At 49.3% G+C, this 284,468-nt stretch overlaps 6 protein-coding genes across 23 annotated transcripts; 4 read left to right on the top strand and 2 right to left on the bottom strand.

Annotated features, from left to right (window-relative positions):
* Positions 1 to 15,411: 15,411 nt before the first annotated feature.
* Positions 15,412 to 26,576, bottom strand: ADI1 (acireductone dioxygenase 1). The gene is made up of 4 exons (XM_045884019.3): positions 26,297 to 26,576; positions 22,634 to 22,753; positions 16,971 to 17,150; positions 15,412 to 15,997 (listed from the first exon to the last, which is right to left on the bottom strand). Exons 1-4 carry the CDS (start codon positions 26,414 to 26,416, stop codon positions 15,800 to 15,802), a joined length of 618 nt encoding a protein of 205 aa, XP_045739975.1. The 5' UTR covers positions 26,417 to 26,576; the 3' UTR covers positions 15,412 to 15,799.
* Positions 26,577 to 39,280: 12,704 nt separating this feature from the next.
* Positions 39,281 to 60,735, bottom strand: RNASEH1 (ribonuclease H1). Of its 16 annotated transcripts, none has more exons than XM_064571857.1 (10): positions 60,474 to 60,713; positions 59,472 to 59,587; positions 55,732 to 55,890; positions 53,542 to 53,641; positions 52,555 to 52,609; positions 52,134 to 52,218; positions 51,421 to 51,545; positions 46,393 to 46,546; positions 44,689 to 44,774; positions 39,281 to 39,600 (listed from the first exon to the last, which is right to left on the bottom strand). In XM_064571857.1, the coding sequence occupies exons 1-10, from the start codon at positions 60,602 to 60,604 to the stop codon at positions 39,469 to 39,471; spliced, it is 1,143 nt and encodes a 380-aa protein (XP_064427927.1). In that variant the 5' UTR covers positions 60,605 to 60,713; the 3' UTR covers positions 39,281 to 39,468. The 16 variants fall into 16 exon arrangements, 15 of the variants coding, with proteins under 15 accessions (XP_064427927.1, XP_064427929.1, XP_064427928.1 ...); XM_064571859.1 differs by having other exon boundaries at positions 44,721 to 44,774; XM_064571858.1 differs by having other exon boundaries at positions 46,414 to 46,546.
* A 15,733-nt stretch (positions 60,736 to 76,468) lies between these two features.
* RPS7 (ribosomal protein S7) lies at positions 76,469 to 85,099 on the top strand. Of its 3 annotated transcripts, none has more exons than XM_064571854.1 (7): positions 76,469 to 76,614; positions 76,844 to 76,927; positions 78,425 to 78,496; positions 79,272 to 79,415; positions 80,063 to 80,127; positions 83,063 to 83,213; positions 84,774 to 85,099. In XM_064571854.1, the coding sequence occupies exons 2-7, from the start codon at positions 76,853 to 76,855 to the stop codon at positions 84,921 to 84,923; spliced, it is 657 nt and encodes a 218-aa protein (XP_064427924.1). In that variant the 5' UTR covers positions 76,469 to 76,614; positions 76,844 to 76,852; the 3' UTR covers positions 84,924 to 85,099. The 3 variants fall into 3 exon arrangements, with proteins under 3 accessions (XP_064427924.1, XP_064427926.1, XP_064427925.1); XM_064571856.1 differs by having other exon boundaries at positions 76,472 to 76,614; positions 84,770 to 85,099; XM_064571855.1 differs by lacking the exon at positions 84,774 to 85,099 and adding an exon at positions 83,799 to 83,907 and having other exon boundaries at positions 76,473 to 76,614.
* Positions 85,100 to 97,880: 12,781 nt separating this feature from the next.
* COLEC11 (collectin subfamily member 11) lies at positions 97,881 to 127,009 on the top strand. The gene is made up of 6 exons (XM_054509553.2): positions 97,881 to 98,732; positions 105,392 to 105,463; positions 119,166 to 119,237; positions 121,835 to 121,888; positions 125,857 to 125,952; positions 126,111 to 127,009. The coding sequence occupies exons 1-6, from the start codon at positions 98,615 to 98,617 to the stop codon at positions 126,500 to 126,502; spliced, it is 804 nt and encodes a 267-aa protein (XP_054365528.1). The 5' UTR covers positions 97,881 to 98,614; the 3' UTR covers positions 126,503 to 127,009.
* Positions 127,010 to 141,754: 14,745 nt separating this feature from the next.
* Positions 141,755 to 155,723, top strand: ALLC (allantoicase). The gene is given in 11 exon segments (XM_064573507.1): positions 141,755 to 141,850; positions 143,209 to 143,296; positions 144,436 to 144,561; positions 145,761 to 145,840; positions 146,748 to 146,880; positions 149,450 to 149,558; positions 149,560 to 149,603; positions 149,982 to 150,055; positions 151,667 to 151,775; positions 154,544 to 154,686; positions 155,401 to 155,723. Coding segments are annotated over 11 exon segments (1,191 nt in total). The 3' UTR covers positions 155,590 to 155,723.
* A 926-nt stretch (positions 155,724 to 156,649) lies between these two features.
* DCDC2C (doublecortin domain containing 2C) lies at positions 156,650 to 263,659 on the top strand. Its single transcript, XM_064573528.1, has 13 exons — positions 156,650 to 156,936; positions 166,414 to 166,465; positions 184,025 to 184,101; positions 188,618 to 188,746; positions 193,050 to 193,187; positions 195,943 to 195,985; positions 203,598 to 203,724; positions 212,783 to 212,883; positions 222,571 to 222,639; positions 227,529 to 227,566; positions 236,612 to 236,615; positions 254,098 to 254,145; positions 263,165 to 263,659. The coding sequence occupies exons 1-13, from the start codon at positions 156,650 to 156,652 to the stop codon at positions 263,186 to 263,188; spliced, it is 1,137 nt and encodes a 378-aa protein (XP_064429598.1). The 3' UTR covers positions 263,189 to 263,659.
* Positions 263,660 to 284,468: the final 20,809 nt, after the last annotated feature.

Below are 284,468 nucleotides of genomic sequence, written 5' to 3'. Positions count from 1 at the left end.
TTTGATATTAAAACTAAATTTTAACCTTAGCCAGCATGACCACACATTAAAATTTCTCTTCAAAGATTCCTTTTCCAGGGATGCCTGGGTGGCTCAGTCGGTTAAGCGTCTGCCTTTGACTCACGTCATAATCCCGGGGTCCTGAGATCGAGCCCCTCAGCGGGGAGTCTGCTTCTCCCTCTGCCCGCCAGTCCTCCTGCTTGTGCATGTACGCTGACAAATAAATCTTAAAAAAAAAAGCCTTTTCTAAAAACCTACAGCTTTCTTTGTCCTCAACAAAAGTGCATCTTCACTCCTCAGACCTCCTTTTACCAAAAATCACGTCTCTTGCATACAGAATGTTTTCCTTATTATTTTAGTAGCTTCAATCACATTATAATTTTTTAAGCCTGAGACATTTCTCGTGAATGCCAACAAGCAATTGTGAACTGTCACATTAGTATTCTCTAGATTATAAAACATACGCCAATTTGCCAATTTCTAGAGACCTAGGCTTCCTGTTAGTACAGTTTGGTTCCATGTGGCACAAAAAACGTGTTTGCTAAGAGACCCAAATAGCTTTAAAAGTTCCTCTCTAAAAGGAAGCCAAAAGTAGATAAACCGCATCCCCCTTCCCCCTCTGATGAGAAGCCTCTCTCTAAAGTTTGTATTTCAAAGCACTGCTTTGAAGTCCCAGAGAAGCTGGGGGTAGAAAATCTGCATCACAAAGGCACAGAGAAAGTCTCCAGAACTCTCTGGATGGAGTTCAGAGGCTTATTCACCTGTTCTCACAGGTCCCGGGTGCTAGCTGTTGAAAGGTTTCCCTTTGCTGTTCTTCTGAAGGGCAGAACAGGTCTGTCCCAGCGTCCTCCTCTTACTGGATCTGTGAACACGGAGAGGAGGGGGGCGGGGTTAGGATTGGTAAAGACGGATGGGCTAGGACTTGCTTCTAGAGCCACCCTTCTGGTTTTGAAGAGATTTGCAAGACCGTTGTTTCCAAATCCGTGGAGAACAGGGTTGCAGCCTGAATGTCACCAGGCGGATCCACCCACCCAACGAAGTGACCTCCGGCTTCTTTCCCTCTGGGGACACAGTTTTATTTTAGCTTGGGGGAAAGGCCTGCCCAAAATTAAGTAAAAAAAATAATCCTGTCAGGCTCTGAGTATCAGCTATGGTCAAAAGTTCGGTCACACCAGGGGTCTCCCCTCTTATTTCCTGCCTTTTTATCTACTGATCGCAGGAGGTCATCCATTTGAGGATTTTGTATTTAGGACATTCTTCTACTGTGGCCTTCGACCTTTGAAGAGCATCCCCAGCAGCCTCTGGGGACGGGCCTTGGGGACAGAGGGGAGCAGCAGGAGATGGGTCTGTCTGGCGTTTTAGGGACCTCTTGTAAAGAGCTAATGAGAAATTAAAGCTACAACAGTTCTGTCAACAAAGCGATTTTGGAATTAAGTTTTTTGGAGGCTTCTGCATACTAATTAAAATAGGCATCCCATTCTGTTTGACTTGGAAACCCCTGCTTTTAAGTGTACTGCTTACATGATCTTTGGCGTTCCTCTTTACTAAAGGCCTTCCACCTCCATCAGCCTGGTTGTGATGCCCCCGAGGGCTGGCTGCGGGGTAGTGGGACCCTGGCTGCGCGGGGGGTTAGCGCACACTTCTGCCGAACCGTATGTAGCGACAAAGGGGAAGCACCCTCCTACACTTGTGTCTGGCCAGATTCTGGAGCCCCCAACCTGACCAACTGCAGTTCTCAGGACACGAAACAAGCTTAGAATTCACCATTTCTGTGGCTACCCACAGCTTCCGGGATCACAGTTCTAGAATACACGTTAAGCAGGGGTGCTGGAAGGCAGGGTGAGTAACTCTTCAGATTTTAAGGAGGGGAATTTACATTGGATGTCAAGTTTAATTTTGTTGTGGCATCTGTTCTTTGACTCCGTTAAGGGAGTCCCTAATGCTGGCCATTATACTTTCTACCCACTTTGTAGTTTGGTCTTTTCCAGAGATACCAGTGAGGTAATTGTTTGGGATGAGTGCTCTCTAAAAACATTTTTCTTTCAAATACAGCCAATTTAGAGGATCCGTCATCAGGCCCTTCAGAGTAGGATGTAGGTTGACGTCAGTCGTGGAAAGGCTTTATGAGGTGAAGAGCAGAGGCACCCGGAGAATGCAGAAGGGGCAGCTCGCACAGCCCGGAGAGCTCACTTCGGGAGTTAGCCGCAAAACCAAGACTTGATGGTCACAGTGGTCAGACTGAGGTAACCAGTGTGTTCAGTTTCCCAAGAGAACATGAGGTGCCTCCGGTGGCCCACTAACCTCAGACACCAGGCAGTGCTCCTGGAATGGGGCTTTCCCAGCACCAATAAGACAATGACGGTGGCGAGGACAAAAGCCCTTGATGGATGGGCTCTTGATGACAAATTCCTGGGAGCTGGCGTGACCGGACAGAGTGCTGCCGGTGGTTTAGGGTCTTGGGTCCCCAGTCAGTTCAGCCGGCCACCAGCTGCACCTGAGTAAGTGGACCACCTGACCCAGGGAGAACGTGCTCGCCGGTCACAAAGTCGGGCGGTCAGGACATAAAGCAACATGCAAGGAAAACGTGCGTGGGAAAAATAAAGTTAACAGCTTCAGCCAAGCTTTGGGTCTCTTGGAGCCAGACTGACGCCTAAGAGGAACGGGTCTCTGGGTTGGGGACTGTGCAGTGTTTCACAGCATACCTCACTGTACAGAAATTTTCTTAAGGTTGGTGGGTGACCTGGTGTCAATCTAACCCGTTACATGACCAACTTACCTGAACGTGGAGTCCACGAATTCAGTGGCAAACACTCCCACAGCCGGTAAATGATCCTCCCATGCCTGCCAGCTTCTCAGCTATGGCTTTCAAGAGCCCCCTTGGCAAGGCATCTACCTCGCAGGCACATTAATTGCAAGCAACGCGTGTCCAAACGGAGGCCAGCATATGGGGCTGGCTCACAGGGCCTGTGCCCGTGTTCTGCTCTATGGCAATTCTGCTTTAGGACAAAAAACACAATAAAGAAAAACTGACCATCTCTGGGAGGAAAAGGATCAACAGAAACAAAGAGTGCTCATAACAAACTTTAACAAATCGTTACATCCAAGGAACTAGTTCTACAAATATTTGCTCCTGCTAGTCTGAGTTTATGAAAGGAAGGACTGTCCCTTCTCCCTTCCATGAGACCCTGCAGGCAGAGATTGGAACACTAGCATGGTAAAAATCCTTACCTGATGTAGGCAGCACTTATCAGAGGCCCAGCAGCTCAGCTGCAGCAGCCGCAGGGGGAGGAATGTTCTCCTGGTAAAGATGCTGCCCACTGCACCAGCTGCAGGGGAGGAGACTTTTCTCCTCCACCTGCTAGGTTCCTTGGCCTAATAATGTGACGTATCAAACAGGTTAACAGAAAAGTGTGTAGGTATGGGGGGACCCATAAGAACATGAGCCCCAAGGACAAGCCAGGCAGTTGAGGCTTCCGCTTTACCCTGAGCTAAGGAAGGAGATAGGAGCATTCACAGGAAGATAAGTTATGCAGGTAAAAGTTTATAGCTGGTAACCCCTCCCTCTGAGTGAGCCCCCCTATCCAAACTCTTCTAGGTAGTTGAGAGGTAAGAATTTTTCTTGCATCTGCTGTGTCGATTGCCTTCAGCTCAAACTAATCCACACGTGAAAGTGACATCTTTTGGGGTCATGTATTCTGCTCTGCAGTAATCCTGCTTTTAAAGAAAATCTAAACTACCTGAGAACTTCCTCACTAAAGAACTTCTGGCAAGGGTCCTTTAAAGATGTAGCTCTTCTAGGGGCGCCCGGCTGGGCCAGTCCCTGTACAGAACATGTGACTCAGTCTCAAGGTCAGGAGTTCATGCCCCATGTTGAGCATAAAGAGAACTTAAAAACCTAGCTCTTCTAATACATTTTAAAATATAATCCATTTTAAAGACCTGGGTGGCTCAGTCAGTTTGGCATCTGCCTTCAGCTCAGGTCATGATCCCAGGGTCCTGGGATTGAGTCCTGCATCCGGCTCCCTGCTCAGCAAAAACATGCAAATATAGTATCTACAGGCAGACCGTCTCAGCATACTTGTTGAAATATAGATTATATGTTAAAAAGAGAAAGAGCGGGGCGCCTGGGTGGCTCAGTCGTTAAGCGTCTGCCTTCGGCTCAGGTCATGATCCCAGGGTCCTGGGATCGAGCCCCGCATCGGGCTCCCTGCTCACCGGAAGCCTGCTTCTCCCTCTCCCACTCCCTCTGCTTGTGTTCCCTCTCTCGCTGTGTCTGTCAAATAAATAAAACCTTTAAAAAAAAGAGAGCCAAAAGGACTATGATACTAAGGAGGTTTGAAAAAATTTTTCTCTTCTAGGAGAAAAATAAAAACTGGTGAGGTCATTTGAATCCCTTCACCTTGAGGGTTTTCCTTCAAATCTGGCAGCTCTGGGGAAGTGAGACGGCCTGTCCCTCCAACCTGGGACAACAGCACGAGGGTCCCTGTGGGGGTGTGTCCATGGACTGCGAGCCTGTCAGCCCCAGGTCACTTGTGCATGGGGCAGGTGGTACTGCACAGACTCCTGTAGGACGAAGCCAAGGGAGTCCGGGAAAGGACCAAAGTTTCCCCCAAGAAATTGGTATTTGCACCTTCAAATTCACCCTCCCTCTCCAACCCCGTTCGCATGACCACCTCCAGGCAGGAGGACACCAGGGCAGCTCGCGAGCCTCACTCAGCCCCATGGGCTGGGGAGCCTGGCGTTTGCAGGGCACTGGGGCAGCCACCTTGCTCCTTCAAGGCGGGAGCAGCGAACCGCTGCCCAGTCTGGGGTAACTGGTGTGATTGATCTAGTTCACATGCACTTTTCCTTCATCTTAAAATTTAAAAAATAACCACATCCCTAGAATCTATCCCAGAGCTAAACACAGTGACCCACTAACCCTGAGTGTGCCCTGCTCCGCTGGAACCTGGGGACTTGAGGGGACACAGACCCAAACACCAACACCGTTCCATCAGGCACAGTGGGGACACAAACCCGTTGTCCTGGCAGCTGGTTGCCCTGTGGCCCACGTGTGCAGGCATCCAGTGGTGGGGGGAGGTGCGGCGTCCACTGATGCGGGGGGGTGCATGGCATCCATTGGTGCGGGGGGCGGCGGACAGCTCCTGCCGGTCACTAGGAGAGGAGGGGGCTCCGCACAGCTCTGCACCACCAGTACCGGGTCCCCCACTTTTCATCTCCTGGGGTCCCAGGCCCCATCAGCAGGCGCTGGGATGTCACCCCAGGATCTGGGGAAGGCTCCTGCCCAGCACCTCTCTCCTTCCAGGGTCGCCCACGCTCCCCCCGCCCCCCGCCCCGGGACCAGACAGGGTCTTGTGGGCGGAGAGAATCTCGAATCTAACAGCTTCACACAGACCTTCCTCCCTCAGGAGCCCCCCCCACCCCGGCCGCCTGCCCAGCCTGCGGGTCTCAGCCACTGCTGCTCCGCCGTGGGGCCGCTCCGCCACCCCTAGCGGGCAGGGCACCCCCGGTCCTCACCCCGCTTTTGCTTTCCTTCTGGGACCTTTCCACCGCCCCCGCGGGCAGCTCTGGGAGCCTCCTCCAGTGCTCCCAGGAGGCCTCCCCCCGCTCCAGGCGGCCCAGTCCCCCTCCTATGATCCCGACACTCTTCCCACAAGAAGACACTCTTCCCACGCTCAAGGGAATTCTAAGTACGGAGACCGCTGAGTGGGCATCGCTCTCCGGGACATGTAGCTGCGACAGAGCCGTTTGTAAAGACTTGCATGTTAAAAAGCCAGCAGATCAGCTTTCTTATCAACCATCATTATAATCACAGACAATAAAATCATCACTGCCCCTCAGGAGCAGCTAGGCTTTGTCTTCCTCCTCCCCTGGGTCCTTAAAGGAAAAGCAACCAGACTAGCAGTAATGAAGTTTAGCATGCAAATTCGGTGAGCCATTAAATAGCAGGTGTCGACCCCTGCCACTGACAAAGACATCGCGGACCCACACCTCTGCCCTGGGAATGGGTCGCTCTGCTGGGCTGAATCCTTCCAGGTCCCATGCGGCCACCTCCACGAAGTCCTATTGGGTCCCTCTGGAAAGAAGGGACAACCCACACTCTGAACACCCCTCTCCCCCCACAGCCTCCCATGCTCACACCACTAGAAGCAAGCTCATGAGGGTGGCGTCCTGGCTTGGCTCACTGGTGTTCCGGAAGAGAAGTTGGCACATGTTTTCTGGGAAGGACCAGATAGTAAACGTATCAGGCTTTGTGGCCAGGGGCCAGCTCTAGCACAAACTCGGCTTGGTTTGTCTTTGTTTTCAAAACCTCTTAAAGACTATAAAAGCCATCTTAAGCTTGCAGGACATTCAGAAACCGGCTATGGTCCATAATTGACCAAAGGGCTGTAATTTGCGGACCCGTGTTCTAGAACAACACCAGGCACGTAGCACATGCCCCCAAGATGGTTTTTGCATGAATGTCAAATTCTCTTCAGTCTGACAACAAAGGGATTGAGGGTGAGGTCTACACACCATGAACCATGTAGCCTTGTTAAGCAACTAGGATTTTGAGCCTCAGTTTCCCTTTTTCTTAGGGGATTACAGGGGTTTGGTTACAACTTCATCAGCCTTCTGTTCCTCACCCTCCCCAACCTTTTGTTCCCACAAGGCAGACAAACTGTGTCCCTTGCCCCCCTGCCCTCCACTGGTCCCCATCCCCCAGTGAGGCTGCCCCCCCTCCCTTGAACAAGGGTCCGAAGCTCAGGGAGGTCTGTCCCGACCACTGCCGCACCACGTCTCCACTGCGTTCCAGCCACCCTGGCCTGCAGCCAAGGGAGGCAGCCGGTCCTGCTGCAGGCCCTTTGCACCTGCTGCTTCCCACACCTGGAAAGCTGTTCCTCCAGTGTCAGATTGAATGATGTCCCCCACAATTCGTAGGTTGAACCCATCATCCCCAGTGGGGCAGGATTTGGAGATGGACCCTTAAGGAAGTAATTACGGTTAAATGAGGTCACAAGGGTGGGCCCTGACCCAATAGGGCTGATGTCCTTACAAGAAGGGACACCAGGAATGCATGCACAGAGGCCACATGAAGACAAGAAGGGAGAGACCACAGGAGAAACCAGCCCATCGGCACCTTGATCTCAGACTTCCAGCCCCCAGCACCACGGGAGGGGCAGTCTCTGTGGCTGAAGCCCCAGCTTGGGGTCTGTTATGGTGGCCTGAGCCGGGAGAGTCTGCTCAGTCTGCTCACCAGGTAACCCGGCGAGAGCAGAAGCCTCCTCAGAGCAGGAGCAAAATGGCAGCTCTGGAGGAGGACTGGGCAGGAGTCCAACGTTAGGTTACAATAAGAAGAAGAATAGGGGAATGTATTACTAATTACCACATATACCTAAGAGGAGTTTAAACAAGATCATACTGTTAAAGTTTTAATGACCTAGAAAAACAGAGTAAAAGAGACGTTTATATAAACAATGTTCATATTAAAAGACCGAAAATTACTTATGTTTTGTAATAGTTACGGGTAGATTGGGCATAAGGTCATTTTTACTTTCCCTTCTAGATCTCTGAACTTCAAAATTTTCCACCAAATGAGTGTATTTGCTTTCTCCTATAATCAGACAGAAGCATCAAAATTGGTAAAGGTTTTGCTTTTAAAAGGGGACTTAGGGGCACCGGGTGGCTCAGTCGGTTGAGCATCTGAATCTTGATTTCAGCTCAGGTCATGATCTCAGGGTCTTGGGATGGAGCCCGGTGTTGGGCTCTGTGCTCAGCGGGGAATCAGTTTGAGACTCTTTCTCTGCCCTCCCCCCCACACGCATTTGTCTAAAATAAATAAAATCTTTAAAAAAAAAATAAAAAGGGGATTTAAACATCCTAGAGAGTGATAGGTTCTGTAACTGGATAGTAGACAGTGATTATAGGGGTGCCTGGGTGGCTCAGGCATTAAGCGTCTGCCTTCGACTCAGGTCATAATCCCAGGGTTCTGGGATCGAGCCCTGCATCGGGCTCCCTGCTCCGCGGGAAGCCTGCTTCTCCCTCTCCCACTCCCCCTGCTTGTGTTCCTGTTCTGTCTCTCTGTCGAATAAATAAGTAAAATCTTTAAAAAAAAAAAAAAAAAAAAGGAATGATCTAGACATCCACTAATGAGCACATGTCTAAAAATTTGCAGGAATAGTTAGGATGGCAAGATTACATGCACAATGATTTATTTTAAAGATACATATACATTGTTATAGATACACATGATTGCAGAACGGTGTAGAGACAGGTGCTGGAACTTGCCAGCCAATCTAAGGGACCCTCCCAGGGGAGCCGGTGTGAGGAGGGGGGGTTCCTGAGAGACTACACCTGCGAACATTTTTAATTTTTTAAAAATATCTTAAGTAATCTCTACACCCAATGTGGGGCTTAAACTCACGACCCCAAGATCAAGAGTCACATGCTCTACTGACTGAGCCAGCCAGAGGCCCCCAATAAAGCATTTTTTTTTTTTAAGATTTTATTTATTTGACAGAGAGAGAGATCACAAGTAAGCAGACAGGCAGGCAGAGGGAGAGGGAGAAGCAGGCTCCCTGCTGAGCACAGAGCCCAATATGGGGCTCGATCCCGGGACCCTGGGATCATGACCTGAGCCAAAGGCTGACACTTAACCGACTGAGCCACCCAGGCACCCCAAGTTTTTCTTAAATGGTGTTTTTATGTTAAAGTAATGAACCAGTGGTTTGCAGATGGTCCCACTCACTGGCTGGAGCGCCGACTCCCAGCGCCCTTGCTGCAGAAGGCAAGGTTGTCCCTCCAGCTCCGGAGTCACACACACCGACGCTCAGACCAGCTTACCTTCCTAGGGCCACGGAGGTGCCTGGGGAACGGTGAGGACTCCCTCAGCCACGCGCCGGGCTCCCACGATGGTGACGGGGCGCGGGGGAGGGGTGCAGGGCACTCTGCTTAGAAAAAAGTTCACGGAGCGTGCGGTCATGGGTGTGCACGCCCACCCGCACAGGTGTGCACGGATCACTCATCCGGACCCTCCCTAGGCTGCTCAGGACTGTGCCCAGCGCCCTCCCCCAGGAGGCCCACCCCAGGCTGCAGTGGGCACTGGTACCGGATGCCCCCCCCACCGCCCCAGTGCAGGCCCAAGTAGCACTGGATGGACAGCAGCTTCCATGGGCGGGCGCCCCAAGGAATGCCAGCGTTACCCCACGCAACCCTGGAGACAGATGCTGTCACCCCTGTGGGACAGGTAAGGACCCACAGGTGGCACCAGGAGTCAAGACCAGCCCGACCCCACTGGCCCCACTCGGCCCAGGCCAGGCCCGGGGAGTGTGGCCTCAGGGTTTACAGCCCACCACGCACCCCCCTACACACCACGGCTCCCCCCACCAAGTACTTACCCTGAAGACTTTATGAAATACTTGATTAAACAAAGAATCTGGTTAGTTTTCATACAGATCACCTGCTAAGGCGAGCAAATTGGAGATACTAGATGGACATCATTCGAATTCAGATCATCTCTGCTTTAAGCAACACCCGTGGCTCCCCTCAGGCCACCGTGGGCAGTGAAGAAACAAGAAACTCAACAGGAAAGGACCGGGATGGGAGGGGCACCGTTAGGGAACCCGCAGGAGGGGTAACGCAGGCCCGGAGGGCGGCACACGGAGGCCGGAGGGTGACGAAGATGCTCGTCACCTGAGCGGTGGCACGGGGCAAAGCCAGGCCCCGGCCCGGTCAGTGGAGCCCAAGCCAGCTGCCAGGTGGGACCCACAAGCTCACAGAAGGGGGTTCTGGGGTCTTCCTCCCCCTGGGGGGTTTGGGGGGGACAAGTGTGGCTCTGCCACATCCACTACCGTCCCGCGGTGGGGGGCCCACGCTGATCCTCCAGGAGCGGCGACCCCAGTCAGGCTGGCCCCAGGCCAAGACGTGGGACAGGCCGGGACGCTCACCCCGCCCGTGGCCGCGCAGGCCCTCCTGCCCAGCGTTCTGGTGGCCAAGTGACCCTCTGAACCTTCGGCCGGGGCCTCACATGTTTGTAGCAATGTTCGAACAGGATCGCTCCGCATTAAGTTCCCAGCACATGAGCAGCACGGAAGATGTCAGTACCAGCCTTTCTAGGAAGTGGATCGAATCTTCTCCAGGCGCTGGGGGTCGCTGACCCACTTGGAGGTCACCTTGCCAGGGAGCCTTGTGCAGGGTCAGACTCCGTCACTGGAGGAGCCGAGCCCGGCCTTCCTCCCCGAGGCTTCTCCCCCCACAGACGTTAGTGCAGCCGGGCCAGCCCGGGCAGTGCCGGGACCAGGAGGGGGGAGAGGACAGCTGGGGGGCTGCTGACCGGGCTGAGGAGCAACACAGGAGCACTGGGGGCCCCCACGTGTGGCCCGCAGGACCAGCCAACCACCCCCGACGGTGGCCTCTGGTCACGCTCGCCAACCTTACGTGAAAGGCCACGTCAGAAAGGACAGGACCAGGTGCCAAAGGGTCCACGGCCAGAGTGATGAGTGATGCCCAGGGCAGAGCCACAAGGGAAGGGTCAGAGATGGGGGCGCCACCCACAGGACCCCACAGCTGGAAGCGGCAGGGGGTGGCAGGGTCAGCCTCAGAGAATTCCCGCCAGAGCCACCCCACCCCTGCTGTGCGGGCCGGGTCCCCCTGCACGTGGCCTGCCCTTGGCCGCCTGCTTCCACCCTGGTTCCCGCACCACCCCCGGGGGGACGCAGGCTGGAGCCTCCTGCCCCTGCCGGTGACCTTACTGACCTTCACGACTCTCGTGGGAAAACAGGAGACTGTGCCGGTTTCCTGAAGCTGCTGCAGAAAAATCACCAGACGGGGGACTGAAGACGACACTGGCCTGTCCTCTCACGGTTCGGGGGTCAGGTGTCCGCAGGCCCGTTCGTGTCGGGGGGGGGGGTGTTGTGACAACCTCCACCTTCACACACCCGCCTCCCGCTGGGGTCCCTCCCTGTCTTACGGGGTCACCGGTCCGGGAGTCAGGGCCCGCCCTAACCCAGGAGGATCTCACCGAGAGCCTTACCCGACCACAGCCACGAAGATCCTATTTCCAAACAAGGTCCCGGCTGACATGAATTTTTGCTGATCGCTGTTGCGCTCACTGCACCTGCTCAGCGGCAACAACCTGCCATGGCCGCCACGCCCTGAGCTCCTCGGGGGACCCTGCCCTCGGCCCTCCTCCCTTTCCAGGAGACAAACCTGAGGCACAGAGAATCTGAGGAACTTTCCCAAGGCCACACAGCCATGCGGGTAGCAGAACCGGGCCCCGTGGCCTCGTGGAAGGGTCCAGCATCTGCACGCTCACCCAATGGGACGCCCACCACCTGTGGGGGCAGCAGGGCTCCCTTTCTGTCCTCTGCGCCCCCGGGGAAGTGCGTGTGTGGAAATGGAGGCACCTCTCACAGGATTCCGGGGCGCTGTGGGCGCGGGGAGGCCCCAGGCAGCTCAGAGCCCCCGGCACTGATGTCAAGATGCGCGACCGCGGCTGGAAGGCCCGGCCCCGGGCAGCAGGACGCGCCGCCAGAGGGCGCACCTCTGTCCCTGGCTCTGCCACTGTCGTCTCCCGTCCTTGGACACCCGGCCGTGTGCTGTAAGGGCAATCTACAGCGTCAGGCGCCACCAGGGGCCTGTCTCCCCAGAGCCACCACGATTAACCATGTGCAGCCGGGAAATACTCAGACACGAAAGCAAATCACATCGATCTCACTGATTTGTCCGGTGCCAGGCTGTTGTATCACGTATCAGATCCCACTTGGGTTTTAGGTGGAAGGTGACCGGGGGGGCCCGGGGATTTGGGGGAACAGCCTGCGTAAAATACAAGCATGTTTAACGTGGAAAAGACACTGAACTATAATGACAAAGGAAGCAGAAAGACAGGGGCCTTGTTGGAGGGCCTCTTGGAGAAGCGCTCTGCAGTGCAGAACAAGACCAACGTCCCTGGGCGAGGTCACTGTGCACACAGGCCCCAGGGCCCAGCCGCAGCGACAAGCCAGCCCCAGCCCCACTGGCCTGGGTGTCATTCTCAGCCTGGATCGCTTCCAGTGCCCTGGCCCCACTGCCTTCAAGAGGAGGCTTTGAAAACTAACCTCCTAAAGCAGAAAACAGACCAGAATACATAGAAATTCAGAAAAGGGCTCCTACTCCCAGGGACGCCGGCCCCAGCTTCTTTCCAACTGAGCGGGGCCTGGCTGCGGGCTGATGAGTGCAGACGCTCCAGGGACCCCTCCTCCCCCGCCAGGCGCACCCTGTCCCCCCAGCCCCCTGACCCAGCTCCTCCACCCTCACAAGCCGCCTTTCCCTCCTCAGGGCCCAGCCAAGCAGACGGACAGGACAGACAGCTGGAGGTTTCCAGCATCCTTATCCAGAGCTGGGTACGGGCATGCGTGTGTGTGTGTGCGTGTGTGTGCGTGTGCGCGCGCATGCGTGTGCACAATACACACTTGGACATTTTTCAAACTGGAGATTTTCCCCGCAATTTCGTCAGCCTGTCAAGTCAAGGTAACGACACTGCTCCGATGTCTAATTAAGAGCATGAATCATCCTCTCCAGCAGCCAGGTGGAAGCTCTTGTTCAGGGAGGGCTGTTCACAGGTAGGGGAGGCCTGCTGAGCAGCCTGGAGGCGGAGGCTGGTGTTCTCACCAACAGAAAGATCTTAAATTCCAAATTTCCAAAGGGAAGCTTTTCAGCTTCTGCTGCCCATGTGTGGTGGGTTGCACATACTCCCCCAAATTCATATGGTGAAGGCCTAGACCCCAGGGGATGGCGTTAGGAGGCAAGCCTCTGGGGGTGACTGGGGTTAGGGGAGGCCGTGAGGGCGGTGCCCGCGATGGGATTAGTGTCTGCGGAAGAGGGCAGTTCCAGAGCCATCTCCCCCTCTGCCATGTGAGGACGTGGCGAGCAGGCAGCCTTTCTGCAAGAACCCTGACCTCGGACAGCCAGCCTCCAGAACTGAGGGAAACCGGGTTGGTAAGCCCCAGCCGCAGTCGAGGCGGCTCCTGAGGGGCACAGAACACAGTGGGTACCAGGGGCCATCCATTCTGCTCAGGAACTGCAGCCTCCAAAGTCTGCGTGTAATCTTTTTTATGATTTTATTTTATTTATTTGAGAGAGAGATCACCAGAAGGGGGAGGGGCAGAGGGAGAAGCAGACTCCCCGCTGAGCAGGCAGCCCGACATGGGCTCGATCCCAGGACCCTGGGATCATGACCTGAGCCGAAGGCAGACGCTTAACCAACTGAGCCACCCAGGCGCCCCAAATGTTTTCATATTTTAAAGCGCTATTTTGAAGTAAGAATTAAATCCGGTAGCCTATTTTCTTAACCAAGGCTCAGGATACGTGGCCTGTCGTGGAGGCAGGATGAGGTAGGAGAAACGTCTTGAGATCCGCTGAGAAGCAGCCAGCGCCACTCAGGCTCTTCCCCGTGTTACTGCCACGCTTCCCGCACTTCTGTGAGCACTCAGCTAGGCCTGAGGCGCCTGGGGGACTCAGTCTGGTGAGCATTTGACTCTTGATTTCAGCTCAGGTCATGAGCTCAGGGTTGCGAGATCGAGCCCTGTGCCAGGCTCTGTGCTAGGCGTGGGAACCTGCTTAAGATTCTCTCCCTCCCTTAAAAAAAAAACAACAAAAAAAAACTTCATTAAAAAAGTCAATTAGGGGACGTCTGGGTGGCTCAGTCGTTAAGCGTCTGCCTTCAGCTCAGGTCATGATCTCAGGGTCCTGGGATCGAGCCCCATGTCGGGCTCCCTGCTCCACGGGAAGCCTGCTTCTCCCTCTCCCACTCCCCCTGCTTGTGTTCTTTCTCTCGCTGTGTCTCTCAAATAAATAAATAAAATCTTTAAAAAAAAAAAGGCAATTAGGATTTTTAGTTCAGAATATAAGTTGATAGTTGGGAACTCTTTTATTTGAAGGGCAGAAATAGCAAAATACATGCAAAGCTCCGCCTGGTTTAATTAGCAACAATCACTGAAGCATCTGGCTTCTCAGAAGCGGTGGGGCCCCTCCTCCCTCTCCAGCTCCCTCTCCATCCCTGCACAGTCGGGGACCGAGATGGTGGCAGGAGGGGCATGAAGACCAGAGGGAAGAGAGGACCCTGTTGACTCAGGAGCCGTGGACAAGGGCGACCCCTGAGTGAAAAAGCAGGCACCCGGGAGCCTTACAGACCAGATTCCAAACAGGGAGAGTATCTTGGGGTGAAAGGGTGAATGTGGATCCAGACCCAAGGCTGACAAGTTCCTGGATTATTCGTGCCTGCCTCTTCATCAGGAACAGCAAGGATTGGCCCAAGACCTCACTGGCCCTGTTTGCAGTGGCCTTTAGCCTATGTCAGAATAAGGAAAACACGGAGCTTTCTTACGACGCCAGCACACAGACCAGCGTGAAGCTACAGGCAGGCATGTTATGCATGCACACTGACCGATCAGTGTCCCAGCCACGTAACACCACGGCAAAAAGTGCTCTGCACCTTTAAAAAGAGGACACATTTGGGGTGCCTGGGGGCACAGTCCGTTGAGCAACCGACTCTTGGTTTCAGCTCTGGTCATGATCTCAGGGTCATGAGATCAATCCCCACATCCAGTTCGCGCTCAACAGGGAGCCTCCTTGAGATTCTCTCTCTCCCTCTACCCCCAACCCCATACTGTCTCTCTCTCAAATAAATTAAGCTTTAAAAAATAAAAATTTAAAAACGACACATTTGCAAAGCAACACCCATGGAGAGCTACCTTGTTCAGCAAGCAGGCATCTCTCTCTCTCTAAAGTGATAACCACACAAACTTGACAGCAAAGCAAGAACTGTTCTACTGGGAAGACGAACATTTGTGCTCCCTGGGAAGATTCTGGTCTCAGAGCCCTACAGGTGGTGACTGTGCGAAGGATCCATCCTCTCCCACATTCACCTTGGATGAGCGACCCGACCACGCAGGAGCGCCGCCCTCAGGAAGAGCCTCCCCGACTTCCCCGTCAGAGGCGGACACAGCCCGTGTCGCCCCTTACCATCCTCCTGCGACCCACGTGCGTTCCAATCCTAAAACTCAGTTTACTGAATCGTCTAAGACGAGTTTCCTCCGTGCCTCGGACATCCGTACCCAAGGCCCACGTGGAGGCAATGAAAGGAATTTTAACATGAAGGTTTTTAATCCAGTTTAAAAAATCCTTAAAACAATCTGCTCTTCAAAACATGGAATTGATTTGGGGTTTTTCTATTATTGTAACAAATTAGGCAAAACTGTACCTCATAATTGTTGAGGAAAAAAATAATGTATTAATTTTCCTATTAAATTCAAAAACTTGGTTGTAGGAGAGTTAACAGGGAAATCAACTTAGGAATCTCCGTGAACAAACACCAATGCAGGTGAAATATAAATTCATTACGTACGTGTGCGAACCACCACGACCGTGATGAACGAGGCCTGCAAGCCAAGAGTGTAAAATTAAGGCAGCTACTTTATTCTGAGCGAGAAAGTGGCATGAGAACTCCGAGCATCGCCCCCACTAACAGCACTCCCCACCCGGTTCTGGGAGAAGAGTGTCTTCTGTCTGGCCGGTCCTGTTGTCTCCTGCGACGCCTTCTTACCAGGCAGGCACCGCAGGGGCAGACGTCTGCTTGTGGTCCGGATGGAGCAGCCCCGCGGTTAAACAACTGGGGAGGGGACTCCCATTCGGGCTGATCTTGAACTAGGTAAAACGAACGTGGTTTGTCCACAGTCCCGGAGTTGCTTCCACGTAAAAATCCCTTTTATAACAAGCTCCTTTCACTGAACACACCGATCGAATCACCGTGCCAAGAAAGCGCACCTCGCCCCGCGTCTACGGCCTAAGAGGAGGACGAGGACGGGCTGTGCGGCGACTCCGCACATTCCCAAGGGCGAGGCGCCGTGGGACCCGAGCGCCGCTCGGCTGTCTGCGCCAAAAACGCCACGTACCGCCCCCGAGCCTCGAACTGGTCGGCGGGCCGGTTGTACGCCGTCCACACGGGATCTCCCACGAACAGCCGCATGGCCTTCACGTAGTTCTAGAAAACACAGACACGCCGCCCGTTAAGCCCGCCTCCGAGAGACGGCGCCCCGCAGGCCGCGGCTGTCGCGGCGGGGGCAGAAGCGCTCAGCGCACACAGCAGCGCCTCTGCCGCGGGGGTTCGCCGCTGAAGGCCGCTCTCTGTCACCTGCCGTCCGCGCGGACGAGCACGGACCCGCCGGCCCGCCGCCCGCCCCGCTCCCGGCTGCGGCCTCCGCGCCCTTCCCCGCGCTCAGCGGGGCCCTCAGGCTGCTGGACACCAGGGAGGCCCCTCGGAAGTGAAAACGAGGGGCGCCCGGGTGGCTCCGGCGTTGAGCGTCTGCCTTCGGCTCGGGTCACGGTCCCAGGGTCCGGGGATGGAGCCCCGCGTCGGGCTCCCTGCTCCGCGGGAGGCCTGCTTCTCCCTCTGCCACTCCCCCTCCCCCACCCCAGCCTCATCCCTACGCCCTTGCTCATGGTCTTAATCTCTCCCAAATAAATAAATAAAATCTTTTAAAAAATGGATGTTGATGGGGCGCCTGGGTGGCTCAGTCGTTGGGCGTCTGCCTTCGGCTCAGGTCCTGATCCCAGGGTCCCGGGATCGAGCCCCGCGCCGGGCTCCCTGCTCCGCGGGGGGCCTGCTTCTCCCGCTCCCGCTCCCCCCGCTCGTGTTCCCTCTCTCGCTGTCTCTGCCCCTCTGTCAGATAAATAAAATCTTACAAATAAATGGAAAGGAGCAGAGCTTTCAACCCCGTCTCGCTCGTAGGCACCCGTCCTCTGCGCGCTCACACGTGACAAGCGACGAAGGCACGCGCTTCCGGATCCCGGCGCCAGTGGCGACAGGAGGAGCCGCACCGCCCGCACGCCCGCCTCGGGCGATGCCCTCCGGGGCGGGCGCAGCGGGCGCGGTCGGGGGCCGCCCGACGGGAGGGCTCCCGCCGGCCCCTCCCGGCCCCTCCCGGCCCCTCCCGGCAACTCGGCAGCCGCCCCACCTTCTCATCCAGCGTGAAGCGGTGGTAGATGCCCGCGGGAAGAGCGATCAGGTCCCCCCTCTCCATGAAGACGCGGATCCACCTGTCGTCCTCATCGCGCACGTCGAAGTACCCGCTGCCGTCCAGGACGTAGCGGACCTCATCGTCCAGGTGCAGGTGCTCCGCATAGAACGCCTTCCTCTGCGGACGGCGGAAGCGGCGACTCGGACCGGGCGCGCACGTCCGCGCGGGTCCGCGGCAGCCCGAGCGCGCGACGCCGGGCGGGGCAGCGCGGAGGGGGCGCCGCGTCGCAGCGGGAGCTCGGGCAGTGTGGGAAGCCCGTCATCAGACCAGCAGCGGCGCAGCGCGTCCGTGTGCCGCGACCCCCTCAGCGCCCCACGCGCACCAACTCCGGGCGCTGGTGCTGCCCCCGCGACCCTCGAGGGAACGCGCAGCCCCAGGCCGGGCGCTCGCCCCCCCTCACGCGGCTCAGCGGCGCAGTCGAGGCTCCCACGCACATCCGGGCTCCTGCTCGCATCCGCCGCACGCGGCAGTCTCACGGGCCTCGCGCGCGGCCGTCACGGGCCTCACACGAACGCGCGCGGTCGTCGGCACGGGCCTTGTGCGCGGTTGTCACGGGCCTCGCACGCACACGGTCATCACACGCCTTACGTGCACACGCAGTCGTCACGTGCCACGCATGCGCGGTCGTCGCACGCGCGCACGCAGTCGTCACACGCCTTACGCGCGCGCAGTCGTCACGCGCCTCAAACGCATGCGCGGTCATCATACACCTTACGCACATACACAGTTGTCACACGCCTTACGTGCGCACGCAGTCGTTACGTGCCTCAAACACACGCGCGGTCATCACGTGCTTCAGATGCGCGCGCAGTCGTCACGTGCCTGGCGCATACACACACACACAGACACACACACACACACAGTCATCACACCAGGTCAGGAGCCACGTGTACACGTGAGGAAGGCAGTCACTGTTTCCATAAACAAACACCTTCCACGTGTTCAAATCTTTTATGTCTTTCAAAAAGTCCTCATCCCCCTAAAATTGATAATAAAAATATTCAAATACGGAGAATAGTTGAAAGAATTTTACAGTAACCACCCCTGTACCCTTACCAAGATGCCATCATCGAACTGTCTCTACTCACACTGTTGGTATCTCCCCAGCTCTCTGTCCCCCATGCAGGTGTGTTTGCAGCTTTCCTTATTTAATGTTTACACATTTCTGGAAAATCCATAAATATTTGGAAAATGGCTACGTACAGTAAGAGCAGCACATTAACACCCGTCTTGAATGCTGGCAGGCTGTGGGGACGCAAGTGTCACGGCCCCCAGGAGGGGAACGATCCAGCCAACTGCATTCGCATCAGGCACGCACCAAGCAATCCCCTTCCCAGAACCGACCCTGAAGATTCGCCTCCGACTACATAAATATAAATTTGCACAAGGTTACTCTCTGCTGTAGTGTAAAACACTGGAAAGAACTCAGATGCCCAAACACCAGAGAGTGGCAGAATACTGAGGTCTACGAGCACCGTCATAACAAGACGCTAAGACAACCACTGTCGATGGGCAGACGGTGGGAACAGTGCAGTAAAGGGGGGGAGAGGGGATGACCCTTCTGGCAAAGTTGAGATTTTAGAACTTTGTTGTGTTTTACGTAATCACAAATAGGATAAGAGAAGCATGGGAAGGAAAACTTAAACCATACTGACCTGAGTAATTTGTGACCATATCACTTCACCCTGTCCTCAGTCTGAGAGAAAGACCTGCAAACCGGCCTCACGCCCCACTCAGCAGGACTGCCCTCTGCAACGGATGGGTGTGGCAGCCAGGCCGAAACTACTGTGTGTGCTGAGGGAAATGAGTAAGTATGTGGACATGATTGGGGGCTGGGGTCCTCACAGTGGGACAAGAGAGGGGCAAGCCCTGAATGAGGGAGGATGAGAAAAAGTCCTATGGAGTTGACCAGAATGAGAGGCATCAGCTCAAACCAACGATTTCTCTCTCTCACAGACACAGAATTCACTGCCCCATCTGCTGCAAGGACCTGGGGCAATGACCCCCGAGTAGCAATGAGGACTCCCGTCTGGGTTTCCAAGTACCAGTGACAGGTACCAGGAAGAGGGGCTGATTCCAGGGCTAGATCAGGGGAACTGGAGGTGCCTGGCACAAGTGGATCCAGCAAGTAAAGAGGTGCTCAGGAAAATGATGGGGATCTGCCAAAAGGACAGGAACCAGTTAGAAACACTCCTATGTGCTAAGTCTGGGGCAATCCGAACATCAAAATTACTCACTGGCCTGTAATCCATGCCTGCCATGATTCAAGTAAGACTCTGTGAGCCCACACTGATGTAAACAGAAGGAACAGGCAGCTTTTCCTTACAGACGGAGGCCAATTCAATACTAGAGGATAGTTAGAAGGTCACCATTTCTACCATCCTGATGGCGGTGACTGATTCAGGCAGGAACCATCAAGACTTACTGCAAACACTGAGTGAAAGTTTGAGAAGAAACAGAGTGTTCACAGACTCAAAGTAACTCTTCACAAATTTCTTATTAGTTATGAGGGGGAAATGGTAACTTCACAATGAAGAACACAATGAACACGAACTTAACCAAGTTTCCCATCAGCCAGGAAGGGTCTTCTGACACCACATGCCTCCCAGTGGGATGCACCGAGCAGACACAACACCTTCTGTGTAGGATTCCTGCCAAAAATGCATTACTTGAATCTAATCATGAGGACACCTAACACAAACATAACACATTAGAAAGTAAAGGTTTGTTTCAGAGAAACAAGAGAGATAAGCCTGTATCAGCAAGGGAGTTTTCCTCCAGGAGAGAAGCTGTTCTGCAGGACTAGGATGATGGGGAGAATATAATTACTAACATTAACAGCATCTGAGCCCCTTCGATGTAATAAGACAAAGCACTGCTGGGGCGCCTGGGTGGCTCACTCAGTTGAACGTCCAACTCTTGATTTCGGCTCAGGTCATGATCCTGGGTTGTGAGATCGAGCCCCGCACAGGGTTCGGCACTTACTGAGGAGCCTGCTTAAGATTCTCTCTCTCCCTCTCCCTCTGCCCCTCCCCATTCTCTTTCTCTTACGCGTGTGCGCCTGTGTGCATTAAAAAAATAAAGAATAAAAACTAAACTAAAAAAAAAAAGACAAAAGCGCTGCTAAGAAGATGAGTAATTTAAAATTCATGGAAAAGCACACCATTTAAATCTGAGAGAATTCATGACCCATTAGGGCATTTGGTGAGAAATGACTTCATCTTGTAAGGTACTGTAACACTCATGCTCTGACCGGCAAGAATAATTTGACAGCAATGACACCATGTGTGTATGTTTGCAGGGTCCGTGTTCTCATGCTGCTTTTGTTCTTAGTTCAGTTTGTTGGTATACCTGCCTGTTTCCTTTCTCCGAAACACACACAGAAGACATCCAAGCTGATGGAAGAACAGTCTGGGTGACTTTCCCTAGATCCATCAGAGGACTGAGGTCACAGGATAAAATGCTCCCCTTAGCTCTGAGACAGAGGTGGACGCAGAGCCTCCTGGAGCAGGTAAACTGGTACAACACACAAGTGGTCATCCTGGCAAACTGCAGCAGGCTGAGTGTGCACCAGCTCGAAAGTGAAAAACTCCTGGGAGCCCAGTATTAAGGGAGCCCCATAGGTCTGTGGCTTTAATATCTAGAAACCCCACCAGGTTCTCTTGATGAAGATCCCAGAAATAGCCTTTCACGGTGCAGGCAATGGGAGGGGAAAAGTAGCCATTTTTGAAAACTCAGAGAACATCCTGCATACCAAAGGCCAGTACTCCCAGGGAAACAACTGTACCAGAGCCTTATCTGACTTGCAAGAAGGCCACCTCCAGCCCCCTCCAGCCTAAAGGGAGAATGAAAAGGCCACAACAGAAGAACTAAGCCCACTAAAAACTAGACTGAATCGTGAAATCACAAAGCACTTTTCCTCTCCAACAGCTTACCGCGTGACAAGGCTTCAGAAGAATGATAGTGACTTAAAGCTTTGGAAGAACCATGAGACACAGAATCTATGTGAGGAAGAGTGCTTGGAGAAACAAAGACCTCAGGGGAGAAGAAAAACAAGGAAACTAGAAGAAACCAAACCCCTGGCACCAGCAACAGCAAACAGGACTCCCACCCAGGTAACACAAACCCTCACACTAAAGGCCGTCTTGCCTTGGTTCCTCTTAACAGACACTACACTCTGGCTTTAGCCAAAAATAACAGGGCATGTTAAAAGTTAAGAAAAAATCCGTCTCCAGAGACAAAGCAAGCATGAGAACCAGACAGGGATGTGACACACATTTCGGAAACTGAAGCCCAAGGTTACATAGCTAGTAAGTACTGGAGACAGAATTTAAAGAGTTTATTTATTTATTTGACAGAGAGAAAGAGAGCACAAGCAGGGAGAGCAGCAGGAAGAGGGAGAGGGAGAAGCAGGCTCCCCAGTGAGCAGGGGGACCAATGCGGGGCTCGATCCCAGGACCCTGGGATCATGACCTGAGCTGAAGGCAGACGATTAACCGATTGAGCTACTTAGGCGCCCCGAGAATCCCACTTTAAAATAAAGACACAAATAGGTTAAAAGCAAACTTGGAGAAAGATACACCATGTTAACAGTAATCAAAAGACAGCTCAGGGAGCTATATTAATTTCAGACAACACAGACTTCAGAACAAGGAAAATCACCAGGGATAAAGATGGATGTCATGTAATGACAAAACAGTCAAATCTCTAAGAGGACATGACAATCCTGAACATGGATGCGCCTAACAACAAATATCAAAATACACAAGGCAAAACTAACAGAATGAGAAGAACACATGAATCCACTATTTTAGTTGGAGATTTCAACACCACCCATCAATAAACAACAAGTTCAGCTTGCAGAAAATCAGAAAGGAACAGTTGTTGAATAGCACCACCAATTCATAGAATGAGTCAACCAACAACAGCAGAATACACATTCTTCTCAGACTCACATGGTGCATTCATGAAGATAAACTATATTGTGACCCATTAAAACCATCTCAATATATTTACAAGGACTCAAGTCTTACAAAATATATTCTCTGATTACAGTGGAATTAAATTGGAAGGCAATAAAAGAAAAGTCTCCGGAAAAGTCCCCATATAATTAGAAACTAACACGTATCAAAAAACCCACATGGGTCAAAGAAGAAATCAAAAAAATTAATTTGGAGGTATTCTGATGAAAATGAAAATCATTTAAAATTTGTGTGATGCCACAAAAGCAGTACTTAGGGGAAATTTACAGCACTAAATACCTACGTCAAAAAAGAAGGCTGCAAGTCCATGACCTCAGCAACCATGTTAAGAAATTAGAAAAAGGATGGCTCAGTCAGTTTAATGTCCAATTCTTGATTTCAGCTCAGGTTGTGATCTCAGGGTCGTGAGATGGAGCCCCATGTCTGGCTTCCTGCTCAGTAGGGAGTCTGCTTGGGATTCTCTGTTCCTTGCCCTCTGCCCTTCCTCCCCCCACTTGCATGCTCTCTCAAATAAATAATTAAATCTTAAAAAAAAAAAAAAGAAAAAACAAAGAAGATTGTGTTTAATAAGAGTGAATATAACGATTCCCCTCTTCAAAGAATTTAGAGTTACCTTACCTTTTCTTCATAATTTGGTAGTTTATCCTTGCATATGGTTATTATGTCCATCCAGGAATAGTTTCTCTCTTTTCGGATCTTTTCTAATTCTGGATCATTCTCGTACTTGTCAGCATCCAACTATTAAAGTTTAAACAACAACAAAAAGGAGGTCACAGGAATGCAAGGAAACAAAGAAGTGTTCTCTCTCTGGATCTCCAATATGATTGCACTCCAAATTTATCATCCAGTCCTCTGTCAATTGCAAACTAACCTTCCTTCCCCTCTTTTCCCTATTTCTCTGGAGGGTTTCCCAATTCTCCATTATAGCTAAGGAGAGTGCAGTTGTACTTAATTCTTGCCTCCCTTCTCCCCAGCAGTTCTTCCTGGGGGATTCTACATCCCCATTCTAGTCCCACTGCTAGGAGCCCAGGTGAAACATCCATGGCCAAGCCTGTCCAAGGTCACCAACCCCGTCCAAGGTCACCAACCCCACCTCCTCCCCAGTCCTGTTCCTCCAGCACCAATCCTCTGCAGTCTAACTGATCCCTCTATGGCATCTCTTTGGTCAGCTGTTTCCCTTGGCTGAAATGACTGATGCTCTGGAAGCCTACAAATAAAACCCAAATTCATTAAACTGGTATGAGAGGCCTTCCATCATGTGGCCCCATCTGCCTTTTCTACTCCTCTGTCCCTATCACCTGTTTTTTTAAAAAAAATCTACATTCTAAACCAAATAGGATTATTTGCTACTCTCCAAAAGATGCCTCACATCCCCACATCCTTGCTCCTGACAGCTTCCTACACCTAGAAATCTCCTTCATTATTTTCATTTATCACAACCCTATCTCTTCTTCAAGGTCCCATTCTAACACGTTTGTCATGAAGCACTCCCCTAGGGCCCCAGCCAGAGTTATCTGCACTCCTACTTCAAACTATTGGCAACGAATTTAGCATACCTTGCACTATGTTGCGATAAAATGCACATTTTATCACAACTACTGAACAGCAAACTCCAGAATATCTTAAAATACTGGTCATCAACACGTTAAGTTCTACAAAGATGACTCCCAAAATTATCAAATCCACCTCATGATATGCACAGTACTGCTCCACACTAAAACAATCTAACTTCAAATTATGTGTCTGAGACAGAGCTTTTTATCACTCTGCTATGTCACTGATACCAGATATGAAAAAATGCTCCATTTGTTCCCACTGACCAAGAACAGTTATTACGAAGGAAGTATATAAAAATACACAGGACACGAAAACCACAGAATAAACATTATTTACTTATTTAAATATACTCCATGCCCAACATAGGGCATGAACTCATGACCCTGAGACCAAGAGTTGGATGCTCTACCGACTGGGCCAGCCGGGCACCCCTAAACATAATTTAATTTTGATAGCCCTTTGACTTATCCAGAGCAGAACTAGAAAGTAGGAGGAACTGGGTCTGACCCCATGGAATAACTAAAGATGCCTTTTAAAATGTGGTATTTTATCCTTTGGATACATTCACAAGTTGACCAGTATCTCATTCTTGCTCTTAAACTGTAAAAAGCAGAATGAAATCCCCAAAGTACAGTAACTTGACTTTTCTAATAGTTTAGATTGCAGATAAATTGATTTTATGATAAAACAAAATTTATTTCCCTGTCATAATAGACATTATATACCATTTGATTGCCTCAAAGACGCTACTTTCCAGTAGGTTAAGTGTTAAATCTTGGGCTAGGAAAAGATAAGTAATCTGTAAAAATTAACATAGGCCCCAAATCTAAGTGTTTAGTAGAGAAGTCCTCTTAATGGCAAGAAGGCTAGCCCTGGCTTCATTTCCGCCCACCGTGAACGAAAAGGAACCCTGTTTACAACGGAGCCAGGGGACCAGCAGGGTAGCCCTTGCGCCCAGCGCTGTGGGTCAAGGGCAGACCCAACAGGAAAAGCCCCACCTGGCAGGTGGATGCCACTTTACCACAGCAGGAGCAAGGAAGGGTTCGTCTGCCCAGCAACAGCCCAGCTAAGGAGACCCCACTAGTCCAGCAGACTTGTTGTAACAGCCCACCCAATTCCACCCCCCATTTTTTAATGAAAGACTGTTCATTTATTAGGGGGACTTGCCTATGGTTTTTGCTGTGGTTTGCTTATACTGCATTGCAATTCTCTGCTATTCCTAAAGAAACCCATTTTTGCTGGTGAAATAACTGGCAGCTTGCTTTCTTTTTTTAGAAGACTTTATTTGAAAGAGAGAGGGAGAGAGCACAAGCAGGGGCAGCGGGAGAGGGAGAAGCGGACCCCCCAGTGAGCAGGGAGCCCGAGGCGGGGCTCGATCCCAGGACCCCGGGACCATGACCTGAGCCCCCGGGGCCGCGGTGGCAGGTTTATCGAGCAAGTTAACGCCAGGGGCGCCCGGCTGGTTCAGTCGGCAGAGCCTGCGGTGAGTTCGAGCCCCACGCTGGCTGTGGAGACTACTCAAAAACGGGGGGAATCTTAAAAAAAAAAGCTAACACTACGCAACCGGAGGTGCCATGGAAACCGTCTCGCTTCTCCTCTGAGAGACCGGACGAGGTCTAAAGAGCTGCTGGGCTGGCACCTCCTCTGAGCCTGTCTCGGGGGGAGGCGCGGCTCCGCGCACACCGGCGCTCACTCCACCCCGGCCCCAGAGGCAGCGAGCGCCTTGGGAGCGGACATCGCGGCGGGTCGGGCAGCGGGGCCCGGCAGCCGGCGGGGGTGAGGGCGGCCCCACGCCAGGAGACCCTCAGGCCGCACCGCTGCGCGCACCTCGCGCGGAGAGCGCACCCGCCGCCTGCGGAGGAGGCCGGCGCACCACGGGCACCGCACAGGGGCCTGGGGACGGCCTCCAAGGCCTCCCGCCCCGCTCTCGCCCCGCACAGTCCACCAATAATGTGCCCGGCGCGAACCCACCCGCGTCCTCCCGGCGCACCGCGTCGGACCAAACACCCCGGCCCCGAGGCCACCTCGGGCGCCCGACTCCCGGCCCCGCCTGCCTGCAGAGCACGCGCAGAGAGGCCAGGCCGCCGACCACAATGCTGAGCATGCGCACGGCGCCCGGCACGCCTAAAGCCGGGCAAGCGCCGCATGCCCCGGACGCCGACCGCCTGGACCCCTACTGAGCATGCGCACCGCTCCCAGGCGGAGGGACCACCCGGCCCCCCTACTGAGCATGCGCACCGCTCCCAGGCGGAGGGTTCCCGGCGCCGCCTGTCCCGGGCGCCGCCGACCACCCGGCCCCCCCCCTACTGAGCATGCGCACCGCTCCCAGGCGGAGGGTCCCGGGCGCCGCCGACCACCCGGCCCCTCTACTGAGCATGCGCACCGCTCCCAGGCGGAGGGACCACCCGGCCCCCCTACTGAGCATGCGCACCGCTCCCAGGCGGAGAGTTCCCGGCGCCGCCGACCACCCGGCCCCCCTACTGAGCATGCGCACCGCTCCCAGGCGGAGGGACCACCCGGCCCCCCTACTGAGCATGCGCACCGCTCCCAGGCGGAGGGTCCCGGGCGCCGCCGACCACCCGGCCCCCCTACTGAGCATGAGCAGCGCCGCTCCCCACCCCCCACCCCCGGCCCTGTCCCGGCCGCGGGCCCCGCTCCCTGCAAGTTGGGGTGTGCGGGCAGCACGGGGGACCCGATGGGGCGACTGCCCTCGGCCCTGCGTACCTTCCAATAAAGAACCCCGAGCCGGCGCAGCTGCTCCAGGCCGACCGGGCGGTTGGGCTCGGCGCGGTGGGGCCGCCTCGGGTCGTCGGCGGACTCGTCCATGTACCAGGCCTCCACCATGGCGGAGCCGGGGCGCCGCGAGCACCCCCTGCACGGCCGCGCGGCCCCTGACCCTGGCCCGCGGCTTTGGGAGGCAGCGGGCGAAGAGCGGGTGCGCCGCGCGGGGAGGCCCTTATCCCGGGGCGGCCATGCGGGGCGGGGCGGGGCCGGCGCGCCCGGAGCGCTCCCGGCGGGGGGAGGGGCGGCGGGACCGGGGGCAGCTGCGAGGAGGAGGGGGCTCAAGGGGGCGGGGCGGAGATGGGGGGGCAGCTGCGGGCAGGGGGGTCCAGAGGTCATCTTGACCAGAACAGTCTGGTGAAACAAGCAATACTGACGTGAGACAATTTATACTTTAGAGGACGGAGATTAAGTGCCACCAAAGAACCCACGCCACCCATGTGGGGCGCAGCGTGGCTTCAGGTCAGGTCGCGTCACCACAGAGGACCCAGGTGTCACTCAGGGTGGAATACCGCGTCCTCTCCATTCCCCCCATCTTTGCAGTATCAACAGTCTGCTCTGCATCCCCCTTCCCCATATGGCGGGTTATGTTCTAGGGGAAGAAAAACAAGCCTGCCCTTCCCATTCCTTGAATTGATCATCTGTTTAGCAGATTGGGAAAAAAAGGTTCATTTTTTCAAAGCAATCAACCAGAAGAGGTCCGATCATCCCGCCATCCGGCACAGCCTCTACAGGGAATCAAGTAACTGGGAAGCCCATGGGACTGAAACTAGACCTAAGCCGGCACATCTCCAGAACCTACAGCCCACTCTGAGCTCCAGGAACACTGTACACGAAGCACACATACACTTTGTGTCGGGCCCGCTGCTGCAGTCCCACCTCTCCCTCTTCACATGCGTGACCAGCTGCTGCTTGTCCCCCGGGGGACACCTTCCACGTCACTGCCCATCTTCTGTGCTTCATGACAAGGCTTCATGACCTTGTCTCTGATGGGGGTCGCACCTCACCAGTAAAGCTGCAGGGCTCACCCCTCCCTGCAGACTGCTCACACAAGGTGACCCAGGACCCTGAGTTGCCGGATCCAATCATGCACTTCTGGTCTGATCTGCTGTTGCCCTCAGCTGCCCCCTCCCTTCCCAAAACGCTTCCTTCTCACTTGCCTCCAGCTCCCTCCTGGTTCTTCTTGGCGTCACCGCAAAGTGGACTGTCCTGTCCTCTGTCCACACACACTCCAGGTGACCTCATGCAGTCCAGGATACGCGTTGACTTCCACAGCTTTCTCCAGCCGGGTCCTCTTAGAGACCCGGCTGGGTGTCTAACTCGGCATGGCCACACCTGTGGCGAATCAGCCTGTCAAACCTAACTCAGCCAAAGCAGAGCTCGATTCCCGCACGTCCAGGCAGGTCTCTCCCCAGCTTTTCCCAACCCTGTCAACAGCCGCACCAACCACCCAGTGCCTGAATCCCAAAGTCTAGGGGTTTTGTGTTTCCTCTCTCTTACCCTCAGCATCCAACCACATCTAGCAACAGCACAAATCCACTCACTTCATCCCAGCTCCTTCTGCCCTCTTCTCCGGACTGGTAACACTGACTTGAGAGATGGACCCCTGCTCCCACTCGTGCAGCACTGCAGGCTGTTCTCTGCAGAGCATGTATTTTAAAAATACAAATGGGGGTGCCTGGGTGACTCCATCAGGTGGGTGACCAACTCCATCTCAGCTTGTCATGATCTCAGGGTCGTGAGTGCAAGCCCTTCACTGGGCTCTACATGGGGCGTGGAGCCTACTTAGAAAAAATAAAAAAATAATAAAAAGTAAATAAAAATACAAACAGGATCTTGTCACTTGTCTGCTTCCCTCTCCTTCCCTGACTGCCGTGGCTCCTGACCACCTCTCCAGCCCCTCTCCCTCCCGCCTGTTCTCTGCCCTCCACACACTTGGGCTTCTCAGCGTCTGACCCTGATGTGCTCCTACGTGCCCTTCTGTTCTCAGCTGAGATCTCCCTTCCTTGCAGAGGTTGTCTGACCCCTCCCTACACCTCTGGGGGGGTCTCCCTGTTACACTGGTGCTGGTTGTACTGGTTTGACTGATGTCAGCCTCCACCTTAGGACTGTCAGCCCCAAGTGAATTTGTACTGCTGATGACAACTTGTGTCTTGGGGTCAGCGTGTGTCCTATGAGTCTTCCAGGGACCTCGTATAGGCAGTAAAAGAAAGTTTGCTGAATGACTGTGGAAAGGATGTGAAGAGAACACTGCAGAGTTTTCACAGCATTACCGCAACTACCCTCCTGACGCAAACCAGATCTTGTGCCCTAGGACGGAACAGCTCTGTGTGCTGGGTAATCTTACAAAGGCTTCCTGAGTGCGGTCTCATCCAGGCTTACAAGCAAGGTGGGCAAGACTTACCACCGACCTAGTAAAGACGAGACAGCTGGGGCACACCCAACTCCAGTGACTCGCTGGAGGTCCCGTGGCCAGGAAGGAGCAAGGCTGGGATTTGAGCCAGGAGCCAGCCCCAAAGCCTGCAGACGTTACTGCGGCAACACAGCGAGGGAAGGAGCAAGGCTGCTCTCCTCCGGGTGGGAACGACTGCTTTTTGGAATGGGGACAGTGCTTCCCGCCTTCTGGGGCTGCAGTACAGACAATCAAGCGTCACCATTTGGGGGCCTCCGTCTTGAGCAGACTTGTTTTTTCCTATTAGGGAGGAGAGAGGGAGCTGTTTTATATTGTAAAAAAAAAAAAAAAAAACTTTGGAAAAGCAAGACCATCGGGATGCTCTGAAGAATTGTCACGGAGCCCAGCACTTGCAGCCAGAGCCCATTCGAGCAGGCAGACTCAGATCAGAACAGCACTCAGTGTATTCCTATGACCGTTGCTGGCCCACGGGATTGCTCCTTTGAAGGGAAGTCTTTCGAAATTGAACTACTCCTTCCAGAAGAATAGCCAGCAGCAGCCAAAAAATACGTTTTGCGACCAGAATTTATCACCCTAAAGTAGGCAACTCGGGAAGAATCTATTTAGATGTTCTGAAAGACAGATGGTTCCCGTCGCTGCAGCCCTGCCCGCGAGCACCGTTCTCCATCCCGGCTCTGTGAAGTGCTCCCAGCCCAGGGGCCCGCCAGCCAGCGGGGCAGGGCAACGGCACAGCAGAAGGCCAAGGGCCCCGAGACGCTGGAACATGAAGGATGTGGACGCTTCCTCTGCGAAGGCCCAGGGAGTAGATCTTTTAGGCTTTGCAGGCCAAGAGGCAAAATCAAGAAAAATAGATCAGTCCTTCATAACAACCATTTTAAAGTGTAAAAACCATTCTTAGCTCACAGAACATACAAAAACAGGCAGCAGGCTGGAACCTGCTGACCCCATTCTATCCCATTAATGATATTCACATTTCATCTGGTCACCAAGTACTTTATTCCCCTGGCCTGTGGGGAGAGCTCTGAAGGGTTTGAGATTTCACGCTACGAACGAGCTGTGGAGTGAGGCTGCCGTCAGCTCACCAATGCTGGCAGAAGACGCGAGTCTCCTGGGTCAGAGGCTCAGTGCGGGGATCAACTGCAGGAGTCGTCGTCAGCATGTCTGACAGGTTCCCAAACACCGGTTCCTGCTGGGGACACCAAGAGGCTGAGAGACACCTGCGTGCTCCGCGAGTTGCATTATAGGCAAAGAACCTTGAGCTTAGGACCCAAGACCTTTACGTGCTGGGCAGGAAGCGCAGCTGCCCTTGCTCCAGGAAGATACTGCATCTGTCTCGCAAGGCCATTCACTAAAGAAATCTCCCTGACAGGCCCTTTAGGATCTCATCTGTGGCTGCGCAGAAGTGTCAGAGACCCACGGGGAATTGTCTCCTGATGTGCTCCAGGGGCTTCTGTTTTATTTGCATTCAATGGATACAGTCTAAGCCATGTGGCAGAGGGCTCCCAGCCCTGCACGTCGGAAGTGTGGGCACAGCGGCTCTTCCTCTGCTCGGCGTCCCACAGGCTGCACTCAGAGGTCACTGGGGCTGCGTCCTTTCTGGAGCATGGTTGTTGGCAGAACTCGTGTGGTAAATCTGAGATCCCCATCCTCTTCCTGGCTGCTGGCCAGGAGCGGCTCTCCCTGTCCAGAAGATGCCCTCAGTCCTCTGCCTGTAACATAGAAGCTCAGTTCTCTAAGCCAGCAGGAAAGGCTTTTTAGCCCTTTGAATCTCTTCTTCTAAGAAGACCTCACCTGATTAGTTCAGGCTCACCAAAGATAATCTCCACTTTGATTAGCTCAGAGTCCAGTGGTTTGGGGCCTTAATTACATCTGCCAGTAATCTAACCAGTGGTCAGATGCACCGTTCCATCTGCACTCAAGGGTCTGATACACTGGGGGGTGGAAATCTCAAAATGCTGCCTACCACATTAGTAAGTCTATGAATTGCCCTTATTCACCATTGCGGTGCCTGAGCAGAGACTGAAAATGGTTAAGACCAGTGGCACCTCTCTACTTTTATTTATTTACCTGAGTCCATGTTTTAGATAGAAGCACAGTGAGTGAATGTCACTGTTTCGTTGGAATTAGGTTAAAAGACAGTAAAATGAACTCTACGAAAGCAAGTAGAATCACCTTTAATCAAGCTTAACACTTGCTGAAGCTTCTAGGTAAGCCTTAGAAAACGACCACACATTTTTTTTTGTTGGAAGGGAGGGTTGTGCCCTCACTCCGAAGCCAGTGTAACACTGTCCTTAGCAAGAGTGGCTTGTTTAGTGTCCCATGTCTGGCCCAAGCCCGCATGCCCAGCTACTGCCACGGCGCTGAGTACGGTCGGACTTTGCCACGGCGGCCTCACACAGTCCATTCTTGAGAAGATGTCTGCCAGGCACCCTCGCTGGAACACCCATGGTCATCTGGTGGCTAGTTGGGCTTCCAAGTCCATCGTACAGCTGTCTCTCCTAGCCACCATTACCCTTTGGTTTACAGTAGAAATGCTTTCTGTATGCCTACCATTTTGTCACAGAGAATATTACAACATGTCCACTCAAAGGTCAAATTTAATAAAATTAAGTTTTACGGCTTCATCCAGGACATTCTATTTTTTTTTTAAGATTTTATTTATTTGATGGAGGGGTGGGGAGCACAAGCAGGGGGAGTGGCAGGCAGAGAGAGAGGGAGAAGCAGGCTCCCCGTTGAGTGGGGAGCCCGATGCGGGGCTGGATCCCAGGACCCCGGGATCATGACCCGAGCAGAAGGCAGATGCCCAACGGACTGAGCCACCAGGGGCGCCGGGTGGCTCAGTGGGTTAAAGCATCCAGGACATTCTTGAGAACTTGGGCTTCGTGTTTGTTGCTGCACGTGTGTGCAGAGCAGTGACCTCGGGCGGGCCCTCCGCAGCCTTTGCGCCCTCACCGCAGGCTCAGCACAGTGAGGGCCACACAGCACCCCAGCGTTATCACAGAGCTTGTTTTGAGAAACATGCTTTAGGAAGGCAGCTCTCATCTCTACTGTTCTGGGTATTCGGGCTGCAGGAGACAGGAGTCCAGCTTGCTAAGCAAACAAAACAAGGATGTGTTGGCTCAGGAAGTTGAGACTGCTAGGCAACCTTGCCAGAGCCTGGTAACAGCTCCCTCCTTCCCTGCCTCAACTCTCTCCTCTGTGCCCGGCTCAATTTCATCTACCGTAGTGAGCTTTCTGTAAGTACAGGAAACACGGCCACCAGCAGCTCAAAACCATGCTTGCTTGGAATTCAAGAAAAAGGAGCTCTTTTATGTGGTATCTGGAGATCCGGTCTCATGGAGGATTCCAGATGGCCCAGTTAGAACCACGTGTCCGCCCCTAGGATCTCTGCAGAGCCCAAGGTCTGCTTGGGTGGCCACGTGGGTGGCCATCAGGGGAGGCCGAGCCTCGCAGCCCCTTGGAGCCCTGGGATGGGTGCAGGGAGAAAGCCAGGTCCCCGAGAGACGTGCTGGGCAGACAATGGGCGGATGTTCACTAACACTGGACTGCCAGGTGTTTCTCCCAAAGAGAGCATGAGGGTGCTCAGCAAACTGCTCTCGACTTAACGCTGCCCCTGTGTCCTCAGGCCCTGGGCCTCGAGGCCCCTCCTCGCTGCTGAGACTCGTCCCTGCCAAGGAGAGCAAACCAGTCCCCAAGGAGCCCGCGTCCGAACTGCTTTCCTGTCAGAGCCAACACTCAGCTAACGTCTTCTAAATGGAAAGCCTGGAGGGCTTTTTGGAAAATAGAGCAAATGTTAAGGGAGAATGGGTGTCATAAATAATGGCAGACATGCCAATAGCTGGAAGCAATGCAGGAGCACCTGTATAGAAATTACTGTTTCAGGGCATTTTGAAAGAAAGAGCTGAAAATAAGAGTTTGCTGTGACACACAAGGGCCCGTCTATAAATAGAGGGTCAACACTAAGACCTTGGGAATGAAAACCAGTGGGACTGTCCCAGATCCTCCACGTCAAGAAAACCTGGCAAGTTCACTGACAGAGACTTGACTACAATGAACCTGGGTGACAGAGACATATGGACATTCATGAAACTATTCTTTTTGTCTGTATATTTGAAAAATTCCAATGATGTTTACAGAAAGTTATGGTATTTTTTTTATTTTTTTATTTTTAGATTTTATTTACTTATTTGAGAGAGAGAGACAGAGATAATGAGAGAGAGCACAAGTGGGGAGGGGAGGGAGAAGCAGGCTCCCCACAGAGCGAGGAGCCTGACGCGGGGCTTGATCTCAGGACCCCCGGGATCATGACCTGAGCCGAAGGCAGACGCTTAACTGACTGAGCCACCCAGGCACCCAAGTTATGGCATTTTGAATTAAGAAACAAGCCATCTCTGCATGAAATTTTCTTAACTGAAAAAAGGGAGTATGGGCTGCATTTCTTAACCAGAGGAGAAGCACTCAAACATCGCTGCCTGGAGGCCACAGTCAGCAAAATCTCGTTCACACTAATTAAAGGAGAGCATTTCTCTCGGTCTTAATACATCTTTGAAATAAGACAGAAGACATTCATAGGACTCTAGGCTCCCTTTCCCTGGGGACAAATGCAGGCTTATTTACAGCCTTTCAGTGAATTTTCCCACATCTCTGTGCTTCCAGGATGAAAATAAAACCGCATGTTTATTGCAGTGTGTGGGCACCTGGCCCATTCTCCAATTGTCAGTCACCGTATCTGGGATCATACTGTCCCCCCGAACACTTGCTCCAATAAAACTCTTCCTCAAGCGTGTTCCATGTCACATACATTGAAAGAAATGATTAGCAAAAAGTGTTTTGAGGTCAAAACCTTTGAGGAAACTGAAGCGTCTCGGTGGCTCAGTCCGTTAAGTGTCTAACTCTTGATTTCGGCTCAGGTCAAGATCTCAGGGTCGTGAGATCGAGCCCCATGTCAGGCTCCACATAAGGCATGGAGCCTGCTTGAGATTCTCTCTCTCCCTCTGCCCCTCCCCCACCCACCCACATACATGCTCTCTCTCTCTCTCTCTCTCTCTCAAATAAATAAATAAAACATTATTAAAAAAAAAAAACTTTGAGGAAACCTCCTATGCTGTCTCTCTTCTGAAAAGTGGTAAGGTTCATAATGAAGAAATTGCTTGGGCGCCTGGGTGGCTCAGTTGGTTAAGCGACTGCCTTCGGCTCAGGTCATGATCCTGGAGTCCCGGGATCGAGTCCCACATCGGGCTCCCTGCTCAGCAGGGAGTCTGCTTCTCCCTCTGGCCCTCCCCCTCTCATGTGCTCTCTCTCTCTCTCTCTCTCAAATAAATAAATAAAATCTTTAAAAAAAAAAAAAAAAAAAGAAATTGCTTATGGGTAACAAAACTTTTCCCCATGGGGTGGGGGTGCATGCACTAATTCCAAAAGTGTCCCACCCAACATTCTTTGGTAAACACTGTCAAAGGTGCAGTGAATCACCGAAGCAGTAATTAGTAGAAGTTTACTGGGCATACACCAAAAAGACCCTTTCCAAACTGCGAGCACTTCACCAAAACAAGGACGGGGCTCAGGGGGTGAGGAGACAGCGACTTCCCGACTCACAGTGAGTGGTTACAATATTAGAATTTTACAGAATTGAGTAGTGGTTACCTCATACCAACTTTTGGTTAACAGCGTAATTTTCGCTCACAATTTCCAAGGGCATAAGGGAGAAATTATTCAGGTCAAGCTAGTCTTGCAAAATAAGCTAAATTAATCTTTGTTCGTATGACCAAACTGGTTTTGTCTGCTCAGGGAATGTTCAAGGCTGGTCTCTGTTTGCTTTTGATTTTAACCCCCACCAATGCTGGGGGGCAGGGAAGCAGAAACACGAGAACACCAAGCAACTACAGTAAGGGTTAGGACTAAATCTTCTTAGTAATAAAACCCACAAGAATGTATAAATAATAGATACTGAAATTTGGACTATAAGGATAGTTTTTCAGAAAGCCAATCTCACTCTGATGGAAAATAAACTTTGACCAACATCATAGTTTCTCACGGGTCAAATACGGCGCAGCGGGGATCCCTTGACTTTGGCACATTTGAGCCGTTAGACTAATGTCCCACACACTGGAGCCAACGGTCCCAAGTTACTCCTGGAGGAGTCAGGGGGGAAACTGGTCTGACCTCAGGGCCTGCCCTGTGTCCCCTCCCTCGGCCCCTCCCAGCCCCCCCTCCATTCTCAGCCTGCTTGCTCTGCCCAGGGTCCCACTTCCAGCGGAGAGCCTAAACCTGCTTTTCTCCTATGCTCAGCCCCTTCGGACTGATGCTTTATCAGTCCCTTCAACAAATATTTACTGGGTCCCTGCCCTGTGCCAGGACTTGCTCTAGGCTCTGGGTAAGCAACAGAGAGCAAACAGAAGAGCCATACACGGTAGGTCAGAGGGTGGTGAAGGATAGGTAGGAGCATAATGCAGGGAAAGAGGAGTAACAAGTGACCGCTGGGGGTGGGGGGGGAATGATCACACTCTGGATCCGTTTTGCACGAAGGCTAACCAGAGCTGATGATGCAGTGGTGGGAGGCATGGCGCGGGATGGTCAGGGGTGTTCCGGGGGTGCAGCCTGAGCACCTGGAAGGATGCCGCGGTGGCGTGCTGAGGCCCAGGAGCCCGTGGGCTGCACTGATGGGGGTGGGGGCGGGGCTGTGAGGTTGGATTTGCAGACGTCTGAGTGGAGATGCTGTGGGATGAGGGTAGAGTCCAGACTGGGTGCCCGTCTCGCAGAAGTTGGAACAGTGAGTGGGAGCTCCACCCTGATGGGTGCAGACGGCATGGTCAAAAGGACTCGTGTGGTCTGATGTTGAATGTGAGCTACCCACGATGGGCGTCTGTGCTGTCTCCCTTGGAATCTTAAGCTACCGGGGAGCATGCTGCGAGTTCCCTGCAGCACGCTGGGGTGCCTCGGGGCACACCTCCAGTGGGCTCAGGTTGACCAGGCTTCCTTGGGCAAAGGGGGTCCTCTGGGGCTATGCAGCACGGTGGGCAAGGAAGGTCCCCTGGGTGTGGAAGAGTAGAAAGAGCATTTCAGGAGCAGAGGGGAGGCTGGTGCATGCAGGAAACCAGGTGAAGCCAGATTCAGAGAGGGTGGGGAGGCAGAGGCTGGAGGTGAGGGAGAGGACAGCAGGAGCCCAGGGGCCATGGAGCTTCAGAAAGCCTAGTTATAGCTGTTCTTTGTGTAATGCAACCACAGAAGAACCCCACAGTGCATTTTTGGATGGTGGGGATATGCCAAAGATGAGCAGGAGACAGCGCTAGATTTTACAAGGTTGAGAAGCATACGTAATTGAAAATGTTTTGCTCTGATGCATTCCATCACCAGTTTGTCACCTGCATGGGGAATGTTCAGGAAGTGCCAGACGAGGCAATTAGACATGGGGCTGTAATAAGGAATGTAAGGACAGGAAAGAAGAAACGAAATGGTTATTCTTAGCAGATGACAGGATCGTAAAACCATGGGAAAGAATGGGAGCAGTTTTAGAAATAGTGGAAGCCCTATAAGTTGGTATTACAAAATTAATGTTAGGTAAGACCGAGGCTTTTCTATATACAAACAATAGTCAGTCTTAATAACTGCATTATAAGCAGATTAACTTGGAATAAACTTAACAGGAATTTTGAAGATGCCACAGGAACGCTGTTTTTCTTTTTTCCCATTTATTCATTTAACACATTCTGTTTGCATCCTCTTCCCCTGGCTTTCCTGAGGCATAACTGACAGGTACGACTGTATGTATGTAAATGTATGTGATGTTTAAGAAGACTTTATTATTTTAGAGCAGTTTTAGGTTAGGAGGAAGGTACAGAGATTGCCCCTCTAGCCCCCTCCCCAGCCAGACCCCCCGCCAGAGTGTATATGTGTTACAACTGAGGGAACATGAACTGAGGCATCATCATTACCCAGAGTCCAGAGCTGACCTTAGGATTCACTCTTGGTGTTGCACGTTCTGTGGATCTGGACAAATGGTAACAAAGTGCATCCAACACTATGGCCTCCCAAAGACTACTTTCACGGCCCTAAAACTCCTGTGTGCCCCACCTATTCATCCTTCCCTCCACCCCCACCCCACCCCCAAAACCACTCATCTTTTACCTGTCTCCATAGGTTTACCTTTTCCAGAATGTCACATAGTTGTAACCATTCAGTACGTGGCTTTTTCAGACAGGCATCTTCTACTTGGTAATGTGCATTTCAGACACTCCGTGTCTTCATGGCTTGATGGCTCACTGCTTTTTAGTGAATATGGATGTCCCACTGTTCACCCAGTCACCTGGTTGCTTCCACCAGGTTTTGGCAATTACAAACAAAGCTGCTATAAACATCATGTGCAGGTTTTTGTGTGGACCTAAGTTTTCGATTCCTTTGGGTGAAGACCAAGAGAGTGACCGCTGATCGTATGGTGAGAGTGTTTAGTTTTGTAAGAAACCGCCCAACCATCTTCTGAAGCGGCCACACCACTTTGTGTTCCCACCGGCGATGAGAGTTCACGTTGCTCCGCATCCTCACCAGCGTTTGGAGTTGTGAGAGTTCTGGATTGTGGCCCTTCTCCCAGGTGTGCAGTGCTACCTCACTGTGTTTTTAATCTGCATTTCCTCGATGGCATGTGATGCCTGTGCTCACTCTCCATCTTTGTACCTTCTTTCGTGTCTGTGAAGGTCACCGATCTATTTTTTAGTTGGTCGTTCGTGTCTTATCCTGGAGTTTTAAGAGTCCTTCGTATATTTTGGATAACAGTCCTTTTGCAAATATTTTCCCCTGGCCCGTGGGTTGTCTTCTCATTCTCTCCACGTCTTTCACAGAAGTTTTTTATTTTAACAAAGTCCAGCTCGTCAGTCCCTTCCTGGATCGCGTCATTGGCGTTGAAGCTAAGAAGGCACTGCCATGCCCATGGGCATCTGGGCTTTCTGCTACATTCTCTTCTAGAAAGTTTTATAGTTTTGCATTTTACATTTAGGTCTATGATCCATTTTGAATTAGTTTTTTTTGAATGGTGTCTGGTCTGGGTCTAGATTCATTCTTCAGCATGTGGATGCAGTTTTCCAGCAACATTTGTTGAAAAGACTACCTTTGCTCCATTGTAATGCCTTTGCTCTTTTGTCAAAGATCAGGTGACTATACTTATACTTTTGGCCAATTGATGATTTGTGTATACATTGTAAAATGATTATCACGATCAAGTGCATTAACACACGATGATGACTTCGCAGGTAACCTTTTATTTGTATGTGCGTGTGACAATGCTTAAGATTTACTCTTAGCAAGCTTCCAGTATACAACACAGTATTATCAACTGTAGTCACCATGCTATACACCTGTTTCCTTTTCTGAAGAATAAATTGATGGGAAGCCATATATACAAGTGACCAACAGATTTACGGAAAGATGATGCCCAACTTCTCCAGGAATCTCTAATGTAAGTCAGAGCAAGGAGTCTGGTAAGGGCCTTGGCAAAGAGAAAAAGAGTATTTCCAGTGAAGGTCTGGGAAGACTTAATATTAGCAAGGGTGCATCCTTACAGGCACTCTTTTGGAAAAATGCAAACTTGTGTCAAGTTTTCTGAAAAGCAGTATGGACACACATACACACACTGTACATTTGGCCTGGAGCTGCCTCGCTCTCTCTGGGGATCACAGAACAATGTAGGGTGTCTTCCCTTAGAGTAGATGACCCAACAACTGGCCCTCTCACGACATCCTTCTAGACAAACTGTTCTCCTGCCCTCATTGCAGAGGCTAAGGAGACCCTCAACTCTCGTGTCTTGGTGTGCATTCAAGCGACAGGTACCACGGGGAGTTAGTAGGAAGAGAGACATCACGTCCCCCAACCACAAGCTAGTTCATGATATCGTTCATGGACAGGTCCTGTGTGAAGCCTAGCAAATTCACTGTGACCAGCAGTGAGCCCCAGACGGATGCCCTCCCGAGGGTGGGTCAGCCACATAGCCCTAGGAAAAGACATGGGTCACGTTGAATCATGACAATGTGGTGGCCAAGGAGCCCTAATTGAATGATCCAAGAATCTTTTTCAGAGCCTTTTTAATAAAAACCATAAAGGGAAGGGTGCCTGGGTGGCTCAGTCGTTAAGCGTCTGCCTTCGGCTCAGGTCATGATCCCAGGGTCCTGGGATCGAGCCCCGCATGGGGCTCCCTCCTCCGAGGGAAGCCTGCTTCTCCCTCTCCCACTCCCCCTGCTTTTGTTCCCTCTCTGTGTTTCTGTCAAATAAAAACAAAACAGAACAAAACAAAAAAACATAAAGGGGGCGCCTGGGTGGCCTAGTGGTTAGGCGTCTGCCTTTGGCTCAGGTCATGATCTCAGGGTCCTGGGATCAAGTCCCGCATTGGGATCTCTGCTCAGTGGGGAGTCTGCTTCTCCCTCTCACTCTCCCTCTGTGCTCTCCCTCTCTCTCTAATAAATAAATAAAATCTTAAAAAAACCAAAACCATAAAGGATGTGCTTCTTTGGGGTATTATGGGGAGAGGAGCCACATAACCTTTTAAATTCTTTAATTCCAATTTCTTTTTTTACATTTCATTCTCTTGCCATCCAATAATCTCCATGCAGGACTTCCCCATCACATTTTAACAAACACACAAAAAACCTCATTGCAGGAAGTGACAAACGCCCTCAGCGGGGAGACTCTGGATGAAGCCCTCTGCTCCGAGGGGATGGCAGGCTTACTGAGGTTGGGAGGGAGGTTTTTGAGTGAGAAAGCCGTTTCCTGACCAACTGAAACTCCTCTTGCAGTCTTCTGTCTTCACAAAGTCCTGCCATCTTCTGTAAGACTCTTCAGATCTGGTGAGCTTCCTCTGGAAAGAAAAGCAGTATTCAGTAATACTGAGGTGATCAGAGAGATTTTTAGCATGTGTAAACATTTAAGAAAGCCCCTGAGAATTTTTATTGAGAGAGCGAGCACACGTGTGCAACCCGGGGAGAGGGGCAGAGTGGGGGAGAGAGAAAATCTTTTTTTTTTTTAAAGATTTTATTTATTGGGGCGCCTGGGTGGCTCAGTCGTTAAGCGGCTGCCTTCAGCTCAGGTCATGATCCCAGGGTCCTGGGATCGAGCCCCGCATGGGGGTCCCTGCTCTGCAAGGAGTCTGCTTCTTCCTCTCCCTCTGCCCCCGCTTGTGTTCCCTCTCACTGTCTCTATCAAATAAATAAATAAAATCTTTAAAAAAAAATAAAGATTTTATTTATTTGACAGAGAGAGACACAGCGAGAGAGGGAACCCAAGCAGGGGGAGATCATGACCTGAGCTGAAATCAAGAGTTGGGATGCTTCACCGACTGAGCCACCCAGGCACCCTGAGTTATTGAACAAGATTATTTACAGAACACACCAGAGCGAAGAAAGGTCACTGGCCCCTTGTCAAAAGTGCAGCCATTCAGGGCCGGGCCAGCAGTGCCTTTACCTGCACTAGGGTGCTGGGTCCTGGCTGACAGGAAGGTGCCACAGCCCCTCACGGGCGCGTCTCAAGAAATGGGCCCCCGGGCCCTCTGAGCAGGGCCCCCGGGCCACCAGCAGCTCTGTGCAGAGATCGTGGGAGGGATCAGGCAGCCCCGGAGACCCACGCATGGGGCAGGTCACAGACGGGGTCCCAAGGGCATGGGCGGCCTCTCAGCAGCTGGCCCCAGCGCACATGGTGCCCTCAGTCGCAGGCCTGGGGCTGCTGGACATGAGGGGCCTGGGCGGCCCTAGAGGAGTGATGTCATCTGACGTTGTGGCTGTTGCGTGGCAGGTGGGAGAGGGCAGACCTGTCAGGAGCTCCGGCACTCATGCAGCCGGAGCGGATGTGCCCGCAGTAGGCTCAGAGGGAGGAGCGAGAGGTGCCCAGACTCTCCAAGTGCTCTGAAAGCCTCTGCTGACAGAATGCCGGGGGCGGTCCCCACGTCCGGTCCTCCAAGCCTGACCACAGTCACTCTGGTGGGCCTCAAAACGGGTTTCGTGTGCGGCTCTCAGGTATTTAAAACAAAAAGCGGAAGGTCACCACCAGAGGCCCAGACACCAGAAAGGCTCTTGGTGCTTATCAGTCCCTATCTTCGAAAATGGAAAACAAGGGCTTGCTGGAAAGTACTCATTTCACTGATCTCTGCCTCTTAGTTTTCTGAAAGTCTATCTGAATAACTTTAAAAAGATCAATCAACTAACTAGGGCCTGTGACAGAGAAGGAAGTCCCCACCAATGTTGAGATTCCTGACTCTAAATAAATAGACATTTTTCTGGTTTAAAAAAAAAGTCACAGACCAAACATAGGAGTAATAATTTTGTTTCTCTACAGTTCTATTAATTTTTATTTTTGTTCTTCTGGGCTTCAGCAAAACGATGTGGATGCTATGAGCTTAACAATCCCATTCAGGAAAACCTGTCACCCAACAAGGCAAAGCTGTCTCACTGACACGTTCAGAGCAGAAGCCCGCGCCCCGCCTCCGGAGTGGGGTAACGCAGCCCCGCGGCCAGCAGCGAGGACAGCCAGCACCCGAGGGGCAGACGACCGGACCGCAATGTCACTGCCTCCCCAAAAACGAGGAGACTGGACTTCGCCAGGCGTCCTTCACTGGGGACCCAGCTCAGGCTGCCATTCACAATGCCACCGGTGGGTCGGGGGGGCCTTAAAGTATTTATTTCTCACAATTCCAGGGGCCAGAGTCCAAGATCAAGGTGTCAGCTGACTGGGTTTCTGGCTTCACTGTGTCCTCATGTGGCCTTTCCTCTGTTCCCAGTGGCAGAGCAGGGAGGGGGTGAGCTCATTTGACCTTAATTACTTCCTCAGAGGCCCCATCTCCAAATACAGCCACACTGGGGGTTAGGGCTTCAACACAGGAACTTGGGGGGCACGGTCATTCAGCCCATCACAGCTCGGACTCAGGTGTTGGCCTCTGGGTATTCAAATGTTAGGTTAAAGCAGGTTGTGTACCTAGAAGAGGGACTGTGCTTGTTCTGTGCCTCCCAGTACAAAGGATGCCAGGGCCTGAGGAGCCTGTGTGGCTCCAGTGGATGTGGATGAGAACACAGAGGCCCGCACTCAAACCCTCAGCGAGCCCCACCCCGCTGGACCAGGCTTTCTGCCAGCAGGAGTCCTTCGGGCGAGTGCACCATTCCCTCCTGTTCCCTAGGAAAACAGACCTCTCCAATTGTTTCATTTTTGAGCAGGCATTCCAACATGATTCAAAATTAAGACAACATGCAGGGGTTTACACGTGGAGAGGTGTCTTCCCGGCACCTGCTCCCGCCCGCCTCGCACCCCCTCAGGGTACCGTCTCGGTGCTCCAGCATGAAGGTCATATCCCACCCTCCTGCACAAAACGCTGCAAGCCCTCCATGCTCTGCTCCTCGAGGGGTCAGGGGACCCACTGTGAGCTGCCCGTGGCCACTTTGGCGAGCCCCAATACCATTTTCTTTTCAGATACTACAAACCTCGTCTTCTATTTGGATGTCTGCAGGTGTATCTGCAGTGCAAATCCCAAAAAGTGGCAAAGGGCGGATGAGAGGTAAGTGCCCTCATCATTTCAGTAGACAGGGCAAACTGTTTTCCATTTTGTGCTCACCACCATTGCATGGAAGCGCATGGTTTCCCAGCAGCCTCACTGACTTTTGGATTTTTGCTAATAAATCCTGCACTACGAGGCATTAATAGGATACAGAAAAATGATGTCTCTGTAGTGTCAATTTACATGCTCTCAGGAGTGAAGCTGCATATCTTCTCCTTGCTCAAGGGCATGTGCATCTGAGTGATTTATGACTGGCCGGTTCTTCTATTAGGCGTTTTCTCACTTTCTACAAGTTCTTTATGTATCAGAGAAATCAGCCTCCTGTCATAGCAGTTCCAGATTTTTTTCTGAGTTTGTCTATGCTTATGGCTTTTTAAAGTCTTTTTAGTTCAAGGGGCACCTAGGTGGCTCAGTTGGTTAAGCATCCAACTCTGGATTTTGGCTCAGGTCATGATCTCAGGGTCGTGAGACTGAGCTCCACCTTGGGCTTGTGGAGCCTGCTTAAGATTCTCTCCCTCCGGGGCGCCTGGGTGGCTCAGTCGTTAGGTGTCTGCCTTTGGCTCAGGTCATGATCCCGGGGTCCTGGGATCGAGTCCCACATTGGGCTCCCCGCTCCGCAGGAAGCCTGCTTCTCCCTCTCCCACTCCCCCTGCTTGTGTTCCCTCTCTCACTGTCTCTCTCTCTGTCACATAAATAAATAAAATCTTAAAAAAAAAAAAAAGATTCTCTCCCTCCCTTTACCTCTGCCCCTCTCCTCTGTGTGCATACACACTCTGTCTCTAAAAAAAATAAAAATAATAAATAACAATAAATAAAGCCTTTTCAGTTCATAACTTTTTGATTTCTATGTAGTCTTTACTTTTCTTTTATGGTTAATGGTTTTTGAGTCCTAGGTAAAAAGGCTCTGTTTACACCACCAGTGAGTTACTGCCCTTTATGCTAAATTCTTGTGTACCTTTGGGATTAAGAAATAGAGCTTATAAAATGAGGACGGGGCTGGCACCTGCCAGTCCTCTCTCCCACTTAACTGATCCTGTTTGTGTCCATCTAAGATCCTTCCTTCCACTGTGGCTCTACAGAAAGCACCAGGGAGGAATCCTAATTTTGGGCATATTTTGATGAAAGCTGTTCTTGCAAAATCGTAACTCACGTCAGTGTTCAGACCAGAGTGGTCCTGTGCCAATCTCTCTCCCCTTGGTGGACAATTAAGAACCACAGCTGTTTCCACAAACTGGCACAGGTTTTCTTCAAGTATCTGAACACCTTCCACGCTCCGGGGACAGGACACCGACAGGAGCACCCTGCCTGCGAGCTCCCCTCCCGCGTGCCCCCCTACTGGAGGCGGCGATGAACGCCAGAGCCGCAGACCGAGGGACAGCGGCGCTACAAGACGCTCCGTGCCGACGGCCTGCTCTCACCCGGTTCTGCGGGTCCGATCAGCACGGTACATGGCAAGGGGCTGTTACTGCGCAGCTCCCCGTCCTTGTTCCAGAACTACCAGGACATGAGCATGAGGGAGACATCTAGACATGGAGGCCGAGGTCTTCCTTTGAAGGCCCCAGGCTTGTCTGACTTGGGATAAACATCACTGGAAACGAGAGGTGCCCAACGGCCAGAACTGGGGTTTCGGTTTGGTTGTGTTTAGTTGGTATTTCATGTGCCTGACCTGAGAGACTGCACAGATCCTCTCGATTTTCTCAAACCCCAGCAAGGGAGTCACCTCATCGCTCTGGCGTGGAAGCTACAAATTACAATTCAACAGCCTCCATTTGCAAAGCATTAAGCTCGTATTTTGAGAGGAGCTGCAGCTGAGAAGCTTCTGTATTCCACGACACAGAGCATATGTTCTATATTGTAGTCCTGACCTTGACAAAGCTGACAGAGTGACACATTTCTAAAGCTGTTGTGCAAGTACTTTTCATTTATTTTTTGAGACAGAGAGAGAGAGAGAGAGGGAGAGAGAATCTCAAGCAGGCTCCACGCTCAGTGCAGAGCCTCATGTGAGACTCGATTTCACAACCCTAAGGTCATGACCTGAGCCGAAATCAAGAGTTGGCCGCTGAACCGACTGAGCCACCTGGACGCTCCAATGCTGCTGGTTTTACATAATCAGTAAGATGTTTTCTGTTAGTAAGAAGGAGTTTCCTGTACCTTTATTATTCCCCTTCTCACTAAAAGTGGCTGGGCTTCATCTTACCTCAAGCACCATGCACTTCCTGTTCTGTATGGATATTACTTGCATTGGTGCAAATCCCCTAGTACACTGGAAAGTTTTGGAAGGCACAATCTTTCAACTCTGTACTTCCAATCTTGGGCACATAAAGAGGAACTGCCCAATTAAAAAAAAATCAGATTTTTGGAGGGTAGTGGCAACAGTAAGAGCACTTTTAGATCCTCCCAAACCTTCACCTGAAACAGAACCGCAGACGTCTGTAACAAACCTAGGTGACAAGGACCACTGACAGGGATGGGGAGCACACTGGAACTCTCCTGCCCTGTTGATGGGAAAGAAAAATGGCAAAAGATGTTGACTGGTGTTTCTTAAAGTCGAATACACACCTGCCATGTGACCCAGCCACTCCCCTCAAGAGAAATAAAAGCACATGTTCAGGAAAAGACGAGTACATACATGTTCACAGCAGCTTTATTTACAACAGCCCCACACCGGGGACGACCAAATACCCATGAACAGGAGAACGGGCGCACAAACTGTGGTTACCCATACAATGGATACTCCTCAGCAATAAAAAGGGGTGAACTACTGATAGACACAGCGCGCGTGAATGCCAAAATAATTACACTGAGTGAAAGAAGCTCCTGACTGAAAAGGAGTTTATACTGTAGGACTCTATTTATATAAAATCCTAGGAAATACAAATTAATCTATAGTAACAGGAAGTAGATCGGTTGTCGTCTGGGGATGGGGTCAGGGAGGGAAGGATTTCAAAGGGGCATGAGAAAACCCCGGTGGGGGGTGACACGCAGTTCTGGCGGGGACTTCACAGGGGAATCCATAGCTCACTTTACACACGTGCCATTTGCTGTCCGTCAAGCACACCTCCATAAAGCTGTTAAAAAGCAAAATGGTATGGTGACTCCAAAAAGCTGACACACGGGAATGAAGGACAGGGCCTGCCCACCACAGCCTGCACAGCTGTGGGGCAAAGCACAGTAGGGCCCCTGGGCCCCTGACAGACCCCTGAAAGGACACCCCAAAGGGGCCAACAGGTGTCCACTGCCAAGTGTGGCGGGCCAGCCAAGGGCCAGTGGCTGGAGCAGGACAGCTGTCCCTACCCTGGGGGTGAATGGGTGCAAGGGACCCACTGCAAGAGGGTCTGAGGGCTGGAGCCGTAGAGCCCAAGAGCCACCGCAGCTGACCCGCAGGGACCCAGGTGGTGGGGACAGAGCCAGCACCAGCAGGACAGGGACAGTGGAGAGAAAGAAGGACTCGATGCAGGTGCGGTAGGGCCAGAGCTGGGAGAGCTCCGGAAACTAGCCACTATATTTCTAGCCATGATTCAAAATTCAATAGGAAAGAGAACTCTGTGAAGTGAGGAAAAACTATCTCAACTGAACATTTAGGAAAATGAGTGACGGTAAAGTATCAATCCCACAGAGAGCTATTCTAAGACAAAAGAAAAAGGAGCAGAACAAACACCCCTACATACAGCGAGGGCATGCCAGAAAGACGTACCCACCAAACAGACCAAAATTAACCGCTTCGAATCATCAAAATATAAGATCCAAGATGGGAGGATGACACATGGGCATGAGAAAATATCAGAAATAAGGTGACAGAATTCAAGGAAACTAGAGAGACAAGAAAATTAATTTCAGAAATGAGAATCAAGAGCAAACAGAGACAAATAATGCCTTTAGAGATGGGACATCAATAGGAGCACAACTTTTAAAATACAAAATAAACTTAAAAAGAGATGAAAGACAGTCAAGAAAAAGTGGAAAACACAGAGGATGGACAAATCAGATTTCAACACAGAGATACTAAGGTCCCCCAAAACAGAAGGCCAAAGCAAGAAAAACAGAACACTAAGCCGCAGTTCAGGAAACGCTCCTGAAATAGCAGATGTGAACGTACACACACAAAGAGCCTACCGTGCTCCTGCAAACACTGACCCAGGGCGACCAACACACGACACAGTCTAACACAACTTCGGACTGGAGAAGCAGGAAACCAAACCTCGGGACACTGAAGCAAAAAGGGGACGTGACTTGTAAGAAAGAAGAAAGACTCCTTGGGCTTCTCATGCTGGAAAAAAACCGAAATAAATACTTCAGACACTCAAGGAAGGAAAATGTGAGCCCAGGATTTCATACCCTAGAAAACGGATTTCAAACATAAAGCAAGCAAATTAAGGCCAACATGGGGAGCTCAGGGAGTATGGTTCCAAGATGACACTGACCAAACGCTGGTTGTGTAACCACTGAATACACAGAAGAGAGCTGAGATGAGGGTAAGGGGGGGGATTTTACTGTGTGACGGCGGACCATGGACATCCAATGCTGTCTCACCACCACAGCAGAACATTAGTATTGGGACCCACATACTGCATGTTACAGTGGGATGAAGCAAGAGCATAATTAGGGAGCACCTATCCCAGGATTCTCAGTGTAGGACACACAGACGTAACACAGAAGAGTTAAGGACTCTGAAATCCTGAGTTTCTACTGGAAATATCAATATGAGCTCAAATATTTTATCTTTAAATGTGTGTACATGTGTGTATGCTTTATAATTCTGTCCACTGGAAAGCCCTAGAAGCAATGACCAACCCCACAGCGACCAGCACCAAGCATTTGAAACGCCTTTTCTGCCATTAGAAGAAATTGGGATTCTAGGGCATCTGGCTGGCTCGGTCAGAGAAGCATGCGACTCTTGATTTTGGGGTCGTGAGTTCAAGCCCCACTTGGGTGTAGAGCTTACTTAACTTAAAAAAAAAAAGAAAGAAAGAAAGAAACTAGAGATTCTTAGAGAAACAGGCAATTCCAGATCTGGAGCAGGAAAAGTCCAAGAAGGGTCTAGAGCACCTTGACACACCAGACTGCAATGGAGCTACTGATGACTGGGTGCACATGCGTGCGTGGTCTGTACACGTATGTGTGGGAGCCTACGGTGTACACCTGTGTACAGGCGTGGTCACCGCATGCGTGTGCATACATGAGTATCAAAAGAAAGAAAGAGCCAAGCTGAAGAGCCCCTCCCCACAAGCCCTAGAAGATACAACTTGGGATCAATAAAGATAAAAACTGCAATGACCTAAAACCTATCCAACAGCCTTAAGTAGATGAGTTCATGACACATAAGTGTTATAAAAACGTATAAATAAAAAAACCTTAAGTGGCCACCTTCTAAGGATGACAGGGAACCGATTTACTTTGCATTTATCCTGCCTTTCCTAAATGGAACACTATCACTGGGTAACCAAATAGCAGACGAAAGGAAGTGTCTTTTTCTAAAACCATCCCAGCCAATATTTATTTTTATAAGCAAAATCACAGAATATCACCATTTTGGAACCTCCGAATCATTAACAGACCTAGGCACTGAGCTCCAGCAGCCGCCAATTCCATAAAAATGCAGTCTATGCCTGCTGATGAAAGCACGTGGCCATCTATCATTCGCCGAAGGTGTGGAATCTGATTCTGATCAAGCCTCTGGGACCAGCTGCCAATTTGCAGGAAGTACAGAGGCCAGAAGAAAATGCTGGACTGTGCCAGGAGAATGCATGTGGCAAATCTAGACTCTGGGAACCAATAGGACAAATGGCCCAGATTCCTCAACAGGTAAACCTTACAAGGAGACCAATACATGCAATAAAGAGACTTCAGAAATACCAAGTCTAAAAAAAAGTAGGCAAGGCTCAAGTGCCATAAAGAAACACAAAGAAGTCATTTTTATAAAAGTCAGGATTCACTTTGGAGGGAGAGAGGGGCTGGGGTTGGAGGAGCACATGGAGAGCCTTCTGGGGTGTCTGGCAAAGTTCTAGTTCTTGCCCTGAGTGGTGGCAATAAGGGTATTCACCTTATAATAATGAAACTCAATGAGCTAAACATTCGTGTCATTTTCTGTACCTTTTTATGATAAAGTAGTAAAAAAAAAAAAATTGGGGCGCCTGTATGGCTCGGTCAAAGTGTCTGCCTTCGGCTCGATCCTAGGGCCCTAGGATTGAGCCCCACATTGGGCTCCCTGCCCAGAGGGGAAGTCTGCTTCTCCCCCCACTCTCACCCCCCCACCTTGGGCGCTCTCTCGCTCACTGTTTCTCAAATAAATCTTAAAAAAAATGATCATATCGGGCGCCTGGGTGGCTCAGTTGGTTAAGCGACTGCCTTCGGCTCAGGTCATGGTCCTGGAGTCCCGGGATCGAGTCCCGCATCGGGCTCCCTGCTCGGCGGGGAGTCTGCTTCTCCCTCTGACCCTCTCCTCTCATGCTGTTTCTCGCTCGCTCTCTAATAAAATAAATAAATAAAATCTTTAAAAAAAAAAAAAATGATCATATCAAACTTTAACTTGCATAGTGCTTTTTTTTTTTTTTAAGTAGACTCCTCCACACCCAGCATGGAGCCCTATGTGGGGCTTGAACTCATGACCCTGAGATCAAGACCTAAGCTGAGATCAAGAGCTGGACGCTTAACTGACTGAGGCACTCAGGGGCCCCTACTTGCATAGTGCTTTTAACAAAAACAGCCAAAGAAATTTTAAAAGATTTATTTATGCATCTTGCTCTGTAAGATATTTCTATACAACAGTCAAGCAGCCAGGGCTATGTGCAGGCTTGCCTTGTACACAGGTGCTAGCCTGTGAAGACTCAGCCCACATTCCCTTGGCTGAGGTGTGGGCCCTGGCATGGGCTGTAGCCACCAAGGGAGCACTGCCTTGCTCTAATCCACAGGTATGTACAAGTCAACCTGAACGTTCTGAGACTCAATCCTGCCAACTAGAAGATAAATGAACACTTTCAGAATGGTTCCAGACCTTGTCTGCATTTTTAAACCACTACTGTATTCATGCCTTATTAAATCAAAGTCCTAAAATTTCTGTCCAGACTACAATAAAACTAATGAGAACAGTATCAAACCCAATAAAGCATAATGCTGAAATTTCAAATAATGCTCAAATCTTGAAGGATGCTCAATTTATTATAATTTAATGACTTTTTATCACAGGATACCACAGAATGACTGATTTACTTTTGCAAGTTGTATCTGCCCATCTACTGCAAATTTTATTTTTCACACCAGTAAGGAACGGTAAGAAAACAGTCACTCACTCAAGTTTTTCCAAGAATTAAAATTACTTCGTTCAGTCTTCTGATTGCTTAGCTCCTTCTCTTGCTAATCTGTCAGCTTCTTCATTGCCTATAAATCCCGAATGACCAGGAACATGCATCTGTTAAATAAATATTTTTCCCTTTTATCTTTACTGGTTTTTTACACAAGCAACACACAAGTATATCCTCATTAACTTCCCGGTGGGCGGAGTGGGAGAACGCTCCTCCCCCCAAAGCCCCTCCCCCCGACAGTTCTAAATGGCACAACATGTATGCCCAGTGGATTGATGCAACGCAGGCATTTACAAAAATCCCATTTTGATTTTCCACAAACTGTACTGTTTTTATTGATTTTTTCCACCTTAATGATGGGACTTGGAAAGTTTTCCAGGTAAAAATACGTATGTATAGATGGGGACAAATACATATCCAACACACATACTTTATTTTCTTTAAGTGCTGTCAGAAAGAGCAGATATACTTATGTGATTAGTTTTTGTTTTTTTTACTAAGTAGGCTCTACACCCAGTACAGCCCCGACGTGGGGCTTGATCCCACAACCCTGAGAGGAAGACCTGAGATCTCAATCAAGGGTCAGACACTTAACTACTGAGCCACGCAGGCGTGTGCTTCTGTGATTTAACCACTGTTTACATCTACATTGCTGAAGGACAGATTTAAACCTTACATTACCAAGCTGTTCTCAGTGGTCCTGAGGCAGAAGAGCAATATAGGGTTAAGAAATGGTTGCAGTTTAACTTGCTCTGTATTGTTTGAAAAAAGTTTTTTTTTTAAAGATTTTATTTATTTGACAGAGACAGAGCGAGAGAGCATGAGCAGGGGGGAGGGGCTGTGGGAGGGAGAGAAGATGACTCCCCGCTCAGCAGGAGCCCAACACAGGGCTCAATCCCAGGACCCTGAGATCATGACCTCAGTCGAAACCAAGAGTCGGACACTCAACTGACTGAGCCCACCCAGGCACTCCCTGAAAAAACAGTTTTAATAAAAACTATCTATTAATAAGAAAAATATTTCCATTTTGGAAAAAAAAGTCATGTTACTAAAGTCTTATCACACTTCATTTTTAACAAAATACCTTATAAATTAGTTTTATTTTGACATTATGGCTGATTCCAAAGAAACCAACAGGTTGACTATCACGAAGTCACTTTAACAGTGATAAGGTTAATGAAGGATAGTGGGAAGAAAGGTGGGCAGGGACAAGCCCCCTTCAGGAGCTTTGTACTATCACTCAATAAACTTTGTTTTGTTGCCCACCACTCTTCATCTGGTCTACCTCTTCATTCTTCAAAGTGGCATGACCACAACCGCGGGCACTAAAGAAAAAGAAATCCTGCAATAAGGTGAGCCCAGACGAGGCACTCCTAAGCACTGCCAAGAGAATGTGAGGAATCCTGAACACCCCTAAAGTCACACTGCCCCAACAGTGTGTTCTACACACAATCACACCAACGATAAGCAGCATTACTTATACGAAGTCAAGACTCAAATGAGTTCCAATTTCTAATACGCACTATGATATTAATTTCATGTAAATGGTTACTTTAAGTCATTAAATCACTTACAGAAAGCACTAATCTCTCCAGTTAATTTAGAATCTTTGGTCCTGGGCACCTGGCTGGCTCAGTCAGTTAAACATCCAACTCTTGATTTTGGCTCAGGTCACAATCTCAGGGTGGCTACACAGAGCCTCACACTGGGCTCCACACCGGGTGGGGGGCCTGCTTGAGATTCTCTCTCTGCTGCCCCCCCTCCCCCACCTTCTCTCTCTCCCCCCTCTCAGAGTATTTGGTCCTCACAGCCATGTGACAGGACTGGTTCAGACAACACGCACCCACTGGATGTCCATGCCCTGGATGAGCTGCTCCAGCGCCATGAAGTCCTCCTTGTTGATCACCTCTTTCCCTGTGCTCGTTTTCCACCCATTCTTCTTCCAGCCTTGAACCCAATTAGTGATACCTACAAGAAATGCACACTCACAGCCCACTGAGCTTGAATGTCCTGGTCTCTTCCTCCCTAGCCTTCCCTCTTCTACCCACTCTACTCATCTTCATGGTGGTGTGTGGACCTGCCACTGGCCCACAAAGGCTGTACTCTGACAGGAGGTACAGACCTGGCACACTCTGCTTGTCCCTTTGCTCGGACTGGTGTTGACCCACAGCTCCCAGCCTAAGAGGACGCATCCTCCGCCTCTTCAACCCCCTCCCCGTGTCCTAAACATGATTATTTCTCAAAGGAGCCATCAGCACGCCACCTTAAGTTACTTACGCATGTTTACACTCGAAGGACCACGAGAGCAGGGACATATCTATCTTGCTGCCCTATCTTAGGAGCCTGGCAAAGACATGTCTATGTGGCAAACTCCAGAGCAGCAGAACTGAGCTCCAGAATCCCCAGCCTTCTCTTTATACCCGACAAACCAACTGCTGTCCTCATTTACCATTTGGGTCCTTCCCTGATACAATACTTCCTACAGGGAAAGGAAATACCTATTTTCCTTCATGTTTACTAGAAAAACACTAGAAGAAGTAAAATGTAAAAACTTACCATTTATAGTAAACATACTGTCCGTATACAGAACCAACTTCTTGATATTTTGAGCCTTTGCTTGCTCGATGGCTTTGCAGGCTGCCTTGAAGAAACGACGAGTCAGTCATCATGCTATAGAAACTGTTCAACTTTCAACGTTACGGATGTTCAAAATCACTTCACCATTTAAACATTTTTTTTCTGAGCTAACTGTAACGATTATATGCTCTGTGTGAAATAATGCTACACACATAGTTCTGCTTGCACACCTATTTGAAGTTACTTTTAAAATTTTTCTGGAAAATTCCTATTCGTCAGAGTCATTAGTAACCCCAAACCAAGTTTCTTCTGGACTCTGAGTATCTTTTGCACACAGAAAGTACCCAGTTCACTGCTATGATGGACTTACTCTCAGTGGGAAATGTGTCTGACAACTTACATGAATTTCTGCTCTTTGGTTGGTCTGCCGCCCGGGAAGCCTAATGCCTACGTTCCTGGGATCGTAAAAAGGAAAATGAAATCAATTAAAAGAGCTAATTCTCAAAGTGATTCCTTAAGCTTCTCAACGGACGATAGGCTTGATACACTTTTTTGACATATGAAAGCATCATACAAAAATACAGCCTTTAAAAATCAAACCAAGAGCACTAACGTTTTATGGAAAAGCACCATGGGATGGTCTTGTGAAGAATACTGGGCCAGAATTCAAATGCAAACTTTTATTTCTGGCCCTGAAATACATCAGCGTGTGGTCTTGGGTGAGCACTAAGCCCACAGACACTCAGTGCCACACAAGCTTGCCACCTCTTACAGCGTTTGAAGCTAAAATGAGGTATCAAAGGGAAAGGACTTTGTAGACCACAAGTCAAGAGAAATATAGTCTTACTGTACTGAACAGTTTATGTTACATTATACCCAACAGTGCTGTGGGCACCTGCAAATGCTGGAGACAAAGCTCAGAACTGATGTGGCTACTTCACAGACTCAGATCCCTCTTTTACACTGATTTTTAGGCTGCCCAGTGTATCTGAATGATCACACTTTGCATCACCCTGGCCTTGTGCCTGGTGAAAAACTAGGAGTCGCCTCTAAGCTCACACGTCCTCAGAAGAATCATGGGGACATGACGGGTTCCAGGCCTGGTGACCTTGGACATCCTTGCCAAAACCATCCCACAGGAGACATGTGACTCTCCTAGGGGGCAGGGAAGTCATTCTGGTAGAAGATGTCATCAGCGGGACACAGAGACTCATCAAGATTCAGGGTGAAGAAAGCAATGCCGGGGTCTTTTAATCCTGAAGAACAAAGCTGTCAGTGTCGACATGACTCGGTCCTGCGCTCCCTCTGCCAAAGCTAACCAAACAGTCAGCAGACCTTGCCTCATTCCTTGACAAGCTTTAGAATGCGATTCACTTCGTTTACTCACAAAGGATGGCCCGGCCCCCAGTAAACGCCGATCCCTGCTCGTGCCCTCCTCCGCCCGTTGCTGGAGCAGCAGCCGTCAGTGTAGACGACGACAAAATCTCCTGGAAAATGGGACTTCCTGAGTGCCACTGCATCCAAAGCACCCAGTTCAGTAAGCCCACATTCACATTTTAAACTGACAAAGTACTGTGCAATGGAAAACATTACCGATTCCTTACACAGGGGCCCTCGACCCTTTCTCATTAGCATGCACTCCTATTTTGGTTCTGCATGACAGGCAAATTAAGGGTAAAGGCAGTCTTTTGTGAACCTAGAACCCCCTGCAGCGAGAGCTGCTGCTGCCTCCCCCACTACAGAGGTCAGAACGGTGCCACTACCCCTCTCCCCGTGGGGGGCAGGGCTCACACTCACTCCCAGGAGCTGTCCTGGCAAACAAGCAGTGCCTTGGCGTGATAAGGACCTGTCCGCCAGAAGGTCTAGTTCTCTGACAAATGTTGGTCTAATTTTTGTCTTTGCTTCTTTCCGTCAAGACAGAGGGTCAGGGGCACCTTGGTTGCTCAGTCGGTTAAGCGTGTGCCTTTGGCTCAGGTCATGATCCCAGGGTCCTGGGATGGAGCCAGCCGCCCCCCCCCCCCCGCCCCCAGTCGGGCTCCCTGCTGAGCAGGGACCCTGTTTCTCCCTCTCCCTCTGCTGCTCCCCCTGCTTGTACTCTCTCTCCCCGTCAAATAAATAAATCTTAAAAAAAAAAGAGGGTCTGACCAACATAACAATGCTGTAAAGAAGTAGGTAGAAGAGATCTGATATGAGGCCACTCTAAGGCCACTGATGACTAGAACACTCTTAGCAGGGGGGCAGGAGAAGTCAGGTTGGCAGATCTTGAAGAGTAGGGCCATGGGGGCAAATAGAGGCTTTGCTTTGCACTGTTTCTCAAAAGGATTATAGACTGGACAAGGCAGAGGCAAAGGGAAGAGGAGGGAGGATGTTAAAGGAAGAACATGTTCCTAGCCAGAATGGGGATGGGAGTGTGGAAAAACATGGGTGTTGGACAAGAATCCTTGGTTCAACCGAAATTGACACCATCCACACAACAGCCTTTCTGGTCACTGAATTCGGTCTCAACCTATCAGGCACTGCGTTAAATGCCACTGTACTTCAAGCCACTGTTAGTACCTTGGAAACGGCTCATCACCCAATCACTCCCCACATATGTGCTCTGATTACTACTGGCAAGTAACCAAATCCAGAACATTTGGTTTTTTTTTTTTTACATAACTGCAAAATTGATTTATACAGTTTTAATACAGCTTAACAAAAAACATTTCCTATTGGTTTTCCCTGAATTATAAGACAGCTTATTCTTGGAGAAAACTTGGAACCTACAAACACACTGATTTATATAAAAATCCTACTTACTAAAAAAAAAAAAAAAAAAAAGCTACTTACTCCTATTTTCTGTTCATACGTGTAAAAAACAAAAAGGAAATTTATATAACATAAGTAATTAAATATAAACCGATCCCTGGAGTTAAAGGTAGAGGAAAAATTCAGACTCTTTTGCTTCTCAGGACTAGGTAAAATCATTTATGTTTTGCAAAGGCTAAATGTAAATGGTATTAAGATACTGGTTCTAAAAAAGAGCTCTGTCCGGCCCTTACTTCTTTTTAAAGATTTATTTATCCACTTGAGAGAGAGAAAGAGAGCACTTGAGCACATGTGCAGGGGAGGGGCAGAGGGTGAGGGGGAAGCAGACTCCCTGCTGAGCACAGAGCCTGACATGGGGGCTTGACCCTGAGATCAGGACCTGAGCACAAACCAAGAGCCAGATGCCTAGCCAACTGAGCACCCCAGGCGCCCTCCAGGCCCTTTCTTATTTGAAGAAGCTGAAGCCTCTGCATTTTCTCATAGTGACCTGAAATGCTGTGTGCACGAGAGAATACTAGGGTTTCAAAAGATTACGGTTTTTCATTTGTAGGCCACATAATGCTTTTCTGATGAACATCCAAAGTTTTAATAATTCTGCACAGTTTGATCAACTATAAAATAGTAACCTTAGAAATTTTTAAATAACCTTTTCAGATGAGAATGAAAAGGCTAAACATTAGCTCAACTTTCCCCTATTAAGTGGGAAACGTTCTTACACTTATTTTCACGATTATTATATGGAAAACTTAAAAATCCAAGAGAGATATACCCATATAAGAAAACGAGTCTTTGTTAACTGAAGGCACGGATTCTGTGTTCTGTCTCGCATGCTTCACACAGGGCTCTGCGTTTTCCTCTCCATCTGAGGGTTCACGGAGTCGCTTGTTGACTTTCACCTGTGATTCTTGTTCATGCTTATTTTCTGTCCCTGAAAGATCGAGTCTACTCATAAACCAGGAAAAAACAAACATAACATGAAATGCTTAAGAATCCAGAAATTCAGTAAGTGATTTAGTATCACTAAATCAGACTTACACACGCTTTGTCTGTGACCCTATAGAGGATATGACTTAAGACAGTCCACACCGTGTCAGATTTTGATGTTCTATGAAATTACTCTAAATTTTCCATAAGCTTGATTAAGGGCAATATGAAGACAAAACAACATTTCTATTAAAGTAGAAGTCTGCTTTTGACAGAGATAGTAGAGATACCAAAGGTTTTGAATCCTACAGGGATGGTGGGCAGTTTGACAATCTAAGGGACTCTTAACCCAGAAAGAAAACAAGGACTAGAATTTTGTAGCTACTACTACTCTAGATACTTCAACTCCATCAATGCCAAGTCGAGAACCTCCAGGGAAGTTGAGAGGGCACGGGTAACTGGACCTTAAGTAAACCGACAGTGGGCTACACTGAGAAAGGAAAGTAGAAACCGAAGAGCAGAAGGGACTGGGTTCCTTCAGGGCGGTAGCTGCAGAGCTTTCCTTCAGGAGCTCAGCCTGGGGACGCAGGATTAATCCCAAAGGCTTCTCACACACTCTCTCAGGTTATGTGGGAGCAGCTTTTCCTACATTCTCATTTTATGGAGTGGGAATAGGGGCACAGAAGGAGCAACTAATTGTATTTCCAAAAGAACAACAAAGCCCAACACTACAGAGTTCACTTTAACCTCATCCCTGAAGCAGGGATGGAGAAATGGGGCTCCAACGTTGACTGAACACCTACCACTTGGGTCCAAGCCAGAATGTCCTGCCTGGAGTAGCTTCTCCACCCACACCTGTCAGAAGACTGCTAAAGGTTATCTAAGCAAAATCTGAGTGAAGCCATTATGGAGAGCAATGTTTGGTTTTCCACTCTGCTGTATTTACCTTTAAAATATTCCTCTAGGGGGGCGCCTGGGTGGCTCAATGGATTAAGCGACTACCTTTGGCTCAGGTTATGATCCCAGGGTCCTGGGATGGAGTCCTGCGTCAGGTTCCCTGATCGGTGGAGAGCCTGCCTCTCCCTCTCCCACTCCCCCTGCTTGTGCGCTCTCTCTCTCTCTCTCTCTCACTCTATCTCAAGTAAATAAATAAAATCTTTAAAAAAAAAATATTCCTCTAGGGACTTTACATAAGTAAACCCAAAAACACAAGTATAAGTCAAAGGGTAATTTTGTAGAAGTTTAATATCAATACAAATATTGATTTTACTTGTAGTAACAGAGAAAGTTAAATTGGAATGAAAGTTTTTAAAGGACAGATAAGACTTGGAAGGAAAAGGAGCCCATAGCTGTCAGATAATTTTCCGTTCACAAAACTTGGTTAAGTTAACCCCAAATCAGTTTACATAAATCATGATAACTGCCAAATAGCTCAAGAATCACAAAATAAAAATATATCTCAGATTAAGAGAAAATTTGGGAAAGGGGCTAACACTTCTGCTTTGACAGAGTTCTTGAACATTAAAGATGTCAAATTCCAGTTTATATATATAAGTCAGTAACTTGGAGGTCTCTGCAAACTTTTAAGAAAGGTGATTCATAGATATAAAGAACTATCTTGCCTTAGGATTTAGAGTATTTAATAAACAGAAACATACTTCTATTCTTCTGTTGGAAGAATTGAAGTATAAATAAATTACTATTTGGTTAAAACAAAAGAGCAGTGAAAAGGAAGCATTAAGAACCCAACTAAGACAAGAGCCATACTTGCACATTTGTTTTCTGTCCCAAACTGATTTCTCCATCAGGGCAGAAAATATAATGGTCACATCACAACTTCCTTAAAAGCTGCTTGGGAGACAGGGTGAAGCAGATGCACAGTGAGTGAGGTTCTGCCCTGCTTCAGAAACTTGTCATGCAGGGTAGATTCCTAAGCGTGATTGCCTCTCCCTGAATTCTGCTTTGACTGCAGTTGTTACGGCCTCCCAAAGGAGCAGGTGTTCAAAGCTTGAGCATCTCAGTGGGATTGTAGAGAGCCTGCTCAAAAAAAGTGGACTCAAACTATTGTCTCATCTTAATCCACTAGTAAAAATATTTGTGAGTAAAGCTAATGAGACACAACTTCTTCAAAATAGGTTAAGATATATAGTTTGCCCCCAAACAAGGTGGGGGTCTGACGCCCTGGTCAGTTGAAAAATCTGAGTACAATCTCTGATTCCCTAAACACTTAACTACTACTGATAGCCTACTGTTAACTGGAAGTCTTACTGATGTGAACAGTTGATTCACACATATTTTATGTATGTCTTTATGTACTGCAGTCTTATAATAAAGTAATAGAGAATAGAAAATGTTATTAAGGGGCACCTGAGTGGCTCAGTTGGTTAAGTTGTCTGCCTTTGGCTCAGGTCATGATCCTGGAGTCCTGAGATCGAGCCATATTGGGCTCTCTGCTCAGCAGGGAGTCTGCTTCTCCTTCTCCCTCTGCTCCTCCCCCTACCTCCCCGCTCATGCTTGTGCTCTCTGTCTCTCTCTCAAATAAATAAATAAAACTCTTAAAAAAAAAGAAAAGAAAATGTTAAAATCCTAAGGAAGGACACCTGGGTGGCTCAGTCGGTTGGGCATCTGCCTTTGGCTCAGGTCATGATCCCAGGGTCCTGGGATCGAATCCTACATCAGGCTCCTTGCTTGGCAGGGAGACTGCTTCTCCCTCTGCCTGTCCCTCTCCCCACTTGTGCTCACTCTCTCTCTCCCCGACGAATAAAATCTTAAAAAAAAATCCTAAAGAAAATTTATAATAAATGTATATTATATGATAAATGTAATATAATGAAGTCCACATATAAGTTTACCCATGCAGCTCAAACTCATTGTTGTTCAAGGGTTAACTGTATTTTAAAAATTCTGTGCTCTCAAGCAGTCACCCTTAGTTCTGCATACTTGATATTCCTTATACTGGGACTTAAGCTTCAATTAATTATACCTTCTGCAACATGTGAAACTGTAGGAAATTCTGATTGTGTGACCCTGTCCTAAAAAAGAAGGAAACACCATACAGGTGCATGCCAGGAAACAAACTACATTCAACACTTTGAAACTGTAGCCCATTCAATTTGATAACAGAACAAGTATTTTTTAAAAGATAGAATGAGGGGCCCCTCGGTGGCTCAGCTGGTTGAGCATCTGCCTTCGGCTCAGGTCATGATCCCAGGGTCTTGGGATGGAGCCCCATGTCTGGGGCTTCTCCCCCTGCTTGTGCGCTCGCTCTCTGACAAATAAAATATTAAAAAATACATTTAATAACAAAAAATGAAAATAAATAAAACAGAATTAAATAGAGTGAGGACTCCAAATGAACATCAGATTGGAGTCCCAGCTTATGTCTAATACTGTTACTAACAGAAACCACTAAGCTAAACCATGAAGCTCAACTACTCCCTGCCTGTTTCCTCATCTGTAAAATAGAAAAGTGGGAACGATCATCACATCTCCTGCTTAGAAGACAGCTGTACAGACCAAGCGGCGCTGGGGTATGCAAGGTTTTGAGCAGGTTAAAACGCCATGGTGACGAGAGCAGCTGACTACCTTCTGAGCCATCCGGGCTTGCAGGCTTCCTGACAAAGGCCCAGGCCTCCTCCTCCGTGGCAAATTTCTTAAATCTGGCAGCAGGAAACCGGTCCACCTGGGCTCTACATTCGCTCCTGGAACAGAGTGCGGGGTTACTTCCTTCCTCCCTTGGCGGTCCTCTTTTTAACAGATTCCTTTCCTAGGCTGGGAATAGCGTGAAAAGGTTGGGGCTGTCAGCGCCAACTGGACAAACGGTCAGGGCTGTTTGCAATTTTGTGCCCTGCCCAAGCCTTCACCCTGTGGCGCTATGTACCAGCCAGACAGGACGCCAGCGTGTCAGTTCCCTCGGTCTGAAAACACACCAGAAATTCGGGGTCTTTGAAAAAGGAAATCCCATCGACCATTTCATTACAGCGAAGGTGAGCTTCTGAGATGCCTCCGCCGCAGCCCCGTAGCTACGAAGGGGAACAAGTGCCCGCCCACACACGGATAACAAACCCTGCTACGTGCGGCGGGGACGGTCCCGCTCGTGGAGTCCGAGCGCGCGGATGCAAGTCCTACCTGCGTCACTTACTAACCCCAGGAACGTCCCGACCGCAGTAACTACCCCTGAAGACAATAATCCCACCTCAGAGGACCGTCACGGGGACCCAGACTTAGCTTACAAGAGCTTCCCTTTTTAAAAACACAGGGCAGCCTGGCTTAGGTAGTATCCGAGTTTACTATGTGTAACCATTTGGAAATTCTTTCTGTTTCAAGAAAGGAAGGATTAAGTGAGGCCCCGGCCCCCCTTAAACTACACGTGGCATTTCTGATCCTGCCAACTGGAGCCCGCGCACGGGACCCGCAAGCCCACGTCAGCGGAGACCCGCGGCGGCCGGCCCGGCGTCCCCACTGCCCGGCCGGCGGCGGGGCTCCCACGCGCTCCACCCCAGGCCGCCAGCCGCGAGCTCCGGCCCAGTCCGGAGAGCCGCCTGCGGCCGCCCCGCCCTCGGCCTTGGGGAGTAGCAGCCCACTCACCAGGTCTGGAAGACCCCGGCCTTGCGGCCCCTCCTCACGGCATAAAACATGCTGAGGCCGCTGCTGCCGTGGGTGCTGCAGCGCACGGCGGCCAAAGCAACCCTGCGCGCCACGGCCAGAAGCCTGGTCATCGCTCGCAGCCGGCCATCGCCCAGCGCCGTAACTCCCCGGCTCCCGCCGCCACCACCACCACACAGACCCAACTTCCGGCGGCGGCGCGGAGGAAATGACGCGCGTCCCCGCAACGCCTGCGGGGCGGGGCCCAGGGGCCTAGCGCCCCGCGCTTTTCCGGCTCAATTTCCCGGATGGGAGAACGTCGGCCCTGGGCGGTCCCGGGAGGGGCGGCACCTACGGAGGTGGGTGGGGGCTAGGGCGGGGCCGGAGGGGAGGGCCCGCGTGAGGGGCGGGGGTCTGGGCCGTGGGGGCGGGGCGGTCCCCGGGGGCGGGGTCTGGGCGGTGTAGGCAGCGAGGTGCTGCGTGGGGGGCGGGGCCTGGGCGGTATGGGAGGGGAGGTGCCTCGTGAAGGGAGGGGTCTGGGCGGTAGGGTCGGGGTAGGGCCGGGCGAGGGGCGGGGCCAGGGCGGTATGGGAGGGGAGGTGCCTCGTGAAGGGAGGGGTCTGGGCGGTAGGGGCGGGTAGGGCCGGGCGAGGGGCGGGGCCAGGGCGGTATCGGAGGGGAGGTGCCTCGTGAAGGGACGGGTCTGGGCGGTAGGGTCGGGGTAGGGCCGGGCGAGGGGCGGGGCCAGGGCTACGTGGGCGGGACGGGGGCTGAATGAGGGGCGGGACCGTGCCTGTGGCGGGCGGGGTCTGGGGAGGAGCCGCGCGAGGGGCGGGGTCTGGGCGGTGTGGGCGGGAGGGACCGCTAGAGGCCCCTCCTCTCGCCCCTCCTCTCGCCCCTCCTCGGCCTCGCAGCGGTTTGGGGGGCTATCCCGGGCCCCTTGTGTGCAGTCGGGGCTGTCCAACCAAAGAAATAGGTGCTTGCCTCCTAACTGTCGTAGAGGCCGGAAGGACTGGCATTCCGCGATGAAAAAGAGAGCCGGGGCCGGAGGGAAGGGGAGCGCTTCACCCACGTGGGTGCGTGACCCCAGGGTGTCAAAACCTAATGCACTGGGAACCAGGGAGAAAATTTAGTCGTAAAGGCGATTTGTTAGAATTCTGCCCGATATTTGACTTTTTGCTCTGTAAGCAAAACAACTTTGAAAAGTCCTGTCCACTGGCAAGAATTGCTTTTCAAATTAACTTTAAACGACTTTAATTTTCTCTAGGTGTTCAGTTGGGCAAACCTTACCGAACACCTACTGCGCGCTGCCCAAGCCCGGGGAATGCACGGTGGAGTAAGACAGTCTGAGCACCGAGAGGAACCGCCGAGATGGGCACGTGAACGAGGAGACGACAGTGCAAAGCCACCAGTTTGAGAAGTGCGGGGCGGACAGTGAGGCTGCGTGGGGGGTCCGGGACACGGTTTTGAAGGACAGAAAGTTCGTTCTCATGCATTAGGCAGAGCGAAGGAAGAAGGAACAGCAAAGGGGAGACAGACCTTGCTGTGGTCAGGTGTGTGCTTGTCTGTGAACTCAAAGGACATCCATTTAAAAAATTTCAACTTTCCTCATTTAAATTTAAATTGGCTAAAGTCCATTCCTCATTCCTATTTTTATTGCACTTCAAGATAGCTTCTTAAAAAAAAATTGTCCTGGGGGCACCTGGCTGGCTCAGTTGGAAGAGCATGGGCTTCTTGATCTCTGGGTTATGAGTTCGAGCCCCATTTTTGGTGTAGAGATTACTAAAAAAATAAATAAGCTTAAAAAATAATTTAAAAATTGTCCTTAAAAATCATTAATGATTGATCATGCTATCTCTTCTCATGTAGCTATGAAACCCAGAGATGCCCTGGCCACGGCTCTGGGGATGACCGCAGCCCCTCTTTCTACTGCAGTTCGTTCTGTCTTTACTCAAGGCCTTGGAGCGCCATGGGCCTCTGAGTGAGCTCAGGCTAGACCTTGGACAATTTATTTCTAGACTTGCTTTCTTCAGAGACATCACTAGCCCATCCTTTCCAGGTGACGACAGGTTCAGTTATGGACACAGATGGCACCGGAAGACCTGGTTGCAGGTTAGGAGGCTGAGTGGAAGTAGATCAGGGTAGTGGGCCAAAAGCAGAAGTCTTCACTCTAAAACTGTGAGCTGGGATGGTCAGTCCACTCTGAAATGTTGACAGTAGTACAGATTATAGACACAGCTGCACTCACAGTGTTCCCCTGAGGAGGAAGGAGGCTGGGCCCCTGTCAGAGTTCGGCCCACAGCTGCTGCCCCTCCCACTGGCTTGATCCTGGGCTCAGACCCACTTGGGACTTGCTTTTCCATGTAAAGTGGCTGGCTGTGGTCCTTTATCACAGGGCACTCATCATCCCTGTAAAATTGTAGGTTAGAATTATCTGAGTATGGTAAGAAAATCGCCCATGCGGCTTTCTGTAATTCCAAAACTGTTTCTTCCAGTGTTTCATTAACCAGTTACTCGTCTGAAAATCTTTTCTATCTTAATCTCTGGCTCCAAGTGTATGTGACTTTACCTATCCCGGCAAACACTGGCTCATTCTCAATACGGTACTGAGCACTGACCCAGAAAGTGATGAGACTCGACAGCACTCAAAATGAGTGAACTAAGTTTCACTGACACACACAATTACGGATAATTATTAGCAATATGATAGTAAGTGAATAAAGCAAGTCCCCGAGTGGAGATAGGACATCCTTCTTATAAATCTAAAAATGAAAATGAAAACATGTACTCCTTGAGTTACACATGCATGCAGAAAGCAGTAAATCTAAAGGAGAAGAAGAGAGGCATGTCCTCTAGGCCAGACATTACCGACATTTGCAAAAGGTAAATCAATGCTACTCTTCTCACTTTGGGGGTGAGGGATATGGTTATTTTTATTTTTATTTTTAAAGATTTTGTTTATTTATATGACAGAGAGAGACATAGCGAGAGAGAGAACACAAGCAAGGGGAGTGAGAGAGGGAGAAGCAGGCTTCCCACTGAGCAGGGACCCCAATGCAGGGCTCGATCCCAGGACCCTGGGATCATGACCTAAGCGGAAGGCAGCCGCTTAACGACGGAGCCACCCAGGCGCCGGGATATAGTTATTTTTAATAAGATAACTGATATTAACTTGAAATGGGTTTATTGTTTCAATGAGTAATTTAAAAATTTTCTCCATTTTATGTTGCATGCGGTAAATATCAATAGTCATAACCTACAAAAAAATTCCTCAAGGCCTTCAATAACTTTCAAAAGTCCAAAGAGTCCTGAGGCCAAAATCCTAGGAACTTCTGACCTAGAAGATAATTACAGATCAACACAGGAACACATGATAAATAATACATTCAAACTGTGTCCTTGTAATTCCAATTTACATTTTTCCTGCAAATTGTATTTTTTGAGTCAAAATTTCTACCAGTCTGTAACATGCTTCTGTAAAACACATTAGGAGTTCCCAAAATGTGTAATTTGGGATAGATAACAGTCTGAAGCCGTCCCTTGCTTCAGAAGTAGCACATTTGTTTATTAGCACCCTGCTGTGTGCAGACACCACGGAATCACTGTACACAGTCAGAAGGGACGTTCAGGAGGCCGGCACGATGTCCCAGGCACCGTGCTAAGTACTATATACACACAGCTCTATCTGATCTGCACGTACTAAAGTCATCCCGTTTACCGACAAGAAAGCCGAGATTTCGACTGATCAAGTACTTTGCCTGCAGCCGTGAGGACAGGCAGGGCTGTGGCCAGGACTCCGACCCCGTCCAGCACCCATCCTGGTAAACCTAAGTCACGGTTCTCACAGTGGGGCCCTCAGACCAGCTGCAAAAACATCACCTGGGAGCTTGTTAGGAATGGGAATTCTGGGTCCTGCCCCACATCAGCAGGATCCAAACTCTGTGAGGAGAGGAGGGAGGGCGGAGCCCAGCAGTGTGTGTTTTAGCAAGCCCCCCCCCACCCCGCCCCGTGGTTCTGAAACACACTCAGGTTTGAGGACACCCCTCCCCGCAGTAGCTGGCCACGCTGCTTCATTTCTGTGACTCTGTTCACTTCCCACCTCAGTCCTGTGAGGTCAACAGGCAGACCTCAGGTTTATTTGACAGAGAAACGGGCTCAAGGAGTTTTTGATGACTTGCCCAAAGTCACCTAGTTAGTTGTAGAACTGGAACGTGATCTTCAATCTTCTGGCTATCAGTCTGAAGCGGAGATCAGCACCAACGAGGAATCCAGGGCAGTTGGGTGAGAGCAGAAGCCAGCGAGCTCATTTTGCTGCCTTTTGTCAAGGAAGAGAGGTGAGCCCCAGAGCAGGGGTTCCCTCCATGGGCCCGGCCACTCTGACGGCAGCCCACCACACTCCATCCCCTATAAGCCATGCACGGGGCACAAGGATCACCTGCTGCACTGAGGATCTTACAGCTCACGCCCTGAGGTCCTGGGGTTAAGACAGTCACCCCTCGAAGTTCTGTCCATCCAGAATCTGCATGAGGTGTGGTTTGCTGCAAGAGTCAGTTCCTCATCTCAGTCCTTCATGTTCCGTCCATCATCCCACAGCCTCCTCCCACCATGATACCAATGGCTGCGTGGTGGGAGCTTGGCCCTGCTGCAGGTAATATGGGGTTGCCTTTTCTGTAGAGGATTTTGAAATAATAATAAAACTAAATCAAAACTTTCTAAATGTTCTAAGTGATAAATGCACCATCCAGGAAAAAACCTTTCTTGTTGGTCTAAGTCTAAACAACCAGTTGTGGTATACTGAGTTTTAATTGTGTGTGTGTGTGTGTGTGTGTGTGTAGTTACCCATTTTCATTATAAATTTTTTTTTAAGATTTATTTTAAGTGTGCATGAGTGGGAGGGGCAGAGGGAGAAGGAGAGAGAATCTCAAGCTGACTCCACACTGAGCGCAGTCTGACTCGGGGCTTGACCTCAAGACCCTGAGATCTGGACCTGAGCCAAAACCAAGAGTCGGGCGCTTAACGCACTGTGCCACCCAGGCACCCCTATTATAAATCTTTAACAACATTACATTTTACGTGGACCTCCCAGTGCCACGGCTGGCTCCAGCCTGCCAGCACTCAGCGACGAGCGCAGCACAAGGCTGAGCACAGCACTCAGCGACAAGCGCAGGCTCGGCTGCGTGCGGCTCGGGCGCCGGGCTCCCGCGTTTGGACGGTACGTCTGAGGCCAACAGCGGCAGCTCGGTGACTGTGAAGACAGAGAAGTCGGACTGGAACTTGCATTACTTCACAGTGTCATTCCCTGTGATCACTTGTGTTATCAGTTAGACAGTGAGTGGCAGTGACAGCTCCAGGGTGACAGATTAAAGGGGCGCCTGGCCGGCTCCGTCGGAGGAGCGTGCGACTCTTGATCTTGGTTGTGAGTTCCAGCCCCACGCTGGGTGCAGAGATGACTGAAATAAATAAAAATAAAGAGCAGATTTTAGTTTGTATGTTAAATAGTTTACTGAATTTGAACGATGTCTTTAAGATGGAAATTTATTCTTTTTAAATATTAATGATTGATTTTAGAAGCGTGAATTAGGAAGATAATGATGACTAGGACACGGTGATAACTGAAAACACTTTTGACTGGAGAAGGATGCTAACACTCGGCATCACACAGGCGGGGGACGCCCCTGCCCCTGCTAGCCCCTGACACAGGCACCCAGGTTCCTACTAGTTGTGGGTCGTATTCCCAGTCTCAGTCTGAATAGTTGCAGAAAATGCCCCCATGTAAGCCCCAGGAGCACGATTACCGAGCTAAGGGCATTTCAACTGCAGTCTTCTAGAGACAAGTACTTCTGTTACTTCCCTAGAGGTGACCTGTTACCAAGAACAATCCCAGGCAAAGTGTGACACCTGAGGATCATCAGGTCTGCAGGGCTTTGTCCATCAACTTCCCGGACCTCGGACCTCTGGAGGCCCTTGGCTAATGGGGGTGGGGTTACTGGTGTACTAGCACTTCTGAGAGGCTGTGGACTTCAGTGGAGTGCACGGGATGAGCGTACTGAAGGACCGAGGGTAGAAATGCAGCGAGTGTGTGACTCATATCCCCCAGACCTCTCCTGTTCTCCCCCAGCCCTGACCTGTGCAGCTCACACACACTGACTGCAAATTCCAGCTCTGTAATTTACTAGCTGTATACATTTGATGCGTTCCCTAAAGTCTCTGTTCTCTCATTTGAAAACGGGGGATAATGACACCGTGTATGGTGGCTGTGAATACAGTGTGCAGCCTCTAATCTGGTCTGATACACAAGCGTGTTCCCAATGTCACATTACTTCTTTCATCCTGTACATGTTGCATGAAGGTTCATGAGAAGAACTGTGTTGCTTTTGGTGAAATATATTGAAGATGAGCAAATTATCAGTTTATGATAAAAATCAAGTGCATTCCTCTGTACCTTAAATATTAATATTTGAACAATTACCACTCATCCACCTGATAGATGACCCATGTCTACAGATCAGATACTGTTACATAGGAAGAGTGACTTTGAAACTTTCCAGAAGCAGCCAGTGACCTTGCTTCATTATACGCAGTTGATTTTCATTCATCGCAGGCTTGCACCTTCATTTCATTCCCATGCTCCCTACTGGCCACCGGGTAATAATTATGAAAACCCTGGCAGCTGTAAGTGGTGGGGAGAGACAAAACCTTTTGCTAAATTCAATCCATTAATTCTTGATCAGCCAGACAGGTCCATAAATTCGTTTTACTTGCAAGGACTCTGCGGTAACTCTCCTTCTGTCACTTTATCATTAACTCCGGGAGCAGCAGTGTGGAAGGGAACAACTTTGCAGCCTGGGCGCGCTCATCTGTCTGACCTCGAGCCTTTCTGCCTCAGGTGCTGACATTCTACATTCCCAGCATAGGGTCCTTTTTAATGGGGGACTTTACACAATGTAGAACTAATATATATATTAAAGGAGAACAGATCTTGGCTGTTTAACTTCATCCCCTCCCAGGCGGTATTCTGTCCTGGACCAGAACTACCCAGGCAAGGTCTCTTGGTCCCTCCAGGTCAAAACTGTAGATTCTCGAATTCATTTCCTTCATGCTGAAAGGGATCTTTCTCAGCTCCGTTACTACATCTATTGTAATTCTTCTCGACATCTGGTCCGTTGTCACTCAGTGTGGTCACTGGACCAGCCTCATGGGCATCACCTAGGAGCAAGTTAGAAGTATAAAATATTGAGCCTCAGCCCAGAACTTCTGAAGAATCTGTATTTTACAATGATCACCAGGTGATTCCTTTGAATGTTAAAGTTGGAGAAACACTGATTTTTAGAGAATATAATTTTGTGTTTTAGTGACAAATGAAGAATGCATAGTTGGGGAATTCAGGACATGACATGTTTGATTTCAGGTAAGCATTTTCTTCTTTAAATAGCTTAAGATTTATGTAACTGTGACGTAAAACATGGGATTTAAATTGCAATGTATTGCAATTACATTGTTATAATTATACATATTGGTGTCTTTTATGAAACAATTCTAGCAGGATTCAGACAATCTGAAAATAATGTAAACCTATGGAAAAATTTCCACTTGAAATTTTGGGTATGATTTAAAGGTATAATATATAACATATTTCCCAGTTATTTAAAAATTTTGATTTTTATGTACTGATTATACTTTATAACATAATTGGCTTTAGGAAGTTCCAACTGGATTAGCATTAAAGTAATAAATACTTATGTTTATCCAAAGTCTTCTGAGAAATCGAAGTTCTACATTTATGACTTTTTAAAAAAATATTATTTATTTATTTATTTGACAGAGACACAATGAGAGAGGCAACACTAGCAGGGGGAGTGGGAGAGGGAGAAGCAGGCTTCCCACGGAGCAGGGAGCCCGATGCGGGGCTCGATCCCAGGACCCTGGGATCATGACCTGAGCCAAAGGCAGACGCTCAACGACTGAGCCACCCAAGCGCCCCTACATTTATGACTTTTTAAAGATTTGAGGGAGAAAGAGCACACACACATGAGTGTCAGGGGGAGGGGCAGAGGGAGAGGGAGAGAGGGTTGTGTAAGAGGTATAGAATTCCTATGCCATGACATGCAGGTTTTTTTTTTTTAATTCTCCTCCTAGAAAGGACTGTAAGGTTACAGATACACAAGGAGGGCTAGTAAATCAATCATATGAACTTAAGAACACCTATTGAAGATCATCAAGCTAGTTATGAAGATCAAGGCAGCCTCAAGAGTACCCCCATGAGGTACCCTCGTGCCAAGATTCTGGTCTCTAATACCATTTTTCCAATAAAAGGAACCAAGTCTTTTTTGGAGAAAGGGTTAATCCCATGTCTGAGACGGACTGGTATAAAACTAGCCTGGATCACTTTGTGCTAGAAAGCAAGGTGTTCACGGATGAATGGAGATGATGGGGTGTGGAAACTCATTTAAAAGGGGCTAATGTCGGGGCACCTGGGTGCTCAGTCGTTAAGGGTCTGCCTTCGGCTCAGGTCGTGATCCCAGGGTCCTCGGATCGAGCCCCGCATCGGGCTCCCTGCTCGGCGGGAAGCCTGCTTCTCCCTCTCCCACTCCCCCTGCTTGTGTTCCCTCTCTCGCTGTGTCTCTCTCTGTCAAATAAATAAATAAAATCTTAAAAAAAAAAGCGGGGGGGGGGCTAATGTTTTAAATGTCTTCTAAAAGTTCTGCTGGCCAAAACCGAGTGTGACAGTTTGAACATCAAAGCGAAACACTGGCAGAGGCTGACTGATAGACCGTGTATCTGAGCAGTCATGAGTCCGTAATACACACAAACAAAATGGCTGACAAAGTAAAAGTGTGAAGGGCACAAATTACATCCCTCTTGAGACTGGTGACTCAGTCCTGTTGGTACTGATTCGTTTATTGCACAGTTAAATAAAGAAACCAGTAAATACATAAACACCAGTTAGTAGGCATTTCCTAACATGGATGTCAGCAAAGTGATCCATAGTTGTGACTTAGAGCCTAAAAACACCTGCTAAATGTACACACGCAGCATTCTATCAGGTTCCAAGTTTTAAAAATTCAGCATATTCCATCAGGCTTATAATAATGTATTGATTTGAAGGTTCTCTGTGAAATCTACTTAAAACTATGCCTTAAAAAAGTTAGGAACACTAGAAGGATAATAAGAGAATACTATGAACAACTCTACTCATGTAAATTCAACAAGTTGAAAGGGAGCAATTCCTCTAAAAACACACACTGCCAAATCTCATTCAACATGAGATAGATAATTTTAAAAACCCCTAAAAAAGGAAATCTCCAGGCCCTGATGATTTCATGGCAGAATTCAAGTAGATGCTTGAAGAATTAACAACAATTCTCCACAATCTTTTCTGGGAAACAGAAGATGAGGGAACACTTCCCCATACTTTCATTTTATGAGCTGGTATTAACCTAATAACAAAACCAGACTATAACAGTAGAAAACAGAAAACTATAGATCAATGTCCCTCATGAACACAGACACAACAAAGTCATCAACAAAATATTAGTAAATGGAACCCAGCAATATTAAAAAGAATGATATTCCAATACCAAGTGAGGTTTATTACAGAAATTCAAGGTGGGTTCAATACTTGAAAATCAGTTAATGCAGTCCACCATATTAACAGGCTATAAAGAAAAACACATGATCCTAATGATTGATGCATAAAAAGCATCTGACATACCACTCAAGAAAAAAACTCTCAGGAAAATAGGGATAGAGGGGATCTTCCTCAACCTGATAAAGAACATCCACAAAGAAACCTAATGCTAACATCACACCTATGATGAAGGACAATGCTTTCCCCGAGATGGGGAACAAGGCAAGGAGGTCCTCTCTGACCACTCCTACTCAACAAAGTACTGGAAACCAGAAAGAACGTCACTGAATACACCTCTGCACTACTTTGGTAGAGTGGGGAAGGGATGAAAGGACAAGAACATGGTTTAGCAAGCATGTTCAGAATGACTGCCCAGGTAAGATTAGAAGAGCAGCTCTACTTTTCTTTCTTTCTGGAACAAGTTTCAAGTTGACTTTTCATTTTCCAAGAAGATAGTGGCTTTTTTTTTTTTTTTTAGCATTATTAGCAAAACTCTAACAAATCTGATGAATGTGGGGCACCTGGGTGGCTCAGTGGGTTAAGCATCTGCCTTCAGCTCAGGTCATGATCCCGGAGTCCTGGGATCCAGTCCCGCATCGGGCTCCCTGCTCAGTGGGGAGCCTGCTTCTCCCTCTGCTCCTCACCCTGCTCGTGCTCTCTCTTTCTTTCAAATAAATAAAATCTTTAAAAGAAAATCTGATGAACGCAATCATACCTATCACCTAATGTAATGTTTTCAGCATTTTTCAGTGCTTGGCCCGTAGGGGACAGTGACTGTTAAATCTGACAGATGAGGAAACTGAACCTCAAGTAGATGAAATTCTGTGACCACAGCCAGAGAATCTGACATAAATTTTTCCCTGTCTGGAAGGCTCTTCTCCCTGGTGAATAGCTCCTACTTCTCTTCTACATCTCAGGTTAATTCCCTCTTTCAAAAACTTCTCTTTCTCCTCAAAGCATGAATCCTCCTTGTCCCCTTTGATGTGGGAAACAAAGGCAAAAGAAAAATTAAACTTCCTTACTACTTACAGCCCAGTGACAAGTCCTTAGAACAGGCAGAGTGACCTTCCTCTGGGAGCTTGGCTGCCATGATACTGACACTTTGCTAAGGGCAAAGTTAGCCCCACCCCCCAGGATCCTGTGAGTCTAATTTAAACATAAAGAAATTCCTTTGCAATTTCCCCCAATATGTATGCTGACAATCATCCCCCGAGCACATGGCCCACCGATACACATCTGAAGGGTCTCATGACTCAGGTTTTATTAGACAGTAATAAACGACCTTTTCCCAACAATAGCTAGCCCCCTCAAGGTCCTGGAAACCTTGCTTCCAAATCCCTTAGAGACTAAGCTATCGCTAACCCTCACCAAATTTGAAAGTATATAGTGGGCCACTCCTCATGACCCCAGTGCAGCTTTCTGCCCACAGTCCCTGTCCGCGTGCTTTAATAAATCCACTTTTTTGCACCAAAGACATCTCAAGAATTTTCTCGGCCCTTGGTTCCAGACCCCAACATTTCCACAACACCCTTCACTCATTTTACTGCTTGTTCCCATAATTTGTCGTTATATATGTATACCATTATGTGAGGTCTTCTTTACTAAAGGGTAATCTTCCCGAGGGCAAGGATTCAGCGGGTTCCACTCAATCACTAGCACCTAGCGCAGTATTAGCACAGAGTACGACATCATACATATTTGTGAATTATGTTTTCAGTTCCTATCTAGGGCACAGAACCCATCTCTACACATGAATGTGAAGTGACAACGTGGGCACAAAGGTAGGCACTTTTCCAGTAAATGCGTTTTTGTTGAACCGGGTTTTTGTGCCATCCCCAAGCTTTCATCAGTGTGCTGGCGCTTGGTCAGGCTCTGCCCACCTGGACAAACCCTCTCCGCGCTGGGGACCCCCGAGCCCGTTAGCCCCGGCTGACTCCGGCTGTCCATCCCTGGTCCACCCTCCCGGGCGCTCTGCCCCCGCCCGCGTCGGGGACCCCCGACCCCCTTACCCCGACTGACTCCGGCTGTCCATCCCTGGTCCACCGCCCCCCGCCCGCGTCGGGGAAACCCGACCCCCTTACCCCGACTGACTCCGGCTGTCCATCCCTGGTCCACCGCCCCCACCCGCGTCGGGGACCCCCGAGCCCCTTACCCCGGCTGACTCCGGCTGTCCATCCCTGGTCCACCGCCCCCGCCCGCGTCGGGGACCCCCGACCCCCTTACCCCGACTGACTCCGGCTGTCCATCCCTGGTCCACCGCCCCTGCCCGCGTCGGGGACGCCCGACCCCCTTACCTCCGGCTGTCCATCCCTGGTCCACCGCCCCCGCCCGCGTGGGGGCCCCCGAGCCCCTTACCCCCGGCTGCCTCCGGCTGTCCATCCCTGGTCCACCGCCCCCGCCCGCGTCGGGGACCCCCGACCCCCTTACCCCGACTGACTCCGGCTGTCCATCCCTGGTCCACCGCCCCTGCCCGCGTCGGGGACGCCCGACCCCCTTACCTCCGGCTGTCCATCCCTGGTCCACCGCCCCCGCCCGCGTGGGGGCCCCCGAGCCCCTTACCCCCGGCTGCCTCCGGCTGTCCATCCCTGGTCCACCGCCCCCGCCCGCGTCGGGGACCCCCGAGCCCCTTACCCCGACTGACTCCGGCTGTCCATCCCTGGTCCACCGCCCCTGCCCGCGTCGGGGACGCCCGACCCCCTTACCTCCGGCTGTCCATCCCTGGTCCACCGCCCCCGCCCGCGTGGGGGCCCCCGAGCCCCTTACCCCCGGCTGACTCCGGCTGTCCATCCCTGGTCCACCGCCCCCGCCCGCGTCGGGGACCCCCGACCCCCTTACCCCGGCTGATTCCGGCTGTCCATCCCTGGTCCACCGCCCCCGCCCGCGTCGGGGACCCCCGAGCCCCTTACCCCGGCTGACTCCGGCTGTCCATCCCTGGTCCACCGCCCCCGCCCGCGTCGGGGACCCCCGAGCCCCTTACCCCGACTGACTCCGGCTGTCCATCCCTGGTCCACCGCCCCTGCCCGCGTCGGGGACGCCCGACCCCCTTACCTCCGGCTGTCCATCCCTGGTCCACCGCCCCCGCCCGCGTGGGGGACCCCGAGCCCCTTACCCCCGGCTGCCTCCGGCTGTCCATCCCTGGTCCACCGCCCCCGCCCGCGTCGGGGACCCCCGAGCCCCTTACCCCGACTGACTCCGGCTGTCCATCCCTGGTACACCGCCCCCGCCCGCGTCGGGGACCCCCGAGCCCCTTACCCCGGCTGACTCCGGCTGTCCATCCCTGGTCCACCGCCCCCGCCCGCGTCGGGGACCCCCGAGCCCCTTACCCCGGCTGACTCCGGCTGTCCATCCCTGGTCCACCGCCCCCGCCCGCGTGGGGGCCCCCGAGCCCCTTACCCCCGGCTGCCTCCGGCTGTCCATCCCTGGTCCACCGCCCCCGCCCGCGTCGGGGACCCCCGACCCCCTTACCCCGACTGACTCCGGCTGTCCATCCCTGGTCCACCGCCCCTGCCCGCGTCGGGGACGCCCGACCCCCTTACCTCCGGCTGTCCATCCCTGGTCCACCGCCCCCGCCCGCGTGGGGGCCCCCGAGCCCCTTACCCCCGGCTGCCTCCGGCTGTCCATCCCTGGTCCACCGCCCCCGCCCGCGTCGGGGACCCCCGAGCCCCTTACCCCGACTGACTCCGGCTGTCCATCCCTGGTCCACCGCCCCTGCCCGCGTCGGGGACGCCCGACCCCCTTACCTCCGGCTGTCCATCCCTGGTCCACCGCCCCCGCCCGCGTGGGGGCCCCCGAGCCCCTTACCCCCGGCTGCCTCCGGCTGTCCATCCCTGGTCCACCGCCCCCGCCCGCGTCGGGGACCCCCGAGCCCCTTACCCCGACTGACTCCGGCTGTCCATCCCTGGTCCACCGCCCCTGCCCGCGTCGGGGACGCCCGACCCCCTTACCTCCGGCTGTCCATCCCTGGTCCACCGCCCCCGCCCGCGTGGGGGCCCCCGAGCCCCTTACCCCCGGCTGACTCCGGCTGTCCATCCCTGGTCCACCGCCCCCGCCCGCGTCGGGGACCCCCGACCCCCTTACCCCGGCTGATTCCGGCTGTCCATCCCTGGTCCACCGCCCCCGCCCGCGTCGGGGACCCCCGAGCCCCTTACCCCGGCTGACTCCGGCTGTCCATCCCTGGTCCACCGCCCCCGCCCGCGTCGGGGACCCCCGAGCCCCTTACCCCGACTGACTCCGGCTGTCCATCCCTGGTCCACCGCCCCTGCCCGCGTCGGGGACGCCCGACCCCCTTACCTCCGGCTGTCCATCCCTGGTCCACCGCCCCCGCCCGCGTGGGGGCCCCCGAGCCCCTTACCCCCGGCTGCCTCCGGCTGTCCATCCCTGGTCCACCGCCCCCGCCCGCGTCGGGGACCCCCGAGCCCCTTACCCCGACTGACTCCGGCTGTCCATCCCTGGTCCACCGCCCCCGCCCGCGTCGGGGACCCCCGAGCCCCTTACCCCGGCTGACTCCGGCTGTCCATCCCTGGTCCACCGCCCCCGCCCGCGTCGGGGACCCCCGAGCCCCTTACCCCGGCTGACTCCGGCTGTCCATCCCTGGTCCACCGCCCCCGCCCGCGTGGGGGCCCCCGAGCCCCTTACCCCCGGCTGCCTCCGGCTGTCCATCCCTGGTCCACCGCCCCCGCCCGCGTCGGGGACCCCCGACCCCCTTACCCCGACTGACTCCGGCTGTCCATCCCTGGTCCACCGCCCCTGCCCGCGTCGGGGACGCCCGACCCCCTTACCTCCGGCTGTCCATCCCTGGTCCACCGCCCCCGCCCGCGTGGGGGCCCCCGAGCCCCTTACCCCCGGCTGCCTCCGGCTGTCCATCCCTGGTCCACCGCCCCCGCCCGCGTCGGGGACCCCCGAGCCCCTTACCCCGACTGACTCCGGCTGTCCATCCCTGGTCCACCGCCCCCGCCCGCGTCGGGGACGCCCGACCCCCTTACCTCCGGCTGTCCATCCCTGGTCCACCGCCCCCGCCCGCGTGGGGGCCCCCGAGCCCCTTACCCCCGGCTGCCTCCGGCTGTCCATCCCTGGTCCACCGCCCCCGCCCGCGTCGGGGACCCCCGAGCCCCTTACCCCGACTGACTCCGGCTGTCCATCCCTGGTCCACCGCCCCTGCCCGCGTCGGGGACGCCCGACCCCCTTACCTCCGGCTGTCCATCCCTGGTCCACCGCCCCCGCCCGCGTCGGGGCCCCCGAGCCCCTTACCCCCGGCTGCCTCCGGCTGTCCATCCCTGGTCCACCGCCCCCGCCCGCGTCGGGGACCCCCGACCCCCTTACCCCGACTGACTCCGGCTGTCCATCCCTGGTCCACCGCCCCCGCCCGCGTGGGGGCCCCCGAGCCCCTTACCCCCGGCTGCCTCCGGCTGTCCATCCCTGGTCCACCGCCCCCGCCCGCGTCGGGGACCCCCGAGCCCCTTACCCCGACTGACTCCGGCTGTCCATCCCTGGTCCACCGCCCCCGCCCGCGTCGGGGACGCCCGACCCCCTTACCTCCGGCTGTCCATCCCTGGTCCACCGCCCCCGCCCGCGTGGGGGCCCCCGAGCCCCTTACCCCCGGCTGCCTCCGGCTGTCCATCCCTGGTCCACCGCCCCCGCCCGCGTCGGGGACCCCCGAGCCCCTTACCCCGACTGACTCCGGCTGTCCATCCCTGGTCCACCGCCCCTGCCCGCGTCGGGGACGCCCGACCCCCTTACCTCCGGCTGTCCATCCCTGGTCCACCGCCCCCGCCCGCGTCGGGGCCCCCGAGCCCCTTACCCCCGGCTGCCTCCGGCTGTCCATCCCTGGTCCACCGCCCCCGCCCGCGTCGGGGACCCCCGACCCCCTTACCCCGACTGACTCCGGCTGTCCATCCCTGGTCCACCGCCCCCGCCCGCGTGGGGGCCCCCGAGCCCCTTACCCCCTCGCCCCGCCCCCGGCAAGCGTCGCCGCGAGCCCTCCCCAGAGCGCCTGCGGACGTCCCGCAACTGTCCGCCGCCCCGAGCCTCGGACCCGAGGGCTACGTGTTTACGGCTGAAGAGCACGTTTAGGCGTAAAGCACTCCGCTGCCGAAGCGCGGACACACGTTACGCCACTGGGTTCTCTAAAGGCACGAACGGAATCGGAATCTCAGGTCCTTTCACGGCCTCAGCGGGGGGGTGAGTCTTCGGGTTAAGTGGGTGTTTTTTGAATCGTCCTCTCTTCGGGGCGGACTTGCTTTTCGCGGGGCCCCGACTGCCGCCTGAACTTCCGCAGCTGCCCGGACCACGCCCCCCAATCACAGCAAGAAGGAGCCGCGGCGCTCGGAGGAGAGTTACCGACGCCCCTGTCCCCGCCCCCACCCGGCCTCTTCCGGGGACTCTCTAGGCTTCGACCGCGTTTCAGCGGTTCTTCCGGTTTCTCTGCTCGCCCTGTCCCCGCCTCTTCCCGTGCGCCGTCGCGATTTGAGGCGCTCTCGCGAGACTCAGGCCTCTTCCTAGGCCGGCGCTCTCAACCAGGTATGTCGGTGGCCTCCTTGTGTTGGACTTTTCAGCCGACTCTGAGGAAACCGCGTTTCGGAGTCCGCCCTGGACCGGCGGGCCCTGCTCGCCGGGCGGGGATGCGGCCGATTACCCAGGCTGTGTACCCCGATGGCTTCTGCGGGGTGGCGCGGGGCCGGGCCGGGGGCCGGAGGGGGTCCGCGGCTCGGGGCCGCGGAGACTCAGCCAGGACGCTGTGTGCTTGCAGGAGAAGGCCATGTTCAGTTCGAGCGCCAAGATCGTGAAGCCCAACGGCGAGAAGCCGGACGAGTTCGAGTCCGGCATCTCCCAGGTGAGGGGGGCAGGGCCGGCGCCCCGGCGGCGTGTCAGCCCCCGACCGGCTCTTGTCCTCCCCCTCCCCCCCCGCGCGTGTCCCCCTCCCCGACGGCGTGTCAGCCCCCGACCCGCTCCTGTCCTCCCCCTCCCCCCCCGCGCGTGTCCCCCTCCCCGACGGCGTGTCAGCCCCCGACCCGCTCCTGTCCTCCCCCTCCCCCCCCGCGCGTGTCCCCCTCCCCGACGGCGTGTCAGCCCCCGACCCGCTCCTGTCCTCCCCCTCCCCCCCCGCGCGTGTCCCCCTCCCCGATGGCGTGTCACCCCCCCGACCCGGCTCCTGTCCTCCTCCCCCTCCCCCCCCGCGCGTGTCCCCCTCCCCGACGGCGTGTCAGCCCCCGACCCGCTCCTGTCCTCCCCCTCCCCCCCCGCGCGTGTCCCCCTCCCCGACGGCGTGTCAGCCCCCGACCCGCTCCTGTCCTCCCCCTCCCCCCCCGCGCGTGTCCCCCTCCCCGACGGCGTGTCAGCCCCCGACCCGCTCCTGTCCTCCCCCTCCCCCCCCGCGCGTGTCCCCCTCCCCGACGGCGTGTCAGCCCCCGACCCGCTCCTGTCCTCCCCCTCCCCCCCCGCGCGTGTCCCCCTCCCCGATGGCGTGTCACCCCCCCGACCCGGCTCCTGTCCTCCCCCTCCCCCCCCGCGCGTGTCCCCCTCCCCGACGGCGTGTCAGCCCCCGACCCGCTCCTGTCCTCCCCCTCCCCCCCCGCGCGTGTCCCCCTCCCCGATGGCGTGTCACCCCCCCGACCCGGCTCCTGTCCTCCCCCTCCCCCCCCGCGCGTGTCCCCCTCCCCGACGGCGTGTCAGCCCCCGACCCGCTCCTGTCCTCCCCCTCCCCCCCCGCGCGTGTCCCCCTCCCCGACGGCGTGTCAGCCCCCGACCCGCTCCTGTCCTCCCCCTCCCCCCCGCGCGTGTCCCCCTCCCCGACGGCGTGTCAGCCCCCGACCCGCTCCTGTCCTCCCCCTCCCCCCCCGCGCGTGTCCCCCCCCCCGGCGGCGTGTCAGCCCCCGACCCGCTCCTGTCCTCCCCCTCCCCCTCCGCGCGTGTCCCCCCCCCGACGGCGTGTCAGCCCCCGACCCAGCTCCTGTCCCCCCTTCCCCCCCCGCGCGTGTCCCCCTCCCCGATGGCGTGTCACCCCCCCGACCCGGCTCCTGTCCTCCCCCTCCCCCCCGCGTGTCCCCTCCCCCGGCGGCGTGTCAGCCCCCGACCCGGCTCCTGTCCTCCCCCTCCCCCCCCGCGCGTGTCCCCTCCCCCGGTGGTGTGTCACCTCCCGACCCGGCTCCTGTTCCCCCCCACCCCCTGTCCCCCGGCAGCCTATCACCGCCCCCCCACCCGCGGGAGTCCCGGCGCGCGTCACTCCGGTGGAGGCGGGGGCACACGTCCGGGAGGAGCCCACGAGTGCGCGGATCGGGCCCCCCGCCGGCCGGCCGGTCCCTGAGGGTCAGCTCCTGCTGTTTTCCCCTAGGCTCTCCTTGAGTTGGAGATGAACTCCGACCTCAAAGCCCAGCTGCGGGAGCTGAACATCACGGCTGCCAAGGTGAAGTTAACTTTACTGGGGGGCGGGGGTTCTCTCCACCCCACGCCGGGGTCGGCTGCTTGTCAAGAATGTCTGCAGATCACGTTTGGGAACTTGCATCCTGGCTCGTGAGCACGTGTCAGAGCCACCGGGCCTGTTGTGCAGGGGGTGGGCTTGCAGGATTGGGGGTGTCAGCGGGGCTTCCCAGCCCCTGCGCTGTGGGCTCGGAAGGGGAGGCCTGCGCAGTGGAGTAGGGAAGTGGGCAGAGACAGAGGGTCTCTGAGGCTTGCTTCTCTCTTGACTTGGCAGTGCGTCTGCGCCCCGCACAGCGTCACCTTCGCTCCTCACCTGGTTGTAGTGTTCACTCTTCCACTTTCTCCAGCAGTTGTACGGTGGGCCTGGTGTACAGATGATCGGAAGTTAAGTTTCCCAGATTCCTGTCTTTGGCTCAAAAGCTGCCCTGTGTTTGCACAGACGGAGATTTGCAGAGAACAGCCAGCCTCATTTTGGGTTGCAAGCAAGTTTGTGTCCTGTAGTGCAGTGTTAGGCTTGCATCCTTTGGCAAGTTCACGGACTTGTGTGTGTCAGATCTGCCCCGCGAGAGGAAGATGGACGGTGGGGTTGTACCGGCCAAGGACAAAGAGCTGGAAGATGATTTTTTAAAGGACCTCTTAGGACAGAGGTGTCTAGTGCACATGACTGATAGTGTTCACGTTGAGTGTTTCACTAGGGTTGTACTTGAATGGAAAGAATGGAGGGTATGAATTGAAAATAATGTTGTTTTTTTTCTCTTTAGGAAATTGAAGTTGGCGGTGGTCGGAAAGCTATTATCATCTTTGTTCCCGTTCCTCAGCTGAAATCTTTCCAGAAAATCCAAGTCCGGCTAGTCCGTGAATTGGAGAAAAAGTTCAGTGGGAAGCATGTTGTTTTTATCGCTCAGGTATCTGTTGTACTGTTGAATGTTTTATTGTGGGAATTTTTAAAAATCACCATGTTTGAGGGGGAAAAAAAATCACTTTGATTTTGTGCTTGCAATATATCAAAAAGATGAAGTACAGTTTTGGTGTTTAATGTAAAAAGTCTTTTTATGCCCATAACGGCAGAAATGTAGTGGGTTGTTTACAGAGAAATCAAACTAGATGTGTGCTTGGTCTGAGCCGAGGTTTTTCTGCTTGCGATCCACACTGGAAGTGCGTCAGTTGTGGACTTCGGGAGGCGAGCAGAGGCCAAGGAATATAAGTTCAGATCTGGCCTCGGTGCTAACAGGTCTATGGGAATGAAGGGCCAGACTGATGAGGAATTCAGTAGTGTTCTGGCTTGGTAGGCATGTTTACTCCACTAGGCAGCGGGCCTGACAGCGTGGTAGGTGTGCAGGCTTCAGGGGATCAGTAGGAGCTACTGAGAAATCAGGAGTCATCAGAGGATTTCTCAGCTTGTTTGCTCTGGGTTGGTTGACTTTCACACACTTTGAATTTATTTTGTTACTGCCTTTTTTTTTTTTTGGCTTTTAAAGCATTTTGACAGTTTTTAGCTTTCTGCCACCTTAAGGTTTTTCTTTTTTTTTCCATGATAATTTTTACCTTACAGAGGAGAATTCTGCCTAAGCCAACTCGAAAAAGCCGTACAAAAAATAAGCAAAAGCGTCCCAGGAGGTGAGTATTTTATCAGCATCAAAAAAGTGTACTGTAGGGGCATCTGGATGGCTCAGTGAGTTAAGCATCTGACTCTTGGGTCTCCGCTTAGGTCATGAATTCAGGCCCTGTGTTGGGCCCACTTTAGCCTGTTGGGCTCCCTGCTGGGTGTGGAGCCTGCTTTTAAAAAAAAATAAAGTGTGTCGTAGACCATTTACTACTGACTTGATTTGCATGATTTTTTTGTAGTAAGAATTGCAGTAGGTTTCTGAAATTAAACAGTGATAGTTTAGGAAAGCTGTTCACATGGGAATTTTTACTGAGTAAAAATTGTGTTCCCTGTAATTATGTATAAATGTATTAAAATTCTGGAGGTAAGAACTACGTGTATTTACGTAGGTAGTATAAAAATAGGTCACTGGTATCTCAAAAGGTGAGACTCTTTTCTCCGGTTCTTTGGGCAAAGGATAGGAACGGTGAGGGGATGGTTCGTGTAGTGCTGAGGGATTAAACGCACCAGATGTAGTACAGTGTGCTGGGAGGTGTCTTTTACTTTTCATTTTTGCTGTGAATTAAGGCTAAGAAATCAGGTGGATTTTCCTGTTGCTGATGTTACAGGTTGAAAGTGTTCCTGCAGTTGTAGATGCCAATGGACCATGTTCTTTAAGCTTGATTGACTTACAGTTTACCTGAATAACTCAGATATTGAGCGTTGTTGTTTCCTTGATCTGGGCCTTTCGGTGTTTTGTGGAAGTGTGGTTTCACAGGGTTGGATTAGTGGATCCCGCAGGCCCTGCCCTGGGGACCAGCTTGGGAAAAAATATTCTAGCGTCTCTAACTGCCAGATAGGTAACAAGCTTATCCAGTCTGGACTTTGTATTACTTGTCCTAAAAGGATAAGGAAAAGTGATCCATGGCTTGGAAAACTGCTATTTCAGCTAGTGCTGGTAATGCTGGGATTTTAAAAACTCAGTCTTGTTTGTAAAACCACTAGGAGTTCGTGATGGGACTCTGGTACTGTGGCCAGATGAGTGTTGGGGGAGACTGGAAGGACAGGTGCCAGAGTTTCTGGAACTTGAGACGTACAGTTCAGTACTTTGAATCTCTTTTTTTTTTTTTTTAAAGATTTTCTGTTTATTTGACAGCGAGAGAGGGAACACAGGCAGGGGGAGTGGGAAAGGGAGAAGCAGGCTTCCTGCGGAGCAGGGAGCCCGATGTAGGGCTTGATCCCAGGACCCCGGGATCATGACCTGAGCTGAAGGCAGACGCCCAACAACTGAGCCACCCAGGCACCCCTACTTTGAACCTGTTTTATGGGTAGTTGGAGTAACATAAGAATTTAGGGATTTTTTGGTATTCTGGATAGTTTGTGAGACACCAAATATAGGAGATAACCAAGCGCATCTAGTCTGTTAGAGCCCGAGTTTGTACTTCAAGTATGAAAACAAACCCTGGCTTTGCATCCAGTGGACTCGCCCATCCAAGCCCCTCATCCCAAACTTGTGTTTTCCACATTTTCTCAGGTGATGATGTCACTGGGTTCCTGGTGACCTAGTCTCCACATTGGAGGCCTTCTGTTAACGTAGGCCAAGCTCTGGGCGGCAGGCATAGCGGTTCTGCCACTTCCCACTGCCTGCAAACCTCTTTTCCTTCGTCAGTACTTCGCTTTCTCCTACACAGGTTAGATTCTGAGATTTACTTGTTTGGGTTTCTAGACTGTAGCAGGGTTTCTGTTACTTTTCCTTTGAGGCATTCAGTTCTCTGGCTGGTGATTATTAGAGTTGCATTGCTGTGGCTCCCCCTTGTAAAAGACGGTGTTGGAATCTGAGAGAAGATGCTAAGGCTAGCTTTGATGCCATTTGGATTTGTTTTAAAGGAGACGACAAATTCCGTATTTGTGTGCCTTCCTAGTAATTTAATTAATGGGTAGCAGTGATCAGTCAGGCCATCTGTGTCATTTGCTTTCTGGAAGGTGATGGAGGCTTTAGGAAGTGGATTTCCCTTGAGCTTACTCTATGTGGCCGTGGAACAGAAGACTTTTGCAGGCATTCGAGAGCCCCTAGAAAGTGTGTGGTGCGTGTAGGAACTGCTGGATCTAAAATGCAGAGGAGTGGAGTGTAGTATCAGCTACCCATCTGCTGAGGGTAAAACGACCTGGGTGAGTTCCCTACTATAAGGTCGCTCTGTAAACACTGGAAATAACCACCTCTTCGCTCTCTCATTCTTGGCATCTTGGGGTACATGGCAGATACCCCCATAGTTTGGAATTTGTTGAATCTTGCTGTTGTCAGGCAGCCAGGTAGAGATAGGTTGTGAACTTGAAGTGCCACCAGGAGAGGAGTGAGGTCACAGCAACAGTTTGTGTGATGGGGTGAAAATGGGGGCCCAGGCAGGGCTGCATCGCAGAGCTGGTGATAGAGCAGTGCCTCCCTCCTCCTAGAGAGTGAGAAGGAATCTTAGAGGTGTTTTGGAGGCCATGGAGAGCTCTTGAAGGATCTTTTCCTAATAGGTTGGTGATCACATAAGTTTTAGATTAGTTTGACAGCATTGGAGAGGGATGGTTTTGGAGATGAGCGAGTAGTAAAGGGGCTCCTGTAGCGAGTTGGTGGAGAAATCGTGAGTGAAGATAAACCTGAAGAAGTGCGTGAAAGTGAAAGACCTCATTAATCTCCCCTTTTCTGGAGATGATCACCTGGAATGGCTTGGTGTGAGTGTGGTTTGTAAGGTTTCACGTTTAATATACCCTAAGCTTTTGAAATAAACAGGATGCTTGTTACCCTGTCTAGTTTGGCAGTGGCTCTGGTATGATCCATTAAATGTAAATAGCCTGTTTGAAAACTGGTGTTAACTTGGTTTCAGAAACCTGGGGTTTGCTGTTGATGTTTTTGACTTTTGAGGGGCTCCCAGGAGGGCAGGCCTTCCCTGATGTCTTAATTTTGTCACTGTATTCTTTCAGCCGCACTTTGACAGCTGTGCACGACGCGATCCTGGAGGACTTGGTTTTCCCAAGTGAAATTGTGGGCAAGAGAATCCGTGTGAAACTGGATGGCAGCCGGCTGATCAAGGTTCATTTGGATAAAGCACAGCAGAACAACGTGGAACACAAGGTAAGGGGTGGCTCATTGCCGGAAGCTTCAGACACAGACGAGGGGGAGAGACAGCATAACCCATCTCCATGTACCATCAGAACCAGTGGTAGTAAACTCAGCCAGCTTTTTTTCCATCTGGACCTCAGCCCACTTCCCTTCGGATTATATGTCAGGTTTTATAGTGGGGGATGTTTTGAAAATCAGGATTCTCTGCCTTTTAAATTATTAGGAAAATAGAAGTAAAATCCTTTTAGTAAGATGGTATATCTTTTGGGGGTGGGATGGTAGTGTTAGAATCCGGGAGGACTGTCCCTTCGCTTCATTCTTGGTGAAGCGAAGCGGATGTGGACAACTCCTGGGCTCCCTCATGGACTCTTGTCTGTGTGGCCCAGAGGAGCACCAGGCTCTGGCACCACGATGTAGATAGAGCCCTGTCCCGCAGCATTGTGGGTGAGCTTGTCCCCAGGCTTGTATCTTCTTCATCTACTGAGTACCTGGTTGCTGAGGGGAAAAACCATGCAGGACAATCTCACAAAACCGTTAGGCTTTAAAATGAAAGCGTGTGCTTAAAAGTTTTGTGATGAATTCTTTTTTTCCTTGTAGGTTGAAACTTTTTCTGGTGTCTATAAGAAGCTTACAGGCAAGGATGTTAACTTTGAGTTCCCAGAGTTTCAGTTGTAAACAAAAATGATTAAATAAAACTTTCACAGTATTGTTTTAGGCGTCTTCTTCAAAATTTCAGAGGTGTCACTGTATAACTGTACATTACCAGCAGCTCCCTGCGTAGGCTGGAAGGTTTGAACAGAGAGGGTCCCTGTGGGTTATACCAGGCAGTTAGATGCACGGGAGGGATATATTTGTATCCGGGGATGTTGTAAGAGGTATAATCCTATGGAATTGCCCCAAGTGGCTGAGTATTGGCACTTGGACAAGTTCAACCTCTAGACCACACAGGTACTGGAGCCGTGGATGACAGGATAATTTAGCCTACGGCCTGGTCCCAGCGCCAGGCTCTACCTGAATGCTGGGTCTCCTGGGAAGCCTGCCTAAAAGTCCAGCCTAAGAGAAAGGACAGGTTTCAAGATTTTTTTTTTTTTTTTTTTTTTAATTTATTTGAGACGGAACGAGAGAGAGCACATGAGAGGGGGGAGGGTCAGAGGGAGAAGCAGGTTCCTTGCCGAGCAGGGAGCCCGATGCGGGACTCGATCCCGGGACTCCAGGATCATGACCTGAGCCGAAGGCAGTCGCTTAACCAACTGAGCTGCCCAGGCGCCCTGAGAAAGGACAGGTTTCAGAAGCACCTGAAATCAGGCCAGCAATGGTTCCTTGGAAACTGTGTGATAGAAAGTTCTCCAAGAGCAAAATCTGATAGTGTTCTCACTGAACTTTTTTATTGTGAAAGACCCACGTACAGAATTTACCATTTTATCCTCTCAGTTCAGTGGCCGCTAGTGTACTTGTCTCCGCTGTGCAGCAGGCCCTGGAGCACCTGATGGTGTCGGAAACTGCTGGTGCAGCCGCCCCTCGTCCCTCCTTCGGGTTCCCTGAGTTCACACATTGACCATCGGTCCTAGGTAGACGGGACCAGTCAGGTGTGAGGAGATGAGACATCGTAGTCTACGTGTAGCCGCCCGACTACTGAGTGGAAGCACAGCCGATGATGGGCTTGCGTTTGCGTCTTCCCTAAAGGGTCTTCAGAGAAGCCTTTCATCCACATGGCAAGTCTAACGGACACCTGGTGAGCTGTGTTCTCGTCACCCAGCTTCAGCTGGTGCTGTCTTACCGACCCTGTTGAATCTGCGCCCACCCCCTTTCTTTGCTGGGGATTTTTGAAGCAATAGACGTGTTAAGTTTAGTAGGAGTCTTTTTTTAGCAGATAATAATTAAAATCCAGTATCAAATGAGCCAGTTTGTAATTTTTATTTTTTTATTATGTTCAATTAGCATACATCATTGATTTTAATGTAGTGTTCAACGATTCATTAATTGCATATAACACCCAGTGCTCATCACATTATGTGCCCTCCTTAATCCCCATCACCTGGTTACCCCATCCCCCCTCCCTTCTGTGACCCTCAGTTTCAGTTCCCGGAGTCCAGAGTCAGGGTTTGTCTCCCTCTGATTTCTTCCCATCCAGTTTTCCCTCCCTGCCCCTGTGGTCCTCCACGCTATTCCTTATGTTCCACATATGAGTGAAACCGTATGATAATTGACTTTTCTGCTTGACTTACTTTGCTTAGCATAATCCCCTCCAGTTCGTCCATGCCAATGCAAATGGTGGGTATTCATCCTTTCTGATGGCTGGGTAATATTCCATTGTATATATGGACCACATCTTTATCCATTCATCTGTTGAAGGGCATCTCGGCTGTTTCCACAGTTTGGCTATTGTGGACATTGCTGCTGTGAACATTGGGGTGCATATGGCCCTTCTTTTCACTACATCTGTGTCTTTGGGGTAAATACCCAGGAGTGCAATTGCTGGGTCATAGGGTAGCTCTATTTTTAACTTTTTGAGGAACCTCCACACTGTTTTCCAGAGTGGCTGTACCAACTTGCATTCCCACCAACAGTGTAAGAGGGTTCCCCTTTCTTCACAACCTCGCCAACATCTGTCGTTTCCTGACTTGTTAATTTCTGCTATTCTAACTAGTGTAAGGTGGTATCTCACTGTGGTTTTGTATTTCCCTGATGGCTAGTGATGTTGTACATTTTTTTCATCTATTAGCCATTTGTATGTCTTTTGGAGAAGTGTCTGTTCATGTCTTCTGCCCATTGAAGAACCAGTTTATTAAGTTGCTAAATCACAAGACATTAAACCAAGTTTTAAAAAATTAATCACATGGCTTTCACTAAAACTAGTATTTATTCGTGTCCGTTTTTTTTTTTTAAAGATTTTATTTATTTATTAGAGAACGAGCGAGAGAGAAACAGCATGAGAGAGGGGAGGGTCAGAGGGAGAAGCAGACTCCCCGCCGAGCCGGGAGCCCGATGCGGAACTCGATCCCAGGACTCTGGGATCATGACCTGTGCCGAAGGCAGTCGCTCAACCGACTGAGCCACCCAGGCGCCCCTATTTTTATTTTTTAAAGATTTTATTTATTTTTTGACAGAGACACAGCGAGAGAGGGAACACAAGCAGGGGAAGTGGGAGAGGGAGAAGCAGGCTTCCTGCCAAGCAGGGAGCCTGATGTGGGGCTCGATCCCAGGACCCTGGGATCATGACCTGAGCCAAAGGCAGACGCTTAACGACTGAGCCACCCAGGCGCCCCTATTCGTGTCCATTTAAAACACTGTGTTTATAACCATATGCGTGCTCTTTTAGTAGTGTGCATTCTATAATTTTTTTTTTTTTTTAAAGATTTTATTTGAGAGAGAGAGAGAGAGAGCATGAGAGGGAGGAGGGTCAGAGGGAGAAGCAGACTCCCTGCCGAGCAGGGAGCCCGATGCGGGACGCGATCCCGGGACTCCAGGATCATGACCTGAGCCGAAGGCAGTCGCTTAACCAACTGAGCCACCCAGGGCCCCATTCTATAATATGTTAATGCCCACACACGTACTGGAGATAACCTGCTCAGAACTTCTACTTGGTGGGCTGCGCAACGAAATAGTTCAGGGACTAGTGTGCTAAACGTCACCACAACTTTCCTTAGTAAACTTAGTAAACTTGCTGTTACACAGTTGAACAACACAGGGACCAGGGGCACTGACCCCTATGTCGTTGAAAATCCACTTCCTCCGAAACTCAACTATTCTGCTTACTGTTGGCTGGAGGCCTCAGTAAAATGGTTAGCACATTTTGGCTGGCTCAAGTCAGTGGAGCATGCGACTCTTGATCTCGGGGTTGTAAGTTTGAGCCCCATGTTCAGTGCAGAGACTACTTAAAAATAATAAAATCTCTAAAGTTATGAGCAAATATACAGTGTCACACTGTATTCATTAAAAAGAAAATCCATGTATAAGTAGATCCTCCCAGCTCAAACACGCTGTTCAAGGGCCAACTTCAGAATATTCTTGAAGGGCTAGATCTTAAACCTGCAAGAATGGATGTGCATCATTTATTATAGAAAGTGATTGTGTTTAAATCTTCCTTTTCCCTCCTAGTTGTGTATCAGCTCTGGTCTTTTCTCCCTGACTGATAAAGGTATACGAAGTTGCAAAGCTCCTAAAGAGTAGAACATTTTGAGCTCTTCTGAGGCACTGAGATGCATAATTCTAGATCTCTAATATTACACTTGGTATTTATAAAAATCTATAACCAAACAATAAAACCACTGGTCATGGCAATAGAGACCCTTCAGTTCCAGGATGGCCCTGGTTACGGAGACTCCTGTTCGGAGAAGCTGCTGGTGCCCTCAACTCTCATCAATACAGCAGCAGCGGTGGGTGAGGGATAAGGAAGGTTAGTCTGAATGCTTCTTAGGCAGTTAAATTTTTACCCAAAATTCTACACTGATACAATCAAGTTCATGCTCTGTGGGAACATATTTAAATGAGACTTCCATTTCGCATAGCGGCTGCGTGCTCCTCAAGCAGCCTTAGCACCCCACTGAAACGGGACAAAGTGCTGCGCAGTCTTTGGTCGTGACCTGACAGCCCAGCACACCCCACGGACGGTTGCTGTTCTGCTCGTGTTATTCGTAACTCTCGTGGTTTGCAAGCCTGGGGGAGCCGAGATGGGCCAGTTAGGGCCTGAACGCGGCGCGGACCAGCGGTCATGTTGCAGTCCACTGCGGTTAGGGTCTGCGCCCAGGCGCGTTACGGTCATCGCGGGGCTGGGGCTGCCGCCTTCCGTGAGCTGCCTCGTTTCTGTGACTTTAGTTCTCATTTGTAGGACAGAGGACTAGCCTGGACTAGCTAGGTTCTTCTGGTGGGAAAGTTCTAGTTCTTCCAGTGGGGAAGGTCACGGCCCTGAGTCAATCAATGCAGACTCCCTCTCAGCCCCTGTCAGGGAGGTGCGTGTGCTTAACAGAGTGCCTGGCACAGAGTCAAAACTTAATGTTTGTTGAAAGAATATATGAGCTTTCTGGGGTGCCTGGGTGGCTCAGTTGGTTGGGCGTCCGACTCGTGGTTTTGGCTCAGGTCATAATCTCGTGGTGGGGATCAAGCCCCGCATTGGTCTCCACACTCAGCGAGGAGTCTGAGACTCTCTACCTCTCCCTCTGCCCCTCCGTCCACTTGAACTCTCTCGCGCTCTTTCTCTCAAATAAACAAGTAAATAAATCCTTTTTAAAAAAAAGTTTTTTTTTTCAATTGGTTGCTTTTTCCATTTCATGCTGTGTGGCTTTCCTGAAGTCTTTCAATGCCCCTGGGCTTCGGTGCCCTCTTGGTAACATGAGGGGGTTGCAGAAGGATAAGCTCTTAAAATCCCTGCCCGCTTAAGGGACACGGTCTGTGAGGTGGTATCCGAGCTGGGGTCTTACATCAAGGACCTGTCAGGGAAGCACAGAGATGACATGGCTGTGTGTGTTCGTGATGGGCGTATTTCAGACAAGATGTTATAGTTAGTGGTCAGTATATATTGATGACTTTGGTGTAATTAGGATTATCGACTCACAGCTGGCCTGCTCGTCACCATCAGATTCAGCCCTGATTGAATGGCGTACCAGCACCTAATGAAGACGGGGGTACGGCTCAGATCCCGTTAGGTTGTGAAGCCGGCTCCATGCCCGGTCCTCTGGTAGACCCAGGAAGTTACGGCCTCTGCCCTCGAAGGCCCGCAGTGCCCAGCGGGCGAGGCAGACACGTAAGGCAGTCAGGAGACAAGGCGGCGTTGACTTCTGTCACTGAAGGGACGCTTAGAAGGCTTGCTTTCCTGTGGCTCGCCGAGTCCGTTCCTTTGACTTAGGTTTACCCCGAATGAGGTGCGCAGGAACGGCTTGGGAGGGAGCACACAAACACCGAGGACCCGGCCCAGGAGCCCCCGTGTGGAGTCACAGTTTCCAAGGAACCATTGCTGTCCCAGTCACGAGCTGGGACAGCTGCCCTGCTGTTCATCTTCATGCTGTTTTCCTGCCGCAGGAAGCCACCTCACGGGCCGCTCACCTCGGGCCCGTTGATGGGCCCGACCGTGTGGTTGCATGGTTGCTCCTCACGGCTCCCAGGGGCTGCTGTGTGGACAGGTGCTACGGCCAACAGGTCTTCCCCTCCTTCCGTCAGGGGTTAATTTGTTGGCTTTCGGTTCCTGTGCTGGAGCAAGAGTGTGGTCTCTTGGGGCGTCCAAGGAGGCGGGGAGTGAGAGGTGCAGGACAGCGCCGCATGATTCGTGAGTGCCCGTGTGTCAGGCACTGCGGTGGGCCGCCTGCTTTGTTGGTGCCAGGCCTTGCAGTGCCATGAAGGAGGGAGCGGTTCGCAGAGAGCGGTCCCTGGACCAGCAGCCCCAGCATCGCTCATCGCCTGGGAACTGGTTAGAAATGGAGGTGCCCAGATCCCCCCACCAGCCTACGGACTCAAAGTCTGGGGTGGGGCGCCTGGCGGCGTGTGCTTTCCGAGGTCTTCTGGATGTTTCTGGTGCACACTCACATTTGAGACCCGGTGATCTTGGGTGCTGTAATGACCTTGGATGGCACGATGTGCTCAGGTGAGTGGGAAGCCGGAGCTGCATCTCCCGTGGGCACGGCGGGCTCCAGCTCTGACATGCGGGCACTGGTGCCCGCGCTCCCTGACCGCCCGGGGACCATGTCCGCAAGGGGCCGGTGTACTGAGAGGATGGGAGGCCCAGTGCCGCTCTGCGGTGTCAGGGAACTCCGGAGAAACGGAGCCATCAGGCAGGGAGGGGTGGCCCAGGTTAACGTCCTTAAGGACAAAGTATCCAGAGCTATGAGGCCTGGCTGGGTGACCTCCAAGGAAAATTCCCGTCCAGACACAAATGGGCTTGATCTGGCTCTTGGGTGCAGATTTCTCCGTTATCTCTGAGAAATGTAAATAGTCCCTGGGAGCTGAGCCAGATTCTCATCCCGACCCGCTGAAAGCGGCCAGGCTGCTCGAGAGGGCAGAGCTCAGGAGGAAAAGCCTGCGCCCAACGGCACGACTTCTGTGCTCGTCAAGAAGAAACAGGGAAGGAGGGAAAGGGGGGGAAAGGGAGCCAGAGAAGGCCCGAAGGGAGAAGGACCTACTGGATTCTCGTGACTTTTTGGTGCTTATTTGCAAGGCAGGTGTACACATGATTTCTAATTGAAAAACGGTTCTAACTGACAATCTACTTGAAACAGGTCAGTTAGTATAATATTATCACTTACTCTGTAACCGAGAGTAATTCTCAGGTTTGGACACTTTTTTGAAAAACCCCTGAACAGTTCGGGACACAAACCAAAAGATAAGTGCCCCAGGTTGGTGGTGAGACTGGGGGAGGGTGGAACGCAGCCTGGAAAGCACAGCTCTGGGGAGACAGGGTGGGCCCCGACCTGGCACGTGCCCCAACTGTCATCTTGGGCAAGTTAATTCTCTGCCCTGTCTCTTGAGCTCTAGCTGGAGCACAGGTGGCTGGCTGGCCGGGCTGGTTTGAGGACTGAGTTCGGGGCTGACTGAGCGGTCCTCACTGGCACCCGGCTGCTGGGCCTTCACCCCAGAGGGCATTCAGCGTGGGCCGAGGGGATGCACCCCCACGACACGGTGCGGGATCAGTTACGACTGCTGTCTCAGGCCTCGGATCGGGAGCTGTTGGAGTAGCCAGAGGTGTCTTTGGGATCCGGCTACGGGGCTCCCATATGAGCACTCTGGCCATCTGGGGCCTGGTTATTCTTTGTGGTGGGGACTGTCCGGTACACCATGGGACATTTAGCAGCATCCCTGCCCCTGTCCCCAGGAGCCGGTACTCCGCACCCCCAACCCCACGGTGTGACAGTGTCTCCAGAGTATCGCTACGTGTCCCCAAGCAGGGAGTGGGGGCCAGGTGAAGTTGAGTTGGGGTTGTATTCCTTCGGATTTAGGTGGGTTAAGTCGTTCTGACACCTGCTACGACACGGATGAACCTTGAGGACATGACGCTCTGTGAAATAAGCCAGTCATGGGAGGACAGATACTGTTGGATTCCAATTACATGAGATACTTAGAATAGTCAAAATCATAGGAAGCCAGATAGTAGTGGCCAGGGGCTGAGGTGGGGGTGTAATGGGGATTCAGCGGTATGTGGACAGAGGTTCAGTTTCACAACATGGAAAGAGTCCTGGAGATGGACAGTAGGGCCACGGGACATTAGGAATGTAGTTAATATACTGAACTCTACACTAAAACGTGATTACGATGGTAAATTGTATGTTATGTGTATTTTATCACAATAAAAAAAACCTTAGGGGCGCCTGGGTGGCCCAGTCGTTAAGTGTCTGCCTTCGGCTCAGGTCATGATCCCGGGGTCCTGGGATGGAGTCCCGCATCGGGCTCCCTGCTCAGCAGGGAGCCTGTTTCTCCCTCTCCCACTCCCCCTACTTGTGTTCCCTCTCTTGCTGTGTCTCTGTCAAATAAATAAAATCTTTAAAAAAACAAAACAAAACAAAAAAAAACCCTCAAAAAAACCCTTAAATCAGTTGGGTATGTTTGTGTGGGTTCTTTGGTCTGTCCCACTATATCTTGAAACTGGGCAGACTGATCCCTCCTACTTTATTCTTCATCTCAGAGTTGTTTTAGCTACTTGCTTCCTTTGTCTTTTCATATAAATTTGAGAATAATCCTGTCTCTATCTTCAAAATGTCTTGCTGGGATTTTAACAGGAATTGTGTTAAGCTTGCAGATCACTCTGGGGAGAATCGGTGTCTTCCCTGGGTGCTGAGCTTCCCAGTCCGGGAGCACGACTTGGTTTCTTAGAGCTGCTGTGATTTTCCTCATTGGCACCTTGTGTTTCAGCACTTAGATCCCGACATGTTTTGTTAGATTTACCCCGAGGCATTTCATTCCTTTGAGTGATCGTGATTTTTGATTTCAGAGTCTATGTGTTCATTGCTAGCTTTTAGAACTACACTTGATTTCCATATGTTCATGTTGTGCTCTGAGCCTCGCCGAGCTCCCTTCTGGGTTTTAGGAGTTTTTGTAGACTCCTTGGTATTCTCCAAGCAGACAGTCATGTCATCTGCAAGGAGGGGCTGTTCTGTGTTTCTTTTCGGACCCATGTGCCTTTTGTTCCCTTCCCACATCTTTCTTGCCGTCTGGGACTCCCAGCACCGTGTTGGATAACTGGTCTGAGTGGGTGTCCTGGCTGTGTCCTGATATTAGGAGGGAGACGTTCAGTCCTTCCTGAGTATGATGTTACTGTCGGGTTTTTGACATAGATGCTCTTTATCAAGCTGAGGAGGACCCCCCATCCCTATTTTTCAGAGGGTTTTTATCATGAAGTGGTGTTGAATTTTGTCAAATGCTTTTTTTGTACCTATTGATATGATCATGTGATTTTCCACTGTACTAACAAAGGATGGTTGATTACATTGGTTGACTTTTGAATATTGACCCAGCCTTGCATCCCTGAAATACTCCACTTGGTCATAGTGTATATATCTTTTTTATATATTGCTGAATTCTATTTGCTAACATTTTGATTTTTTTATCTATATTCATAAGGGTTATCGGTCTATACTTTTCTTTCTTTTTTTTGTACTGTCTCTGGTTTTGGTATCAGGGTAACACCAACTTCGTAAAATGAATTAGTAAATGCTCCTCCCTCTTCTTTTTCCTGGAAGAGGTGTGTAAAATTGGTGTTAATTTTTCTCTAAAAGTTTGGTAGAATTCTCTGTGAAGTCATCTGGCCTGGAGCTTCTTTTCTGGCAGTTTTAAGTTACAAATTCAATCCCCTTAATTGTTAGGGGGCTGCTAAGTGGTAGGTTGTGTGTTTCCAGGAAGTGGTCCATTGGGCCTAAGTTTTCAGATTTATTTATGCTATTAGGTAGTTTTAATAAAGAATCCATTCTTTTTCATGGATTTTGTGATGTATGTGGAATTGGACAGTTTTTTTAAAGATTTTATTTATTTGTCAGATAGAGAGAAAGAGAGCACAAGCAGGGGGAGGGGCAGAGGGAGAGGGAGAAGCCGGCTCCCCGCTGAGCAGGGAGCCCGACGTGGGACTCAATCCCAGGACACCAGATAATGACCTGAGCCGAAGGCAGACACTTCACCGACTGAGCCACCTAGGCATCCTGAATTCAGAAGTTTTTACGAAATTTGTGCTCTGTTGTGACTTCTTTCAGTCTAAATAAAAATGCTCTTTTGAATGTAGCCTTTTGTGATCATAATTGTATGTCTGTATCTTTCTCTTAAAGAAGGTCCCTCCGCTCATCGGGTAAGAGCCAGGAGCCTGATCCACCCACCATAGAGACGTGTTTTGCCTTTACGTGAAACGTCAGTTGGTGGAGTGACTTTGGGTCTCGCGTGGGTTAGGTCTCGACAGGCAGTAGACAAGCAGAGAATGCCTTGAAGTGAAACCCTATATGGAGGGCATGGAAGGAAGCATGTCAGCCACATTTATTTCTGTCTGATGTGACACCCAGTGATGGCTTTTCATGCTTTCCTCAGCGCCCACCATACTCATGCTTGCTTTTTCAGAAGGAGAAGAGAAATAGAACAGAAGAGACACAGAAGAGTCAGGCTGGGGTGCTTGGGGTGAAGAGCTGCAAGGCCATCTCCGGCGGGTCTGTGGCCTGACCCCGGGGCTGCTTCCAGCGTTCCCACACTCTTACCACCGCCCTCCCCCAGGACAGCTGATGTATTTCAAACAGGAAACTCTGCAGATAAGGCTGCACACACCAGCCTGATTTGCTGGGCAGCCTGACAGGCCAGGCCGTGCTCGCCTGGCCTGTGGGGTTCGCGGCCTCTGTAAATAGCAGCCATGAGGCTCCCGGGCGCAGTGTCCTCGCGGGTCCCCGACGGTCAGGACGCCCCCTTCGCCTGACGTGTGCTGCAGGTAGGGATGCTCTGCCCGGTGACCTGGCAGCCTCGGGGAGCAGGGCGGGAGTCCGCCAGTCGATGGGAATACACTGAGCTAGGAAGGCGAGGTTCCAGATGCGGCCAGAGGGAGGACTCAGGTGGAAGGGGGGGTGGGAGTCTGTTCTTTGGTCCCCATGAAGGATGGGGTCTGTCAAATGGATCTGGCTCTAGAATTCCAAGGTCTAATTAATTCAGGGGCTCATGGTGGAAACTTCGTGGGGCTGGCTCATGAGGAGGACTCATGAGGAGCAGCCTTCTCAGCTCTGCACAGGGTCCAAGAGGTTCAACCATGTTTTCCCGAGTCCCCAGTGCCCATGTGAAAGGTGGCCCTAGCACCAACCGCCTGTCCCCGGGGAATGTCCGCCACCTACGGGTGGGGCGCCATGGGCCGCATCAATAATCTGTACTCATGGCCTGTGGCTCTGTTCTGGCTCAGTAATGCGGCAAAGACAGGACTGGAGTGGGGGCCTCTGGTCTCCCAAACTGGGTAAGACTTGGTGTGACGGGGGCCCTTCCTCCCCCGCTGGCTGTCACAACCGGCCTTCCAGGCTGAAGTCAGGTAGCGCTTAGGAATTTAAAAGACGAAGTGGGAGAGCCGCCGCACGTGCATGACAGGACTTCTGATCTGATGAGAAACGCTCTCCTGGCCGGGCAGAGCCGAGCCCGGGCTTTCGCCGCGAGCTTTCACCGCGTCTCCAGCTCATCTACGAGTTTGAGAAATCTGGAGGCTGTGAGAGGACAGACAGACGGTTTGCGGAAAGCTAGGGGAAGGGCCTCTTCCTCCTTAGTGTGTGCCCTTCGGGTGGGCCCTCGGGGAGACCCCGTGTCACTGTGGGGAGCAAGCAGCTGGGCGGGGAGGGAGTGTCCGTCCGCAGAGCTCCCTGGCGCTTCCAGATGTGGTTCTCCAGCTATAAATGCTACAGATGTTTAATGAAAATGTAGCATTGTGAGTTTGGCAAATCATACCACTTTTTTTTTTTTTTTAAGATTTTATTTATTTATTTGACAGAGAGACATAGCGAGAGAAGGAACACAAGCAGGGGGAGCGGGAGAGGGAGAAGCAGGCTTCCCGCGGAGCAGGGAGCCCGATGCGGGGCTCGATCCCAGGACCCCGGGATCATGACCCGAGCCGAAGGCAGACGCCCAATGACTGAGCCACCCAGGCACCCTATACCACACTTTTTTACTTTGTCTATTTCATTCTTTTTTTAAAAAAAGAGAGAGAATTTCATTCTTACAATGAACTTCTACTAAGAATTCCAAATTGAATTTCCCCTGGGAAACCCTGGCTTCCTGCGCTGAAGGGAGGGTGGGAACCTGCTGGTCTCTGGCTGGATCAGGATGTGGTTCTTAAAGAGGGCCCGGTGGCGGGCCTCCGTTTACAAATGGAATTCCTCTCCCAGGAGGACAGGGAGGAGTTGGAACTCCTGGGGGCAGGCCTCCCCCGCCCCCTGCCCCAGGGCTGCCCTGCTCTCTGCCCCGGAGCTGCAGAAGGCGAGCAGGTGAGGGCTCAGGGCTGCAGGGAGGGGTTCGGGCTGCGTCTTGTGCGCCTTGTGCGGGGCTCTCTGCTGGCCCTGCACCTCCTTTCTTGGGAGGTGGCGACCACTGTCCCTCGAAGCCAAAGCCGTGGGTGGGAGCACAGAGTCGTGCTGAGCAGCATGGCTGTGTCCTGACTCAACCATTTCTAGCTGGAGAGGAAACTCCCAAGTCAGCTTTTGCCACCTGAGACATTTAGAAAAATCTAAACCCCATCTGCATCCACAAACACCAAGAAGCAAGTATCTGTAGGCTCGAGCCCAAATGTAGTTGGATCAAATGTTTATCATGACTTTTTAAAATTGAGATATAATTGACATACAACATTATATTATCATTACTGTTAAGAGCTACATTCTGGAGAGAACCCATATTTGCTTCCAAAGCAGCAGCTCAGCTCCTTTCGGTGAAAGACACACTGTGGCAAACAGGCCCGGCTGCTCCTTTGTCAGGAAACCCTTAGGCATTCCAGGACCCGACGGCAGGGCCAGGACTGATTGCGGGGCCATCCAGCACCAGCCGTGTGTCCGAGGCGCCGGCCCCAGGAGTCCCATGTGAATCTAGGCAGGAAGAGCCCTCGAGGAATGAGGAAAACCAGTAGCCGAAGAGAGCATTAAATTCCAGGTGTTGCCGCTGTGAACTTGTATGTTCATTCATTCATTCCTTCATGCATCCTTTTGTTTGCTCAGTTCAGTGTCTGCTAAGCTCCTGCCCGGGGCCCCCAGCGCTTTCCCAGCTGCAAGCGGTGGTCACACGTGACCCACTTCCAGAGCAAGTCCCTGGCACTGGGACCCAAGGCCCAGCGACAGGGGAGACGTGAAAGAGGCAAAGCTCATCCTTGCAGAGTGTGGGCGAACTTGCATGTCTTTTTCCTTCTCCTTGGAGCTGCTCACTTGTGCGAGCACGGGCAGGCCGAGCGCCAGCCGGGAGGTCCAGCTGGGAGGGAGCCTGGCCGTCCAGACCCCAGTGGCTTGGGCATCGTCACCTTTACAGCGAGAAGCCAGGTCCAAGGTGGTTTGGGGAATTAAATAAGGTCTGTGTGTCCATGTCTGGTAGTAAATAGTGGCTCCTTTTCTCTCCCCCACACATGAAATAACACACAGTAGAAGCGCACGGCCGTGGTGATGTAAAGAGGCGGGTGGGTCCCGACTCTGACGGCTGACAGGAGCAGGAGGGAGAGGTCAGGTGCATCAGGAGGCCCCAGGTCCGACCCCACCTTCCCCACCTGCTAGTGGGGTAACGCTGGGCAGCTGACTTCATTTCCCTCACCTCTGGTTCCCTGACCTGTGAAATGGCGCAATGTGCTGACCGCAGCCGGCCTTCTACTGTTCCCCCGTCGAGGGGGACTTGCCCGTCACAGTCTGTCCCATGCCGCCGCTGAGGGGGGCTGGGTCCCCGCTGCAGCGTGTCCCAGAGCACACGCGGGTTCTGCCTGCGTTCATCTCATGGAGAAACTGCAGGAAGCTGGGGGCTGGGCACAGAAGGTCTCGGTTCAGAGGCTCCGGCTTCCTGTGCCGCGGGCCGCGGCCCCGTGCCTGGTGACGGTAGCATCACGGCTGTCTCTGGTGAGCACGTGCCCCTCGCGGGCCTCTCTGTGCTTCACTCAGCTCCTCCTCGAGCTGGCCTCTCGGGCTCTTCCCTCCCCTCTAAGATGACACAGGCCGGAGACGGACACGTGATGAGGCCAGGGCACTGGTCCCGGGGCTGCCAGATGCACAGCTGTCCCCAGACCCTGCGCCGTTTGGACGTCAAAGTCTCAGGTCAGGGCTCTCTGGGTGCTGTCGCCAGGACCTCCTCTCTGGCCCCAAGGGGAGAACCGGTGTGCCTGATTACACGGGGACGCAGGGCCAGCTGTGTCCTCCTGTGCCTTCCGTCCTGTGCCACACGAGGGGTGACGGGTGCTGTCTCAGCGACACAGAGACCGATGAGCTACGGCTGCACTTGAGCCCACGGCCTGATGCTGAGTAGAACGGGCACGCTCAGAGGCCGCACACACAGCCGGTGCCGGGAACGCTCCAAGCCAGGCACGCTGCACAACTTTGTTAAGAACACACTGGTGTGGGGCGCCTGGGTGGCTCAGTCAGTTAAGCGACTGCCTTTGGCTCAGATCATGATCCCAGGGTCCTGGGATCGAGCCCCGCGTCGGGCTCCCTGCTCGGCGGGAAGCCTGCTTCTCCCTCTCCCGCTCCCCCTGCTTGTGTTCCCTCTCTCACTGGGTCTCTCTCTGTCAAATAAATAAATAAATGAAATCTTTAAAAAAGAAAAAAAGAAAAAAAAAAGAAAACCATCGGGGGTGCGGGGCGGTGCCTGGGTGGCTCAGTCATTGAGCGTCTACTTTCGGCTCAAGTCCTGATCCCGGGGTCCTGGGATCGAGCCCTGCGTTAGACTCCCTGCTCCACGGGAAGCCTGCTTCCCCCTCTCCCATTCCCCCTGCTTGTGTTCCCTCTCTCGCTGTCTCTCCCTCTCTGTCAAATAAATAAATAAATAAAATAGTATAACCATGCTATTAAAAAAAAAAAAGAAGAACACACTGGTGTGTAGGAAGGCTAGGAAGCCACAGGAGACACGCGTTCACAGCCCAGGAGTTCAGCTTCAAGGCTATGGGGGGCGTCCTGGGCCCGGGGACCGCGGGGGGCCGTCCCGTCCTGGGAGCTGGCTGGGCTCTACCATCTGTTCTGGGCGGCATGTCGGGGTTTCCGTAGCACTACACGCGTGCCTTTGTGTGTCTGATGTATCAGCCACAGAGAAGCAGAAGCGAGAATCTGGGGGCAGCCGTCAGGATGGGAGTTCAGCGTGGCCGGGCAGGGGAGGCGAAGGTGGGCCCCCGAGGGAGAGACCCGAAGGCTGGGAGGGGCCCTGACAGCCCCCTGCGCCCTGGCCCCGGCCTGCACGCTGTCACTCGCCGGCCCCGGTGTCTGAGTTCCCGTCACTGAGTCCCCTTCCTTGATGCAGGAGCCAGCGTCCCGCAAGCGCTCGTGATGAAGAGGGATCTGGCTCTGATCGGCCTGGCCTTCCTGTGGCTGCTTCCGGCCGGACGTCCTCAGCAGACGGCCGAAGAGGCCTGCTCCCTGCACATTCTCGTCCCAGGCCTCAAAGGTAACCCCAACCTCGGCCTCCCGAGTGTGGCTGAGGCCCGAGGGCTGGTGCTGCTGCCGGCTCAGGGTCTGAGCAACGTGTGCCTCAGTTTCCCCATCTGCCAAATTCAGGGTGGACTACATAATGTCTACACTCTCTTTGGCCAAGGGATTCTGTAATTCTGAAGCTAGCCACTTATCTGCACCTCCGCCCACAGGGACCCCTTAAAGGCCGCTAACGTTCGTTCCAGGCACCACACACACTACCTCAGATGACTTTCAGAATGAGATAATCTCGTCTGGTCCATTTTGCAGATAAGGACATTCAAGGCTCAGGGACATTCAGCGACATAGATAATCGATGAGCGACGGAAATTGGGTCACACAGCTATGAAGCCCCGGCTCTTCCACTGGTTCCTGAGAGCTCTTAATTTCTTCTTTAAAAAACAGACAAACAAACAAACCCCAAAGCTTTTCTCTCGTTGGCTTTCCTATAATTTCCTTCCAGGGGGAGCTTTGCTCTGCAGAGCAGATGTGGCGGGGGTGGGCACCAGCCCCTGGGAAAGTATCGGCCCTCAGACGGTCGTCTTCGTTTAGAAAAGTCCCTGGTTTCTCCATAGCACAGGCAAGAGATTCCAAAACCTTGTAATTCCCATGCAGGATCAGCTCCACAATTCGAGGGCCCAGTGCAAGATCAACGTGAGGACCTCTTGTTCAAATGTTATAAAAAAACCTTTGAAACAGGGACAGGGTCATGCCGCACATGGGGCAGGCGAGCTTGGGCCTCCTACTCTAGGAGCAAGAGGCCTGGGTGAAGAGGGGCCGGCCTGAGACTCACTCCCCAAATTCCCTTCTCTCCCTCCCTTCCCACTTGGTCTACGTGGACCCGGCCCCAGAGCCTGGTCTCTGCCAGATGGTCCTGTGGTGGGGATGCTGCCAGGTCTCCTTATGGAGACATTGGAGGAAGCAGACTCACATTTAGGGGCTATTGACCCCTGATGAGAATGACTGCCACCCAAGACAGAGCCGGGCGTCTCCAGAGACCAGGCCTTTGTGAGGGCAGATGGGGCCGGTGAGGGCAGGTTCCAGCTGAGGGCGGACGGGGCAAGTGGTCTCGGTGAGCAGGACGGGGGGTGGGCTCCTTGGAGGACAACAACGCCAACGCAGACCCTGCTCCCAAAGCCTTGTCCTCTAGCAGGTGAACAAGACATGTCCTCAGGTTGTGCGGAAGCCATGGGAGGATGTTTTGGGGCCTCGGAGCATGCATTCCAGACACCCTGATAAACAGCAACATTGCTCTATAGTCTCGATGGCCACAGTCTGTCCACACCAGAGGGACAATTCCAGTAGAGTAACTTTTTTTTTTTAAAGAGTTATTTATTTGAGCGGCGCCTGGGTGGCTCAGTCATTAAGCGTCTGCCTTCGGCTCAGGTCATGATCCCAGTGTCCTGGGATCGAGCCCCGCATCGGGCTCCCTGCTCGGCGGGAAGCCTGCTTGTCCCTCCCCCACTCCCCCTGCTTGTGTTCCCTCTCTCACTGTGTCTCTGTCAAATGAATAAATAAAATCTTAAAAAAAAAAAAGGGTTATTTATTTGAGAGAGAGCCAGTGAGCTCGGGGCCGGGGCAGGGCAGAGGGAGAGGGAGAGGGAGAGAGAGAATTGCAAGCAGACTCCACACTGAGCGCCGAGCTCTATGTCCCAACCCTGAGATTATGACCCCAGCCAAAATCAAGAGTCGGATGCTTAACTGACTGAGCCACCCAGACACCCCGAGAAACTCCTTATCACACTTACTGAAGTCCTTACAATCTGGGTGTCTTGTGTTTATCTCCAGCTTCACTGAAGTATAATCGACAAGAAAAAATTGCATATGTTTAAGGTGACAGCTGAATTCACGGAAACCTTGTGAAGTGACGTCACCTCACATCGTTCCCATTCTGTGTATAGGGGGTGGGGGCGAGGACTGTGGGGGTCTTGTTCTGGCCCAGGAACAAGGGGCCCCGACTAACACACACCTTTGGGGACTTTGCTCCTCTGAGACATGACTTAGCCGCTGGGACCTGCTTCCTCTCCCGCCGCAGGGTGACCTCTGCTGTAGAAGCAGGTGCTCGAGAGCCAGGAGCGCCCACGGCCCTTCCTGAACTGGCCGCAAAGACGTCCAAGTACCTGACGTGTGTCTTCCTGGTTGGGTCGCCAATGACCCCAAATGGCATTGAGGCAAAAACTTTGTGCCATAGATCATCATGTGACTGGCAGGGAGGCAAGCCAGAAGTAAATTCTGGCCACGTATTCTTTGCTTCTTTAAGGGAGGAGGGAGCAGGTTGTCAATGGCGAAGCATGAGATCGACGCTTGAAATGTCAGCCTCTCGTGGTGGAGAAATGACTCGTCACATAGAACTTTATATGGCTCATCGGCCCCAAATCAATGTCTGATAAAGGAAAGGATGTGGGGAGAGGACCCTGGGCTCCCTGGGCAGACAGTACGGAGTGTGTGGGAGTTTTGGGGGAGGAGCTTATAGCAATATGGTCCTGGGGTTCTCACCAGCGGGGACACAGCTCTGAGTGTCCCCCGAGACCAGCAGCCGACAGACCCTTCGGGCCCTGCCCACGACGAGCAGCACTTGAAGACAGCTTTGTTCTTGAGAAGCACACCCAGGCTGGGCTCCAAGCAGGAGGCCAGGGTCATTAGGAAAGAGTGGGACCAGGGTGCATCCCGCCTCTGATGTCTCCCGAGTGTGGGTGCGTGGGACTGGATGCAGCTTCTGCGGCAACCCCCACGTGCTGTCTCCTAGGACACGGTGCGCCCCCTCCTCGGGCTGGGGGGCTCTCTGCCTCCGGCTCTGGACGCCCCCACCACAGGGACCACAGGCGAGCTCGGGGCACCTGCCCCCCCAGCGCTGGCCCAGACAATCGCCCGTGATGCAGCATCCTGGGGAGAACAGTGAGATTTTCTGATGATCTGAGAGAGGCAAGACCCATGTGAGGTGGAAGTCTTGTTTTTAATGGAGTGGCACTCCTCTTTCCCCTTAGGGGCACACGGTAGCGCTTGGTGCGGCTCAGGGACTTTCCGCCCTCGGAGCCTTGCGGCGCACACAGGGCTGGTCAGGCCGGACGCGGCGAGAGGCGGCGGGTGGCGGGGCGGCGGGTGGCGGGGCGGCGGTCGCGAGGGCTGCGTCCTCACCGCTGCGTCTCCCCGAGGAGCGTGAGGCTGGGCGCGCAGGGTCGGGCCGCGGACGGTCCGGGTAGCTCGGTGCTTCTCCGCGCAGGCTCCGCGGCCCCGGGGCGGGGTGGCCAAGACGGCAGCCCGCTGCTCCCGGCCGGGCCGCCTCTGTAGGGCGGACGTGGTCCTGCCCCGCGCGGGGGCCGGGCTTTCGGGAGGCACGGAGGGGAAGGCCGGGTGGAGGCGCGCACGTCCCGCAAGTGTGGACAGCGCGCCCTTGAGGTCGAGCCCCCCCCGGGCGCGCCGGGGACCCCGAGCTGGCGGGCCGTGCACTCCGCCTTCCCGGGGTTTCCGTCCGGGGGGCCGGCACGCGGAAACAGGGGCTGTCCCGCAGGCGGCGACATGCGCTCGCCCGGCGCGCACCCCGCAGCCGGACAGCTGCCCCCGTCCCCGACGCGCGGGGCGGGCCCTGCTAGCTCCCGGGCACGGCGTGCGGGGCTTCCCGCGGGCGCCACGCAGGAGCGGGCCGCGCACCAGTCACCTCCCGCCTCCCGGCCTCGCGTGGGCGGGTGCTGTCCCCGCTCTCCGAGCTCCGTTCCCCTGGCTACGGCGGGTCTCAGGTCGAGGTCACTTCGTCAGAGCCCTTTTCTGAGCGCTCGATCTCAAGGAGGGCTTTTTCGGGTTGGAATGATTGCTGCATTTTATCTTACTTGAATCTTGTATCCTGTGCTGCTGATGAGAATTCTTAGGTCGGCCTGACTCGTTCAGGTGCATGTCATCTTTACAAATTCTTCCTCCTCTTGGGTAACTGATAGAATCTTCTCTTTATTCTTTTTTTTTTTTTTTTTTAAGATTTTATTTATTTGAGACAGAGAGAATGAGAGAGAGCACATGAGAGGAGGGAGGGTCAGAGGGAGAAGCAGGCTCCCCGCCGAGCAGGGAGCCCGATGCGGGACTTGATCCAGGGACCCCAGGATCATGACCCGAGCCCAAGGCAGTCGCTCAACCAACTGAGCCACCCAGGCGCCCTCTTCTCTTTATTCTTGAGGTTCTGCAATGTCACTGTGACACGTCTAAGTTATTTTACCTCATCTCTCCCACCTGGCTCCCCGGGGCGCCTGCATTGTGTCCTCCCGCCTGGCTCCCCGGGGCACATGCACTATGTTCTCCCACACCCTCCCGTAGTGCCGGGAGGTCACAGCTCCTAAACCTGCACAACCATCTCGGCTTCCAATGTCTGTTCTCCCTTTTCTGGAATTCCTTTCAGTTGGATACTGGAATTTGTGGGGCTTTCCTTCACTCTCCACTTGATAACTTGAAATCCAGACAAAACTTTCCAGTCCTTTATCTCTTTGTGTCGCACTGTGAAAACGTTCTCCATCCTGACCTTCTGTTTGGTGAACTGGCTTGTACCATTGGCCACCCTGCTTCTCAGCCTTCCCTGCAAAGATTTATTTCCTGTGCAGGATTTCTAGTTGGTTCTTTTCAGTGCTTTTTACTTTTGTTCATAGATGCCTATTCTCTCTTGCCTTTGTGAAGATACTCAGCAGCTTATTTTGGGGTCAGACGCCGACTGCTCCAAGAGTCCCTTTCCTCTGTTGGTTCTCTTCCGGATGTTGGTGTTCCTCACATGTCCACAGGTTTTGGTGGCGAGCTCAGTCTGTTAGTTGGTATTTCCCGCTGGCCTATCAACGTGTCTCCAAGTATTGCGATTGTAATAATTTCCTTTTTTAAGAACGGTAAAGTACCCAGAGATGTAAGGGCCACGTATGTGTGCTAGGCGTGTGTGAACCCACCCTCAGCAGGGGCCTGGGTGGAGCCTTCAAGGCTGGGGCACGCAGGGCACAGTGACAGGCCAGCTCTGTCTTCCATTTGTTGGTGGCGCTCACTTCGCTTTTCTCTTTGTTTACTTAAGTTTAAGTGGGATGTCCCCTCCTTCAGGCCAGATGATCAGTTTTGGGCATCTCGTTGGGGCCTCTGTAACCTCAGTTAGCCTCTCACCAAGTGTGAGTGCCCAAGGAGAATCGCAGAGAACTGGAGTAACTTAGATGTTGGCTGGTGTCGTGTGTACCTGGGGAGGGACACCGACCCCCTGTCGGCACCCATGTGCTCTCCTGGGGGAACGGTACAGCAGTCAGGCAGACGAGCCATATAATATGGAACAAGGGGCCTGGTCACCGGAGAGAAGAGGTAGCTGGTGAGGGAACCAGGAGAAGCAACCTGGAGGGTCAGGTGAGAAGGTGGCTGCCAATACCTGGGCTCCAGATGAAGGCCTACTGAGGATGGTTTTAAAAATGGGACATTGTTTGTCACCACATTCAGCCTTGGTGGTTTTAAGAAGGGACATAACATAATTGGATCTGTGTTTTAGGAAGACGGTTTTGGTGTGGATTAGAGTGGGGGGAGGAGGAGGCCTAGGGAGGGACCTTGATGTCTCCCATCGGGACTCCACCCTCTGCTGCTTGTGGGCTCCTCCATGTTTTGTGCATGACTGTCCTGCATGAGCACTGTGAGCGCAGTCCCCAAAGCTGCACGAAGCCCCGGGGCCGGCTGACTGGGCCAGAACATGGACAGGACAGGGAGTGGGCCGGTCAGACCCCGCAGAGCTGGGCAGAGGCTTGCACTTCGCTGATGAGGGAGACAGGAAAGCAGAGATGACGCTGGGCCCGGGGCTTGCAGTCCGGGAGAATCAGTGTGTCAGTCAGAACCAGGAATGTCACAGGGGGGACTCATCTCTGAGGAAAAACCATCGGGTCGATTTGCAGTGAGCTAAGCTAAGTGTGGGATATCAGGAGATGAACAGCCCATCTCCCTGTTTCAGTTCTGAATGAGATAAGTGACAGATGAAAGACTCACAGGTGTCTGCCAAAACATGACCAGGACTCATGACAAAAGCTGGGGGGCATGTAGCCTGGGCTGAGAGCAGGACACACTTGGCCAGCGAAGCTGAATCAGGTGGATGTGCCCACCTGGTCACAGGCTCCCCAGCCCCGAGTGTGTGCTGCAGGTGGGTGTGGGGGGCTCATGCTGAAGGGACCAGGGGATGCTGATGTGAGCACCTGTTTATTCTTCCCAGGCACATCAGACAGGTACAGAGGGACACCGGGGCCATGGGGGATCCTCCAGACCCCTGCTCTCCTCATGCTGCCGTGAGGGCAGGGGGTCAGCAGGGCAGGCACAGGGGGTCTCGGGGAGTGCTGTATGCCAGAGGGCAAGATAGCCCAGAGGGATAATTGGAGAGAGGGACACAACATCCCTGGAGGGGAAAGGAGGGCCCGGAAGCAGACTCCCGACACAGATCTGGGACAGGGAAACCTGAGAGCCCTCGGTGATGGAGGGTGGGAAGATGGGGGAAGGCCGATGGGGGTGGGAGATGGTCTGGATGAGAGATGAAGTCTCCTGGGGGCTGGGGCGGGGGAGAGAGAGGCCAAGGGGCCTGACCCACAGCACACACAGGGTGGGCAGCTGACACTGGAATCCGTGCTCACGAGGAGCTCCTAAATGCAGTGCCTTCTTCCGCAGGGGACGCTGGAGAGAAGGGAGACAAAGGTGCGCCGGGACGGCCTGGGAGAGTCGGCCCCGCAGGAGAGAAAGGTACCCGCCGCCCCTCGGCCCGTCGAGGTCTGCCCAAGAGGGCGCAGCCGCTGCTCCAGCTGCTGCAGGAGCCTCAGGGGAGTGGCAGGGTGTGGGGACTCCAGAGGACTTTGACACCTGTGTAGTGAGCCAGGGTGCAGAGAGTGCTCCTTGCGCTCCAAGAAACAGAGCGCGTCCTGGGAGTGGCACATAACAGTGTGGTCACGTGCGTGCAAACTCAGTCCCAGCCCGGCCCCTCACCAGCCTCCTCTGCAACGTGGGGGTCATTTGGGAGCATTACACATATAAGTGCAATTGTGAGGGTGTGCAAGAAACTCTGAAGGTGTGTCAAAATTATGGAGAAGTGTAAGCAGTGATGGAGGTGTGCTAACGGTGATGGGGGTGTGCAAGCAGCGATGGAGGTGTGCAAATGGTGATGGAGGTGTGCAAGCAGCGATGGAGGTGTGTGAGCAGATAAGGAGGTGTGCGAGCAGTGATGGAGGCGTGCAAAGACCAAGTGGACAGCCTTGGGCGGGGTGCGTAGGGTACACAGGGGTGGAGGCACCTGTGGCTAGCAGATCCTAATTGCTGAATCTGTTTCCTTCTTAGTACAATTGCGTATTTCTCCGAATCCCCTGGGGTTGCGCCGAGTCTTACAGGAAGTAGATTGTATGTGCAAATTAGCTGCGCAGTAAAGGGGGTAGAAGTGCGTTTTCAGCGTTCATGCTCTGTGCTCTGGGACTTACACTGACACCCATCCAGCTGGTCCCCCAACCAGTCCTCCAGCACTGGAGAGCTAGGCGGTTTCCAGTTTCCAGAAAGTTATTATGACAATGCAAATAAAGGCCATTGAGTATATATATTCATATATTTAGTCCATGCGCTGTTTTTTCACTTTTTTGAGGTACAGTTTATGGACATTCTCCTTTTGATGTACAAGTGATGAGTCTGACAGCTGTGCACATCTGGGAAACCCTTGTCACATTCGAGACCAAGAGCATTTCTGTCACATACCTCCATTAGCCTTAATGATTTTTATTTCTTGTTTTCTCCTTTACTCATAAAAAAATCAGTTAAAAAAATAAATGAACCATTCTCCTAGTTCAAAGTTCAAAGCATATAGAAACAACTCACAGCAAATGAATGTTCTCCTTCTAGGTCCCGGGCTCCCTGGGATCCTTCCCACCAACACTGTCGGTTGATTTCTCTTTACAGCGGTATTTTAGGAGTCAGCAAGCACACCAGCAAATGTATACCTGATTCTTCCCTCCTTTTGTACAAACAGTTGCACCATGCACGTATGGTTCTGCATCTCCCTCTTTCACTTAACAATATGCCCTGGATCATTCTATAGGAGCACAGACATGTCTCCCTCATCCTCTCGTGTGGTGACGTGCTGCTCCATGCTTCAGCTGATCTCCTATTCCTGGAGAGGGGTTTGCTGCAGAGAATAGTCTCGTATGTGTCACTTTTAAATGTCTGTGAGTACAGCTTGAAGATAAATTCCTAACAGTGTAACAGAGTGCTGGTGCATTTGACATTTTGGTAGATGTTGCCCTCCCTAAGGATTGAAACAATGTCACAGGCAACACAAGGAATGGGACACCTGCTGCCCTCCCTGGGAGGAAAGCTGCAAATGGGATAGTAGTAAAATGCCGCCTTAGTAGGTTTGACTTCACTTCTCTTATTATGAATGAAGCAGAGTCATCATCTGGGCATTTAAAAGTCATTTGTATTTCTTTTCTGTCTTTTGGTCCTCCTCCTCCTCCTTCTTTCTTGGTTATCTTTTTCTATCTTTAAAAAAAAAGTTTTGGGTTCTTTTTCTTCTTGAAATGTAAGATACTTTTGTACTTGTATTTTCTGTGCGTATCTCTGAATATTTCCTTAGAATAAGTTGCCATAAGTGGAATTTGGAACTTTAAAATGACTATCTGTACATACATTCTTACGCTGGTCCATATACTTCCCACTCGAAATGAGCAATCTTCCCGTGTTTTGGGGAGCACTCCACCTGTGTGCTCAGCAGATGCAGGAGTGAGTGAGGCAGGAGCTCCTCTCCTGGGGTCCCCGCGAGAAACAACAACGTGGTGGCTATCTCAGCAGAGGCCAGCCCAGCTGGCTGAGAGGAGAGCTGACCCAGGGAGCCGGTGGGGTGGGCTCTGTGGTCTGCTTACTCCCCGTGTCTGTCTTCCCATCTGCAAAGGGTAGGCAGTGAAGGAACCGCTTCACAAAGTTCTCGGGTTGTGATAAGTTAACAGTATCTCAGAACTAAAGTGCTTGTAGTTTTTATTTTATTATTATACTTTTTATGAAAGTGGAAAGTGCTGTAGATAGTCTTATTTTATTACTGAACTAATTATGAAATTTACCCAGTGATAAAAGGGATGTTCCTCTACTTTTTTTGTGTGGGCAATTTTATATTTCACAGTCAGGAAGTGGGTAGTTCTCCTACTCTAGACGGTCACAAATTCATTTCACGATGCTATTTCATTGATGTTTTTTCAAAGTAATGACATTTGAGCTCAGCGTGCAAGTGGCAGTAAAGTCCTACCTTCATTAAGTAACTGCCTTGTTTCAAATTTTTCCAACATATGCTTGTGATAGAAAGTTGAATATACCTGAAGTGGTGAGAAAATCATCCGTAATAAAATCATCCAGAGGTTGGCACTTACTTTAGTATATTTCCTTTTTTTGTGCCCTTTTTTGCTTTGTTATAATTGTATTGTTCACATAAATTTGCATCCTACTTCTTAAATTTAATGTCAGATTTCAGTGTCACCATTTTTCATGCTGTGAAATCATTTTAATGGATGCCCAATATCCACGGGTAACTTAAAATCCTACCCTGGGCGGCGTGTTCTAGTATGGAGTCCTCTGTGGGGTTAGGGTGGAAGAGAGGAGCTTGGACCTGGCCCTTTACAGGCCCTGCCAGCAGCAGCCGGGTTAACCAGCATGACTCCCTCTGGGCATGCCAGTCCTTGAGTCCACGAGTGTGGGGTTCATCAGGGGTCTGGCACCGCCGCTGATGAAATGAGCAGCTCTGGTTTGGGGTCTTTGCTAAGTGCAGAATATAGAGAACACATCAACCCACGTGTATGTACTTGGATCACTGAGTAGTGGAAGCATTTACGCAGAAATGTCGGAAGTATCCTTCTTGGGGCGATCTTGAAAAGAGGATTGGCCATGACGTGACACATGGGAGAGAATCAGACAGGATACAGGAACAGACACGACTGATTAAAATATTTACACAGAGAAAGTATGGGGAAGAAATAAACCAAAACATTAGTAGTAGATAGTTCTGGGTTGTAGGATTATAGGAATTTAAATTTTCTGTTTTACGCCTTTCTGCGTTTTTGGTATTCCCAGCAAAGAGCATGTGCTGATTTTCGATGTCAGCACGTTTTTGAAACTGGGGGCCCGGGTGTGTAGCCTCTGGCCGCTTCCCGCAGACGCCCCACGTGCTGACGCAGTGCTCTGGGTCCAGCCAGCCGTGGAGAGCCGTGGGCGACCTCAGAAGTCCTGCTCCCGGCCCCCCTGCAGGAAAGCTCCCAGGAGGGATGACCTCAGCTCCCGCGGCCTCTGTGCGGGGTGGGGCAGGGAGCTGTGCGGGGCTTCGGAGTCCTCCCGCCCTCTGTCCCCGCCTCCCGGCTTTCCTCCGCCCGGAGGCTTTCCAGCTCAGCGCCGGGGTTAGTGGATCGCGGCCACGGCTCAGGTGTGCTGTTCCTGATGTCCAGTCTCCGACATCTGTAGCTTCCAGAAGGCTCTTCGCTCCAGCGGAGTCGTGAGCGTTCCAGAAACCGGGGGGCTGGGACTTGCCTGATTTTAAGGTGAGGGCAAATGGATCATTGACTTTTCTCATTTTTCAGAAATTATTTTCACTGGAATCATTTTTTCCATGTAAATATTACTGGACCCTTGAGAGATTTTTAGAATTTATTATTTTTTAAAAAAAAGATTTTATTTCTTTATCTGAGAGAGAGAGAAGGAGAAGGGGAGGGGGGAGAGGGAGAAGCAGGCTCCCTGCTCAGCAGGGAGCAGGACGTGGGGCTCAATCCCAGGACCCTGAGATCATGACCTGAGCCGAAGGCAGGCGCTTCACCGACTGAGCCACCCAGGGGCCCTAGAATTTATTATTTTTTAAATAGGTATCACATTTTACTGATTATCGCTCCCGCTGTGCTGAGCTTCCTTCTGTGTCATTTGCGCTGGGTTGGATCGCCTGATTGGAACGCTCGGTTCTAAATTGTACAGAGAGATTCTACCCTCGATTTTTAGTTTCTGATGGGTTTCTCCCTGTGTAGTTTCAGCCAGTATAAGTTTTATTTTGCGATGGTTATTTTTACCAGTGATATTCTTTACGAAATTGTTAGAAGACTAATAGCTCCTGTTTATGATTTTGCTAGTGTATGAGAAAAGTGTGAGGAATTCCTTCAGGTATTTTGGGATTGCTCTGTTTTCGGACTTGCTCACCAGCCTCGGTCTCTCTGGGTTTACACACTCCAGTTTGTCCTGCAGCGGCCCCTTCCTCCACGTGCCACCTCGCTGCTCCCTGCAGTCTCTCTGTCCCATCCAGGACCTTCCGCTCTGCCTGCCCTGCCTGCCGCGGTGATGCTGAGTGCCGCGTCCTCTCGCTGCGGTTGGCTCCTGGGTCGCACGCCCGTCTGTGGGGGGAGCCCGGGGCGGGGTGGCTGCCACAGCTGGGGGGGGTCCCGAGCCCACATCACTGCACCTGTTCAGGCAGCTGTGGCTGGGCGAGGTGGGGCTGCTGAGCTCCCAAGGGCATGGTAGAGCAGGAACCCTGCTTCCCGCTGGAGGGTAGGACTGCAGGCGCTGCAGACTCACTGGGAAGGGGAGGCCGGTGTTTCGCAGACACCTGCTTGACTTGGCCAGCCAGGGCGCGCGTCCCTCATGGTCCTGGGCCACAGGCAGTGGGTTCTCCCGGTCGCTTCTGGAGGTGCTCCTGCTTGGACACGCGTCATGGGGGTTGTTGCGGGGCCCAGAGCCTCTCTGCCCCTCTCCCCAACAGCTGCAACAATGATCATATGTAGAGTCTTGTCCTCAACTTCTTCAAACCCACGTTTTCATTTGAGGCTCCATGGCCTTGAGTTATGTGACTTCTGGCAACACCCCTGAGCCTCCTGTCCTTCTGGCACATTATCTGGGTGATTTCCTCTGGGTGGGCAGAGTCCCTTCCTTGGATGTCTGTAAGCCATTTTCCATGAATGCCCTGGAACAGGGCTTCCTCCCTTTTGGGAAGTGCTGGGACTGGATGGATCTGTGGTCCCAAATCCTGCCTTCTGCCTCAGGCCCTCCTTCATGTCTTGGACAAACTCACTTCCTTCACTTCCGGGGCCAGTGAAGATGCAGCGGGAGCTGCTGATATGGGGCCTGCTGCCCCCCAGTGGAGAGAGCTCCTCCAGCACCAGCTGCTGGAAGTGGGGGGCCCTTGGGATTCGGTTAGCTCCTCCCCACTGACCACTGCTCCATCCAGAGCACCTGCGAGAGCTCGCCCAGAGCGCCTTGTGCTGTGGGTCTCATGGGCTCTCCTGGGGGTGGGGGCGGTGCTTCCTCCCAGCCCCCCGGCTGCTGGGGGCTTCCAGCGGGCACTTCCCTTGCCTTTTGCCTCCACAGCTAATTGCTCTGCCTCCCCTTCTCCCCGTTCTTTTTTGTTTTTTTTTCATGCTCTGTTTAAAAGACAACATATTACATTTCAGCTAAGGTACAAAATTTTGGACAAGAAAAAAATATTATCTGTATGTATAAGATGAGGTTATTTCGATGAAATTCATGCTGTGAGTCCTGCACATTTGGTGGGGTGAGCTGCGAAGGTGGCCCGAGTCCTCACATCGGTGCCAGGAGAAGACATGGCCACTTACATCAGTGGTTCTCCAACGTGTCCATACCTTGTGAAGCAGTGCAAGTGTAATATCATGGGGGCTTGGGGACACCACGGACCCTCCTGCCCTGCCACCTCCTCTTAGGGCTTTGCAGGGCGCCACGACCATGGGACTCAGAATCTATCAACTGCTTGGACTCGCAAACTGTCCCTGGCATTGAGGCCTGAGGGGCAGTTCTCCTGGGTCCCTGCTAGTGACTGGCCCTTTAAGGCAAGACCTGACAGGTGTGCGGGGGGCATGGCGTGCCACAGGCCTGCCATGCCTGTTTCTTTATACACCGGACTCCATGCAACATCATGGGCCTCTGGGGCAGGTGCATTCGCTTCTGTCTCGGGGACTCTGGAGCCTCAGGTGAGATGTGGTACTTGGAAGGCCCTTGATCAATTGAAAAAGACCTTGAAATTCAGTATCTTCGAGGGGCACCTGTGTGGCTCAGTTGGTTAAGCGACTGCCTTCGGCTCAGGTCATGATCCCAGGGTCCTGGGATCGAGTCCCACATCGGGCTCCCTGCTCCGCGGGAAGCCCGCTTCTCCCTCCCACTCCCCCTACTTGTGTTTCCTCTCTCGCTGTCTCTCTGTCAATTAATAAAATAAAATCTTTAAAACACACACACACACACACACACAAAAGAAATTCAGTATCTTCGAATTTCTTTGAGATCCGTGCTGAGGGTCCCGGGGGTACGCACGCCTGCCCCCGCTCCAGGCGGTAGAGGATGGGTCTGCGCCAAGGCCGTGGCCACGCCGGGCTGGGCTCCCTGCAGCCTGCTGACCACAAGCCTCGGCTGCACCGATGGCTCTCAGACTGCCGTGTGCAGGAACGAGCTGGGCTCTCGTGAAGACGCAGCCTGGGTCCCCAGGGCGGCAGCGATGCGGGCGTCCACCGGAAGGCGCCCGAAGCGCTGTTCCCGCGTTGCTGCCCGGGCCCTGCGCTGCAGGGGGGCGGTGAGCCGAGCCGTCCGGAGCATCCCACGCCCTCGCCCGGTGGCTCCACCAAATGCGGCTGCGTCAAGCGGGCCCGGCTGCTGGCCGGGGGGGGCGGGGGGGACTGGCTCTTTGGCTGATGTGCCGTGTGTGCTGGGGGGTCTCGGGTCAGCCCACGAAGCAGCCCCCTGCCGGGGGACTTGAACAAGAGAACGTGCGTGCGAGCTGATGGATGCCTTTTCTGAAATGACAGAGACAGGCCGAAGGGTCTGCAGAAACCTCCTGCTGTCCTTTGTCCTTTACTGAGGTAAGAATACTTCCCACATTTCTAGCCTGTGCGTCTCTGGGGTGACCTCACAGAGCTGGCTTCGCTGACAGCCTGCTACACGCGTCACCTCAGGCTTCAAGACTCCCCGTCCCCAGACGTGCTGCTGAGACAGGATCAGGGAGGCCCCTGGGCCACTCGTCTTAGAAGCTGGGGACTCTCCTGGCACACGGAGGTGGAGGGCGACCCTACGTCAGTGACAGGCTTTCTGGGCTCTGCAACGTGCACATTACCCTTCGTTAAAAATCGCTGGGGAAGCTGAATTCTGAGTGCTCTTTTTGCCCCGTCTCCACTTCAAAGGACTGTGTGAGATCTTCATTAAAATTAATAAGAATTACCTGCCTACTGTGAGCTGCTCCCGTTCTTTCGTTCCTCGTGTGTGTCTAGAGGACAGACATGCTCTTGCACACTTCTCATTAGTGGGATGGGAGGAAGGGAGCATTACATCAGCTCCCAGCTCCCTCGGGAGCCTCTGCAAGAAGCTCTTCAAACTGAAGGGGACAGGACCTAAGTGTGTCTGGTGCATTTCCAATCATCTCCCACAACCAAGGGAGGGAGATTTGTTTGCTTCTTGCAAAAAGCTTCTTGTCATTTGGAGGGGCAAGAAGACCTTCCTGGAAGCAGGAAGAAGGCGGTAGGGCTCTTGTTCTGATCCGTGCTCCTCTGAGAGCCTCTGGGTTTATAACCACGGTACTTTTCTGCCCAAGGGCTACCTCACAAGAAATGTCTGCCAGTAAAAACAAGTCAGTTACCCAAACCACCTGGGACTGCTGTAGAGAACATGCTGACAGTCTCAGGGGATTTTAATGCTTCTCACCTTTTCTTCTCCAACACACCCAAGAGATAGGACGTTCCTACCGGGAGCGATGGCCACCCCAGTGGTAGGTCAGTGTGTAGGGGTTATGGTTATGTATGGCAGGGCGAGCGTGCGGGGGGCTGGGGGGGGACCTGGTGTGCCCTGGTGGTCTGGGCTCAAGCCCAGCCGATGCTTACCAGCTTTACAACCTTGGGTGGCATGAGGATAAAGGGTACGTTTTTACACGCGCACGTGTGTATGGGGTGTGTGTGCTTGTATGTAGTTGTGTGTGTGTGCACGAGTGTTTGAACGGGTGCGGGGACGTTTGCATGTGTGTATGCGTGTGTGGGTGTGTGCACGCAAGAGTGTAGAATGTTACACATGTGCATGTGCGTGTGTGTGTGTAAACCCTGCCCAGCACCAGCGAACGGCGGCTCTTCTCGGCCTGCTCAGTCGGAGCGGGTGTGCCGTGGGGTGGGGGCGTGCACGCGGCGGGGTGGGGTCTCTGACCGCCCCTCAGGCCCGGCCCTTCCCCTCACGGGCCCTCCTGGCGTGTGGTATGACCAGGTCTTGTCGTGTCTCAGGGCCTGCAGGGCCCAGAGGAAGAGGCCATTGTTAGAGGGAGAGGGACAGTCTGGGGGCAGGTAAGGTGGGGCCGCCTGGCAGGTGTCCCAGGTCCCCACTGGCCCAGTGTCCTCAGCCTCCGCGACATGGCCCCAGGTGGGGGGTGGTTTGTCTTCCCACAAGCCTGCAGCGTGCGCTCGGCCCAGCTCCTGAAGATGCAGCCTTCCTGCTGGGACTGGTCTATGCAGAACGTCCCTGGTGCCAGGAGCATGGCCACTGCTCCCCGGCGGCGGTGCGGGGTTGGAGCCCCGGACGCGGAACAGAGGCCTCGGCGAAACTCACATTACCAGGTGCTCGGCGACCCAGGGGCTGACCACCACTCCGATGCCTCTTGACAGACAAGGACACTGAGGCTCAGAGCGGGCGGTAACGTGTCCAAGATTGCATGGGCAGAGGCCTGGGACCGGGGTCTCGTCTGCCTGACTGCAGGAGTCCGTGCTCTGGGTCACGGAACAACAGTCTTCCCTCGCGTGCTGTGTGACTCGATGTGGGCCATTTGGCCTCTCTGAACTCCTTTCCCTCGTGGGGCCAAGAAAGTGTCCTAGTCTGCTAGGGCTGCTGTAACAAATCCCACAGACGGAGCTGCTTAAACACCGATGTTTATTCTCTCAGGGTTCTGGAGGCTGCCGAGGCCGGGGTGCCGACGTGGCGGGCTTCTGGTCGGGGCTCAGTGACTGCCTCCGTCACCCTGCTCCGTGAGGCCTCCGGTTTCCCTCAGCGCCCCAGGCCGCGTCGCACGCTTCTCCAAGGGCGGGAGCTGACCCCGGGCCCTGCTGGGGACAGGGGCACTTGGTGTTAACATTTGGCTGTGCGATGCAGAGATCGGCCGAAAGCCACCTGCTCTCACGTCATCCTCAGGTTATAACTTATTCACGACAGCAGGATGTGTGCTGGACCCTTCGGGCATCCCTCCGCTGACGAAATGGCCCGGTAATTAATCGTTCTGTGGGGGCGGGGAAGGCATTTTACCAGCTATGCTTCTGAGGGTCGGTGTCTCGGTCCCGCGCTCTCCTCTGGCTGGGTGCTCGGGCCGCAGGAGCTGTCTGGGCGGCAGAAGAGGGGGCAGGGCTCGTTTTGAGTTTCTCTCTGCTGGGGCCTCAGGAAGAAGAGCTCCCCCCCACCTTTCTAGGTGAGGTCTTCCTGGCGGACAGCAGACCCTTCGTTCATGTGATGGGTCCACACTCACAGCCAGTGTGTGAGCTAATGTGTCGCCCAGACTCCTCTGGAGTGTTCGGGCTTTGGAGTGGGAAGGCACATGGCTTTATTCTCCGGGCTCTGGCAACCCTGCCCATCTCATGGGAATTCAGGGGGGCGTCCCGTGTGTTGGAAATAATCCTCCCAGCTGGTCAGTGCAGGTGCGAGTCCCTGGGTGTCTCTGGGCCTCTGTCTTCCCATCTGGAGAGAGGGTTCGCTTGGACGGTCTGCACCGCGGCCTCCTGCTTGGGCCGCTGTCTTCGTCAGAGCGGCGTATGGAGCTTGTGTTTACTCACTTGGTCTGAGCGTCCCCGTGAGGACGGGGTACAGAATGTCCCAGCCGACCGCTGCTGACCGCTGAGTGAAAACAACAGAAGGACCTCAAGTTTTAGGGAGACATGAAAATTAGAAAGGCATAAACACTGAGGTCCTCCTGACATTTATTCTGCGGTTCTGCCCAACTTCTCCAGCACTCGTGACCCATTCCAGACCCCAGGAAGGGGGCATCCTCCAGAGTTAGGGAACAGAGGGCTTAGCCGTTTGGAAGAAGGCTGAGGGAGGGAGGAGGCTCCGGAGTGGGGACGCAGGCCTTGGTCCAGCACTGAGAGCGGGGCACGCATCCGGGGAACATTGATTTTCTGCAGAGTGCTCTCTGCAAGCAGCTGAGCAGAAACACCTGGAGTCAGCTCTGGGACTCTGACCTTATCAGTGAGCGCGAGCGTCGGGACAAGGGAGGGGACTCGGTCGGCCAGGCTGCCACGGCAGAGCACCACGCCCTGGACCGCTGCAACGGCAGACGTCTATTTCTCACGGTGTCGGGGCTGCAAGTCCGAGATCCGGGTGCTGGCCTGGCCGGGCTCTGCCGAGGAGCTTGTCCTGGACTGCAGACGGCTGTCTGCTCTCGTGCTGGAGACAGCGAGCTCTGGGGTCTCTCCCTACTGCAGGGGCACCAGTCCCAAGCTGGGGCCCCCTCGTGGCCTCATCGCACCCTGCTCACCTGCCAAGCCCGCCTGCAGCCCCCATCACCGGGGGTCAGGGCTTCAGCACTGGGGGGGGACACACTTCAGTCCCTGCGGCCGGTGACGGTGGGCAGGCCATGCAGGGCCACTCAGCCTGGGTGGGGGGTCAGTCCTCGGAGGAGCAGACAGCATGGGCTTTGCCCAGAGGATGAGGCAGCCGGGGTGGGCAAGCTGGAGGGAAAATTCCAGAGAGAACAGTGCTTGAATGTCAGGAGGGTCGCGTCGTGGGGCCGGGGTAAACAGCTCTGCGTCTCTCCGGCACGCCGAATCAGAGCCACTGGGTGCACGGGGCAGAGCCACGTTCTAATCCCTGGGTCTGTCTCAAGGCGGCTGTGTGGAAGGGTCCCAGAGGCGTTCCAGACGGTGGCTTGGAGACAGCGGATGGGCTGGGTGGCGGCCGACCCCACTGGCCGCGGGCACCGAGCACCTGCTCCTCCTTCAGCGTGAAGTAACAGCCCTTCATCACCCTCAGAGTGGCCGGTAGCGTGTCCTCTGCTACGGGGAGTTTTTGGCATGTTTCCCTACAGGCCAACACTTAGTGGTGACGGCGGCGCCGTCTGGGGCAGGGCTACCGGGGGTGAGTGTGTGACGGGCTGCGCGCTGGGCTCGGGGGTTGATTGAAGCGGTTCTTGTCGGCTGTCCTGCTGGCTCACCAGGAGGGTTAAGGAGGCTGAGCCTGTTCTGGGACCTGCTGGCAGGAAGGACGGGCAGGAGCCTTGAGCAGGTTCGCAGTGACTCAGGGTCCTCTGGCCGCGGAGCGGGGCAGGGCTGGGTCCTGCTGGCGAGGATGGAGACGGGGGGCGCAGATACCCAGTTCGCAGCGCTGCCCCCATGGACCCCTGGACCCACGCCGGTGCGGTCGGGGCTTTGCAGGGGCTGCCTCCCACTCGGGGCGCCACCTCCACACCCCGCCGTTCCTTGCCCGCTGCCGCTGACTCTGCCCCTCTGGGACCGCCCCCCCCACCAGGTCCCCATGACCATAGCCAGAGGTCTGTGCCTGTCCTCATCCCGAGGCTTCTCTGCAGTGTTTAGCCGCTGACCCCGCTCCAGCCAGGGCCTCCCGCTGTCCCTGTCCCACCTGTCTCACAGCACAGCTCTGACCCCGCGGGCGCCCCCTCCTCCAACGCCCCGCGGGGTCCCCGGAGCCTGCCCCTCCTGTGGGGCAACATCATCGGTTACCACTCACCTGCTGGTCTGGGGCCCCTTGCAGACCCAGCCCTGCGGGACACGGGAACAGCCACTTCCTGCTCCTGTCCCCCGCCCCGCGTGCCCAGGCTCTCCCCGCCACCTCCCGTTCCCAGCCCGACTCCCCTCCAGTGCACTTGCCTCCAGCTCTCGTCTGTTCCCTGGCCGGGTGTCCTTGCCCCCTTCCAGCCCCTCTGCGTGTCACCGATGCGCGTCAAGCATGAATCCTGTCTTGTCACTCTCTTCTAACTCCCCCCCGGAGGTTTGTGTGCCCCCCTGGATGCCCTCCTCCACCCCCCACTGGCCAGGGCTTCCTCACAGCGCCTCTCCTGTTACAACACACCTGTCACAGGTGTCTGATCGCTCCCCATCCCCCACACCGGTCTAAGTCCTGCCGCCCTATGTCCCCGGCACACGGCCAGCTCGCCGCTGTCACGGCTGGGCCAGCCTGGCCTCGGCCTCCCCGGGGCCTGCTACCTGGCACTGGGAAAGGGGCGCTGGGCCTCAGATCAGCAGGTCACAGCTCTGTCCTGGTCCTGCCATACGCCGGCACTTGACCTGGACAAGCGGCTCAGGCCCTCGGGGTCTTGTCTGTGCAGGGAACCACTTCTGTAGCCCAGTAAGAGAGTGGACGTGAGGGTGCTTTGTGAATCAGTTTGTGGGACTGTGTTGCGGTGCTGTGTGTCCCTGTCAGCCCGAGCTCGTCCCGAAGCCTGTCTTCTGTCCTCTGACCTCTATCCTTAACTTCTTAGGGAATGTCGCAAAGCTGACAGTTCCCGGCTGGGAAGTCCTCCGGTTCAAGGTGTGAGTCGGTGTCAGAGCAGGACAAAGCCTTATCCATATGCAACGCGCTGTCCTTCCTGTCATCTCTCTCCTGCAGCGTTGCTCGGCTGAATTTCATTTAGTTTCAGATTATTAAATTAAGTCTGATTACATGTTTCTTTTACCAAGCGTTCTCTGTGCATTAGTCTGACGCTTGCTGGCTCGGTCTGCAGTCTGCGGCGAGCACAGGAGGGATGCCAGGCGTGTGAGTGCACTCTGGGGGAGAACAGCCCCTCCGCCGGCGGGATCTGGGCCGGGTGCGGACCGCCGTGCTGGGTCCTAGTGCATTGGTCAGCGGGGACGGTCCTGTGGGTCACGCGTGAGCACAGTCACCGGGCCGGCCTGTGGCGACGGGCAGCATGGAGGCGAGGGGGCAGCCTGGGGTGGCGATGCTCCAAGTCGCGCCGGAGGGACCGACAGGTGGTGTGTCACCAGGCCCTGCTGGAGGACTAGTCTCCCTAGGAAGCGTGTGACGAAGCATTCCCTGGACCCTCCTCTCCCTCCTCCTCCCTCCGCTCCCCTCAGCTTCCCAGAGAGGAGCAACGCTCTGCCACCGCGCCCACCTCCCCCGGCGGGCATCCCAGCTCCCGAGAGCAGCCCGCTCACTTGCTCTGGGACGGGGATGGAGGACAGCCCCTCTCTACCCATGTAACTGCAGAGCAGGAGGGGCCGGGCTGAGGGCGGGGTAGGGGACGCACCCTTGGTCTCCTCCGTTCCCAGGGCATGCGGCTTTTGGGGGAGGTGTGTCCTCCCCTGGGAAATCTGTCAACAAGGGACCTTGCAGAGCCTTCTGGGGTCACTCACAGTAAGCTGAGCGTTACACCTTTCCCGTCTGCTCCGGTGCGTGTGCGAGCGTGTGCGAGCGTGTGATGTTAAACGGGAAGCATACTGAATCACCTGTGCACCAACCAACTTTGATCTTGTTGTTTTTTCAGGAGACATGGGTGACAAAGGACAGAAGGGCAGTGTGGGTCGCCATGGAAAAATTGGTCCCATTGGTTCTAAAGGTATTTGCGACGTACTTCTTTTATTTATTTATTTTTTAAAGATTTTATTTATTTATTTGAGAGAGAGAGAATGAGAGACAGAGAGCATGAGAGGGAGGAGGGTCAGAGGGAGAAGCAGACTCCCCGCCGAGCAGGGAGCCCGATGCGGGACTCGATCCCGGGACTCCAGGATCATGACCCGAGCCGAAGGCAGTCGCTTAACCAACTGAGCCACCCAGGCGCCCGCGACGTACTTCTTGCCCCATTCCCTCCCAGGCTCCCGGCACGGGCGCTCCAGAATGCTTGCAGGCCGGCCAGTCCTGCCTGGTAGGTGTGCCTCTTTCCGTGCGCTTGACACATGGTAAAAGCGGTCCAGGCTCTGCATTTGGGATCAGTCAGAGTTACCTGCTGGCTGTGTGCCCACCAGGGTGGGGCGAGCGCTCCCCGTCCTGAAGGATTCACAGGGCACCCCGGCAGAGAACTGGGGGCTGGTTACTTAGGCAAGACCTTTCACTGCCACTTCCATAACCAGCTTCATGAAACACCGAGCCCCATTGGAGTAACGGGAGGACCGTTCTCCAGAAACACTGTCTGTCCCCCTCCCGCTTCGGTGACTTTTTGAAACTGTGGGTGGCTCTCCATGAGAACGGGACCCAGGAAGGTAACAGCCCAGGTGAGAGCAGCCCTCTAGTGGCAAGACGCCTGCCCTTGCCTGGGTCCGTCTCGCAGCTCATCTGACCGCGCAACCCTGCAGGGGTGGGCGGGCCACAGACTAAGGCCCAGCAGATGAGGCTGGACGGCTCCGAGCCACCCAGCCAGCAAACGCTCTTGGAGTCCCTGGTGTGTCCTGCCCCTGTGCTGAGACCCTGGGCCCTGAGCTTTCAATGAGCGATCCCGTGGAGGTCTCCGCCTCCACCCCTTGGTGCCAATGAGGAGGCCAGGCTGGGGAGGGCCGGTGGTTGGCAACACTGCCAAGCCTGTGTGGCAGGGAGGGGGCTCGGGGTGGCGGTCTGCCCAAGGCTGGCGCTGGAGTTCTTCTGCCTCAGTAACCTGCCGGCAGGTTTGAGCCATGAGTGGGTTCGGGTGGTTTGTTCTGATGGGTGGCCACGCACCTCCCCCTGGCCGCAGCTCGTCCCTGGCAGGAAGGGGTCTTCGGCAGGAGTGTGACGGACGCTGGCCAGCCCAGCGCCTCTCCTGGCAAACCCGTGGGAAGCACTGCTGGGATGGCCCTCGCTCGAGAGCACGTACATATGCGTGGTACAAAGAGGGGCAGCCGTGCTCCACAAAGGCTTTGCGAAAGTGTGGGAAAATAGTCATAACACGAAGCTTGCCGTTTTAACTATTTTCAAGTGTACAAGTTAGTGGCATTAAGTACATTGGCAGCGTTGAGCAGCCAACTCATTTCCAGACCATTTTCATTCCCCTGAGAGGACCTCTGTCCTGGTCCCTCCCTCAGCCATGGTCACCCCTCATCTAATTCCCGTCTCCACGAAGCGGCGTATTCTAGGTCGTTCACGGATGTCTGACTTATTTCACTTAGCGGCATGTGTTCCAGGAGGCTCATCTCCTGCCTTCTTAAGGCTGAATCGTGGCTCCACCGCATTTTATTGATTCACGCATCCGTCGGGAGAGATTTGGGCTGTTGCCCCCTTTAGCTGTTGTGGAGAGTGCAATGCATGTTGGCCTCCGGTAGGGACGTGTGGGCCTCTCATGTGCTCTGGGCGAGTGTCGGCGGATCGCCGAGTGCCAGCGTGCCAGCAAGCCCCTCATTTGGCTTACTTTGCCTGACCTGCTTCCGGGGACCCGGTCAGGCTGACCTTCCAGTCAGTTCCAAGCCCCGAGGCCCATGAGGGAGTCACAGGGATGGTGTGGACGGACCGGCAGGCTCTCTCCCTCCCCGCGTGGATGGCAGGCAGTGGAATCCAGAGGGAGGAGCGCTACTCCTTCCCCGTCCCACGCCGGCTGGGATGCTCAGGTTGACTCGCGGGGAGAAAGATCGCACTGCAGGAATATTCATGTGCCTTTAATAGATTTGTTGTCTAAATTTAGAGCAGCCAGAAAGCATTGTTGGCACGACTGTGTCCACCGCCTTTGGTTTACCAGCTGGGAGGCCGGTGTGGCAGGGCGGCTGCATGGCGTGTCCTGTCTACGGGGGGCCGCGTCTCAGGCCAGGCGGGAGCCCAGGTGTTGCACTGGGGGGAGGCTGCCCCCAGCTCCACCCCAGTGCCAGCATCACCGTTTCCCGGCCATCAGGAGGGCAAGAACTGGAGTCAGATTTAGCTGTTACTGACCCGGGGGTTAAGGGTTCATGACAGAATATCTACAGACTGTTCTATGACACATCCAGGATTTTTCAGACCCGACTTAAAGAAGGGTCGTCGGGTCATCTCTCAGATCTCGTGATAGGAGTCTATTCCACATCACATCGATAGAGCCTGAAAAATTAATTACCTGTAGAACACAAGTCCCTGTATTCACAGCAAAGAGGGGGTCTGCAGGAAACTCTAGGACATTACACAGGGAAGAAATAACATTGTGAACCTTGGCAATTTTAACCTCTCGTGACGTGTCCCATCTCTGCTTGACCTTGCTTTGACCATCTTCCTCTCCCTTTCCAGGTGAAAAAGGAGATTCTGGTGACATAGGACCCCCTGGCCCTAATGGAGAACCAGGTATGGCATAGAGGGTGCAAGGGCTTTTAAAACACGTGATAAAAATTGCACTTTGCCCTGGTTTTACTGAGAGATAATTGACATACATTACTGGAAAGGTTTAAGCTGTACAGCACAATGGTTTGATTTACAGATACCATGGAATGATCACCACCATAGGTTCAGCTAACACCCATCTTCTCCTATAGACACAACAAAAAGAAAAGAAAGAAGAGAAAAGGAAAAAAAATTATCCTTGCAATGAGAACTCCAAGGACTTGCTCTCTTACCAGCTTCTCTGTGTGTCCTGCAGAGGGTTAGCTGTGGTCCTCACGTTGTGCATCACATCCCTGGTGGGCATTTACCTCTGCACCTGCTGACCCCCTTCGTCCCACTCCCTTCCCCCGCTACACATGGAAGTGAGATCGTGTGGAGTTTGTCCTTCTCTGCCTGCCTCGCTTCACCTAGCAATAATGCCTTCAGGGTCCATCCATGTTCACACAAATGACAGGGTTTCCTGGGGCTCCTGGGTGGCTCAGTGCATTAAGCGTCTGCCTTCGGCTCAGGTCATGATCTCAGGGTCCTGGGATTGAGCCTTGCGTCGGGCTCTTTGATCAGTGGGGAGCCTGCTTCTCCCTCTGCCTGCCGCTCCCCCCGCTTGTGCTCTCTCTCTCTCATTCTCTTGTGCTCTCACTCTCAAATGAATAAATAAAATCTTAAAACAAATGACAGGGTTTCCTAATTGTTCACAGCTGAATAGCACTCCATTGTGTACATGTCACAACTCCTCAATCCATTCCTCCGTGGATGGACACGTAGGTTGTTGGCTGGTTTTTGTTCCTCTCTGTAACAGTCTTGAAGTGCTTGCATTTCTTACGAAGCTTTTAACACAGAAGAGCCAAGCGGGAAGCATCACACTCTGTGATTTCAAGTTATACCATAAATCGACAGGACTTGAACCGTGCACATTGGCATAAAGACAGTCCCACGGACCATGGGGGCAGAACCAAGAGCCCGGAAATAAACCCAGGCACATACGGTCAACTAACATTTAATAAGGGAGCCAAGAACCCTCAATGGAGAAAAGACAACCTCTTCAATAAATGGCCCTGGGAAAACAGGACAGTCACACGGAAAAGAATGAAACTGGACCCCCATCTTACACTGCTCACAAAAATTAACTAGAAATGGACTAAAGACTTAAATGTAGGACCTGAGACCCACGAAACTCCTATAAGAAAACAGGAATGAAGCTCCCTGATGTGGGTCTTGGTCATGCGTTTTTGGATATGACACCTAAAGCACAAGCAATAAAAAGAAAAGTAAGCAGGTGGGACCACATCAAACTAAAAGAGCTTCTGCACAGCAGAGGAAACCACCAACAGAGTGAAAAAATACTGGCAAACCATACATTTGATAAGGGATGGATCCAAAACCTGTAAGGAGCTCATACAACTCAATAGCAAAACGAACAACCTAATTTAAAAAATGGGCAAAGTACCTGAATAGACATTTTTCTAAGGAAGACATATGAAAGGTCAACAGATACACAAAAGGACACTCAACATCTCTAGTCATCAGGGAAATGCAAATCAAAACCACAATGAGATGTCACCTCATACCTGTCAGAATGGCTGTTACCAAAAGACAAGAGCTAACAGATGTTGGCGGGGATGCGGAGAAAGGGGACCCTCGTGCACTGTTGGTGGGAATGCAAGCTGGTGCGGCCACTCTGGAAAACAGTATGGAGGGTCCTCAGAAAGTTAAAAATAGAACTAGCATGTGACCCAGCGATCCCACTTCTGGGAATATATCCAAAGGAAACGAACACTAACTCAAAGAGATACCTGCACCCCCGTGTTCACAGCAGCACTATTTAGAATAATCAAGACATGGGGAAAATTGCACTTGAGAAAAAACTGTAAATCATGAAATAAAACTGCAGTGGTCTGAAAACAGAGTATGTATGACTGGCATCCTCTTTCCTTGTCTGTCACATCCTCTGGTAGACGATTTCAATATTCCATTTCCTTCTACCTGAGTATTTTCACGTCCTTCTTGGGACTGTAGTGCTCGCCGACTTTAAGGATTGGCTCAGATATACGTGTCCCCAAGCATGCATTCCTCATTTCTAAGTACTTCCCCCTTCCTCTGACCACCAAACTTCTCGGAAAGCACGTCTGTACTTTCTTGTTCCGGAGCTCCTTGTAGCTGGCTCCCTGCAGCCTGACGCCCGGGAAGGTCACCCGGGACCCAGCCGCTCAGTGAACGTGGCCAGCTTCCTGGTGCTGGTGACAGTGACCTCTCGGCCCACTGTCCCACGGCCGCGGCCCCCTCTTCGTGGAGCTCGTCTGCTGCCTTTCATCCTCCGCGAGGCTCCCCCAGCTGCATGTCCGCCGCGGCCCCCGTAGTCCAGCCCCACCTGTCCCCTTGCCTGGCGCATGTCCACCATGTCCTGCTGCCCACGTTGGTCCAACCACCTCTTGGCTCACGTGGCGTTTCCCACGCGGGTTTTGTCCTCTGTCCCACGCTACCCACATTGTCCCACACTGTTCCACGCTGTCCCTGCTGTCCTTCATGGTCCCATGCGTCTGCACAGCTGTCCTGTGTCCTGTCCCTGCACCAGCACCTCGTTCAGGCTCTCGTGACCTCTCGTGAGCTTGCCGTCAGGCCCTGGGGGCGCAGGTGGGGGGTCCTGGAGCCGAACCGGCTTCCCAGTGGTTGGGTCCTGACGGTCCCTTCCAGACCGCCGTGTGTGTGGGCACGTTCCGGCATCCACTATGCTGAATCAGCCTGTCTTTCTCTGTCTCACACATGCTGTGTCTCCATTTGCTGGCATTCATCCTGAGTGTGACATTCAGAGAGAAGCCCTCGAGAGAGCTCGGAGCTTGGAAACTGGGGAAGAAAGAGATGTCTGAGTCAAAAGCCCTTGGCTGAAGGGCTCTGTCAGTACTGTGGAGAGGAGGAGGAACGTGGTCACGGGACAGATGGCAGCGCCTCCCGCCGCCACCTTGGACACGGCCGGTCCTGCAGGGAGGAGGACCTGGTGGTGTGTGGGGCCGGCCCGGAGGCCAGGGGACAGTTTGAAAGGACACGGAGGAACAAGCCCACCACTTGTCACTGCAGAGAGCAATCCAGAAAGCCTGGACAGCCTCAGGGGGCGTGGACGCGACACTGGTCTCAGATGAACTCCACTGCAGAACCACCCCCTGGCCCCAAGCGTCGCTGGGGCCGCCGAGTGTGGACCGGATCTGCGCGTGGAAGTGAGGGCGTTCTGGACTCTGGGTGGTGGAGGAGGGCTCAGATTCTGGAAGATGGGCCCAGTCTTCTGTGGGGGAGGTTCAGTCTGGAAGTGCGGCTGGAGCTCAGCACCGACCGTGGGGTTTTGCAGGGGGAGAGGCAGGTCCTGCACGCGGGCTCTCGGTAGGGTCTGTGCAGGGCAGATGTGCTCTGGTCCTGGGGGAGGTGATGGGTTGGCAGTGGCCGGGTCCCCCTGCTGCAGTGGGGACCGGGGGGGGTGTGTTGACAAGTGGAGCTCCCCACGGGAGGCAGCTCGGGGGTCCCGAAAGGCCCAGGACCCCTGACCTGGGGTGACATGGCTGGCAGAGCTGTGAGAGGGACCCTCATGCTGCGGGGCCCCCACTGTCCCCAGATGTTCTGGCTTCTCTGCGTCCGCACGTCACTGTCCCGAGCCCCGTCGTCCTCTGAGATGCTGCCACGACTCCGCCCTCCACCCCGTCTCCCCTGCACCTCCCCTCTTCCTTCCCACCCACGCAGAGCCCTATGTGAAAACAGGTCGGTCCTGGGGCCGCCCTGTTGACGTCCCTCCGCTGCTTCTCCTTGCCTTCGGGATGAAGCCCGGAATCCGCGTCCCAGCCTTGAAGGCCCACGGGGTCCGCTTGCCGGCTCAGCTTTCTGTCTGGGTGGGGGCTGCTCTCCGGAGTGCCGCCCCCGGTGGCGTCTTCTAACGCGGGGGCCGGTCTCCACAGGCATCCCGTGTGAGTGCAGCCAGCTGAGGAAGGCCATCGGCGAGATGGACAACCAGGTCACCCAGCTGACGACGGAGCTAAAATTCATCAAGAATGGTACGTTCTCAGGGTTTCCCTGTCCCCCCCCGACCCCCGAGGCAGAGGGGCTCGGCCGGCGTGTGGCGCCCGCGGTCCGGGCCTCGCGTGGGTGCTGCGCACCGAGCATGATTACGGAAACGCGAGTGCTCACTTTCCAGCACTGCCCCCCCCCGCAGCTGTCGCCGGCGTGCGCGAGACGGACAGTAAGATCTACCTGCTCGTGAAGGAGGAGAAGAGGTACGTGGACGCGCAGCTGTCCTGCCAGGGCCGCGGGGGCACGCTGGGCATGCCCAAGGACGAGGCCGCCAACGGCCTGATGGCCGCCTACATCACGCAGGCCGGCCTGGCCCGCGTCTTCATCGGCATCAACGACCTGGAGAGGGAGGGCACGTTCGTGTACTCGGACCGCTCCCCCATGCAGACCTTCAACAAGTGGCGCAGCGGCGAGCCCAACAACGCCTACGACGAGGAGGACTGCGTGGAGATGGTGGCCTCGGGCGGCTGGAACGACGTGGCCTGCCACGTCACCATGCACTTCCTGTGCGAGTTCGACAAGGAGCACGTGTGAGCGGGCGGCCTCGGGGTGACCGGCCCCCCGCGCCCCGGGCCGCCCCTGCCACCTGCGCGGGCGGCCTCCCGCCGGGCCGCGTTCCTGGGCCGCCGACGGCGGCGGCGGGCGCTCGGGAGGAGAGACAGCGTTTCCGGGCGTGACTGCCGAAGAAGCCAGGTTTTGCCACTCGTCCGGTAGCCACATGCTCATTAGGGAGTTCTTAGTCAGAGTCGCGCTTGCCTTTGTCCAAACTATAGAATAAAAGCTTGAAATGTGGCTGGAGTCGAGTACAAACAATGGTAGCGGGGGCTTCAGGGACCATCTCCCTTTTAATTTCTGCGTGAGAAGAACCCACGTCACTTTGGCCAATGCTTCTGTAAATTACATTAAAACGCACGTTCCTCTTCACTGTTGTGTGAGTAGGGACATTTTGCTCGGGGCAGGCGCAGATCGCCCGGGCGTCTCGTGACGGCAACGTTAAGGATCTCACGGTTCCCGTGGATCTGGACTTCCTTTGGGCTCAGCCGGACCCCCTTCTGCACTAGTGACCACCAGTGGTGGTCGTGGCGGGGTCCGGCTCCGTGCCACGGGGGACTCTCCCCGGGGCAGCTCCCGGCATGGCGGCTGTGTGGGAGCCGAGAGCCACACCTGACCTGGGAGGTGGGGCGCCGTCCCGTCACAAAGGCTTTCTGTTCACGAGGGGTGACCCACCGGGTCCCGCGCACGCTCAGGGAGGGGACGACGTCACAGGGTCGGACACCGGGAGGCAAGTCCGGAAGCTGCCGCCACGTCACCTGTGGTTCTTTTCCTTTCTGTGCATCAGATTCCCCAGTAAACACCAAGCTTCTTCTTGTTCAAGGAATACAGCGCATAGGCACGTGCAAGAGCCTTCCAGCTGGGGTCGTGGGGGCAGGAAGGGACTGTTGGGGGCAGTTCTTCAAGGGCTGCTCATGTGGCTCATGTCTTGTGAGTGAGGCCCTGGCTGCCCCAGGTTCCGGACCATGTTTTTAAGGATGTGGTGCAGCTGACTGCCGTGGACGACAATAGTGTCTCTCCCCAGGTCGCCCCTCTGGACAAAAGGGCAGGTCTGCTTAGAGCCTCCGAGACCACGGGCAGGCGCAGTCACCGTCTGGCAGGGGAAGGTGATGACCCCCTCCAGGGGGAGAGGCGGCACACTTCCCGCCCACTCCAGAGGGCTTGGGTTCCTTGAGCTCGAGGGTCCTACCCTGGAACCCCATGCTGCACACACAGGTGTTCCCTGGTCCTCTTCACGTGCCCTGCGGATGCCCTGCCGGAGCCCCCACTGCCGCCCACGGGGGGCAGGAAGATGTGGGGCGGCCTGGCACTCCCCAAGCACCGCCCGGGGGTCCGCCCCTCACCACACAGATGCCTCCCTTGCGCCCAGGGGCCGATCTGGTCTGTGGGGGCCTGTGGCTGTGGCTGGGCAGCGCCCGGCAGGAGGGGCCTGGAGCCGAGGGTGCACAGCCTCACGGCCATCGCCTCTGCCCCAGCGACGTCTTCCCAGCGCCCCGCACAGAGCCCCTGCTCTTTCAGTCTGAGGTGGGACAGGCATGCACCTGCCTCCCCCTGGGCTCTTCTGGCTCGTGTGCAGTCCTGGGGGAGCCCTGGCCCCCTCGGGGTCTCCCTTCCCTCACTTGGAGGCGAGGGGGTGGAGGGCAACACCTCCGTGCTCTCATGTGGCCTCCAAGTCTGGAGACGTTGTGGGGAGCTCGGCCGGCCCAGCCCCTCCTGTCGCCTCCTGCACTCAGCTGTCCTCTGAGGAGACACACTGGCCTTTTGCTCACGCTCTTCTCCAGGACTAGAATCCTTTCAAAGCCAATCTGATAGGATATCGACCATTGGGCACAAAGGCCGACCATTGCCCCTAATTTAATTCCCGACTTCTCAAGAAGGGGCCTGTTGTGCAGACGGCAGAGTCTGATCCGCAGCGGGGAGGCGGCCTGGTTGAGGAGAGAGCTGGGATTCATGAGGTGCCGCACTGAGGCGTGACCAAGGAGCTGGTGCACTTGTTTTGTTCAGAGCCCTTGGTGGAGCGTGGGCGGAGACGGATGAGCGGAGCCCAGCCTGGGGCTGCCGGCTGTTAGGGGGGCGGGGTGGGGGGGGCCGGATCCGTGGGTCCACACTGCCATCCAGCGGCGGGAGGAGGACGTGTGTCTGCAGCAAGGAACGTGGGGAGTCGCCTCGACAGATGCTGGGGGGAGTTCTTTAGGATGGTGTGTGTGTGTGCGTGTGCGTTTGGGGGGAGGGGAGAGGAGGGGGAGCAGTTAGAGGCAGAGGGGGAGAGATGCTGCAGAACAAAGGGCAGCAGGCAGGCAGGGAGGGAAAGAAGGAGGGGCTCTGGCCCCCAGACCCAGGGGCGCCGTGCCCTTCAGAAAACCCTCAGCCATGTGATTCCTCCTCCTCAGCCCGAGCGCGTCCCCAGGGCGGTGGTGGCCATCTAGAGCGGATAAACAAAAGGCCAGTCAGGGGAAGGACTGGTGGTTCTGAGTGTCAGAGGAAGAGAAGCTCTAGGAAGGGGAAGGGATTAATCTCTGGTCCCAGCATCCCTGCACAAAGCTCGGTCCAGGCTGGGGACAGGGAAGAAGACACGGGGGTGTTTCCGCGGGGCAGACTCGGGCCCCTGACGGGTGTTGTGAGATGGCCCATCATTCTTCTCCCGGGGGCAGCATCGTGTCCTGTTCTGCCTCACTCAGACTTGAGCAGGCTCTCGCTGTCTGCCCATGCCAGCCGGCTACCCCTGGGGACTATTTGGGCAGTGTGCCCACCTTGCTTCCTTGGGGGACTGGGTGGCAGGCGAGGATCGAGGGACCGTCACCAGGCACTTTAATCCAGCAGATCCGAACCAAGGGTGGGAGGTGTTTCTTAGCCATAAGCAAGAAAATCCGAGTCTGGCTAATTTAAGCAGAAAGGGGATTTGTTGAAAGGTTTTTGGGAGTTCACGGGAATTTTGGAAAGACTGGAGAGCCATGGGGGGCCATGTGGAAGGGAACAGAACCCATAAATCATGCTGCAGATGGGCCCGCTGGGTCCCTCTGTGCCTGGCAGCTGCCGCGGCTCTTGCCATACAAGTTGGCTGTGGTCACTGGGTTGGTTCCTCACTGGCTCGCCTCCAGAGTCTAGAGGGGCGGCTCTGTTTGGGTACCTAGTGTTCTGGGGCCATTTTGTGCATCTGCACAGGTTGTGCACTGCACAAATCCAGAAGCACCATTTCATAGAACTACCACACATGGTGGTGGTGTGTGTCTGTGCCCGAGCTATGAGGGAGGCTGGGAAAGCACACAGTTTTCAGTGTCTCTGGTGGGAGGAATACGGCTTTCCAAGGATGAGCATATACCAAACGTACCGTATCGGTTAGTTTTTGCTGTGTACCCATTAACCGTGATTCTAGGGGTCAGCAACTTGGGCTGGGACCAGGTGGACGGTTCTTCTGGTCACGGCTGGGCTCACGTGTCTCCCGGCACCTGCTGGAGGGGCTGGGGTGGCTGGTCTGGGGCACCTCGGCTGTCAGGCTGTGATTCTCATCTTCAAGTGACCGGCCCGAGTGTGTTCGCAAGGTGGCAGTTCCAGAAAGGAAGAGTGGGCACACAATGGCTCCCGAGGCCTACGCATTGAGCAGGGACAACGTGGCTCTGCCCCTTCTACGGCTAAGTAAGTGCTAAAGTGAGTCCAGATTCAAGGGCCACGCGTGGTGTGAGGAGCACAGGGATGTGGAGGATTGTGGCCACGTTTGCAATCTGCCACCCACAGGAAAAAGGGCAGATGTGGCCGAAAATGAGTATAGAGGTCCATCCTGCCAGCACGGGGTTTGGCACGTGTAAACAGGAGGAAGGAGCCCCCAAGGGGACCACCAAGCTGCAGGCTGTGTCTGTTCCTTTATCTCTGTCCCTGAAGGTGCAGCAGGCCCTGCGAGCGGGGGTGGGGCCCGCCGCTCAAAAATCTCCTCGGGGCCTGGGAGGAGGTTGGGGCACAAGGTGGGTCGCAAAGGCAGAAGTTTCTAGCATCACCGTGGGGCTCACGTGCAACAGGCTGCTCCTGGCGATGCTGTCCTGGCAAGGCCGTCAGGCCATGCTGGGGGCGCTGAGCCCAGCCCCGGTGACCCCGAGGGCCCGCGCACCTGCTTTCATCCACTGACACCGACCGCACGGAGGCAGCACCCCGATGCGGGGCGAGCCCGTGTCTCCAGTCTCGCTGTCTCTGGGCCACCCTCATCCCCAACCTTTCTCGCCCTCGTCATTCCCCAGCAGGCTCCCTCGCCGGGATTGGCCATCCACTGCTGTGTAACAAACGACCCTACAATTCAGCAGCTCAGATGTTCTCCCGCAAAGCTTCTGGGGCTCAGGAACGGGGAGGGCAGCTGAGCTAGCTGGGGGGTTCTGGCCCCGGGCTCTTCTGGGGCTGCAGTCAAGGTGCCCGCGGCTGGCTCTCAACTCCAGCCTCCGGGTAAAGGGTCTGCTGTCGCCCCTCCCACGGCCCCGACAGGCTCCTCTGTGGCTCGGGGCTCCGGGACCACCACTCTGCTTGCTCTGGTTTTCCTCCTCCCTCCCCAGAGCACCTAGAAGCACGTGCACAATGGTGGAAGGGCTCTGTGTCCACGCCCAGCATGTGGCATCGAGCACGTGAAATTCAATGAGACAGAGGACGTAAATTTTAAATTTCATTTAACTTTTATTACATTAATTTAAATTTTATTTTCATTTATTATTATTTTTTTATTTATTTGAGGGAGAAAGAAAGAGAGAGTGCAAGAGAGAGCACAAGCAGGGGGATCAGCAGAGGGGGAGAGAGAGAAGCAGACTCCTTCGCTGAGCAGGGAGTCCGACATGGGGCTCGAACCCAGGACTTCGAGATCATGACCTGAGCTGAAGGCAGATACTTTACTGACTGGGCCATCCAGGCATCCCTTAACTTAAACTTTAGATACGATTTTAAGTAGCTAGTGGCTGGACAGTGTGGCTTGCAGAACCTTGTTCTCCAGGTGTGGTCCCGGACCTGCCACTCGGCATCACCTTGCTGCGTGTAGAGGTCCAGACTCCTGGCGCCTCTCAGATCTGCAGTCAGGACCCGCACGTTAGCAGGCTCTCCGGGGCTCGGATGCACATCACACTTGGGGAGCTGGGCTCCAGGTGCGGACAGGTGGCTCAGGCAGCCTTCGCTAGCCCCTGAGCATCCCTCTCGGCTGTTCTCCATGCCGGGGCCTAGACTTGGGTCATGGGTGAAGGGAACATCAGGACAGGGTCACAGGGTCACTTCTGTTAATTTAATAAGGCACCACCTGTTATGTACAAAGGCACAGATGTGGCTTGTGTTCTTAAGAATCCCTCTGGAAGGCTGGACGGACGTGTCAGCACAGACCTGAGGACGTGGAGCCAGCCAGAGGCCGGGGAGGTCCCTGGAGGTGGCCTGCTTCCCATCCGGTTTGGTTTCATCAGGGAGAGCTGGGGTGCAGGAGGGGAGAGGGGCAGGCCAAGGCTGGTGAAGAGACCAAGGACGATGACAGACTGTCACCCCACACTACCCACCCTCCAGGCCTCCCAGGCCGCGTGCTCGGGGCCACCTGGACGCGCCGAGCTCCTGCTCCCATTCAGCTGCTCATGACTCAAGGACCTTGGGTAGATCTCTACCTCCTGAGCCTCAGTTTCTCCATCTGTGGACCAGGACACGACCGCTGGGGGGGGGGGTGACAGTGCCATCAGCTAAACACCACGCATGCTGGGGCTGCTGCGCTGTTCCCACCCCACTGAGAGCTCTTTCTCCGGACCGTGGGCTCCGAGGCAGGACCTGCGCCTGCTGCACGCCACGAGGAGTAGCCCCTCTCATCAAGGTCCACGGAGTCCTTTAAATCATGTGAAAACTCGGGGTGCATCTGCATCTTCCCGGGGCGGAGGGTTCTTTCCCCAGAGGCTGTCTTCTCTAGAACCATTGCTGGGTGTGCAGAATAAATGCATTTCCCGGAGGCTCCTGGACACGAGACTGGGTGGGACGGCTGGAGGTGAGGTGGGGATTTCAGGCTCAGGCTAGTGGGGATGGTGGGGGTGGCTTTTGTGGGAAAGACCAGGCCCGGCTGTGGGCCCCCAGCAAGGCTGTTGCAGAGACTCCCTTGGATTCTCCAGGGAGGGGCCGCTCCACCATCGTCGCGCCCCCTCTCCCCACAGCCCTTGTGACATCACAGAGGCATGGCCAATCTCTGGAAAGTTCTGTATTGCTACGTGAGGCCCTTATGAACTCTGTCCTGGCTGGCACGCGAGCACCATGGGACCTTGGCTGGCTTGTGCGGAGCAAGAAATCCAGTCTTAAACACTGAACTTGGGGTTCCTGGGTGAGGTTGGGTGCTGTTTATACATAACTTCCTATTTTAAAGCTGTCCTTGCCGAAAGAACAGGTAGCGGAGAGACTCGGAGCGCAATGAGCCTCTGACAGTGTTGAGAGGCAAGGACCGGGCCCAGCGGCGTCTGTGGACTGCAGGGTGTGCGTGGGGCCGGCCTGACGCCGGTGGTGTTTCCAGAGCCCATGGCCCGTGAGCTGCCGGGCTGGGCCCTGCTCTCCCCCCGGCGCTCCGCTCCCCCCTCCTGCCCCTCCACGCCACTCTGTGAGTCGTGTGACTTTGGTCTTCACCCAGTGCCGGCAGAGCTAGGCCTGGCGGTGAAAGAAGCTTGTGTCCACAGCAGAACCGCACTCAGAGCCAGGCCCGAGCGCGTGCGGCTGCTTACGGCTCGCCGGCCACACCAATCGCTGCTTAAACTCCCTCTAGTTTTGTCCTGAACGTGAATAAACTTCTTTTGTCTCACAAAAACCTCATACTTTTAGCCAAAGGCTTCACTAGGAGTCCCCGCCGGTGACGGCAGTTGCCGAGGATCGCCGAGAGTCTGCTCCCACGACGGTGACTCCTGTGGGCATAGCCTGGCCTGCTGGTCGACCCTCCCACAGTCCTGCACTCACCCTGGGCGTCTTTTCTTATTTTAAGGCAAATCCCAAAGGGAACAATAAAGCATGAACGGTGCTCGAGAGTATGAAAGGTGCGGCGGGACACGTTCGGGGTTTGTGGTTCAGGAGAGAAACTTAGACACAGACCGCGAGGTCCACCCAGGGTGGGGTGTGTGGTCAGGCCTGCGCAGTGCTCTGGAACCCACGTGGGAGGGGTCCCCTCTTTCCTTCGGCACATTTAAAAAAAGTATTTTTTAATTTTAGTTCCAGTAAAGTTAACATACAGTGTTGTATTAGTTTCAGGTGCACAATGCAGGGATTCAACGCCTCCGTACATCCCCCGCTGCTCCTCACAGCAGGTGCCTCCTTCATCCCTGTCACCTGTTTCCTCCTCCCCCATCCCTCACCCCTCTGGTGACGTCAGTGTGTTCTATACGTCAAGAGTCTGTTTCTTGGTTTGTCTCTCTCTCTTTTCCCTTTGCTCGTTTGTTTTGTTTCTTAAATTCCACGTGAATGAAATCATACGGTATTTGTCTTTCTCTGACCAACTTATTTCACTTAGTATCATACTCTTTGGGTCTATCCATGTCATTGCAAATGGCAAGATTTCATTCTCTTTTATGGGCGAGTAGTAGTCCACTGTGTATACTCACCACGTCTTCTTTATCTTTATTCATGAGTCGAGGGACACCGGGGCTGCGTCCATGTCTTGGATACTGTAAGTAATGCAGCTCTAAACATCCTGGGGAGTGAGTGTTTCTGTATCCTCTGGGTGAATCCCCAGCAGTGTGAGGGCTGGCTTGTAGGCTCGTTCTATTTTCTTTCTCACATTTCTATCCTGAGGCTGAGAGACTTTTCATACCACGGCCTTCGAGGCTGTCTGGAAAACACACATAACACATTATGCAGCTCCTAGGGAAACAGTGAAGACAGTGCTGGTTTCTTCGTAGTTAATAAAGGGGTGGGGCTGTGGCTTCACCCCAAGTCTCGTTTGAAACGTGTCCCCTCCCCTTTCGTTACTGTGTGACGCTGGGCAAGCACCCTGCCTCTCTGGGCTTTTCTGCAACTCTCCGGCTGGCATGAGGAAGGCAGGAGAACAGGTGTGAAGATGCGGGGTTGGGGCTTAAAGACATCCGCTGTCTTCTGTACGCCCTGTCTCGCACTGTTACACTTATTTTAGGGAAATCGTGGCAGGAACACAACTGCAACCCGACCCAGACCTTGAGTTGGCAGACAAGCCTCGAGCCGACCAGTGGGGGTGGGGCCTGGGCTCGAACTGCGGGGAGGCCAGGGCAGCCTCAGAGCGGCCAGCCGGGCATTTGCGGGGTTAGGGGCTGGCTGTTCCCAGACAGACAGGTCGGCCTGGGGTCCCCGGGTGCACCTCTCTGTGTCTCTGAAAACGGGCACAGCTCATCCTGGCCTCGAGGATCCGATGGGCTTTGCCGTCTCTCCCAGAAGCTGAGAACTCTCTGCATCTCTCTTGCCTCTTTGGTGATGGTCGCTTCTCAGTTGTGAAGTTTGAACGAACAAATGAGGATTTGTGTTAGTGGTGTTGTCACATATTCTCAGTGTCTAACCACAGTTCGTTATCTTACGGTCTGTAGGTCAGCAGTCCAGCTGGGCTCGGCTGATTTCTCTGCTTGGGTTTCTGTGGTCAAAGTACCCGCTGGCTGGGCCTGGCTCTCAGGAGGCTCTGGGGAGGGGCGGCTGGATCTGCTTCTGTGGTTGTAGGACTGAGGTTCCTGCTTCCTTGCCGGTGTGAGATGGTCCTTGCCTGTGGGCCTCCGTGGGGGCACGCAGGGGCCTCCTCTCTCTTGGAGCATGATTCAAACCTTTGATTCTTTCTGACTCCCGTTCTGCCTGTGGTTCTTATGCTTCCAGCCAGAGAAAGGTCTCTGCTTTGACGGTCTCCTGTGAGCAGACCGGACCCACCTGGATTACCCAGAATTACCTCCCTGTCTTGGGATCATAATCACATCTGCAAACTCCCCCTTGCTGTGTGATGTCACATGGTCACAGGGCCAGGCATGAGGGAGCCGAAGAGACGGTTTGCCTTGTTGGTGCTTCCCTGCATTGATGAGAGGTCGCTGAAGAGTTCTAAGACCATGACTGAACATCGACCGTTGTGTCTAAATTAATAAAAAGGGATATTAAGACAATGGTGCTCCCCTACAACATGCACCGTTGGCTAGAACCTTCTCCAGCAATGGAAATCTGTCTTCTGTGCTATTCGGTGCAGTGGTTACCGGACACGCCTGCCTTCTGAGCATGGAAAATGTGGCTGGTGTGACCAAGAAACTGAGTTCTATATTTCATTGGATTTAAACCGGCATATACAACGCGTGGCAAACGGTTCCCATCTTAGTGCAACCATAAAGCACCCGGCCAGTGTTATGCCTTTTTTTTTTTTTTAAAGATTTTATTTATTTATTCATGAGAGACAGAGAGAGAGACAGAGGCAGAGGGAGAAGCAGGCTCCCCCTGGAGCAGGGAGCCCGATGCGGGACTCGATCCCAGGACCCTGGGATCATGACCTGAGCTGAAGGCAGACGCTTAACTGACTGAGCCACCCAGGCGTCCCCAGTGTTATGCCTTTTGCACACTTAGGACCTGGTACTGATGGTCTCTGCGACCTCCAGGCCTGACCTTGTGCACAGTAGTGGGGAGGGGTGTGCACAGGGGTGGAGCAAATCGTTGCTGGATTTTACCTGGACCCCCCCCCCACCTCTGTGACACCGTATAGGGGTTTCATGCTCCTTGCAGATTTATCTCCTGTGGTGCTTCTGCGGTGTTTTACAAAGGTCTGTTGTTTTTCCTTTATCTTAGTGAAACACATGTAAATGGCCTGCAGCAGGCTTCTAGCTGCAAATGGAGCTTTAGCAACAGAAGGATGAAGTGTCTAAGTGACTGAATCTTGGGGGCAGCGGGGCAGGTCCCTTGACAGAAGCGGGGGAGCTCGCTGGCTGGGGGGACGCCAGGGCGTGGGGGTGGCGGGAAGGCTGAGGCAGGAGCCTGCGGAGAAATCTCTGCCCCAAACCGAATTCACTTCTGCCAATGAAAACAGACATGTCCGAACACTAGGCTTCATTTGGAAAAACGGACATCGGCCTCGAAAATGTCCACCTGGTTTTTCGGAGCTCTTCAGTGAATGCACATGCATTTTAAGGGGCTCGAGGAAAGCGTGTTGATCCAGTTGGCGGGGCAGGCTGTATGGCCTCCCCCTGTATGACCACAGAGGCCGGGGCCGGAAAGGTCCTACCTCACCACAGCTTCGGCCACAGAGGGCACTGTGACCTTGACTAATGCTTTCTCGAGAGGAGCTTCTCATTTATTTATTTGCCCAATGGAACCATTCATTTGCAGAAGGGAGCTTTTTTTTTTTTTTTCCCCCTAAGAAGTGCTGAAGTGACTGATTGTCTAAGTTGAGTGTCAGGATTCGGGGTTGGGAGCATGGATCCCTTGGAAAAACATGTAAAATGCCTGCCTGTCTGGCTCTTTCCCCCACAAACCAGCAGCCTCTGGTCCACGCAGGTCATTCGAGGCACATCGAAGAAAAAGATCAAAGAGCAAGGATGAAAGGAGCACCCCCTACCTGCTGCTCTCTGGCCAGCAGGGAGGCAGGATGACAAGACCCCCAAAGCCCCTGCCCCGCGTTGCCATGACACCTTGCTTTTTCCGTCAAACTGGGTAGCTGGGAGAGGGGCGTTAAGTTGTTGACTTTGGCAAAATGTTAGCATGCTCTGTCCTGGTGCATATCGAGCTCGCTGCAACTGCCAGGAAAAAATATGGAGCCTTTTCAAAAGAATGACCAGGTAAATAAAATGTTTTGTGATTATTTAAGAAAATTAAATATGCGACAAGGCTTTGTCGAGCACCCATGGCTGGCCGGGCACCGTGTGGTTTTGTCTGGGACTCAGGACAGTTCCTAGCCTGTTGTTGTCGGGGGAAAGCCTGGAGAGACCCACAGGCGTGGCCAGGCGGCCATCTGTGCCGGGCCTGCACCTGGCGGGCTGGCCCCGAGCTCTGCGGTTCTGAGCCCGGGTGCCGGCCGCTGGAGAGGCTGGCCGAGCCTGAGCCGGGACCCAGCAAACTTGCAGAGCGCGCTCCACGCAGAAGCCCTGTGGTGCCAGGCTGTGCGTACGGTGTGTGTCTGCCTCCTGGCTCAGTGTCAGTAGTGGGGAATTGCGTGGCGGTGGAGAGGTGAGCTCTGCGCTCCCCGCACAGTCAAGGAAAGCTCTCTGTGACGGACGGTTCTGTGCGCGCACTGTCCCCCACGGAAGCCACATGTGGCCACGGAGCCCTCGAAGGGTGGCTAGTCCAAGGAGAAACTGCCCTGTTAATTTTATTACATGTATTTCATTATAATTACATTATACAATTAAATTATTAGGTGTATTAAATGGCCACGCAAGGCCAGTGGCTTCTAGGTCGGACAGTGCAGGTGCAGACGGATGTCGTCCTCCAGCTCTGTGGGTCCTGCAGCCCCATCTGCCTGCGTGTCTCCCCTGCCCCTCCTTCTCCTCAAGCCCCGGCTCAGGAGTCCGCCCCCACAGGGAACCCCTGGGCCCCCGAGGGTCCTGGAGCGCTGTGAGGACATCACTGCCGTCTTGATCACCAGCACTGCCTGCTGCTGTGTCCGCGTCCTGCCCTCCGCCGTCAGCCCCGGGAGCAGGTGTAACCGCAGCGCCTGGCTCAGGGCCTGCAGGTCACAGGACCACACACGGTTACGGAATGAGCTCACCCACCCGTCTGTCACCCCCCACGAGCAAGCACTGTGCTACGGTACTGTGTATGGTGCAGACGGGAGGGGCCTGGGCCTGCCCTCAAGACACTAGTGCTCCACCAGGGAGACAGACGTGGAAGTCAAGGCAAGGACAGGTGCCGGGGGGCGCATCTCCTCCGGCCGGGGCAGCCGAGTGGGGGGTGCTGGGGAAGGCTGTCCAGGTGAGGTCTTCCAGGGGGAGAGGGAGCCGGCTGGGCGAAGGCGCGAGGGCCGTTTCGGTCGGGATGCTGGGCGGAGGGGGGAGCACCACATGCTCTGTCGGTTTAGTGTTTCTGGAAGTCATCAGCTGGGGTTTGGGGAGCATGAGCCTCGGGAGGTTGGAAAGGCCCCGTGTGCCTTTTGAGGGCTTCTTCCAAGGAGCCGGTGAAGGGTCGGGACAGGTGAGGGACTCCTATGCGTCCGCTCGCCTGAGCTTTGACCTGACGCATTTGTGGGGGGCAGGTCAACCCCCGCACAGCAGGGACTCCCCTACACTCTGCCTTCCAAACAGCCTGCGGCTACAAAGCAGCAAGGTCTTCCCCGGACCTTTGAGGTCCAGGGCTGGGGTCAGAGACCAGGTGTTTCACTGGAGGCAAATTATACTCAGAGACTGAGACTGTCCTCACCAATAATTTATTTAACACAGGTTCACTGTGGAAATTGTAATTTCTGATAATAATATTTCACAAGCCAAGAGCATACAGGATAATGTCTCCTAATGAACACATCCTGAACCAATGATAGGTTAATTACACTATTGTTCCGGGCAAGGGGCAGATGAGAGAAAGTAAGTCCAGGTTTAGGTGAGGCGTCCTTTTCTATGAGGCTGTTCTTTGTAGAGTCAGTCCTTCCAACCAAAAGCTAGGGGCCCCTACCAGTGTGGGTCCCTGTAGCTGGTGGGCAACGGCGTGGTGTTGGCAGGCAAGGCGGGGTTAGTATCCCGGGCCGTTGTGGGGCTCGCACCCCGCCCACGAGGAGGAGCCTCGCCAACGCAGGGGCAGAGGTCCCTTTTCCCCCGGAGACTGCTGCCGGGTGAACCACTGCCGACCGGGAGGAGCCGGAGGGCTGCCGCGGGAGCAGGGGTCTAGTTCTCCGGAGCGCTCCTGAGATCAGCCAACGCTCGGGTAAGTCCTCCTCGGATTCTCGACGTTTGAGGTCTAAGGGTCGGCGCCGTGACGCCGCTGAGCCTGTCAGCTGTCGAGCCGCTGAGTGCTTACTGACACCAGGTGTCGGCGACGAGGCCCTGTCACAGCTTCCTGCACGCACACACATTCACCCTGAGATGAACACCTCGCTCATGTCGTAAACACGTGGGCTTGAAATGGTCACAGAGCAGCCAGCCGCCACCATCCGGGCATGGTGTCCCCTCCCGCCTGCAGCGTCCCTGGGTCCTGGGAGACGTAGGGGTGGCTGCAGCCTGTTTTGCTCAGAAAATCCATTTTACACCTGTTTTCCTGGTGTGATTAGCAGCAACCCCCTCACTCTCAAAAGTGTCCAGCTTTCGGTTGGTAAGTGACCAGGCCAACCTTCCAGCAGCGCATCCTTCGGTGAGCCGGCCAAACCACGGGTGGCCATCGCTCTGCTTGTGAGACAATCACAAAGCCCCGTGTCCTCCATTCTTGGAAGGGAGAGCTGCTGTATTTTCTTGCGAAGCGTAAGAAGTTAGCACCTCCGCATCCAGATGGTGAAGGGGGTGAATGGAAGGAAGGATGGAGGAGGCAGGTGGTGAAGTCTAGACATTTAAAAAGCACACATTGTGGGTTAATTCCTATCGTCCCTCTCCCCCTGGCAATTCCACGTTCCTTTTTACTGCATCTTGTAATGTTTCACCAGGGAATGGAATAAAATGGTTTTTAATTTATGGTTATTTCATCTTGACTTCTTTCTTCATTTGTCTAGATTTTATTTGCAACGGATGACTTTTTTGCTCCGGCGGAAAACCTTATAAAGGTATTGTACATCAGCATTCTGCAACGTGGAGTGCTGAGGCAGAACCATCTGTGCAGTTAAAATCCACTGGGGTGCTGGGGATGGGAGTCCTGGAATGTGTGCCAGTGAATTAGCATGTTAGAACAGTAGAAACCAGCTCCAGCTCATGCTAAGACACGCTGGAGACAGACGGGCACCTGACACAGGGATTTGGGACTGCACTGCTTTATGGGGAAATTACTGAGATCCTCGTATTTTGTCCTCTGTCTAACGTGGAGTTCGTGATCTGTAAACTGTGCAGGGAAGAAAACTGGCACACATCTCGAAAGTCTGGAAAATGTTATCATAATTATAAAAGTGTAGGACATACTTACTAAAAACTGAACAGAAAGCCCAGAAAATGCTGACAAATAGAGGGAAGAAGGGAGCCTCAGCTAGAATCCGGCAACCTTGTCACACCAGCTGTGGGGTGTGAATTCTTGCGAGTGGGCGGACAAGCACAGTTGTGCACAGCGTTCACGCCCACGCACACCGAGTGTGACTGCAGCCAGAGTGTCTGCCCGCTGGCCAGCATGCTGTACTCCGCCGTGAGCCTCCGCCGTGCTCACTGGCCCTCCGGTCAGTCTTCCTGGGCGGGAGCTAGCCAGGTCTAGAGCATGTTAAGGGCATCTTGTCGATTATATGAACTTACTCCTCAGAGAAAATGATAATAAAATGAGGAACAGAGATGTTGATTTACTTGTTCTAGGTCACACAGCTAATAGAGGTCAAAGCTCTGATCATTTTGCCATATGTCTTTCTATAGGAAATTTAAATGCATACACGCCTCGGCCTAGCTGTTCCACAGATTGATATTACTTGCATAAATAGGCAAAGATATGTAGAAAATAGTCATTCCGGTGTTGTCCGGATGGGAGAAAACCAACTAAATGTCCACTGATGGGGAACTGGTTAAAGAGCCCATGATATGAGCTTCCAGATGTGGAATACTACGTGGCCACTAAAAAGAATGAGCTAGCGCTCTCCACGCATGCCGGCAACGGAAGGTTCATGCGTGTTGTACGTACATAAAACAGTGTTTAAAAGGATACACACTGAATGGTGAAGTGTGGTTGTCTGTGAGGTGCTGGGCTTGGGAGGGGGATGGGACAAAGAATGGGGCCTTTTTCTTATATTACACTCAAGTATATATATATATTCTATATACACTTACAAATCTGCACACACGTGTGTACATATATCCGTATAATATGCGTGTGTGTGTACATAGGTACATTTCCTTTCTGAAAACAAACAAACAAACCACAGATAAAGCTAAGGTCCCTCTCACCACCCACTTTAATGCCCATCCACTCCTTCCCTTTATAGAATTAACACTACTGCGAGATTGGCACATTCTTCTAATATATTTCATACTTTTAAATAAATATATCTGTATATAGAAAGTAGTCCTGCTGTCTGTTTTTAAATTTGTATACATGTACTTATAAAGTACTTAAGGTTCTGTGACATGTCGCATGGGATGTGCGCGTGTTCTGCCCATGCAGAGGGGCACGGTCTGGTGGCCCCTGAACTGCACACCACCGGGTCCCTTTCCTGTGCTGACACACATTTAGGTTGGTTAAATTTTACCTACGATGAACATCCGTGTGCAGGGATTGGCACACGTGCGGGTTTACCCCTGGGATGGGGCTTTGGTGTTCCTTTTCTACGAGCTGATTTGTCCTCATTTGGTGAGTACCATTTTTGTGAAAGTGCTGTTTCCAGTCGAGTCGCGAGTTTCCTTCCATGTCGATCCGGTTGCCATGGCAGCAGGACAACAGTGCACCAGCGAGGACCCCCTGCCACCAAAGCTACACCGAGTACCAGGAAGCTTGGGGCTGAGCGAGCGCTGGGCTTCCCGTGGGTGGTGCACCCCCTTTTCTCTTGCTGGGTTCGCAGCAAAGCTTCTGAATCCCCTATGGACACGGGAAAGACTGGAGTTCAGATTGTCTTTAGATGTGTTCGGATTGTAACACAATTCAAATGCCACCAACTTGGACATAATAACGCTAAACAAATATTGGGCCCTTACCATATGCCAGGCACTGCTCCAACAATTTTAATGCTTGCCATGACCTCAGAAGGAACACGGCACTGTATCTCTGCCCTTAACACACAAGGAAGCTGAGGCACAGGAGGTCGGGCATTGCGTCTGAGCACGTGTGGACCTTCGGTTTTGCCCCACATAGCATCTCCACGGGGGCCCAGCCTGGCCCCAATACCAATACCGCGTGTTCGTGACTTTGTTCTTTTCCTCTGCACCTGCTGGGGAGGTTTTCCTAAGCAGAAACATAAGACTCTCCTTGTACTTGAGTTGATGTAAAAAGTGCAAATGTCCCCCAGCTTGGCCACCCACCAAGCACAACAATTTCTGAGTCTATGCTATTGATGGGGGCTTTCACACGTATTATTTCAACCTCATAACAGCCCTGCAAGGGATGTGTTCACCATCCCCGTTCTTCAGGATGAAGCAGTGGGGGCTCACCTATTTGTCCAGGGGCAATAAGGGGCTGAGCTGAGCCTCACACCATCCTGTTTTTCCCCCTGTGGGCACAGAGCAGCTCTGAGGGCTGGGGTTTAAGTGTTCAGCTGGGCCCTAGCATCCAGCCTGCCACTTACACTCTTTGGCCGGATTCCTTGTTAAGCAGTCTTTTCTAGGTTGCTTGGGAACTCTGTCCTCTCTGTCTTTGCTCCTTTCAGGATGCATATAGGCTGCAACAGGGAGCTGCGTGGTTTGCGGGGCCGCAGAATGAACTGTGACGGGGCTTTACCTATTGCTATAGCAGTTTGTTCTGTGTATTGAGGCCCGCCCACAGAGAAGCAGAATTTCGTTCTCTGGAGGTGGTACAAAGATAAGAAGACACCCCCGATCTGGAATGGGGTCCCTGTGTGTGAAGGTAGTAGCAGACTCCCCTGTACCTACCTAGGAGTCCCACAGAGTCCCTGCGGGCATGGCCCACCTGTCCCTTTGGGGTGGGAGTGGATATGCCGGAAGCCCAGGCCCTCGCATGGGTGTTAACGATGGACTTGTTGTGCATCTTTGCTTTAGAGTGACAGCCCAAGCTTCAAAGTACACGAATACACTGAGTTTGGGAAGTGGATGGATGGATGGGAGACCAGAAGGAAAAGGATTCCAGGTAACGAGATCTCTCTTTCTTTCACTGCGGTGAAGCTTAAACACGGTGTTGGAAAGCCTGTGTGCATTTCCGGTCACTTGGTCACGGGCCCTTGGAATGCTCCGTATCTCGGATGACCCTTCTTAACATTAGGCTCTGAGGACGTAGGAAGGGGTCATGTGTGCACCGGCAGGCGGGAAGGAGGGCGTGCACACCCCTGGGACATGTCGGTGAGGCTGTGGGGGGCGGCGAGGACCTCCCCGAGCGGTGTGGCTCATTTGCGGTGGGCCTTCACCCCCGTTCCCTGGGGCAGGGGCTCTTATCCCCACGTAGCTGCTGTGGAATCAGCCTCACTCACTCAGCCCCGGTCCCATCACTGCACACGCTTCCTGTCACCTGAGGATCTACTTTTTCTCATTGCTACTCATCAGGCTCAATCAAAATACTCCTTTTGAAGTTGAAGGAATGTCCGTAAAAGCAAACTAATCCAGCATTAGGCTAATAACTGGGGGTTTTTTTTGGGGGGGTCTGTCTCAAGTATTACAGAGATACTGGGTATTTCTAAGGTACTCCAGACACGATCAGATTCCAATGAATCTGGGCATTTAAAGGTGGGTCTGCATCGGACTGCAAGTAACCAAGAACTACTTGGTGATCTACAACTTGGAGACTTCTTAGACTTTAGCAGACGCAGGGGGCTGAGCTGGGTGGGTCCCCACAGGAAGTCCCCAGAGCCTGAGGTGACGGTGAGCAGGCCACTTCTGGAGGCCCAGCTCCACAATGAGCACCTGGTGAGCTGGGTGGGGTCTTGTCTACACTGTGCACAGTCACAGTTGACCTTTTTGGAAGCTGATCTCGCAGTTGTAGAAACAAGGCTCAGAGAGGCCAGTTTTTACTTTGGAACCAGAATCCGGTCTCCCTGGATCCAAGGCCTATATGCATGTCCTGCTGTGATTGGAACACGGGTTCTCGTGGGGCACGGCGGCCAGCCACATATGGCCATGTTATAGGAGATCTTTAAGTCACAGCTGAGAGTTAACCTGTGTGCACTTTTCTGTGGCAGGAGGAGGGTGCTGCTTGTTTTCATTTCAGTTCTGTTCAACCCCACGCTTCATCTAACGAGTTAAACCTGACGGGATGTCCTTGTTCACGTCTCGTAGGTCATGACTGGTGCATCATCAAGCTGGGGATACAAGGGATTATCCGAGGCTTCGATGTGGACATTTCTTACTTCATGGGGGATTATGCTCCTCGAATGTCAATTCAAGCAGCAAACTTGGAAGAAGGTGCCCTGGGAACCACCGGCCCCCAGAATGAGCACTGTGGGGTTGTGGGGTCATCTGGCCCAGCCCCCTGATGTGCACTTTCCATCCAGACAGGTTCAGCGACTTGTCTAAGGCCACTTTACTGCCACGGAGCTGTAGAACTTGGATTCCCAATAGAGTGTTCTGTGATCTTTGATTTTTAGCTTGACCAAATGTAGAGTTCATTATGCCCACACTCTTGAGGCCTCACCTAGAGGCATACCCTCCTGGCACCGTGAGGTTTGGGGAGAGGTTGCAGGGGAGGGTGGCAGGCAGTGGGCTACCTGGACAGTGTGGCGCCACGTCTGGGCCAGCTCTGGACGTGTGGTATCAGCTTCTTTTCGGTTCTCCCAGTGTGCATAATGATGCAGTAGCCACAGGGTTTTCGGAGAGGGTTCCTTGCTGCTTTGTGGGATGCTGGACCACATGAATCACACAGGCTCTGTAAGTTAGACCTGGGTTTTTATTCCTTCAATTGGCATAATCTGAAGTTGGTCCCGGCATTATTATTATTTTTTTTTTAGAAATAGGTACCATTATGTGTGTGCATATGCATGTACTTAGGGAAGATAAATCAGGACAGTTGGCAAATTTACGCTGAGAGCATTGCATCGGTAGCTCTGAACGAGGCTCTGTGGAAGGATGGGCCCTGCTCCTGATGACAGTGGGGGAACCTGAAAAGTTAGGGGATGATGGAGAGATGCTATTCTGGAGACAGGAAATGACTAAGGACAAACAGTAAGATTCCTTCTGCAAGTTCAGCAATTGTCCCAGATATTGCCCAAATATCAATTCCAAGGATGCCAGGGGTGGCGGGGTGGGGGGGTCCTGTTTCTGGAACTGGCCTGGCAATGTTCCAGAATTTCCATTGATCCAACTTCTAAAAACTCTAGTCATGATACATCTGTTGCAGTTGGACTTAACCTGGAAATGGTATGTATTATTTTGACAAGCAAATGTCCTACCATATGTTTTGCAGGACTTTTTGGGATGACTTAGTGTTTTAAATATCGAGGAACTTCAAGTGTGTCTATTACTTTGGTCATCTGACACTCTGACTTAGGAAATGTCATCTTTGGGTTTATTTGACAGAATGAAAATGAACATACAGCCCACTATGAGACTATATTCTTTTTGATTTTGAACACGAACCATAACCCTATTGGTCAATCTGCCTTCAGATAAACAACCAGAAATCCCACAGAGAGGAGTCAGGACAGGAGTGGCAGCCACGCCGGAGGAGTTTGAGGCTGTTGCTGAGGTGAGCCTGCAAACAGGATCCGGGGACCTGTCATGGTGGTTGGGACGGCAAGGGAACTGCTCTGTATGGCTGGCCACGAGGGTGCTTCTTTGGGACATTCAACCCAGGTACACCTCCCCTCATTTACTGGCCCGGCGTGACTTTGCAGATGCTTCTCGAATGGTTCATGCAACCCCTGTACAAGGGAATGCCATGGCCCGTGTGAGGTCTGGAGTAGTGTGTCTCAGGGCGCTCTGCTTACCCATGATCATCCACCGGATGCTGCCCTGATGAGATAAATACAGAAATCCACAGTAATAGCTTACATACTTCTTATACAGCAGTTTGACAAAGCAAACTTTATGCCTGATGAGTTTGATAAACAACTTGGGCTTGTGTTTTGGTACATTCTTGTTTTTTAAAGTTTGTCTAGTAATTAATTTATACTCTGTTTTACAAAAATGTTGATCATAACAGACTGGAAAATAAGTAACAACAACAGTTTAAAGAACAAGAATCTAAAGGAAATGGTCACAACATTCAAGTCACTGGTCAACCCCAGGTCTCAGGGTCCCTGAGGACAGCCCAGTTTTTCCTGAATGTTCACATAACCATTCTGGTTTCTTCTAAGAATCCCCAGAGGGAATCTCAGATCTTGTCCTTCGTTCCCAAACCCCCCTGCCTTTTCTCCTGCCACCATCACCCAGTGGCTATTTTGATCAGGATGAAAAAACCCTCAGGCCTTTTTTCTGTTTAGTAAACCCGAGACTTAATCTTTATTAGTATTTTTATTAAAGTATTTTATTAGACATCCATCATCAATTTTTATTCCAAAGTATCTCTATCCTGTAGGCCCTACGTGAGCACTAGGATGAGAAAATTTACCATTCCCCGGAGCCGCTGCTAACATTTTTATATTTATTGCTAGCTGAAGTCCAATGACTGGAACTACCTGGTCCCTATGACAGAGCTTAAACCAGGAAAGCCGGCTTCCAGCCACAATTATTTTCCTGTCAATTCCCAGCAGAGATGGAGTCACGTGAGACTCAACATTTTCCCGGGTAAATATGATGTGGACCCATCTGTCGTTCTGTGGCTTCTTTACTTAATGTGGGCATATTTCAGAGTGAAGTCACTCATCGCTCTAACATTTTAGGGTTATAATTTGCCCTTTTTGTGCTCTAGGAAATTCTTGTTCCAACCCAACCATCGTTGGTAGTTATTGAAAAGGCATTAGGTCAATTAGGATATGATGGAACTGAGCTGTATTAGGTTAAATAGCTTCTAACGATTTCTATTTCACCGGGCACACTAGCAGATCAAGTAGTGTGTGCAAATATCCCTCATTTTCTTTTATTTAACAGCTTTATTGTAATGTAATTCACATACCATGCAATTCACCTACTTGAAGTGCACAGTTCAGTGGTTTATAGTATACGTCAGTATATGGTTTAAAGTCTACAGAAATATACAGCAATGTGCACCCATCACCACAGTCAATTTTAGAAGGATTTATCACCTCAGAAAGAAATCCTGTACCCTTACTATCAACCCTCATCTCCCTCAGCCCTAAGCAACCATTAATCTACTTTCTGCCTTGACAGAGTTGACCATTCTGGACATTTCATATAAATGGTCTTTTGTGACTCGCTTCTTTCACTTAGCGTGTTTTCAAGGCTCATCCACGTTGTAGCATTATTAGGAGTACTTCATTCCTTTTCATGGCAGAATAATATTCCACCGTACAGATAAAACACGTTGTTTATCCAGGTCATCAGTTGATGGACATTTGGGTTGTTTCCACCTGTTGGCTACCTAGGGATAATGTTGCTATAAATATTCCTGTACAAGTTTTTCATTTGGGTATATATGTAGGATTGGAATTGTTGGGTCATATGATAACTATGTTTTTAATTGTTGGGAGGAACTACCAGATTATTTTCTAAAATGACTGCATTATATTATATTCTCACCAGCAGTGTGAAGGGTTCCAATTTCTCCATATCCTTGTTAACACTTACTATTATCAGGCTTTTTTATTGTAGCCATCCTAGAGGATGTGAAGTGGTATCTCACTGTGGTTTTAATTTGCATTTCTCTAATGACTAATGATGGTGAGCATATTTTCAGTTCCTTACTTTGGCCATTTGAGTATGTTTATATATGCATGTGTATATGTACACATGTATTTATAAACATTTTTTTTTGAAAAGTATCTTTTGCCCATTCTTAAGTTGGGTTTTTGTTTTTTATGTAAGAGTATGTAAGAGTTCTTTATATTATCCTAGATACATATCCTTTACTGGATATATGATTTGCAAATATTTTCTCCTGGGGTCCAAGTATAAAGGGGAAGGAAGCAGTAGGACAACCTGATGGGGCATATAGGATGGCAACAGGTTGCTTTAAATGAGTCACCCTCAGAACATGGAGGGGCATGTCTAATATCCTTGATAGTTTTCATTAAAAGTGAGGCTGGATATTAACTCTGTAAAGAAGAATCTTATTTTTTAAAATATCAAGTCAGCTTTACACTCAACAAACAAGTATCTTCTATACCATCAAAGAGGATCACCGTGTCCAGTGAACCAGAGCAGTGGTGCTCATAGGTTAGCTTCTGCTAAATTACTCCCTCTAGTATATTTTTTAGGGTATTATGCTAACATAGTCTGGTTTTATTTATTGTAAATGTCAAGACTGTTCTACTGAAATTTTTTCAGATCATTCAGTTTCATCAAATTTTTCATGTAAAAATATATAGGGTTTGGTTTCAGTAGAATACTCTGATTAATGAAAAATTCTATATGTACAAAGCTTGCTCCCATATTCTAGGAAGTACTGGCCAAACAAATAAAAATATTCACTTTATGCCAACATCAACTCACATTATCTGATTCTGCTCTACAGACCTAATCTTGGCTGCTGTGGTTCTCAGAAACGATCTGGTTTTGTGAATATTATCTTTTCTATTCTCAATCGCATTGCTAAGCAATATGTTGTTATAAAAATAAAAACATAATGCTCATGTATGAGTCTGTGTAGGATTTAGCAATGCTAATTTGCGGCATCAAACATTATATCTATGGTGAATTTCCCAGTTTCCTTTTGACCTTCTTGGAGTTATTAATCCAATAAAAAATGTGAGCACCTACTATGTGCCAGGACCAGTTCTAGATAGAGATGATAGAGATAGATCATTATTCTGGCTTTCAAAGATTTTATACTCTGGTTCTGGGAGACTGATATCAGCAGGGGCTTAAACAAATAAAGTGACAAGATAATTTCAGACTGTGAATTGAACTCTGAAATAAATATGGGAAGGGATGGTACACCCGACCTGGGGAATCAGGCAGGGCCAGGCAGAGCTGGAAGGAGGTAGCTAGAGAGTGAGAGAAAAAGCCTCTCTGAGACCATGACACTAAAGGTGAGACCTAAAAACAACAAGTTGTCTTTTGGAGAGCTGGGAAAGTTGTTCCAGTACAAAGGAATGGTAGGTGCAAAGGCCCTGGGGCAGTAGAGTTGGTGTATTTGAGAAATAGAGCAGGCAGGATGTGGAGGGCTTTGTCATTTACGACCCACAAACAGCCACCTTTCCAAGTGACAAATAACTATGTCCTCCTTCCTTCTTAGACGGTGGAATTGCACGTCTTAGAGTATATGGTACTGGACAGAAAGACTGGACTGCAGCTGACCCCAAAGAACCTTTTGACCTAGTGGCCATCGCTCACGGGGGTGCCTGTAGGATTCAGCAATGCACACTTTGGGCATCCAAACAATATGATAGGTAAGATGATGCTCTGGGAGCTGGCCTTTATTTGGGATGTCTGGGCATCAACATTAAGCACCCTGTATGGTATGAATGATTTAAGAGGAAGCACAGGAGTGGATGGGATTAACCATCGACACATAGGGTTTGATGCCTTTATGATGTGAAGTAAATCAATAGAAATTTTCCTTCCTAATTTTGGCCTAAAGGGAAAAGTAAAACTTACTAACCCTCTGGCTGTATGTGAATTTACCAAAACATTAAGTTGAATGAAAATGATTTGTGTAGCAGTGGTCAGGTGCATGGAATCTGTGATTTAATGACGCCAATGCATTCATCCTCACATTTAAGATAAAATCCTGTGATGTTCCCCTTAAACCATGTCATTCTCGGCAGGAGTTGGAAAGGCCAGGTCTGTGGCAGATGGCTGGGAGACCGCGAGAAGGCTGGACAGGCTGCCAGTATTAGAGGTAAGGAGTCCAAAACAGCCACAGAAAAGTTTTCTAAATCTTGTTTTAAATTTACATCAAGGGGGACGCCTGGGTGGCTCAGTTGGTTAAGCATCTGCCTTCAGCTCGGGTCATGATCTCAGGGTCCTGGGATCGGGTCCCGCCCGCATCGGGCTCCTTGCTCGGCGGGAGGCCTGCTTCTCCCTCTGCCTGCCGCTCCCCCTGCTTGTGCTTTCTCTCTCTCTCTCTGACAAATAAATAAAATCTTTAAAAAAAAAAAATTTACATCAAGGAAATGCTTATTTCAGAAAGCTCTCAGGCAATGTTCCAGAAGTAGTTCTCCCTGTTTTCCGGATCCCCTGCTGCCTCAGTGTACCGTCAGGGCAGAACCTGGAAGGCCCCCATGCTGGCCACACCAGCCACTCTAAGGCATCACTGCTCTGTCCTTGTTTCTATATTTTTTTTATTTTTAAAATTTTAAAAATATTTTATTTATTTATTTGAGAGAGAGAGAGAGAGAGAGTGAGCATGAGCAGGGGCTGAGGGAGAGGGAGAGGCAGACTCCCTCCACCAACATGGAGCTTGATCCCAGGACCCTGAGATCATGACCTGAGCCAATGGCAGACGTTTACCCGACTGAGCCACCCAGGTGCCCCTATTTATTTATTTTAGAGTGAGAGACAGAAAGAGAGCACACAAGGGGGTGGGGAGGAGCAGAGGGAGAGGGAGAGAGAGAATCCCCAAGCAGACTCCCCACTGAGCGTGGAGCCTGACTTGGGACTCAATCTCCTGACCCTGGGATCACTACCTAAGCCAAAATCAGGAGTTGGATGCTTAACAGACTGAGCCACCCAGGCACCCCCCAACCCCGTTTCTTTAATAAAGAAATGCAGATCTACAATTTAATGATAGAAAACCCATGGATAAATTTGTTGGTCAACCTGGAGAAGAAAACACCAGTTGAATCATTTTGTTTTCTGTGTGCCCTTGGATGAGACCACTGTGGATGTGTGACAGATCGGGGTCTCTTGAGATTACTCAGCTGTTCATTTTGGCCAGTGACTAATGTGAGCTGCAAAAGTCAAAACAAAAGCAAAACAAAACACCTTTCTGTGTGTTAATCCCACTGAAAACTTACTGGTAAACCCCCTTTCTTGGGTCAGTGTTCATGTCAACCAATACTTCCAAAGAAAATGAACATAATCCCATTGCCAGAAACTAAGGTTTGGGTGCAGATCATTTATTGGTATGGATTTGACCAAGAACATAACTACTTTGAAAGATCAAAACAAACTGATCAGAGGACCAGGGGCTCAGACACAGACCCTTCTACATGAGTTTACGTCGACATAGAAAATCCTATTAAAAATTTGTAAAAACTTACCAATTACCCAATAAGCTCATGAGTCCAGATGAGGCATTTAAGGAATAATAGGCAAAGAGACAATTAACACAAAATGTAATTTACATATCAGGGCCTAGGAAACACACTTTTATAGTAAGAAATAAGAGAAATATCATAAATACATGTCAACATTTTTCACTTGCTGGTTTCCAGAATTAGTTTCTCAAATGGCACTAAGCTGGCTTATCTTTTTTTTCTTCCTCATCATTCTTCTCTCATCATTCCAGAATGACGAGAACGGCATTCTCCTTATTCCGGGTTGTGAATGGGCAGTTTTCCGATTGGCACATCCTGGAGTAATAACTCAAATAGAAATTGATACAACACATTTTAAAGGTAAGTGTAAGGCTGTCAGGAAGTGCATATAACCAGTGTGCTGGTTATAGAGATAATGTGGTCCTGTGGGCGTGGAGCTCAGGATGGTGGGCTGGGGACTCAGCTTTTACCCTCAGCAGATGTGAGGTTTTGAGCAACTTCCTCTAACTCTTGGTGCCCTACTTTTCGTCTTTATAAAATGTCAGAGTTCAACTGGATGACGCCCCCAGAGTCAGACGAGATTCTGTGAAGACTCTATACTATAGGGGCCCTGGATCTCACTTGGAATGAGTGTGAAATAGCCTCTGGTTAGGACATGAGAAGAACTGGATGGCGTCTTCTTACTGGGGGGAGGGGGACGAAGCAGATTGGTTGGGGATGACCATTTCCACTCCAGATTGGACTTTTAAGGCAGGGAGCTACACATTTTCAAAACCATGCCCTTCCGTTAAAAAAAAAAAAAAAACATTTGCAGAAGCACCCCTGATATTCGAAACCTACTTTCCTATGAAATGTATACATGTGTCATTATATCGACAAAGTTCAAGAGCGGATATTAAACCTTTATACTGTCGGGTGAAATTTTCATACGTACTGGATTGGGTGTCTTGTGATTGTTTAGTTGTCAGTAAATGGTGGCAGTTTATACTCCTATTTTGGATGCCTTGATGTTTAAATGTCTTGTGAATCATTGTGACTTCACTCATTTACCACGCCAAGACACAATATATATTTAAAGTGAAGCTCTTCTTCAGTGGTAGTGGATTTAAGTGAATTATTTCAAGTATTGATCATTGTGACCTATTTTTGGAAGACTACTTTAGATCTGATTGTCGGGTCACTGTTTTCACTTTTCTTTCTTTTTTTTTTATTATGTTCAGTTAGCTAGCATGTAGTACATCATTAGTTTTTGATGTAGTGTTCAACGATTCACTAGTTGCGTATAACACCCAGTGCTCATCACCATACGTGCCCTCCTTAATACCATCACCCAGTTACCCCATCCTCCCACCCCTCTCCCTTCTGTAGCCCTCATTTTGTTTCTGGAGTCCAGAGTCTCTCATGGTTTGTCTACCTCTCTGATTGCTTCCCATTCAGTTTTCCCTCCCTGCCCCTATGGTCCTCCATGCTATTCCTTATGTTCCACATATGAGTGAAACCGTATGATAATTGACTTTTCTGCTTGACTTACTTTGCTTAGCATAATCCCCTCCAGTTCCGTCCATGCCAATGCAAATGGTGGGTATTCATCCTTTCTGATGGCTGGGTAATATTCCATTGTATATATGGACCACATCTTCTCTATCCATTCATCTGTTGAAGGGCATCTCGGCTCTTTCCACAATTTGGCTATTGCGGACATTGCTGCTATGAACATTGGGGTGCATGTGGCCCTTCTTTTCACTACGTCTGTATATTTGGGGTAAATAACACAGCTGATGAAGAGCTCATTCTGGATCAGTGGTGATGTCAGCTCTGCTTTTTTCTCGTGGTTTGTGGATGCTTGCATTTCTGGTGATATCTTTAATCCATGGGTGTCTGCATGGATAGTTTAAAATCACTTGTTAATTTTGTGAGTGATAGTTTATTTAAAACCAGGTAACAATCAGTAAGTCCGTGTAAACGGGGTGCCTGACTGCACTGTCAGGAGCTTGCTGCTGTCTGCTCTCCAGTTTCCGTGCATCACATGAGGACAGTCGTGGAGTGGGGGGCGTGCCAGGATCTAGCTGTCCTCTCAAATACACAAGGCCTAATAGATACGCATGTATGTGCATAGATATTAGAGAAATAGAAACAGAAATAGTGGCTTTCATGTTCTCCTCCTGCATCTTTTGGGTTTCCGTGTGCACCCGGGAGCGTGCTCACCCACCTTGGAGGTCACTGTTTTAAGAGATGAGCTATAGGGGGCATGAGAACAATGCATTTTTTTTTCTGTCAGGTTCTTTTTTTTTTTTTTTTAAGATTTTATTTATTTGCGAGAGAGAGAGAACACAAACAGGTGGAGTGACAGGCAGAGGGAGAGGGAGAAGCAGACTCCCTGCTGAGCAGGGAGCCCAATGTGGGCCTCGATCCCAGGACCCTGGGATCATGACCTGAGTCAAAGGCAGACGCTTAATGCCTGAGCCACCCAGGTGCCCTTCTGTCAGGTTCTTTATCAGCAACCCCTCCTCTGCTGATCTTAAAGTCTTAGGGGATGCCTAAAGTGGTCTCCCCACAAAGAGTGTGGCCCTCCAACCCCACTGGACACAACCCTGATGAATTCCAGAGAGAAGAGAGACTCAGGACCCTGCGTCTCACCTGGGGAACAGTGAGCACACCTGGAATACAGCACTTGGGTTGGTGCTGCTCACTGACTGGTTGACTTAGCTCGGTCTCTTTACTTCACGTGACGACGTACGATACCATAAGAAAGTATCTTCCAGCTTCAAAATAGTTTCAGATGAACCACACAGCCCCATGCAAGTACTTAACTGCAATCTAGGGTGCTTATTGCCTTCAACTTTCAAAGTAAAATGCTGCACATCCAAACTCCAACATGCCAGCTGGCTAATGATGTCAGGTCGATTCTGATTCCTCTGAAACACACACCTACATTTCATCAGGCGATCCAACCCCATCCCTGCTGGGTGCTTTCCTTCTCTCACATACGTCACACCTTTGCTTCTGTTCGGAGAGAATAATCTGTTCTTTGCTGGGTCTTTGATTTGATTAAAAAGTCCAAGACCGTATAAGCCAAAGTGCTGAGTATAAACAGAATAGAGAGAGTCACCCTGCGTTTGCTCTGACAGGCAATTCTCCCGACAGCTGTAAGCTGGATGGTTGTATCCTGACGACTCAGGAGGAAGAAGACATGATGAAGCAGAAGTGGGAGCTTCCGGGCCATAAGTGGAAACCGCTGCTGCCAGTCACCAAGGTGTGGCACCCATGGGGAGCTGAGCAGGCTGGCCCCCAGCCTAGCCGCATCCCTCAGATTTGCTTTCCAAACCTTCTGATCGGCTTCACAGTAACACGGACAAGCTTCTAAAAACTGTTATCTGTGCATTTATGTCATGAAAACACAGGCTCTAGTTCATACCTTTGCATTTCTAACAACCAAGTTTTGTTTTAAGTCATCATGTGCAAAGAATATATACATACTTCCATATATATGTATATGGAAGATGTTTCTGCAGTATATTAACTTTTTAGAAGGGATGAGTAGCATATTTAAAGCTATAACAGCATGTCCTCTTGTGGGATGGATGCTGAGATGTTCCAGAAGCATCCTCTCCCATCCAGTGGGAGGACAGTCATTTGCGGGTCAGAGTGGGGCATGAGGGTTGCTCCCACGGAGTGATGGGTGACGACTTCTGGGAGGTCACTTACTTTCTTTTCCTTATCAGTGTAAGAATGAAGAAGTTCATTAACTATTAAGAACCACAAACATCATGGACCCAAGTGTTCATGTCAGTAATCCCTGGGCTTGCGATCCCGACTAGCTTTTCTCTGTGGTAAGCCAACTTACTATCAGTGAGTAACTGTCACGGTTCATGGGCCCTGAGTCCACACGGACAGATGGCTCGGCGGGCCAGCCCATTTGGGCCCCACACTGCGTTACCACAAGGGCCTCTTCCCTGCCTCTCTTTCAGCTCTCCGCCAACGAAAGTACTTGTTCGACAGCCTGACCCTGGAGCTCCGGGATGTCATCACGCATGTGAGGCTCACCATCTCCCCCGATGGCAGCGTGAGCCGTCTGTGACTCAAGGGCTTCCCCAGCTCCATCTGCTTGCTGCGGCCCGGCGAGAAGCCCATGATGAGGTTCTCTGTGAAAGCGGGCTTCCGAGCCAACCTCTGACTCCACGTGCGGCCGGCGTGGGCTACGGGATGACACAGTCCTACGCTTCTCCTGAAGTGTCTTTAACACCTAAAACTTAAGAGGTTTCTAGCAATGAATCTAAGATCAACATAATTCCTGGTGATTTAATAAAGTGGTCACTCTCACACGTTGACATCTGTACTTACTGTCGCAATGAAGCGTGTGGTAGGTTAAAAATTGTCTGTGGCTTTGAAAAGCAGGTGGTCTCATAAAGATTACTTTTAAAAACCACTACAAGATCTTGCTATTTATAGCATATTCTGTACCTGCTGTCTGCAGATTTGGCAGGCCATGTATTCATAGCCAATTGCCTTTAAAAGTTTAAGCCCATCAAAACCATTGGAAAAATATATGTCTGGAATCATTGATTGTCTCAGCTCAAGAGGACCCATCCTCTTTCTGGGCCCATCCCTACCCAGAAAAGGAATAACTTCTACAAGGGCACCCGCGACCTTGAATTGTTCTTCCCCAAATGGAAGTGCATTCTGAATGTTAAACCTTTGAGAAACCGTGTGCTAGCTTGATGAGTAATCCAGTTTCTCACAGGCTCTCAGTGGTTCCATACAATTCTTCCTTGACACAATTTTGATTATCCAGGCAGTCCTGATGACCCTCCCCCAAGCCCCCAACCTCTCCGGCACAGGAGGCTGGCAAGTGTAGTGGGAAGGTTGTGGTGAGTGTGGGGTGGATCCTCAGCACCCTCCCATTCCTACCACCGCTGCAGAGAGGTGGATCACGGAGCGTGTCTGTCTCCCCTCCTTCCCCTGAGCTCTGCTACCCTCCCCTGTCTAGGCTCGCTGATGCCCCCTCCCCTAGCCTGCTCTCCTCCTGCCCCTCTCCTCTCCAGGCCCTCAGATGCCCGCGCCCTCACCTGTCCCGGCTCCCTGCCGCCCCTCACCCGGCCATCGTCCTGCCCCGCTCAGGCCTGCAGGTGGTCACAATGGCCGGCTGGCGTCAGCGCGGGCGCGGAGCCGGGGCGCCCTGGCTGCGCAGGGCTGAGCGCGGCGAGCGGTGCGCGGTGGCCCCGGGGCGGCGGGCCATGGGCACGCGCGGGCCGCCCGCGCTGGTGGACCCCACGCCCGCCAAGACCATCCTGGTGTACCGCAACGGGGACGCGTTCTTCGCGGGCCGGAGGTTCGTGCTGCCGCGGCGCCGCGGGGCCACCTTCGAGGCGCTGCTGGACCAGCTGACCGAGCAGGTGCAGGCGCCCTTCGGCGTGCGGCGCCTCTTCACGCCGACGCGCGGGCGCCCGGTGCTCGAGCTGCAGGCGCTGCAGGCCGGCGGCAAGTACGTGGCGGCCGGCCGCGAGCCCTTCAAGAAGCTCGAGTGAGTGCGGCGCCCCTTCCGCGCGCCCTTCCGCGACTCGGCGAGTGGGCGGCGCACCGGTCGCCCTCTGCCTTCTGGGCGGGTGACCCGGGGAGCGCGGGGGCGCGCTGTGGCCCTCCGTGCGGGTGACCCGGGGAGCGCGGGCGGCACACCTGTCGCCATCTGTTGGCAGTGACCAGGCGAGTGCGCGCGGCGCACGGGTCCCTCTCTGCTCCGTGACCTGGTGGGCGCAAGCACGGAGGCGCACTGTCGCCCCCTTCTCACGGTGACCTGGCGAGTGCAGGCGGCGTTCTGTACCGCGTAGCTCGCTGGTGCGGTGGACAGCACACCTGGGCGCACAGCCCCCTCCCGCCGGGTGGGCAGGGCGGGCGTCCACCTGCTGTCAGCAGGTGTGTTAGAGAGTGTCAGAAAGGGCGTGGGGACGAGGAGTGGGCGGGCGGTGACCATGCGGCCAGGCCTCTCTCAAAAGGTGACCTTGGCTCGAAGATCTGGAGGAAGAAAGGCAGTTAGCCATGCCGGGGAATACTGGGGAAGTCCGTTGGAAGGCGGGAATCAGATCTGGGTCTGACTGCGCCGCTTGCCCCTCTGCTGGCTTGCCCCAGACTGGTGTTCTGCCATACCTGGCCGGGCATTCTCGAATGAACGCACTGGCTGAGGTGTGAAAGAGCATCTCCCAGCGGTGTCTCCTGCTAGCCTGAGGCCTTGCAAGCGTTGTAGCCGTGACCTCCAGAATCCTGGCCCAGAAGCAATGCTGGCCTACAGCACAGACTCTGAAAGTCGTGGAGAGCAAAGAAACACTCCCCGCCCCGTGTCTGTTGAGATCAAGACAGTCTGCGGGAGAGATGTTAGCTGTCCCGGGGAAATGCATCTGTGTGTAAATGCCAGGGTCACTGCAGAAATGGAAACTGGTCGGCCATACTCAACTGGTTAGTCATACTGGATGGTGTCCGCTCAAAATGTCAGTTTGATTCTTTTTTGTTTTGCTTGAGACTGGTATTACAATCCCTTTGAGGTCTTATTGCATATGGGGTCATACGGCACAGTTCTGTTTGTACCCATACTTTTTTTTTTTTTGTATTCCATTTTAGTTCTTTTTTTTTAAATTTTTTTTATTCTTATGTTAATCCCCATACATTACATCATTAGTTTTAGATGAAGTGTTCCATGATGTACCCATACTTTTCGTCTCAGGAGTACTCCAGTCTTCTTACAAGTTCTCTGAACTTTCTTAGTAGCTCTCATTATACAAATGGCTTTGCAACCCAAAATTCAAGCTTGCAGTTCTTCAACAAATAGCTGTTGTTTATCCCTTCCTGCGGCGCAGAGTCGGGGTGCTGTAGAGGCTTTGAGAGCTTTGTAGTGTATGTTTTGGGGAGATAAGAACAAATCCCTGTAAAAAAGAAAGGGGTTACTACTATGACAGATTCTGTTTAGATGCAGGACCTCTGAAAAGTCTTCTTTACAAATGCAAGGAGGAAATTGTTTCTTATCCTCCACGAATTCCTCACCTGGGGCAGCATCACCCATTTCTTGTGTCTGCCTTTAAAAGGCACACTGCCTGTGTTGATGCTGTTCCTAACGCATTTCCTTTATTGTGGAATGTGTTGTATATACAGCAGTGTATACAATTCTATGTATAGTTTAAGCAAAACTCTGTATAAACCACCCTCTGGATCAAGAGAGAGCACGGCTGGTGTTTGAAAACCTGCCACCTCCATCCCCATCCTTTTTCCACAGGTGACCACTATTTTGGCTTTTGTATCATCCTTCCATGATAATGGATCCTCAAAGGACAGATTTTTCAATGTTTCATGTTTGTGTACTTTATATAAGTGCTATCATATTGTATACAGTTTTCTGTTGGTTGCTTTCTCACGTGCTAATAGGCTGTGAGGTTCATCCATGTCAATAGTAGGTCATTCACTTTTACTGCCATGTGTTCTTTCATTGACTAAACTACCAGTTTACTTATCCGATCATTTGATGGCTAACTTGGGTTTTTCTAAATTTTATACTGAAATAAACAACGGCCCCGTTGTAAACATTCTTTTGCCTGTCTGCTGGTGCATATGGGTAAGAGTCTCTCTAGGAGGGTGCATTAATTATCTACTGCCAGATAACCAATCACCCCAAGCTTTTTGGCTTAAAACATCTTTATTATCTCATGGTTTCTGGGATCAGGAATTCAAGAGCAGCTTAGCTGAGTGGTTCTGGCTCAGAGACTCTCATGAGGTTGCAGTCAGCCTGCTGGCTACCGTCATCTGAAGGCCTGATTGGGGTGGGTGCTTCCAGGCTCACTCCCAGGGCTGAGGCAGGAAGCTTCATCACTGCTGTGGGAGCCTCTCCACAGCACCAGGGAGCCGGGAGGGAGCCCGGCTGACGCTACAGGGCATGTTGTTACTGCTCGTTCTCTGTCATGCTGTCTTCTCTCTCTGTCTGCCAAGTTATCTTTGTGTGCTGGACATTACTTTCAAAACTTACTTGCAGAAATAATTTGAGGCCTAGGGTGATACTGTCTTTTGCCAAAGTTGACTTTTTGTGTCTTTTGGCCAGATAACCTGTCATCAACTGTTCATGATCGCCTTAATACAACTTCAGAATGTGTGGTAATTTGGGCCACCCAGATGGCTTGAAGACAGGATGGACCCCACTGGGGTCCCAGTTCACAAAGATGGGTAGTTCACAAGGAGCCCCGTTCCTGGTGTGCCCTGAGCAAGTGCTTCTGCTTGCTGGCCACAGAGCCTGTCAAAGACATGGTTCAACCTCTCAGCCATCTGTCCACAGTGGGCAGTAATCCCTGGGCTGCAGTGGCCCCAGATAGTGGGCTCACATGCTTGGATTTTCTTTATTTCCTGGATCTTGGCCTGGTAATTCCTCATTATTTTGTTAGATGTCTAATGTTTCGAGTAAATGCTTTCATTTCATTTGATTTTATTAGTTTTTAGTGGATGGGTTGATCAGAGTTACTTAGTCCATGGTCCCCAGGGATGGAAACCCTCTCTCCCTCGTTCTTCACGTATATTTTTATAGATGTATGATTCTGTGAATGACAGTGTCCTTCAGTCCACAGAAGGTGTTTCTCTTTTTCTTTATTTGGGGAAGATTTTAGTTTTTTATTTATTTGAGAGAGAGACAGAGAGAGAGAGAGAAAGAGAGAACGAGTTGGAGGAGGGGCAGAGGGGGAGAGAGAATCTCAAGCAGACTCCTTGCTGAGCACAGAACCCGAGGTGGGGCTTGATCTCATGACCCTGAGATCGTAATTGGAGCAGAAACCAAGAGTTGCACACTTAACCGACTGTGCCACCCGGGTTCCCTGGAAGGTGTTTTTCTATTGTCTTTTAACTTCGTGGTTGCTGATGAGAAATCAATTATCATAATTTACTTATTTGAAAGTAATATTTTATCTTTTCTGGCTATTTAAAATACATTTTCTTTAACCCCAGTGTACTGTGGTTTAAGTGATACGCCCAAGGAACTGATAGATTGAACTCTCTGGAGTCTGGTATGGTAACTTTCAACAGCCATTGTGTCTTCAGAGGATGCCTCTCTTACACTTTCTGTGTTTTCTGCCTCGGAGTCGATGTGGGTTGGCCTTCCTCACTGACGCTAACCTCCGGGAGTCCTCCTCTCTGTCCCGAATTTCTCTCTTTTATCTTTGTGCTGTCCTTTAGGTACTTTGTACACATGGATCTTTTGGCTAATTTTTCTGCTGTGTATAAGACACTATCAAACCAATTCATTGAGTCTTAAATTTAAATTATTTAATATCTCATTTCTTTTTTTTTTTTTTTTTTTTTTTTTTTAAAGATTTTATTTATTTATTTGAGAGAGAGAATGAGATACAGAGAGCATGAGATGGGGGAGGGTCAGAGGGAGAAGCAGACTCCCTGCTGAGCAGGGAGCCCGATGCGGGACTCGATCCAGGGACTCCAGGATCATGACCTGAGCCGAAGGCAGTCGCTTAACCAACTGAGCCACCCAGGCGCCCTAATATCTCATTTCTAAAAATTCTCCCTCGTTCTTTTTCAAATCATGTGTGTCGTTCTTTAGAGTTTCTTGGTCCTGCATGGACTCTCGGGCTTGCTTTTATTGAAATATTGTCCTTCTGCATCTGCGATGCCCGTGTTGGAAAACTGTTTCTGTTTCCTGTTATTTTAGTTTATTTTTTAAAAAGATTTTATTTATTTATTTCACAGAGAGAGACACAGTGAGAGAGGGAACACAAGCAGGGGGAGTGGGAGAGGGAGAAGCAGGCTTCCCGCCGAGCGGGGAGCCCAATGCGGGGCTCGATCCCAGGACCCTGGGATCATGACCTGAGCAGAAGACAGATGCTTAACGCTTAACGACTGAGCTACCCAGGTGCCCTGTTTCCTGTTATTTTAGTTGTTTTCTCTCAGTTGAGAGAGTAATCTCCTCTTTAGTTTACTTTAGTCTGTCAGTGACTCCTTTTATATGGATTTTAGTTGAGGAAGTTCATCCAGGGCTGAGGTAAAGGTGAGATTCTTTTTTTTTTTTTTTTTTTTTTAAATTTTATTTATTTATTTGAGAGAGAGAGAGAGAGAGAGAGAGAGAAACAGCATGAGAGGGGATAGGGTCAGAGGGAGAAGCAGGCTCCCCGCTGAGCCGGGAGCCTGATGTGGGACTCGATCCCAGGACTCCGGGATCATGACCTGAGCCGAAGGCAGTTGCTTAACCAACTGAGCCACCCAGGCGCCCTAAAGGTGAGATTCTTGGGAGGGGGTTGCTGTGTTCATCTTCTGCATGCTGCTCCCCCAAAGACACTCCGAATTCAGTTAGTAATGTGAGATTTGGGGGCCCACCCAGATAGTGTAATTTTGTGAGCAAGCTGGTTTGTGATCTGAATTCTTAATTGCATCTGTGAAGATTCAAATTTAACATCCTTTTGTTTTTGAAGGAAAATCTTAATCCATAGACATCTGAGTTGCCAAGAGGTATTGGATTAATGCCATGACATTTTAGAGTTAAGTTCGTTACAATGTTGATGCTGTTGTGTGTGAGGACTCACTGACAAGAACATATTCCTTTATAGATGTCTGATTTTGTGATGATTGTTTTCAGGCTTGATTATATGCTATGTTATATATCACTGTAACTGTGATGTAAACGGAATTATTGTGTCCTCCCGAAATTCCTATGTTGAAACCTAATCCCCAGTGTGGGTGTTAGGAGGTGGGGCTTTGGGGAGGTGAATCAGTCATGAATGGGATTAGTGTCCTTGTAAAAGGGACCCCGGAGAGCTCGGTGTCCTTGCTGCCACGTGAGGACACTTGAGAAGGACCATGGACCAGGAGGGCCCTCGCCAGAACCCAAGGACAGTGGTACTCTCATCCCAGACTCCCAGCCTCCAGAAGTGTGAGAAATATGCGTCTGTTGTTGACTCCACTCGGTCTGGGTGTCTTTGTGGACTTAGACACTACGTATGCTGAATTCTGATTTCCTACAGGAGCCAGTATTCAGGTAGGAGAATATGTTGCTCCTAAAATTGACTTTAAAATCCTTTTCAGTGTATGTATAATGAAAAGTATTTAATCTCCCCCCCAAACATTTCCTTGTAAAATCAGCATGTGTTTTATCTGTGAGCTGATGAGGAAGGAAGCTCAGAAGCACGGGCCAACATGCCCGAACATGCTTGGTACATGCTCCTCTTTCCTCTGACCTGCGGGTTGAGACATTTTCTAATAGACCCTGTAAGACCCTTGCTTTGGTAGGGAAACTGTCATAGTTTATTTGAAATGTTTTGGACACATGGCCGAAATACTGAGACTTTGAGGCGTTTCTCTTCTCAGATCTCTTCATGTTTGTTAGCGTTTTCCGTGAGGGAGGCAGCGTGGTCCTTCCTGTTCACCAGTGGGGAGTGGGGAGTGTGGAGGGCCGATGGGGTTCCCATGTGTCCTCGATTCTCTGGAATTATCCGTGCACCTTCAGTGATGTACATAGATGGGTGCTGTTTGCATAGGAAGTTCATCACGGAGAGACATTTAAATTTCATTTTCTTCACTACTTTTTAGATCAATAAAGTATGAAATTGGAATCCAGACTTTGGTGAATAAAGCTCTGACAAATATTTTGGTTTGATTTCTGCTGGTACCAATAAGCTAGCACTTGTTGGAATGTATATTCTGCAATTACTGAGCCATTGAGCAGTTAAAATTAATTTTCTCCAGCAAATAATCTTCTAACTGTGCCACCAGCAAATGAAATTTGCAGTGAAACCTGATGACGTATTAGCCATCCTGGGGCTCTTCTCATAATAATGGCTGCAAAACAGTCCATTGAAAAGACAAACACCAGCAAGTCTATATAGAATCCAATCATTATTCAAATCCTACATTTTCTGGAATGAATTAATTTGAGATGAGGAACATAAGTTTCTCTTCTATAAAACAAAATATTATAGGCTAGTAATTACTTTTCAAAAAATGTGCAGTAAAACCTAGAATTCATGATTTCTTTTGTGGAGAAAGCTATATTCACAAAAGAATGTAAATCAGGACATTGTGTGTGTGCGTGTGCACATGCGTGCGTGTTCACACGTTTGGGGGAGACCCCAAAGAATTTGGATTGTACCAGGAATTTTTCCGGTTTGCCTTATGAGTTTGTTGTTGATTTATGAAATGAAAGAGCTTTAAATCACTCTATCATAGTTCGCCTGCACCCAAACTTTACTTCTGTCTCCTTGCCACCGCTTTGTATCCTGAGGAGAGTGGGTATCAGAAGGAGGCACCCAGCATTTGCAATGACATGGATGGAACTGGAGGGTATTATGTTGAGTGAAATAAGTCAAACAGAGAAAGACATGTATCATATGATCTCACTGATATGAGGAATTCTTAATCGCAGGAAACAAACTGAGTGTTGTTGGAGTGGGGGGTGGGGTGGGAGGGATGGGGTGACTGGGTGATAGACACTGGGGAGGGTATGTGCTCTGGTAAGCGCTGTGAATTGTGCAAGACTGTTGAATCTCAGATCTGTACCTCTGAGACAAATAATGCAATATATGTTAAGAAAAAAAAAAGAGGGGCGCCTGGGTGGCTCAGTTGGTTAAGCGACTGCCTTCGGCTCAGGTCATGATCCTGGAGTCCTGGGATCGAGTCCCACATCAGGCTCCCTGCTCAGCAGGGAGTCTGCTTCTCCCTCTGACCCTCCCCCCTCTCATGCTCTCTCTCTCTATCTCATTCTCTCTCTCAAGTAAATAAATAAAATCTTTAAAAAAAGAAAAAGAAAAAAAAAGAAGAAGAAGAAGGTAGCGGGAGGGGAAGAATGAAGCGGGGGAAATCGGAGGGGTAGATGAACCATGAGAGACGATGGACTCTGAAAAACAAACAGGGTTCTAGAGGGGAGGGGGGTGGGAGGATGAGTTGGCCTGGTGGTGGGTATTGAGGAGGGCACGTTCTGCATGGAGCACTGGGTGTTGTGCACAAACAATGAATCATGGAACACTTCATCTAAAACTAATGATGTAATGTATGGGGATTAACATAAGAATAAAAAAATAAATAAATAGAAAAAAAAAAAAGAAGGAGGCAGCCAGAGTATCAGGAATGTGGTCTAAGGGACAGAAGGCCTGGGTTGAACTGAATCCTGGCTTTTCCTATCTCAGTAGCATTTAGCCAATTAAATGACCTTGCTGAAGATCCATGTCCTCACCAATAAAATGGGGTTAGTTCATATCCAATGTGGTGCTGTAAGAACTTTAAAATGCCTGGCTTGATTCGAACGGGAAGCTTCTTCCTTTCCTTTGTTCTCTGGAAGCAGCTCGGAATGACATTGCTCGTTAACATCCAGTCTCTGCTCAAATGCCTGCTCCCCTCTCTCCCCCTCAAGGAAACCCACACCCCACCAAGCCCTTCTCCAAGCACTGGCCTGAAGACTCCAGTTCACTGCATCTCTGAGGAATTACTTGTTCTCTCTCTCTCTTGTATTTGTGTGTTCTTTGGAATGCAGCATTGAAACAATAAATAGCATTTTGTGTTTTTGTAGGATCATTTTATGCCTTAGTTTTTCTGCATTTATTTTTACTTTTTAAAAAAAGATTTATTTATTTTAGAGACAGACAGAGAGAGAGTATGAGCGGGAGGGGCAGGGGCAGAGAGAATCCCAAGCAGAATCTGTGCCGAGCATGGAGCCCTACGTGGGGCTTGATCCCATGACCCTGAGATCATGACCCAAGCCAAAACCAATTGTTGGATGCCCAACCAACTGTGCCACCCAGGTGCCCCATGCATTTATTTTTACTTTATTTCCCCACTTAATGATAGAATAAGTTGTCTCATCTGGGGATTACTGTTCATAATCAAACATGGAATTTGGGGGGTTAAAACTGGAAGAAGAGCTCATACAAGGGCCACAAGCAGAGGTGGTGAGCCGGAGATCTGAGTGCGCCATGTTTAGTTTGGGTCACACAGTTTTCAAAGATGTGAATTGGCTGGGACATTTTATAACAGGGAGGTTCATGTAATAGTATGACATTTGAGTTTTATTGAAAAAAGAAATAGAAGATTTGAATTGTTCAAAAGGACAGAGTTTTTAGTTGCCTGCATTTCCATGTGAGACCAGTGCCCTGGAGAATGAGCACTGCTCACCTCAGGCAGGAAGTGGGCTCAAGCTTGCCACAGTCCCCACCATTCCCTAATGATGCCCTGGGCAAGCATTGTCATTACTTGCCTGGCCTCTGTAGGCATCTGGCTTGTGACTCCTGACTCTACTGAATACTTTTTAATTCCTTTTTCCTGCCAGCTGCCAACTCCTAGTCAATCCTTCTCTGAATATTGCTAAAACTGTCAACAACAACAACAATCTCAGATACATATATTTTTTTTAAATCAGGAAGAAACTTTAAGAGATATAAAATTAAGGTATTTATTATCATGAAAAAAATATCTGTTCTATTTTTGAGGCATATGGAAGGCTCTCCAAAAGCCCCCAAGTGTCCAAAGTTGTACTAGTGGGGCTCACATATGTGTTATTCTGGTGACATTTCTCGGTGTTCAGTTTTGGCAGAATGGAGACAGTGATGTAATCCTGTGTGACAGGAGAGGATGGTGCAGGTGATGAGGAGCTGGATGGGGAGGGACTCTGCTCTGACTCTGGCCAGTTTGCAGGACTCTGAGTGAGCTCACTCCTGGGCCCTCTGATGACCTGGTAAATAAGGAGGTTGAATTAGATGACTGATACAGTCCCTTTTGGATTAATAAGGTTATAGGAGGGAAAGAGTGTCACTCAGGAGGCAGTTTCCCATGGCCGTTGCCAATGGCAGCCACAGGGGCATTGCCCTGCGGTGACCTTGACGTTGACCATGCCATTGGGTGTCCATGTCCCATGTGTTGCTCTTGACTCTAGTTTAAGTTGTTGTGGAGTCGCTTATGGGAATGCCAAAAAGGAGTCCTCTCTGAAGAGGCTCTGATCTTCCACCTCAATGTTTACCTTCTAATTAGGTTTTTCTTTCTTCTTTTGCAGTTATATTCATATAGCTCCCAGAAAACCCGCAAAGATGAGAAGGTTGAAGGAAGTAAGTGTTCACTGCTAATTACTAAAGATGGGATAAATTGGGTGATCCGGGGAAACTTCAAATGTCAGTATTGAGTGATGTCGCTTTTACAAAATCAGCGTTCTGTAGGCAATGACTATAGACATATGGGCATTGAAGCCCGAATCCACTGTGCAAGCTTGTCATACTTGTCAAAGCACTCAAGCAACTAACATGGTGGGAGTCAGTAAAAATACTCTAAGACCATGGTTAGGAAGATCGTCATCTTCGAGACACACTGTGCAATTATTTATCGAAACTTTTCGCTTTTTGTTTTTGGGGATTTGGACAGACGGGTGTCAGGAAAAGCTATTTTAAGTTATATAATGTTGAAGCTAATTATAATGCTAAATTTAAAGATTTGCCCCAAGTTCTCAACATTTTTGTGCTTGACAGACATTTGAGAGGTCTAGAGGGTGGAGCCTTCCATCACTCTGTTCACATCACCTGATTCTTAGTAAAAAAAAAAAATCCATTTAATAAGTATAAAAGGGATCCATCTTTTAAAATAAGCAACAAATTGCTAGGTTTTAAGCAAGATATCCTGTTGATATTTAGAATGTAACATGATTTTTACTTTTTTTTTTTTAAATGGACTTGTCATTTTGTTTGGTATTTCAAAGGTGAGATTTTTGAGAGTATTTACTTCTCTAAGTGGTAGTTTTGGTATTCTTATGTTTTCTCCTCTGTGAGCTGGCATGACGACTGAATGGTGAGAGATGAATAATGTGCCAGAAAGACATCAGTGCTGGTCCTCTTCCTCCACAGTTTAAAGAAACAGGGCTTCTGTGTGCCCTTGAACATGCAGCCCGAGTTCCAGTAAAGGACAGCCCAGGAGCTCCAGCACGGGGCTCAAGCATGAGCCTGCAGAAGCATTTAGCTGTTTGCTTAGGGTCTGCATTTCAAGGCAGCGTGATGAATCAAGTTGTATTTATTATGTACCCTCCCCCCACAGACTGTAACTTGCCAGGGGCAGTGGGCAAGTCTCCAACAAGAAACAGTTCCAGCCATGACTGAATTTCAGGGCCACCAAATAGAGAGAGTGGAGATGGTGTGGGATTCTTCTTTTTTTTTTTTTTTAAAGATTTATTTATTTATTTGAGAGAGCGAGAATGAGAGAGAGAGAGCATGAGAGGAGGGAGGGTCAGAGGGAGAAGCAGACTCCCCGCCGAGCAGGGAGCCCGATGTGGGACTCGATCCAGGGACTCCAGGATCATGACCTGAGCCGAAGGCAGTCGCTTAACCAACTGAGCCACCCAGGCGCCCAGTGTGTGATTATTCTTAACACCTGGGTACCTGTTCCCTCTCTGCAGTTGGGCAGGGAGTGGGAGTGAGCAATGATTCTGAAAAGTTGCCCTTAAGCTTCAGTCTATGTGTACCCTTTGTACATTTTGGTGACTTAAAAAATACGATATGATTATCATTAGCAGTTAGCATTTTAGGACAGGCAGGAAACATGCAGATTATGTTGTCAAACCCCTTCGTTTTCTAGTCGAGGAGGCTTTGATCAGAGAGGTTAGGTGACTTGCTGGGTGTGAAGTCAGCACGCTAGAGTGGGGACCGCCGTGCACTCACACTGACCGGGCTGTAGTCACCCCTGAGAGTTTTGTAATTTTTCTTATGGGGTTTATGCTTTCATCTAAAAAATCTGTTTGTACAAGGAGTCCTTATCGAGAAGGATGTCAAAAAGCTGTGCAGAAAAGCTCAATGAAGAAAATGGGTGTCGTTCACAACCTTATCCCCCGGTCGGCGCTCTTTGACTTTGTCCCGTCTGTTTCCAGGTGCTGTTCTGTGCTCTAGCAGCAAGCATGTATACGTGGAAACACATGCGTGTACAAGACATGTGTACGTATGTGTGTATGTGTTTGCAGAAATGGGGTCCATCAATACAGACTGTTTTCCAGTCTGTTTTTTATTTACTGTATGTTGTGACCGCTTTCTCCTATGGTGACTGATCTTCTGCAACATGTTTTTAATGGCTGCAAGATATTCCGTCATGTGAACCTGTCATAATTATTTAACCCACCCCTATCAGCAGATGTTTGGGTCGTTCTGCTTTTTCATTTTTTTAGCAGTGATGTAATGGATCCCTTATAGAGACATATTTCCTCAGAGTCATGATTGTTTGTAGAGAAGTGGAATCAGAGTTACAATTGTAACTTCTTTTTTTTTTTCTTCAGATTTTTTTTTATTCTTATGCTAATCCCCATACATTACATCATTAGTTTTAGATGTAGTGTTCCATGATTCATTGTTTGTGCATAACACCCAGTGCTCCATGCAGAATGTGCCCTCCTCAATACCCACCACCAGGCTAACCCATCCCCCCACCCCCCTCCCCTCTAAAACCCTGTTTGTTTTTCAGAGTCCATCGTCTCTCATGGTTCGTCCAACCCTCCGATTTCCTCCACTTCATTCTTCCCCTCCCACTACCTTCTTCTTCTTCTTCTTTTTTTTTTTTTCTTAACATATATTGCATTATTTGTCTCAGAGGTACAGATCTGAGATTCAACAGTCTTGCACAATTCACAGCGCTTACCAGAGCACACACCCTCCCCAGTGTCCATCACCCAGTCACCCCATCCCTCCCACCCCACCCCCCACTCCAACAACACTCAGTTTGTTTCCTGCGATTAAGAATTCCTCATATCAGTGAGATCATATGATACATGTCTTACTCTGTTTGACTTATTTTGCTCAACATAATACCCTCCAGTTCCATCCACATCGTTGCAAATGGCAAGATCTCATTCCTTTTGATGGCTGCATAATATTCCATTGTATATATATACCACATCTTCTTTATCCATTCATCTGTCGATGGACATCTTGGCTCTTTCCACAGTTTGGCTATTGTGGACATTGCTGCTATAAACATCAGGGTGCACGTACCCTTTTGGATCCCTACTTTTGTATCTTTGGGGTAAATACCCAGTAGTGCAATTGCTGGATCATATGGTAGCTCTATTTTCAACTTTTTGAGGAACCTCCATACTGTTTTCCAGAGTGGCTGCACCAGCTTGCATTCCCACCAAGATCTATTGTTTCCTGACTTGTTAATTTTAGCCATTCTGACTGGTGTGAGGTGGTATCTCATTGAGGTTTTGATTTGGATTTCCCTGATGCCGAGCGATATTGAGCACTTTTTCATATGTCTGTTGGCCATTTGGATGTCTTCTTTGGAAAAATGTCTGTTCATGTCTTCTGCCCATTTCTTGATTGGATTCTTTGTTCTTTGGGTGTTGAGTTTGATGAGTTCTTTATAGATTTTGGATACTAGCCCTTGATCTGATATGTCATTTGCAAATATCTTCTCCCATTCTGTCGGTTGTCTTTTGGTTTTGTTGACTGTTTCCTTTGCTTTGCAAAAGCTTTTTATCTTGATGAAGTCCCAATAGTTCATTTTTGCCCTTGCTTCCCTTGCCTTTGGTGATGTTTCTAGGAAGAAGTTGCTTCGGCTGAGGTCAAAGAGGTTGCTGCCTGTGTTCTCCTTTAGGATTTTGATGGACTCCTGTCTCACATTGAGGTCTTTCAACCATTTGGAGTCTATTTTTGTGTGTAGTGTAAGGAAATGGTCCAGTTTCATTCTTCTGCATGTGGCTATCCAATTTTCCCAACACCATTTGTTGAAGAGACTGTCTTTTTTCCATTGGACATTCTTTCCTGCTTTGTCAAAGATGAGTCGACCATAGAGTTGAGGGTCCATTTCTGGGCTCTCTATTCTGTTCCATTGATCTATGTGTCTGTTTTTGTGTCAGTACCATGCTGTCTTGATGATGACAGCTTTGTAATAGAGCTGGAAGTCCGGAATTGTGATGCCGCCAGCTTTGCTTTTCTTTTTCAACATTCCTCTCGCTATGCGGGGTCTTTTCTGGTTCCATACAAATTTTAGGATTATTTGTTCCATTTCTTTGAAAAAAGTGGATGGTATTTTGATGGGGAATGCATTGAATGTGTAGATTGCTCTAGGTAGCATTGACATCTTCACAATATTTGTTCTTCCAATCCATGAGCATGGCACGTTTTTCCATTTCTTTGTGTCTTCCTCAATTTCTTTCATGAGTATTTTATAGTTTTCTGAGTACAGATCCTTTGTCTCTTTGGTTAGATTTATTCCTAGATATCTTCTGGTTTTGGGTGCAATTGTAAATGGGATTGACTCCTTAATTTCTCTTTCTTCTGTCTTCTTGTTGGTGTATAGGAATGCCACTGATTTCTGTGCATTAATTTTATATCCTGCCACTTTACTGAATTCCTGTATGAGTTCTAGCAGTTTTGGGGTGGAGTCTTTGGGGTTTTCCACATAAAGTATCATATCATCTGCAAAGAGTGAGAGTTTGACTTCTTCTTTGCCGATTTGGATGCCTTTGATTTCTTTTTGTTGTCTGATTGCTGTGGCTAGGACTTCCAATACTATGTTGAATAGCAGTGGTGATAGTGGACATCCCTGCCGCATTCCTGACCTTAGGGGGAAAGCTCTCAGTTTTTCCCCATTGAGAATGATATTTGCTGTAGGTTTTTCATAGATGGCTTTTATGATATTGAGGTATGTACCCTCTATGCCTATACTCTGAAGAGTTTTGATCAAGGAAGGATGCTGTACTTTGTCAAATGCTTTTTCTGCATCTATTGAGAGGATCCTATGATTCTTGTTCTTTCTTTTGTTAATGTATTGTATCACATTGATTGATTTGCGGATGTTGAACCAACCTTGCAGCCCAGGGATAAATCCCACTTGGTCGTGGTGAATAATCCTTTTAATGTACTGTTGGATCCTATTGGCTAGTATTTTGGTGAGAATTTTTGCATCCATGTTCATCAGGGATATTGGTCTGTAGTTCTCCTTTTTGATGGGGTCTTTGTCTGGTTTGGGGACCAAGGTAATGCTGGCCTCATAAAATGAGTTTGGAAGTTTTCCTTCCATTTCTATTTTTTGGAACAGTTTCAGAAGAATAGGTATTAATTCTTCTTGAAATGTTTGGTAGAATTCCCCTGGGAAGCCATCTGGCCCTGGGCTTTGGTTTGTTGGGAGATTTTTGATGACTGGTTCAATTTCCTTAGTGGTTATAGGTCTGTTCAGGTTTTCTATTTCTTCCTGGTTCAGTTTTGGTAGTTGATACATCTCTAGGAATGCATCCATTTCTTCCAGGTTATCTAATTTGCTGGCATAGAGTTGCTCATAATATGTTCTTATAATTGTTTGTATTTCTTTGGTGTTGGTTGTGATCTCTCCTCTTTCATTCATGATTTTGTGGATTTGGGTCATTTCTCTTTTCATTTTGATAAGTCTGGCCAGGGGTTTATCAATCTTGTTAATTCTTTCAAAGAACCAGCTCCTAGTTTCATTGATCTGTTCTACTGTTCTTTTAGTTTCTATTTCATTGATTTCTGCTCTGATCTTTATTATTTCTCTTTTCCTGCTGGGTTTAGGCTTTATTTGCTGTTCTTTCTCCAGCTCCTTTAGGTGTAGGGTTAGGTTGTGTACTTGAGACCTTTCTTGTTTCTTGAGAAAGGCTTGTATTGTTATATACTTTCCTTTCAGGACTGCCTTTGCTGCATCTCAAAGATTTTGAATAGTTGTGTTTTCATTTTCATTGGTTTCCATGTATTTTTTTAATTCTTCTTTAATTTCCTGGTTGACCCATTCATTCTTCAGTAGGATGCTCTTTAGCCTCCATGTATTTGAGTTCTTTCTGACTTTCCTCTTGTGATTGAGGTCTAGTTTGAAAGCATTGTGGTCTGAAAATAGGCAGGGAATGATCCCAATCTTTTGGTACCGGTTGAGACCTGATTTATGACCTAGGATGTGGTCTATTCTGGAGAATGTTCCATGGGGACTAGAGAAGAATGTGTATTCCATTGCTTTGGGGTGGAATGTTCTGAATATGTCTGTGAAGTCCATTTGGTCCAGTGTGTCATTTAAAGTCTTTATTTCCTTGTTGATCTTTTGCTTAGATGATCTGTCCATTTCAGTGAAGGGGGTGTTAAAGTCCCCCACTATTATTGTATTGTTGTTGATGTGTTTCTTTGATTTTGTTATTAATTGGCTAATATAATTGGCTGCTCCCATGTTAGGGGCATAGATATTTACAATTGTTAGATCTTCTTGTTGGATAGACCCTTTAAGTAGGATATAGTGTCCTTCCTCATCTCTTATTACAGTGTTTGGTTTAAAATCTAATTTGTCTGATATAAGGATTGCCACCCCAGCTTTCTTTTGGTGTCAATTAGCATGGTAAATGGTTTTCCACCCCCTCACTTTCAATCTGGGGGTGTCTTTGGGTCTAAAATGAGTCTCTTGCAGACAGCATATCAATGGGTCTTGTTTTTTAATCCAGTCTGATAGCCTGTGTCTTTTGATTGGGGCATTTAGCCCATTTACATTCAGAGTAACTATTGAAAGATAGGAATTTAGTGCCATTGTATTGCCTGTAAGGTGACTGTTACCGTATATTGTCTGTGTTCCTTTCTGGTCTATGTTGCTTTTAAGGTCTCTCTTTGCTTAGAGGACCCCTTTCAAGATTTCCTGTAGGGCTGGTTTTGTGTTTGCAAAGTCCTTCAGTTTTTGTTTGTCTATGAGACTCGTAAGTTTTACTATTAGATGTCGGGGTGTTGACCTACTTTTTTGATTTTGAGAGGGGTTCTCTGTGCTTCCTGGATTTTGATGCCTGTTTCCTTCCCCAAATTAGGGAAGTCCTCTGCTATAATTTGCTCCAGTATACCTTCTGCCCCTCTCTCTCTTTCTTCTTCTTCTGGGATCCCAATTACTCTAATGTTGTTTCGTCTTATGGTATCGCTTATCTCTCGAATTCTGCCCTTGTGATCCAGTAGTTGTTTCTCTCTCTTTTTCTCAGCTTCTTTATTTTCCATTATTTGGTCTTCTATATTAGTGATTCTCTCTTCTGCCTCATTTATCCTAGCAGTTAGCGCCCCCATTTTTGATTGCACCTCATTAATAGCCTTTTTGATTTCTACTTGGTTAGATTTTAGTTCTTTTACTTCTCCAGAAAGGGTTTCTTTAATAACTTCTATGCTTTTTTCAAGCCCAGCTAGTATCTTTAAAGTGATGATTATGAACTCTAGATTTGACATCGTACTAATGTCCGTATTGAGTAGGTCCCTGGCAGTCGGTACTACCTCTTGTTCTTTTTATTGAGGTGATTTTTTCCATCTTGTCATTTTGTGCAGAGGAGAATAGATTAATGAGGGAACAAAATGCTAGCAAAGTAACAACGTCCCCAGAAAATATACTCTAAACGAATCAGAAAAGACCTGAAGCAGTGGAAAAAGAAACGGAAAGAGAGAAAAAAGAAAAAGAAAAAAAAGAAAAAGAAAAAGATAAAGATAAAAACAAACAAAACAAACAAAACAAAACAACAACAACAACAAAAAACCAGAATGTGATCAAATATGATCAGGCTGGTATATAGATCAGTGCCACACACTAAATTTGGGGTGTATTTTGGTCTTTTAGAAGAAAGTGCCTCCCAAAATTTTAAAGAAAGAAAAACTTATATATGTACAAAAATAAGCGTTGATATGATGAAGGGATGGAATATTACTGTAAAGATGGAAATTATAAAAAATTTTATAAAAGGAATTGATAAGAAGTTGTTTGAAAAAAGAAAGAAGAGGATTTAAAGAAAGAGAAAAAAGAAAAAAAAGGGAGAGAATGTGATCAGGCAGGGGAGTAGAAAAAACCATATACTAGAGATGTAGGGTATATTTTAATCTGTTAGAAGAAACTATCTCAAAATTTTAAAGAGAGAACAACTTATATATATATGCCAAAAATAGGGGTAACTACTATGAAGGGATAGAATATGACTCTAATAATGAAAAATAAAAATGTTTTTTTTTAAAAAGGGGTTGATAAGATGTTGGTTGAAAAAGGGAAAAAGAAAAATTCAAAAAAGAAAAAAAGACAGTTAAAAAAATTAACTTTGAAAGACTAAAGAATCATGGTAAAAAAGCCGTGACTTCTATGTGCAGTAGTCCCCTAGCGCTGGAGTTCTGCCGTTCTCATCGATCGGTAAACTTGGTCTTGGCCGGCTGTTCTCGCTGATCTTCTGGGGAGGGGCCTGTTGCCGTGGTTTCCAAATGTCTCTGCCGGAGGCGGAAGTGCCCCGCCCTTGCCCCCTCCCGCCTAAGTCATCTGCTCGGGTTTGCTCTCCGGGGCTTTTGTTCCCTGCGAGCTTTCCGTCCAGCTTTGGAGGCGGAGAGTGAAGATGGCGGCCTCCCAATCTCCGCCCCGGAGGAGCCGAGAACTCGGGGCCCCGCTCCTCAGTGCGCCCCCAGAGAAAAGCCGCCAGTCGCTCCCGTCTCCCCACTCTCCCCGGTCACTCCGTGCTCACCCGGCCTGTGACTGCGCGTTTCTATCTCTGGCACCCGACCCGGTCTGGAGTCTCCAAACCCAGCAGATCCCTGCGGTGCCCTCCCGCGCGGCTCCTCCCGGGGGAAGAGGTGAGTCTCCCCGGATCTGCCGCTTGTTGGGTCCCTGCTGGAGGAGCAGGGGCCCGACTGTGCCCCGGATCACGGTCAATGGCCACCCCGAGCTGAGAGCCCGCGCCTGGGCTCCGCCTCTGCAGCCGGCTTCCCTGCTCCGATACCTGGGAGCTCTGCCGCCCTCAGGCACCCCCGGTCTTTCTGTGACCCCGAGGGTCCTGAGACCACACTGTCCCGGAGGGTTCCACCCCCGCTTAGCCACCAGAGTGACGTCCCTCGGCGGAGCAGACTTTTAAAAGTTCCGACTTTGTGCTCCGCGGCTCCATCACTTGCCAGAAGCAGCTGACGGAGGCCCCTCCCCCGCGGTCTCTCCTCCCGAATATCGCCTCGGATTCCCTTCTCCGCACGTCCTACCTTCCAGAAAGTGGTCGCTTTTCTGTTGAGAGAGTTGTTGCTATTCCTTTCTTCGATCTCCTTTTGGGTTTGTAGGTGTTCCGAATGGTTTGATCCCTATCCAGCTGAATTCCCGAGAGGAGACGAAATCCAGGTCTGCTACTCCTCCGCCATCTTCCCTTCCTTCCAATTGTAACTTCTTTAATATTTACGGCCAGGAAGTTTCTGAAAAGGTGTATTGCTTCCAGTGATGCATGAGAATGCCCGTAGCTACCCTGGGGGTTGAGCGGCGTAGTGTGCGTGGCTGGGCGTGCTTGATGCCCACTGCCTTGGGGAAGAAGCCACTGAAAATGGATTGCTACTCTGGTTTGATATGTACGTTACTGTCTGGGTGGGAGTGTAGTGTGTTCGGGGACATGTGTCTGTGCTGTAGCCAACCTTGAATGAGCCACAACCAAGAGCTTTGACTGAAAGGGAAGATTTGGTCCAAGAAATCTGTTCCCGTGAGTGGACCATAAGTGTAGCCTGAAATTAAGATCTGTGTCCTGCTGTACCCTATGAGGACAGAGTGCCAGAGCCCTAGGGCTGGGCTGTGTGGGTCACCCTGGTGCGCACCTCTCTCTCTTGCTACCTCTACTGCTTTGCCTAACTACCTACCTTACCCCTCTTCTATCATCTCTGATTACTGACTAATACTTACTCCACCATGTCTTTCCTGCTTTGTGGTTTTGGGGGGACATCCCCATAATTGTGGGGATAATATAATAATGAGCTAAAAGACTAGTTTTTTATTGACTGTTTTAGCTGTTTATCTTATTCGAGGCATGGAAAGGTTCCGGTGAGGCATCAGATGGAGAATGCGTCTCCGCAGTGCAGCAGGCAGGCTCTGTGCTGGTTCTCGGAACAACCTGCTCCAGCCCCCTCGCCTCAAAGCCACCAAAGCCACATTGGATACCCGCTAAGGAAGTCAGCTGCAGCAGCTCCATTCGCATTAGACACTGCCCTTCCCTTGCCCTTCAGCCCCACCCTGGAAGAGCAGGGAGAGAAGGCTGAAGGCAGACGAGATAAAACACCATGCCCTCTGCCCACTGGGCTGGGTCAGGCCTGCACTGGGGGAGGGGCTCTGCTTGGGATGTAGGATTAGGCAGGGCTTTCTCTGTGTCTGCTGGGCTGATCCTGGGGTTTTTCACTTTCTGTTTGTTAATATTATGAATTACATTGATTGACTTTCAAATATTAACCCGACCTTGCATTCCTGAGACAGACCCCACTCATGAAATATTGTCCTTTTTATATATTGTTGGATTTTATTTGCTAAAATTTTGTTTGGAATTTTTGCATCTGTGTTCATGGAGGGATGCTGTCTGTAGGTTTTTATTCTTGTAATGTTTTTCTCTAGTTTTGGTATCATTTCTTCCTTAAATGTTTGGTAGAAGTTACCAGAGGAGTCAACTGGGCCTGGAGTTGTCTTTGTGGGAAGGTTTTTAACTACAAATCCAGCTGCCTTCCTAGATAATAGGGCTCCTCAGGTTGTCTTTTTCTTCTTGAGTGAACTTTGCTAGTTTGTGTCTTTTAATTTGTCCATTTCATTTCAGTCGTTGAATTTATTGCAAGAAGTCATTTATTTTTATTTTTTTTAAAGATTTATTTACTTATTTGAGAGAGAGAGAGAGCACGCATGGGAGCTGGGGGAGAGGCAGAGAGAGGAAGAAATGGACTCCCGGCTGAGCATGGAGCCTGCAACAGGGCTCGATCCCAGGACCCTGAGGACATGACCTGAGCTGAAACCTAGAATCAGAAACTTAATCAAGTGAGCCACCCAGGCACCCCATGAAGTCGTTTATAATGTTCTCTGATTCTGTTGACATCTGTGGAATCCAGTGATGTGACCCCCTCATGCTGCTATTCCTGGTCATTTGTGTCTTCTCTCTGTTTTCCTGACGAGACTGTCTATAGTTTTATCAATTTTATCAATCTTCTCAAAGAACCAACTTTTGGTTTTATTGGTTATCTTGATTTCTTTGCCTCTGCTTTCTATTTCATTGGTTCTGCTTTGAACTTTCTTCTGTGTTGTTGTGTAGGGAACCATGCTTCTATGTGGTGTGACTCTTCTCTGCACTCTCACTTTCTTCCCTTTCTCTTTAGGACATCCTTCTCCCCCCACTCCCCCTAATGCCCTTCCCTCCCAGGGCGCAGGCCTTCGGGGATGATCTCTGCTGTTTTGTCACAGGAGGGAGCTAACTTCCCTTCTCTGCCATGTGATACATTTGCATTTTTGTCAGAGACACTGTGGACACAGTGTCTTGGCCCAACGATGGAGATTTCTGTTCTGGCATCGGGCAGATGGGGAGTGCCTGGCTTGGGCACACGCTGGAGCCCACCGTGCAGAGTTGGCCTGCCAGCTTGCTTCCTTCTCCCCTCTCTGCCAACTTTGCTAGGTGGCCCTGCTTTTCCTAGCCTCCTCATCGAAGCTGATGTGGGTAACTCTTCCCCCTCCATCGGTTGGCATTTATCAGCAGCTTTACTATTTCTTTTAACCACACAATTTAAACATACGTGCAGAATGAATCACCTTTGACCCCAGTGATAATGGTAAAGTGTGAGTGTGCTGGCCGGCACTCACCCTGCTTTTGTTCTTCTTTTCTCTGCTTCTGTTTGCATTTTTTTCTAATCCTCCACCCCCATAGTCTCACTCTTCTTTCTTTCTTCCTTTTTGGTTATTTTATTCATACGCCATTATTCGCGACTCTGCAGGTAACGTAGGCAGTCGACAGTGGGCCAGTAGGAGTGGTTAGTCTCATGTGTTGCTATTTTATGTTTCCAAAAGGAGTCATTGAAGGATGTCCTCTGCATGCCAAGGTCACCCCAAGGATGCTCGTTGGTTGATTACTTGCTTTGCATACTGTGTCCCCCTCTGTTGGAGGAAGAGGCCTGAAGTTGCCGAGGTGGGACGAGGAGAGAGAGAGAGAGAGAGATGTTGGTGTATGAGGAGCAGGTGGTAAATCAAAATAGTTTGGAGAAGATAAAGCATCTTTCTTTTTTTTTTTTTTTTTAAGATTTTATTTATTTATTTGACAGAGAGAGACACAGCGAGAGAGGGAACACAAGCAGGGGGAGTGGGAGAGGGAGAAGCAGGCTCCCTGCAGAGCAGGGAGCCCGATGTGGGACTCAATCCCAGGACCCTGGGATCATGACCTGAGCCGAAGGCAGTCGCTTAACCGACTGAGCCACCCAGGCGCCCGATATAGCATCTTTCAATATAAAGAAACAAATCACTAAACCAATAGGATTTGAAATATGAAAATTTGAATGGCCCTCAGGAGGAGTAATTTGGTGGCAAACACCGTTGCTTTTGTTATGAGTAACACAAAATGAGGTAATGCATTGCCCGCTGCTTAGAAAATGCGCGAAGTGAGTTAAGAGCTCAGCTGATAGTAGTCGCTGTTGTTTCTGTTGCTGTTGGCTCTGGAGTCCCCGCTGTTGTCAGAGGTCAGGAGCCCTGGGCTTTAGCTGCTCTGACTTCCCTTGCTGACCCTAGGTAAGTGGTTGGTCTCCAGGCCCCACGGGAGACCTAGGAACCCCAGCCTGGGCCATCCTCAACCCTTCCACTACTCTAGCTCTGGGAACTTCCACTCAAGGCTCATGATAACTCAGTTCGGCCACTGTCGTGGAGGCACTCAGGAAACCAGACAGGGACCCGCCCCTCCAGTGGCATCACTGTTGAGAAACCCCCAGTGAGGTCTGGACAGGTGGCCCTGCATCCCTCCCAACCTTCCAGAGGGGGCAAAAGCCTAACTTTTAGAATCATGATAGAACCTTACACGGTACATGATATCAACTAAGTCAGTTATAAAACCCCAGTCATGGTTCTCATTTCCCCAAAACCGAAATAAAAATTCATAATCATCATGACCAAGAAGGCCAAGAACCCATTTCCCCAGCCCTGTTTTAGACACAGTTGCCTGGTCTCCCCTCCAGAGTCCACAGTGGTAAAGCCAGGGGGAGGGCTGCGAAGGTGTTGAGGGTTTGCCCAGATTTGCTACATTTCTACAGTCAACGGCGCCTGGGGTTGGGGGTGAAGGGCGATTCCCCCCTTTTGCCTTTCCTGTCCTCACATCATTGCTGCAGAGGGGCTGACCTCTGCAGATTCCTGGACATTTTGGGAAAGAGTTAAACTGGTTTATTTTTGGACTCAGAGGATCACAGAATGAGAACCAAAGTGACTTTGGAGGTGGTCCAGGGTGACCATTTCCTTAATGAGCAGAATGAGAAATGGGGGGCCCACTGCACTCTCTGTAGGGTTTCTGTGATCTGTGGCGATTGTGTGTCTCTTCACAAATACATCTGTTTAGGCTCTTAGGCTCAGCATCCTCTGTCAAGTGGTGTAGGGGCCTCTCTGTTAATTTAGCTTGCATGGCCCACGTTCCAGACCCTGACAAGCACCATTTGCTCATGATGAGATTCTCCCCTTGATGTGGTTACCTGACGAGGTCTTTTCTTGGTGCTAGACTCTCTTGAGTCTTTTCTGTTTGATGTTTTGCATGGAAAAGGCTGTGAAGATGTTCACTGAGGTAGTTGGAGCAGCTCGATGGGGTGCAAAGAGCAGGGACTTTGAAGCTAACAACAACAACAACAACAACTGCTCTCAACCGAACTCTTAACTCATTCTTGGTGCTTTGCTAAGCGCCCCACAACTGCATCATCTCATCTCGTGTTAGCACACCGAAAGCAGCCCTTAGGAGACCGGCGCCGCTCGCATCTGCCTGCACGCACGAGCATGCAGGTGCACAGCCTGTTGCAGGTTATGTAAACACAAGGTGATGGAGCCAGTGCTGGAATCATGGACGGCTCAGACTCAGGCTCCTATGTGCCACGCCGGCTTAGGTTCAAACCCCCAGGTGGCTAAAATCTACAATCAAATAGTTTTTGACGGCTTATTGTGGCCAGGACACTTCATAACGGTGTGTTCTTGGTGAAGAAAATTAAAAGCAGCTCTGATTGTTTACCGTGTGAGTATTTTGCCTGGTTATTTTGAGGGTTAGGCATGAATGCAGTGCCTGCCAGAACGGGCATTCAATAAACCATAGCTGCTACCTGGGGAAATAACTGCGGCAACCTTACGTGTCTTCTGGCATTGGTGTAGATTTGGTTTAATTACCCCAGACTGTTGGTTAAGGAGCCCTAAAGCCCACTGAGCCCTCCGGCCTCTCAGGGCAGATGAGCGAATACACGATCTCTGAACGTGTCATCACCATCAGTCAGTAACAGAAAGCCACCTGTGCTTTCTTAGGAGATTATGTGCAGTACAGGGGAAAAAAAATCCAGAATCGTGTATTTAATTGCTGGGGTTTTTAATTAGGCAGGTGATATCAGGGTTAATGAATCATTAACACATAAAAAAGCAATTAGCTCATTGTTTCCATAATTTTATGCAATCAAGCAGAAAGCTGTTTCTTAGAGTAGTTGTACCTTAATAGAATTTTGCAGATAATAATTTCTGTTGTTTTGTTTTTAAACTAGGTCAGTAGTTGTTGGTATTCACGGCTTTGATTTTTTGCCATCAGTATGCAGGTGTGTATAATCTTATATATAGTATGACATTGCTGTAGGCGTGCGTTACCACCCTGCTCAATGACCTCACTTTTTCTGGGATTCTTCCTGGAGTATCAGAGCTGTTTATCACTTGCCATGACAGCATTTATTCATTCATATTCACAATGTTCTTCTCAAACTCCTCCTATGGACCACTCATTGTTCAGGCTCTGGGGATCCTTTGTCGAACATGACAGTCAAGATCTCTGCTTCTCAGGAGGCTTACATTCCAATAAGGAGGAGTCAATAATAAGTAAATAAACACAAGCATATTAGACGGTATTAAATGCTAGATGGAAATAAATCAAGGGTGTGATTGGTCAGGGAGCACCTCTCGGAGGAGTTGCTTTTAAATGGACTTCTAAATGCAGGAAAGAGCAAGGTGTGCAAAGACATGGGAGAACATTCCAGGCTCAAGGTCTTGCGCAGGAACAAGCTTGATGTTTGAGAGCTGCAGGAATACATCCAGGGCTGTGGTGTGGGGAGGAAGGGAGGAGCGGGGATTTTAGTGGACGTGTGGCTATCTCCACTGCATGGGCGCTGAAGCAGAGGGTGACCATTCTGACTGCTGTTCACAAGGGAGGCTCTGCTCCCCGTGGAGAAGGGACTGTGGGGGTGGGAGGACGAGCCGCAGAGAGATGGGCCGCCTGACCTGCATGGCAGTGGTGGATGGGTCCAGGATACGGCTCTGAGGTGGAACTGAGAGATGCGCTAATGGGTTAGTTGAGGGGTGTAGGGGAGGAAAGGACTCACCAGTGTCTCCCAGATTCTGTGGTTGAACAGATGGGTCTGTGGTGGTGCCGCTTCCAGAGATGGGGACGTGTGGGGTAGCCAGCTGGCTGTGGGTAAGATCAGCAATTCTGTTTGAGCCTTAGTGAGATTGAGATGCCACATGCTCTGTCCGTCTCTCTCCAGTCCCTCCCCTCCCCTCCTCTGTCTCTCTGCCTCTGTGTCTCGGCATGTGTTGTAATTGGATTGAGTATTTATCACTGTGTAGCAGGTGTGGTATTGTGTCTTTTACCGCCCCCCCCCCCCAAGGTGTATCGTCCCTGCTGCCAACATGAATAGTTCGCAGCTCAGAGGTGAAATCGGCCCCGCAGAGTGGCACGGACTGTGAGCCGCAGGTGTGGGATGGGAGCCCTGGTGGGTCCGAGTCCACGGCCTGTGCTCTCCCACCCAGCGGGCTGCCTCCCAATTCGCTGTGCTCTGTCCCGGCCTCACAGGCAGCTCCCCCTTCTGACTGAGGACCTTGCAGCCTGCGGCAAGATGCTGAACGGGCTCGGTCCTTCTGACCTTCTCCACCCTGCCCCGCGTGCTCGCTGGCTCGTCGTCGTCTTCTGAAGACCCAGATGAGGAGATTTTCCTTCTCCTCTTTTACAAAAACCCGTGCTGGGGAGAGCACGAGATGCCAAAACTTTGTCGCCCACTGTTAATGGTATGTGCGGCTTCCTCATACCTCTCACGGTGAACCCAGGGGACACCGGCCGGTGTTATCCTTGGCAAAGGAACTGTGTAGGTGACCTTCACTCACTTGGGGTAATTCGGTAGAGCTGTGCCTACGTTGCAGGTTTGGGTTCAGGAGCTGGGTGATGAGGGAGGGGCGCCCTTGTCAGACCTGAGCCCCAAGCCCGCAGCAAACGCTCCAGTACCGAGTGACTCTGCTCAGTCGGGCCGGGGTCAGAAGGGAGAAGGGGTCACACGTGGCCGGAGATGGGGAAGGGAGGGTCAGCAGCACACGTGTGTGGATGCAGCAGCCAGGTGGGGGTAGCCCCTGGATGCCAGGTGGGGGTAGCCAGGATGCCAGGTGGGGGTAGCCCCTGGATGCCAGGTGGGGGTAGCCAGGATGCCAGGATGCCAGGTGGGGGTAGCCAGGATGCCAGGATGCCAGGTGGGGGTAGCCAGGATGCCAGGATGCCAGGTGGGGGTAGCCAGGATGCCAGGATGCCAGGTGGGGATAGCCCCTGGGGGCGGGGCTCCAGGTGAGGCCTCCTGGTGGACTCGGTGGGAGGTCGGCGGGCTCAGGGCATCTCCGCCAGGAGCTCACAGTGCACCGGGAGGGGGCAGCCTGCAGGAACGGCAGCATGTGGTATGGGGGGCACCCAGAGGGCTCTAATCTGGCAGGAGCCTGAGCAAAGGCGCTGTGCCGCCGGGTCCTGCGTGGAGGCTGGCAGAATGCGGAGTGGCGGAATGAGGCAGGCGGGGTAGACTGGGCTCGGGGAGAGGGAGTGTGGAGGCCTCGTGTGTCAGGTGGGGCACTTGGGCCACGGAGGTCCGGAGGGTGAACCGGCCGCAAGCTCTCCAGCCTGGTGGGCTGGGGGACGGGGAAGGGACACAGCTGGGAAGCGACTTTCAGGGGGTCACGATGGAGAAGCCTCGAGGCAGCTCTGGGACTGTGTGGGGCCATGGCCTTGATCCTCCCCCAGTGTGTCAACAGCGCAGTCCCCCTTTCTGCACTCTCTTAAATGTTAAGAGCCTGGGGAAGAGAGATTTTGCTTGCCCGCGGCAGGGCTCAGAGATCCTTTTCCTCCGTGTGTCTAGGCCACAAGGGGGCTGAGGTGGGAGCTGAACGAGGCCCCAGGGGTGGCTCAGCCCCTCAGGTTGGATTCACAGGAAAGAGAAGAGAAGGGTCAGGGAACAAGGGGAGGTGTTCTCACCTGCTTGCAGGACGTTCTAGCCGAACCCCATGACCTCATAGAAGCCACCACCGTTCTTGGGGCGCACGGTTCGGCCGAGCCGCGTGCCTGGGGAGCCATCTCGGATGCCTGCCTGTCGGGTGGGCTGCTGGCGCGTCCTGAGCACTGCTGCACAGCGTGTCTCTCCGGACCCTCCGGATGGCTCTAGCCCGCTCCGCACCTGCTCGCCTGGCCCTTTACCCCGACTGGAACACACAGCTCTCGACCCGAGCCCCAGTCACCTGGCGGGAGTCTGTCCCCCTCCCAGGGAGGAATCCGGCTTGCCCAGAGCCCTTCCTGGGGCCACCCCATGTGTCTGTTAGCCAGGCCCGCCCCCACCTTTACTTAGGTTTCGGGGCAGTGCTCCGCGGGCTGTTGGTATTTAACAGGTGTTTGTCAGTTGGAACTGAATTCTGACGCTTGCTTTTCCTCTTTTCAGATCAAACCGGTGGTACATTGTGATATGAATGTGCCTTCCAGGTGGCAAACATTTCACCGTACATCCCGGCACGTTAAGTGAGTAAGGTCTTGTGGGTGAGAAATCACGACGGCTGTGGCTCCTAAAAGATAGTGTTCCAGCTAGACAGACTCACCAGCTAGACAGACTCACCGTCACCCTCTTCCTCTCCCCCGCCCCCACCCCAGGACACCTGTATGATTCAGCCTTCCAGGTGCTACATATCCTTTCTTCTCTTGAACCTTGATTTTGGAAAAACAATCCAATCGCCTGCTGTCCAACAGTTCACATGGGGGTGCAAAGACAAGGGCTTCACACACACAATTTAATCTTAGGCTCTTATTTATTTATTTTTAAAGCTAGCCGTTGCAGCTGGTGGGTGTTGAAAGGAAACTTACGGGTTATTTCCCCACCCTGAGCTCTTACTGGCCAAGACCCGTGGGATGGCCGCAGGACGGGGATGGCAGGAGTCCCCATGCCCCCTGGAGCCATGGCGGACGCTAGGGGCCGAGGTGCCCGGGACAGTGTGTCCGGGATGAGACCACTTTCTGGGCCAGTCTGCCTTCCATTTGGGGTTGTAGAAAGCACACAGTTGACTCAAACCCATCATTGGCTCAAATCCCACCTTTCACCTTACTGTCTCTGTGACTGGCACACTCCGTGTCTCTGCACTGGGTCCTGGCTTGTAAAACAGGATGGATGATACACACCGGCGTGTGCTGAGGGCTCCCTGGCGACGGGTCCACGGGCCCGCCCAGCGCTGGTCACAGAGCAGGCACTCTCCAAATCTTTCTTGTCCTGGATGTTACAGCATTTTATGATTAGAACCTCTGATGTGGAGATGGAGAGAGTACCCTCCCTTTTGCCATGTTCTGCTCCCAGGGGACAGAATTTCAGTGAGTTTCTACAGAAGTGTGGGCTCTGCGTGTCTGAAAGGCGCTAGCGGGGACGTCGGGTCCTGGCCGTTGTCAGCATCTGCTGCCTCCCTGACCCAGTGTCCTTCATGCATGTGCCAACCAGCGAAGGGCTGGGGGCCGTCAGGTGGAAAGCCCCTGCTGGACTCCTCAGAGCCCAGACTGGGAGGCAGAAGGATGCAGGAAACATGACCTGTTAGTAGCCAAACTTGGCCCCTTTCAGGTCTCTTCAGAACCTTGACGATCACTTCCATAAAATAGCCCTCCTTTCCATTGTGCCTTCTGTAAATCTGAGCTGTTTTGAAGCGATGAGAGGCACAGTATTTCCAAATTATGTGAAAGACATCTCTTTCTGAAGAATGTATAGAAATCTCAGGGAACAGTATTGGCTTATGGATTCTTCCTGGCAAAGAAGCATATCCCTAAAGCTACATTTTTTTTTTTTGACACGAGCCAAAACATGGGTGATTCTCACTTCCTTTGACGGACATTCTTTTTTTCTACTATGGACCATTTACCTTGCAGCATGTGCTCCATGCTTTAGATTGGTTTGCTAGAAATTCCACTAGATGGACCCAAATATCCATTCAATCGCAGTGTCTTTTCTACAAAGACCTGATCATGTTTGCTTGGAGACCTTGTAAGTATAAAAACAAGCAAACAAAATAGCTGTTGCGGGTTCCAGGGTCTTAATGTTCCAGGGAGAAAGGGGTTTCTCCTTCTCACAGATGGGGAGCTGGGGTGGTGGGGAGCCGGGCTGGTGGGGTGGTGGGGGGTGGCTTGTTTGAGCACGTGCCGGATTTGGAGAGAGAGCCCGGTGCTCCCCTGACTGTCTGGGCCTCCTCAGAATTGAGATGGTCCAGACCACGTGCATTTGAAGTGTGGAGACTGAGGCTCGGATTTATGTCCTGCTTCTGCCACTAAGCGAAGCAGCGTCACCTGAGACCCATTGGGTCACTGTCATCACCATCATCAGCCCCTGACTAAGGTCCATTCCTAAGTCCATGTGCTATTTCCTATTTTTAAAAAATTTAAAATATTTCCTATTTTAATAATTTAAAATATGTTCTATTTAAAGTATTTCCTATTAAACTTTAATGAGCACCGTAGGGGGGTGCATTGAGTAGTAGTTTTATGCCTTTAACTTCTCTTACTTCAAATTATTTTAAAAAATTAACTACTTTTTGTGGCCAGAGTAACCTATGCCCATGGTAAATAAATACATAGCTTTGAAAGGTATGCGTTAAAAGTAAGCATTCCTCCCACTTTATATCCCTAGATCTGTAGTGACTTCCCTGGAGGCAACTGCTGCTAACGACTTCTGGAGGATCCTTATAGGACAGACTCACAGATGCAAGCGTATGGATCCTAAGATACTGTTGTGTATCCTCTTTTTTTTCACCACACAGCGTATCTTGGAGATGGTTCCTTATGAGCACATATGGATAAGCTGTGCTTTAAAAAACTGGCTACATAGTTTTCCAAAATTCGGATATGCCCTGATCTAACCATGCTGGGCTTTGGCCGTGCGTCCAGGGGCTCCTGCCTGCCCATAACCTCTCCCTCGAAACTGTTCTTGGGTATTTAGGTGGGGTTGGTTGGCCATCCAGCTACCTGGAGTGCTGGGTGGCAGATGGACGGATGCTTGAATTGTGGATAGCAAGAAGGTCTAGTTCATTCTTCAGCTCAACCAGCAAACTTGGGGAGATGTGTTAAGTCCAGCACACCCTCTGAACTTGCAAGTTCCTAATTTATAAATTGGAGATAACATTTCTTTCCTTTCTTTGTCTTTAAAAATTAAAATATTCATATGGGTAGTTTTTCTCATTTTTACATTCTTATTATAAATAAATGTGGGAATCTAGAACACTGTAAAGAATAAAATCAAAATCCCTCATCCTACTTCTCAGATCGTACTTGTAGCCTGAAGGACACTCACTTTTCATGTTCTCTTCGTAGCTTCTGTTGTGGTTTTTTTTTCCCAGCATTAATTATATGTGATCATTTCCCCCCTGTAAATACAAATCCTGCATAAACAATTTTAAACTGCTGCATAATTTGTTATTGTACGGCTGTGTCACAGTTTATTTAACCATTTCTCAGTACCTGGATATATAGGTGCTTTTCCTATTTTTGTTTCTATAAATAATCCTATGGGAAACGTCTTTATATATGAATCTGTTTCATTTCCATGGGTTGGATTTCACCAGTCAGATTTCCTCAGTCTATGTGACCAGCTCGCCCTTGAGGGAGAGCGTGACACTTTTATCAACAGCTCCAGTGTGTGTGTGTGGGGGGGGGGCGACACAATTCAGTTCATAAGGGTGCCTATTTCCCCACACTCAGGATAAAAGTGCATGTTAAGTATCTTTAAAAATTTAGACAAAAGTACAGCATGACCTTGTCTATTTTTTTTTTTTTAAAGATTTTATTTATTTATTTGACAGAGAGAGACACAGTGAGACAGGGAACACAAGCAGGGGGAGTGGGAGAGGGAGAAGCAGGCTTCCCGCCGAGCAGGGAGCCCGATGCAGGACTTGATCCCAGGACCCTGAGATCATGACCTGAGCCAAAGGCAGATGCTTAACAACTGAGCCACCCAGGTGCCCAGCATGACCTTGTTTAAACACTTCTCTTTTATTCCTAGTAGTAATCTATGTTTGGAAAGACTTTTGGAAAACATTTAGGAAAACCAAGCGATGGAAACATTATAGCAAATCTTTATTGTAGGAGTGCTATCACGTAAATGCATTGTCATATAACTTGCACAGAACCTTTTGTAGGGTTTATTTTGGGGCAATATTTTACATATAGAAGAAGGTGATCTCTGCATGGATTGGAAGCCCCTTGCCACAGAGCATTAGGAAAGAAAACCGATTCTTTGTATTTTGCACAAACGAATTAAAGTTTATATTTGCTCTGAAAGAAAAAGACGTATTCATCCAATTTTAAATTATTTACATTGTAGGAAAAACAACAACAATAAAACAACAGTAACCATAAATAATAACGTAAAAAATTGAAAACTAGAATTGTAAAATTGAGCTCCTTAATGTTAAATACTATTTATTACTTCTAGACTTACACCAGGTGGCAGGGCCTCATTCACAGTAGAACTTTGCACCGAGTGCTCTCCCCACGGCTGGCCCCCTGCCCGACACAGAAAAAAATAAAATAAACCCGCTGGGATCATGGTGAAGCTGCCTTAAGACTGCAAAAGTGAAATCAATGGTTTCTGTTATCTTTTTGGAGGATTGCACATTATTTCCTTTGGGACGCTATCTTGGCTCCGCGGGAAGGGAAAATAACTGCACTTTTAAAGGCAAAATTCTCCCTTTGTTTGCCAAATGGGCACAATTTTCTTCCATTTTACTCACCACAGTGGAAGCATATTATGTAAAAAGTGGAGTTGTGTCCTGGTCATCTGGGCATTTGATAGTCTACGAAAAGATGCCTCCCTGCAGTATTGCTCTGTCCCCAGGCTTTCAGCATTGAGCTGCTTGGTGACGGTCCTCGCGGGTCAGGCTGTGTGTGTGAGGGCCGCCTGGTCCATCGCATGCAGCTTATAGTTCTGGAATTAGAGGGCTCTCTTTGAATTTCCAATGTTTCCCCTCAAGTGTAAGGCACTAATGAACGCTTTTTTTTTTTTTTATTCTTACAGTGTTTTCACAAATGGAAGACTATTTATCCCACCTGTAAAAATTATCATACCCAAATTCAGTCTGATGGAATGGAATAGTGTGCTGGCCATGATTGGGGAGAAAGTCTTCCCTCTAGGAGGCGTGCGAAAGTAAGGCTCTGTCACCTGGGGGAGACCGGGTCACAGCGTGGGAATGTCCTCTCTGGACCAGCAAGGCCTCCAACCCTACATCATTAACTCTGATTTTAATTCTTTGGAACAGACAATATTTACTGTCTTTTTACCATACTTATTTTTATTTTTATTTATTTATTTATTTAAAAGATTTTATTTATTTATTAGAGATAGAGAGCACAAGCAGGGGAGGGGCAGGCAGAGGGAGAAGCAGGCTTCCCACTGAGCAGGGAACCCGATGTGGGACTCGATCCCAGGACCCTGGGACCGTGACCTGAGCCGAAGGCAGACGCTTAATAACTGAGCCACCCAGGTGCACCCCCCCATACTTATTTTTAACCAATTTGTTTCATTTTTCATTCAACACAGTTTATTGAACATCTGCCATGTGCTAGGTGTGGTGAATGGGTGAATGAGGACATGGGGATGGGGAGAGGTGGGGTGGACAGAGGTGGGGTGGACAGAGGGGGGACAGAGGTGAGGTGACTAGGGGGATGGGGGGAGGCGGGGTAGCCATGGCTGGTTGTGGGAGTGAATCCCGAGACAGGTTGGTGGACTTAGACCACGGGCCTGGTGTGGATCAGTGGACCACAAGGAGGGAGCTGTGGGAGCAGCCAGGCTAGCAGGCTGCAGAAAGAAAGGTTAAGGCTTCAATATTGGGAACACTGCTGGGGATGAGAAGGCCCAAAATCTTGCGTGGGAGTGGGCTGAGAAAGTGTAGGGAAGACACAAACTTTCAGAGTTGAAAAGGCAGAGATGTGGAATGATGCTGAGTGTTGGAAGTATCATCTTTATGGACAGTGATGGTCCCCAGGTGGTAGGCATTGGGGTAGAAGAGCCAAAACATCTATTACTCCTATTTCACTTGCTGTCAGTTATCTCTCTTGGGGGGTAAATTCAAATGTAAACGATTGATTTACAATCAACAATTGTGGCACCAATGATGAAGACTGGGCCTATCTTGTGAACGGGACATCAGCTGTTGGGCACGTAGAGCCGTGGGGTAGTCGTTAACCTAGTTAGGGTGGTGAGTCACCACGTGACCCTACACATGCTGGGGAAGTCAGAGGGTACCTAAAAGTCAGTACTGTGGGTGCCCAGATGATTCCAGAACGCAGTTATAAATATCAGTGTGTTACTCTCAAACAAAGAGCCCATCATTGTGTGGAGCAGACTGACTTGTGTGAGCTTTTGGAAGGAGCCGGAAGCAGTGGTAGGATTAATCACACATATCACATGTGAAATGGCAGAGGCGAAGCAGGCAAGGAAACAGGATGTTTGGTGGGAAAATAGGACATTAGATTAATAAGCTTTTGATTTTTTCTAATCAATCGATCTAATCAACCAATTCTTTATGGTTGAATTCAGAAAAGGTGCAGAGCTTAGGAATGAAAGAAATGCTGGAAGTACAAAGGGTAAGTTTATTTGTTCTCATCACTGCGTGAAAAGAACACTTAACCTGAGAACAGACATTCAAGCAAACATACAAGCAATGACTCTCTTCCTTGCAAGGCTCCCGTTGCTGGAGGAAGACCTGAAGCTCTTTCGGTGTGTCTGGGACATTTGACTTGAGCTTTTCCAGGGCCCTTTTTTCCTCCAGCTCCGGCACTGTTGAGAGCTCATTCCCTGCCTCCACCTCCCTCCACCTGAGCTGTCAGCTCATGCATCCCCTTCCTTGTTTCTGCTGATGGAGCCAAGATTCTCCTGGGCCCCAGAATCAAACCCAGACTCCATCTCCTCCAGCTCCTTGGCCTCCCGCTCAACAACCCCGTCACAGTGCTTGTGATCCACAATTTGAATTTTGGATTATCCCAAGTAGGATTTCTTTGATCTAACTTTTTTTTAATGACAACCCAAACTGTGCCGAGGTACGTGGTCACCCTGCTCCACGTGATGCCTCGTGGCGTCTCCTGGAGTTGCTTTTCCTTTCATTTAGCTCCTCCCTGTAGAGGTGCTCTCGGTGTGAGTCAGTGCAACGGTATTTTAGCGGGCCTTCCCATTTCCATGCTAGCTTCAAAGTTCTTTCAGATTTTGAAAACATCACTTCCTTGTGTTGGGCCGTTGGTGCGGCTCTGACCCCTTTGCTCCCTGCTCCTCCGGAGAGAGCCCTTCTGGACGCTCGTGTGCATTCCTGGATGTCTCCCTAATGTGCCCACATGTGAGTTTTCTGGTGGTCTCTCGTTTTTGACGCCTATTGACTCAATTTGAGGTCCTCCCTCTTTCTTTAATCCTGTGAAATGCATCTTCATTATTCCTATACATTTTTCTCCCTTTCTACATTTAGGTTTTTTTTGAGATTCTTACTTTTGGGCTGTTGGCACGCCTCCTCCTCCTCCTTTCCCGGCTTTTCTCTTATACATGTTGTTTCTCATGCCGCGTGCCTCTGGGAGACCCTGTCAGTTTTGTCCTCCCAACAGTGGCTCGAGCCATGTCTGTACCTCTTCTGCTGGGCGCCTCGTCTCCATGACTCAGTATTCACATCTGTATTTTTGCTTGTTTCTTCTTTACGCTTTCTTGTTGTTTCACATTGGTAACTTCTCCCCGTATTTCATTTACAGTATTTTTCATGTTTGTATTAAATTCTTGGTCCATCTGCTCCAACACTTCTGCTTCTGGGGGCTGCGCCAAATGCTCCGTGGTGGAGCCTCGACGGCCAGCGCCAGAGGAGGGGACACCGTCCTCCAGCCCGCACGGCCTTGCTGCCCCTCGGTCGCATCTGCCTCCCTCCCCCCTTGCCTGCTGCCGGCCTCTGTGCCTCCCGACTTACCCCTGGGGATGCTTGCACTAGCTGTTTGGGTCCTCCAGGGTGGTGACGCACCGAGTGTCCCAGGGCAGGGGCCACGGCAGGAGGGGAACAGAGTTCCCAGCGTTGTGCTCCTTGTCGCGGCCACCTGCTGCCATGTGGCTCTCCGGGGGCTTCTCCCTGTGGTCGCCTGTCCAGAAGGTCTTCTCGTTGCTCCAGGGCCGGTCTAAGGTGGCCGTTCTCACGGGGCTCCCAGAGCAGCGGCGGCAGCGGCGGGGTAAGCTGGGCACTTGTTAGACATGAGTGTTCCGGCCTCATCCTAGGCTCACGGAACCGGAGGCCCTAAGGGCGGGGCCCGGCTCTCTGCGTGTCAGCAAGCCTTCCAGGTGGTTCTGGCGCTAAGGTTTGAGAAGGACTGACGGCGGGGGAGAACGGTTCGGTGGCTTTGACCTCCTCAGCGTGCCCTTCTCCTCTTCCCAGTCTGGAGATCGCTGCTCTGACTCCCGATGGCCTTGCACACCCTTGTTGTGGCAGCCCGAGCCTCCTGTCGCAGGCCGGGCTCCTTTCTCCGGCAGCTGCGTCGACGTGGTGCGTCCACGACGGTCTGCTGACTGTTGCTGGCACCTCGCTCTTCTCTGCTCTCCCATGGCAGCCCCCCTCACTGGTGAACTCAATGATCAATTCCTCTCCCTAGAATATTCCAGGCTCCAGAATTCTCTGTGCAAGTTATGTGTGTGCCTTTCCCCTTCAGTGACAGTCAACCCTTGCATTCTGGCCTTTGGCCCAGGCCCCTCCTGCTACCCCAGATGGCTTTACCCGTCTTCCCATGAGGAAACCTCCCACCCTCCTCACCCCATGGCTTGTCCCCGCCTCTGTGAGGCCTACAGTTGAGTCCGGTTTTCCTCCTCTTTGGATCTTTGCCCTTCGCTGGTCATATTTGGTTTATAGGTTTGTGTACAAACCCTGACTTTGGGGGTAGCAGTGACTTCCTTACTCATAGTTATATCCAACACAGTGCCCACCTCGTTGTCCAGTGCATAGAGATGCTCAACACTGAGTGAATTGAATCATTTCTTACATGAATGAATGAGTGAACGAATACTTGCCAAAAAAGAGTACAGAATAAAAGGGAGACAAATATTAGTCTTTTGGTGCTTATAAAAAGGCATATTATTTGCTAATAAAATACCACTCTGTTTTCCAGGTATTGTTATAACACTATAAGCCAATTTGTATTAATTTTTACTGTTATTAAAATTAATTGAACACCAACCAAGAGCTTAAAATGTTCTCAAGGGCCTCTGAGTACTTGTACATAATTAAAAATATACTTTAATTAAAAAACCTAAAAATGGAAAACAAGCCCAACCTTGGAAGGGCAGCTCCGATGGGGTTTAATTAGCCCATTTGGATTACGCTTTCCTACGCTTTCAGTGCGCGCCGGTAGCCCACATCCCGGTCATATTGTCTGCAGAAATGCCCCCAGCCCTGAGGTCACTGCTTGAAGTCTCCAGCCGCTTCTTGCTCTGTTCACAGATTATTTACCATGAACGGGCATCTCTTGGACAACTCAAAGGATCTGCAAGACAACCACTTCTATGTTGCCGCAGGACTGGAGACCTTCAAATATTTCCCTTACTGGAAATCCTCCAAGGTGCCCAGTGAGGTCCAACAGTGAGCACATTTCTTACCTTTCCCTCCCGAGTTGGTAGAGTTTGCCTTTTCCCCCAGTATCGCTCCCAAGTACAGCCTGTTCAGCTCTTGGCTGTTTTTTCTGGAGTGAAACTTGATATTCTCATTTTATATAGGACACAGTTTTGGATTTTCACAGTGAGGCACGAGGACCCCTGTTGTGTGATGTTGTCACAAGGACAGTGAGCCCTTGTGTTGAGCGAACTGCCGGTGGGGGGACACTGGGAGTCTCAGACAGAAAGGGCCTCAGCCTGCAAAACACATTGGCCCCGGGACACAGTCGTGGTAGCCCAGCCTCCATCCAGCGCCTCGTTCTGTTTTCTTCCTTTGGCCGGCTTCCCCTGACCTGGACTCCGGAGTTGGTGTGGGGTGGCGGGCCCTACTGATGAAACCAGTGGTGATGGTTATAGTGGATCCTGGCCCAGGCTAACGGGCTGCACCACGGTGTGTGTATTTGTGCACTTGCGGGAACGTCTACAAGGAAGATGAAAGCATTGGTGGAGTCCCCCTCCCGTCCAGAAAACTAGAAGGTTGGCTGTCCCTTCCTGGGGCAGTTTGCTCACTCTCCTGCTTGCCATCTGAATTTGGCCAAGTTCTTGTGATTAGTGCATAATGCTCTCCTGTGGGCTCCTGCCTGAGGGACGCCCAGTGGCTTTACTGTGAAGAACAGCCCAGCATTGGGCCCTGACCTGCTTGCCCAGAGTCCTGCACAGATGCTCACATAGACAGGTGTGGACTCTGTCCATCTGCAGTTCTCACCATTCAAGGACCTTGAAGTCCCCTGATGAGGTGGTCTGACTTACGTTCCCAGGGCACAATTGCACTTGATGCTTCCTTAGAGGGACTTTGGTGGTTATTAGTCTGGGGCCCTCAGCAGCTGCAGCTCCTAATGGGCTCCTGTGTGTCCATACTGGGTGTCCAGGTTCAGTGGTGGGCCAGGGTCAGGAAGGAGGTGACCTGCAAGACTGTGGAGTTCAGCGGTATGTACTGATCCAAATCCTTGATTTTTGTCCCAGATTAAAGCCCCGGTATTAGGGCGGAGTCTGATTTCTTTGCCTCTGGGTCCTGTGGGATGACAGGATGGGGCGTGGGATGACAGGCAGACCGCCTTGGATATGCCTGCCAGCAGACTGTGAGCCCCGGGGGACTGTGCCCTGCCAGCCACGCCCTTTGTCACCTGCCCTGGAAGGCGGGGCTCTGCTCCTCCCTATTTTGGTACTTGGGTGTCAGGCGCCTCCCTGCAATGTACACGTAGCCTTCCTTCCAGGAGGCTGTGGGACGCCTTGTGTGACTCGTACCCAGTCCCCGTTCCTGCCCTGAGGGAGCTCCTGATTTCCAGGGCTGGCTGGGAGGAGCGGTTTCCTGCTGATGGTGGGATTTTGCAGCCTTGACCGCTCAGCCCCATGGCTGTGTTTGAACTACGTGCAGTCATAGCAACTATGTGAGGGCCTGTCAGGGACCTTGCCTGCAGCTGCTTCTCCACCACGCTTCTCATGGTCATTATCTTGAGCAAAGAAAAAGAGGTGTCAGTGTTCGTCAGATGGTTTCACCTGCATGCACCCCATAAGTTCCCTGGCCCAGAGCCTGGGAAGCTGAGACACCTCCCGGGAGGTATCTGTTTGCACTCACCTGCTGTTAGGGTTTCTACTTTGAGGCAGAGAATGGCTTCTTTTGTCCTGTCCATAGACAATGATCCCACAGCCGATGGTTAGATTGGGGTCCTGCCACATGCCTGGCAAGCAGGGCTATTTCCTGATTTTATCCACTTGCTAATTCATTGCTGATTGTCCTAACTGCATGGTGGGTAGAAATACCTTAGGGGCTGTTGAGCTGAGATGCACGGCCCTCTCTGCTCCCGTGTCCCCTGCTCCCCACACGAGCCCCCTGGCTCTCCATGTGTTTTGTTTTTCCCTGTCACCTGTTCATGTGTTGAACCCTGAACCGGGTCTATTGGTTGCTTAAATACCTTTCTCCCTCACCAAAGAGGAAACGAGTCCACAGAGTTGCTAAGAGACTGAAGCTGTTCCCCACCCACGACGTGGACCCGGGAGGTGCCCTTCTGCTGGAGAGCGGGGTGCCAGAGCGTTCCGCCCCATGTGTAGCACCAGGGGGTTCAGCCCCCATGCAGGAGAATTAGGAGCAGGGTGTGCATCCCGGGCCGCATCAGAGCAAAAGGTGGCAGTTAGACAAGGGGTCTGTCAGTGGTGGGAGGAGGCTGGGCTGGGTTTTGGATGGGCTTGGAGTCTCTGTTCTTCCACTGGTCAGGGTGCGGCATTGACTAAACCCTCATGTCCCCGAGCCGTGCTTCCTCTCCAGCCCAGGGAGAGCAGGACGCATGTACCACGGGTTCCTGTGAGAGTTGCATGAAAAACCCGTGTTTGTGTGAGTGACTGTCAACTGCCCGAAACCTCAGATGTGTTAGGATGTCCCCCCACGACCGTATACAAGCTTCAGGGCAGAAGGTGCCTGTAAACATGGTGCCACTCACCCTGATAGAAATGGAAATCCATTGGACTTTCCAAGGTCTCGAGGAAGGAGACTGAACCAACCTCAGTGGGGGCCCCTTCCGTTCTGAGGCGGGGAAATGCCGTTGATGTGAGCTCGTGATGAAGGGGGTACTGGATGGGCCTTCTGCGGGGCCTTGCCCTCCTGAAAGCCAAGGCTGCAGCCTACACTTTTAGAAAGATGTTTTTTGGCTGACTTTTACAGATTTATAGTTGACTCTTTTGTCTTTCAGAAAGTATGCAGACATCGAGAAATACTCACGAAGAAAGAAAAAAGTAAGTCCTTTTCGGGGTGCCTGGGTGGCTCGGTTGGGCGTCTGACTCTTGATTTCGGCTCAGGTCATGGTCTCTTGGGATCGAGCCCCATGTTGGGCTCCGTGCTGAGTGTGGAACCTGCCTGGGATTCTCTCTCTCCCTCTGCCCCTGACTGCTCATGCTCTCTCTCTCTAAAAAAACCCCAGTAAGTCCTTTTCACACAGTGAAGGTGAGAACGGTGCTTGGGGACACGTGACAAGGACGCCCCCAGGCCAGCCCCGGCGGTGGGGCCTGGAGCTTCCGGGCTGTCTGTGCAGCCATGAGACGTGGCTCAGAGCGTAGGGACAGACAGGAGGGAGAGGGGCCAAGCCTGGTGTGGCCGCCCTGGGCCTGGGGGCAGCAGGGAGGGGGCACGTCAGGTGCAGAGGTGGGAAGCGCTCACTGTGTATGTGCTTATCTGCATGCAGTGTGACACAGACAGCATGAGAAGAGCGGCCAGCAAGTGTCAGGATCCGAGCCTGGGAAGGCAGGCAGAAGCCAGATCTTGGCAGCCATACGGGTCTTACCGCCCGTGTGTGTGATGACCGCATACCCCCACCCATCTTATAAAAACGCTGTTTCAGTGGCTCCCTGACATTACTATTCATTCAGGAAAGCTGCTGAGCGCCTACTCTCTGCCCGTCCCCAGCTTTTAGCCCCTTTGCTCAGGCACCTCCCTCCGGAGGCTCATCAGCTGCGTATTGACCCCCCCCCCCCCCACGTATTGACCTATTCTTTCCCAACATCTCACGGCCAGCCCTCGACGTGGCTTTTCTCCTGGTGCAGTTCAGATTTCGTAACTGCCATCTTAGCCACTGTCTTGGAAATACTTTGGCTTCCTTACCCTCTGAACCACCCCGGTATTTGCCTGGCAAGAGTCCAGCCCCTTGCCTGTCCACACTTGCACTGAAGGAGCTCAGTGTCGCTGGAGGTAATGACACAGCTGACCTGACTCTTTACCCTGAGTTCACAACTGCAGTCCTCATCCTACCACCTTCACTGAAAAAACCCTACTGCTAAAAAATGCTCTTCGGAATACACTTTGCTCAATTTTGTGAGGGATTTTTGCATGTCTATTCATAATGAGATTCGTCTCCAGTGCTGCTTCTTCATGTGGTCCTTGTCTGGCTTTGGCGTCAAGGTTTTTCTGAATTGACTCTGGTTATTTTGGTAACTTCCTGAGCTGAATGATCATCTTATTTATTTTCAGTTTTCTTTCTCTATGGATTGTCTTTAGTATTAAGTGTTTGTTGGGTGAATGAGTGAACGAGAATCGTCAAGAACACAGAACCAATAGACACGATTCTGCCCTAAGGATGAGCTTCAACGCATGTGATCGGACGACACAGACTTATTTCATGATAAAACGTTTGTGTGAATGAGTCTCATGCATAGGGTGATGGTTTGCAGGAAAGGGTAATCGACACATGGAGATCCACAAATGGGGCACAGGTCCTAACGTGGCTCAGAGAAGGGGGCAGATGTTCCAGGTGGAGAAGGAGCCGACGTGGATGTACATAGTTTTCTCAGCTGTGGGCGCTGAGTTTGAATGTTGAAACAGCCTGAGTGGTACAACCTTGGAATCCCATATTTTAATGGTGTGGGAAGCCTCTGAGCACAGAGAACGGAGCCAGGAGTCCGAGGTCATTTTCTTATGTCCTCATTTCATTATGTTGTTCTGACTCTGGGTCCTGATAGGTAGGGATAGTGTTTTCTTTTCCTTTTATTAAATATTTGTTCTATTTGGTCTAAAATTTGGGACATGTTTGTTCTGATATCACCTATAGTTCTTTCTCTTCTCTTTTGGAAAGTGATCACTGGGAAGTTAACAGGTTTTAAGGATGATACATAACATTAAGAATCTTTAAACGGAATCATCACAAACATGCATACCCTGCAATGCAAATAAAGAGTGTTATTTTAGAAAAAATAAATCTATGATTGAAAATATTCCATGATGTATGACAAGGCATGTAACAACAGAGCAAACACATTTTATTCCAGAAAAAATGGGAATTCCTAAAAGAATACAACAGGTATTGATTTTAACAAAGGTTGATGTAAAATCTCTGCGTTTGTTGTGTTAATGCCTGTCAAGGTATTTTACCTTATTCATTGCTCCCCGTGTGGAGGTCTACATGGTATGTTGAGCTGAGAATTCAGTACTTACAAACCTTTGCCCCATGTGAAGAACAGGTGCATTTTTGAGGATGAAAACTAGCCCAGGCTTCTCTGGCTGCATGAGGCTGGGTTTTATTTTATTTTAATTTGTTTTGTTTGGTTTTATTTTATTTTCTGAGGCTGGGTTTTAGAATTAGTCACAGCAACCATATTATGGTAAGTACGATTGCTTCTTTATGTGCGTGTGCTAGGCTTTCCACGTCTCTCTTACTAAACTTCTTTGATTTGTTTTCTGTGGGAAGTGGGGTGCCTCCTACATAGATGGCCTCTGACTGCTGCTGTTAGCGGTCATGCGTGGTTTCGCTGTCGTCACGGTGAGCCCGTCTCTTCAGCTGAGGTGTGTGCATGGTTGGCATGCTACACGTGTTGAGCGTCATTGCTGCAAACGTCCTCAAGATGATGTTGATATGATTCAGAATCGAAGTGAAAAATTATATTCCCAGAAAGGTACAAAGAACAGCAATTTTATGCCAGTGGAGTACATTCTTTAATTCTTTATATTTTTCCAAAGGAACAACCAACTCTTTTATGAACCTGAGAAAGGAAGTTACCGTGTGCAGCTGAAAATACAGGCTCAGTAATCTATTACAGTGTAACGAGCCATGACCTAGGGGGTTAACACAGCGATGTTTTATTATTTGTCTATGTCCTGCGTGTTGGCTGGGTGGGTCTTGGGCCAGTTGCACCAGGCTTCCTTACAGGCTGCGTTTAGCTGCAGGGGTTGCTGGGCTGCAAGGTCTAGGCTGGCTTTAGGAGCACGTCTGGATGTTGGTGCTGGTCATCGTCCCCGTGGTTGCAAGGTTCCGGGAGGTAGAGAAAGAGACCCTCCCTTAGTGGAGGCATGCAGTCAAGATATGCACACCTCATCTGCATCCAGAGAGGGGGTTTGGTGGCCAGGAAGCACTCTGCCACATTCGTCCACCACGTCTTATTACTGAGGCAGATGCAGAAGGCTTGCTTCCCGTGCTCCAGGCAAGAAAGCACCAGCCTCGAAATGTGCAGAGCAGCTTGGAAGAAAATTCCAGAGATCATAGTGGTGCACTCTGTCCACACTGCCTGGCAAAGCACAGACATACTCAGCTCCAACGCAGAAATGGCTCAAAAGAGCCCGACTCTGGGTGTAGGATCTTGAGAGGAGTCGAGCAATTTATTTCTGTGGCCTTGTTCTCTTGCTTTACATCCAGATGTACTATGTGATAAAAATCTGTGTCTAAAAGTTCTGAAAGGGCTGTTTCAGTAGAAAACAGAACTTCCAGGTAACAGGGAAGCCGTGTGACATAGTTTAGCTGGTAGTTTGCTTTGTTTCTTAGCGACATGTAAAATAACCACGTGTCTTATGATTCATGGCATTTGATTCCGTGAAATGAGAAGAAATATAATGGCCAGGAGCACAGATATCTGGGTGACTGTGGATGTTGGAGAAGCCGCTGGGGCTCCAGGTGTCCATTAACTTGAGCCGTGACTGTTGAGTCCTAGGAAATTAACTGAGTGAACCTATTCTTATTTCGTTAGATGAGATTCAGTTTTCAGCAACTCATTTACCGTGATTTTGGATCTATTACTTTCCAAGGAAGTGAGGCCAATTTAATAAATGTTTAAAACTGCTTTCCTATATTAAAATGAATATTTTAATGTGCAAGCCTCTGTAAAATGTCAGTAAATAATTAATAAGCATTGTATTTATATCACATCCACAACCAGAATGTTAATATTACCTACTTCTCTTTTGGGCATAGAGCGCAAATGTTGGTAGTGAACAGAAACGAACAGGAGATAAAACATTGACAAATTAAAGGCGCCTGTGTGTGCTTTTGTGTGCACACGGGTGTGAAACGGTCAGAGAGACGCACACCATGGGACACCCACACTTTAATGACCAGGACTGAACTGTAAAGTGCAGCGTGGAACAAGTGTGTTGGAGCTGACACTTGCAGCTAATAACATCAAGACCGTAGCAGTATCACACAATATCCAAGGCTGCCTTTGTGTCTCCTTCTAGTGGCCTGAAGAGGCAGCAGTCAGGTTCAAATGTCAGCTAATGTTCCACTTTATTAATGCTTGGCATAGGGGCTGGTTCTCTGATGGCGGACCCTGGCCCACTTGGAAGCAGGACATTCACTCCGGAAGCTGGTGGGAGGTCTTCAGCGTGTAGCGCTGGCTTTCCTCCTGGGAGCGGCCCGACTCCGAACTCAGCTAGGTGGTTGCTGTTCCTCCACTAGACAAACTCTCTACTTCATCCACATTACCTTGGGGGGCTGCATTTCATGTGCCTGAGCAAGACTATCTGTTACAACAGCGTTGAAGTTTGGCTAGATCGAATGAAATAGGCTCCAGAGAAAAATGATAGTCCCCACAGCACTGCAGAGAAATGAACACAGTGTGCCTCGGGTATGTTTCCTGAGAATGTTTTTAATGGGGGAAAAGATTAATGAAATGGAAAAGCAGCACCTGACACCTTTGTAGGGCACTCGCGTTGATTTCGGACTCGGGACTCAGGGCAGGGAGGAGTGGGGACAGCAGTGATGCCTAGACATTTCCTTGTGTGGGGAAGCACAGATTCTCTGTTTTCCTGCTCAATCTGTTGTGTCTGAGAAATGCTGTAAATCTGTGTGGCTCTGACAATGAGAGGCACGCAGTATCCACTGCATGGCAAATGTTGTGTAAAGGTGAAGGCGGCCCCGTCCTGCCCTTGGGGAGCACAGGCCAGTGGGGAGCTGGTGGGCAGAAGCTGCAGGTGCATGGCCGTGGGGCTGGGAGTGTGGACGAGGGCTCCTCTGTGTGGGACACGGTGACATAGGAGCAGGACCAGCACCTGAGGAGGTGGCGGCTCTGGAGAAACACCTGGGGTGTCCCAGGCAGGTTGGGACAGCAGGGCGTGTAGAGGTCACCTCACGGGTGTGGGAAGGCAGGCTGGGCCAACGGTGTAGCCGACCCTGCACCTCCCATTCCTTGCACTCCGGCAACCCTTCCCCGGTCTTTCTCTTTTAAGATTCCATTTATTCATTTGAGAGAGAGAGCCCATGAGCAGGGGGGAGAGGCAGAGGCAGAGGGAGAAGCAGGCTTCCTGTTGAACAGAGAGCCCGACGCGGGGCTTGATCCCAGGACCCTGGGATCATGACCTGAGCTGAAGGCAGATGCTTAACCCACTGAGCCACCCATGCACCCCAACCCTTCCCCTGTCTTTGTCCTATTCTTCTTTTCCTCCTTTCCCCCACATCTTCTTACGCAGTTCAAGAGATCAGCAAAGATTTTCTAAGCAACTGTTGGGATTACTTCATTGGGCATAGGTCTGTGTTGGGAGGTCACTGTTTGCTTGGACCCAGGAATGCAAAGGGCAGGGCCTGTGTTCTGGTGATGACATGCAGGTGTTCCAGGAATGTGGCATAGGGACTCTAAGCTCAGCTTGCCCTGGGATTGGAAGGCAGGGAGGAAGGGCGTCGCAGGTGGAGATGAGCTAGAAGGTGGGCAAAGCCTGAGCAGGGAATAGACTGGGAATGTAGGCGGGCTTAGACTGAAAGGTCACAGCGCTGAGCTGAGGCACTTGGACACCATCCTCAAGTTGTGACAGCTCCTGTGAGCATCTGAAAGGCACAGGGGGATGAGATTCATACCAGCACCATTCACTTACTCACTGGGCAAGTATTTACTGAGAGCTTTCTCTGTGCTGCCCGGCTCCGGGCTCTGGGAATTCATCATTAGACAAACATCTCTGGCCCCATGGAGCTTCCAGCATTCTAGTGGTGAGACATAAGCAATAACCATCCTAAATAAGTCACCACACATGGAGGTTGCCCTCAGTGCTGGGGGCACGGGATGAAGGGGAAGAAGAGAAATGGGTGTGCAGGTGAACAAGGTCAGGCTGTCCTTGAGGAGACAGACGGCCCCAAACCACGGCTCAGGCTCAGATTGACGAGAAGCCAAACCAGCACAGCTCTGGGTTTCACTGGATGTCGTAGAAATAAGGAGCTTGTAGAAACTCGCGTTCCCATCAGGTACATTGGTAAGGTATGAGATTAAACAATGAAATCAATTTATTGAACTTACGGGTGCTCTTCATCTGCCGTCTCGCCGGCCCGAAGCTCTGTGTGGGCCCCTTCCAGGTCGGTGTGGACCAGCTCATCTCCTTGTGGCGGGCCGGTGGCCGGTGGCCAGGCTGCAACGGTCTTGGCTTTTGCTGTGTGCTTTGCTCTGCACCAGGGTTGCTTTGTGTCCTTGTGAGGAGGGTGGGACTCTTCCTGTGTCACTGTCCTTCGGCTAGTACTTCAGAGGTAACAGTAAATACAGAGTGCCTTGTCGTAGAGGCTGAGGATCGGGAAAATGGTTGCAAGAAATAGATGAATCCCAACCCCCAGCTGCCCCCAAAACACAAGCAGCGTGCACTGTGTTCGGTTTCTAAGACCAGTTTTGCCAAGATCTGTTTCCTTTTTTTTTTTTTTTAAGATTTTATTTATTTATTTTTTGAGAGAGAGAGAATGAGAGACAGAGAGCAGGAGAGGGAGGAGCGTCAGAGGGAGAAGCAGACTCCCTGCTGAGCAGGGAGCCCGATGCGGGACTCGATCCCGGGACTCCAGGATCATGACCTGAGCCGAAGGCAGTCACTTAACCAACTGAGCCACCCAGGCGCCCCCCAAGATCTGTTTCCTATACGTATGAGCATGATTTCAACTTTTAGGAAAGCCCGTTGAAGTAGGTAGAAAGATTTTGCTTGGTTCTTGTATTTGGTTGCGGGATTATTTTATGCACTTTAATTTCTGCAAGGATAAAACAGCCGGTCGTTTGCCTCATAAATATACTGATGTTATAGGGAGGTGCCATAGAGAGCTCAGGAGAAATCTTGATTTATATAGTTCTGCCTGTGTTCAGTAAAGACAGAAAACAGGAAAACTGGAAAGGTGGTTTGTATTATGAAGACAGTTTTTGGGACGGAGCTGGGATGATGCTCAGAATTAGCTCATCTTCCACTGTGATCCCCTCCTGCTCGGTCATTACTGTCTGCAGATTTTTTTTTGGACCATCTGAGTTTCCCTTTATCTCAGTCCAAAACAAACCTACCACATGTTTAATATCCTTTTATCAGAGATGCTGTGCCTTGCTCAGAGGTTCCAGTGGGAATAGTTTTGTAGGTGTTGAAAACAGTGATTTTGGGGGCACCTGGGTGGCTCAGTTGTTAAGTGTCTGCCTTCGGCTTGGGTCATAATCCCAGGGTCCTGGAATTCAGCCCCTCATCAGTCGTATGATAGCTTCCCTGCTCGGCGGGAAGCCTGCTTCTCCCTCTCCCCCTCCCTCTGCTTGTGTTCCCTCTCTCCCTGTGTCTCTCTCTGTCAAATAAATAAATAAAATCTTAAAAAAAAAAAAAAGACTCATGGTACACTGCTGTTCCTCACATACTTTTTATTCTTAATTTGTACCTTAGGAGGATTCCAAAGGAAAAGAACCTCATAAACACGACAACATTCCCCATAAGGAACAGGATTCTGTTTTTTATGCCAAAGAGGGAAAGAAGAAAATGCTAGTAGAACCTTTAATGCAAAGCGGCGCAGGTAATGTGAATTTCATTTGGCTGTGGGCATTAAAGTGCTACCATTTGAAGAATGTGTTTTTTTTTCCCTTCCGGGCCAGTTTCATACTGCAAAGATATGGCTTGTAACTGTCTGATTTTAAAACTTGACTAGTGACAATCTGATTTATTAATGAGACATTCAGCTCCAGGGGCCGTGGTAGTGAGAGGAGAGAAACAAAATCCTAGTGATGAAGGCAATGGGCTTCTCCACCGAGGAAGCCCTCCCAGATCGATGCAGGAATTCTATCCTCTCTGTGAACATCTGGGTGGGCGTGCTCTCCCCTGAGGACCGGTGACACAGCAAACAACCTGTGAACAAATCAGCCTTTGGAGGAAAACATGAAACTCAAATCCACCTGAACTGTTTGGGTTTACTTTTTTTTTTCTTTAATAGAAAAAGTAGCATTTTTTTTATTATGTTATGTCAATCACCATACATTACATCATTAGTTTTTGATGTAGTGTTCCATGATTCATTGTTTGTGTATAACACCCAATGCTCCATTCAGTACATGCCCTCTTTAATACCCATCATCAGGCTAACCCATCCTCCCACCCCCCTCCCCTCTAGAACCCTCAGTCTGTTTCTCAGAGTCCATAGTCTCTCATGGTTCATCTCCCCCTCCCATTTGCCCCCCTTCATTTTCCCCTTCCTGCTATCTTCTTCTTCTTCTTCTTTTTTTTAACATATAATGTATTATTTGTTTCAGAGGTACAGGTCTGTGATTCAACAGTCTTGCACAATTCACAGTGCTCACCATAGCACATACCCTCCCCAGTGTCTATCACCCAGCCACCCCATCCCTCTCACCCCCACCACTTCAGCAACCCTCAGTTTGTTTCCTGAGATTAAGAATTCCTCATATCAGTGAGGTCATATGATATATGTATTTCTCTGATTGACTTATTTCGCTCAGCATAACACCCTCCAGTTCCATCCACGTCGTTGCAAATGGCAAGATCTCATTCCTTTTGATGGCTGTATAATATTCCATTGTGTATATATACCACTTCTTCTTTATCCATTCATCTGTCGATGGGCATCTTGGTTCTTTCCACAGTTTGGCTATTGTGGACATTGCTGCTATAAAAATTGGGGTGCACGTACCCCTTCGGATCCCTACATTTGTATCTTTGGGGTGAATACCCAGTAATGCAATTGCTGGGTCGTATGATAGCTCTATTTTCAACTTTTTGAGGAACCTCCATACTGTTTTCCAGAGTGGCTGCACCAGCTTGCATTCCCACCAACAGTGTAGGAGGGTTCCCCTTTTTCCGCATCCCCTCCAACATCTGTCATTTCCTGACTTGTTAATTTTAGCCATTCTGAGTGGTGTGAGGTGGTATCTCATTGAGGTTTTGATTTGGATTTCCCTGATGCTGAGCGATGTTGAGCACTTTTTCATGTGTCTGTTGGCCATTTGGATGTCTTCTTTGGAAAAATGTCTGTTCATGTCTTCTGCCCATTTCTTGATTGGGTCATTTGGGTGTTGAGTTTAAGAAGTTCTTTATAGATTTTGAATACTAGCCCTTGATCTGATATGTCATTTGCAAATATGTTCTCCCATTCCGTCGGTTGTCTTTTGGTTTTGTTGACTGTTTCTTTTGCTGTGCAATAGCTTTTTATCTTGATGAAGTCCCAATAGTTCATTTTTGCCCTTGCTTCCGTTGCCTTTGGCAATGTTTCTAGGAAGAAGTTGCTTTGGCTGAGGTCAAAGAGGTTGCTGCCTGGTGTTCTCCTTTAGGATTTTGATGGACTCCTGTCTCACATTGAGGTCTTTCAACCATTTGGAGAATATATTTGTGTGTGGTGTAAGGAAATGGTCCAGTTTCATTCTTCTGCACGTGGCTGTCCAATTTTCCCAACACCATTTGTTGAAAAGACTGTCTTTTTTCCATTGGACATTCTTTCTTGCTTTGTCAAAGATTAGTTGACCATAGAGTTGAGGGTCCATTTCTCTGCTCTCTATTCTGTTCCATTGATCTATGTGTCTGTTTTTGTGCCAGGACCATACTGTCTTGATGATGAAAGCTTTGTAATAGAGCTGGAAGTCTGGAATCGTGATGCCGCCAGCTTTGCTTTTCTTTTTCAGCATTCCTCTGGCTATTTGGGGTCTTTTCTGGTTCCATACAAATTTTAGGATTATTTGTTCCATTTCTTTGAAAAAAGTGGATGGTATTTTGATAGAGATTGCATTGACTGTGTAGATTGCTCTAGGTAGCATTGACATCTTCACAATATTTGTTCTTCCAATCCATGAGCATGGCACGTTTTCCATTTCTTTGTGTCTTCAATTTCTTTCATGGGTATTTTATAGTTTTCTGTGTACAGATTCTTTGCCTCTTTGGTTAGATTTATTCCTAGGTATCTTATGGTTTTGGGTGCAATTGTAAATGGGATCGACTCCTTAATTTCTCTTTCTTCTGTCTTCTTGTTTGTGTATAGGAATGCCACTGATTTCTGTGCATTAATTTTATATCCTGTCACTTTACTGAATTCCTGTATGAGTTCTAGCAGTTTTGGGGTAGAGTCTTTGGGGTTTTCCACATAAAGTATCATCATCTGCAAAGAGTGAGAGTTTGACTTCTTCTTTGCCAATTTAGATGCCTTTGGTTTCTTTTTGTTGTCTGATTGCTGTGGCTAGGACTTCTAATACTACGTTGAATAGCAGTGGTGATAGTGGACATCCCTGCCGTGTTCCTGACCTTAGGGGGAAAGCTCTCAGTTTTTCCCCATTGAGAATGATATTCGCTGTAGGTTTTTCATAGATGGCTTTTAAGATATTGAGGTATGTGCCCTCTATCCCTATACTCTGAAGAGTTTTGATCAAGAAAGGATGCTGTACTTTATCAAATGCTATTTCTGCATCTGTTGAGAGGCCCATATGGTTCTTGTTCTTTTATTAATGTATTGTATCACATTGATTGATTTGCGGATGTTGAACCAACCTTGCAGCCCAGGGATAAATCCCACTTGGTCGTGGTGAATAATCCTTTTAATGTACTGTTGGATCCTATTGGCTAGTATTTTGGTGAGAAAGTTTGCATCCATGTTCATCAAGGATATTGGTCTGTAATTCTCCTTTTTGATGGGGTCTCTGGTTTTGGGATCAAGGTAATGGTGGCCTCATAAAATGAGATGGGAAGTTGTCCTTCCATTTCTATTTTTTGGAACAGTTTCAGAAGAATAGGTATTAATTCTTCTTGAAATGTTTGGTAGAATTCCCCTGGGAAGCCATCTGGCCCTGGGCTTTTGTTTGTTGGGAGATTTTTGATGACTGCTTCAATTTCCTTAGTGGTTATAGGTCTGTTCAGGTTTTCTATTTCATCCTGGTTCAGTTTGGGTAGTTGATACATCTGTAGGAATGCATCCATTTCTTCCAGGTTATCTAATTTGCTGGCATATGGTTGCTCATAATATGTTCTTATAATTGTTTGTATTTCTTTGGTGTTGGTTGTGAGCTCTCCCTTTCATCCATGATTTTGTTGATTTGGGTCCTTTCTCTTTTCTTTTTGATGAATCTGGCCAAGGGATTATCAATTTTATTAATTCTTTCAAAGAACCAGCTCCTAGTTTCATTGATGTGTTCTACTATTCTTTTGGTTTCTATTTCATTGATTTCTGCTCTGATCTTTATGATTTCTCTTCTCCTGCTGGGTTTAGGCTTTATTTGCTGTTCTTTCTCCAGCTCCTTTAGGTGTAGGGTTAGGTTGTTTATTCGAGACCTTTCTTGTTTCTTGAGAAATGCTTGTATTGCTATATACTTTCCTCTTAGGACTGCCTTTGCTGTATCCCAAAGATTTTGAACAGTTGTGTTTTCATTTTCATTTGTTTCCATGAATTTTTTTAATTCTTCTTTAATTTCCTGGTTGACCCATTCATTCTTTAGTAGGATGCTCTTTAGCCTCCATGTATTGGAGTTCTTTCTGACTTTCCTCTTGTGATTGAGTTCTAGTTTCAATGTACTGTGGTCTGAAAATATGCAGGGAATGATCCCAATCTTTTGGTACCGGTTGAGACCTGATTTATGACCTAGGATGTGATCTATTCTGGAGAATGTTCCATGGGCACTAGAGAAGATGTGTATTCCGTTGCTTTGGGATGGAATGTTCTGAATATGTCTGTGAAGTCCATTTGGTCCAGTGTGTCATTTAAAGTCTTTATTACCTTGTTGATCTTTTGCTTAGATGATCTGTCCATTTCAGTGAGGGGGGTGTTAAAGTCCCCCACTATTATTGTATTGTTGTTGATGTGTTTCTTTGATTTTGTTATTAATTGGCTAATATAATTGGCTTATCCCATGTTAGGGGGATAGATATTTACAATTGTTAGATCTTCTTGTTGGATAGACCCTTTAAGTAGGATATAGTGTCCTTCCTCATCTCTTATTATAGTCTTTGGTTTAAAATCTAATTTGTCTGATATAAGGATTGCCACCCCAGCTTTCTTTTGGTGTCTATTAGCGTGGTAAATGGTTTTCCATCCCCTCACTTTCCATCTGGGGGTGTCTTTGGGTTTTAAATGAGTCTCTTGCAGACAGCATATCGATGGGTCTTGTTTTTTAATCCAGTCTGATAGCCTGTGTCTTTTGATTGGGGCATTTAGCCCATTTACATTCAGAGTAACTATTGAAAGATAGGAATTTAGTGCCATTGTATTGCCTGTAAGGTAACTGTTACTGTATATTGTCTGTGTTCCTTTCTGGTCTATGTTGCTTTTAGGGTCTCTCTTTGCTTAGAGGACCCCTTTCAATATTTCTTGTAGGGCTGGTTTTGTGTTTGCAAATTCCTTTAGTTTTTGTTTGTCCTGGAAGCTTTTTATCTCTCCTTCTGTTTTCAATGACAACCTAGCTGGATAGAGTATTCTTGGCTGCATATTTTCTCATTTAGTGCTCTGAATATATCCTGCCAGTCCTTTCTGGCCTGCCAGGTCTCTGTGGATAGGTCTGTTGCCAATCTAATGTTTCTACCATTGTACAGATCTCTTCTCCAGAGCTGCTTTCAGGGTTTCTCATTGTCTTTGAGATTCGTAAGTTTTACTATTAGATGTTGGGGTGTTGACCTATTTTTATTGATTTTGAGAGGGGTTCTCTGTGCCTCCTGGATTTTGATGCCTGTTTCCTTCCCCAAATTAGGGAAATTCTTGGCTATAATTTGCTCCAATATACCTTCTGCCCCCCTCTCTCTTTCTTCTTCTTCTGGGATCCCAAGTATTCTAATGTTGTTTCGTCTTATGGTATCGCTTATCTCTCGAATTCTGCCCTCGTGATCCAGTAGTTGTTTCTCTCTCTTTTTCTCAGCTTCTTTATTTTCCATTATTTGGTCTTCTATATTAGTGATTCTCTCTTCTGCCTCATTTATCCTAGCAGTTAGTGCCCCCATTTTTGATTGCACCTCATTAATACTCTTTTTGATTTCACCTTGGTTAGATTTTAGTTCTTTTATTTCTCCAGAAAGGGTTTCTCTAGTAACTTCCATGTTTTTTTCAAGCCCAGCTAGTATCTTTAAAATCATCATTCTGAACTCTAGTTCTGACATCGTACTAATGTCCGTATTGATTAGGTCCCTGGCAGTTGGTACTGCCTCTTTTTTTTTTTTTGAGGTGATTTTTTTCCATCTTTTCATTTTTTCCAGAGGACAATAGATGAAGAAGAGAACAAAATGCTAACAGGGTAACAATGACACCAGAGAAATATACACTAAACAAATCAGAAGAGACCTGAAACCAGGGGAAAAAGAAGGGAAAGTAAGAAAAAAGAGAAAAAAAAAAAAAGAAAAAGAAAAAGATAAAAACAAGTAAACAAACAAAAAACCAAAAAAACCACAAACCAGAATATGATCAAATATGATCAGGCTGGACATAGATCAGTGCCACACACTAGATTTTGGGTGTATTTTGGTCTGTTAGAAGAAAGTGCCTCCCAAAATTTTAAAGAAAGAAAAACTTATATATGTACAAAAATAAGGGTAAATACGATGAAGGGATGGAATATGACTGTAAAGATGAAAATTATAAAAGATTTTATAAAAGGAATTGATAAGAAGTTGGTTGAAAAAGAAAGAAAAGGATTTAAAAAAAGAAAAAAAAGGATCAGGCAGGAGACTAGAACAAAGCCATACACTAGAGATGTAGGGTATATTTTGGACTGTTAGAAGAAAGTGTATTCCAAAATTTTAAAGAGAGAACAACTTACATATATATATATCAAAAATAAGGTTAACTACTATGAAGTGATAGAATATGACTCTAAAAATGAAAATAAAGATTTTTAAAAAAGGGATTGCTAAGATGTTGTTTGAAAAAGGGAAAAAGAAAAATTCAAAAAAAAAAAGAAAGTTAAAAAAAAAAAACTTTAAAAGACTAAAGAATCATGGTAAAAAAGCCGTGAATTCTATGTGCAGTAGTCCCCTAGCGCTGGAGTTCTGCCATTCTCATTGATCGGTAAACTTGGCCTTGGCTGGCTGTTCTCGCTGATCTTCTGGGGAGGGGCCTGTTGCCGTGGTTTCCAAATGTCTCTGCCGGAGGCGGAAGTGCCCCGCCCTTGCCCCCTCCCGGCTAAGTCATCTGCTCCGGTTTGCTCTCCGGGGCTTTTGTTCCCTGCGAGCTTTCCGTCCAGCTTTGGAGGCGGAGAGTGAAAATGGCGGCCTCCTAATCTCTGCCCCGGAGGAGCCGAGAACTCGGCCCCGCTCCTCAGTGAGCCCCCAGAGAAGAGCAGTCACTCCTGTCTCCCCGGTTTCCGGCCGCACCCCGTGCTCACCCGGCCTGTGACCGCGCGCCTCTATCTCTGGCTCATGACCCCGGGTGGAGTCTCCAAACCCAGCAGATCCCTGCGGTGCGCTCCGTGCAGCTCCTCCCGGGGGAGGAAGGTGAGTCTCCCCGGATCTGCCGCTTGTTGGGTCCCCGCTGGAGGAGCAGGGGCCCGACTGGGCCGCGGATCACGGTCAATGGCCACCCCGAGCTGAGAGCCCGCGCCTGGGCTCCGCCTCTGCAGCCGGCTTCCCTGCTCCGTTACCTGGGAGCTCTGCCATACTCGGGCACCCCCGGTCTTTCTGTGACCCCGAGGGTCCTGAGACCACACTGTCCCGGAGGGTTCCACCCCCCGCTCAGCCACCGGAGTGACGTCCCTCGGTGGAGCAGACTTTTAAAAGTTCCGATTTTGTGCTCCGCGGCTCCATCACTTGCCAGAAGCAGCTGACGGAGGCCCCTCCCCCGCCGTCTATCCTCCCGAATATCGCCTCGGGTTCACTTCTCCGCACGTCCTACCTTCCAGAAAGTGGTCGCTTTTCTGATGAGAGAGTTGTTGCTCTTCTTCTCTTCGATCTCCTGTTGAGTTCGTAGGTGTTCAGAATGGTTTGATCCCCATCCAGCTGAATTCCTGGGACCAGACGAAATCCAGGTCTCCTACTCCTCTGCCATCTTGCCAAGCTTCTCATAAAATGAAATAATAAAAAAAAAATACTTGTTCTGCTCCTGCTTCTATTCTGTGGAGCCCCGCTGGGAGCCGGCCACCTTGAGTCCTATCAGGATGTATCACAGGTGCTTTGCTGGTGCTGGCTGGTGACGCAGAGGACAGGACCAGGGGAAGGAGGGCTCCCCTTTGCTTTGCTGCAGCATCCGACGATTTGGGGAAGTCATTTTTGTTAAAGCCTTTCCCTCCCTTGGTGCTCCCCATGCACAGCGAGTCCGGCTTCTCCTCTTTGTGCTCTGATTGTCTCTCAGCCTCCTGGGAACCCTCTGCCAGTTTCCAGGTGACATCTTGACCGCCTTCCTGTGCTTCTCTCCTGCTCCCCGCCCCCGTTGGGCCTTCCCATCCCAGATGACAGTGTTGTCTGGCTGTGCGCCAGGCCCTGGTCTGGACGCAGGGCTCTCACAGCGTTCCTGCCTGGTTGGCACGGCCAACAGTGTGCTGATGTGACCTGACCATGGCCAGGATGGGCCGAAGACCAGAGTCTATTGAACCTATAGTCCCTGAGATGCTCTATCAACATAATAGAGATTTTAATCAGTGTGTGTAAAATTTCCTTCTTGGCAAAGCCTGTCCAACATGGCTGGGGCTGCTCGGCATGCATCCCACCTTCCCTCCAGGAAGTGGCGAGGTGCGCTGGGGCCCAGGTTCCAGCTACGGCCCTCCCGAGCATGTTCCCGAGCATGGCCCCGAGCGTGGTCCCAACCGTGGGGCCCTCGGCACACTCCTTATCCACAAACAAATGGGCATGGAAGGATTGACAGAGGTTTGCGTGAGTGTTAAGTGTCAAGCAAACAGAGGAGGGCCTGGCACCCTGTGGGTTCCCGGTGGATGCTGCCCTCTGCCTTCTTCTTACCTTCATCCCTTCTGCCAAGGGCTGTGCAATGGTCCTTCTGGGGCTGAGGGCCAGGAAGGATGGGGAAGGACAAGAAGAAGTGGAAGGAGCTGGGGTCCCATCACCACCATGGTGACATCCTCTGGGGGTTGAGGGAAGTGGCCGGCTCCTTCTGTTTCTTTTACTGTCACCTAGTCTTGTCAGCGTGAGGATAAGGTTTTTAAGAACCTCAGGATTTTATAAGCATGTAATACATCCAATTGTAATGCTGATTAGATGATTTTTATCTGTCGGCTTAGTAGACTACAGTGTGCAATTTTAACACCTCATTTGTTAAAGCTCATTTTGTTCATTCCTTCAAAATAAGTAATTTTGAAGTAATTTGAAGTAATTTTGAAGTAATCAAGGTACATGTCCTCAGAATACAATTTTGGTGTCTGGCGGGTTGCTTTGTGGTTATTTCTGAGTTGACTGGACACACGTTTGCCAGGCGATCAGTGTGTTTCATCTCTGGGACTGAGTCCTGTGGTGGGTAGGACACAGAGATGACCATCAGTGCAGACACGGAGGCAGAAGCAAGGGCCGCGGGGACCCCATGGTGAGCTCTGGGGCCCCGGGGCAGGCTGCCTGCACACAACACCGGCAGCCCCCAGAATGCCGAGGCTCGACTTTGGTTTGGGCCAGAAAATGTGCAGTGGACGTTGGCTTGAAAATCTGTTTGTGCTGTTTTCCTCCAGAAGGTGATGTGTATAAAGCCCAGACTGCTCCCACGGAAACCCAAGGAGCCTCGGAAGTCAAAGAGGACAAGGACGTGCAGGTGGACATGCCCGTGGACCAGGTGGGTAGCAGGTGTTGCATGACCAGGCCTACCACCTTCTGAATCAGCTGCATCAGCCCCGCCTGCCTGCAGCCTCCTCCTCCCCCCCTCCCCCACGCTCGCCCAGCCTCTAGCATGTTCTATGCCCCTCTGGTCAGTTACTGCTCATCCTTCAGGTCTATGCAGGATGACCCCAGAGGATGTCACCATGGTCATGATGGGCTCAGGGACCTCAGCTCCTTCCACTTCTTCTTATCCTTCCCCATCCTTCCTGCCTGCCCTTCTCCCTGGTGGGTTCTTCTGCTGTGGGGACTGTTCTGAGCACTGGTCACGGTCTGTGACAGCGTAGTTAGCTTTGTTGTGACGTGACTGCTGTCCCTTTCCCCCATACAAGGAAGGGGTCGAACTGCTGTGCTCACTGTAGTCACCCTTGTCCTGGCACAGTTCCTGGTAGGGAGGAGGCCCTTAGTGATCATCAGTGGAATGACGGGTGATGGAATGAGTCGTGCATTGGGTGATATGGTGGGGAATCATGGGTCTTCCACTGCCTGGCTTTCTGACCCCCATCTCCTTATCCGTGTGATGGGCATGTGCCGCTGGGCAGGTTCCTGTGGGGCTAAGTGAAATAATGCATGTGTGAGTCCCTGGTCCAAGGCCTGAGCACGGTGGACCACCTCTCTGCTTCCTTCCTTCGGGCTCACAGAGGCGTGGAGTCTGAGGAAGGTCCAGGGGAAGTGGATGAGGTGTGCGGGGCCAGCCTCAGCCTGGATAGGAGCAGAAGTACGAGGGCCTCATGCCCCTCGCCCACCCAGAGAGAAGGTCACGCCTCCAGGGGTCTCTGGCCTCAACTCCTGCTCCCGCAAAGGGCAGGTGGGTAGGTGAGCTCTGAACTGCATGGCTTTGTCCCCAGAATCTACCTGAAAGCACTAGAAACACATTTCTTTCTTTCTTTTTTTTTTTTTTAAGGATGATTTCAATTTTTTTTTTTTTTTTTAAGATTTTATTTATTTATCAGAGAGAGAGAGACAGAGGCAGGCAGAGGGAGAACCAGGCTCCTTGCTCAGCAAGGAGCCCGATGTGGGACTCGATCCCAGGACCTGAGGATCATGACCCGAGCTGAAGGCAGACGCTTAACTGACTGAGCCACCCAGGCGTCCCTCTTTCTTTTTTTTTAAAGATTTTATTTATTTATTAGAGAGAGAGACAGGGAGCAGGAACAGGGTGAGGGGCAGAGGGAGAAGCAGACTCCCCACTGAGCAGGGAGCCTGATGCAGGGCTCGATCCCAGGACCCTGAGATCATGACTTAAGCTGAAGGCAGATGCTTCACCGAATGAGCCACCCAGGTGTCCCTAGAAGCACATTTCTAATTGTTAGTTCTTGAGAAAAGAATGTATGTTCTGTAAAAGGTCAATGTCTTCATTTGAGTACCATTTTTATCCCTCTGACATAGACTTGGCCCCCGTCCTGAGTTTGTGGTTCCAGAGCGCCAAACCCAGATGACAGCAAGCTTTTGGCTCCTCTTTTGAAAATCAGTCACTGTTAATTTTCTCACTTTATTATTAACTTCTGCTACTTTCCTTTCCCTCGATAATATGACCAGGTGTGACAGACCATGTCAAGGCACTAGCCACTTCCTTGGGCATTTTGAGCACTTTCACATTGTGTCCCGTTGTATTTTCCAAATTGCTAGTGATATTATTTATTCTTTTCCTCGACATGATGAGAAATGATCAAAAGATTTAATTTTCTCTTAAAACCCAAACTAACACTATATTTTTATTGTACATTTAAGAATTTTTTGTAATAAATAAGATATTTTAGGCAGTTACTTTTATACCAAAAATTAGCATTCCCCCCACCCCACCGCTCCCCCTCCAATGTTGATTATTGTCCTTGATATGTTATTGTTCTGGGTTGTGGACCATGAGTGTCTGATGCAAGTTTTTAACACAAGTAAAACCCTAGTGTCACAAATACTATTTTCATAATTGTGATCAATAAACATACTCATGAGTTTCTATTGCTAGTGTTAATTTCCATTGTATTCGAGGTTGTGTGGTGAGAGGGGTTCCCTAGAAGGGTGTGTAGTGGGAGGAAGGAGAGGCTCAGGGGAGGGGAGTCAGGAAGGGTGGGAGAGGTGGTCAGAGAGAGGAGGAGAGCCAGGCTACCCAGCGGGGGAGGCCGGGGGGGGAGGTGTTCAGAAAGAACCAGAAAGAACCGCTGCTGTGCTGCTTTCTGTCTGACCATTCTACTGCACACCAGGGAGAGCTGACGTCTCAGTGCATTGGGTTGCATCCTAGTTGCATCCTCAGTGCATCCTAATTGCCAGGGGATGGTATTAAAGCAAGTTCTGTGGCTTTGAAGGACAAGGAGACAATGGGACTCCCAGCTATGGCTGCATAAATGGACATTAAGACGAGAGGAGTAGGGGCTAGGCCAGCACCCTTCCTGTGACGTTTTGTGTGTGTGTGTGTGTGTGTATGTGTGTGAGCAGAGACAAAGACCTGCTGCACCTGCGGGGGCCAGAGATGAAGGGCTGGAGGAGCTGAGTGAGGGGTGGGGGCACCGCACACCTGGGGCGGTATTCTCCCACTGTGCCATTTCCTGACACCCAGCAGGGGCTCAGCACATGCTTATTAAGTCCCATTGAATAGATGCAAGAAAATCCCAGGTGATTGGATAAATGGATGCAAGGCACAGCAGGTTGAAGTGAAGTTCTTGTAGATAGACCAAGTCTACAGACTGAGTTCTGCATCTTTTTTTTTTTTTTAAGATTATTTATTTATTTATTTATTCATGAGAGACAGAGAGAGAGAGAGAGAGAGAGGCAGAGGGAGAAGCAGGCTCCCAAGGAGCAGAGAGCCCGATGTGGGACTCGATCCCAGGACCCTGGGATCATGACCTGAGCCGAAGGCAGACGCTTAACCATCTGAGCCACCCAGGCGCCCTGAGTTCTGCATCTTTTAAAACAAGGTCCCTGTGGTCATTTAGGTTTGGGAAGCACTATCTTTCCCATCTGTCCCTCGGGGAACCACAGTTCAATGTTTCAAAGAAGTCCCAAAATTACAATAATGTTTAAGCTTTTAGGTTAACTCCAATTTCCTTCCCCAGGAATGATTTTCCTTTTAGGATCCCCATGAAACACAGTGTAGGCCCTGCCAGCATGCAGAATCCAAGGATTTTTTTTCTGCCCTGGGGAGGGAAGAAGGTGGTCTTGTGGAGCAGGGAGAGCGGGATGTGGTTCGGCGGGTTCCCTGGGCGGGGTCCTCAGCGCAGGGGATGGGCGCTCTATGACTGGCAGCCCTGGCCTGGGTGGGGGTCCGCTTCAAAGTGGCCCACATGCCCGGAGAACCGTGTGTTTGTCTTACTTCTGTGTTTGTGTGCTGGGTGAGCTCTGGTGCGTGTTGGGGTTACTGGTTTCCTTGTGGGAGGAGGGGAAGATGCCCTTAGGACTTCCCAGTCCATTAATGAAGGAGGGTCTGGCCTTAGGGTTAAACTATTTGATTATGGTGTTGGCTTTTATAATAACCTGGAGTACTTTGCTCATGTTTTCGAGTAACTGGTTTTAACCTGTGGGTGAGCCTTGCGATGTCACAATGTTATTTCTTATGCTTGTGCATCACCTTGTCTTTATTTCAGTGTTGCTGTAAAGATACAGTGTTACAAAATATAACATCCCAAGTAATCAATTTATGAATTTGGAGTCAAGCCTAGACCGGTGAGGGGAACCTCAAGAATCGAGCATCCTGCAAACCGAGGGGATAGTTGCAGGGGCGAGTGCTCATTTGCAGTTGATGGCACCTATTGTCAGCAGAAGGCAGAACAGCAGTGAGGAGCAAACACAGGCTGGAGGCCGCTCTGTTTACCATGGCAACATCGCTGCCTGTCGCTGAGCTCCCATCGCTAAGGGAAGACTCCAGGTTAAAGTTTTGATGACTAGAGCAGGTGGGCTGTCCTTTGCTTCTGGTAGGTGACGTCATGGAATGTCCACTTCTTATGGTGATGAGCAAGACTCACACTGTGTGGCCTTTAATCTCTCCTGTATTCCAAGGGCTAGAAACTTCCCTGTGCTTTTAAGTCAGTTTGAGAATCTCTCATTGCTGTGCAGAGAGGGGAGGATGGGGAGTTGGAATGTGGGGCAGGGAGTTTCAGAAACTTAGCAGTGAGGAGAGGCCATGGCGGCTTTGAGCATTGCTCTCCCTGACAGGCCAAGACGACTGTTAACTGTGCATTTTGACCCATGTTCTGATTCCTAAAATGCTCCTATTTCTGTGGTCCTGTCTTCCAGTTGTTTTCTTTGTGATTTACTCACAAAAATCGATTTGTACTTCCAGTGATCACTGTTTCTGTCCTCCACCTTCTGTCTCTTGGTTTTCTCCCACTGGAGACATTTGTCATTGGCTTCTGTACAGCCACTTCTTCCTGCCCATGTTGAAGGCACCTTCTTACATCCAGGGTTCCTGGTGGTGAAAGCTCATCCTTGAGTTTTTCTCCACTTGGCATCGAGATGCTCGAATTCCACTGATGTCTGTCTTTGGCTCATGAGAGAAATGAAATTGTGGTGCCAGGTCAGAGATGCTCTTCTCAGTTAACTGTGTGATCTCGCTTACATGTGTCATCACTGGTAAAGTTTCAACGTCACTGAACCCTATTTGTCCTGAACCAAGTGTCTCCTGACCAAGACGGAAGGCATAGTATGTGGGAAATACAACAGAAGGGACAGGGAGAGACTCTGGATGTTACGAAGTGTTATGCTGGTGGTCGTCTATCTGGACATGGATTATAGTTGATCTTTACTCACCTTTTCTTTTTTCCTTTTTCCTATGCTACATTGTCTCCCTTTGAGTTTTTGTTTTTAAGAAATTATAATCTATTTTCAATGTTTTTTGTTTCTCTTTGGTTTTAGTAGCACATAATGTGTCCCCTTGCCAACATTTGTATCAACACATCTTGAGTGGAGGTTTAAAAGAGAGATGCTCTATCAGCTTTAATTCTCCGGGAGAGGTGAATTTTTACACCAGCTTTCATTTCAAAGTCCTGAGTTATTATGCCCCAGTGTTAAGGAAACATTTCTTAACTCTTACAATCTATACAAAACTGGCACCCAGATATTAAAACATTGATGTTAAAATTCTACCTGATTTAGAGTACACATTTTTCACAAAAGCAATGTCTTATGCCAGATTTAAGGTTATGTTTATTTTCATAAACTCTATAAAAAGACAGAAAAGTACCTAGAATGGTGGGCTCTGTTTAGTTCTGGACTCTGATCTTTGATTTTTTTCTGGGGTGGGGCTACAGTTTAGCATTTCTCACCAATTCTATTCTACTAGAGTACCGTTGGGTTGTCATTCCCCAACAGGTGCTGGGCATGTCTCGTCCGTGAATGGGAAGGGCGGACTGACTGAAATCACAGACGACTGGGTCTAGTTCTGACATCTACTGAATTGCAGTGATTTTCAGAGTCCCCAGGAGACAGTACAGAAGAGAGTGCCTTTACTTAGATTCCCTGTAGCAACCAGAGCAATGCACCTGAACTGTAATTCATTTCACTCTAGAGAAAGAGCTAAAAATAAGACACAAACTAAAGTAAAACCAAAATAATTTGGACTAATTAGGAGAAGGTCAGTCTAAATTTGTGTAATCTCTGAATTGTTTAATTAGAAAAAACATAATGGAGCTTTAAAGCTTTGGCACTTTTAGGAGCATGGAGTAACTTGGACTAAGCTAACAAAGGTCCTTGGGTGCTCACTTTAATGAATAAATTAAAAAGTGTAGTTAGTACTGTATCTGTTAGGGTGCTTCTAGCTGGAAAGAACAGAAACCTACAGAAACGTGGCTTACACATAAGGAACGTATATCAGGCCACGTAACACAAGTCTGGAGGCCTCCTGTGTAACGGGAGCTTGCAGGGTCGGTCGGCTCAGTGGCTCAGCCATGTCACTGAGGACCCAGTTGGTGGCGTTGCCCTGCCCACCTCCCTCTGCACAACAGCTTCTGGCCTCAGCCTTCTTTCCTCACGGTCTTCAAGATGTTTGCCTCCACTCTGGGTGGCACGTTGAGACACATGAATGCTGACGAGAAGAATAGAGAGACCATTTCCTTCCCTGTGCCTTTTTCAAGTAGTGAGAAAAGTCTTTCCCAGGGACCCTCCCCAAAATCTACCCCATGTGTCTGCCTCGTCTTTGTCAGTAGCTGGGGAGAGGCAATGGGCCTTTGGTGGTGTAGACCAACCAGTGTCAGCATCTGGTGTCTGGAAAGGGGCCCAGGCTCTTCTGAATTGTGTGGCTAGCATCTGAGAGGATTTTTCTTTTAGTGAGGAATGAGGTGAGGACTGGCTAGGAGATAGGCAGCTCTAGGGTCTGCACACAAATCTCCGGTCTTCGTGGTGGATGTGCCCGTCCTCCTACCTTCTCCTGGCTTTGGATGCTGTCCCTTCCGAGCCCCTCAAGAGTCTTGTGCTATCAGTTATTTGTTCACCCTTTTCTGGGTAGATTGAACCTGTCCCCTTCACTCGAATCCTCCTGGCTGGATGGTACACATGCTGGAAGCAAGCCGGTTATAACCAGAATGATCCCTCCCTTAGCCTCCTTCCTTTGTGCAACTCCGTCTCTCCCAGTCCTTGGAGGGAGGATCCCTCCTCCCCACACTGTCTCCATCCCCTCCCCTCTCCTTGGCCTCTCTTGGCTTCTGCACACAATGACGTGAAACAACTCTTGACCTCATCCCCCAAATCCAGTGCATTCTCAGTTCTCATCACACTTGACCTTTCATCTTCAGCTGACACTTTTGGCCGCTCCCTTTTCCTCCAATACTCTCCTCCTTTGGCAAGACCCACCCGCCTCCTGATTTTTCTTCCTTCCATCTGTCTGGCCACTCAATTCTCATTCTTTTTTTTTTTTAAAGAGTTTATTTTATTTTATTTTTTAATTTTTTTAAAAGATTTTATTTATTTGAGAGAGAGAGAGAATGAGAGACAGAGAGCATGAGAGGGAGGAGGGTCAGAGGGAGAAGCAGACTCCCTGCCGAGCAGGGAGCCCGATGCGGGACTCGATCCCGGGACTCAGGATCATGACCTGAGCCGAAGGCAGTCGCTTAACCAACTGAGCCACCCAGGCGCCCTATTTTATTTTATTTTTTAAAAAGATTTTTATTTATTTATTTGAGAGAGAGAGCTAGAGAGAGAGAGAGAGAGAGAGCACGCACACACAGAAGGAGAGGGAGAGAGAGAGAAACAGACTCCCCACTGAGAAGGGAGCCCCATGTGGGGCTTGATCCCAGGACCCTGGGATTATGATCTGAGCTGAAGGCAGATGCTTAACTGACTGAGCCACCCAGGCTCCCCTAAAGAGTTTATTTTTTAAGTCATCTCTACACCCAACGTGGGGCTGAAACTCACAGCCTCGAGATCAAGAGTCACATGCTCTTCTGGCTGAGCCAGCCAGGGGCCCCATTCTCATTCTTCTCTGTAGACTTCTGATCCTCCACTTGGCATGGAATGTTGGAGGTCTACATGGGTCAGGTCAGGGCAACATTTCTTGTAGCTCTAGACCTTCTCCACAGACAGAATTCTCCGTCACTGTGGTGTCAGTCTCTCTGCAGGTCTCTTTTCTGGGCTCCAGGTGCACATGCACACACACATCTACCCACACACACATCCAGAGACACGCATATACATCTAGACACGGACACATCCAGAGACACTCACACATCTACACACACACACACACATCCAGAGACATGCACACACATCTAGACACACACACATACATCCAGATAGACACACACTATGAGCTGACATCACCCGTTAGATGTTCTGAGACATTAAAGTTCAGCACAGTGTGAACACACAAGTGTCCTTCCACACCATCCCCACACCTTGCTCTCTCCCTGTCTCAGTAGGTGTATGACATCGTCCATCCAGTAAGACCAGAGCAAACTCAGAGATATTCCTGAGACTGACTGTTTCAACTCTTCCATACCCAGACCATCTCAACATCATCAAGTTTTACCTCCTAGACCATCTCAACATCTGCAGGTTTTACCTCCTAAATATGTCTGGAAGTGACCCACCCTCTCTGTCTACACCACCGTCCCACCAGTCCTGACTGCCGCCGTTCCCTGGCTAGATTACTGTGATCGCTTTTTCTCCGTAGGCTGACCATCCCCGTCCCCCTCAAACTCAGTGCATTCTCCTGCAGCAAGACTGCCACACGCCCTCCCCTTTGCCTGCAATATTCTCTCTTTGCCTTTTTGTGTACTAACGTTTCTCATCCCTCATATTTCAAGTTGTAGTCACACCAGAGGAAGCGTTCCATGGTCTCCTGTGTATGTTAAACCCCGTGATAGCCTATTTCTCTCCACATGTCTCTCTCACAAAGCATATCACAGTTGTGGTTTTATATTTAATTGTGTGACTTAATTAATGTTCATCTCCCCGTCTGACTGTCTTGGGGGCCACGTTGGTTTGCATGCACAGTCACTGTCATCTGTCAGGATTGCAGGACTCAGGCATTCTGTGTATATTGCTGAATAAATGAACGAAGCAATGGTTGGACAAATCCCATCACTTACTCTTTGAAAGAATGTGCTTTTTGTGTTTATTTTTTCATGTAGTTGGAGCAGTCCCCAGAATCTTATTCATCACGATTACTTTCCATGTAGGCTACAGGACAAGAATGCTCATATAGTCTGAGTTTTCGGAGCATTTGGACAGCCGAGGTCTGGGCTAGTGGGACTGGCTGTTGAGTAGTCACCCACACGTCTACATAGCCACAGACTAGGTCTTGCACCTTCAAGGGTCAGCTGGCAGGAGCTGTGGGGTCCTTAGGGCTCTTCATGAACACCAGTTGTGGTCATTTGGTGAGAGAATACTTCTTCACCCACTTTACCTCCAGTGTGGCTTTGCAGCCTGCCTTCGCGGACAACAGGCAGCTGGACGTAATGAGCCACACGTCCTGGCAGAGGCGTTAAGAGCCACGCCGCCCCTCTGCCCCTGAAGCCACGGAAACGCGAGGAGTTGGCATCTCCATCGGTCTGGCATCCTGGGTGACTGTGAGCAGGAGACCCCCTCGCCAGCCCGCGATGGACACGTGGCACTGCGCTGAGCGTGCCTACTTGGACAGGGACAGAAATACCGTAGCCCCTAGGGGGGCCCTTTCTTCCTTAGCCACAGAACCACACGGCTTTCCCCTCGTGGAGAGGCTCCAGGGCACCAGTTAAACACAGCTCACTGCTCTTTGCCAACAAGTCACAAAAACTGGGAAATAATGCACAAAGACGTGAGCAGGCACTGCGGAGTGAGGAGCGGGACCGCCCAGGTGGTGGCGGATGTTGAACACAGGGAAAGAGGGCTCTGGTTTGGGTCCCCACTGGGGTCCCCAGGGCCAAACAGAGGATCCGAGGCCTTTATTACCTGCTGACAAGAGGCATCTGGAGGGATAGTCCACTCCTGTTTACATGAAAGGGCTTTCTAGTGTTTCTCCTTAAGGATTTCCCCAACAGTTTCATTAAATAGGCTAGCATTTCGTAAGTGGAGCAAAAGGTAAAAACACAGGGCAGGCACTGTGGAAAAACCAGCCCCATTTTCAGCTCTGTCCACAGAAGTGGTTCACAGAGTTCCACTACCCACCCCCTCTGCTCCTTTCATGGGGTTTGACATAGCTTGACTGCCACTAAACCTAAAACGTCGTATGTTTTCTCTCTAGACACCAGCGGAGATAGTTAAGGAAGATGAAGAGATACATGAAAGCCCCCCTGATTTTGAAAGCAACAAGGTGAGCTGATTCGACTTTTATTTTGTATTTAATGCTGTGGTGGAAGGCACCTCCTTATCCTTTTAACACATTGGGTGGAGCTCACATTTGATGAAGAAAGAATCAGAAAGCCCAGTGCATTCTGAATATAGATCAGCAGGGAATTAGAAACATAGTGTGTTTCCCAGGCAGGCCGTACCTTAGATCTAGTCTCTTGGGTGCCAGAAATTACGTGAGCAATTTTAATGGCTTCTAAACTTGTCCTAATTACTGTTCACTGTGCTTCCAGTCACAGACTGAAAACTGTTTTCCCAACGAATTTCAAGATATATTTTCAGAGGGGAGAGTCGGGAGGTGAAGAGCCGCTGGCATGTAGGTATGCAGACGTCTGTGGACACCATGGACATTCTGCTTTGTGGGGCGTCGGTGTTGTGTAAATAGCTCGTCCTGTTGGGGAAAGCAGGGGCGCGTAGGGCGCACGCTCCATAGATGGCAGCACGGGCTAGCCCGGGAGAGCCCTTCTGGTACCCTCTCTCCCTCCAGACGCTGAAGATGTGCCATCAAAGCAGGAAGCACATTCCTGTGGTACTCCACGACATTATGTGGCTAGTCTATATAAAGTATGTGTATCGGGAAAACAAAATTTACTTTCCTTTTATCTTATTTTTTTAATTGAGGAACATTTGGCAATTAAAGCTAATTAACATATCCACCACAGATGGTTACCATTTCCCTTTTTTTTTTTTTTTTTTGGGTGAGAACATTTGAGAGAGAAGAGCATGAGCAGGGGGACGGGCAGAGGGAGAGGGAGAAACAGGCTCCCCGCCGAGCAGGGAGCCCGATGCAGGGCTCGATCCCAGGACCCTGGGACCATGACCTGAGCCAAAGTCAGATGCTTAGCCACTGAGTCACCCAGGTGTCCCTGTGGTGAGAATATTTAAGACAAAATTCACTCTAAATATACAATTCATGTAGGTAAGAAATAGATTTTTGGGGATTTGTTTTCAAAATTCTATCTCTAGATTTTTTTTCCAAGGTGGTTTCTTGTTTAAAATTTTTTTTTTTGGGAGAGATAGAGCATAAGCTGGGGGAGGAGGGGCAGAGGGAGAGTGAGTCCTAAGCAGACTCCACGCACAGAGCCCAACATGGGATTTGATCCCACGACCCTGAGACCATGACCTGAGCCAAAATCAAGAGTCAGATGTTCAGCTGACTGAGCTCCCCCAGGAACCCCTCTTGTTTTAAGGCTTTTGGCTCCAGGCAGGAGGCTGTGTAATAAGTCTGGGGTATCAAGTCTGGGTCTATTCTAATGCTGAAACTTCCAGAACTATAAGTAAACTTGGGGATGCAACAGCCTGGTGAGTCATCCTTTTCCACTCTTAAACTTGCTCCCCATTTAAGAACAGAGGGAAGTGAGCCCAGAGGGCTGGTGGGAAGGGCTGGGGCTACTCAGAGTTGTCTCCTACTTCTTGCCCACCTTGGAAAGGGCGTTTGTGGGAAATGAAGTTTGTTTGGGTTTTTCAACATCAGTGGAGTTCATGATCTAAAACAGACAAGGGAATACCCTTTCAAACAATTCTCTTTTCCTTCCTTCTATTCTTCAGTAGTTTGGATTTGGAGGTGGTTTTCAGTGAAAGTATACAGTGTGTATCTAGATGATTGGGAAGACTTTCAACTGAGGAGGAAAGAGAAGATTTAGGTGCTTTGGTGCCAGAGTGTAAGAGCGTGTTCTGAGCGTTGGAGCAGGGTCTGTCCTGGAGCGTTAGGTGAGGCGACACAGAGAGCCCCTGTCTGCACTGGGGGGAGAAGCGTAGAGGGGCACTCATGGGGTTCAGTTGTGTAATAGCCGAATGCCGTATTTTAATAGAAAGAGGGCACAAGCATTGTGATGACATTGAGCTTCTGCAATAGCCTGAGTGCCTTGTGTGGACTGGCCACTGAAATTCGTCATCCATGCCTTATTGACTTGTTATGTAAACCTGCTCGGGCCTCTGGGAGTTTCCGTGTGTGTTAGTAACTTGACATCAATCAGTAGATTTAATTTCTTAGAGTGGATCAAAGTGTCTTTTTTTTTTTTTTAAAAGATTTTATTTGTTTATTTGACAGAGTGAGAGACAGGGAGAGAGGGAACACAAGCAGGGGGAGTGGGAGAGGGAGAAGCAGACTCCCCGCTGAGCAGGGAGCCCGATATGGGGCTCGATCCCAGGACCCTAGGATCATGACCTGAGCCGCAGGCAGACGCTTAACGACTGAGCCACCCAGGCGCCCCCTCAAATAATTTTTTTAAAAGATTTTATTTATTTATTTGACAGAGAGAGAGAGACAGGGAGAGAGGGAACACAAGCGGGGGGGTGGGAGAGGGAGAAGCAGGCTCCCCGCTGAGCAGGGAGCCCGATGCGGGGCTCGATCTCAGGACCCTGGGATCATGACCTGAGCCGCAGGCAGACGCTTAACGACTGAGCCACCCAGGCACCCCTCAAAGTGTCTTTCTTAATGCATCATCGGAGTAATGGCAAACCCAAGCACCTAGATTTTAAATGTCTTGGTTTGCGATCTCAGCTGCTGGGGAAAGAAGGTGATACGGAGCAGTGGAACCCCCATTCTCTTCTGTCCAGGCATTAATGACGTGAGGTGGGCAGGGAGGGTCTGGGGAGAACGGACCCCCGTTTGCTGAGTGTTTTCTCTGCCGGGTGCTGCGCTATAGCCCTGCCACCCGGGCCCACCTCGCCTCATGGGCACTCTTCACCCAGGGTGTCGGCACCCAGCTTGGTAGACCCGGAGCAAAGAGACAGGAGAGAGCGTAAGTAACCTGCTACCACCCTATGGTTAGGGAGTGAGGAGCTTGGCTGTGAACCCAGTTTTGAGTGATCCAAGGCTGTGTTTTCTTCTGCCTGCTGAGACCATGTGCTGGCTGTGCTTGATTTCTCAGGAGAGCTGTTTACCGTGTCAGGCTCCGTGGTCTGTTCCTCGTGGCAGCAGGCGTTGTGGCACTCACAGCCACAAGGGTTTTCCTGCTATGACGTCCACACGGCACCAGCTTTGCTTCCCTCGTGACCCGAACAGAACTTCCTTGCTGTCTTTTCCTTATTGGCATGAAATGCCCCATGGAGTTGCAGGTTTTTGGCCCCAAAACCTAGCCTGTGTTTTTGAGGGATCAGAAAGAGAGTAAGCGTTTTATGTGCATTATAACAGCTAGTAATAGTAATAAGGAAACGATATCTAGTTAACACTTCCTGGCCAAGAGGCCACGGTGATCTCTATCTGCTCTCAGTGAACTCTAGTTTTATTTCGCGTTTCATTTCTCTGTTAATTTGAAAAATGAGTCATGTGATGTTTATTGGACACTGACTATATTAGTTTTCTTTTGCGTGTTGTTTCTCCCTGCCCCCACCGTGGAATCCTTAGGGGGCCGAGCGTGTGTCTTGGCATCATGTGTCCCTCACAGTGTCCAGGACAGTGTCTTATACGCAGTCAGCGTCTCATAACCGTCTGTGACTTACCTGCGGCCGAGGTGCTTAAACTGCAGTCTATCATCATGGAGTAAAATGAAAATGACCTTGCAAAGTTGTAAGAGAGCATATTATTTTGAACATTATTTTTTTTTAAAGATTTTATTTATTTATTTATTTGACAGAGAGAGACACAGCGAGAGAGGGAACACAAGCAGGGGGAGTGGGAGAGGGAGAAGCAGGCTTCCCGCCGAGCAGGGAGCCTGACGTGGGGCTCGATCCCAGGACCCCGGGATCACGACCTGAGCCGAAGGCAGATGCCCAACGACTGAGCCACCCAGGCACCCCTATTGTGAACATTATTTTTAAAATACAGATTTCTGATGTTTGATCATAAGTGTTTCTGTTATCATCTAACACTTTTTTGTGGTAAAATCTATGTGTATATAAAACACAACACTTGCCATTTTAACCGTTTTTAAGAGTACCGTTCAGTGGTAACAAGTCCTTTGCAGTGCCGTGTGGCCATCCGCACCGTCTGTGTGCAAACATTGCATCGTCCCGAGCAGAATCTTGGTGCGCGTCGGCCACGGCCTCCCCGTCACCGCCTCCCCCAGCCCCTCTCTGCTGTGGGTAGAACAGAGTTGGAACAGCGCGGGCCGGGAGGAGCTCTGTCAGCGTGGGTGTCAGATCAGATAGGGCTCCCCTCCAGCCCAGGGAATGTGGACAAGTGGTTTATTTTGTAATGACGCATGCTCCTGGCACAGAAGTGGGTGACGTCAAGAGCAGAATTAAAAAATAGAGCTGTGCTTTCATCGGGCACCTCTTCATCCTCAGAATCCTTTAAATATGTTAATTCTACAGTTATGGTAACTGACAATCTCTGACACTTCAGTAATATTTTCACCTTAAAATGGAATATCATCAACATTAATTAACTGATAAAGATGAAGTGTGTACTTTTTACCAAGGTCAGACTGTGTTCATGGCACACTATTTTACCTAAATTGGAGGCTTAGAACTGTCCGAGTGGAATATCCCACAAATGTGCGCATTAATAACACAAAGTAGAAACAAGTGAGATCATCCTTGGGGGCCGATGAGTAGTTGGTGCTTTGCCCATCCAGTGGGAAGCGAGCGCTGGGGAAGCAGGAAGGCGGAGCTGCGCACACATCTGAAGGTGGGGCTCTATGAGTGGAAACCCCCAGGAGCAGTAGAGAATATAATGTGTCCTGTTCTGTAGAAAGTACTTAATGAGAAGTGCACGAGAACAATTTAGAGTGGGAAACGTGAAGTGCCTGATGAACTGGGTGGGAAATGGGAGGAGCAAGGCCAGGTCAGAGCAGGAGAAGAAGCACTGAAATGTCTGTATGGCAACCGGGAAAGTGAGGGGAAGAGGAATGGTTTATCTGACAGTGTCCTTCTTGCAGATAGTTGATTACTGTATTTCTTTAATAATAGGAAAAAGAAGATGAAAGTCCTTGTGAAGATAAAGAAAGGTTTGTATCAACAAATTCTGTAATTTTTGTGTTTTGTATTCTGAAGACAGACCTAACAAGATAATCAGTGGATTCCAAATTCTTGCCAGGTGCTTTTTCAGGAATATAACCTCTAGGGTTGCCGTCAAACACTGTAGCTCTGGTCCCACAGAGAGGAAGCGAACTCAGAGGGAAGGAAACATGGTTAAGGCCTTTCGGATAGGCAGACAGACCCACCCGAAGGGCAGATGGGAAGCAGGAGGGCCAAGCTTCCACTCGTGTCATGGGTTAGGGAACGCCCTCCATAAGTTAGTCTCAAGCAGGCACCTGCGGACGCTCACTTGGGCTTTCCAGGAAGCCCTAAACCTTCACCTTCGGTCTCTGGCCCCTGGGCTAAGGATGAATGTGTCAACATGTGGGGCCACAGGAGGAGGACGGGCTCCCCACAGCTGTGACACTCCTAGCGCCCTGGGAAGGTGTGGCTCTGCTAGACAGCTGTCCCCACGTGCCAGGCAGGGACACGTCCATCTCCACGGTCCTGCCCTCCTGGCAGTAGCTCTGTCCTTCACAGAATCAAAGTCTCACTGTTGGGCGCCTGGGTGGCTCAGTCAGTTAAACATCTGACTCTCAATCTCAGCTCATGTCTTGGTCTCAGGGTCGTGAGTTCAAGCCCCGAGTTGGGCTCCACACTGGGAGCAGAGTCTACTTAAAAAAAAAGTCTCACTGTTATTTATTAGATGATTAAGTGACCATGATGATTTTTGTCTGAGTATGCAAGATTTTATTTACTTATTCCTTAGTTTACTTAGACTCCTTGTCACTCCGTGGAAAACTTGGGCCATAAATACTAATATTTGGGAAGGTTACCTAATCAAAACCAGCATGGGAAAACCACTTGGGTTTTTTTTTTTTTTTTTTTTTTTTAAGATTTTGTTTATTTATTTGACAGACACAGTGAGAGAGGGAACACAAGCAGGGGGAGTGAGAGAGGGAGAAGCAGGCTTCCCGCCGAGCAGGGAGCCCTATGTGGGGCTTGATCCCAGGACCCTGGGATCATGACCCGAGCTGAAGGCAGACGCTTAACGACTGAGCCACCCAGGCGCCCCCCACTTGGGTTTTGACATGGAATCCACCTGCAGTAGAACGCTCTGTCCATCACTTCCCCCACATGAACCTTGGAATAATCCTGTAGAAAATCGGAGCTCAGTCTCTTCCTCTGAAGTTTGATGGTTTATTTATAGCAAAATCAACCTCCAGGATTAGAGATAACATGTATGAAATGTGCTTGATGTTATGATTTTTATTTATGTTCTCAGAGATAACTGAATTGTAAAAGAATCCTGACAGAACCTGGGGTGGGGCGCGCACACCGTCTGCGAATACACCTGTTGCGTGCAGATGTGCATGCAGCTTTGTGGAAGCAGATGCACCTGTTGCGTGCAGATGTGCGTGCAGCTTTGTGGAAGCAGATGCACCTGTTGCGTGCAGATGTGCACGCATCCATGTGGAAGTGAGTACACCTGTCGTGTGCAGATGTGCATGCAGCCATGTGGAAGCAAGTACACCATTGCATGCAGATGCACCTGTCGTGTGCAGATATGCATGTGGCCACGTGGAAGTGCTGTATTCCCGTCCTAGCTCTTCTGTAAACTTTCGAGGTGCCCCTTGTTCAGTAAGTTTACCTCTCTGCACTTCATTAACCCAACCAACAATTATTTTACATGTTTATAGATTTACTTACCTCAAAAGAATTGATCGAGAAAATGGGTTTGCAAGTTCTTGAAAAGTGCAACATATCTGTGTTTAAAATGGTGTTTGCAGTATTTTAATGAAAGTGTTTTTCAGTTGGAAATTAGACACTTGGCTATTTCCACTTGTAATTGTCTCGTTAAAATCAGTGTCACCAATTTTGTTATCTCAAATTCCGTCCCCTGGAATGTTCAGCAACCAACTCATCTGCACTTTGCTGGGAAAGCTACCATGGGTGTTCAGGGAGATGTCCCTGTGAGCTCAGATAACAGTCTCTCAGACTTTAGTGTCAAGAAATTCTTTGGAAAATATATCGTTTGTTTGCCGTATGTGTTCCTTGCTGTTAGTCTGAAAGTGCTGGTAAACGTGATGGAGTGAAGAGGGCAAACTCTGGACACATGTAAGCTGTGTCGGGGTGCAGTTTTCTGCCCTGAGCCTCAGGTTCCTTATCTGCAAAATTGGGATAACTTCTAACCTGTGAAGTCCATATAAAGATTAGAAATAGCCATGAAGTGCCTTCTCCAGTGGGAAGGGAGTAAATTATAGGGACAGTTATTCTCCTTTCTGTGATTCCTACCAGAGGTTAAAGTCCTTAGAAGGAAGAACTTCATTTTATTTATATTTTCATTTTTCTTTGTTTAAAAACTTTTTTGAGAGAGAGAAAGAAAGAGAGAGGATGGGGGAGGAGCAGAGGGAGAGGGAGAGAATCTCAAGCAGACTCTACACCCAGTGCAGAGCCTGATGCAGGGCTTGGTCCCACGACTCTGAGATCATGACCTGAGCCGAAATCAAGAGTTGGACACTTAACAGATTGAGCCACCAGGCACCCCTATATTTTCATTTTTCTCAGCACCAGGCATACACAGTGCCTTACTCACTGTTGGCATTACTTATTTTGTGAAATTGAATTTTCTTCTATGATATCCCATGTCTTAAAATTAAGAATACATTACCAAATTATAAAAAAATCATATTTATTATAGAATTATTAATAAATACAGATAAAGGGCGCCTGGGTGGCTCAGTTGGTTAAGCGACTGCCTTTGGCTCAGGTCATGATCCTGGAGTCCCGGGATCGAGTCCTGCATCAGGCTCCCTGCTCAACAGGGAGTCTGCTTCTCCCTCTGACCCTCCTCCCTCTCATGCTCTCTGTCTCTCATTCTCTCTCTCTCAAATAAATAAATTAAAAAAAAAATAAAAAAAATAAATACAGATAAAAAATAGTAAAAGCATCCAATTCTTCTGCTTAGAATCTGTTTTCACTTTTGTGTATATTCTTTTTTTTTTTTTTAATTTATTTATTCATGAAAGAGAGAGAGGCAGAGGCAGAGGGTATCATCTATTTTGACCCTTGGATCTCATGCCAGGATCAAAAAAGACAATTTCATTTCTCTTTTACTGGAATAAATATTCCATTTGATTTCTCATTAGGTATATTTTGTTATTGGGGTAAAAACTTGAGAGGCTTAAGAAAACAGAAGGAATAATTTACCCAGTGATACATTTAAAAATGCAAATAAAACATAAGCCATGAAACCAGATGTTGAATTATTCCATCCTGCATTAGACTGATAGTCTCTGAAATGTATCAGAGAACAATGGGAATGCTCTAGGTGTGCATTTTGGTGGTTTTGCATTTTAGGGTATCACATGAACACACGGGTCATTTATGATTTAGAGGCATCGAGACAGGTTGCCATAGTGAAAAGTTCTAGTTCAGAGTGTGTAAAATGATAAAATGATGATTGTGACATTTTTTCCTCAAAGGCTTCAAATATCAAGCATAAAGTGATTAATAATAAGTGTGTAAGAAAAGTACCTTAAAGTAAGATTTTTAGCATATGTACTCATCGATTTATAAAATGATCTTTCACCTTTTAGAGGGGCATCTGTGTGTTTCATGACAATGTATGAGAGATCAAGCCAGAGGCCCTTCGAATGGGTGGTGACGGCAACTGTGGCCCACACCTCAAAACTGTTGAGCTTTCTGTGTTAAATGCTGTCAGTGTGACAGAAAAATAGCAGATTTTGTCTGCCTTCAAAACATTTATATTGTAGCCTGTTGGAAAAACAAGAAAAAAATTATATCACACAACATATGACTAGAACTTATGTCTGTTAGTTATTAAACTTATTCCTTGAGATACATGTAAAGTTTTATATATATATATTTGTCACCCGCTCTAATAAAACCTTGATGTCTATAAATGGAAACATTTAGAATGCTAAGTGAACATTATAATCTGCTATCCAGTCTCTGATTTGGTGATGAAGAATCGAGAATCATTCTGTCTGCAGGTTATTTGCCCTTGACTAGGATTAGAACACATCTCTAAGTGGCAAGGCTCCTGTCTGCTGCACAATGAGGTGCTGATGTGTTTTGGCAAGTTCATCGTTTGATCTTCCTTCCCTGGGGAAGCGAAGTTGATAGTGCGGGCAGTGGGAAGAAGCGGGGCCCAGGTGAGGGGGAGCAGCTGCAGATGGTCAGAGGATGGTCAGAAGATGGTCGGAGGATGCCTATCTGTGCAGGTGTGAGCTCCTCGGTGGGGTGGCGCTGTGTTCCCCAGCAGCAGAGGGCTGGCCCTGGCTTCTCCTGAAGGAACGCCGTGCGGTGTGGCACTGATTCTCATACTTGACCTCTGGGCTTGTTTCTGGTTTGATTTCCAGTCTCCCCCCAACGTCGATCTTCACCTGGTTCAGCAGTCTGAATCGCCCATCTGGTCATTTTTTAGTGTTGTCTGCTTCTAGCGACTGTGCTGGCTATTGCAATATGTCACTTTCCCCAGTTGTCCCGTTATTTTGTGTGTGCTTTCAGGTTTTCAATAACTCCCTGTTCTGTGTTTTTCCCTACTGAATGGTCACCTCCAGCTCAGAGCCTCCCCTCCTTACCTGCCAAGGAGCACGGCTTGTTAAAAAAAACTCTTCACCAAACATGCCTGGGAATTTTAGGACTTGAATTTGGCAGGAGAGAGAGAGGTTCCAGTCTTCAGTGTTTATGTTTTTGAAAAGTTGGAAATTTCAAAATACAGTATGAATTTGGGTGAAGTCATAAGAAAATTGAAAAACAAAATAGAACAAAACAGTGGGTAATTTTGGTCCCATAGTTACAGGAGTTACCTATCATAGATAAAAGCTGGGTGCTTATTTTCTTAAAAAAGAGAGTCATATTCTATTTTGTTTTCTGGTTTTCTTGACATTATGACTCCACCCCAAATCCTGCTGTGCTTAGACATTCATTGAGAATCAAGTCTCACAGGACAAGGGGTTTGGAAGGAAACAGGCACTTCCCCTACAAGGTGACCTAAGTGGTCACCGAGGCTGGAAACAGTGGTCCTGATGCCTGGCAAGATCAGATAAGAAAAGTGAGTACTTGATACATCCCTAGCTATAAAATGAGTGACAAAACAGTGAGACCTTTTAAAAAATAATCAAAATAAAGGTTTATATCAACTGACATAAATCATAGTTAAATGATTTAACATATTTAATAAATGCTAAGCTCAGAACATGAGGCATTTTCCTTCGCTTACAGCTACAGCTGGAAACACGGTGTAAGCATCTTGCTACGGTAAATGGGTGCGCAAACCTGTAGCCGTGATTCGCTCTTGTTGTATGCTTTATCAGTCAATCAGGAGACGGTTTTCATTTAATTAACATTGCCAGAAATGCCAATAAAACCAGGGAGTTTTTGATCTAGCATTGTCTCTGACTCAGGGTTTTTGTGACAAAATGAAAACGGCATTGATTCTTTAATTGATTTTTGAAATTCATTGCCTGCGCAGGATCTTTCCCATTTTTTTCTCTTTATTATCTTGATACCATTCTGTCACTACTGCTAAGTATTTTATTGCTTCCCTAAGAGACGAGGTTCGTATTGATCAACACTGGAGTCTCAAAAGCTAAGTGTAAGTCGTCAATAATGCTAAGTGGGATATGGTGAATTAAATATTAAAAAAAATAATGAAATTTTTAGGGAATTACATGGTTCTAGAAAAATAAGGCTTGGATTCTTGTGTACATAGAAGATTCATTTGGATTCAAACAAAAAGAGAAATTTGCACTTTAAAATAGAAGAGATGCTTTACCTTCAACTATATATATATATATATATTTTTTTTCCTGTGTAATGGTCTTCATTAATAAAACATAATGTATTGAATATATATTTTATAATAGGATGAACCAATCTATTTTTTCATGTGGGGAGCTCCATTGAAACACTTGTGTTGAATTCATGACAATTTTAGAAATCACAGTTAGGGACCTGGAGGGGGAGATAAAAGGTTTCATTCCAGTCTAGAGTAGTAGCAAGTAAGAGGATTGGCGAGTCATAAGAAGAATAAGCCTGGGAATCTGTAGTTAACAACGCTGTATCGTTTACTTGAGAGCAGATCTTATGTGTTCTCACCATACATGCAAAGCAGGTGTCTATGCGAGATGGACGTGCTCATTAACTTGTCTGCGGTCACCACTGCAAAGCAGTACTCCTTAAACACCACGATGTCTACCACCTGAATATACACAGTTGTTACTTGTCCATCGTACCTCAGTGACGCTAGGAAGATGCCAGCAGGTGCAGGCCAGTTTCTTCTATCGCCTTCTGTCTGGGAAGCGTCCACACTTCACTCCTGGTTTCTGGTCTGAGGACCCTCCTGCTCCCTGCGGGGCCTGCCCGTCCTCACCCCTCTCACAGCCCCGTGTGTGCAGCAGGGAGACTTCCCTCCAGCGGCTGCCTCTGGCACAGGATGGCCCCCAGCTCCCTGCAGCTTCCGGCTGGGTCCAGTGTATTTCCGATGGGTCTGCCACCCTTGTCACTGTGCAGGGAAGAAGGGAGGACCCATTCAGCCAGATGCTGAGGGAGGCGCCCTGCTCCTCATCAGCCGGTGTCGGCTGTTCACTTATTAGTTTGTTTTCTCATTCATCAGTTGTCTACGATGCTATCTGTTCTAGCAAATTGATTTCTAGCAGATGGACCAAACTCTCTACTTGGAGCCATTTGCTAGGACATAGGCAAGAATAGCACCAGGTGCAAGCAAATGCTTAATTAAAGGTGTCAGCAGAGCTACCTCCTATGGTGTGAGAGCAAAAAATTTAATAGAACTTTATGCCCAACTTATAATGCATAAGTAGCAGAAACAGGACCCAAGAGAGGGTCTTTCTGCATTCAGCGAGGTGGTCCCCTCAATTGTGAGCCTGGCCCCAGAGTGGGGGCCTTGTGGCCAATTTCTGTTCTCCATGGGTGGTCCTCTTCTCACACTCCTGCTGGTTTCAGGTGGACAGGTTTAAAAAAAATTTTTTTTTTATTTTAGAGAGAGAGAGTGGGGGGAGGGTCAGAGGGAGGTGGAGAGAAGCAGACTCCCCACTGAGCACAGAACCTGATGCGGGGCTTGGTCCCACAATGCATGAGATCATGACCTGAGCCGAAACCAAGAGTCAGACGCTCAACCAACAGCACCACCCAGAAATTAAAATATCACCACATAGCGCACAAACCATTGCAGTCACAAAAGGAAAGCATTTTATTCATATTTACTTGGTTTTCCATGTGAGTTATAGAGATGCTGTCTATAACTTTTAAAATGTATGAATTATTCTTAATTACAAAAATATACATGGTCAATTTACAATGTCTTGTATGGTACCAAGCAATCTGGAGTTTAGGTTTGTGTAACATAGGGCCATAAATATAATTTTTGGACACAGAAAGTAGCATTTTAAATTCTCATTTCTGGGAAAGTTTAATGAGAAACCTTTACTGGTGCTTACACCACACTCCAGGAAGGTACTTTTAGGTGAATTTATTACTTAGTTACCCACAATTGACAGCCATATTTTGGAGAAAAAAATATCTTCACCCATGAGTAGGTTAGAGAAAAGAAAATCAAAAACAGGAAGAGGAAGGGAGCTGGAAGGCCCGTGAGCCGTTTGAATTGACAATGAGATTGTTTAGGGGCCTTTTCTCTTGATTCCACATTATCTTCTGTGAACCTGGCAGCTTTTCCCTGGGAGAAAGCGGAGATGAGAAATAGTCGGGTACCTGTAACTCAGAACCAAGCTCTGCCCTTGAGATTGCTTGGAGGTGCCCTCCGTGAAGCCATGTGATATCGAGTCAAGTCAAGGCATGTTCTTTATTCATCTTCGGGGTTTGTCTATATTGGTACTGAAGGAGGAGAACCCACAGCAGTACAAAAAAATGTTCTATAAATAAAATTCACATTTTTGCTTGTAAATAGAATGAGTACAGAGAAAACAGGCTTTATTTTTTTGAACTTGTGATAAGTCAAAGAACAAATTTATACCTTGCATTGAAATGCCTTAAGTAATGCATTTCACAGATTGGCGAAGATCATGGGCAGAGAATGCATGCGAATTTCAGCAAACGTACATCTATTTGCGGTGGAGTCAAACACTCCTAAACGTCCTTCGGTTCCATCCTCTGATTCCGAAGCCTGTGTGATATCCAACCTTCTTTGTCACTCTTGTCCACATGTGTGTCATGAAGCCTACACACCTGGCACTGACCAACAGGCCTGATCAGGCCAGCAGCTGGCTCGCTGCCCAGGCCTCCTCCCTGGAGGATGCTGGGCCCGCGGGATCTTACAAGTCTGAGCCAGGGGTGTCTGGGTGGCTCAGTCGGTTGAGCCTGACTCTGGATTTTGGCTCAGGTCATGATCTCGGGGTTGTGGGATTGAGCCCCATGTAGGACTCTGTGCTCAGCAGGGAGTCTGCTTGAGATTCTCTCTCCCTCTGCTCTTACCCCTGCTCACGTGTGCATGCGTGCTCTCTCTCTCAAATAAATAAATCTTAAAAAAAAGTCTGAGCCAGAAGCACCCCTAGAAACGACTCTTTTTTTTTTTTTTTTTTTAAGATTTTATTTATCTATTTGACAGAGAGAGACACAGCGAGAGAGGGAACACAAGCAGGGGGAGTGGGAGAGGAAGAAGCAGGCTTCCCACTGAGCAGGGAGCCCGATGCGGGGCTCGATCCCAGGACCCTGGGATCATGACCTGAGCCGAAGGCAGATGCTTAACGACTGAGCCACCCAGGTGCCCCCCTAGAAACGACTCTTATCCAGTCCTTTCTTATTACTGAGGAGCAAATGGAAACATCACCTTACTTCTCTCAATATTGTGATTTTTAGGAAATTCCCTATTGCAATAGAAATGCCTGAAACCAGTTGCAGACATCCAGTGAGGGTGTACTCTGCGTTCAGAGCCTGTTCAGTTGCACAAGGCTCTGTGCAAGGTTCAGAGACAGGACAGTGCAGGCTCGGTCGCCGGAGCATGAGTGGCAGCTGTCCTGTCCTGGGTCCTGCAGAAAGGCTGCCGCCTGAGGAGACCGAGCGTGCTTCGGCTCCGTGCAGGTTTGTTTGCTCTTCCTCAAGCCCTCGGACGCTTGGATGGCTCACCTGCATCTTTTGGTGACAATGATCTTGTCCAGATCTTCATCTATACGTTCCAGGACCGACTTTTCTACTCTTTTCCAGCCTGTGTGTTTCTAAAAGTAAATGAAGGTGGCTCTTCAGCAGCTTCTGATAATTTTTTGGAACTCTGGGATGAGAGTCAGATATGGCGTCTCTGGATGCAAGCGAGGTAGAGGTGGCCATTTCAGCCTGGAGAGACTCCTAGGATGGCCTCTTGCTCAGGATCCCGAGGTTGCCTTTGAGTCGGACTGTGGCTTCGAGCCCCAGAGGAAGACACATCCTGTTATTTCCTAAATGAGCCCATCCTCCATCCTTCTCCAAAATTTCTTTTCTCGCCACTTGTGAGGGTCGCTGTGCCTGTGATTTCTGTCTGCCTTGTCAGTGTCATCACTCTTCCCCCCACTCATGGATGTTTGTCTTGCTGTCCAGTAGCAGAGGTGCCTGCTTTGAGAAGTTGTCCTGGCCATCCAGCATGGTGGCCTCCAGCACGGTGGCCTCCAGCACGGTGGCCATCCAGCGCGGTGGCCTCCAGCACGGTGGCCATCCAGCGCGGTGGCCTCCAGCACCGTGGCCATCCAGCACGGTGGCCATCCAGCACGGTGGCCTCCAGTATGGTGGCCTCCAGCATGGTGGCCATCCAGCACGGTGGCCTCCAGCACGGTGGCCATCCAGCACGGTGGCCATCCAGCACGGTGGCCTCCAGCACGGTGGCCTCCAGTACGGTGGCCTCCAGCACGGTGGCCATCCAGCACGGTGGCCATCCAGCACGGTGGCCTCCAGCACGGTGGCCATCCAGCGCGGTGGCCTCCAGCACGGTGGCCATCCAGCGCGGTGGCCTCCAGCGCGGTGGCCTCCAGCACGGTGGCCATCCAGCGCGGTGGCCTCCAGCACGGTGGCCTCCAGCACCGTGGCCATCCAGCACGGTGGCCTCCAGTACGGTGGCCTCCAGCACGGTGGCCATCCAGCACGGTGGCCTCCAGCATGGTGGCCTCCAGCACGGCTGTCCAGCAGGTGTACTTGCCTGTCTTTATTCGCTGACCTAGGGAGCTCGTCATCATTTGCTTTGTGTGTAGCCCCATGTCAGGGCGCTACAGGAGACCCTTCCACTCTCATCCTGTCTCTCCCCATTGGCCCCACCCCTGCCTCTCCTATAGTTGCTGCCCTGTGATGGGACTCAGCAAACATTTCTCATCTGCTGTTCTATCCTTCAATTTTTCTTGACACTGCGTATCCATCTCTCAGTCATCAAACTCCTCCATTCCTTGGCAGGACACTCTTGTCCCAAAGGCCAGTTGACTTCTCTCTCTGGGCCCACCCCCAAGCAGAGACCCCACATTCTGTCATTCTGGTTCTCCTCTCTGTTGCTTCCCTCATGGGGACTTTACCCTGATGACTGAAATTATTTGAGTTGCGTTGACCTTCCTCTCTGGTCCCCCTTCTGTTTCCAAATGCCATTTCGGCCCCTTGTCTTTAATGGAAACTTGGATGACCTCAGTTCTTCCAGACACTCATAGCACGTAGAACCTTGTGATGCTTATGAGCCTCTGCATTTCCACTTAGATGTCCCCTCAAATAGGACATGTCCTCAATGCCACCCAGTTCCTCCTTGTCTCTGTCATGGCACCTTTTTTCTTTCCTAAAAAGTCACCACTTGGTGCCTACTTTCCAACGTCCCTGGATCTGAGTCTTCCCTCTGGCTCTGTGCCTCAGTGCTGATTGATATTGGTCAACTCCTGGCGTCATACTGCTCTCCTGACTCTGTTTATATCTGCACACCTTTTCCCCTTTAACTATGTCCCTGCTCTTTTCAAACCTTTACTGTCCCTACCTAAGTCTGACCACTTCTGTGAAACCATCATTGGCACTCCAAGCTTTGTCAGTTTTTGAGATCCTGCACAACTTACTCTGTGTTAACGAAGTTATTATACACGGTTATTAACATTGAATTTTATAGATTTGTTATTTGCTGTCTCACGGGGCATGTATTTCCTATTTTTTAATTAGTCCCTCAGTACAACCATATATTTCTTCATCGTAAAGACCACACCGTACGTTCCCTGCAGCCCTCAGCAGTGACCAGCAGAGCCTAGGGCACATAGTAGGTACTCAAAAGGTAATTGGTGATTGGCTACATTTGAGATTTTCAGGAAACAGACATTTAAAATGAGAATCAAAATTTGTTTTCTGTCTCTGCAGCTGAAATTTCCCTCCATTTTTAGAGAGGAGCTGTTCCCCTTTTTCTCCTTTGTGCCTAATTTACTGAGGAGCTACTTTCTATTCTGTTGTATGTGTTGCCCCTTATTTTATTTCTTGGCTTCTGATTTCTAAAACTCCACCTTAAGGATGACAGCAAATCCACAAAGGAAGGACTCAGCAGGAGCAGACACATTTTTTAAAAACATTTTCTTATCTTGCTTGAACTTGATTTTTCCAAGAGGTCATAGTTATTACATTATCATCAATATTTACTGAAATCCTGCCATTTTCCTAGTAAATGTTTTTTTTTTTTTTTTTTTTAAATTTTACATGTTCCTCCCACCCACCTCCCCTCTGGTAACCATCTGTTTGTTCTCTGTAGTTAAGAGTTTGTTTCTTGGTTTGTCTCTTTTTTTCCCTTTGTTCATTTGTTTTGTTTCTTAAATTCCACATATGAGTGAAGTCATACAGTATCTGTCTGACTTATTTCACTTAGCATTATACTCTTTAGGGTTATCCATGCCATTGCAAATGATAAGATTTCATTATTTTTTTATGGCTTAGTAATATTTCATTGTATACATACCACTTCTTTATCCATTCATCAATCAATGGACACAGGCTGTTTCCATAATTTGGCTACTGTAAATAATGCTGCAATAAACATAGTGGTTCATGTATCCCTTTGAATTAGTGTTTTTGTATTTTGGGTAAATACCAGCAGTGCGATTAATAGATCAGAGGGTAGTTCTTTTTTTTTTTTTTTTTTAGGGTAGTTCTATTTTTTAACTTTTTGAGGACCCTCCATACTGTTTTCCAGAGTGGCTCTACCAGTTTGTGTTCCCACCAACAGTGCATGAGGGTCCTTTTTCTCCGCATCCTCACTGACACTTCTTGTTTCTTGTGTTTTCGATTCTAGTCATTCTGACAGGTGTGATGTGATATCTCATCGTGGTTTTGATTTGCATTTCCCTGATAATCAGTGATGTTGGGCATCTTTTTATGTGTCTGTTGGCCATTTGTATGTTGTCTTTGGAGAAATGTCTGCTTATGTCTTCTGCCCATTTTTAATTGGATTATTTGGTTTTTTTTTTTTTTTTGAGTGTTGAGTTGTATATGTTGTTCATATATTTTTAATACTAACCCTTAATCAGATATGTCATCAGTAGGTTGCCTTTTAGTTTTGTTGATTGTTTCCTTCAGAAGGTTATTATTTTGATGTAGTCCCAACAGTTTATTTTTGCTTTTGTTTCCCTTACCTCAGGAGACATCTCTAGGAAAAAAGTTGTTATGGCTGATGTCAGAAAAATTACTGCCTGTGCTCTCTTCTAGGATTTTTATGGTTTCAGGTCTCGCATCTAGGTCCTTTGTCCATTTTGAGTTTATTTTTGTGTATGGTGTAAGAAAGTGGTCCAGTTTCATTCTTTTGCATGTTGCTGACCAGTTTTCCCAACACCATTTGGTGAAGAGACTGTCTTTGTCCCATTGCATAGTCTTGACTCCCTTACTGAAGATTAATTAACCATATAATCATGGTTTATTTCTGGGCTTTCTATTCTGTCCATTGATCTATGTGTCCATTTTTGTGTCAGTAGCATGCTGTCTGGATGACTATAGCTGTGTAATTTTTTTGATTTATTTATTTTTGTCTGGGAGAGGGGGAGGGGCAAAGGGAGAGGAGGGAGAGTCTTTTAAGGAGACTCAGTGCTGAGCACAGAGCCTGATGTGGAGCTCGATCTCATGACTTTGAGATCATGACCTGAGCTGAAGCCAAGAGATGGATGCTTAACCGACTGCACCACTCAGGTGCTCCCAACAGCTTTGTGATATAACTTGAAGTCTGGAATTGTGATGTCTTCAGCTTTGCTTTTACTTTTCAAGATTGTTTTGGCTATTCTGCGTCTTTTGTGGTTCCATACAAATTTTAGTATTGTTTGTTCTAGTTCTGTGAAAAATCCTGCTGTTATTTAGATAGGGATTGCATTAAATGTGTAGACTGCTTTGGGTAGTAGAGACATTTTTAAATTTTTTTTTTTAAATTTTATTTATTTATTTGAGAGAGAGAATGAGAGAGAGAGAGAGAGAGCACATGAGGGGGGGAGGGTCAGAGGGAGAAGCAGACTCCCCGCTGAGCAGGGAGCCCGATGTGGGACTCGATCCCAGGACTCCAGGATCATGACCTGAGCTGAAGGCAGTTGCTTAACCGACTGAGCCACCCAGGCGCCCTAGTATAGATATTTTAACAGTATTTGTTCTTTCAATCCATGAGCATGGAATGTCTTTCCATTTCTTTGTGTTGTCTTCAATTTCTTTCATCAGTGTTTTATAGTTTTCAGACTACAGGTCTTTCACCTCTTTGGTTAGGTTTATTCCTAGATATTTTATTATTTTTTTGTGCAATTCTAAATGATACTGTTTTCTAAATTTCTCTTTCTGCTGCTTCATTATGAGTGCATGGAATGCAATGGATTTCTGTAGCTTGATTTTTGTATCCTGTGACCTCACATTTTTTAGAAACATTTTATTATCTTGCTTGGTACTCAGTTGTTCCAAGAGGTCATAGTTATTACATGATCATCAATATTTCCCAAAATCCTGTCATTTTCCCAACAAATAATTTTGATATCAAAAGGAAGCATTTTATTTAAAAGATCTCATTGCCTTTATCCCATAGAAAAAGAGGAACACATACATGATGTGTAAAGGAGGTTCATTGTTATAAGGGATGTTTAAAAAAGGGTCTTAACCTAATTTCAGAGTGTGTCTCCCTGGACTGTCCTTATAACTGCAGGGCATTTCCAGTGAGATTTTCATGGTGTAAACTTTTACCCCCATTCTGTCCTTTCAGGGAATTGTAATGTAGATTTAGGAAAAGTCTACCTTCTATTGAATTATTAATGACATTTTCTTTCTAGGTCTATTTGGACTAGACTGGATTCCGATTCAAAACTTGGAAATATAAACTGAAGTGGGGATGAAGGCAATCACTGATATGTGTCGAGTTAACATTTTTCCATATTAATAAAATAAAATCAAGGAAATACCCAAATAACCTCACCTAAGTGAAATATCCCTACTCTGACCCCACCAGATCCCAGGCAGAGCTGATGACAAACAATACACCTTTTATTCTTTCTGCTTATTTCCTGGGGGGCATTTTGGGTAAGGGAGGGTGGCAGTCACGGGTGGGGTAAGCCAGCTCAGATCACAGTGATGCAGGCGCCTTGGAGAAGGGCCCCATGTGCCCTGCTAATGACCCTGCAACATGGCAAAGAATGGACGTCATCTTGTGTCTGTGTTTTGAGCCCCGCACTTCTGCAAAATGTTGTAGAAAGTATTTATGACATTTTAAAGGAAGTGACTAGGGTTTTGCAAGTAAGTTTTTAATGTTTAATCTTAGAGACGTATAAGGACTTATGGATTGTTTACTGCAGGCTTTCCACGATGCTGCAAGCCAAATCGAACAGTTTTATTGGAAACAGTGATAAAATGCAAATAGAGAAATATCTCATTTATCCCTCATTTTTAAGCAATGCTAAGTTTTGCAAAAGCGATTTTCCATACATGTGATGCTGAAGATAAAGCACAATTTCTTCATTTTGAAAATCCTGTCTCCTGATGAAATCAGCCATCGTTTTGCACACAGTAAATCTCTTTGCTGTGTTGTTTGCTGTTTTCGGAGAGGATTGAGGTCCCAGGCTTCTGTCTCTTTGCAAAGTGGCTTCCGCTGCTGCCTTTTGGGTTCTCCTGGGAACTCTGTGTGGTTTGTCCTGCCTCTCTCATGGTGGGACTCGGAGTGCCTCCTGTGGCTGTCAGCATCTTGCTCCTGACTCGCTCACGGGCGGGAGGCAGAGGGACGCTCGCTGGAAACGCACCAGTGGGCTCCGAGGGGGAGATTGAGACTCCCACCGACAGGTCAGGGAGGTGCTGCTTCCGGGATTACGGATCTCAGGGCATTAGGGATCTCAGGTCAGGGAGGTGCTGCTTCCGGGATTACGGATCTCAGGTCAGGGAAGGGCTGCTTCTGGCATTAGGGATCTCAGGTCAGGGAGTATGTTCTTTTGGGAGTCTGTCTTCCACTTACTGTGATCCATTTGGGATTTGTGGGGTGACCTGGTCCATGTGGGATTTGTGGGGTGACCCGGTCCATGTGGGATTTGTGGGGTGACCCGGAGGCCGGCAGCCTGGGTGGTGAAAGAATTCACTGGAGGCAGAACAAAGGAGATAGAAGTTTATTGAATATGCTGCAAGGGAGCAGTGGGTGGGCAGCAAAGGGGAGACTGTCCGCCAGGAGGCGGTGGGGGGGGCTGTAGTTAAGGGGGGAAGGTTAGGAAGTATGGGAATGTATGGAATTTTCCTTTTTTGGTATCTGTGCCTGGTTGTAAGTGGCCACTGGTCTGCAAGGGCCTGTGGATATTTCGAGGTGGGTCTCCGATGAGTCTGCGCTCAGCCTGGCGGTGGCGTGGGCCCTTCTGCCTCACGCAGGTTCCTGCTACTCCAGTCTGCTGCCTGAAAGCAGCCTCGGCAGGATTCTTCTGTCTTGTAGGTACTGGCCAGTTGTCCCTTTCACTTGCTGAGCGGTGGTCAGCGTTACAGATGGAATACTGCGTGTTTATCCATTCCCCAGTTGAAGGACTTTGGGTTGTGCCCAGTTTTTTGCAATTTTGTAAAGAGCTGCTCTGGACATTTATGCACTGATTGGGTAAATACCCAGGAGTGAGATTGCTGGGTTTTGTGGTAAAAACGTATTTAACTTTGGGACATAAGGAACTGGCCAACTTTCCCTCAGTGGCTGTCCCATTCTGCTCTCCTGAGAGAAACCCTACTTGTTCATGATGTATTATCTTTCTTTACATATAGTCAGATTTAATGTGTTAATATCTGTGAAGGATCCTAGTGTCTGCCATTTTCTTGTGATGCCTTTGTTTGGTTTGACATCAGGGTGAGGCAGGCCCCAGAAAGGGTCCCCCAGTGGTGTCTTCTCATGATCACGCTGGGGTTTTGGAAAGAATGCTGCAGAGGTGAAGTGCCCTTCTTGTATCATATCGGAGGACATCCATGTGGCGTCCCCAGTAATAGCAACCTTCATTCTTGGGTGACATGGTGTTATCAGGTTCTCCTCTGTAAACTTACTATTCATGCCTTTGCTACTCTGTGTGTTGGAAGCGAGTTGCTAAGTCTCACCTCCAAAGGAAGTAAAGTGTGAATTCACCACCACCTCATAGGGAATATGTGCTTCTTATCTCCAATTTAGTTATTTATTCAACCATTTATTCACATCATTATGGACTTCTGTATATTTATTTTCTACTTTGGGTTCTAATCCAGTATTACATTATTTGTTGTTCTAATTTTTCCAGTTTGGGCCACTGTATTTTTTTCAGCTTGGCTCCTGGATCCTTTGATGTGTTTTGTTAATTTAAGAACTTCCTTTTTTCTGTTACTATGAGTTCCCCCACAGGCCCCTCTGTTTTCTCTGCCCTGGCCATGGGATCAGCCATTCATCCAGGGGGCCCTGGCTGTGTGCACTAGGCTTGTTGCGCTCACTCCGATCTGATCTGTGATCTGCGTCTGAAATCCTACTCCTTGTCTTCCCCTGCACTCCACCCTAGGGCAGGCCCTGTCTCTCCTTGGCAGAGTCTGTCTGCTGGGTTCTAGGCTAGTAGGTTTCCCTGTGGTCTCAACTCTCCGATGAGTTCAAGAAAATTGTAATTTCATAGATTTTTTTCACTTTTTCTTGTTGTTAGGATAGGAGGGACTCTCTTTCCAGTTTTCCACTTAGCACGGTAAAGCTGGGTCCTTTCTGACATGGGAAATGTTGGGGAGGACGAGATGGTGGTTGACGGCTTGGAGTGGCCCACGGGAATCTGTGAACTGGGTCCATAGGTCCCGTTCTCCAGCTCGGTCCCTGGACTGCCCAGAGTGAAAAGTCCAGCAGACTGGGGCTGGAGCTTGAGGCCAGATGAGGGGAACTTTTCTCATTCATGGGGATCCATGGGCTTCGTTGATCTTGGTCTGGACTCACAGGCCAGGCTAGAGTCAAGGTGGCACTTGCCATTTCATGGAAAGGTAGGTAGCCTTCCAGGGCGGCTATCATGTTTTGGCAAATCATTGTTGAGTGCACTAATATCCCCAGTAGACTAAACTTTGTTGCAGACTTCAGTCCTCAGGGTCCGGTTGTGGCTGAGCGTCTCACTCCTAAGGACTCCTGCTTATAGTTCAGAGAACAGAGTTTCAGCTGCTAACACTGATGGTTTCTATTTCAGGAAGACAATTCACGAATGTCTTTTAAGAAAAGTGTTCCCTTAAGACACAACACAAAGAAAAAAGGTATGTCATGTCGATAGTGAAGAAATAGAAATGTGTATTTTCTGTAATAATTCAGCCATGGGTGCGGATACTGGTATGATCCTATTATATAAACAGCTAGTCACTCTTGTCTCTTGAAATATAGTTAAAATATGCAGAGAACATTCAATAGACAAAAGGTCTTACTTCTTGCCCACCATACATTTCTGGCCCCCACCCCAACCCCGTAACAATAACATCACCAAATTAGAAATACTTTCTTAAATTGTTTTCATAACTGTTTACTTATAATTTTTTAGATTTGTAGTTCTATTTATTTAAAAAAATTTTTAAAGATTTTATTTATTTGACACATAGAGCGAGCACGAGAGAGCTGCAAAGGCAGAGGGAGAAGCAGACTCCCCGCTGAGCAGGGAGCCTGATGTGGGACTTGATCCCAGGACCCCCGGATCATGACTTGAGCCAAAAGCACCCCTAGATTTGTAGTTTTAAAAGAGGTTTGATATATATGCCTTTCTGGTGTAACATATTGGCCACGAAGAGTAGGAACTGACATTTTACAGTATTAAATGACATAAAGCTTGGGAAATGCTTTGCAAATTGTAAAAATCCTATGGACATATGAACTCTCTTTTCATTATGTAAGTTGGATATTTTACAGATGAGGGGGCTGAGGCACAGAGTGGGTAGGTAGCCTTTCCAAGGTCACATGTTATTTCCCATTTCTGAATTCTCCTGTTGCAGCAGAACTTGGACGGCGTGTCTTCTGGGGTCTGAAGGTCTCGTGTCCATGGGTAGGAGCAGAGGACCCTGAGGTTCATGCCGTAGCCTTGAATCATGGCTTGGATCTTTATCAGTAACTACTGTGCTCTTTGGTTGTAATTTAGTCCCCAAAACAGAACACCTGCAGCCGTTTTCCCTTGAAAGGGTGGTGATTACAGTTCCATGAGATAATGGTGTCTTCTGAGATTACCTCAGGGATTACCTAGCTCTGTTTGTTGCCTCCGCTCCTTCTGTGGACCTGATTGTGAGGACCTGGGCATTGTTCCCCTTGAAGAAAGATAGAGGGGTGTCTACACAGGAAAGGCTGAAGGGAGCTCTGCTGGCTTGTAGGGAGGAGATGCGCCCAAACTCCCTAGGAAACTGGCTGGGCACCACGGGTAAGTCGGCCGGAGTGTCCATTCAGTTGTAGAGTATGGGTCTGAACGACAGCGTCTCTATTTGTTATTATTTTTAACTGAAGGATGCTCTTCAGGTGACAATTCACGCCAGAGAAATCTCAGTGGGCAACACCTAACCTGGCTCCCCCTCCCAGCCCCTCCTATGCCCTTCCCTGCACTCAAGGTCTGGAGTACTTTAAAAAATCCCATTAAATGCTATAGGCTTTTATGGAGCCTTAAGTATAGGAAACATATTGAACCATCTGCTTTAACAGCACTTTAAAAATACACATGGATTCCAGAACACCTCCATAGACATTTCCTTTCGATTTTTATTTTCATTTCAACAACCTCGCTCAGTGACACTCCTCATTTTCCAGAGGAGAACAGAATGACAACCCACCTTGTCCTCGGTGACACAGGTGACAGAAGAAACAGCAGAAATTCAAGCAAATCCATCTCCTCCCCCCCCACCATTGTCGGTGAGGCACAGCGCTGGCCGCGGGCTGGGCTGGTGCCTCCCACGGGCCTGGTCCAGCATGCGCTGGTGGGCCGGAGGGTTCGCCCCTCACGCCAGCATGGAGTTGCCTTGAGGAGGTGGCTGTGAGTGATTTTATGACAACTCCAGTTGGTTTCCAAGTGGCCAGGTTATCTCTGGGCTCTACTCCATGGATCTGTGGTTCAGTGACACACTTCGAGGTCTCTGGGCACTTTTTCACTCAAGTACAGGCCACAGGGCTGTTGGAATTAATCAGCCAATCTGAGGCCACCGGAGATTGTGGCCCAGTGCAAAGACTGATTTGGGAGAAGGGAGTGAGCCCATTTCACACCTCACTTAAAAAATGTCACCTTTCCTACCGAATGCTCGTGGCTGTTAGCGGCCATCTATCGACCGCCATAGAAGCAGGTGCTCGAGGCCCCAGAGTTCTGGCCAGTTGTAACCCGAGTTTCCAGACCAGTGCTCTGCCTTCTTACATTTTGTTCGCGTTTGCGAGATTCGTTTTTCTGGGGCCATGAGGCCATTTTAAGTCCCTGAGGTTTAATCCAAGGCAGTGGTAAGTTTGTTTGTTTTATGTTACTGGGAGTAATTTTTGGCCATGTCACATTGCTGTTATTTTTGCTTGTTTTTGAGAATTGGGAAGTAGAGGGATATTTGAAGTGAAGGAACAAAAGAATCAGAAGAAAAGACCAGTATTTTTTCCTCTGTGATTTTCAACCTTTTTACTTTGCTTCAGAGGGTTCCCAGTTCTAGGGGCAAAGCCAGGGAACAAGCATGATGCTGCCCAGCACCCAGGTGCCTGGCTCAGAAACCTCCCTCTGCAGCCTCCGTGCAACGGGTCCTCACCTGTTGCTCCTCCGTGTGCTGAAGGCTTGGCAGCCCCCAGGCGGAGCGTGGCCAGGCCAGACTCTCAGGCTCTTCGGAGTCTTCATTAGATGTCTTTTTTTTCTTCCTATGATTTTAGTAAATCTGGAAACTTAGGAATCATTAAAATAAAATTGTAACTTACTGATTATCATTCAAAGAGCTACTAATGGTTGATGAGACTTTGGGTCCAACAGGCAGGACGGGCCTCATAAAGAGCAGAGAACACGTACCCAGCTTTTTTGATCAACACCTTTTTAGGTCAAAAGCACCTCATGATTTTGTGTGCTTTTCTTAAGTATGGTCTGTTTTGACCATGTCTTTTGACTTGTGGTAACAGCCTGCTCTGGCCAAATTAATTAATACGGTTTATTTTTTTAACTCTCATTTCCTATCTTTGGGTAAAGTGAGGGGACTTCCTTGCCTGAACCAGGCTTCTGCTCATTCCCTGCTGTTTTTATGAATCTCATCAGAGTGACCCCGAGCAGATTGGTGATTGGGTTTCAGGGATGTCAGCCCTCACGGCCCCTTCCCTGTTTCCCCACCCCTCAGTGGGTCCTTCCCTGCTTTTCTTTCTTCCTATCGGGTGGCCAGTATATAAAGCCTCTGCTCTGGGGAACTGTTACCAGTTATTTACACTGTAGTGTGAAGCTAAGTTGGTGTCCCAACTTCCCTTGTACATGGAAGCCACCTTTACTTTGAAGAAGCTGACTACTGGTTAAGTAGGTGTGGGAAGGAAGTAGTTGAGCTCCAAGGTGTGTGAGGCCAGCCCTGGTCAGTAGGGGAGGGTGTTAACCAAGCAGAAAATGACTGCACTGAATACACATCTTATTTGACCCAGGATAAGGAACACTGAGAGAAAAACAGATGGTTATCGTTGGCTTGGTGTCTGGCCCTGGTTTGCGTTTCCCTGTCTACCCATCAGCGTGTCTGAGTGCTTCTGTGTGGTCTTCGGTCTTTGGTCGGCAGTAACTTAGCCAGTGGGCATTTCTCTCCATTCTGTACATTATAAGTGCTGTTATTTGAGAGGTTTTTTTTTCTTTGGCAAATTCGTTTAGTGATATTCTGTGATCTTTTAGGTAGGTGTAAAATGGTGCTTAGACTAAACCTGGTACAGAGGAGAGTGAGCGCAGAGCATCCAGAAGTAGTCCTGGAGCCTGCGGTCTCCTGGCTGTGTCAGCTCAGACCAGTCCCGGGGCCCCAGTGCTCACGGGTAAGGGGGGGCCATGGCATCAGACACTCCCTTCCGGTTCCAGTTGGGCTGGATTTGTGCAATCTGAGTGTGGTTCAGCTGCTCCTATCCGCTCTTCTCAGCTGATGAGCGTGTGAGGAGCTGCCCATCCCTCGTGATGCTGCCCACCCCGAGGGCTTGACTTTAGTTCTCTGGGGGTTGTTCGAGTTTTGAATCTAATCTTTGCCTTTAGACAGAACTCAAGCCAAGTAATTCTAGAGAAAAGTGTTCACTATACTTTTCTCCTTAGATACTTTCCTTACTCCTAAACCTAAGTCATTTCTGAGAACCTAAGATCTCTCTCTTTCTTGGGCTAGCCAGACTAACTCAATTCCAGTATAGTAATTGATCTACAGTCATTCTTGGGAGATCCTGTGGGTTTGGTTCCAGAGCGCCACAATAGAGCTAATAATATTCCTGTAAAGCAAATATTGCAGTAAAGCAGAGCCAGATGAAGGTTTTGGTTTTCTACTGTACAGGAAAGTTACATTTATACCATATCGTAGTCTGTTAAGTGTGTAATAGCATTATGTTTAAAAATCAATGTACATAGGTTAATTAGGAAATAATTTATTGCTAAAAAATACTCTCATCTGAGATTTCAGTGAGTGGCAATCACTGCTCATAGATGACTGTAACACATATGACAATAATGAAAAAGTTTGAAATATTGCAAGAATTGCCAAAATGTGACATGCAAACATAGGCAAATGCTGTTGGAACAACGGTCCTGACAGACATGCTTGATGCAGAGTTACCACAAACCTTCAATTTGTAAAACAAAAACAAAACCAAAACCAAAACCAAAAAACAAACCCAGTATCTGCAAAGTGCAATAAAGCAAATTGCAATAAAATGAGGTCTGCCTGAATATGAAGCCCCTCTCCAGTTTCGTAGGATTAATAATGTTAGCTCGATTAAATGATCTTTCAAGTTCATAAAAATTGTTTCTTGGCGTCTAGACAAGTTGAGTTTATATGGCTGCTTTCCTCTTCAGTGATGGGAGACTATGTGCCTTATACGCAGGGGTGCAGGAAAAGGGACCGTTGTCTTACCTGAGAGCCATGGAAACAGGATATAGGCTTTCCCCGTTTATTGACATCACTCCTCCAAAATGGTCTTGTGGAGCTGTCATTGGATACATTAAAACTGATAAGACAACATTAATATGTAATTACTTATAAATTGTATTAAAACCATTTGGGAATTGATAAGGAGAAGCAAAGTGTTAATCGGAGGTACTGAGCATTCAAATGAACCTTAATAGTTTAATCAACGATGTGTGTGGAGGGAAGTGTGCTAGACCGAGAGCTCGGGGGCCAAGTACCCACCCTGTCCCTGGGATCTGTGGCATCCAAGCAAGTCACTCAAATTCTTTTAACATTATTTTCCTCATCTACAGAGTTGATAGCATATGGCACTGTTGTGTTAAATGAGGAAAGTAATCTGAAGGTATATTGGGAGCTCTGAACTGTATATAAACCCACAGCCATTCTTCATTCTGTGCTGGCTTCTCTTGGAACTCCCCTGAGTTCTGCGGGTCTGTTTGCTCGTTGTGAAGAGACACCTGCATCTCTTCGCTTGGCTGAGGGGCCCTCTCCTGCTGTGTCACACCTCCATCAGTGTCTTGCTTTAATTTCCAGCCATCTCTGCACACCTGATTTTGACAGGTCCTCCAGTGGACATTTTACTGTCGTTGTGCGCCAGGCAAATATTCAGGTTGAAACACTTGCTCACGTTGAATGGTCCAGGAGGGCATTCTCACCTGCTTTCACCATATACTTTTGTTGAATTTCTTGGCAAATTTCTCAGGAATAATACCGATAGCATAATGTGTTGTCATTCCTTTCAAATGAGATGCTGATATGTTTTCATCAGTATGAAGAAGAGAAGAATAAACAGCTTATAACATGATTGGAATTTAGTCTAGGAAGGGACCATAAAGATCCAATAGCCATCCCTCCCACCCCATCTCCTCTGCAATTTCTCTTCTGATGAAGTTCTACTACCGTTACTATCTGGGTCTTATTTTTTATGTGTAAAATAAAAGGTAAGGATGAAATCATCGGTTTTCAATCTTTAAAAGGAAACGTTGGAATGTTTTTTTTTTTTTTTTTAAAGATTTTATTTATTTATTTGACAGAGAGACACACAGCGAGAGAGGGAACACAAGTGGGGGGAGTGGGAGAGGGAGAAGCAGGCTCCCTGCAGAGCAGGGAGCCCGATGCGGGACTCGATCCCAGGACCCTGAGACCATGACCTGAGCCGAAGGCAGACGCTTAACGACTGAGCCACCCAGGCGCCCCGTTGGAATGTTTTATAGTGGAGAACTCAAGGGGTCAAGGTTAGTACCATCAGTGATAAAGTAATGTCAATCTCATATACCTCTTGGTAGGATGCAGTGGGAAGGACACTGCATCTCTCTGGTGTTGCTCCCCCAAATCCACAACTCCGTTCCATTCATGAGAAGATATCAGCCACACCCAACCTGAAGGACGTTCTACAGAATACCCAGCCAGTAGTCTTCAGAAGTGTCCTGGCCATGGGAAGTGAGGAGAGCCTGAGAAGCTGTCACAGTTTGGAGGACACTAGGAGACACGACCACTGACTGCAAGGCGCTATGGTGAATTGGGTCCTGGAACAGAAAAAGGATATTAATGGAAAAACTGGTGGAATCCAAACAAAGCCTGTAGTTAAATAGTATTGTCTTAATGTTAATTTTAGTTTTTATAGTGCACCATGGTTATATAAGATGCTAACTCCAGGCGAAGTGAGGTGAAGGGGGTATTAGAACTCTGTCAGGATTACAGAGGACAGTGGACATGGGTCATCACGTTGCTTGGTGGTGACGAGGTCCAAGGTGTGGTCTTGGGAGAAGGATGGAGAACAGGCTTGCTGGATGTGATGAGATGGCAGAGCTGAGAGACCAAGTCTGGAAGATTTGTCTCGAGTGGCTATTGATATCCCCAAGGGCTCTGACAGGGGCTCTGAGAGCGGGATTGAGGACTGGGAGAGTCAGGGAGAGAGGGGCGGGGCGCTCCAAGGAGGGTAAGTGGCAAGTAGAGTCTGAGGACACGAACTGTGAAGGGTTTTAGGGAGGAGGAAGGACTAACGGTTTGGACATGGCAGTGAGGAGCAAGGAGGACCTGTCCCCGCTTCCGAGCGTGTGGAAGAGCCAGCAACCATCACTTGGGAAGCTATGTCCTCGGGAGGGTATGACTTGGGCCATTTTTTCTGCAGGGCACTTTGAAGCTTGGGTACCTCTGAACCAGCAATCTGCATCTGGAAGTTTATCCTAAGGCTCTAAAGTCAGACCAGTTCTTATTCTCTACTGCCAGATTTCATATAGATTACAATTTAAAACAGCAAGTGGTGGGTCTGTGACTTAAATTTATTTCCATTTTAGGGGGCTTTTCTCTTTGTTCCAAATTTTCTATCATGAGCACATTTGAATGCAGAAAATTAAAATTATTTTAAGAATAAAATAGCTTATACTGACTGCAGGCTTGCTCATTAGGTTCCCTGTTTTTCTAGGTTCCCAGTGGGAGAGGAATCCTTCAAGCCACTATCAGAGATGTTGTGAATTCAAACTACTTTTTGATTTAATTTGTAATTCCCTCTAAGGACTTGGAAAATGTCTTTGCTGATTTATTTAAAAAACATTCTAGCCCACAGAGAAATCAGACGCCTAGGTAATAGTTACAAAGTACAAAAATTAAATGCTATCTAACACTGGGCTTCTAACTTTTTGCAAACAAATTATACCCTAAACCAAAACATGGGATTTATTTTCACCAATTTGAGCCTGACATCTTAATTTATAGCGAGTGGCTGCCGTCTACTGTGGCAGTCATAGAAATAATGACAACGAAAATGAGGTTTCCAGGCAAGTGCTGACTACCGCTCTCACAACATGTTCAAATCACATACACTTTAAAGCAGTTAAATTGATGGAACTCTCTATGGACAGAGGCAGGGTTTTCCTGACCTCCTCCAGCTGCCGGGGAGTCTGGTTCCGGGCGGCCTTTGGCCTCCCACGATGTCCTCACAACCAGCCTGCTCTTGAAACTCTGAGTTCTCGTTCATTCTCTTCTGTCCCAGTTTTCAGATTCTCCAGCTGCTGCCGTTGGCAGTTTAATCTCTCCAATCACATCTTGTAACAGCTTCTTGAATTTCTTCCTCCAGTGGCTGTCAGCTCCCCCAGCTGCTCTTGTCCATCTTTTTTTCATCCCACTTGCCAAAATGTCAAGCCTTCAGAACAGCTTCAGTCTAGCTGTTTGGCTCCTGAGTTCAAGTTCACTGAAGTGGTTATTAGCAAAAGTATTTCTGTGTTAACTATGCCAGTGGGAACTTGGGCACATCGGTACACTCAGAAGCATGTATCTATGATAGGACCGAGATTCTCATGCTATGCTCATGAGTTGACAGAGACTCCATAAACCTCAGAATACCTGAAGTCAAAGCAAAATTGCCAGATAGGCTGTGAAATGGGGCAGACCCACACAAGCTGCACTGCATTTATTCACGCCTTACTGTGTGTATCAGTGGGTTCTGTCTTGCAAGTGTTGATGTTGTCATCCATTTCTTTTAGTGTTTTTCATTTTAGACTGAATGTTCTATTTTTATTGCTATTTACTGTTGGGGTCTTTGAAAGGCAGCTGCTGTGTAAGTTGAGCTGGTTTACATTTTCTGGTTGTTTGTAGGGTACACCCAACACCTGCATTTTATGGTTTACTGTTGTAACCGGAGAGACTCGGTTACCTACTAAATCTTGTGTGGAGGGAAGGAAATGCCACCATGTGCCCCTGACTTCCCTCAATGAAGCTGCATGAGGAAGTAGTTTAAGAAAAATGTGCTTTTCTTTAGAGGAAAAAAATAAGATCACAGTTTTGCCAGTTGCCCTGTGATCTCAGAAACTACAATTTGCATAATGTTGGCATGACTTTCTGTATCATGATGCATGATTATCCTTTTACTGAAACTGGCTCTAAATTCTCTCTAAACTAGCCCACTTGGTTATATTCCAGCAATTCCTTTAGCTGTAGGTCTTACTTCTAAATCTCATGGTATGTAAACCCTTTGGTCAGTTTATTAATATCTGGATTTTTCTCTCTTTTTTAGCATCTCTCAAGAACCTCAGCAAGAATAAAAAAGTGGTTCCGTTTCCTGGTAAGAGAGTGAATTATCGATGATCATTTGTGGGGCACATGTGACATGTGCAGATGGCTGTTCTGGGCTCACTTTGTCCATTTGCGGGTTTCCCCATTGAAACGGTCCCACGTAGGTCACTTTATATATCGCCCCAGACCGGGCACCCACCAGCCCTTCTGTCTTCTGGCCGCCTTCCACTTGTATTATGTGGCTTTGAACAGATGACTTACTCTCTCATCACTAAGCAGGGACCCCTCTAAACTGTACTTTGGATGGCCAGGTTTTTCAGTGCATGACAAGTGCTAGTTTAGACCCACCATGTGGTGGTGCTGTCTGTCAGCCCACAGTTCCGTCCAGGCATCATGCAATTAATTGTAATATTTCACGGCATACCCTTCTAATACATTGTAAAAAAAAAAAAAAGCAGAGATGAGAAAAACTAAAGCTCCTGAAAGTTGTGACAAGGAGTACAGATTTCAGACAGGAGACTTGAGACAGAGGAGTGCACCCAAGTGATGCACTTTTAGCCCCATGTAGAGGTCCACTGGGTCGTGGGCTCGGCTCTGATAGGAAATGGAGCATGTGTGTCTGGGACTAGCAGCATCTTGTTGGCAACTGCATTTAAAGGGCAAGGAGAGCTCAGGGAGTTTGGAAATATGTTTTATTGCATAATAATATAACACATTATTTTATTTTATATTAATATTTAACATAAACTTATATTACATTTCATGGTAATCTATTACTCACATAAACGTGCTTTAATATCTTTTTAAATTATTATATTATGTTAATCTCCATACATTACATCATTAGTTTTTGATGTAGTGTTCCATGATTCATTGTTTGTGCATAACACCCAGTGCTCCATGCAGAATGTGCCCTCCTCAATACCCACCACCAGACTAACCCATCCTCCCACCCCCCTCCCCTCTAGAACCCTCAGTTTGTTTTTCAGAGTCCATCGTCTCTCATGGTTCCTCTCCCCCTCCCGATTTCCCCCCCTTCATTCTTCCCCTCCTGCTATCTTCTTCTTCTTCTTTTTTTTTTAACATATAATGTATTATTTGTTTCAGAGGTATAGGTCTGTTATTCAACAGTCTTACACAATTCACAGGGCTCACCATAACACATACCCTCCCCAATGTCCATCACCCAGCAACCCCATCCCTCCCACCCCCCACCATTCTGGTAACCCTCAGTTTGTTTCCTGAGATTAAGAATTCCTCATATCAGTGAGGTCATATGATACATGTCTTTCTATGATTGACTTATTTTGCTCAGCATAACACTCTCCAGTTCCATCCACGTCATTGCAAATGGCAAGATTTTATTCCTTTTGATGGCTGCATAATATTCCACTGTATATATATATATATACACCACATCTCTTTATCCATTCATCTGTCGATGGACATCTTGGCTCTTTCCATAGTTTGGCTATTGTGGATATTGCTGCTATAAACATCAGGGTGCACGTGCCCCTTCAGATCCCTACATTTGTATCTTTGGGGTAAATACCCAGTAATGCAATTACTGGGTCATATGGTAGCTCTATTTTAAACTTTTTGAGGACCCTCCATACTGTTTTCCAGAGTGGCTGCACCAGCTTGCATTCCCACCAACAGTGTAGGAGGGTTCCCCTTTCTCCACATCTGTCATTTCCTGACTTGTTAATTTTAGCCATTCTGACTGGTGTGAGGTGGTATCTCATTGAGGTTTTGATTTGGATTTCCCTGATGCTGAGCGATGTTGAGCACTTTTTCATGGGTCTGTTGGCCATTTGGATGTCTTCTTTGGAAAAATGTCTGTTCATGTCTTCTGCCCATTTCTTTCTTTCTTTTTTTTTTTTTTTACCATTCAGTTTCAATTTCTTTTTAAAAATTTTTTTATTGTTATGTTAATCACCATACATTACATCATCAGTTTTTGATGTAGTGTTCCATGATTCATTGTGCATAACACCCAGTGCTCCATGCAGAACATGCCCTCTTTAATACCCATCACCAGGCTAACCCATCTTTCCACCCCCCTCCCCTCTAGAACCCTCAGTTTGTTTTTCAGAGTCCATCGTCTCTCATGGTTCGTCTCCACCTCTGATTTCCCCCCCTTCATTCTTCCCCTCCTGCTATCGTCTTCTTCTTTTTTTTTTTCTTAACATATATTGCATTGTTTCAGAGGTACAGATCTGTGATTCAACAGTCTTGCACAATTCACAGCACTCACCATAGCACATACCCTCCCTAATGTCTATCACCCAGCCACCCCATCTCTCCCACCCCACCCCCCACTCCAGCAAACCTCAGTTTGTTTCCTGAGATTAAGAATTCCTCATATCAGTGAGGTCATATGATACATGTCTTTCTCTGATTGACCTTATTTCGCTCAGCGTAACACCCTCCAGTTCCATCCACATCGTCGCAAATTCTTCTGCCCATTTCTTGATTGGATCATTTGTTCTTTGGGTGTTGAGTTTGATAAGTTCTTTGTAGATTTTGGATACTAGCCCTTTATCTGATATGTCATTTGCAAATATCTTCTCCCATTCTGTCGGTTGTCTTTTGGTTTTGTTGACTGTTTCTTTTGCTGTGCAAAAGCTTTTTATCTTGATGAAGTCCCATTAGTTCATTTTTGCCCTTGCTTCCCTTGCCTTTGGCGATGTTTCTAGGAAGAAGTTGCTTCGGCTGAGGTCAAAGAGGTTGCTGCCTGTGTTCTCCTTTAGGATTTTGATGGACTCCTGTCTCACATTGAGGTCTTTCAACCATTTGGAGTCTATTTTTGTGTGTGGTGTAAGGAAATGGTCCAGTTTCATTCTTCTGCACGTGGCTGTCCAATTTTCCCAACACCATTTGTTGAAGAGACTGTCTTTTTTCCATTGGACATTCTTTCCTGCTTTGTCGAAGATTAGTTGACCATAGAGTTGAGGGTCCATTTCTGGGCTCTCTATTCTGTTCCATTGACCTATGTGTCTGTTTTTGTGCCAGGACCATACTGTCTTGATGATGACAGCTTTGTAATAGAGCTGGAAGCCCGGAATTGTGATGCCGCCAGCTTTGCTTTTCTTTTTCAACATGCCTCTGGCTATTTGGGGTCTTTTTTGGTTCCATACAAATTTTAGGATTATTTGTTCCATTTCTTTGAAAAAAGTGGATGGTATTTTGATAGAGATTGCATTGACTGTGTAGATTGCTCTAGGTAGCATTGACATCTTCACCATATTTGTTCTTCCAATCCATGAGCATGAAACATTTTGCATTTCTATGTGTCTTCCTCAATTTCTTTCATGAGTGTTTTATAGTTTTCTGAGTACAGATTCTTTGCCTCTTTGGTTAGATTTATTCCTAGGTATCTTCTGGTTTTGGGTGCAATTGTAAATGGGATTGACCCCTTAGTTTCTCTTTCTTCTGTCTTCTTGTTGGTGTATAGGAATGCCACTGATTTCTGTGCATTGATTTTATATCCTGCAACCTTACTGAATTCCTGTTTGAGTTCTAGCAGTTTGGGGGTGGAGTCTTTTGGATTTTCCACATAAAGTATCATATCATCTGCAAACAGTGAGAGTTTGGCTTCTTCTTTGCCGATTTGGATGCCTGTTATTTTTTTGTTGTCTGATTGCTGTGGCTAGGACTTCCAATATTATGTTGAATAGCAGTGGTGATAGTGGACATCCCTGCCACATTCCTGACCTTAGGGGGAAAACTCTCAGTTTTTCCCCATTGAGAATGATATTCACTGTGGGGTTTTCATAGATGGCTTTTATGATATTGAGGTATGTACCCTCTATTCCTATACTCTGAAGAGTTTTGATCAAGAAAGGATGCTGTACTTTGTCAAATGCTTTTTCTGCATCTATTGAGAGGATCATATGGTTCTTGTTCTTTCTTTTGTTAATGTATTGTATCACGATTGATTTGCGGATGTTGAACCAACCTTGCAGCCCAGGGATAAATCCCACTTGGTCATGGTGAATAATCCTTTTAATGTACTGTTGGATCCTATTGGCTAGTATTTTGGTGAGAATTTTTGCATCCATGTTCATCAGGGATATTGGTCTGTAATTCTCCTTTTTGATGGGGTCTTTGTCTGGTTTGGGGATCAAGGTAATGCTGTCCTCATAAAATGAGTTTGGAAGCTTTCCTTCCATTTCAGTTTCAGAAGAATAGGTATTAATTTTTCTTTAAATGTTTAGTAGAATTTCCCTGGGAAGCCATCTGGCCCTGGGCTTTTGTTTTTTGGGAGATTTTTGATGACTGCTTCAATTTCCTTGGTGGTTATAGGTCTGTTCAGGTTTTCTATTTCTTCCTGGTTCAGTTTTGGTAGTTGATACATCTCTAGGAATGCATCCATTTCTTCCAGATTATCTAATTTGCTGGCATAGGGTTCTCATAATATGTTCTTAAAGTTGTTTGTATTTCTTTGGTGTTGGTTGTGATCTCTCCTCTTTCATTCATGATTTTGTTGATTTGGGTCATTTCTCTTTTCTTTTTGATAAGTCTGGCCAGGGGTTTATCAAACTTGTTAATTCTTTCAAAGAACCAGCTCCTAGTTTCGTTGATCTGTTCTACTGTTCTTTTGGTTTCTATTTCATTGATTTCTGCTCTGATCTTTATGATTTCTCTTCTCCTGCTGGGTTTAGGCTTTATTTGCTGTTCTTTCTCCAGCTCCTTTAGGTGGAGGGTTAGGTTGTGTACTTGAGACCTTTCTTGTTTCTTGAGAAAGGCTTGTATTGCTATATACTTTCCTCTTAGGACTGCCTCTGCTGCATCTCAAAGATTTTGAACAGTTGTGTTTTCATTTTCATTGGTTTCCATGATTTTTTTAAATTCTTCTTTAATTTCCTGGTTGACCCATTCATTCTTCAGTAGGATGCTCTTTAGCCTCCATGTATTTGAGTTCTTTCCGACTTTCCTCTTGTGATTGAGTTCTAGTTTCAAAGCATTGTGGTCTGAAAATAGGCAGGGAATGATCCCAATCTTTTGGTACCGGTTGAGACCTGATTTGTGACCTAGGATGTGATCTATTCTGGAGAATGTTCCATGGGGACTAGAGAAGAATGTGTATTCCGTTGCTTTGGGATGGAATGTTCTGAATATGTCTGTGAAGTCCATTTGGTCCAGTGTGTCATTTAAAGTCTTTTTCCTTGTTGCTCTTTTGCTTAGACGATCTGTCCATTTCAGTGAGGGGGGTAAATGTGCTTTAATATCTTAATTCTATTTTTAGTCTTGCACATTCTCATTTTCTTGTGTTTAAGAAAGCTTTATGTGTAGGACTGGGGGGCAGCTGGTTCATTCATTCTTGATGGCCTTATCCTCGCATTTTCTGAGTACCTTCCGTTTGTCGGGTTGAGCTGGGCGCTGGAGACGCAAGGCTGAGCTGCCCGCGTGTGGGGGCAGGCGGACTGTGAGCAGGGATCACGCCCACCCGCAGGAGGGAGCGTGCAGGAGGGCCCATGCTGCTGAGCGGGTCCCCGGCGCTGAACGCCTCCCCGAGGTTTGCGAAGGGCGGCTTCAGCCGAGCTGGCTCTCACTGCCTCCCCCTGTCATTTGGCGCATGGTCAGGTTACCTTGTGGCATACCTAGCTCCCCCTTTGCTGTTCAAACTCGTATGTGATCACGAGTTGATCATGATCAATTTTTACAGCTCACTGCCTGCTTTCATTCACTCGCCACTGTAATCCTCCCTTTTAAAGATTCATACTGGGCGCCTGGGTGGCTCGGTTGGTTAAGCGTCCAACCCTGGATTTCGGCTCAGGTCATGATCTCAGAGTTGGGAGATCCACTCCTGCATCAGGCTCTGCACTGATTGTGGAGTCTGCTTAAGATATTCTCTCTCTCTTGGGGCGCTGGGTGGCTCAGTCGGTTAAGCGACTGCCTTCGGCTCAGGTCATGATCCTGGAGTCCCGGGATCGAGTCCCGCATCGGGCTCCCTGCTCGGCGGGGAGTCTGCTTCTCCCTCTGACCTTCCTCCCTCTCATGCTGTCTCTCATTCTCTCTCTCTCTCAAATAAATAAATAAAATCTTTAAAAAAATAAAAATAAAAAAAAAATAAACATTCATACTTTCACCCTGTTTCAAGAAAGAAACAAGCGGGAAATAAAAAGAAAGAAAGAATAACGAACCCAGAACGGGAAGGCGACTTGTGCAACATGGTTCTTACAGGACGGAGGCGGGACGCGCGCGAACACAGGGAAGCAGCGCGGGCCTGCGGGTCTGGGCGGGCGCCTGACGGAGCGCCCCGCGCATGCGTGAGGAGGGCTCGGCCTTGCTCTCCGCCAGCGGCTGGCTTGCGCTGGGAGGGGGCGCAGGGGCGTGCGAGGACGTCTTGGAGCGTGCCTGTGGGCCCAGGAGAGGCTGCGGGGGTGTGCAGGTGGTGCAGGAACGCAGAGGGTCGCTCAGGCGCGCGTGAGGCTCGGCAGGGGTCCGCCAGGAGGCGGTCGGCGAAGGGCTGCGCACGTGCGCAGGGGCACAGCGCCCGGCCGGGCCGTGGTTTCCGCCGTGCCCACGGAAAGTGGCTTGCGGGCCTGGCGGGACGGGGCGGAAAGGCAGGTCAGAGGCCGTTCAAGGTCCTCGGATGGCCGAGAGGCCGGGCCCAGCAACGCCCGCGTCTCCGGGACTTGGCACCGTGAGTGGGTCTTTCTGGGTCCCTCAGGGCCTGCCGGGGGGCGGAGGCCGCGCTGGGTGTCTCTGCCCCCAGCCGGGCCGCGGGGTCCCGGGTTTTGCCGTGGCGCCGTCTTCCCCACACGGCCTTCCGGTTAGCAGCGGGAGGAGGTTACCTCAGACCTCAGCCTCTTCAGCCCGGAGGCGGGCCCTGGGGCCAGCGCAGGAGTGTGGCGCCGAGTGCAGGCGGGCCGGCAGGAAGGGTCCCTGGTGGCTCCGCCCTCGGGGAGGGGGACGGGAGGGCGGCCCTGGTGGCCCCCGGGCCGTCCTTGCTGCAGCCTTCTGTGTCATTCTGACGGTTTGGGCTTTATGCGGTCGCTGTGTCAGCAGGGCTGCGATGGGATCGAGTGTATGTTGAAGACAGTGACTTTGACAGCAGGAGGGAAGGGGAAGGTGAGAGCATTGCCTTCACTCACAACATTCTGTGAGGGACGAGCCTGGAGCGGGCATGGGCCGCGGAGGAGGGACAGGGCTCCCTGAGGTGACAGAGGCCTGGGGCGGGCGTGGGCCGCGAGAAGGGACGGCGCTCCCTGAGGTGACAGAGGCCTGGGGCGGGCGTGGGCCGCGAGAAGGGACGGCGCTCCCTGAGGTGACAGAGGCCTGGGGCGGGCGTGGGCCGCGGAGAAGGGACGGCGCTCCCTGAGGTGACAGAGGCCTCGGGAGGGCGTGGGCCGCGGAGAAGGGACGGCGCTCCCTGAGGTGACAGAGGCCTGGGGCGGGCGTGGGCCGCGAGAAGGGACAGGGCTCCCTGAGGTGACAGAGGCCTGGGGCGGGCGTGGGCCAAGGAGGAGGGACAGGGCTCCCTGAGGTGACAGAGGCCTGGGGCGGGCCTGGGCCGCGAGAAGGGACGGCGCTCCCTGAGGTGACAGAGGCCTGGGGCGGGCGTGGGCCGCGAGAAGGGACGGCGCTCCCTGAGGTGACAGAGGCCTCGGGAGGGCGTGGGCCGCGGAGGAGGGACGGCGCTCCCTGAGGTGACAGAGGCCTCGGGAGGGCGTGGGCCGCGGAGGAGGGACGGCGCTCCCTGAGGTGACAGAGGCCTCGGGAGGGCGTGGGCCGCGGAGGAGGGACGGCGCTCCCTGAGGTGACAGAGGCCTGGGGCGGGCGTGGGCCGCGAGAAGGGACGGCGCTCCCTGAGGTGACAGAGGCCTGGGGCTGGCCTGGGCCGCGGAGAAGGGACGGCGCTCCCTGAGGTGACAGAGGCCTCGGGAGGGCGTGGGCCGCGGAGAAGGGACGGCGCTCCCTGAGGTGACAGAGGCCTCGGGAGGGCGTGGGCCGCGGAGAAGGGACGGCGCTCCCTGAGGTGACAGAGGCCTCGGGAGGGCGTGGGCCGCGGAGGAGGGACGGTGCTCCCTGAGGTGACAGAGGCCTGGGGCGGGCGTGGGCCGCGAGAAGGGACGGCGCTCCCTGAGGTGACAGAGGCCTGGGGCGGGCGTGGGCCGCGCAGGAGGGACGGCGCTCCCTGAGGTGACAGAGGCCTGGCGTGAGTGTGGGCTATGACTAGAAAGAGAATGGGCTTTGCAGGAAGATTCGTGGAGTTGACCAGATTGACCAGATTTGGCCACAGGCTGGATATGAGGAGCAAGGATGAAGTCGGAGTTGGGGCTCTGGACTGGAGTCTAGGTCTTGCTTCTGCAAAGGAAAGAGAGAACAGGTTTGGAGGGAAGGCGACAGGTAAGCACATCGGCGAAGATGCCTGGCTTCTCTGAGGTTCTGTGAGGCCACTCACTGAAGATGTTCTTCCACAGTTAATTTCAAATAGTTCTCTTTCAGTTTCCGGGAGCAGCCTTTGATCCCCTATGCCCAAAGGCCTGTATCACTACAGGAATAGATGGTGTCGTCATTGACAAGTGTGGTTTGGCAAGTGATAGGTTAATAAGTACCTCGTAATCTTTTTGCTTCTGTAGGTTGTTTTCATGTGTTGGTGCCTCTTCTGGAGAAAGACAGTAGCTCTGGATTCTTCTGTGCTCTGATTCTTTCTTTTTGATCTTACTAAAAGTGCCTTTTTTTTTCAACCTCAGTGACCTATGAGAAAGCAAGAGCCCTGCCTATGGTTTTTCAATTTTTAAAGAACTAACAAATACATCCTATTTAATATGTGGTAACATCATTTATACTTGCTTTTCTTAAGCTTTTTGATACTATTGCATTCTACCTATTTTATGCTTGTTTCAGATCTTATTTCCAAGTGAGAGTAAAAGTGATAATGTATGTAAAGCACATTGTAAGTGTAATATACTGTGTGAGAATTATTTCAATAATTCTATCAATATGAAATCAATGATATAGTAGCAATGTTTGTCATTTTATGATTTATTTCACTTGGTTCAGATGGCTACTATGTTTATTGGTGATTTTGTTTTATTTTGTTTACTGAAAACAAGAAAAAGAACCATATGACATTCTAGAGGGAAAAAACACACCTATACTACTAGAAACCCCAGTAAAAATAGAAGACCAAAGAGAACCACCAATGGGACAACAATCACAAGAATCATCATCGACACAATTAGAAGAACAACCTGAGGAACAAGAATTGCTCAAAGAGCCATCTTTGGGACAACCATCCCAAGAACAGATACTTGATGAACAAGAATCATTTGAAAAGCCATCTTTGGGACAACCATCCCAAGAACAGATACCTGACAAACAAGAATCATTTGAACACCCATCAGTGGGACAAAAAGAGATGACCCAGCGAGAAAAAACTAAACAACAAATACCATGAAAACAAAATATCAGGTTGTAAAGAACAACAGTCAGAAGCTAGAAAGGATCATAAAGCAAATGAAAATAAAATTAGACATTCTTTTCACATTATACAGAAGAGGTATGCTAGTACAATATTAAAATTGTGCATTTCATATTTTGGTGGCCAAAATTAAAAAAAAGTGACTAAGACTAAATTAATCTGGAATTCCTTCTTCTGTTCCCTGAATGTAAAGCTGTAAGGGGAGGGAAGTGATTAGTGAGACATAATGTATATTGCCACCTGACTCAGACTTTCATTTCTTACAATATCAGTCTGTATCTGGTATTCCAGAGTGACTCATCTGCCCTGAAAATGGCATATATTTACATAGTGATCTATGATTAATTTTTCCTATTTAAAAGTGAATTAAGGTATCTTATAATTATACGTATTATAATGTATATCCAAGCACATATACATCACACACACACATATGCCTTATATGTTAGAAATTGACAGTAGAACCCATGGAAATGTACATTTTTGGTGATTAAGTGAATGGACTCTCAAGTCAGATTATACAAGTTTAGCTTCTCCATTAAGTATGTGAACTATGTCGTGCCTCCGTTTACTCATCCATAAATTGGGGCTAATAATCATACCTAATTCATAGGTTGTTGGGATAATTTAAAGCAATAATGTTTATTATAAAGTGCTTAGGACAGTGCTGGACACATGGAAGGCACTAAAATATGTTAGTTATTACTGTTACTTCATTTTGGTTGTTATTAAATGAGAGAAGACAAGCAGATTCTCTGCTACGATTATTAGTGTATTTGACTCTTATGGTTAACTGAACTTCTTGCCTGCCAGAACAAAAATGGAAACAAGGATTTTAGGATCATCAAGGTCTTCACTGTTGTTAATTAGTTATATAGAGTTGGCTTGTGGACGGAGAAAGGAAAGCTATCATTTCACTGTAATGATGGCTTCTTGATTTCTTGTTGGACATGCCCTGAGCATTTATGACACCATAAGGAGAAAACTGTAATCACATGGAAACCACCATAGCTTTTTTGGTTAACTAATAAGTTTCTGGTGGAGAGCCCATCGATTCTGATCTAGCTCCATGCTTAGTACATATTTTGGTCCTTGAAAAATAACTTTAGGATGGCATTTCCTGCTGCTTTTAGCCAGATGCTTCTGTCCCAGTGTCCTGGTGTGTGTCATCGTGTGAAGAGGATGGATTGGGGGTGAGAACTGTGGGCCCAGTCCACATGCCACCTTTGTTGACCATATGGTCTTGAACATCTACTTGTCCTTTCTGAGCATCACTTGTTTTCTGTAAAATGAGAATGTTAGAGCTGTGAGAAAATCTCGAGATGGCAGAGGTTACAGCAGGCATTGTTTCACGGTCATCATGGGGGTTTGGAGGCTGGTCCCAAGTCACGTGTGACTGTAGCTTTAGGTGGCAGGGGCAGGACTTGAACTTCCTTAAAAAAATTAGTTCTGAATCCACTATAATACTCAACCTGCCTTAGTACAGAATTATTGTATGAATCAAATGAAATTAAGCTCTCTGAAATTCCTAGTACTATCCTGGTGTAATATAGACTCATTTAATTTTAACAGATACATGAATACTGCTTCTGTAAAATATCACATCCAGATGATCTTCACATTTGGGGTGAGGTTTGAGGGATGTCTGGGTGCCTGGGGGATGGATTGCTTAATTCCCTTCAGAGAGTTATTAAGTATTAAAATCAAACAAAAAATGCAGACCCAAGCAATGTCATGGCATCTTAGCACATTTGAAGATGGGGGCTGAGGTTGGAAGGGGAGAAGATGGACAAAGGGTCATCTTTATATTATTTTATTTTATTCTATATTTTATTTTGTTTTTAATCTTAATTACAGTGTAGTTAGCATATAGTGTTATATTAGTTTCAGGTATACAGTACAGTGATTCAACCCTTCCATACTCAGTGCTCATCATGATGAGTGTACTCTCAGCCCCCATCACCTAATTTCCCCCATCCTCCCACCCACCTCCCCTCTGGTAACCATCAGTTTGTTTTCTATAGGTAAGAGTCTGTTTTTTGGCTTGTCTCTTTTTCTCCCCCTTTGTTCGTTTGTTTTGTTTCTTAAATTCCACATATGAGCAAAATCTTTCTCTGGCTTATTTCACTTAGCATAAAACCGTCTAATTCCATCCATGTTGTTGCAAATGACAAGATTTCATTCTTTTTTATGGATGAATAATATTCCATTGCATATGTATATATACACCACATCTTTATCCATTCATCTATTGACGGACGCTTGGGCTGCTTCCATATCTTGGCTATTGTAGGTAATGCTGCTATAAATATAGGGATGCATATATCCCTTTGAATTAGTGTTTTTGTATTCTTTGGGTAAATACCTAGTACAATTGTTACTCCTGGGTCATAGGGTAGCTCTACTTTAACTTTTCGAGGTACCTCCATACTGTTTTCCATGGTGGCTGCACCAGTTTGCATTCCCACCAACAGGGCACGAGGGTTCCTTTTTCTCTGCATCCTCACTGACACTTGTTGTTTCCTGTGTTTTTTATTTTAGTCATTCTGACAGGTGTGAGGTGATGTCTCATTGTGGTTTTGATTTGCATTTCAGGAAGGGGGTTCTTTAGATCAACCACTGAACTAATGAGATATAAAATAGTTACTGAAATAATTTCAAAATAAGTTTTCAAGGTTGTTTCTGTATCAGTACCTGCGTGGGAGCAAACTGCTGTTTCAATGTTCTGTGATTAGCTTTCATGCAATACTGCAGATTCTCAACATGCCACCAGTTGCTGTCTAGAAAAACACCCAGAATCTAGACTCTAACAGGAATATCAGCTCTTGGGATCTGGGAATAAAATGTGGCCAGAGTAGTCTTGGGAAGTTCTCTTTTAACCTGCTTTTTTATGTCTTTCAGATGGCCTTGGAGTGGAAACCAATAAACTAAAAAAATCACTTTTATATCTACTTGATGTCAGTTTTCTTTCAATCATGGTGCGTCCATCTCGCATACAGACATTTTAACAGCAAGAAAATAGCATCTGGGGTGAAATAAGCCCATACACTGTGTCTTCTCAAAAGCTAAAGATGAGGGTTTTCCAATGGATTGCATAGTGTTCTAATTCCTTTTCTTGGTGGTACTTCTTTTTAGTAAACATTTAAAAGAATGAAATGTAGTTCTTTATAATTAAGCCTCACAAAAATCATTCAAAAAACCAGAGGAATTTAGAAAAAACCTGTGCACATATTCCCCTCATTTGTTTTTCTTGGAATGTGTATAGGAAGGTATTGTTGAATTTTTAATTTTTTTTTTTTAAGAGAGGGTGGGGAGGGGCAGAGGGAGAGAGAGAATCTTAAGCAGGCTCCGTGCCCAGTGCAGAACCCAACACAGGGCTGGACCTCACAATCCTGAGATCACGACCTGAGCCAAAATCAGGAATCAGATGCTTAACCGACTGAGCCACCCAGGCGCCCCTATCATTGCATTTTTATATGGCTTGGCTCTCACAAAGGGGTATCTAGAACTGCTATATGATGTTCTAAGGATGAAAATAGTTTTACTTTCTGAATGATCAGTTCAAAATGAAAAGAAAAAATATTCAAGTTAGGTGGGAAAACGATTGTACTAATTTATTTTCTTATTTTCATGAACACAAAGGTAATACCCATGCAATTAAGTGCAAAGAGAAGTTTTCTTCAGCAAAGACTTTAATGTCAACAAATGACATATGCCTTCAAATCTCTCTATTCAGTTACGGACATTTGAAAAATTTGGGGATTAAGTTTTATTGTGTACACATACAGCTTTTATCTCTATTCTGCTCACATTCTAGTCATAGTTAAAGAAGCTGTAGGCTCTTTACCTTTACATTTTGGTTAAAAAAAATCATGAGCTATCTACAAGGTGAAATGTGCTCAGTAGAGACTTCAGTGTCCTCATCTTACAGGTAGTGGACTTTGTCATGTTAAGAACTTCAACGTATTTACTGTTACAATTATTGTTAAAGTAATTACAACCATTGACGGTAGGCTCAATAGTGTCATGTTCTTGTATTTTTACTGATCTTAAAAATGTTTTAGAAGCTGGTCTGCATTAAAGTTTATTTTTATTTAACTCAAATGTCAACTTCCTAGATTGTTCTGAACTCCTATTGCTTTTTTTTTTTTTTTTCTGGAGCATAACTCATTTTTATTTTATTTATATATTTAATTTAAATTCATGTTAGTTAACATATAGCGTATTATTAGTTTTGGAGGTAGAGGTCAATGATTAATCAGTTGCATAGAACACCCAGTGCTCGTTACATCAAGTGCCCTCCTTAATACCCATCACCCAGTTACCCCATTACCCCCATCCCCTCCCCTCCAGCAAACCTCAGTTTGTTCCCTAGAGTTAAGAGACTCTTCTGGTTTGCTTTTTGAAAACAGCCAGATTTTATGTGCCGTATGGGCCCATTTTCAAAACCTTCAAAGAATTATCATAGTTTATAATCCCATTTTCATACATTCTAAGTCAAACTAGTCTTTTTTAAAAAAGCTTTTATTTCTTTATTTGAGAGAAAGCACACATGAGCAGGGGGAGAGGCAGAGGGAGAGGGAGAAGCAGACTCCCCGCCGAGCAGGGAGCCTGATGCAGGGCTCTATCTCAGGACTCTGGGATCATGACCTGAGCTGAAGGCAGACGCTTAACCCACTGAGCCACCTGGGTGCTCCTAAATCAAATTACTCTTTTATAAAAATTTGAACATGAACTTGTGTTTCCTTTTGGAGTGATTTTCTTGGCTGTACTTGTCAGGGTTGCTGTGTTGATCCCCAGAACCTCCACCAGTAACAGGCTGCAGCCAGGCCACAGCTTGGAGTCTGTCCCTGGAGCACACCCGAATGGCTGAAGGTCTCAAACACTTGGAAACATATGAAGGCATTCAGGGACGTTTCTGCGAATTTAAAATGTGATAAAACCCATTTGTTTCTCTGTTAATTAGGTAATACTGTGTGTTTCTGTGTTTGTGGGAAAGAGATTGTTAAGAGAAGTAAGTCTTGTTTGTTTTTTATTTAAGCCAGAAAGCAGAGCAGATTGGAACTCTGTTGTTTGTATTCCTTTTCTTGTCTGCCTAAGATATATTGACTAACAAAAACTTGCAGAGAAATAACTTTCTTTTGAGTTGTAGAAATGCCCTCAGAAACATTAACGCACGTATCTCCCCTACTCCCCTCCACCAAGTGTCTTGTTTGCTGTTTTCTTCAATTTAATGACTGTCTCTGCAAATTGTATGGACCTAAAAGTCCCCACTCCCATCATTTCACTGATGGATCTCCTCAAAGTACTTGAGACTCCACACTGGATCAGCAGTGGTCGAGTCATCACCCACATTGGCTTTTTGGGCTGATGCTTGGGCATTAGGAATATTTTGCACATTTTCCCCTTTGAACAATTTTCTCTTGTATTGGTCTTTCTTTTCATGGAGGGACAGTTTAAAACATGGGGAATCTTATCACCACACTGAGCCCCTGCCACCATCAAAATTTCCTCCAGAATGAAGCTGTGAATTGCCAATTATATCTGGATTATACCTGGAATATGTGACCCTCCTCCTTTAAGTTGCTTGATAGATTTGCTAAGTACATTTGATTGGGTTTATCTATTAAGTGAATAGAAAAAATAAGATCTAAACCTATGTTGATAAAAATTAAACTTTTTCATAGTGATTTGATGAATTATTGCTATATGTTAGCCCCTGCCAGCAGGCTATCTACATGTAATGTAGTTACATTTTCAAGAATCAGTTTGATCACTAAAATAATTAGACAAGGTTGGTGAAAGTCATCTATGCACTCCTTTTGTAATTATATGTTTAGAATGATGAATAGTTCATTTTTCCTGTATGTCCACTTTTTGAAAATATAATGAGAATCAAATTTCTAATTGGTCTGAGCCTCTACAGTGCCCTGTGGAATATTTCTGTATATCTTTCATTAGAGAAAAATGATGAACAAGACCCATGAAAGCCCTCTGCTCACAGAACTAGTAGGAGAAAGAGGGTGGTTGAATCTTAGGAGCATTGTAGTCCAGTCCCGATTTAGCTTAGTCCCTAATTGGATTAAAATATCACCCCCACGAGGGGCGCCTGGGTGGCTTAGTTGGTTAAGCATCTGTGTTCCCCTCAGGTCATGATCTCACCATCCTGGGATTGAGCTCCACATCGGGCTCCTTGCTCAGTGGGGAGATTTCACCTTTCTCAGAAGGGCAGAGAGAATGTGACAGAAGAAGAAATGAAACTTTTGGGAGAAGTAAACCTGTTAATGGCAACGGGGAAGTGGGTCAGGAAAAGCAGGGAGATGGAGGGTGAGGGAAGGTTTTAATTCCCTTACTCTTCTGGTTCCTTTGCTTCTCCTCCTCTTCCCTCCCCTCCTCTTCCCTCCCCTCCCCTCCCTTTCCTTTTTCCTTTCCTTTCCTTTCCTTTCCTTTCCTTTCCTTTCCTTTCCTTTCCTTTCCTTTCCTTTCCTTTCTCTTTCTTTCGGATGATTGTTACTCAAAATGTTGCAAGCCATTATTGGAATGATCCCATAGGAAGAGTCAGATGGGCCTATTTTAAGAAGCTACAGGGACAGGAGGCAAGAGCATGTGGAGAGAGGGCTATTTGGACGTTGGCACCACTTCCGTTGTAACAGGAGGGAGTGGGATACTGATACAGATGTAGTCACAGTTGTAGGGTTGCTGGCAGGGATCTCTGGTTGCTTTAATATGTTTTCATGAAATATACACTAGGGTCAGCAATGGAGAGTGAAGAGGGGATATAAGAAATTGTAAGAGAGCAGAAGGATCAAATACACTTACTAGGAAAGGGGCAGTGATGCATGCCAAATTCAAGGTTGGGTCTTGAGATTAGAAAAGGAGCAGAGAAGAGAAAGTAAAGATGGTAAGTTCCTTCAGTTGGAAGATGAAATGGTTTTTTGGGGACAAAGTTTGTAATCTTAGAGGATAGCTTAGAGAGGCTTGCAAGGGAAGACATGATGTTTTCAGACCTTAAGGAATACTTTGATACGGGAGGCCAGGCTAGAGAGTTATAAAACTGCTCTTAAAAGACAAGACTAGGGAGGAGAGAAGATAAAACTAGGAAAAGGAGTAGTAGTTGCTATTATATCAGGGAGAATTATTGGGGCCTAAAGAAATATAACACAGGGAGAGAGGATGAAGTTTAAGGGAGTGAAATAGAATTATTTCCTTAAAGACAGCCTAGAGTCATGAACCTCGAGACAGGAAACCCATTAAAGATGCTCATATGGACTCAGTAATAAGTGTGATTCGACAGCTGTCCCCTAAAGACTCAGGACTATGGAAGGTTAGATGTGAGAAGAAGAGGTAAGAGAGAGTGCTTCAAGCACTACCAGATGAATGAAGATGCCACAGTATTTTAGGCAGGGAAGCAGTTCTAAACTGCACGGATAGTTTACAGAGTTAGTTCTCTAAGGGAAGGTACAGAGAACACGAGGGCTGCTAGGGGACAGGCAGGCAGGATACTAGCATGTGGGTTTCATGGTAGACTGGGGGCAAATAGTTCAGGTAGAATTTTACAACACAGAGTTGAGAAGACACAAAATTTGTTCAAATAATAAATGCTTTGGCAAAATAAAAACTTACCAATTTTATACCTTTCACTGTGGGAGTTCCCTCAAGGGCTAAATTATGGAAGAATATCAAAAGACAAATATCTGGGTTTGGAAAGAAGGGAACCAGAGAAGGCATGCTGATTTGACAGTGTCAGAACCTAATGGGGCACACGAGAATGTAAGCAAAAGAGGAGAGTTTGTGAACATCTGCTGTACCTTCTGAGCTTTGCAGCAGAAACCAGAAGGAAAAGGTATAGTGGGAGCTTATTTCTCCTTTACAGAGAAAGATACAGCAAAAGAAACAATTTCTGCTACCATGGAAATAGTTAGCATAGGTAAGTTACTCAAGACTGGGAAAATTGTGACTGGCTTCCCCCGACAAAGTTTTGGGAAGGGTACACATCATCCCAAGGATCATTGTTGAGGGGCTGGGGTTCTTCTCGTTTCTCAGATATTTGTTCTTTTTGTCCCAGTGATGACTGTTCTCATGACTGCTGTCCCAGTGGTGATTCTCTCTCGGCTTTTATCTTTACTGTAGTTTTTAGCAGTATGGGTGTTAGTTCTATTGTGGATCCCTTGTATATGAGAAGTCGCTTTTTTTTTTTTTTTTTTTTTTTTTACCGTTTTTAAGATTCTGTCTTTGCCTTTGGCTTTGGATATTTTGATTATATTGTATCTAGCTGTAGATCTCTTTATCTGATTGGGAGTTTGTTGAGTTTAGTGTTCAGCTACTGACTGGACAGAGATTTTCTTAAACACCTCAACCCAGAAAGTCTCCAACCCTTCCTAAAGGGCTGTATATGTGTGTTGGGGACCCTCCAGTATTCCAGCAGGGGATTTGCCACTCTGCTTTTGCCTTTAGTTCTTGCTTGCACAGTCTTAAGATCAGCCAGAGGTGAGAGTGCAGGGCCTTCTCAGGTTTTTCCTGAGTATGCACACAGTTCTGCATGTGTATATGACCTTTTAGCTTCTCAAGAATATGTCAGAACTTTGCAAAGGCCCCTCTTGACATCTCATTCCCTAGTTTTTCCTTTAAACTAAAACTTAAGAAGTAAGAATTTTGGTCAGCCCTAACTAATGTTGCCACTTCAAGCAGCCACGATATTAAACAATTGCCACTGATTGTTTTCGAGAAGTGCCCCAGGGGATAGGGCTGTTTGTACAGAGTGAGCCCCCAAGTCATATTAGATAAAGAGAAACCCCGAGAATAGAGCTTTTTACAGTGCTGCCAGACAGGTCAAATAGGGACAGGTATCTGGGTATGAACTTCTGGGGAGTCCTAAACCCATTCTGCTTTCTCCAGTGGATGCTAAGCTACAATTTTTCACAGCTACTGCAGTTATGAGACTGTTAGTTTTCATAGCTACTGTTAAGCTGGGGAGAGGGAGATTGGAATAGGTTTGCTGTTCTTACTGAGATTCAGTTATTTGTCTTGAATAAATGCTCTTTGGATAGCTGCAACATTTTCGTTAATTTCATAAGTTATGAAAAAGTTAATTTTGACACTCTTTGGTAGTATTTTCATTACTTGTATAGAGGGGTGGTCTTCTGATGGTCCTTACTCTGCCATCTCAGAAGTGCTTCTCTCATGCATTCTTGACATGCAAATGCTAGGACTGTGTACTTCCCCAGTTTTGCACCTGCCGCATTTTAATTCTGTTCTCCTTTGGTTCATATAAGTACAGAGAGGCAGGCAGATCAGCAAATCAGCTGCCATGCAGGCTCCCAACTGGGGAATGGCACATCAGATTGTCTCTCTTGCAAGCCCTCAATTTTTGTGATTGGTACATATGACAGCCTCCTTCACTTGATTTTGGGTGGGTGTGGGAGCAAGCACTTTTCTCCCTCTACTTAAAGGGAAGGAGGGAAGGAAAAGCTGAAGCATTCTCCATTGAGCCAATGATTAGGATGATCATATAATCTATTATCTGAACCAATAAATATATATATAAAGAGAGAGAAGAGAAGCAGGGGGAGCAGCAGGCAGAGGGAGAGGGAGAAGCAGGCTCCCCACTGAGCAGAGAGCCCGATGACATGGGGCTCTATCCCAGGACACTGAGATCATGATCTGAGCTGAAGGCAGATGTTTAACTGACTGAGCCACCCAGGTGCCCCTGAACCAGGATATTTTTAATAGCAAAAAGAGTATTAAAGATAATTTAGTATATGCATATGTGCATAAAGGGAGGGAGAGAAAGAGGGAAGGAGGATAGAGAAGGTAGAGAAAGTCACACAGACATACATACACAGACATACATAAAAAGAGACAGAGATGGGGTGGAGGGAGAGAGATTTATTAACTCCAAATTAATTTGATCACATTGGTGCATCTGAAGATAGTTATATTAGAAAAACTGTTCTTAAAACAAGTTTTTATATAAAAAAAGCACAAAATATCTATGTGCATTAAAACAAAACAAATGGAGATTTTGGATGTTATCTGAACTTAAGGCAAAATGACTATTCTTGGTATATATTCATATGTGTTCATTGCATCCTAAAATTATCTTTATTTAATACCATGTCCTTGATATTTAAAAAAAGGGATGTTTTAATATAGTCTCATTAATTTTTCATAAAATTTTCAGCAATTGTCTTCAAAGTAACATTTGTGGTTAATAAATTTGAGATTTTTGACACCTTCATTTGATTCTTCTCTATTTACTATCAGATTTTTAATTGAGAAAATACTCTCTCAGAGGTGCTTAGGGACCTGGTAAGCGCAGAGCAAATTTTGCTAAATATGTAAAATTCTCAATACTATTTAAAAAATATTGAAATTGTAAATATTTCAAGCAAATACTTTTGTGGTTATTGTCTTTGTTGTTTCCATTTAGGGCACATTTCATTGACAAATATTTTTATAAACTCATCAGAGAAGTTGTTTCTTTTGATGATTCTTTGAATGTTTTGTTAAATTTATATGCTACAAAATCATGATGCTTCTGAATTTTATCTTATTGTGGTACAACATATAAATTCATACAATTAAAAATAGGTGCTTCATCAACAAATTCCTCCTACAAGTTGAGATGTTTTCAAGCAAAATTATAGAATTTCAGAATGAAATCCTCCTCTCCAGTTGACCTCTCATCATTCAAAATGTTGGGCGTTTCTTTTGTTTTTGTAAGGATAAATGTCAATGAGTCCTGTTTTCAAGCTTTTCCCCAATAATTGCAAGTTATCCAAACTTCAAAAGTAGGTTTTATTTGGCTCTTTGGGTTGAATAATCTGATCAAAGCTTACAACAGATTTTGAACAAACTAAAACAAAAATTTAGAAAAATGTAAGAAATATTTAATCCATTGTAGAACCCTTAGTTTGATGTACAAAGCAGCTCTTCAAAGCGCAAACATTTCTGCAATGGTGGATGACAGGAAGCAGAAAAGGACCTATCAGCATGTAGAGTTTGTTTTCGTTTAACAACATTGTCACCAAAACATTGTAGTTCACATGCTCTTTGATATATAAAAATATCAATTTGACAACGACAGCTGGTTGGTGGAATGTCACATGCACAGCACAACCATTCTGAGTACCTTTCTGCTCCGTCCTCAGTTTGGTAAGAATATTACTGAACCACAACACAGTGCTCCACTTCAATGTGGACTCATGTGATCCCCACAAAACCTACTATTTTGTCATATGTTCAGTTTTTTAACTGAATTCACAATAGCATTCACAGTAATGTCAGGTGCTCTCATCCTCAACAGAATGGAATTCCAAAAACATTTACTTTATTCTATGAATTTGGATGAGAACCTGAATCATCACTGGAATTAGTTAAACTGATTTTCTATTTTCAGTATCTGGAGACAGGATGTAAAACTGGCATAATTTAACTCTTTGCAGTATTCCTTTGGATCGAGCACATTAATAGCCATTGCTTCACATTTTGTACATGAACAAGAAAGCTCAGACTGAATCAGATTAACTTACAAAGCTCATCATTTGATCTAATGCAAAGGGAGACGATCTGATAACTTGACTAGTTTCTATTTGGTTTGGGGTACCCTGGCGGGCTGAACTCGAGTCAGACCACCTCATAGCCCATGGGACAGACTTTTGGGTTCATTTCACATCCTTTGTTGAGCAGGCTGGGTCCAGACTGGCATGGTTCTAAAGATGGCCTCTGGCTAGGAAGATCCCAGCATAGCAGGCGTATACCTGCCTAGGTCTTCCAGATCACGTGGAAGGAAGCTTTAGGAGGAGTCTACCTGACATTCCAAGTGCAATGAGGTCTTCCCACATGGCTGGCAGGAGCATCAACTATTTCCAGTTTAGGTGGGCTTTGGAAATTGTCTGTTTCTTCATGGTGCGTCTTTTCTTGGGTAGTTATTTCTCCTGGATATACAGATCACTTTTTCACCAGAGGAGTCTGCAGACTTGGAGCTTGCTCTTTGGGCAGCCCCCTCCTCTCTGATACTCCTGCCCCCACTGCTGCCCCACCCCCTTGGTCTGGTTGGGTTCTCCTGGCTTGTCTGCTCTTTGGCCTGGAAACTGTCTCCAGGCAGAAAGCCAAGAAATTGTGGCCCCCTTGTTTATTTCTCTTCTTCAGGGACCACAGTGATGCTGGCTGTCCAGTGTCAGAAAATCATATATTTTGTCTGGTTTTCTAGTTGTTTAAACAGAGAATGAATCCAGTCCCTGTTACTACATCTTGGCCTGAAATAGATGTCCTGGGTTTTGCCTTTAGTTTTATAGTTTTTAGGGGATTTGCTTCTTGCCAGAATTTCTCTGTATCAGAGATAGAACTTTCTCTTGCCTTTTGCCCTTTTGGAAAGGAGATTTTTGGGTAGAATAAATAATTTTGATAGAGAAATACTTGGAAAGTGGGGTGAGAGATTTTGCCCAGTGATGGTAAACAGCTGTAGACTATAGGGTTCTCATTCTTCTAGGGGCAAGTGGACTAGTTTTCTCTGAAGGTGTATGAAGGGGAGATGGAAGGGTGTTGTATATGCCTCCACTTGACTCAGGGGCACCATACAAGTGAGCACACACCCCATCCAACCCAGAATAGGATTTTAGTAACTCTGGATGCTAGCAGGTGCCCTGCAGGGACCGGGATAGAGGTGTGGCTACTCACTGAACTGTGGTTGCAGAGTGCTCACGCACCTGTGAGCACATCTTGGGAGGGTAAATCTGTGTGAAAGGACCTCATGCATACTCACGCAACATAATCGTCTCAATGACTCAGGATGAGCATTGTGAAAACAGATGGCTGTGTAATGGTGTATGGAATGAAGACCCCTATAGGTCTTTGGTGTCCTGCTATTTTTGTCCTTCTCTTTCTGGCTCTGCTCTGTTGGTGAGCTCTTCTTACCACCCCACTGAATTTGTCTCAACACTTCATCCTCCCCACTGTAATTGACTACCTTCAATCTGTTGTAGACTAGAAACAAGATAGCAAAACGTCACATGGACATACACATCAGGAGTGCTGAAGACCATGGGTGAACGCTGGGGGCTCTCATTTGTGGAAAATGCATGAGTTCGAAGCACAGACTGTGCAGGCTAGTCCCAGCTGCAAACCTCGTGGGCTTGCTTTATGGGTCTTGGATAAGTCCAGGTGGGATAGGGAAGTGATATGTCTTTGTTCATTCTGAAATAGCTCCCCTTACTTGGCTGTATGGTCATTTCCTACAGCTCTTCTGGGGCTGGCCAAAGGTACACCTTATCTTTTAATGAGATATTAGTGATGTGGAAATCCATTTAGAAACAGGTGGGCACGAGTTCTACCTGGAAATGGCATCTTGGCTGTAAGAACACCATTTATCACCAAGATTATGGGTTGCTTTTAAGCAGTATCTCTGCTTATTATTCATAACGCATATGCAGAATAATTCACTGTTGGTGACTCAGCTAAACGATTAAAAAGAAAATTCAGTGAAAACCCAGCTTTAACTGCACATCATGGACTCATTTGATGCTCTGTTTGCTCCTTAGCTCCTGCTTCTCATTTCAAATGCTGGAATAAAGCACTTAAAACAGATTTGAATGTGAACTTTGAGGTTTAGAATGGCCTACTCAGAGAATTTTAAAAGAGATGTTAGATGTGGTATGTCTTTGCATTGTGCACCAGTAACACCAACACACGTTAGTTTGAATAAAGTTTCCCTGTCACACTTTTTGGTGGGAAAACAAGTTTACATGCTAATTAAGCTGACTTATTTTCTGGGGGGCAGAGGGAAGCACACATAGGATATTCAAAATTTTTAAAAATAGAGCATTGGTGAGTTTAAATTTTTTTCTTATTTCTCATAGTGACATATTTTGATCTATTTCTGGCATTCTGCATAAGGGGCAAATTCCAGACTGCCATGGGAGAAAGGTCAGGGAATACCTACCTCCTAGGGGTACAGGTGCTGGAGAGCTGGTTGGCAAATCGTAGCTGTTAGATGTCATAACTTGTTTTTTTTTTTTTTAAGATTCGTGCTTTTTCTTTGTTTTAGCTTTATTTTACAGGCTTTTTTTTTTTTTAAGATTTTATTTATTTATTTGCGAGAGAGAGAATGAGAGACAGAGAGCACGAGAGGGAGGAGGGTCAGAGGGAGAAGCAGACTCCCCGCTGAGCAGGGAGCCCGATGCGGGACTCGATCCCGGGACTCCAGGATCATGACCTGAGCCGAAGGCAGTCGCTTAACAGACTGAGCCACCCAGGCGCCCAGATGTCATAACTTCTTTTATTTTTATTTTTAAAAAATCTGTCCAATGAAAACTTAGAACTTTTCATGAAACACTGATTTTTGGTATGTTTTAATTTCTTTTGAAAAATTTTAAGGCCAAAATCACGTATACTTTCTATGCTACTATTAAAGCTTTAATACAGAGACTGGTAGAAAATATAAGGAAATGAAAAGTATGGGAGACCAACTTCGTAATTATCAACATCAGCTACCTCATTTTTTAGCCCCAAATCACTGACTCCTCATTAGCCTTGTAAAAACTTTTCCATGATAATTCCTTTTATATTCCTTTTGTTTTTTTAGGAGTTCTGGAGTTAAACTTTCTTTCTTTTTTTTTTAAGATATTTATTTATTTGAGAAAGAGAGATTGGGAGCACTAGCAGGGGGAGGGGCAGAGGGAGAGGGAGAAACAGACTCCTTGCTGCGTGGGGAGCCTGACATGGGGCTCGATCCCAGGATCCTGAGATCATTACTGGAGTCAAAAGCAGACCCTTACCTGACTGTGCCATCCAGGTGCCCCCTTTCTTTTTTTTTTTTGAAAAATTTTTTCCAGCTTTATTGCTATATAGTTGATATATAACATTTATGAGTTTAAGGTGTACAATGTTTTGATACATTATATATTGCAACATTATTACCACTGTAGCTTTAGCTAACATCTCAATCATATCACATAATTACCATTTCTTTTTTTGTGGTGAGAACACTTAAGATCTGCTCTCTTAGAATCGTTCAAGTCTATGATCTGGTATTTTTTAACTATAATCACCATACTATACTTTAGATTTTCAGCATTCATTCATCTTAAAACTAGAAGTTTGGACCCTTCGCCCAACATCTGTGTTTACATTTTCAAAATGGTTACATTATTTCTTCTCCTCTTCCCATATGCCCACCAAGAATATTCTGGGGGAAAAAGTCTTAGCTAATAGGCAGTGGTGTGCTGGTAAATGGTGAGCAATTGGCTTTCTGGGAGGGGGTGGGGGAAGCCCTTACTGTAAACATTTGTCAGCTTCTGAGGTGTGACTCTTCCCACCATGGCTGATTCCCAGCTGTCAAGGTGACACCAGTGACCGTACTGTCGGGAGAGTTGTGTGTAACCAGCTTTCGTGACTCTGTGTGAGCAGGCGCCTGCTCACCACTGCACAGACAAATGCACTTGATGGAAACACGGCTTCCTGTAACAACCCCCCAAAGGCCCATGTGTTCCGAGAACGGTTTTCTCAAAACCGTGAACCTGGGGCAAACTAAACATTTGGATTAGATATCTAAAAATAATATTTCTCTCAAAGTATCTTTTCACTGTAAGAGTGTAGTTCTCATCTTTCCGTGGTAAAGACAGGTTTTTTTTTTTTTTTTTAAACATTTATTTATTTGAGAGAGTGCGCGTGTGTACTAGTGGGGGGAAGGGCAGAGGGAGAGAGAATTTTAAGCAGACTGACGCTGAGCGCGGAGCCAGATGCAGGGCTCTGTCTCAGGACACGTGAGAACACGACCTGAGCTGAAACCAAGAGTCAGATGCTTAACTGACTGAGCCACCCAGGCACCACCTCCCCCCGCCCATTTTTAAAGATAAAACAGATCTTATACAAAATAAGAAAGAGTCATAAAAATCGTGGACAGTCAAATGGAGTTCTCATTCTTCTTTTACCAGAGCTAGCCAAGCAGTCAATGAGAAATAATGACCAGATGTAGGTTCTTTCTTTATAGATCTCTTCTATTTATATTGATATTTGAAAAAAAAATAGCGTAACATTTATATGTCATTAGTTAACTTTTTGGTATGCTTTCTAGGAGTCTAATGAATTTATCAGAGAAGTGTTAATTTCATTTTGGGTGAAATAATTTTTCTTGGTCATCTTTCCAACCATTTAAAAAAATCTTTCTCAGACTTGCCATAGTTGGGATGTGAAAAAAAAACCAAATATTTTGTATGTGTGGTATAGAAGTGGGAAAGGCTAAGCTAGGAGTTTATTTTGATGAATGACACACATACATGTAACCTGTAGTTTCTGCATAGTTACTTAAAGCTTAGATATGATTTTTTTTCTTTGACATCTACAGCAACAATACTGCATTTTTTTGAGCGACTCCTCTGCACTGAACAGTTAGTTAATGAAATACCGTGGGGTGTGTTGGTTTGCCTAAGATATGAGCTTGACCAGCAAGAATCTGGAAAACGTAGAATTTCAGAACCTGTAGCATCAGGGGGAGGAAGAGTTGTTAATTCAGTTCCGTTAATACTACCTTGAGAGTGAATGTCAAGTACCCAACAGTACTTGGCATGTAGTAGCGCCTCAACAAATGTCAGACGGTGGTTGGGGCATAAGTCATCATCCCTGGTGACATAACTTGAAGGTCGCCTTCCTCCCGGGGTGCAGAGAACACGTGCTGTCCAAGGTGGCAGAAGAGAGACTGTCATGTGCAGTCAGGGAAAGCTTCATCAAGGTGGAAGATGTGACCCGAGCGTGGAGACAGGTGTGGCAGGCTGGTGCAGCCATTCCAGGTGGCACGATTCTCAATGGCAGCCAGTGCGCTGGAGTGGAGATTTTGGGTAGGATTGTGCTGGGAAATGTTGGTGGGAGGGGAGTAGATCCTGGAGAAAGTGTGAGCATCATTGCTCATTAGCCTGAGGAACTTGGGCTGGAGATGCAGGTGGGGGTGGGGGAAGGATATGCCTTCTGATCTGGGACTTCCACGATCAAAACCAGCCTTTCAGGAAGACCCTTGATTAGGACACGTAGGGCTCTTTCGTGTTTGCCCAGAAAACAGCCCCTCCTGTGCTTTTATTTGGGCTTGCCCCGACATTAGCAATCCCTGCGATTAATGGAGGCCCATACACTATGTTTTTTTAAAACATTTATTTTATTTTATTTTAAAATGTTTATTTATTTATTTTAGAAAGAGAGAGAGTTGGGGGGGCGGGTAGGGACTGAGGGAGAGAGAGAATTTCAAGCACACTCCCCACGGAACGCAGAGCCTGACAAGGAGCTGGATCCCAGGACCCTGAGATCATGACCTGAGCCAAAATCAAAAGCCAGTCGCTTACCCAACTGAGCCACCCACGCATTCAGTTTGTTAACATTTAAAAATTATAAACAAGCTATAAATGGTTGCAATAAAAATTCTTCATATTTGTTCATAATCAATATTCGTTCATAGAAATAAAATCAAAATATATGTGAAGTTATGTTTCTTATGATTGAAGTTGGCAAAATAGCAAATTGTTCAAGTTGTGGATTTGATTTTCATGCTTATATTTGCTGTTTTGATCAGTAATTAAATTTTCATAAAATTAGTGACACCTGTTCACAAATTTTTATGTGTGTCATGTTCGACAAAAGTGTGCCCATCTTTATTGTTAAACTGTTTTAAAGATTTTATTTATTTGACAGAGAGACACAGCGAGAGAGGGAACACAAGCAGGGAGAGCGGGAGAGGGAGAAGCAGGCTTCCCACTGAGCAGGGACCCCGATGCGGGGCTCGATCCCAGGACCCTGGGACCATGACCTGAGCTGAAGGCAGACGCTTAACTGACTGAGCCACCCAGGCGCCCCAGAAACTATAAAAACTTAAATGTAAAAAAAAAATCATTATGAAAATATTTTATTTATTTATTTATTATTTATTTATTTTTAAAGATTTTATTTAGTCATTTGACAGACACAGCGAGAGAGGGAACACAAGCAGGGGGAGTGGGAGAGGGAGAAGCAGGCTTCCTGTGGAGCAGGGAGCCGGACGTGGGGCTCGATCCCAGGACCCTGGGATCATGACCTGAGCTGAAGGCAGACACTTAACCAACCAACCGGACCACCCAGGCGCACCTGTTGTTAAAATTTTTGACGGGCTGGCTCTGTGAATGTTTTCTGTTACTATTTCTTCTCTGCTTTAGGCCCCATTTTCAGGTTTTCTACTTGTAGCAAAATACCAACTCTCATCATTTTTAATGATGTAACGTAGGGCTTTTGTAGAAAAAATCCACCAACCCTTGATCTAGAAGATTAGAAAGGAAAATGCAGTTGCAAAATATAAAATTTTAAACATGTTACCAATAAAATATAAATTTAGGTTAAGTAAAAGTTAAATTAGATATGTTTTTCATGATGTTTTTAAGAGAGCTTTTTTTGGTAAAATATTCGGAATTATTAAAATAAAAAGGCAAAATAGAAATAATAACTAGTGAATATAAAAAGACTAAATAAAAATTATTTTAATAAATAAAGCTTTTTGGGGCACCTGGGTGGCTCAGTTGTTTAAGTGTCTGCCTTCAGCTCAGGTCATGATCCCAGGGTCCTGGGATCGAGTCCCGCATTGGGCTCCCTGCTCAGCGGGAAGCCTGTTTCTCCCTCTCCCACTCCCCCTGCTTGTGTTCCCTCTCTCACTGTGTCTCTCTCTGTCAAATAGATAAATAAATAAAAATCTTTAAAAAAATAAATAAAGCTGATAGTTGAAATACACTTTATGCAAAATTTAATTAAATGTTTTTATAAAAATGAAAGTATTTCATAAAACTAGTGTTCAGTGTCTACCTAGTTCTGGTTGTAAAGAATCACAGTCATGCTTCATGGATGCTATGTGCAGAATCTGTATGATGCTTCCCTCATGATAGATCTAGACCTACACAGACACAAATTTACGGATCCTAAGAATTGTTTATATTACAAAACATTCCTCAGCCCCCTGCAGAGTTGTTGCTAGGGCCATGCTAATCACAAGCCTCGGGAATCAGGCTGTTAAGACAGCTAGGGAGGGGGGCTCCGCCGGGTGCCCGGGGGCAGGACTGATCACATCAACCACATTGCGCTCTCTGAGAGGAAGGAGGTGGTAATTCGGTGACCTAAATAACTGCATGGCTCTGGCGCCCGCTCTGGGCAGCCTCCCTGGTGCACCACGCAAGGCTTCGTGGCACCCACGTGTGCCACTCTGGGGACACGGGGTGGAAGGGTGACCGCGGAGAGAGCTGCAGCCCCGTGGCCCACCTTGCGGGGCCAGGCCTCCATGGGCTCTGATCTGTTGATTTTCCGTGTATTTGTCCTCTCCCTGGACCTACCCACCCCACTCCTTGTAGGAATGGGAGTTAATTCTAATTTTAATTCTAATTTTGTTTCTATCTGGTTTAGCACCTCAGATGGTTAATTCTGATGTTTAATCTGCCATTTGACAACCAGTGGTGGGGACTGTTAATACAAACAATAAATTGGGGGGCAGAATGAGGAGGTGGCCTCCGGTCGGCAGGCAGCTCTGGAGAAGTTTCTCAGAAACCGCTTGCTGGAAGGATCTGCACCAAGGTTGGGCAGGAGATAGGAAACCCCTCTGCTCCGGTTTAACCTTTTCTACCTTAATGCAGTACTTTCAGGCAGCTCTGGAGAGGCAGGGCAAGAAAATTCGGTTTCTAGAGGAAATAGCTAACTTACCAGAACAGCACTCAGTGGTTTCCTAAATGGAATTCGGAATTATGGCTCTCTCGGCTCAGGAGAGTACTGATGGCTCTGATGTTGAGTTCCTGCAGCGAGCTCATAGGATGTTTTCACCGACACTACCATTCACTGCAGCAAGCATGAAGCCAAAAGTATTTTCTCGCTAACAGCCAACCGGCTTTTGGCCATATTCTTAAACATCACCACAAAATAAAAATAGTTAATCATTCTAGGCCTTTAGAAATGTCAGATCAGAAAGACAAAGATAGACATCTAAATAGAAATCCGAGCCACGAGCTGCTCTGGGTACATTTCCAGTTCTACTGAAGAAAAGATTTTGAAATAATTTGCTCACTGATAGGCACCAGCAGTGGTTTCAGGGATGTCATTTGTGTCTACTGACCCCTTCCCTTCCTTTCTTTGATTGTTTGCTGTATTTCTCACACTCAGCGAGGGGCTCTATTGTGCTGCTCATGTCTTAAAGCTAAGACAGCCCAGCTACAAACAAAATCCTGGGCAAGATGCTGAGATAAATCCAGAGTGCCACGACTTTGCTTGTGTTTTGATGTTCATGAGGTCAGAGTCCCGTGGGCAGAGGCCACATTCCACAAAATGTAGTGGAAACTCCAAGAGTATCAGTTCTTGCCAGCGGATACCCACCAGCCCCTTGTGCCTGGTCCAAGGACCGGAGAGATCCTCTGCTTGGTGGTCCTGATGCCGAGTCATTCCTCGTGGCCGACCCCGCAGGCACTGTGGTGAAGGGGGTGGTGGACAATCGTGCCTGGATTGGAAATGCAGTGGGCGTGGCCTGGAGCCAGAAGACAGGGATTGGGGTCCCTGCATACCCGGCTGAATGGCCCTTATTGCCCAACTGAAGTCTGTGAGCCTCAGTGTACTCGTTTGTTTTTTCCTTGCTGTTCATAATCCACACAAATGGGTGATTTATGCGTGGAACAATCCAGGTGTGCATAATTGAGAACCAAAACCATGGGGCGTTTCCAAGTCCTGAGATAACTTAAAACAACAAAGGTGCGCTCACTCGCAGTGAGGTCAGCGCCTCCTGCTTTCCTACAGGACAAAAGGCAGGCTGATGGCCTACCTGTGATGGTGGAGCCCTCGCTGACCTTGACCCTGACCTCCAGCATGAGCAGGGAGCAGGGGCTGGGGCTCACCCTTCTCGTGCTCCACTCCCAGAAATCCTCTCCTTGGGCTCTCGTCACCTGGCTGTTCAGGGAGCTTGG

The sequence above is a fragment of the Mirounga angustirostris genome, unplaced genomic scaffold, assembly GCF_029215605.1.
Source record: "Mirounga angustirostris isolate CCGP_5_RB_7025 unplaced genomic scaffold, mMirAng1.0.hap1 SCAF_10, whole genome shotgun sequence".
Lineage (NCBI taxonomy): Eukaryota > Metazoa > Chordata > Mammalia > Carnivora > Phocidae > Mirounga > Mirounga angustirostris.
This window is presented reverse-complemented; position numbering and strand designations above follow the sequence as displayed.

Bases quoted from the DNA above. Each gene is read 5' to 3' on its own strand.
- ADI1 (XM_045884019.3), bottom strand. From the start codon at position 26,416: ATGGTGGAGGCCTGGTACATGGACGAGTCCGCCGACGACCCGAGGCGG. The intron at 22,754-26,296 runs GTACGCAGGGCC...AAACTTTAATAG, and splicing joins TCGGGGTTCTTTATTGGAAG to TTGGATGCTGACAAGTACGA. The intron at 17,151-22,633 runs GTAAGGTAACTC...CGCCGTCCGCAG, and splicing joins TACCAAATTATGAAGAAAAG to AGGAAGGCGTTCTATGCGGA.
- RPS7 (XM_064571854.1), top strand. From the start codon at position 76,853: ATGTTCAGTTCGAGCGCCAAGATCGTGAAGCCCAACGGCGAGAAGCCG. The intron at 78,497-79,271 runs GTGAAGTTAACT...TTTTCTCTTTAG, and splicing joins TGAACATCACGGCTGCCAAG to GAAATTGAAGTTGGCGGTGG. The intron at 80,128-83,062 runs GTGAGTATTTTA...GTATTCTTTCAG, and splicing joins AAGCAAAAGCGTCCCAGGAG to CCGCACTTTGACAGCTGTGC.
- DCDC2C (XM_064573528.1), top strand. From the start codon at position 156,650: ATGGGCACGCGCGGGCCGCCCGCGCTGGTGGACCCCACGCCCGCCAAG. The intron at 156,937-166,413 runs GTGAGTGCGGCG...CTTCTTTTGCAG, and splicing joins GAGCCCTTCAAGAAGCTCGA to TTATATTCATATAGCTCCCA. The intron at 184,102-188,617 runs GTGAGTAAGGTC...TTATTCTTACAG, and splicing joins CGTACATCCCGGCACGTTAA to TGTTTTCACAAATGGAAGAC.
- COLEC11 (XM_054509553.2), top strand. From the start codon at position 98,615: ATGAAGAGGGATCTGGCTCTGATCGGCCTGGCCTTCCTGTGGCTGCTT. The intron at 121,889-125,856 runs GTATGGCATAGA...CGGTCTCCACAG, and splicing joins TGGCCCTAATGGAGAACCAG to GCATCCCGTGTGAGTGCAGC. The intron at 125,953-126,110 runs GTACGTTCTCAG...CCCCCCCCGCAG, and splicing joins GCTAAAATTCATCAAGAATG to CTGTCGCCGGCGTGCGCGAG.
- RNASEH1 (XM_064571857.1), bottom strand. From the start codon at position 60,604: ATGACCAGGCTTCTGGCCGTGGCGCGCAGGGTTGCTTTGGCCGCCGTG. The intron at 55,891-59,471 runs GTAGTCAGCTGC...TCGATCTTTCAG, and splicing joins AAGCCCGGATGGCTCAGAAG to GGACAGAAAATAAGCATGAA. The intron at 46,547-51,420 runs GTGCGTGTTGTC...GTTTTTTTCCAG, and splicing joins AGGGCATGGACATCCAGTGG to CATGAGAAGCCCAAGGAGTC.